This window comes from Stegostoma tigrinum, chromosome 45 (assembly GCF_030684315.1).
Source record: "Stegostoma tigrinum isolate sSteTig4 chromosome 45, sSteTig4.hap1, whole genome shotgun sequence".
Classification (NCBI taxonomy): domain Eukaryota; kingdom Metazoa; phylum Chordata; class Chondrichthyes; order Orectolobiformes; family Stegostomatidae; genus Stegostoma; species Stegostoma tigrinum.
In genome coordinates this window covers 2,757,842-3,046,199 of record NC_081398.1, presented here as the reverse complement: position 1 = coordinate 3,046,199, position 288,358 = coordinate 2,757,842, and the positions used below count along the sequence as shown (strand labels likewise).

General features: G+C 43.3%; 6 protein-coding genes and 1 pseudogene across 23 annotated transcripts; 3 read left to right on the top strand and 4 right to left on the bottom strand.

The window, feature by feature from the left end:
* Nucleotides 1-13,841: 13,841 nt before the first annotated feature.
* Nucleotides 13,842-66,830, top strand: ache (acetylcholinesterase). 3 transcript variants are annotated; one of them, XM_048524219.2, is made up of 5 exons: nt 13,842-13,991; nt 38,045-38,129; nt 46,605-48,129; nt 51,261-51,427; nt 66,040-66,830. In XM_048524219.2, the coding sequence occupies exons 3-5, from the start codon at nt 46,625-46,627 to the stop codon at nt 66,159-66,161; spliced, it is 1,794 nt and encodes a 597-aa protein (XP_048380176.2). In that variant the 5' UTR covers nt 13,842-13,991; nt 38,045-38,129; nt 46,605-46,624; the 3' UTR covers nt 66,162-66,830. The 3 variants fall into 3 exon arrangements, with proteins under 3 accessions (XP_048380176.2, XP_048380177.2, XP_059498515.1); XM_048524220.2 differs by lacking the exon at nt 66,040-66,830 and adding an exon at nt 52,403-54,165; XM_059642532.1 differs by lacking the exon at nt 38,045-38,129.
* A 4,958-nt stretch (nt 66,831-71,788) lies between these two features.
* znhit1 (zinc finger, HIT-type containing 1) lies at nt 71,789-80,601 on the bottom strand. Of its 2 annotated transcripts, XR_009443431.1 has the most exons (6): nt 80,525-80,601; nt 80,282-80,449; nt 79,249-79,328; nt 74,327-74,496; nt 72,516-72,630; nt 71,789-72,347 (listed from the first exon to the last, which is right to left on the bottom strand). XR_009443431.1 is itself a non-coding variant. In XM_059642531.1 (5 exons), the coding sequence occupies exons 1-5, from the start codon at nt 80,550-80,552 to the stop codon at nt 72,609-72,611; spliced, it is 468 nt and encodes a 155-aa protein (XP_059498514.1). In that variant the 5' UTR covers nt 80,553-80,601; the 3' UTR covers nt 71,789-72,608. The 2 variants fall into 2 exon arrangements, 1 of the variants encoding a protein (XP_059498514.1); XM_059642531.1 differs by having other exon boundaries at nt 71,789-72,630.
* A 2,401-nt stretch (nt 80,602-83,002) lies between these two features.
* Nucleotides 83,003-100,128, bottom strand: LOC132207327 (N-acetyllactosaminide beta-1,3-N-acetylglucosaminyltransferase 2-like; annotated as a pseudogene).
* Nucleotides 87,253-215,748, top strand: acap1 (ArfGAP with coiled-coil, ankyrin repeat and PH domains 1). Its single transcript, XM_059642632.1, has 23 exons — nt 87,253-87,630; nt 106,784-107,001; nt 160,972-161,029; nt 162,069-162,188; nt 168,954-169,007; nt 169,866-169,924; nt 172,903-173,086; nt 175,905-175,949; nt 176,453-176,548; nt 183,376-183,450; nt 189,054-189,166; nt 192,801-192,852; nt 197,297-197,397; nt 199,738-199,846; nt 200,877-201,076; nt 203,803-203,872; nt 204,491-204,585; nt 204,708-204,907; nt 209,873-210,069; nt 211,794-211,903; nt 212,934-213,044; nt 214,665-214,726; nt 215,011-215,748. The coding sequence occupies exons 2-23, from the start codon at nt 106,949-106,951 to the stop codon at nt 215,115-215,117; spliced, it is 2,271 nt and encodes a 756-aa protein (XP_059498615.1). The 5' UTR covers nt 87,253-87,630; nt 106,784-106,948; the 3' UTR covers nt 215,118-215,748.
* On the bottom strand, nt 99,800-103,267 carry LOC125448650 (zona pellucida sperm-binding protein 3-like). The gene is made up of 5 exons (XM_048524078.2): nt 103,261-103,267; nt 102,974-103,151; nt 102,771-102,888; nt 100,602-100,693; nt 99,800-100,172 (listed from the first exon to the last, which is right to left on the bottom strand). Exons 1-5 carry the CDS (start codon nt 103,265-103,267, stop codon nt 100,154-100,156), a joined length of 414 nt encoding a protein of 137 aa, XP_048380035.2. The 3' UTR covers nt 99,800-100,153.
* Nucleotides 215,749-236,254: 20,506 nt separating the features above from the next.
* Nucleotides 236,255-257,778, top strand: LOC125448696 (monocarboxylate transporter 13-like). The gene is made up of 5 exons (XM_048524151.2): nt 236,255-236,371; nt 239,744-239,966; nt 242,325-242,468; nt 243,296-244,084; nt 252,139-257,778. Exons 2-5 carry the CDS (start codon nt 239,762-239,764, stop codon nt 252,351-252,353), a joined length of 1,353 nt encoding a protein of 450 aa, XP_048380108.1. The 5' UTR covers nt 236,255-236,371; nt 239,744-239,761; the 3' UTR covers nt 252,354-257,778.
* A 4,540-nt stretch (nt 257,779-262,318) lies between these two features.
* slc16a13 (solute carrier family 16 member 13) lies at nt 262,319-283,432 on the bottom strand. Of its 15 annotated transcripts, none has more exons than XM_048524136.2 (7): nt 283,336-283,432; nt 280,922-281,138; nt 277,641-277,722; nt 275,071-275,294; nt 274,538-274,681; nt 264,824-265,609; nt 262,319-263,891 (listed from the first exon to the last, which is right to left on the bottom strand). In XM_048524136.2, the coding sequence occupies exons 4-7, from the start codon at nt 275,273-275,275 to the stop codon at nt 263,623-263,625; spliced, it is 1,404 nt and encodes a 467-aa protein (XP_048380093.1). In that variant the 5' UTR covers nt 275,276-275,294; nt 277,641-277,722; nt 280,922-281,138; nt 283,336-283,432; the 3' UTR covers nt 262,319-263,622. The 15 variants fall into 15 exon arrangements, with proteins under 15 accessions (XP_048380093.1, XP_048380091.1, XP_048380096.1 ...); XM_048524134.2 differs by lacking the exon at nt 283,336-283,432 and adding an exon at nt 282,906-283,035; XM_048524139.2 differs by lacking the exon at nt 283,336-283,432 and adding an exon at nt 282,906-283,035 and having other exon boundaries at nt 275,071-275,291.
* Nucleotides 283,433-288,358: the final 4,926 nt, after the last annotated feature.

Sequence of the window (288,358 nt, the reverse complement as noted above, 5' to 3'; positions counted from 1 at the left end):
GAATGTTTCCTGCCATAGCCTCCTTGCCTTCAATAATTGGCATGTTATTTGTGTCTGGAAACATTAAAATTGAGACCATTTAGGATTGTGGCTTTAATCTGCAGTCCTGGTGGAAGTTGTAGGGGCATGAGGTGGGGGCATGGGTCTTGGTGAGATGCTGTTTAGAAGGTCAGGGAAGACTCAATGTGTCAATTGAATTGGGATGTCATGTTGTGGCTGTACAGGACATTGGTGAGGCTCCTTTTGGAATATTGTGTGCAATTCTGGTCTCCCTGCTACAGGAAGGATGTTGTGAAACTTGAAAGGGGTCAGAAAAGATTTACGAGGATGTTGCCGGGGTTGGAGGGTGGGAACTGTAGGGAGAGGCTGGATAGGCTGATGCTATTTTCTTGCGAGTGTCAGAGGCTGAGGGGTGACCTTACAGAGGTTTATAAAATCGTGAGGGGCATGGATAGGGTGAATAGCCGAGGTCTTTTCCCCAGGGTAGAGGAGTCCGAAACTAGAGGGTTTAAGGTGAGGGGGGGAAAGATTCAAAAGGGACCTGAGGGGTAACTTTTTCACACAGAGGGTGGTGCGTGTGTGGAATGAGCTGCCAGAGGAAGTGATGGGGGCTAGTACAGTTACAACATTTAAAAGACATCTGGATAGATATACGGATAGGAAGAGTTTAGAGGCATTTGGGCCAAATGCTGGCAAACAGGACTGAATTTATTTAAGATATTTGGTCGGCAAGGACCAGTTAGGCCAAACAGTCTATTTCTGTATTGTATATCGCTATGACTCTAGGAGGTCCAGGTAGTGGACAGTTGAGGGGGTCATTTGACCTGACTGCCTGCTCCCCCTCTTTGGCTAAATCTGTGACTGTGTAGCTTTAGAAAGGGAGCATCCAGCGATAGGTGGGCACTACAGGGGCTAGAATGCATCATCTGCAGCACAGTGGCTCAGTAGTTAGCACTGCAGCCTCACAGAGCCAGGGATCCAGGTTCAATTCCACCCTCGGGTGACTGTCTGTGTGGGAGTTTGCACGTTCTCCCCATGTCCGCGTGGGTTTCCTCCGGGTGCTCCGGTTTCCTCCCACAGTCCAAAGATGTGCAGGTTAGGGTGGATTGGCCGTGCTAAATTGCCCACAGTGTTCAGGGGTGTGTAGATTAGGTAGATTAGCCATGGGGAATGCAGGGATATAGGGATAGGATAGGGGGGTAATTCTAGGTGGGATGCTCTTTGGAGGGTAGGTGTGGACTTGTTGGCCATGTGGTGTGTTTCCATTCTGTGGATGTGAAATCTCCCTTTTAAAAACTATTTTAAATCTGTTAAGCTTCCTGTGAAAACTGTTTTGTAGATATTTTCTAATTAATCTGTTCAGACAGGTCATGACACATCTCTGGAGCAGGTGGAACTTGAGCCTGGGTCTTCCAACTCCGAGGTAGGGACACTACCGCCACAGCAAAAACGTTGTTTTTAATTGCAATGTTACTTTAAGAGGCTTACAATTAATTAATTAGTTTATTTCTGTAGTTGATTTAATCAAAATAGCATACAGCACCTTTCAAAATCAAAATGGAATCACAACATGAACTCTGTTTCTCTGTCTACTGATGCCAGACCTGCTGACTCCAGCAATTTCTGTTTTGACATCACTGTATTGGCTGTTGTATGAAGTAGGAATTGGAGACGCCAAGATGATGCAGGAAGGAGTCAAACCGAAGGATCGGTGGGGCTGGCTCAACAGAGTTATCCCAGAAACAGGACAGGGCTGCTTTGATTGGCTAAAGTGAGTAGGCAAATAATCATTGAGTGGAACTACTTCATCACAAAGTCAAAACTTCCCATGACAATTAAACTCAGCAAAGCAGAGACTAAGAAATTGAAAGCATCAATAACATTGATTTCAAGGAATCAGCCAACACCATCAGTAAGTAACAGGATACCAGTTGTAAACGGATGCCATCAATACTTGGAGGGAAACAGATGACATCTGAGAGAGGTGGTGGAAGGGTATGTATTGTAAATTGCCTGTGATCGATTCTGAGCTGGAAGTCTTTTTAGAAACTAACCCTGCCCGTAACAAGAGGATGTTGCACCCTGATCTCTAAAAGGCACAGGACAAAGACAAGTTATTGTAGGTTCTCTCAACAAATGGCAACGCAGATTTTTAAGCCTCATGGTTTGAGTGCCTGGGCATGTGGAGAACAATAAGGGATGTCCAGCAAGTGATTTTTGATGGGAGTGTGAACTGGACGAGATGATTATTTCTGCTCAGAGGGGTGGACCAATTCATTAGGCTTGATCTCTAGAATAGTCTGGGGCCTGCATCACACTCAATTGAAACATTGTCCCATTGAATGACACCATATGACTTCCAAAGAACTCAGAAAGACTCAAACTTGGTATTTAATCATACCTCAATTCTTTATTCTAGTTGGAGAGAGTGTGAGAGCGAGGAAGTCATGCTGCAAATGTCAAAGACTTTGTTGAGACCACAGATGGACCACTGCATACAGTTTTGGAATCGCACTCATGGAATATAGATCAGTAGAGCATGTGAACAGGCCCCTCAACCCATCATGTCTGTGCCAATCAGCATGTCATTCTAAAATAATCCCATCTGCCTGCACATGGTCTGCATCCCTCTATTCTGTCTATTCATGTTTCTGATGAAATGTCTTTTCTTTATTCATTCATAGGATGTGGGCATCACTGGCGAGGCCAGCATTTATTGCCCATACTTAGTTGCCCTGAGGAGCAGTTTAGGAGTCAACCACATTGTTGTAGGTCTGGAGTCACATGTAGGTTAGACCAGGTAACGTTGGCAGTTTCCTTCACTAACAGACATGAACCAGATGGGTTTTTCCAACAATTGACGATGGGTTCATGGTAATCATTAGACTGCTAATTCCAGATTTTAAAAAAAATTTAATTAAAATGCCACCATCTGCCGTGGTGGAATTCTAACCTAGATCCCCAGGACAATATCAGGGTCTCTGGATTAATAGTCCGGTGATAATATCACTAGGCCATTGCTTCCCTAACTGCCTCCTCTTAAATATTGCTGTTGTAGAGAAGTGCTTCCTAACATCTCTCCTGAAAGGTCTGGTCCTAATTCTCAAACCCTGTCCCCTAGTTCTAGAATCTCTGACCAGTGGAAGCCGTTTATCTTTACCTATCCTGTCTTTTCCTGTGACTATCTTAAACACTTTGATCAGATCATATTTAACTTTCTAAATTCAAGAGAAAACATGCCTAATTTATATACCCTCTCCTCATAACCTCCAAGAGCTGGCACAGTATGGGAAGGATGGGCTGAATCGTCTTCCCACATTATTCTGGCCCTATGAGGTTGAAGATTATACTTGCTTTGCCAGGGGTAAAGTGAAATCTCCTTAGATTGATTCCTGGGATGACAAGGTTACCCTATGAAGGGAGACTGAATAGAATGTTTCTGACCCAAAGATAGCAGTCAGTGAAGATAGTCAACAGCCCCTCCTCCATGATAACGTTCAACACTGCAGCCCCCCAAGGATGTGTCCTCTGCCCCTACTATATTCGCTGTATGCCCATAAGTGTGTAGCCAAATTCCGTACAAACACCATCTACAAGTTTGCTTACAGCACAAGCTGGATATCAACAATGATGACTCAAAATACAGCAAGGAGATAGAGTGCTTGGTGTCAAGGTGCAATGGTTAAAATCTCTCTCTCAATGTCAGCAAAACAATAGAACTGATCATTGACTTCAGGAAGAAAGAAAGAGGACATGTCCCTATCTGTGACAATGGAGCTGAGGTGGAGAGAGGCAAGAGCATCAAGTTCCTAGGAGGATTACCAATAAGCTGTCCCGGGCCTCCAACCTAGATGCTTTGATCAAGAAGGCACCTCTTCTTCTTCAGGCAGCTTAGGAAATTCAGCATGTCCATAAGGACCCTCGCCAACCCTCACAGATGCACCATATAAAGCATTCTATCCGATTGCATAACAGCTTGGTATGACAAGTCGTCTGTCCGAGACCATAAGAAACTAGAGAAAGTTGTGTGTACAGCCCAGGCCATCATGGAAACCAACCTCCCATCCATGCAGTCCATTTATACTTCTCATTGCCATGGAAAGGCTGCCAACATCATATCAGATCCCTCCCACCCCAGTAATACTCTCTTGCAACCTTTTCCATGAGGCAGAAGATACAGCAGCTCGAACACACATACCAACTGCTGTTATTGGACTGCTGAATGTACCTCTCTAATTTCAATCTAATGTTGATCCTGTGCTCTTGTGCACCTCCTGTGCAGTTGTAACCTTGTATGCCTCACTCTGTCTAAGCACCCTATGATCTGTAGGTCCTTGTTTGCTATGATCTGCTTGCACTGCTCGCAAAACAAAACTCTTCATTGTACTGAATCAACTCAAATTTTCTGAAATTTAGAAGAGCGAGAGGTAATCTCACTGAAATTCCAAGAGTCTATTTCCCACGGCTGGAAAATGAAGAAACTCAGGGTCATAGTCTCAAGGAAGAGGGCAAACTATTTGAAACTGAGCTGAACAACAATTTCTAAGCTTAAATTTTGTGAATCCTTGGGATTTTCTGCCCTGAGAGCTGTGGATACTCAGTTGTTACGTATTTTAAAGACTGACAGCAATGGATTTTTAGACTCTAGGGGGAAATCAATGGAATATGGTTCGTGTAGGAAAATGGAGTTGATGTAGATCATCAACCTGACTGGCAGAGCTGGCTTCAGGCCATATCATTACAACAGCAAATTGATTCCGCTGGCAAGTGTTTGGTAACCATTTAAAATGAGATTGTCAGGAAATTTAAACTGAGAAAATGTCTCCCTTTCTTCCTGCAAGCTGTACATTGTGGAAAACCACTTTAAACTGCATTGCAATTTCTGCTCAATAGCTCCATTTGACAGTTAATAATTGGCTCCAAAGTGCAATTATACACGATAATTGATAAATCACCTGTCACGTCTTAAGGGAAATTAATTTCAATATTATAACTGCTCTCTCCTTCTAGACTCAGAGTTTGAAACTTGACAATAAATCAATAACTGCGTCATTAACAGCCTGTGCCTGATGGTTACTCAACTAATGGCATTTCATGAGAAAAGGCTAGGGATCTAAACAAGTTGCAATGATTTGCCCAGGGGGAGGTTTTCTGCTCATTTCTTCATTTTCAACTTCAATGAGATGTTATGAATAATACTACATAAAACAATACACGAGATTGATTCCTGAATGTTGCATTCCTCATCTGTGCATAAAGAAACCATAAATGCCTGCTTTTCAATAGATTCTGCACTTGTAAGTAGCCATTAATCCTCAAGGCTCTTGGTCTTCTGCCATCACCAGCAAAGATTCACCAGTTTTGCCACTGACACTAAGCATGGGATGACCTTTCAAAAGTGCAGAAATAACTATCCCTGAGGTTTCAAATGATCCTGAGTCTGAATGCCATTATTTTAAAATGTTATCCATTTCCTGTGAAACACTCAGTAGCTCAAAGCATATCCCAATTACATATGTACGTGTCATTAAGTTGGGAACTATCCATTCTAATTTTTAATGTTTATTCAGGGATAAGATTGCATTAACCAATAATCATAAGGCATAATGCACCAGGGAGTTCTGAGAGTGCATTACTCAGGAACAGCAAGTGACAGAGAGAGTGCTGGTTCGATTTTTGGACTTGGAGGCCTGTTCCACAGGGATCAGTGCTGGGACCACTTTTGTTTGCCATTTATATAAATGATTTAGATGAGAATATAAAAGGCATGTTCCAGAAGATTGCAGATGACACCAAAATTTGTGGTATAACAGACAGTGAATAAGGTTATCCATGTTTACAAAGATCTTGATCAATTGAATCAATGTGCTGAAGCGTGGGAGACAGAGTTTGATTTAGATAAATGTAAAGTATTGCACTTTGATAAAGTAAACAAGGACAGGATTTAGACAATTAAAAGAAGGGCCTTGGGCTTGTGCTATAGAACACAGGGACCAAGGGGTTCGTGTATATAATTCTTTGAAGTTTGCGTCTCATGTAGGCAGGGTGGTTAGGAAGGCAGTTAGCACGTTCACCTTCATTGCTCAAACCTTTGGGTATATGAGGTTGTACAGGTAAGGCATCTTTGGAATACTGAGTCCAGTTCTGGTTGCCCTGTTACAGAAAGGATATTATTAAGCTAGAGAGGGTTCAGAAAAGATTTACCAGGATGTTGCCAGGAATAGGGAAGTAGTGGGGGGCTTGAGTCATAAAGGGGCGGGGGGGTTGAGTTATAAGGAGAGGAGCGGCTGCAGTGTAGGAGGCTAACGGGTGATTTTATAGAGATTTGTAAAATCATGAGGGTTACACATAAGGTGAATACTAAAAGTCTTTTCCTTAGGGTGGGGCAGACCAAGACAAGGGGGTCATATTTTTAAGGCAAGAGGAGAAAGATTTTTATAAAGACATCAGGAGCATCTTTTTTAAACTGAGAGTGGCTCATATGTGGAATGAACTTACATAGGAAGTGGTAGTACGGCTATAGTTAAAATGATTAAAAGGTATTTGGATAAGGAAATGAATTAGAAATGTTTGGAGGGATGTGGGTCAAGCGCAGACAGGTGGGACTAGTTTTGTTTAGGATCATGGTCAGCAAGGACTCATCAGACTGAAGAGTCTGTTCTGTGCTGTATGACTCCACAGTAACTGATGAATACAGGAGTATGATCAGACGGAAAGTAATATCAGGTCACATGAGACATTACGAAAGATTGTCAAAAGCTTGATTAAAGAGGTATAACTTTTAAGCAACAACATCAAAGAGGAGAATTAAATGCAGGGAGGAAATTTCTTTCCACCTAGCTGATGGCACGGTTGCCAATGAGGAGTAAAGAAGTCAGAGATGGATGAGGACAGAGAACCCAGAGCATTGAAGGGCTGACAAATGTTATAAAAACAGGAAGGGGGGAAGGCAGCCTCAGGCTCAAATGCTTTCCTGCTCTTCTGATGCTGCTCGGCCGCTGTGCTCATCCAGTTCTACACTTTGTTACCTCAGATTCTCCAGCATCGGCAGTTCCGACTTTCTCTCAAACCCAAATCAAGCTGGCTTGAAACAGAGCCATGAGATTAATTCTGTTTTGCATCTTTTCCTTCTAATCCTCAATGCCGTACCCAACTGAAAAGTAGGTGGATGTTTGAAGCAGATTTTTGGAGAGGTTAGTTGAGTTTGTCTGCGTTTGTTTTAGCGAAGTACCATCATAAATGCAGTGGGTCCACAGCCTCTTTCAGGTGTGTGAACCCTCTGGTTTTACTGCCATCTTTTTCCCGCAGAATTATGTGTTTCAATCCCTTCTTGAAGAGTAATACTGTGCCCACTGTTCACAGGGAAGATGAAAGTATAAAACTGAAAAGCAGTCATTGTGAAATTTGTCTTACAGTCTAAATTGGAATATACAAAGATGGGTGGAATTAAAAGTCAAGGATTGGCAGATAAATTCAGAAACTCAGCCCTTTTTTACGTTAATAGATCCCTTTGTTTTCATCTACAATGGTGTTATGAATCCAACTGATGTTATTACTGATTGTTCATTCTAGACTGAAATCTGGCTTGACAAATCATATTTTTGGGTGATCTTAATGAAATGTTCTCTCTTTGAAACGTACACACGCATTCTGGTTTTAACAATAAAACAAAAATGTATTATGCCGAGGAAATTATAATAAAATAACATAAACCAAATTGTTTACACATAACATGTTTAAATATTTCAAAACACAGAATAAAAACATAATCCCATTAGTCCTAAAAGCACCACGTTACAGTACTCACACTAGAGACAATTCCCTTCTTTATCACCTCAATTGGGATTAATTTAACTGTGGCTTGAACTCTCAGGTTTGAGAAACTGTCACATCTTCATGGAACTTTCATACAACTGAGTTGAAGCTTTCTTAAGTAACCACTTCAGGGTTACTAAACTCCTTCCATTGAGGTAATTTATTTTTAACAATAATAGGCTATATTCTGGTAAATGTTTTGGGTCCAGTGACCATGCCTCAGAACCGTTCTGAGGAAGGGTCATCGGACCCGAAACGTTAACTCTTGTTTTCTCCTTCACAGATGCTGCCGGACCTGCGGAGCTTCTCTAGCAACATTGCTTTTGTTTCTGATTTACAGCATTCACAGTTCTTTTGGTTTTTATAGGCTATATTTTTCCTTTCTCAGGGCCAATTGTAGTACACATCCATTTAAAAACCCTGAAAAAAAACAAATTTTCTTCCCAAGCAATGGGTGTTTTCCCTAATCAAAATAAAAATAACCAATCCCTTATCTTCTAAACTGTAGTCTAACGCAGAACTGTTTTCCTTGTTCACACATAAAATTTTCACAAGGCAACCATTATTTACCAGGTCTTTCTCTCACAACGTGTTTTAAAAGAAATCATCATAGCTACAGAAATACTTACAAGTTAAACACTAAACTCCTTAATCATTGAACATGCAGAAAATCCATATGCCACTCATTCAAATTCAAAAACCCAATTCAAGAGGCGTATAGGTGATGCCTTGTGAAAGTTCTGCTGATATTAAATTCTCACCCCAAAGCAATAGCAATGGCTCCATTAGGATGGTGAAATTAAAGTGTGACATGTTTACATAGAATGTTCCTATTATAAAGGCGGCTACAGGAATTGGTAATGGAAAAAAGTCAATCTGCTGAAATAAACTGCTTAATCCTTTTTTGATAGAAAGATGGATGGTGAAGAGATGGTGTCCAGTTGTATTTAAACAATCTGCAGTCTTGTAATAAAATCAGGTTCATTTGTCAAACATTTTCCTGTTTTCAGCAGTAAGTTTTCAACAAGATTGAAAAGCAATTTTGTTAATTGGGAAAGATTTTTTGAAAATCAGCCAAGTGCATCCAATGACATTGATTTACATTCCTTGCAGATTAAATGGAAAGATGTCAAGTTGGTTTGATGACGGAAGATGAGTTTTTAACATAGTACACTGCTGAGCCACACAATCTAGAAGTGCTGATAACTTGCATTTTTTGGTACTTAGAAAACATCTTTATACTGAGGCTCTGCAGCGCTTATGTCACTGCCACTTGTACATGGGCTGTTTCAGAAGGCCGACCCATTGCATTTTCACCTCAAGAAGCTGGGGTCAAATTTGTCCTCTCACCCCTGACTTAATTAGTGATCCGGCCCAGGGATTAAATGGAAAATCTTCTCTGAATGTTGTTATCACATTTACACAATTTTCCTTAGCTTTGGAGGGTACTAGAACAATGCTGTTATCGACTTCAACATAGGATTCAACTCCCCAAAAAAAGTAGTTTTAATAATATCAAATGAATAAGCAGCGACAGATTACATTTGTGATTAATGTGGGTCAAAAGAGCTTGCTTTTTCTCATCACTCTTGGGAGTTTATTGGCCTGAAAGGCAATCTGAAAAGATTTCAGATGCACTTTGCAATTTGAACCAGGCGGGTTGATAAAATTTTCTGGTCAGCAACTGGAACCATGCAGGATTAAATAACTGTGATAATGGGAACTGCAGATGCTGGAGAATCCAAGATAACGAAATGTGAGGCTGGACGAACACAGCAGGCCAAGCAGCATCTCAGGAGCACAAAAGCTGACGTTTCGGGCCTACACCCTTCATCAGAGAGGCGGATGGGGTGAGGGTTCTGGAATAAATAGGGAAAGAGGGGGAGGCGGACCAAAGATGGAGAGAAAAGAAGATAGGTGGAGAGGAGAGTATAGGTGGGGAGGGGATAGGTCAGTCCAGGGAAGACGGACAGGTCAAGGAGGTGGGATGAGGTTAGTAGGTAGGAGATGGAGGTGCGGCTTGGGGTGGGAGGAAGGGATGGGTGAGAGGAAGAACAGGTTAGGGAGGCAGAGACAGGTTGGACTGGTTTTGGGATGCAGTGGGTGGAGGGGAAATGCTGGGCTGGTTGTGTGGTGCAGTGGGGGGAGGGGACGAACTGGGCTGGTTTTGGGATGCGGTGGGGGAAGGGGAGATTTTGGAGCTGGTGAAGTCCACATTGATACCATTGGGCTGCAGGGTTCCCAAGTGGAATATGAGTTGCTGTTCCTGCAACCTTCGGGTGGCATCACTGTGGCACTGCAGGAGGCCCATGATGGACATGTCATCTAAGGAATGGGAGGGGGAGTGGAAATGGTTTGTGACTGGGAGGTGCAGTTGTTTATTGCGAACTGAGCGGAGGTGTTCTGCAAAGCGGTCCCCAAGCTTCCGCTTGGTTTCCCCAATGTAGAGGTAGCCACACCGGGTACAATGGATACAGTATACCACATTGGCAGAATGCTACACTTGCCCCCACACCTCCTCCCTCACCCCTATCCCAGGCCCCAAGATGACTTTCCATATTAAGTAGAGGTTCACCTGCACATCTGCCAATGTGGTATACTGCATCCACTGTAGCCGGTGTGGCTACAGTGATGCCACCCGAAGGTTGCAGGAACAGCAACTCATATTCCGCTTGGGAACCCTGCAGCCCAATGGTATCAATGTGGACTTCACCAGCTTGAAAATCTCCCCTTCCCCTACTGCATCCCTAAACCAGCCCAGTTCATCCCCTCCCCCCACTGCACCACACAACCAGCCCAGCTCTTCCCCTTCCCCCACAGCATCCCAAAACCAGTCCAACCTGTCTCTGCCTCCCTAACCTGTTCTTCCTCTCACCCATCCCTTTCTCCCACCCCAAGCCGCACCTCCATCTCCTACCTACTAACCTCATCCCACCTCCTTGACCTGTCCGTCTTCCCTGGACTGACCTATCCCCTCCCCACCTATACTCTCCTCTCCACCTATCTTCTTTTCTCTCCATCTTCGGTCCGCCTCCCCCTCTCTCCCTATTTATTCCAGAACCCTCACCCCATCCCTCTCTCTGATGAAGGGTGTAGGCCTGAAACGTCAGCTTTTGTGCTCCTGAGATGCTGCTGGGCCTGCTGTGTTCGTCCAGCCTCACATTTCGTTATCTAGGATTAAATAACTGTCTATCAAACGTAAAAAGAAGTTGCCAGTTTATCATAATTTAAATTTATCCCACAAAATGTTCATTGAGAAACTGAATGTTTGAGGTGCCCTTTGGACACCTGTGCTGCATCTGTTAAACTGAGTTCGATCCTATTTTCCTGTGGGTAAAGCAGATTTCATGTTTAGCTCCATGTATATCACAATATGAATTAAATAAGCAAAAATTCACATTGGAAAATGTTTCATAATTTGTGGGGACTAGCTGCTGACAAAAATAGCTTCCTGTCTGGGAGATAAGCATGGGTGAAATTAATGTAATCTTTCAGGCCTTTACTGACCCACTGAGGCCATGCAATAAACACCTCTTGTACAGTTAACACTGGCATTCACATTAATTTCCTCCGCATGCCCAAAAAGAAGATTTCAACATGACAGCATAGAATGAGGCCGTTTGGCCTATCATGGCTGTGCCTGCTCGTTGAAAGAAGTTATTCCTCATAATTCCTCAGTTTTTTTTCAACATTCATCCAAATTCCCTTTTATAGTTATGATTAAATCTTTTTCATAACACTTTTAGGCAGTAAAATACAAATCATAACAACCCATGCCATAACAAAACTTGCTCACTTTCCCTCTGCTTCTCTTTGTTAATTACCTTAAAGCTGTATTCTATTGGTTCTTCCCCTTGGGTATTGAAATCATTTCACCTTCTTTATTGCATCAAACTTGTCTTATGATGTTGAGCAACTCTTTTACATTTTCTCTCTGTTACTCTAAGGAGAATAAGTGCTACATACCTGGTCTCTCCGGGTGCCTCTGAGCTGAGATTGCAAAGATCATTAAACATTTGAATGTTTCAAGCCTGAACAATGTATAAACTGTGGAAGCAGACAAATTAACATTGAATTCATTTACCTGAAGGATGGAACTCTATGGGCCACTATTCTATCACCTCCTGGCAACTCACCACCACCTTTGCCAACATGGCATTCTTTATCAGGGCACCTGGCTGGTGATTTGTTTTATTCATTCATGAGATGTGTGTGTCACTGGCTGAGCCAGCCTTTACTGCCTTACTTGCCCTGCCTTCTTGAACAGCTGCAGTCCATTTGGTGTAGGTATACATATAGACAGTGAGGGAGGAAGCTCCAGGATATTGACACAGTGATATATTTCCAAATCAGGAAGGTGAGGGGCCCGGAGAGGAGCTTGCAGGTGCTATCTGCTGCTCTTCGCCTTCTGGATGGCAGTGGTCATGGATTTGGACGTTCTATCTAAGCATTAGTGAATTTCTGCAGTACATTTTATAGATGATACACATAGCTGTTAATGAGCATTGGTGGTGGAGGGAATGGATGCTTGTGGGTGTGGTGCCAATCAAGTGGATTGCAGTGTCCTGGGTGGTGACAAACTTCCTGAATATTGTTGGAGCTGCACTCAATCAGGGCAGTGGGGAGTATTTCATCCAGTTCTGAGGAAGGGTCTCCGGATTCGAAAGGTTAACTCTGATTTTTTTCTTCACAGATGCTGCCGGACCTGCTGAGCTTTTCCAACAGCTTCTGTTTTTGTTCCTGATTTACAGCGACTGCGTTTTCTTTTTGGTTTTTATTTAGTATTGTATCACCTTCCTGACTTGTAAAATTGTAGACAGGCTTTGGGGAGTCTTAGTTTTGATTTGTAGCCTCACCATCATTTTTAGCCAGGTCTGACGATGTTCGTGGCATGCCCTCCTGCACTATCATTCAACCAGGGTTGATCCCTTGGCTTGATGGTAATGGTAGAGTTGGGCAACAAGGCTACCGATTATGTGGGAGTACAATTCTACCGCTGCTGGTGATCCACAGCGCCTCATGGATGCCCAGTCTTGAGTTGCAGATCTGTTCAAATTCTATTCCATTTAACACGGTGATAGCACCATACAACACAATGGACAGTATTCTCAACGTTGAAGACAGGATTTCACCCCTTTGCAGAACTGTAGCAGTTAGTGTCATTAATTGAGTCCACCTCTTTCCAAAATAGAGCATTTACATTTGAAGATGGCACTCAGATGTGTCGGGGAGGTCAGGAGCTAGAACTTTTCTGGTTATCAAGTTCCAAATTCAAAACCCACCTCGATGGGACCCTTGGTGCTACTTTTATAAGCTGATAAATTGTTTGCTTGGTGCTGCACTCGATCTGATGAAGGAAGCTATTTTTCAACAGCATTTTCCAAAATAATCAGCACAGAACCAAACTAATCACAGCTGGAGAGAAGCAGATCCTCAATTACACCTACTCCCCAACGCCACTCCTAATGTTTCATTCCACAAAACCAATTGTTGGTCATTGTTCGTATAGGAAGCACAATGTTAGCCCTGAACATCCAATGTAATTATTTCCCAAGAGTTTAAAATACACAACTGGAAGCCGTAATTGCTTGTACTTTGTGGTTAAGCGAAGTTCCAGAACCAGGGGCAGTATCAATGACTTTAAAGACAAAGCACAGAGTAATGACTTACACCATCTGGGCACAGTGTAAAATGATGGCTTTAGGTTTCAATTGGGAAATACAATTCTTTTTATGGAGGGGGCAAAATACATTTTCAGCACAATTAAAAAGAAAGCCTTGAAAACGCGAGTGCTCCAACATTTCTGAATGTGACCTTCATTTCCTTCCGGGTGCAATAGAGGAGCTGACTAACCGGATCAGTTCAGCCAGACCAGACCCCTGCATCCTCAGCCCATCGCCTCCATTCCTTGCCCTAACACTGTGCGCAAATGCAGATACTCACCTCCGCCCCCACTCACCCCCCCCCCCCACCCCACCGCAGTTCCTTAGCAAACATCGCGAGAGTCTTTCCATTTGCTCATTCCATCCACCCCCCCAACAAAAAAAAAGCCCACACCAACAGGCAGGACACAACCTTGAGCAGCAAACAAGCAGCTGTTGTGTTTGCTGCTGGTACCTCGCCTGCCTCCTCTCTCTGAGTGAGTTGTGTGTCTCTGCTCATCCATGCAACCATAGGTAAGTCACCGAGAGGTGTGTCTGTGTGTGTGTGTGTTTCGCGCATCTTGCATATGCCTTTGGCTTAACCTGAGCATCCTCATTCCTGATGTGAGTGTCTGTCTTCCACTGACTGTGAGCGGGGAGGTGGACTATTCAGCTGCAAACGGCGAGAAGGAAATGGACATAGGGTGTTATGCGTGCATGTAAAATAAAAGGTGAGGGGGTCCCAGCGGCTCCCACAGCCAGATGCATTCGAGGCGGGGTGTGTGCATGGGTCTAAACATTCGCAAAGCATCTGCTTGTAAAGCAGACAGAGAGGAAGCAATCGATCCGTCTTGATACCCATGACAACGCCACAATAATGAAGGCGCCTGTGCTATTTGTGGGTTGTTTTTGGACTGGTGCACGAAGCGTTCCGATTATTTTTATTCCATAATCCCTGTGACCCCTGTATAGATGCAGCAGCTGATGGCAGTGTGTGTTGGGTCTAATTTTGCTCAATGCCCTGTCATTTTGGAGGTAGCGAGCAGCACTGAAACCCACGCTCAGAGACTCCCCTCTGGCTGTGCTCTAACATGGGCCTCAGTTTGAAGCTTCAGGGTATTGAGGGTTGGCATATCTGGACCACGTTAAGGTGTCTGCTGATTATATAATCCTTCCCTCGCCTTATCTCCTTCCAGGGCTCCCTCAGCATGAGTTAGGTTGAGGGTTTGAGTCCGGCCACTTGGTCATCCCATTGGCAGCACTGACTACAGCGTGTGGTCGGGAACGTGTAGGAAACGCGACCCTGTTCCGAGCAAAAATTGTTGCCAGTCTCTTTGCCTGAAGTGAAATGTTACAATTTCCTTAGCACAAGGGACAGTTCAGCGATGGAGAACTCCCAATAAGCGCAGTGTTCCCTGTTGAACGACCGTTCGCCTGGATTGGTCACATCCTGTGGACGGAGGTGTGTTGCATTTAGTTTAATGCAACAAAGGACCCCTTGTGAAAGCTCATTTAACCAAAGCACAAAGTGTAACAAGAGGGACAGGAGTAGGCCACAGATCTGGAGCCTGCTGCATCAGTTAGAACATGGCTGATGTGTCCTGTAACTCTAATGTACCCGCCTTTCCTCCATGTCCCTTAGTAACTCCTGGCCCACAAAAAAGAACTGTCTTCAAAGATGTACACATCCCAACGCACACACAGTTTTGAGTTTAGGATTTCCGCGACCTTTTTATTCACTTGTGGGATGTGGGCATTACTGGCCGGCCAGCATCTGTTTATTGCCTGCCCTTGAGAAGGAGGTGGTGCACTGCGATCCATGTGTTGTCAGTTGACCCTTAATGCACTTAGGGAAGGAATTCCATGGATTTTGACCTGGTGATGCTGAAGGAACAGGGATATATTTCCAGGTCAGGATGGTGAGTGGCTTGAAGGGAAAATTGCAGGAGGGTGGTGTTCCCCTGTACCTGCTTCCCCTTGTCCTTCTGGATGGAAGTGGGTCGTGGGTTTGGAAAGTGCTGCCTGAGGGTCTTTGGTGAATCTCTGCAGAGCATCTTGTAGATGGTACACACTGCTGCGACTGAGCATCGGTGGACAGAGTAGATGTTTGTGGATGTGGGTCACACGTTTTGTGTGACCTCTTGATTTTGCTGCTAAACATCTCAGTTCTGGCATTAAATGTTATGCTTCCCTGGTAAAACGTTTCTTCAGGAGAGAAATTACTTTCTCCAGTTGCCTGTGGTGAATCCTTTAACATATCTGAGAGCTTTCTTGAGACAGTGATCGTATCAAGGGAGCTTAATGGCTGATCCCACCTTTTCTTTCACATATCAACTGCGCCATCCCTCAATACAGCAATGATCGTGCATTTCTGAAGTTACTGAGCTACCACACCCCAAATTCCAGAGCTCAGCAAAAAGCACAGCTGACACCTCAAGCTGTGGATACACATGAGGTCAGAACTGAAGAGACACAGAGATCTTGGGGCACCGTGAAGCTGGAGGACCCTGTGAAAGAACGGCCTTAATTTGTTGAATGTTCATTCTTATTCCATACTTCACTTGTTCTGAATCATAGTGGAGCATTGGAAATTATACAGTGAAGTTGGGGAAAGGAGGAAACCATTCAGATCTCTTCATGCAATTAAACCACCATTGATTTATATCGTAACTCAAATTATCGGCCCTACTTCTTGTAACCGTTATATCATTGCTCGTCCAAGTCTATCTGTTTCAATTGTAAAACTTTCAAATTACTTCCAGCCTTGACAGATTTTAAAAAACTGCCTGTTCAAGATTTCTGCCATTTTTCGCACAACCTGGCATCACAACTTTTACATTTTTTAAAACTCTTAAACTGCTTGTGAGCCCTACTGGCTGGGCCACCGTTTAATCCTCCTCTGTAATTATCCTGGAGAAGATGGTGATGAGCTGTCCTTCTCGATCTATTGCAATCCTTGGTCCATAGGGATACTTGCAGCGCCATCAGGGAAGAATTTCCAGTGACACTGAAGGATTGGTGACATATTTTCGAGTGAGGATGGTTTGTGTTTTGGAGGGGCACTTACTGATGTTTCCGAGCCTCTGTACCTCTTGTCCTTCTGAGGATTGATTCCTGGGACTGAGTGCTACATTCCAGATGTAAGCTGACCATTATGAATGTGAGGCTAATCTTGTTGAATTGATCTTGTCTGAAAACTAAAGATCCATGCGCCATTTAACAGGTGAAGGAAATCGGTGGTTTTCTGACAAACCATCATCTGGCTGTCCCATCAGAACATGCTACAAATGATTTTTTTCCATGTTTTGTGCAGAAGTTGTCAATGGCTATAGGTGTAAAAGACTATCTCACTGCTCTCTATCTTTCTAACCTCCTCCAGCCTCACAGTACCCCGAAATCTCTATGTCTCTTCAATTCTGACCTCATGTGTATCCACAGCTTGAGGTGTCAGCTGTGCCTTTTGCTGAGCTCTGGAATTCCAACCTAAAGCCACAGAACCTTTTTCTAATGCATGGATTAAATTTGTGTCTTAGATCAAGCTGTTGACCATCTACTACCAAGCTCCTTTTGTCTCTTGATGCTGTATTTTGTTTGACAGAAGCATTTTGGAATGTTTAATTACATTAAAAGTGGTCTATATATGCAAAGTGTTGTTGAAGGAAAGGAAGGGGGGGAATTATGTTTTAATTAAGTAGTCTAACAATGGAGTGACTGGAAGGAGTGGAGAGCAGAGATGAAGATGGAGATCTTGAATATTGTCATTATACATCTAGACGTTGAGCCCATGTCCTTGGTTGTCCCACCAAGGGGAAATATGTAGATGAGGGACATTTAACTTGGCAATTCAATGGAAACAGTGTAAGGTAGACAGAGAGACAGAGAAGTCATGCCTGGTGATGAGCTAACTACGATTTGCATAGGTAAGCACCGAAACAAATGAGGACAATCTCATTAAATTGGAAAATAGAGGAGAGAGATTGGCTGACAAGGCCAGGGGTCCCTGTTTCACCTCCGTTCACATGGTTAGAGTTGCTTAGGATGTCATTTGCAGCTTAAAGGGGAGGAGGATGTTCGCAGAATCACAGAATTGTTATGCTCAGAAGAAAGCCATTCAGCCCACCTTGCCCAAGTGAGCGTCATGAATTAGTGCCATTCTCCTGTTTTTACCCCTGCACATCATATCTATTTGAATAATCATCCAATGCCCTCTGGAATGCCTTGGTTGGATCTGCTTCCACTGAACTTTCAGGCAGTATCTTCCACTTGTAACTCAAATTATCTGCGCTACTTCCCTCATCTTCCATATGACCAAAACTGAGGCGAGCACCTAACATGGAGTGGTGGGTTGGGGCAACTAGGCTATTTAGGAGCATACTGGGAAATTGGGAATGAGGAGGGATGAATCAAGGGCAGGTAGATGAGAGATGCCCAGAGAAACAGAGGATGAAGATGATTGTGGAGAAACCACAGAATGAGATGGAACAAAAACAAAGTTGTTGGAAAAGCTCAGCAGATCTGGCAGCATCTGTGGAGGAGAAAACAGAGTCAACATTTCGGGTCCCGGTGACCCTTCCTCAGAACATTAGAGTGGATTGGCCATGGGAAATACAGGGATAGGGTGAGGAGGGGGGTCTAGATACAGTGCTCTTTGGAGGATTAGGGTGGACTTGATGGGTGAAATGTCCCTTCCTCACAGAATGAGATGGGATCTTCCTGAGAGCAGTTGGGTAAAGCTAAGAGATGGTTTAACTCTATATGAAACAGGAAGAGGAGAGCTTGGCATTGATCTATCATGCATTGTGTATACATAGTACCTCAGCTGTGTCAGAAGTTGGGATTGTTCATGTTAAAGCAAAGAAAGGAAGGTGTTAGGGGTGTTGAAAAATATCCCAAGGGTTTTAATGGACTAAATATGGATAAACTGTTTCTATTACAAGAGGTTTGGCAATCAGAGAATATGGATTAAGAAAAAATACCAGAGAGGGAGTTTTTTTTTTGAAAAACAGCAAGTTCTTACAGTTGGCAGTGCACTGCCTGAAAGTATAGTGAGGCAGTTTCAATAGGAACTTTCAAAAGTGCAAAGGGATACTGTAAATATTTGAAAAGGAAAGATACAGACAGTGGGTAGAAGAGAAGGAAATGAAGCTAAGCAAAAAGAGACAGTGCAAGCACAAGAGACCAAATAGCCTCCTCCTGTGCTGAATGATTTTATGTAAATGTACTTAACTGCGATATCAAGTACATGCACACGCCGTACTGACTGTCTTTATATGTTTATATACAAGCTGCATGCAGATATCATCTTACCTTGACATTAGTATCAAAATTATTCATAGATTCAAGTACTAGATATAGTTGAAACAGAATGCATAATTCAGACATGAGTATATTGTGCACATCCATCTTCTAGCTATGAAAATAAACATGATGTAACAACTAGAGATCGTATAGCTTCTTAACATAACTACTCTCAAGGTCATCAGTTGCCTTTAGCCATCTCAACCTTTAAATCTACAATTCCCACTTCACCTCCGTCCTTCTTTAAGATGTACCTTTAAACTTACCTGTTGGTCCAAGCTTCTGAGTTTGTGCCCCAATATCTCCTTGTTTGGATTGGAGTCCATTTCTGCCTGATTATTCTGCCACAAAACACCTTAGCACATTTCAGTAGGAAAGCAGTGTCCTAAGATGCATAGTAATAAAGTGTGGAGCTGGATGAACACAGCAGGCCAAGCAGCATCTCAGGAGCACAAAAGCTGACGTTTCGGGCCTAGACTCCTAAGATGCATATTTTGGTTTTGAGGAGGTTGTTCACAACAAGAGATGCTCCTTTTTATTACATTATTTATAATCTGATATGACACTCCTGGAGACTCATAAACCCTTGTCATATTCTTTTTGGACCTGTCAATTTGAACAGAGATGACAAAAATCTGAAGAAATTTCCATGACTGATCTCACCTTTGGGGAGATTACAGAACCATTCAACAGATTTTAAATATAAAATTATAAGTCATATGTACCAAATGGCAAAATATTTTCCCTAAACTCAGTTTCCTATAAATGCAGATGTATAAATCCTCTTATTATTAATAGATAAGTCTCTCTTTTTATGGAAGGTTCTGTTATTGGAAATATAATTACAATGCATCGCTTAATCCAATTATGCTGCTTTGACCTAGACGTTGATAGGAGAATTAAAGGAGTGAGTTCATTGAGCTGTGTGGACAAACTGATTAAACATCCCATTTCATTGGGTTTCAGCCCACTCTGCTGATGTTCATTAATTACAAAGACAACTCCAGATTTGAAAGAAATGGCCAACAAGATGGCCAGGCAGAGACACCGACCACCTGATGTCGTTGGATGGAAATAGAGATTACAGCCCAAACGGGAAAGTTGAGAGATAGAGAGGCACAGATAGGGCACTAAAATAGGGACAGTCAGACAGAAATAAAGAATGAAAATCCGAAAAGAATCAGAGAGAGTCCCAGTCCAGAAGATTGATATTCATAGAGAGAGACAGCCAAACAAAAATAGCATAGGTTAGCTAATAGAAGGTGTTATAATCCCCAAGAAAAAGGCAAACCAGCTGGGAATACAGTTCAATGAAGAGGAATGGACAGAATTAAAATGTGCAAGTACAAATAAAAAATGAGAAGAGTCAGTGTGGTTCTATCCTGACAGCAGAGCCCTTCGTATAGGTCTGGTCCAGATGGTCCCCTCCTGTCTCACACACAGTGGGAGAGATCGACCATTCTTGTTTGCTTCCCAAATCCTCCCTTTATTTAACACCTGCTGCGTTGTTCCGTTTTACTGTCAATTTGTGGGACTTAGACATTGTAGCAAAAGTATTTGTCGTGAAAGTCACTCAGAATAAAAGAAAAGTCTAAAACTACCTGGCTGGCAGCAAAGCAATCCCACCTACACAGATTAAGAGTGCTGGGAGGAAGTCCACTCCTTGTGAAACTCCAGTTGGATGCTGATCGTGTGTAACTGTACTCTGGCTGTTGACAGCTGCTATTTCTGTGAACGCTGGTTCTGACCTCTACATCTGAACTCCCTGGGGTGTCAGTGACCAGACACATGGAATCCATGCGGAAATGCCACCGGAAAACAGCCCCAGCTTACAGAACGGCACAAGGATCTTTTGTAACACCAACCCCCCCCCACCCCACACCCAGATACAGTTAATCCAAGAGTTTGCCCAGAGTTCACAGGCAGGTCCGAGCTAACCAAGGGTCTGGATCCACGCATTTGTTTCTCGTGCTGGGGCAGACTGTTGTTTGTAGTTTTTCACCCGTCATGAAGTGAAGTCTGTCCCTTTATAGATGAAGGCAAATTCAAGAGAAGCAGCTCTGAAAAACAAATAAATTACATGTCTGTGGCACCCTGTCACCAACACAGAGTGCTTTGCTGTCAGTGAAATTGCTTTTTGAAGGGGTGAAGTAGGAACCAATGGTTAAGGTTCGCACAGCATGGAGTAAACTGTGACAATTACCAGAAAATCTATTTTTTCGGTGATTAAAAACAAGAAATGGTGGGAAATTCAGCAGGCCTGGCACCATCTGAGGACAGAAAAACTGTTAACATCTTAAGACAGTCATTTCCAGCATCTATAGTCTTTTACTTTAATTTTTCTCAGTGATTTCAACAGAGGCTTAGAGGGCAGTACAGGACAGCAGGGACAGCCCCTTCTTTTCAATAGTGCCAATAGTGTATTCACTCCCACCCAGAAACATCAGAGCTGGGGATGATGGTGTGGCACAGGCCTCTGCATAAAGCCTCATTAAAAAGATTGCAGCATACCGTCGGTGCGGCGCTCCCTCAGCGCTGACCCTCTGAAAGTGAGCACTTATTCTCAGTGTGAAACTGCAGCACTAGTGCAGTCATTGCCCTGAAATGGCTACAAGTTAGTGATAATCTTCTGACTCAGGCTAGAACCCTGAGCCACTGACAGTGAACAGTCTGTTGGACCTGAATAACTTGCGATGAATCTATGTCGTGTGTTGAAGTCACATTGATTCTCATTATTAGAGTACAAAGGCCTCGCTAATGGATTGTGATTATCACAGCCTCTCCCTTAACATTTAAACTGTAGGATCCAAAGTGACAGTTCAGGTGCATTGAATCCCACAGTTATAAATCAAGTGATGATTTACAGACGGGAGAGGTTGTTATTCATGATAAATACTTGGCTTATCATTTTGTATGTGGAATGTAGGAGTTGGATCACCTTTAATTGAGCAAGTTGAATTATGTTGACAACTGAGTTAGGTAATATTGGCAGACTGACAGCCAATTATAAGCCAAATGAAGTGCACCAACAGATGTGAGACAGCAACAAAACAAAGAAGAAAGAAAATGGAGAGAATGAAACACGAGTGACTCTTTATAGACAGAAATAGATGTAGTGGCAACAGAAAGGAGAACAATAGAATGGTAGGAGAGATGGAGTAATAGCAGAGTCAGTCGACTTGTAATTTAGAGGCTTTGGGCAAATACCTCGAGGATTTGTGGCAGTTTTTACTGTTATGCACTTGTAGGATGTGGGTGTTGTTGGCTATGCCCTGCATTTATCGCACATTGCTAATTGCCCCTTGAGAAAGTGGGGGTGAGCTGCCTTGTTGAACTGCTGCAGTCCATATGCTGTTGAACCACAGTGTCCCTCAGGGAGGGAATTCCAGGATTTTGACCCAGTGACACTGAAGGAACAGGGATATATTTCCAAGTCAGGATGTTGAGTGGCCCAGAGGGGAACTTGCAGGGGGTGCTGTTCCCATGTATCTACTTTACTTGTCCTTCTGGATGGAAGCGGGTCGTGGGTTTGGAAGGTGCTGCCTGAGGATCTTTGGTGAATCTCTGCAGAGCATCTTGTAGATGGTACACACTGCTGCGACTGAGCGTCGGTGGGGGGGAGGGAGTGGGATGTTCGTGGATGTGGTGTCAGTCGAGTGAGGGCTGCTTTGTCCTGGATGGTGTTGAGCTTCCTGAGTGTTGTTGGGGCTGCCCCCGTCCAGGGGCAAGTGGGGAGTATTCCATTACCGTCCTGTCTTGTCAATGGTGGACAGGTTTTGGTGAGTCGGGAGGTGAGTTGCTCACCGCAGTATTCCTGGTTTCTGACCTGCTGTTTTGGCTTCTGTGTTTATATGGCGAGTCTGACTGGGTTTTTGGTCAAAGCTGGTGGAATTTAAACTGAATTAACAAGAAAATCTGGAATTAACAGCTAGTTTTATTAAAAGCAAGCACAAAACTACCATTAGTTATTGTAAAAACCCACCTGGTTCACCAGTCCCCTTCAGCAAAGAACGTCTGCCATCCTTATCCAGATTGGCCTATATGTAACTCCACACCCACAGCAATGTCGCCTACTTCTAGCTACTTCTGAAATAAGCAAGCAAGTTCACGTACAGCAAGGGCTGAGCAACAGAGCAATGTCCACATCCCATGAACGAAGAAAGAAAACTTGGATAGATTAGCTCCAAATGTTTACATGAATAATCAATTTCATTTGAGGTGTTAGCAGTGCAACCGTCTGCATATCGGATGAGAGCTGGTGTGGATTCAACGTGATTGTTCTGAACAGTTAGAAGAACGATAGAATGGGCAGGAGACGGGGTAATAGTAGTCGTGTTGAGGGGAGGCGATGGCCTAGTGGAATTATCACAGGACTGTTATTCCAGGACCTGGATAATGTTCTGGGGACCCAGGTTTGAATCCCACCAGGGCAGTTGGTGGAATTTGAATTCAATAGATATCTGGAATTAAGAATCTAATGATGACCGTGAATCCATTGTGATTGTCAGAAAAACCCATCTGGTTCATTAATGTCCTTTAGGGAAGAAACTGCCATCCTCACCTGGTCTGACCTACATGTGACTCCAGACCCACAGCAATGTGGTTGTCTCTTAACTGCCTTCTGGACAATTAGGGATGGGTAATAAATGCTGCCTGGTCAGCGATGCTTACATCCCATGAATGAATAAAAGAAGTCCAAAGGCATAGAAGGCCACTCAGCCCACTGACCGTCCAAAGAACATCCCACCCAGGTCCACCCCCTACCCTTTTCCTGTAACCCTGCATCTCTCTTGGCTGAGCCATGTAGCCTGTATATCTCTGGTCACTATGGGCAATTTAGCATGGCCAGTCTACCCAAACCTCTGGAGAAAACCCACACAGACACTGGGAGAACATGCAAACTCCACACTGATGGTTGCCTGAAGGTGGGATCAAACCCAGATCCCTGGCAGTTTGAGGCAGCAGTGCCAACCACTGAGCCATTCATTTAAACAATAGTTAGTCTTGGCTTTGTGAAAGCACTGAGCTCTTAGGCAGACAGTGTTTGATCGAGGCTGACACTCCCGGTGCAGAAGTGAAGTGGAATTGCATTGTTGGAGGAGTTGTCTTTCAGTAACTTCAAACCAAGGTTAGGTCTGCTTTCTCAGACTGGCACAAAAGATTCCATAATACTATTTCAGAGAAGAGCATGGAAGATCTACCTTTCGTCCAGGCCAATATTTGTCCTTCACCAAAAAATAACTAGAAGTGCTATTTCTGGAGCCTAACAACTTCAAAAGCCTCTGCTTTGGGATATCCTAAGGGCATGTACGGTTCTATATAAATGCAAGTCATTCTTTAACTAAAAGAAATCAGATATTACAAATGGTAGATTATCCTACAGTATCCAGCTGTGTTTTAACATGTTAATACATTCAGTAGATACCTAATTAACATGATACAGTCAAATGTCAGTGACGAGCTGATGTCAGGAGGTCAGCCGAGACATTAGGAAGTTAAATTTTTCTTAACGGGTTTTTGAAAGCTAGCCTACCCATTTGAACAAAAAGGCCCTGTCACTTTAAAACAATGCAGCCTCTCACTGGCCAAAGGACCAGTTATTATGAGGCACTAAATCTCCCCTTCAATGTGCATTAGTGCTTAAATCTCAATGCGCTCCTGTGGGACAGCTGCAGCCTTTAAATAGTTCAGCTGGTCGAGAGTGCGTGAAACATTTCGGACCTGCTGGGATCAAGTACTTGGTAGGTACCCTCATTCATTTCTGTTCCATCTCCAGCTATCGATTATCAGGGCAAGTCAGGAACAGTGGAGTGTTTTGATAGGAAGAGAAAAAGATAAGGCTGGGGTTGTTCTCCTTAGGACAGAGAAGGGTGGCAGCGATGAAATTGAGGAGCTTGAGCGAAGCAAAAGATCTGACTAAAAGACCACGTAGAGAGAAACTCTTTCCAATGGCAAAAGTCTCAGTAACCGTGGAGACATAATTAAGACCTCTTGTAAATCTCTTGGTACCATTATCAGTCAGTTCAATTTCTAATTTGGTGGCAGACTCCTGCCATGAATTTAATACCGATTGTTTGTGGCTTTCATCACAAAATAGTCGTCACAGTCCAGTCACTCTGACAAAAGGATCAGAGATGCAAAGAACCTTTCTTTCAAGCAGTCAGTAGTCATGACCTGAAAGATAAGAAATCATGCAACACCAGGTTATAATCCAAGATAACAAAGTGTGGGGCTGGATGAACACAGCAGGCCGAGCAGCATCTCAGGAGCACAAAAGCTGACGTTTTGGGCCTAGACCCTTCATCAGAAAAGGGGGATGGGGTGAGGGTTCTGGAATAAATAGGGAGAGAGGGGGAGGCGGACTGAAGATGGATGGAGGAGAGGATAGGTGGAGAGGAGGGCATGGGTAGGGAGGGCGATAGGTCAGTCCGGGGAGGACAGACAGGTCAAGGGGGCAGGATGAGGTTAGTAGGTAGGAAATAGAGGTACGGCTTGAGTTGGGAGGGGGGGACAGGTGAGAGGAAGAACAGGTTAGGCAGGCTGGGATGAGCTGGACTGGATTTGGGATGCAGTGGGGGAGGGGAGATTTTGAAGCTTGTGAAATCTACGTTGATACCATTGGGCTGCAGGGTTCCCAAGCAGAATATGGGATGCTGTTCCTGCAACCTTCGGGTGGCATCATTATGGTACTGCAGGAGGACCAGGATGGACGTGTCATCTAAGGAATGGGAGGGGGAGTGGAAATGGTTCGCGACTGGGAGGTGCAGTTGTTTATTGCGAACCGAGCGGAGGTGTTCTGCAAAGTAGTCCCCAAGCCTCCGCTTGGTTTCCCCAATGTAGAGGAAGCCACACCGTGTACAGTGGATGCAGTATACCACATTGGCAGATGTGCAGGTGAACATCTGCTTGATGTGGAAAGTCATCTTGGGGCCAGGGATGGGGGTGAGGGAGGAGGTGTGGGGGCAAGTGTAGCATTTCCTGCGGTTGCAGGGGAAGGTGCCGGGTGTGGTGGGGTTGGAGGGGAGTGTGGAGCGAACAAGGGAGTCACGGAGAGAGTGGTTTGTAGGTGGTTAACCGAGATGGAGACAGAAAGGTCCAGGAACTGGGCTGCATCTCCCAGTCGCGAACCATTTCAACTCCCCCTCCCATTCCTTAAATGACATGTCCATCCTGGGCCTCCTGCAGTGCCATAATGACGCCACCCGAAGGTTGCCGGAACAGCAACTCATATTCCACTTGGGAACCCTGCAGCCCAATGGATCAATGTGGACTTCACCAGCTTCAAAATCTCCCCTTCCCCCTCTCCACTGCATCCCAAAACCAGTCCAGCTCATACCCGCCTGCCTAACCTGTTCTTCCTCTCACCTATCCCCTCCTCCCACCTCAAGCCGCACCTCCATTTCCTACCTACCAACCTCATCCCACCTCCTTGACCTGTCTGTCTTCCCTGGACTGACCTATCCCCCTCCCTACCTCCCCACCTATGCTCTCCTCTCCACTTATCTTCTCCTCCATCCATCTTCAGTTTGTCTCCCCCTCTCTCCCTATTTATTCCAGTTCCCTCTCCCCATCCCCGCTTTTCTGATGAAGGTTCTGGCCCGAAACGTCAGCTTTTGTGCTCCTGAGATGCTGCTTGGCCTGCTGTGTTCATCCAGCCTCACACTTTATTATCTTGGATTCTCCAGCATCTGCAGTTCCCATTATCTCTGACCAGGTTATAGTCTAACACAAGCTTTCGGAGCGCTGCACCTTCTTCAGGTGTTAGTAAGAGAGGCGGTATTTACCTCATCAATATCTGAAGGAGGATTAAGGTTCCGAAAGCTTGTGCTTTGAAATAAACCTGTTGGACTATAACCTGGTGTCGTGTGATTTCTGACCTTGTTGACCGCAGTCCAACACCAGCACCTCGATATCGTGATCTGATAGGGCAGTGGAAGCAAATTTAAGGGGCGTTTTTCAAAAGGGAATTGGGTACATAAGGGACAGGTGTGGTAGAACTAACTAGATACGAGCACACAGTGGCTCAGTGGTTCGTTTCGATTCCACCCTCAGACGACGGTGTGCAGTTTGCACATTCTCCCCGTGTCTGCGTGGGTTTCCTCGGGGTCCTCCGGTTTCCTGCCACAGTCCAAAGATGTGCAAGTTAGGGTGGATTGGCCGTGCTAAATTGCCCCATAGTGTTCAGGGGTATGTAGGTTAGGTGTGTTTTCGGGGGAATGGGTCTGGGTGGGATGATCTGAGGGTCGGTGAGGTCTTGTTGGGCCGAAGGTCCTGTTTCCACACTGTAGGGATTCTATGAAGATAGCTCATTCAAAAGGACAGATGCGTACACGATGAACTGAATATCTTGCTCCATACTGTATGTTTCTAAGAAAGTGGGTGGATGATGACAGAACGGGGCTGTTGAGGATTTTCTTTATCTTGTCCAACAGACAGTCTTATTCCCAGAACCAGTTGCTGCTAATTATGGTGAAAGAGTGTGTAGGCCATTAGTTTTCTGCCCTGCAATGGTGAAGCGTAACTTAAGATTGAGCCCTTTATTAATGATCCATCAATGGAATATGAACATTGCTGGCGAGGTCAGTGTTTAATTTGAAAGGGTGACTGCCTCTGATGAAAGGCAGAAGAATGAGGGAAAAGGGGTTCATCTTACAGGCAACCCTGATTTCTACATTAAGAGCTTCTTCCTCACAACTTTAGATAAATTTACCAACGGTAAGTGAGGAAGGAATGATACACCAGTGCCCTGTCTTTTTAGGACTATCAGATCAACCATGATCTCTTTGACTAGCTGAGCAGACTTGATGGGTTGAATGGCCCACATCTCTCCTACATCTTATGATCTTATTCAGTGGTATTTTTTTAACAAATGTTCAGGGGCAAAATAGGAAGATGAACTTGCATAGCATTCTTAAAGCACTTTCTGAAGTGCGGTGTAGAAAGTACAACAGCAAATGTTTGTGCCGTAAGCTCCCACAAAAAAATGTAACAACGGGCAGATAACCTGTTTCTTATTGCTGTTGAATAACTATCAGCAGTGACATCAGGGATATCACCCCTGCTTTTCCTCAGGTTATTTTTGTGTGATCCTTCACAGACACCTGTTTTTATCTGCACACAGATGTCCCCTACTTGCAGCCAGCCAATTTCCAACAATAGATTAGGAACCTTAGGCTCAGAGGCACAGATGGAGGCACAGATGGAGGCCATTCAGTCCCTGTTCTGCCGTTCAACAGGATGGTGACTAGTTTCTGTCTCACTTTTGTCTCTGGTTTTTGACTATTTCTTAAAAATTACCTCCTTACCCAATGGGGATGGATACAGGAACATGCGAATTTCAAGATCTTGTAGGGAGATTCCAAAACTTCCTGAGATTTTGATATGAGGTGCAGTGATGGGTCAGTTTGAAATTCAGTCCTCCAAGGTGAACTATCTGACCAGTTGGACAGGCAGCTAAAAAAGCCTTTTTTTTAAAAACTTGCTTATGCTCCAATGTCCTTTCAGTTAAAGTAAAGTAAGCATACTGAGAATGCACTGTAAGAAAGAGTTTTTGGGGAAGAAAGTCAACAAAGGCATATTGCGTAAGGTAGCAGGGAGTTTGTATCATTGATAACGCTGGCATTCTTTTCTATCAGTCTGCCACCTCTGATGAATAATGTTTGAAATGTAATTGTGCAAGTGTTGTTTCAGAATGAGTCCCAGATGTTGCATCAATTTCCCCTTTCACGTTCTTGTGTTGCTTGAGAATACAATATTCGCTTTCATGTCCCTTCTGCCTTTTGATATTCTGAGGTGGGGGCTAGCGTTTTCTGTTTTGAAGTTTTGACTTGGAGGGTGATGGCACAAACCGAGAAACAGCAAATCAGACTGCATGTGAAAACCAATTTCATCTGTTCCATTTTCAAACAGGAAACAGAAAATCTGCTTCAGTAAACAATGACACCCCTCAAATGGGATTCTGCTGCGTCCCCAGACCTCACTCCACTGGGCACATCATCTGACTAAAAGGAAGATTTAGCATCTGTATGGTTTATTTAGAGACAGTGTGTTCATGTGTATGGACCCAGGGTACCTCATGAGTCACCTCAGGCAGGGTACCAGGCAGAAGTGTGATCTGAGAAGTATGTTTAATTAAACTGCAGCATTTTGAATTTAAAAGTTATGTTGAACTTGTCAGAACTACAAGGCAGGGAGCCTGCCATGCCTCCGGGACATTCCAGAATGTTTCAGGTCTAACAATAACTATCATGTAGACATTTATGGTAATTATTTAGCACACAGCAAGGTCACACAAACAGCAGATGAGAGAAATGGCCCACAGCCACCTGTAACTTTTTGTGTTGGTAATGCTAGTCGAGTGAGAAGAATAGTTCAGGGCATTAGAGAAACTCCCCCTGCAATTGGCTGGAGAAAAGAGCCTTTAAGGCTGTCTTGATTTAATGATAGACATAACAAAGTGTGGAGCTGGATGAACACAGCAGGCCAAGCAGCATCTTAGGTGCACAAAAGCTGACGTTTCGGGTCTAGACCCTTCATGTCTTAATTAAAAGTCACCTGTCATCATATTTTAAAACTGAAAGATATGGTCAGTCACTGAGCTTCACTATTGATGATGGTAACATGTTACTATGTTGCACAGGTATAGGAAGTTCCTCCCCCTTTTTGATCACTGGCCTGTATTTATTTGGATAATCTCAAGCAATGCAATAATCCCATTAGCCATAATCCCTCTATGATGATAAGGGAGGATCCCACTGCACCTGATCTCAAAAGTGTTAACTAGTGTCCACTAACTAGTGACCACTGCCAGAGAGAGACCCTGTGCAGATTTCAAATGAAAACAAAGTCATCCTGCTTCAGTCCAACACACCTCAGGACCCATTTACAATGGACACTTCACAGTTCTGACGCTGTTTTCTTCCCAAAGCTCTCTTGGAAGAATGAACTGGGCTGGATGCCTGTCAGCAGGCTATTACACTATGGGTGGAATCAGGGCCACACTTCATCCTTTCCACACAAGCACAAAGTGTTAATCTTTGTGCCGTGGGTAGCACTCTCATGGTCTGGGTCAGTGGTGTCCGCATTCAAACATTGCTCTTGCAACTTATAGTAACATCGAGTCATATAGCATGGACACAAACCCTTCCATCCAACCAGTCTATACTGACCATGTTCCTAAACAAAACTAGTCCCACCTACCTGCATTTGGCCCATATCCCTCCAAACCCCTCCCATTCATAAACTATCCAAATTAAAAGCAATACTGCACTCTCAGAGGTGTTGCCTTAAAAATTAGCTGTCAAACTGCACCCTTATCTGCTATCTCAGCGGGACACAAGATTCCATGAAATTATTCAAAAAGGAAGAGGTACTTACTCCTTCATAAACAACTCCAACTTTTTCTCTCTCATTTGTGTTGTTTGATTGGGCATGACATGTGGAAATAAACTGTCCAATTGCAACAGCAACTTTGAAAGTACTAAATTGACTGTAAATGCTTTGGGTTCAGCACTTATGTTTCAGGTTTCTGGATAAGCGAGACATAGCCCCAAACACTAACTTGACTGTTTTTCTCTCCACAGGTCAGATCAACCTGCTGAATGTGTACAGATTGTTCTGTTTTCATTTTATTTTTTCCAAGTCTCCCTCATTTCAAAACAAATTTTGTCCCCTGTTGAGTCTACTTGTGGAATGTTACACAGATAAAGTGGCTGTGTGGTCCACCATACCCCAGCCCTACACAGGAGATTTCTCCTCCAATTCTGAACTGTAATCCGATCCTGCTCATCCACTACTGGAAGCTGTCCCTTCAACTAAACTTGAAAATTCACTCTTTAAACTCTTCTACCACTCAACCTCTCTCCCTTTTACCTTACAACTCCCTTCAAATTGAACTCTTTGTCCACATCTTTAGCCTTTTGCCTAATATGACTGTCCTTGCACCTTTGAAGTGGCTGGGAATTTTGAAGAATGTTGTAGAACTGAAGGCCATTGTCACCACATTTTATTTGGAAAAATTTATTGTGAGAATGAACAAAGTTGACATAGACGTGCTGATAATCCCAGTTAATGATCTACTTTGTGCAGATGAAATGGGGTTGGGGGAGGGATAGGCTTTGCTACATTCATTGTTTATTATTCCACAGATTTCATATCTCCTCCAGAAGGTGCTAACTCATGTTTGTTTGCTGGTACAGTTGACTTTCAACGAGTGAGCCCAGGTACAGTGGGTCGAATGGCCTCCCCCACTAGTGTATGATTCTAAGTAGGAGTAGGACATCCATCAAGTGACTATTTCAAGTGTCGTCAATAAAAGATGAGACATCTAGAGGTAGCTGTGAGCATAACTTAGGAGGGGACAATACCATTGAGGTGGTTAAAAATCTATTGATTTTCTCTTATTTGAAGATTTTTCATTGCCAGTTATGTCACAACAATTAGAGTAAGAAATGAGGGAGGTGCAAGAGCTGAAAGTAATGAAACATCTAACTGGTAATAATGTTCGCTTAGTGGAGGACGAATGTGAGGCCTCCTGCTGGCCAGTAGCAAGAATGGGCGATGATATGGTCAACAGTGTTGCTGATCCTAACCAAGCTGCTCGCTTGTGCAAGCTCATGGTGATAGTTGACAGCTTTCAAACACTATTCTTGTCAGCAAGCATATGTAAATGATTAAATTAGAGGGAGTCAGGGGCCATTATTGCATGAGTAAACTTCCTAGCATCATCTTGTCGTTTTTAATGCCCGGATAGTCACAGTATTACAGAGATCTTAGCTCAGTTTAAGATTTTAGCAAAGATTTGTAGCTCAGGTTGATTTGATCGCAGAGCTGGCTTGTTTTTGTTCAGATGTTTCATCACCATGCTAGGCAACATCATCAGTGGAACCTCTGAAGTGACGTTGTTCTACTCCGCTTTGAATTTATACTGTCTGGTCCATTAACGGCATGGTTCTCACCCTCGAATACAATCAACAAACATATAAGATTGGACCCCATGTACAAACCCGTACAGAACAGAACCAGAAATGACATAAAACACCTCAAAAGACCAGACAGTATGAATTCCAAGCAGAGTAGAACAACATCACTTTATTGAAGGCCGCACAGATGATGTTACCAAGCATGGTGGCAAAATGTCTGAATGAGAACAAGCCAGCTCAGTGAGCAAGTCAACACCCACATCTTAGCTCAGTGTTTGATCCCCCGAAGGCTTAGCTGCCCCTTCCTCTCTCAGCTGTGAATCACCTCAGATCTACCTTAACTTGATCAGCGAGGGAGGTTGGTTCACCCATTTGACGCGCAATAGCTTTACTGACTGGCAGGTGTTGCCATTTGCACCCTGTTCTTTCCAGATGTGCCCTTGTCTGCCTTCCAGAGAGACCACTCTCTCCGGAACTCCCTTGTCCGCTCCACACTCCCCTCCAACCCCACCACACCCGGCACTTTCCCCTGCAAACGCAGGAAGTGCTACACTTGCCCCCACACCTCCTCCCTCACCCCTATCCCAGGCCCCAAGATGACATTCCACATTAAGCAGAGGTTCACCTGCACATCTGCCAATGTGGTATACTGCATCCACTGTACCCGGTGTGGCCTCCTCTACATTGGGGAAACCAAGCAGAGGCTTGGGGACCGCTTTGCAGAACACCTACACTCAGTTTGCAGTAAACAACTGCACCTCCCAGTCACGAACCATTTTATCTCCCCCTCCCATTCCTTAGATGACATGTCCGTCATGGGCCTCCTGCAGTGCCACAATGATGCCACCCGAAGGTTGCAGGAACAGCAACTCATATTCCGCCTGGGAACCCTGCAGCCCAATGGTATCAATGTGGATTTCAGAAGCTGCAAAATCTCCCCTTTCCCCACCGCATCCCAAAACCAGTCCGGCTCGTGCCCACTGCCCTAACCTGTTCTTTTTCTCACCCATCCCCTCCTCCCACCTCAAGCCGCACCTCCATTTCCTACCTACCAACATCATCCCGCCCCCTTGACTTGTCCGTCCTCCACGGACTTGCCTCTCCCCTCCCTACCTCCCCACCTATACTCTCTTCTCCACCTATCTTCTCCTCCATCCATCTTCATTCAGTCCGCCTCCCACTCTCTCCCTATTTGTTCCAGTTCCCTCTCGCCATCCCCCTTTTCTGATGAAGGGTCTAGGCCCGAAACGTCAGCTTTTGTGCTCCTAAGATGCTGCTTGGCCTGCTGTGTTCATCCAGCTCCACACTTTGTTATCCCACCCAAGTAAGACTGTTCATCATCACTGGGAGAAGATGCCAAAATACAAGCATAATTTTGATCCTCAGCCAATATTCTGACCCACTCAAGTTCCTTGTTCAGGGATGTCGTCCCTGGCTTATCTCCCACTCCATACCATAGGGCTCTATGACATGACTATAGCATGAGCAAATCCAGCAGTCAACTGACTTAACTTTCTTTCTAGCTCAGGACAGTCCACTGGTCAACCTGAGATCATGACAGTTACCATGACCAACTGAACCCAATCCCCTAACTGACAACTCTGCAACACCCCAACAAAAAGAAAAATCTGGTCACAATGAACAAGTCTTAAGGTAACTCCCGCTATCAATTATGATTTAGTGGGAGCACTCACTCTTTTTCACCAAATTCAGACACTATGGGCTCAAGTCCTAATCCAGAGACTTTACCACAAAATCTAGGTTGACTCATTTGTTGCGGCAGTGGAGGAATGTTGCACTTTTTTTTAAATGAGATGTCACACCAAGGATCCACCAGCCCTCTTACAAGCCTGTATTGATTCTCATGTCAACGTCACTAAAAAACAAGATGCCTGCTGTGTTCATCCAGCCTCACATTTTATTATCTTGGAATCTCCAGCATCTGCAGTTCCCGTTATCTAAGATGACCTGATCATTGTCTCATTGCTGTTTGTGGGAGCTATTTATGCACAAACTTGCTGCTACATTTCCTATGTTACATTAATTACACTTCAAGAAGTACTTCATTGGTTTAAAAGTTTGTTGGGACATCCTGAAGTTGTGATTGGCGCTAGAGAAATGCTCCTTTCATTTCCTGTCCTACATTCCAGCGCCCTCTTCTGTGGATGCTGTGATATCTCCTTCACGTCCATGACTGACATGTTTAGGGACAAGGTCCAGCCACTTCAGAACACAGAGGTGGGGTGGAGGGTTGTGAAATTTCTAGGAGCAGGATGGTGGACAAGGTGAGGTGAAAATAAAAGTGATAGCACTTAAAGGCAGATTCTGAAAGTCTGAAACAAATACAGAGAACACTGCAGGAAGTCAGCAGGTCTGCCTGCGTCTGTGGAGAGAAAAAAAACTACACTGAAGAGTCATAGCAGACTTGGACATTAATTCTGTTTCTGGTTCCACAAATGGTGCCTAATTTTGCTGTCTTTCTCCAGTGTTCTCTGTTTGGTTTGATATCACTCAAATTGAATCCATACTTAATATATAACCAGCCAGAATGTCCTCATGTAGAATTTTCTGCAGTGTCAAGTGAATGTTGTTTATTCAGCTCTTAAAAATAAAATCAATAAGCACCAACATTTTTAGCTCACTGGAGCAGACAGGTTTGTCCTTGCCCAGGTATTTAATCAGATTTGAACTGGTTCAGCCACTTTTGTCGGGTGAAAGCAGCCAGCAGATTTGGAGTTAAAGGAAGGTGAGGGATGTGGAAGATGTCTGAGGGGCCAAATGAGCCTACCACAGGCTATCTACTCAGAAAGACATTTGCAGCTCAGAATCAGGCCTCTTTCCTTCAGGCTCCTTCTGTCTCCTTTTTTATCTCACCATATCAGCATGTCTTTCTCATTCTTTTGCCCTCGTGTGCTTATCCATCTCTACCTTAAAACGCATCAGTATTTGTCACCTCAACCACCCTGTGGGAGCAAGTTCCATGTTCTCATGACTGAGTAAATATATTTCTCCTGAATTTCCCAAGAGATTTATTGGAGACTGATTTTTATAGTGCCATATTTGTGGTATCCACAGAAATGAGAACAACAACCCTATGAAAACCCCTTCTGAATATTAAAGTCTTCTATCCTTTAGCCCTCAACCTTCACTTTATTGGAGAAAGGAATGTCGGCCTGTTCTGCCTTTCCTGATATTTAGAGCTGCAAACCGGATTGAGTTTCATAGAATCCGTACAGTGTGGAAACAGGCCCTTCAGCCCAACAAGTCCATACCGAACCTCAGAGCATCCCACCCAGACCCATCCCCCTACAACCCACCTAATCTACACCTCCCTGAACACTACGGGCAATTTCCCTTGGCCAATCCACCTGACCTGCACATCTTTGGACTGTGGGAGGAAACTGAAGCACCCAGAGGAAACCCACACAGACACAGGGAGAATGTGCAAACTCCACACAGACAGTTGCCTGCGGCTGGAATCGAACTCAGGGTCCCTGGCGCTGTGAGGCAGCATGTTTGGTTTAATCTCACATTGTGCAAACTGCTGGGTTCGCAGATCGCTCAGGAGTTGGGTTGTGTTTGGAATGAGTTTGAGGAGACTTGGCATACATCAAAGAACTGAAAATTTGTGTTGCGGGAGAACTGCTCTGTAATATCTAGTTCTGTGCGCTATCGCACATGTGGGACGTGATGCCAGCTGGCCACATGAGGCCAAAAGAGACCTCCGTGTGTGCATGTTCTGCCAATGTTACCAGCTCAGGATAAGGAAGCTGGGGCCAAGGAGCTGGAGCTTTCCTTCGCTAGTCACATACATGGAGTAGGTCTCCTCAGCTGCTCCTCCACTTCACCACCTGGCCCCACTGTAGCCACTGCGTTCCCTGGGGAGAAGTGTGAGCCATGGATCATGTGCCCAGAGAACTTGGTCTGCGACTGCATCTGAAGGCCCTCGCTGCCAAAGGAGTGATCCACCTCCTTGGCCAGCCATTAAACTGGCCACAATGCATGGCAGGGACATTGCATGTGACATCATGTTCCTTCATTCCTTGTACACCTGATGGTGGCATTCACTATAAATTGTGTAAACAGTTCTTACTGGGAGTCTCTCGCGCTCTCTGTCCCTGTCTGTGTGAGGTGCAGACAGAGACGACATTGTGGGATTACAGCACCACCACTATTAGCAGAATGGTAATTACAGTTTAATTTGTATGGGAAACTGGTAGACATGTCAATGTAGGAACTTAAAATTGAGAAGAAATTACACAAAAATGTGGCAATTAAATAGTTTTTCAGAGAAGAACAGAAATAAGGAAGAATTCCTATAGTGCCTTTCACAGCCTCAAAATATGCCAAAGTACTTTTCAAGTAATGAAGTGAATTTGAAGAGTTATCACTCTCCTATTGTAAGAAATGTCACAGCCTGTATCTGCATATCAAATCCCACAATCAGGTAATCTGTTGTTAGTGATACTATCTGAGCGATAAATTTTGTACCAGGGTAGCAGTTTGAGAATGATTGTGAGGAGATTTGATCCATTTGAGATTCTGCACAGAGTGGGTAATTGAGAAGCGTTTGATCCATTGGGATTCTGTACTGTGGGAATGAACAGGAGAGGGTTTGAACCTTTGGGTGAAATCAATTGACAACTTGGCTCAATAGCCTCAAATTGGAGTGACCAGAATGTAAACAACTAGTATGCCACAGAAGTCCTATTGAAACTGTGGTCAGTATATATTTTCAGGACGGAATTTAATGGACATTATTTTGATCATGATGTTGCACATATACATACTCCCTCACACTTATAACAGTCAAGTACATTTACTGCACACCACTCCTTTTTAAAAGTTGAAATTGAATCTTTATGTATTGTAATTATTTAACTGCACCTCCCTGTGATGTCACATGCACTTCTGTTCCATTACAAGCCGAGCAACTGGCTGTCCATTTCTGGTGTCACATAGTATTCATGCATGCCAACTTGACAAGTCCTGGAAACAATTCACGTCAGCTTTTCCGAAGACACGTTTATCCTGAGCTATTTCCATAAGCCATGCTATGGATGCTGTTGGAAACTTTCCTCATAAGTGGAAGGATGGTTACTGACAGGCCAGTTATTTCACCATGACGTCACACACAGGACAGTGCTTTACATCACCCACTATCAGACGTTCATTAATCTTCTTGAATTTGTTGCCCATTCTTAATTATTTTGAGAATGTAGCTCAGAACTTTCTCCATCATGGTTTCAGACAACTAAGTAGATTACTCTGAAAACAAAGTGCTGGGGAAACTCAGTGGGTCTGGTGGATCTGAGGAGACAGAAACAGAGTTGATTGTCTAATTATCCACTTTCTCAACCTAAGCTGTTCACTTCAATGATTTTTGTTTAGGGCTGTCTTCTCCTGCAGCCCCTTTCGAATTGTATCCATTATTTTAAATTGCCCTTCTTCATACTTCTTACCAAAATGTATCACTTCAAACTTCTCAGAATTAAATTTAACCTGCTGTCAGCTTTGCCCAGCCCATCATCCTGTGCCTTCCTGAAATCTATCACTTCTCAGAGTTCGCAATACTTCCATATTTTATGTCAAATGCAAATGTTGAAACTCCACCCTGTATATACAAGTCTGGAGCATTGATATAAATCAGGAAAAACAGTGGGTCCTAATGACACTGCCTGGGAAATCCCTGTATATACAATCCTCCAGCCTGACAGACAACCAGTGCCCACTGCTGTACTACTTGTTGCTCAGCCAACTTGGGATTCATGCAACCTTTGTCCCTTTTATTCCAAGGGGCTGCTAATTTGATTATATGTCTATGATCTGGCACTTTATCAAACATCTTTTGCAAATCCATGCAGATCACATCAACCCTCATTGTTACCCATCTTAAAAACTCAATCATAAACAGAAAGAGCTGATGAGACTCGCAGATCTGGCAGCATCTACAGGAAGAAATCAGAATTAACATTTCAAGTTACTGGGCCAAAACATTAACTCTGCTTTCTCCCCACAGATACTGCCAGTTCTGCCGAGTTTCACCAACTGTTTCTGTTTTCGTTTCAGATCTCCAACATCCGCATTTGTTTGTTTTAAAAACTCAATCAAATCAATTAAACACGATTGTCAAAAGTAAATCATTTCTAGTTTTAATATTTGAATCAATGAATAATATGTTTTATGTGCAAAAATAGGGTAATTTCTACATATAATTAACTACACATGAAACAGGTATATGTAGATTGGGTAAAATATACATGTCTGTGTGCAATTATATAAGATCTTATAACCCACTGTTTGATCTTTCCTGTCAATGCCACTTGAATGACCTATTCAATAAATCTAACTTCACTACTCTTTTCACAGCTCTGCAAATTATTCTTCCTTTCCAAGTATACATTCGATGCCCTTTTGGAGGCTGTCATCGAATCTACTTCCAACATACTTTCAGGTAACTTTATTGCCAATTTCAGGGTGTAGACTTCTGTAGGATGCCGAGTGCACAACTCGACTAATGATAGCTAGGGGCTCATCGGTAATGAGGCTGCTGGTGCTATTGGAAACCTGCCAATTTTCATTATTTACAATTCAGAACACCACCGGTGACAAGTTCAGCTATTGCAGAATTTAAAAACTAAGGTATCTCTACCTCGGCAACTTAGTCCAAGCCTGCAACACTCTAAAAATAAACAAAAAGTTGGCAGCCTAAAGTGGAATGAAAGAAAAAGAGATCCAGGAAATTTTCTGAGAGAATAAAACCAAGAGATTCCTCCTCCCACTTTGTCAACAGCATGATTAAAAGGCAGCTCCCTTTCAGTTCCGAAGCAGAGTTGGACTCAAAACATTAATTCTGTTCCCAGATGCTGCCCAATCTTCTGCATCTCTTCAGAGTTCTCTGTTTCTGATACCGCTTAAATGGAATCCATACTTAATATATTAACCAGCTGGAAAGTACTCAGAGTTCTGTAAAATGTGATTTTAAAATAAAACAAAGAACTGCTAGAGATTTAAAAAGGAAACAGGAATTGCTGCAAGCAATAGACAATAGACAATAGGTGCAGGAGTAGGCCATTCGGCCCTTCCAGCCAGCACCACCATTCATTATGATCCTGACTGATCATCCACAATCAGTATCCTGTTCCTGCCTTATCCCCATAATCCTTGATTCCACTATCTTTAAGAGCTCTATCCATCTCTTTCTTGAAAGTATCTGGAGAGTTGGCCTCCACTGACTTCTGGGGCAGAGCATTCCATATATCCATCTCTCTCTGGGTGAAGGAGTTTCTCCTCAACTCTGTTCTAAATGGCCTACCCCTTATTTTTAAACTGTGTCCTCTGGTTCTGGACTCACCCATCAGCGGAAACATGCTTCCTGCCTCCAGAGAATCCAATCCTTTAATTATCTTATACGTCTCAATCAGATCCCCTCGCATCCTCCTCAACTCAAGTGTATACAAGCATTCCGCAAGTCTCGCTGTATCTATGGAGAGAAAGTTGAATTAACTTTTGAGATAGTGAGGGTCACTGTCCCAGACCTGCTGAGTTTCTCCAGCAATTTCTGTTTCTCCATCTTATCTCATTCATTCAGTTGTGGGAAAAAAAGACACAATAAGCACCAACGTTTTCATCTCACTGCAGCAGTCAGGCTTATCCTCACCCAGGTCTTTGATCAGCTTTGAACCTGGGTTGGCATATGCAGTGCAATGGATTTACTGGCTGCGTCACAGAGATGCTTGTGTAAGGTTCACGAAACAGCAATCAAAACTTGTCATGTTTCTTACTGAACAGGGTGTACTTCAGACTTGGGTCCACCTCCCTCCAACCCAGCCCCCACTCACCCCAGCCCCCCTGCTACCTGACTATCTGACTGGCCTGCTAGGACCTTGTCACCATTTTGTCAGGTGGGGCCATCAAGAAGATATGGAATGAAAGGCAGGTGAGTGGAGTTTGCTAAGACTATACCCTCTGGACCTGGACTCAACCACGAGGGGAAACACCCTCTTACCATTGACCCTGTCAAGCAACTTAAGAATCCAATCTCTTCCAATTAGATCATCTGCTTAGCCTTTGCTCATAAGACACTCCGTCCATGCAAGGGATCATTCTAGTGAACCTTCTTTGAACTACCTCCAATAAAATGATATTTTTCCTGGAGACAAAACTGCTCACAATACTCCAGATTTAGTCTCACCAGCTCTTTGTACAGTTGCCGTAAGACTTCCCTATCTTATACTCCAATACCATTGAAATAAGGCCCAACATTCCATTAGCCTTTCTGATTAGGAGTATAGGAACAGGAGTAGGCCATTCAGCCCCTTGATCCTGCTGTGCCATTCGGTAAGATCATGGCTGATCAGTGGCCTAAGTCCATTTGCCTGCATTGGGGCCATAATCTTGATGCCACTGCGTAATAAAAATCTGGCTGTCTCAGAATTTAACAATTGATTGAGCATCAACCATCATTTGAGGAAGATCGTTCCAAACGTCCTCTGTTCCTTGAAGTGCTTTCTAACATCTCTCCTGAATGGCCTGGCCTTAATATTTAGACAATGTCCCCGGTTCTAGAATCTTCAACCAGTAAATAATTTATCTCAATCTGCCCTGTCTTTCCCTGTTAATACCCTGAACACCTCAATTAAATGACCCATAACCCTCTAAATTTTAGAGAGTAAAGGCCTAATTTATCCAATCTTTCCTTGTAATGAAACCCCTGACGTCCAAGTAACATCCTTGCAAACCTGTGTTGAACTCCCTGTAGGGCCAAAATATCCTTCCTATGGTGCTGTGCCCAGATCTGCTCGTAGTACTTTAAGTGGGATCTAACGAGGGCTTTGCATAACTGCAACATAACATCTGCATCCGTACATCTAGCCCTTTAGACATGGAAGAGCATTAGCCTTCTTGACTGTTTTCTGCACCTGTCTGTGGCATTTTAAAGAGCTGTGCACCTGAAAGGGTGAAATAACTGACCATTTGGAAAGGGGTGTCAGAATTGGTCCTAGTCAGCATAATGCTTGACAAATCTTCTGGAAATTTTTGAGGATGTGACCAGTAGAGTAGTCAATGGCGAATCAGTAGATGATGTGTATCTGGACTTTCAAAATGTTTTTGTCAAGGTTCCACATGAGATTAGTAAGCAAAATTAAAACTGATGGTATCAGAGGTAATGCATTGATATGGATAGAGGCTGGTCGGCAGACAGGAAACAGATTTGCAATAAATGGGTCCTTTTCAGAATGGCATGCAGTGACTAGTTGGGTTCCACAATGTTCGGTGCTGGGACTTCAGCTGTTCACAACATACAATAATGATTTGGAAGAAGGAACTGAAGGCAATATCTCCAAATTTTCAGATGACTCTAAGCTTGGTGGCAGTGCATACTGTGAGGAAGATGCTAAGAGACTGCAGGGTGACTTGAACAGACTGGCTGAGTGGGCAAATATGACATAATGTGGATAAATGTGAGGTTATCCACTATGGTCAAAAAGCAGGAAGGCAGAATATTATCTAATGGTGGCAGTTTAGCAAAAGGGGAGGTGCAGTGAGACCTGAGTGCCGTGGTGGAACAGTCACTGAAGGTTGGCATGCAGTTGCAGCAGGCAGTGAGGAAAGCTGGCCTTCATAGCGAGAGAATTTGAGTATCGGAGTAAGGATGTCTTGCTGCAGTTATACAGGGCCTTGGTGAGGCCACACCCTGAGTATTGTGTGCAGTCTGAGGTAGGATAACCTTGCTCTTGAGAGAGTCCGGCGACGGCTCACCAGACTGATTCCCGGGATGGCTGAACTGTCATATGGGGAGACACTGGATCAACTGGGCTTATATTTGCTGAAATTTAGAAGAATGGGGGAAGGGGTTTGGAATCTCATGGACATATATAAAATTCTGAAGGGACTGGATAGTTTAGATGCAGGAAGAATATTCCTGATGTTGGGGAAGTCCAGAACTAGGGTTCGCAGTCTAAGAATAAGGGGTAAGCCATTCAGGACTGAGGTGAGGAAGAACCTCTTCACTCAGAGTTGTGAAGCTCTGAAATTCTCTCCCATAGGAAGCTATGGGGCTGTTTCATTAGATGTATTCAAGAGGGAGCTGGACGTGGCCCATGGAGCTAAAGGGATCTGGAGAGAGGGCAGGAATGGGATACTGAGATTGCATGATTAGCCATGATCATATTAAATGGTTAGATAGGTCGAACGGCCAAATGGCCTACTCCTGCACCTATTTTCTATGTTTCTTTGAACCCACAAGTCTTGTTGGACATCCACTGCACTTAACTTTCTGCTTTCTAAATAAATGCCCTGATCTACCCTTTTCTAGTCCAAAACATAACCTCATACTTGCTTATATTAAAATCCATCTGCCACAACTTTGCCCATTCACCGAAACTATCCATATCCTATGCCACCAACGCTGCCTACAATACTGCCCAATTTTATATCATCAGCAAATTTGGATATTTGATATTTAGAGCAATTATCCAAGTCATTTATGAATATTATAAACAGTTATGGACCCAGCACGGATTCTTGCGGAATCCCACTGGTCACAGGTCTTCAACCCGAAAAAGAACCCCTCATCCCCACATGCTTTTTCCTATCCATGAGCCAATTCTCTAATTGTGTTAATATATCACGTCTAACACAGTGGCTGTTATGTTATGGCATAATCTTCTTTGTGAGGTACCTTGTCGAATGGCTTCTAGACGTCCAAATACAAAACATCCACTTTGGTTGAGACTTCCTCAAAGAGCTTTAATAAATTAGCTAGGAATGATTTCCCCTTCATGAAACCATACTGACCCTGCTTAATTAGAACATAGAACATAGAACATTACAGCACAGTACAGGCCCTTCAGCCCTCGATGTTGTGCCGACCTGTCATACCAATCTCAAGCCCATCTAACCTACACTATTCCATGTACGTCCATATGCTTATCCAATGACGACTTAAATGTATCTAAAGTTGGCGAATCTATTACTGTTGCAGGCAAAGCGTTCCATTCCCTTACTACTCTCTGAGTAAAGAAACTACCTCTGACATCTGTCCTATATCTTTCACCCCTCAATTTAAAGCTATGCCCCCTCATGCTCGCCATCACCATCCTAGGAAAAAGGCTCTCCCTATCCACCCTATCTAACCCTCTGATTAGTTTATATGTTTCAATTAAGTCACCTCTCAACCTTCTTCTCTCTAACGAAAACAACCTCAAGTCCGTCAACCTTTCCTCGTAAGACCTTCCCTCCATACCAGGCAACATCCTAGTAAATCTCCTCTGCACCCTTTCCAAAGCTTCCACATCCTTCTTATAATGCGGTGACCAGAACTGTACGCAATACTCCAAGTGCGGCCACACCAGAGTTTTGTACAGCTGCAGCATAACCTCATGGTTCCGGAACTCGATCCGTCTATTAATAAAAGCTAAAACACTGTATGCCTTCTTAACAGCCCTGTCAACCAGGGTGGCAACTTTCAAGGATCTGTGTACAAGGACACCGAGATCTCTCTGCTCATCTACACTACTAAGAATCTTACCATTAGCCCAGTACTTTGCCTTCCGATTACTCCTACCAAAGTGCATCACCTCACACTTGTCTGCATTAAACTCCATTTGCCACCTCTCAGCCCATCTCTGCAGCTTATCTATGTCTCTCTGCAACCTACAGCATCCTTCGTCACTATCCACAACTCCACCGACCTTGGTATCGTCTGCAAATTTACTAACCCATCCTTCTAAGCCCTCATCCAGGTCATTTATAAAAATGACAAACAGCAGTGGACCCAACACCGACCCTTGCGGCACACCACTAGTAACTGGTCTCCAGGATGAACATTTCCCATCAACTACCATCCTCTGTCTTCTTTCAGCAAGCCAGATTATGATTATGATTAAATTAGATTATGATTTTCCAAATGTTCTGCTATTAATTCCTTAACGCTTGATTCCAGTACTTTTCCAACAATCGATTTTAGGCTATTCGGCTTATAGGTACTCACCTTTTGCCTCCCTCCCCTTTTGAATAGCGGTGTCGCATTAGCAGTTTTTCAGACCTCTGGTATTTCCTCAAGAATCCAAGGATTTTTGGAAAGTTATAACCAATGCTTCCAATATTTCTGCAACTACCTCTTTTAGGATCCTAGGATGCAAACTATCAGGCACGAACCTAACTTCAGCCCCATTTGTTTAAAACTACTTTGATAGTGATGATAGTGGTACCTACTTCCTACCCAATACTTTTTAGCATTAATGGGATGTTCAAAGTATCTTTCACCATAAAGACAAATGCATAGTATCCGTTTAAATCCTCTGCCACTTCCTTGGTCCCCAAAACATTCATTTTCTAAGAGGCCTAGTTTCATTTGACCCCTGTGTTCCTTTTCATATATTGAAAGAAGCCCTGAATGTCGAGTTTTTTTTAATATTTCTCACCAGTTTGTCTCATAGTTTACTTTCTCTCTTTATTATCATTTTAGTTCTCCTTTGTTGGATTCTGAATTTATCTCAGCCTTCAGGGCTACCACTGACTTCGGCCTATCTATAAATATTTTCTTCTTTTGATTTAATACTCTCCTTAACCTCCTTAGTTAGTATGGTTAGTTCATCCTTCACTTAGAATCTTTCCTTCTAACCAGGATGTATTATTGTCTTTGCCTTTCTGGAGAACGGGGTGCCAGCCTGCTTGGCCTTTCCTGCTATTCAGGAACTGATGGACTGACCCTGCTTGCAACTCACACTGTGCCATCTTCTCAGTTCACAGTTCGCTCAGGACAGCTGGATTGTGATGGAATCAATTTGAGGAGACTTGGTGTACAGAGAGCCAAAAGCTTAGTATTGTTGGAGGGGTGGTCTGTGATGTCTAGAGCTGAGTTTGGACTTGGTCCATGACCACCAGGAGCTGGTCAAGACCCTTAGGAGGTGGTCTTTGCAGATCAAAAGGTGACACCAGCTGAGATTGACACTTTTGAGGAAGACAATGGATACCAGACTTGCTTTGAACTATCTCATTTGTTGTCCACGCAAAGTCACACCTGGATGAGTATGGTGCAGGAGTGGGAAAAGTCCATTTGTACAGTGATATAGAGCTCTTACAGCAATCTGGAATTGGTCCTGCAATTGGTAGGATTCTTTGATCTCTAAGAGGTATCTAACCTTCACAAACCCAGGCTTGTCTAAAACTCTTCTGCCTGTAACTGGACTCACATGAGTCTCCATCACCCTTCCACTCGTGAACCTGGGTTGGCTCCTGGTCCTGCAACTGCTCAATTTTTGAATTTTTGTCCTTGTTTTCAAATTCTGCCACGGTCACACTCATCTCTGCAATCCCCTCCAGGCTTATAACCCATTGAGACCTCTGCTTTCCTCCAATTTTGGTCTTGACTTTAAATAACTTTAAATAAGGCCAGAAGCTGCAGAAGTAGATGTGGGCCATTCAGCCCATCAAATCTGCTCTGCCCTTCAAAGAGAGCATGGCTGACCTGATAATCCTTAACTCCGCTTTGCCCCAGTATTAGAAATTGTGCCTTCATCTGCCTGTGTCCCAGGGCTGTCCAATTCACTTCCTTTCAGTCAGTGCTAGGAAACTATCTCCTTGACCAAAGTTTTGATCATCTGGTCCATGGAGTTTTTTTATAAGAACTAGGATTACCAAATGTGTTTTTGATGATTGCATTGGATGACTCTCACCTCCTCTCCCAACTACCATGTCCAATTGCTCCCCCCACACCCAGGAAAAAATGTAGCTTTTTCTTCAATATCTTTCTAATTAGTGAAGGAAAACTTGTTTCTAAAAAAGTTAAATAGAACTCCCCTTGTTTTTAGTGCCCAGATTTTCAGCATCTCCTCACTACCTTCCCTTTGCGATACAAGATACAACAGTAATATAATCTCCAATACACAAATAACTAATTTCTAACAGCCAGACTAAGTGTGTGGTCAATGTGGGGAGCTACAGTGATTGAACAATCCATAGTGCACATCAAACAGCGTATGTAATTGAGACAATAACATGGACATCTCCCCACCCCCAAACCAACTTCATAACATTAATTTCACAGTATCATCAAATAAGGAATTATATTTCTTTACTTTTCTGTTCTGGCTGTGAAACTGCCTTGCTACAGCTATTCTGTCATGGAGTACCTCAACAGCTGTCCTGTCCTGGGTCTACACTCCCTTTCGATTCCAATCACTACAGTCTAGGACATCTCCCTGAGGTCTAATCTTACTCGATTGCATTAAACAAATACCGCTTATTGGTTTTTCAAGATCCACTCTTTGAGCTGCAATGACGTATTAATGTCCACAGGCCTCTTCCGAACTGCTCGCCCAAACAATGAGTCACTTTCTAATTTCTGTGTTTATCTGACAGCACAAAGTCATCCAACTGCATGACTCCTTTCTTGCATGGCTGCTAAAAATCAGCACTTAACAGGCTGTCTGCTGTCTCTCTAACTGTCACCCCCGTAACTCCCTGGTCTATCCTGTGTGATTTCTCAAAAACCTTGCCCCTGCTGCAGGAAATCTCTGTATCCCTGAATATTACAATGTTGCCTTTTCCACAGAATGGTGGCTTTCTGTTCAAAGAAGGCTTACAAAAAGAAGGATTCATCATTTTTTAAAAAAAACTGCACTACTTCAATTCTGGATTCTTGCACATTCCAACTCCCACTTTGCCCCATTGTTGGCAACCATACCTTCAAAATTCAATTCTGGACTTTGCTCCATAATTGTCTTTACTTCTATCTTGTCCTTTTTACCAAACCTTTAATCTCCTGTCCTAATATCAGACTGTGTCTGACAATCACTCCTGTGAAATACTTCAGGACTTCTACTGCATTAAAGTTCCTCTGTATGTAGGTTGTAGTAGTATGAGGATCAAACAGTTAGGAAATAATGTTATTTCTCTTTCTTTCTCCTTATTTTCCTTTCAGTTCTGTTGCAACGAGAAAAGATGAAGTTTCTTGTTGTCTGTCCGCTTGGCCTGCTTCAGCTTTTGATAGCCCTTTGCCTATCGCAGCAGCATCACTCAGAACTTCTGGTCAGCACTAAGCTGGGGAAGGTGATGGGAACAAGAATGCCAGTTCTGTCCAGCTACCTCAGCGCTTTCCTTGGGATACCATACGCCGAACCTCCAATTGGGAATTTACGATTCAAAAAGCCTGAGGCCAAGACACCATGGTCAGGGATCTGGAACGCTTCCTCTTATCCCAAGATCTGTCAGCAATACGTTGACACTCAGTTTCCTGGATTTCCTGGCTCAGAGATGTGGAACCCTAATAAAGAGATGAGTGAGGACTGCTTGTACCTCAATGTGTGGGTCCCGTCCCCTAGGCCAAGAAATGCTACTGTCATGGCGTGGGTCTATGGAGGCGGTTTCTACAGTGGAGCTTCAACATTGGATGTCTACAATGGGAAGTATCTTGCTCACACTGAACAGGTGATAGTGGTCTCCATGAACTACAGGGTTGGTGCTTTTGGTTTTCTCGCTCTCCATGGATACCAAGAGGCACCAGGAAATGTTGGGCTTCTGGACCAGAGGCTGGCATTGCAATGGGTGCAGGAGAACATCCAGTTCTTTGGTGGAAATCCAAAGATGGTGACTATTTTCGGAGAAAGTGCTGGCGGAGCTTCTGTTGGCATGCATCTCCTCTCCCCGGGGAGCAGAGACCTCTTCAAAAGGGCTGTCCTACAAAGTGGCTCACCAAATTGTCCATGGGCAACTGTTTCTGTAGCTGAGGGTCGCAGGAGGGCAGTTGAATTAGGAAGACTCCTGAACTGCAACATCAACAGCGATGAAGAGTTAATTGATTGCCTTCGGACAAAAGAGCCTCAAGAACTCATTGACAAGGAGTGGTCTGTCCTCCCGTACAATAGCGTCTTCAGGTTTTCATTTGTTCCAATCATTGATGGGGACTTCTTCCCAGATTCCCTGGAGTCCATGCTGAACTCGGGTAATTTCAAGAAAACTCAGGTCTTGTTAGGGGTCAACAAGGATGAAGGTACCTACTTCCTCCTATATGGAGCCCCAGGCTTCAGTAAGGACTCAGAGAGCATTATTACTCGCGAAGACTTCATGGCAGGGGTCAAGTTAAGTGTCCCTCACGCAAGTGAGTTGGGGCTGGAAGCTGTTGCCCTTCAGTACACGGACTGGATGGATGAGCATAATGGTATAAAGAACAGAGATGCAATGGATGACATTGTCGGAGACCATAATGTCATCTGCCCTTTAATGCACTTTGCCTACAAGTACTCGGAATTTGGTAATAGCATCTACATGTACTTCTTCAATCATCGAGCCTCCAATTTGGTTTGGCCAGAGTGGATGGGAGTCATCCATGGCTATGAAATTGAATTTGTCTTTGGGCTACCTCTAGACCGCCATCTAAACTACACAGAGGAGGAGGAGATGTTGAGCAGAAAGATAATGCACTACTGGTCAACGTTTGCAAGAACTGGGTAAGAACAAAACTGGATGAATCCACAAAAGGAAAAGTCTTTTTCCTTTCCTGTATTTCTCTTCTGTTTTCATGACTTTGGGACACGTCAAAGCACTTTATAATCAACAAAGGACTTTTTGAAGTCATATGTTGTATTGTAGGAAGTACAGAGGTTCAATTTTGTGCGTGGCAGGCTGCTACAAAACAGGAGTTCAATAAATGACTAGGGACTTTGTTCTAACAATATTGGTTGAAGGATGAATACTAAGCCAGGCAATTCTAAACAGTGCTGAGAGATCTTTTGCAATCGCCTGAGTGGGCAGACATATCAATTTAATACCTCATCCCAAAGACGGAGCAGTGTCACTGATGGCACTCTGCACTGCACTGTACTGTACTGTTGGAGTTTCAGGCTGTACTATGTGCTTCTGCAGTGAAATGTGAGCCAATAGCTTTCTGATATGAAGGCAAGGGCGTCATCCACTGAGCCTCAGCCATAAAAGAACTGAATCAGAATTCTCAAAACTAGGGCACACTCCTGTCCTCCAGTTTATTTTTCCAGACCTCTAGATTACCAGCCCCATAACATAATCATCAAATGCAGTGGGGAAATAAGCTCAGGTCAACACAAGACAAATTTGCACTTTACCAAGTATAAGGGTGAAATGAGTTTTACACAGACGCAGAGATAGCAGGAACTGCAGATGCTGGAGTCAGAGATAACACTGTGTGGAGCTGGAAAAACACAGCAGGCTAGGCAACATCAGAGGAGCGGGAAAGTTGATGTTTCAGGTCAGGACTCTTCTTCATGAATGAGGCTTTCTGAGGCCCATCTCTGAAGAAGGGTCCCGACCTGAGACATCAACTTTCCTGTTCCTCTGATGCCTGGCCAGCTTTGTTCCTCCAGCTCCACACAGTGTTATCTCACACAGACTCAGCTTAGTTTGTTACAAACCACTGGGGAAAGTGTATTGATTCTCCAGTCCCAGTACTGCCAGGGTCACCACAAAAACTAATGATTTAAGCAAAGTATACAAAGTCCCCAGTTTAGCAGTCTTTTGGACTCTGTAGAAAATATTTGACCAGATCCCTGTACTTAACAAGAACTCCTATTTATTACAAATAAGTTTTAGTGACAAGTAAATGAAACTGAGCTACCAACATATGACACCACTAGTTGAAATTCTAACCCACTTTTTAAGACTCAACACACACACACACACACACACACGCAGACACACACACACGCAGACACAAATAAAACAACATTGCTTTATTGGTGGAGGAACAAACACTAGAGAACACAATATTACAAGTACACAGAAATAGCAAGACCTTCTATTCTTCAGTCTCCTTCTCCAGTACTTTACAACAAACAGAGCAACTGACACTCTATAAACTCTGAGCTACTTTGTAAGAAGCAACAGCAAGGAGAATCTAACTGGCTTTTTACAGGCTTCACTCTTTTACTGCAGAGAGACAAGTGTCACAGGATCTTCTCCTTCGGAAGTTTGTTTCTAATTCAATTGTGCAACGTGAGTAATGCTGGCAGGACCAGCGTTTCTTGCTTGTCCCTTGCTGCCCCTTGAGAACACGGTAGTGAGCTGACTTCTTGAACCGCTGCAGTGCATATTTACTGTAGGTTGACCAACAATGATGCTGGGGAGGGAACTCCATGATTCTGACCCAGCAACACTGAAGGAATGGTGATATATATCCATATCAGGATGGTGGGTGGCTTGGAGGGGAACTTGCAGGGGTGGTGTTCCCATGTATCTGCTACCCTTGTCCTTTAGGTCCAAGTCCAGTGGCATCTCTCTCTTGAAACTCTCAAGCTGTTTACCTACCCATAAGCCAGAGAGTCATCGAGCAGATGTCTCCCAGCATCCATCACTGGTCACAATTGGACAAATCAGTCAGCAATCTGTTGTTGGGTGAATCTTACTCTGCACACCCTGGTGCCATGGCATCTTCTGTCTCCTCCTGCCACAGTTTGCACAACTCACAACATGTTCCAGTAACCTGTTTTGAAAAGTGCGGCTATTTTTCCCCCTCAATCCTATTTTTCGGATAGTTCTTTACTACTTACAAAGAACAAAGAAAATTACAGCACAGGAACAGGCCCTTCGCCCCTCCAAGCCTGCGCCGATCAAGATCCTCTGTCTAACCTGTCATCTATTTTCTAACAGTCTGTTGTCCATTTGCTCCCTGACCATCCATGTACCTGTCCAAATTTACCTTAAAAGACGCTAACGTGTCTGCGTCTACCACCTCCGCTGGCAACGCGTTCCAGGCACCCACCACCCTCTGTGTAAAGAACTTTTCCACGCATATCTCCCTTAAACTTTCCTCCTCAGTTCACAATCAAAAGAAAGATAAAAAGATGTAGACTTACAAGTTGAATATGGGGTCTATGTTCAACCAATATCTAACTATTCTTCAACAGTTAATATTGGAAATTCCTCTCAGAATATTAATGTTAACAATTAGTTTACAGAGTGATATGGAATCTCTCTATATGTACACATTTGGAACAAACCCAAGCCACAGCTTCCTGGATAAATTACAAGATAGAATTGCCTCTTCTTGGCTCGTATGCCTCAAAAGTTCCAAAATATTAATGTAATTCAGTAAGGTGAATCGAGACGAACTATTTCCTCTGATCCAGTGAATGGAGGACAAGGCTTTTTCCACAATCTTAAAATTAGATCTGAGCAATTTACAAATGAAATCAGGAAGCATTTTTCACAAGCAGGGATTGTAAATCTAGATAATAAAATGTGAGGCTGGATGAACACAGCAGGTTCATCCAGCCTCACATTTTATTATCTTGGAATCTCCAGCATCTGCAGTTCCCATTATCATTGTAAATCTAGAGCTTTCCAGCTTAAATGGCAGTGGACATGGTTGGGGGGTGGGTCAGTTAGAGCTTTTGAGATAGAGATTGACAGATTTTAGTTGAGACAACATTAAAAGATATGAAACAAGTGTGAAAATGGAGTTGACATCTACTTGAATGATGAAATGAGTTCACAGGGTTTAGTGGTGATCTCCTATTTTAGGTTCCTGATCATTAGGTACTTACGTCTGAAGCACAATAGCCCAAGGTTCATCAAACAAGTATTTGACTGTTGTTTTTATTCTCTCCAGAAACCCAAATGAGCATCATATGCAAAAACGAAAATGGCCACCTTTCACTACCGATGACCAGAAGTTCATTGACCTTAACGTGGAGCCTATCAAGGTCAATAAGGGTCTACGAGTTCAGATGTGTGCCTTCTGGAACCAGTTCCTTCCCAAGCTCCTCAATGCCACAGGTAATGTTTTCCCTCCTCAGTACAACAGAGTTCCAATTCGCACTGAAGCCTAACACTTGCTGAATTTCATCAATCCTATCCACTTGCTTTCCCTTTTCAAAGATGCTGAATGGGTCTGCTCTTGTAGCTTGCCTGCCTGCTCATCTGTCATAGATGATCACTATAAGCTCAGTGACTCTCTTGTGCTCCAAGCACAAGAAGCAGTCAGCAAGGAGAATTCAATTTTAACCCTCTCTGACAAGAGTAAGTTATTGTTTAACTCCGTAACGACACATGCCCACACACTGGCTTACCTCTGACCCAGCACAGTCTGGGATCCAAGTTGGACATCTTCCCATAGGACTCAGTTCAGTGCTGTGCAGGATGGTTCCCACCATCACCACGAGATACTGCTTCCACCAGTGTGTCTATGTAGTGGGTAATCTATTCCTGTGTATGCTAGTTAATGATGTAAAAGGATACCGGTTTTTAACCACAATGGGGCTCATGAGTCTGTATTCACCTCAGAGCCTTGGATGTTTGCTTAAGTAGTTTTGCAACTCTTGCATATTTGGTAATAGGACTATAGAACAGCATAGAAGACCATGTAGCCCATCAGTCTGTGCTGATTCTTTGAAAGAACGCTTCAATTTAGTCCCCGCCTGCACTGCTCTCTCCCCATGGTCCAGTTTTTTTATATTTTCAATATTATCCAATTCCTTTTCAAAATTTCCAATTGAATCTGTGTTTACTAATCTTTCAGGCAGATTATAACAATATGTTTGTCTAAAATAGAGAAGAACGAGAGGATTGCCTTTGACAACTACCTACTGCCTTTTGTGGGGTAGGGCCTTGAAAGTTGGAGGGTAAAGGGACAGGTGTTTAATGGGAAGGTGGTTCTTTAAACTTAAATTTCTTAATTTATTTCTCCTAACTATATAATTTGATTTTTATTTATATTGAGTTAATTTAATAATTGTTCCCTTTTCATTTTAGCCTGTGATGGAGAACTATCTAGCAACAGAACACCTAGTTTTAAGGGGAATGGTTTCTGTGTTGTTTTATTGACCCTTCTCTGCTTCTTTCTCAACTAAACAAGATGCATTAACATCTGAGATAATGGGAACTGCAGATGCTGGAGAATTCCAAGATAATAAAATGTGAGGCTGGATGAACACAGCAGGCCAAGCAGCATCTCAGGAGCACAAAAGCTCCTGAGATGAATTAACATCTGCCTTGGCGTCAGAAAGGCATTGCAAGGTTAACACTGAAAAGGGGGAACTGTTCATCAGGAGTTTGGAAAAAATTCAAGACCAGTGATACTCGAATTACAGATGGGGGAGGGTTGATTCAGGACTGACTTCATTGTTCAGCCTTGCTCTGATTGTGAGCTGGTGAGTTGAGTTGGTAGATGCAGATGGGGAGCTTTTTATCCACCTATCACACCACTTTAGGTTTAGGAGCAAGATAATAGATAATAGATCATAGAACCCTTAATGTAGAAACAGGCCCAACAAGTCCACACCCCCCCCGCCTCAGAGTAGCCTACCCAGACCCATCCCCCTACAACCCAACTAATCTACACATCCCTGAACACTACAGACAATTTATCATGGCCAATCCACCTAGTCTGCATATCTTTGGTCTGTGGGAGGAAACCTGAGCACCTGGAGAAAACCCACAATAGGCAAATGCAAAATATAAAGCTGTAAGGCCTGCCCAACTGGGTTTTCAAGGGGCTTTTGGGAATGGTTCTGACTGCCTTCTGACAAAAGGAAAAAATATTATTTCAATGGAGTGTCCCCATCCCCTTGAGGCAGCTTTTATGATCAGATGAAGTCTTGCATGCATTTGCCCTACCTCACTGATCTTTAAAGGCTGGAAAGAGTCACTACAATCTAAAGATCTAAATTTTTTTTTTGCAATTCTGCACCCCTAATTGGAACACCCAGCTTCTCCCCAACAGCCTCCCTCCCACTTCCAAGACTGATCTCCACCCTCTAGTCGAGTCAATCACTGGCTACACTGGAACCTCCTGGGCCTAGCAGATCAGACTAAAATCAACCTCCCAGTCACGGTGCTTTCTTATGATCAGTGAAAGGCTGTTGGGATTTGCCTCTCCAGTGCTGTTGTAATGTGAGCAGAAGATTCAAGAGAAACCATTCTGCCTGACTACTGTCCCCTGCAGCTGGCGTCTGGGTAGCCACTCTCTGATTGCGATACCAGAGGGAACGTCATTCTTTAATTGTAGCCCAGAGGACAATTCCAACACTGTCCTGGGACTGGATTCACCTTCGTGGCTGGAAGTAGTGTGTTGGAGTGGGGAAGGCAGTATAGAATCAAAGTAAGAAAGGGTAATGTCGATGATCTAGGGCGTATCTTGTCTTGAGGCCTGGTTGGAGGGTGGTTCCTCAGTCTTGCTCAGTGAGTTACCCAGCAGGAATTGAGTTACAAACGGTATGACCTCAAAGCATAGAAAAACAAAGTGAGACAGAATCAAACCATCAAAGAAACTCTTGTTAAATCTGCTACACTTATTCTTTTAAATCTGTGTAAAATTTGCTCAAAACTTAAGTGAAAGCAAGCTGTTTAATTTAGTATCAGAGATAATGGGAACTGCAGATGCTGGAGAATCCAAGATTCTTCCCGTCTTCCCTGGACTGACCTATCCCCTCCCTACCTATACTCTCCACTCCACCTATCTTCTTTTCTCTCCATCTTCGGTCCGCCTCCCCCTCTCTCCCTATTTATTCCAGAACCCTCACCCCATCCCCCTCTCTGCTGAAGGGTCTAAGCCCGAAACGTCAGCTTTTGTGCTTCTGAGATGCTGCTTGGCCTGTGGTGTTCATCCAGCTTCACACTTTATTATACTTAATTTAGTAAATTGCTTTTATAGCTACTGCTTGAGCTGCAGTTTTAATAATCTCCAGACAGTAGTACATTAAAATATTTGTGGCACATTTACCTAAAATATTGAGGTAACTCCCGAACAAAGTTTGGGCCCTGAGGGAATGAGCTGCTTCGAAGAATAGTTTCCCCAAACTTTTGACCTTCAACCAAGCAACTTAAGTCGAAGTTGCTTTGCTGCTTACAAAATTCTGCACACCATTAACTCCTATCAGTATACGTGAAGAAAAAAATCAGAGTTAACGTTTCGGGTCCGATGACCCTTCCTCAGAATCCAAAACAAAACCCAACACTGGACCCAAAACATTAATTCTGATTTCTTTTCTCCACAGATGCTGCCAGACCTGCTGAGCTTTTCCAGCAACTTTTGTTCTTGTTCCTGATTTACAGCATGCACAGTTCTTTGTTTTTATTTAACTCCTACGGGGTTGCTCATGGTGCCAAATTTTGCCCTTCCAAAATTGAGAGTGCATCTGTCCCACCTCCTGTTTGCATTGCACAGTTCTGTGTCAGTGTTGCGCCTCTGGCTCTCTCGTGTCTCTGTCAGGGCTCATCATGGAATTAGTTGGTGTACTATTTGTCAAATTAAAACACTTGGACACCAAATGCTGCAGCTACCACGGAGACTCGAAAAGTGGCTGGCTTGGAAAATGCAAATTTACCACTGGGATGCTCCTCTAACAGCCTGTTTGCCTTATGTGTTCTGTACAGTTGATGCCCTTTGATTTTTAGCTGGAAGACCCCATGGTGGGGTTTGTGAGACCTGTTCAAACATGGTTTTCAGACACATTAAGTGATTGATTGTTGAGAAAGTAGCAACCAAAATACTCCTGTGACTCAAGAACAGTCCTAATGCCAAAGTGACTTTGACAAACAACAGCCTTAAGTACTTTATTAAATGTAGAATCTTAAAGCACAAAATAAGACCGTTCAACCCATTGTGTCCAAGTAAGCTGTTTGAAAAAACTATTACATTTGTTGGATCCCTGTTCTTTTGCCACTGTCCTATACATTTTTCTCTTTTCAAGTATTTAGGCAATACTCCTTTGAAAATAAATATTGAATCTACTTCTACTGCCTTTTGTAATAGCATTTTCAAGATCATGCAAACACTTCACAAAATAGAACAAATTCATCTTCTTTTTAAACCGCATTACTCTGGCTACTGATCCTCCTCCCAGAGGAAACAGAGTAGAAAGGAAGAAACAGTCAAAAGCCTTTATAACTCTGAATACCTCTATCAAATCTCCCTTAAATCTTCTTTACCATATGTAGAACAATCCCCAGCTCATAGCCTCCTGGGTCTTATTATGGGAATTGCTTTAAACATTTTCTCAGTCCTGTCACTCTATGAAGTTTTTACATCAATCCTCAGTGAACCAGATAGATTGAGCAACACCCTCATAGAAAACCAGAGTTTAAAAATGAGTCTGTCAAATATTAACAAACTCAAACGTTTAAGGTGTTTGTTTGTGATCAGGACACGTTGGTTTTGCTCTCAATGAAGTGGCTTGGAAAAATTAAACCACGAACAACAAAAATAAACTGTAGCACATTCATGTGTAAGGATGATTTATGACATTCTTAATTACCTTGATAAGTGAAAGAAGGTAAAAGAACGATATGGTACAGGAATACATGCTTCATTTACATCATACATAATTTCTCATAGAAGCCAAAATTCCAATATTAAAAATCATTGTAATATTCATTGACACTTAATCTTTTCCTGAGGGATAATTACCTTGCAAAGGCTCTTTGCTGGTTTTCTTTACATATATCTGGGAGGCAAATAAATCTGATGCTAATACAGATAAATTCCTAAAATATTCGACAGGTGCAACTGGGTAAACATAAAGCAGAGAAGGCTAAGAGATGTAATTTAGTTTGTTTTTGATGTGGAGGTGCCGGTGTTGGACTGGGGTGGACAAGGTCAGAAATCAGACAACACCAGGTTGTAGTCCAACAGATTTATTTGAAATCAGAAGTCTTCATCTGACAAAGGGGCAATGCTCTGAAAGCTTGTGATTTCAAATAAACCTGTTGGATTATAACCTGGTGTTGTTTGATTTCTGACCTAGTTGAACTTTTTATTAGAGATAATAAGAACTGCAGATGCTGGAGAATCCAAGGTAACAAGGTGTAGAGCTGGATGAACACAGCAGGACAAACAGCATCAGAGGAACAGGAAGGCTGACGTTTCGGGTCTAGACCCTTCTTCATTTTCTAGAAGAAGGGTCTAGGCCCAAAACATCAGCTTTCCTGCTTCTAAGATGCTGCTTGGCCTGCTGTGTTCATCCAGCTCCATACCTTGTTATCTCTTTATTGTTAAGCTTTTATTTTTTCTGATTGAAGTATTAGTGGAAAGGGATCAACAATGAAACGTTACCTCAGTGAGAATGAAGGAATGTAACTTTACTGGAATAGGAGATGTTTTGCCACAGGAAATGGCATAGAAAGACTGCTGTAAATTTGAACGGTAAAAATCAAAGAATCCCTGCAGTGTGGAAGCAGGCCATTTTGCCAATCAAGTCCACAGTGACCCATTCAATGAACAACCCACCCAGACCCAAACCCCTACCCTATCCCTGTAATCCTGCATTTCCCTTAGTTAAGCCAGAACATCCGTGGACACTAGGGGAAATTTAACATGGCCAATCCACCCTAACCTGTATATCTTTGGACTGTGGGAGGAAACAGGAGCACCCAGAGGAAACCCATGCAGACAGGGGAAGAACATGCAAACTCCACACAAACAGTCACCCAAGAGTGGATCAAGATCGAAGAGGAAGATACAAGACCATCAGTGGAGGAACAAAGTAGTAAGTCTGGATTTCAATTACACTATGAAGCAGCCAGCAGAGATGCTAAAAGCTCACCGATCACCTTCTAAACTTTAAATTTCTTCACAGATAGGGACGGACCTCACAGGCCTTGATGTCACCCCACTTTTTAGACTTTAAGATATCAGCAGTGGCATTATGAGTAGCACGCTTGTTGTGTGTCAGAAGCTGACTCGAATACACAGTCCAGGTTCACATGTCACTGCAATAGAATTTGAGAATTTTCCTTTTTGGATGAGGTGCTAATTGCCCCTGTATGCCCTCTCAGGTGGAATATAAAAGATTCTGTAGCATTATTTTGAAGAAGTAGGGAGTTTCCTTCTCAATACGTAACCTTCAACCATCATGTGGAATAACTGTCAAATTGATGCAACTTAATAGTTACATTTCCTGCATCGACTAACAGTTCCACTTCAGAAGGTACTTCATTGACTGTAAACTGCTTTGGAACAGCCGGAGGTGGTGATAGAGGGTGAACAAATACAAGCATAGTTGGTTCTGCTATAATATGTGTAACTTCAACGCAAATTGACTTTAATGTGAGAGAAGAACTTAGACCATTATTTGTAGTCCGTGAACTTTACTTATCTGTATTGGCTATAACGTGATTCTGGCCCCATTTGTTTAAATAGCGCAGCTAATGCACAATTTTCTTACAAGTTCAGAATAAACATGACAATTAGAAGTGGTTACAGATGTTCCAAAAGCCACATGCTTCCCTGTTTTAGTAGATCAATCTTCAATCTTGGAGCTATGTTTCTTCATCCCAACATCCTGTTTCCATGTTAAGATGATGAGTGTGGAAAGAAAAATATATCCTGCCAGATCAACAAAGAAAATCAATATGGCACTCTGAAAATGCTAAATAAGAAATTATTTGAAGTCTGTGGTTGTAAAACTCTCAGAGATGAGGTATAGAAGCTGTTTGAGAATCAAAAATCATCCAACCAGCTCATGAGCACTTAAATTTTATGATTACCTATGAATAAGCAAGGCAAAGATGGATGTGTTGGGTGAGCAGTGGTCGACTGTGGAATGGCCTGGAGATCATCACATGGAGCATCCAGAAATGCATCTTGCCAGAGTTGGTAAGATGTTGCAATGGAACAGGATGAGAGCCATAGGACTTCAACAGAGGGGGTTAATGCACAAAAGAGCGTGAACGAGGGGCCAGAGAAACCCACAATAGAGGTGAACTGATCCCACACCAATTAGTCTTCCTCCCCCACAGTACCACTGACAGACATGAAACCTATAACAATTGCAATTATATATCACCTTTATCACCTTCCAATGCATTTAACAACCAATAAAAGCTTTGAAGTATGGTCACTTGGAATATGGAGAATCACAGCAAGATCCCACATACAGTAGTGTAATCCTCTGCAAATTGACATTCAAAACAGGGACTTCAGTTGAAAGACCAGTGCTCCAGTTTCCTTATTAAGCTGTCAGCATGTGCAGAAGTGAACAATAAAACTCTCCATCCCTTAGGAACCTGTATGTTTTTAACTTCACTAATATTACATCCTCTCAACTGCACGACCTCCTTCCTTCATTTTACAAGTTGGGAGCAGTGCAGATGTGACATGAGAATGAATCATTTTGCAAGAGCAGCGGCAGATAAGCAGAGTGATGGATGACACTTAAGGAAAAGAGACAGCAGGCACCAAGCACATCTCACTGTACCAAGGCCAGATTATTGCCTGGTGCTCAAAATTCCCGAAGTGTTAATCTTGCTGTCTCTACCATGGAGTAGATGCAAGATAAAATCAGTTTTTAAAAATCCCTCACAAATGACATGATACATTAGATTAACTAAAACTTAACAAAAGAACTGACATGATGTCAAACAGCCAGTGGAAATTAAGGGTGGTTGTCTCCAGAAGTAAAATGAGGGAAGTAAAATAAAGAATGTGAATCAGGAGAAGGTGAGCTGCAAAGTTTGCTAGTAGTCTATTGGATATAGGATGATCTGATTAAGGAGTTCAAAAGGTATTTGAAACAGATAAACTAAAACATCTGATGGACCATCAAGAATGGCAGAAGGGGCCAGCCTGTTCAAGAGTGATATCAGGAAACACATCTTCACTCAAAGGAGAGCTGAAATCTGGAATTCTTCCATCTGAAAAAGAAATGCTGAGGTTGACAGCCATTTGGATCTTTCAAGACTGAGAATGTTAGATTTTTAATTAGGTAAGGGTGTTGAGGGATATGAAAGCAAGGCAAATAAATATAAATGAGATCTAGAGTTAATTTTTTAAAATTCATTCACATGGCATGTGAGTCACTGGTTAGGCTAGCATTTATTGCCCAGATGGCAGTTGAGAGTCAGTGACATTGCTGTGGGTCTGGAGTCACATGTAGGCCAGACTAGGTTAGGACGTCAGTTTCCTTCCCCAGAGGACATTAGTGAACAAGATGAGCTCTTTCCCCAGTAATGAACAATGCCACTTGTCACGTCGACAGTCATTTTCTTTCTCTCATTCTGTCTTTGGTGCCAACCATCCTCTATGTCCACTGGCTGTTTGACATCGTGGTCACTGTTAGACTCGCAATTCCAGATTTTTATTGAATTCAAATTCTACTGTCTGCCTTCATGCAATTTGAACCTGGGTCCCCGAGACGGCACTTAGGTCTCTGGATCAACGGTCTAGCAATAACACAAAGACAGCAAATGGCCTCCTACTTGGCTATTGCTATGTACCAACAGAACAAAACAATGGCACAAATTGTAAATAGGGATTTAAATTAATAATGGTGCACATATAAAGGAATTTGGAAAAACAGGATGAGGATTCTGAGATACAATAATGTAAAGATGGGGAGTGGGGATTGGTAGACAGTAATGGATGTTGTGGCAATGTGTCTGGGCTTGTGGGAGGCCAGGAGGAGTTCATTATTAACTATTATTGTGGCATCTTTGACAATTTAAAGTACTTCATAACAAGTGAATCATTTTCCAAAGCATAGCTACTGATAGCAGGTCGTGTTCAGAGATTTAGACTTGGATATTCCACTGGCCAGACAATCATTATTCCACTGTACATAGGAGTCGTATATGGGGAGCACTGGGCAATTCCCCTAGGCCTGGGAAATTCTGAAAGTCTCCATTTAAATTGAAGAATTTGGAGGATTCCAATGAAGTTGAGTAAAATGGTTATTCCTGAAGCATTAATCTATTAAATACACAGTCTAACACCTAACTATATACCTATATGTACTTCAGATCCCCAACTACACCTTTCCCAGACCTCTTGCAGCAATCCAAGATTCTGAACTGACCTTGCTTTCCTAGCCACCTCACATACTCCTCCCTTAATCCTCTCTGCATCTGACCTTCCCCTTCTCTTACACTCTGCCCAACCATGCCAGGCTGGACTCCAACCAATGTGCCCCAGTTCCACCAGATCAGACATGACCCTGGCACTGAACTCAAACCATATAACCACTACCCCCCCCCCCCCCCCCCCCGCAGATCCTATACAACCCAAACTACTTTAAACACTAAATCACTGACCCAACCTCCATGCACCCTGGTAACTTTGCCACCTGGCACCCTAACCCCTTCTCATTTAAGATGCTACACACCTGGCACCATATTCCTGCCCATCTAGCATCCTACCCCAGCACTCCACCACCACACTTAGTTTATATGGTTACCTTTTGGTGGCAGATGTTAAGTGGCTGTCAGGACCTCTGGATTTCAGAATAGGACAGCTGACAGGGGTTTTCCTCCCCAACGGTTATGCGCTACTAAAGAACTGTCTAAATTGAAGTACTGCTGTACAATTCTGAAGGAGCCCTCTCAGAAATGTAGAGCTCCCTCCTTTCATAATAAAAAAAAATGGTTGGAGTGGCAACCTGTGTGAGATTGCCATTCCTCAGAAAATCCTGCCCTGGACCTCAAAACTGACGTCAGCTCCCCAAGTGCAGTACCTGAGGGAGTGCAACATTGTCACAGATCCTGCCTTTCACTTGACGTATTAAACCCAGGGCAGTTTGTCCTTCTGTGTTGATGCATAAGATCTCACAACTACTATTTTGAAGAAAAAGGACGTTCTTTCCAATTCCTTCAACCAGTATCACTAAAAACAAAATTACTTAGTGTCTGAGAGCTGCTTGAGAGAGACAGCAAGATCTGACTGCAAACAAGCTACCACAGCTCCTACAACAGAGACTGCAATGAAGGTAGTCAATCAATAAAGCAATTACTTAGCTGATATCCATTTTGGGCAATCCCAAGGATTTAAAAGGCAGTACAAAAATTCAAGTCTTTCTTACTGTTCTGCACAGACTGAACCCCATCTCAAACCTTCTGGGTTTGTGGATCTCAGGACTCTTGTTAAGTGATAATCCCTGCAGGAATTTGTCACATCTGGAACCAGCTACATTTAGTGCGGTGGTGACTATAATCATTTCATACTCAGTTAGGTAATGATGGAAAGGATTCTTTTGGGGTAATATAACTCACATCCAACGAGTTCCAAGATGTGTTCACAAAACCCCGTCCCTCCCAAAGTAGGGCCAACACCACTCAAAACTTCCCACCCGAAGTCAGGTCATTGTATCAACAACGGAAATTTGCCATGCTGAAAGTGAAACAGTCCACAGAGATATGGAAATGGAAATGAAATTGCTGGATCAATTAGAATGTCACAGTGGCACACCAGAATTTCTTAGCACTACATTGAAAATTTCAATTGGACATCTCAAAACACTGGCAAGGGCCAAAGCTTACCCCAATGAAGGAAATGCAAAGCTTTGAGGCCACATCTGTGTGAACCCGGCAGTAGGATGTCCTAGCTGACAGCACAGGCCTAGGAAGACTATTCCCTCAATACCATGCCAGGAACTGGCCTATCATTCAAGCTGACATAGCTATGTGCCATGCGCCAAGCACTCTGGTAGCATTGGGAGGGCAGTTGTGGGGGGGGGGGAAATTTAGCCTAGCCAACGCTTTTGGGTAGGAGGAATGACATCAGCCTTGATGTTTTACAGAGACTGACCTTCTTAATCAGATAACACAGCCATATCCATGACAGAAGAAGCATCAGTGTAAGTCTAAGAGAATAGAACCATTTGATATTGTCCTTGATCATACATTTACACCCTGATATACTCCAGTTCAGTGTTAGGAACTGTTTAAATCATATTCTCCTAATATTGGCATTCTCTGTAAGTACAGAACTTCACAATGTTGTTTAGTAGGGAGGGATTCAATTACTATGTCTTATTAAGTTTTTTTACCTAGAATTATGTACAAACCAAAACAGATTTAAATCACAGTTGTGCTGCAGAATTCTGGTAAGAGTTTATCTGGAAGAAGCTTCACAGAAGATCAATGCTGCTTATATTCTGTAAGTCCTCATCAGTAAAAAATGCAAAGTGAAAGAAAAAAAATGTCAAAAAGCAGGACTCATTCTGAAGGCTAGATGTTTAGAAAGGAGGTGTAGGGTGATAGATCAGTATTTGGCAACAATAGCATTAGATTTGATTTTTCTTGTTACAGTTCCCCATGTACTTTGCATCAACGTCTACCAAGGAGCAGCATTTTCTCAAAGTTACAGAGAGCAAGGAGGCTGTTAGGACAGTGGGAATAAGTAAAAATAAGTGAAGGGAATACAACCAACTTAAAAAGATCCAGAATAGCTCATTGGGTCGCATGGCTCCTGTTGTGCTGGACTATTCAACTTGTTTGCTCACGCACTCTCTTTCCAATCCATTAGATCCACAAGCCGTTTCTCCGTTTTTCACTTCTCACACTCTTTCTTCGTTGTTTTTCTGGCTCCTTCTGTCACTCAGTTTCTCTCACGTCTGGCATGCTCCTCTTTTATATTTTAATTAAATTTTCAGCATTTTTCATGCCCCATCAAAAGATCAAAAATACCTCTACTGCATTTTGATTTTTTATAAAAGAGCACTCACTTTGTTAGAAAATCATTTCATTTATGCTATGATTTGTATTTTTCATTCTCCTATGGAAAAATTTTATGTCATCTTGCTTTATTTTGAGTTATGCAATTGTACAAGTTATTTTCTGTGTTACATTTTCTGATAAAGAACATTCAACGATGTGAACTATTTCCTGCATGTGTGAACATTGTCAATAAAACAAAGCCTGAAAACCCTCCGGGTAATCCTGTACACTGACATCCTGGGGTTCACCCTGTCCATCTTTAATAATGTTTCATGTGGGATTTTAAATATTACTTGGGGAAGGGGTACAGCAGATTTTCCAATGTGTTGCAAATCTACACACCCATCAGGCAGAGACCCAGAAACCTGATAGGGGTTTAAAGTGAGCTTGAACTGACACAGAACCTAGACAGGGCAAAATCTTCTTTCATGGATGCATGAATGCTCCACAGGATTGAATCACCTCTGACATCCTGTGCAACCCCTGACCATGATCCAAAGCCTGCAACAGGGCTCAATGCTTGAGGAATAATGTTCCTCAAAGTTAACACTTCTGCCTGAGGGAGAAGCTTATGCCTTAACCTATTTTCCTAATTAACTGTTCAGGGATGTTATAACAGCCTTCTGAAGCAGGTAGGATTTGAACCTGGGTCTCTCTCTGCGCAATGGTAGGGACCATTCTATAGCTTTGAGCATATTATTTAGACTCACGTTCAAGCACTCTATCAGGACTCTGTGACTTTGCCAAAGGCACCATCTCTTGGACGAGATGTCAACCCTGTCAGGCTGGCAGAAATTTTTCCACGATCTAGTTCAAGGAAGAGGTACGATGGGGCCAATGTTTATCTTTCAAACGAGACCATAAAAACAGATTATCTAGCTATCACCATGACTGTGGGAGCTTGCTGTATACAAATTGGTTCCAACATCACAAACATAAACAAGTCTCCAGCCAATGAAATGCTTCGGAAGAGTGATTCAGAAGTTCTTGAAGTTATGAATATTCTCTCCCTTCCCCATACACCAAACTGCTCAAGGAGTGGTTTATGGAATCACTCATTTACAGCACACGGGCCATTGGGCTTCAATCCAATTTCCAACTTTGTTGTTAGCTCTAAGACAGCACCTCAAGTACATATCCAGGTATTTTTAATTAGAAGAATTGTACCTCAAATATAAATTTCAGAGTTCCAGACCCGTACCAGAGTGAAAACAAATTTCTCATCTCCCTTCTAATCCTCATATAATTACAATGATTATACGGCCCCTGTTTATTCATTTCTTTGCTAAGTGAATTCTATCTAGCATGAACAGATTTTGGAAAAGCAAAACCTGAAGGCATTAAAATGTTTTACAAATGCAGAACTGTGATGATTGACATTTTGGTCAGCCAGTAGCAGTTGAAGGTAGAAGGTGATCCGCTGGAATTTGTGCAACTAGGATTGACAACCATCCTCCATAGATTATTTAAACGACTTCATCAGCAATGGAGCCTTCAGCACCGAGAAGGTAGTAATAAGGCCTCTGAGATGCAAAAGGAGGAATGTGAGAGAGATACACTGTGTACAACGGAGGGGCCTTTCACAAACGGAAAGTTTTACACATATTCCACCCTTTTCCAAACCAGGCTCATTTTATATTTAACTAGAAAAAGGTACAAGGTGGAATCTGGGACAATCACAATATGTTTAGGAAATTGTAGGGATACCAGGTCACTTAATGAAAAACCTGGGGCGTTCCAGTCAAACTGGGACATATGGTCCTGCCTGTTCACTCTTTATCTAGGACCAATCCTAATTTCATATACCTCAATTAACTCTCTACTCATTCTTCCTGTGTTCTAAGGAAAACAAACTAATCTTTGTCCATCACTAAAACATTCCAGTATCTATACTGTACCTTATGTTGCAGCAACCAGAACTGAACATAGTACTGCAGTTATGGCCTAAAGCCCCATAGCTCTGGCATAACCTCACATCCTATATTCTGTGCCTCGGGCAATAAAGGAAAGTAAGCTTCTTTAACCACATGAGGGAGAAGGTGGCATCTACGAAATTGTCATGCCTCAGTCTTAGACAGAATTGATACGGGATGTGAAGTAATTCTGAAATTTAACACAGCCTGGCAGCAAATACAGAGCCACATCTACGAGCAGATGCGGGGGAAGGCAAGGTTAATGAGGTGGTAAGGATGGAGCAATTTCAATACTCCAATCTGTTCACATGCTGCTGTGGTAGAGAGTAGGGGTTAGAAGAAGCCTAAACATTCTGTCAGAAGCTCCAAAGCATCATCTGACACTGATCTACATATTTAAGGATCCTTCCCCGTTGGATTCTTCATCCTTTCCTATTTTGAGAAGACCTGGTTAAAAGGGAAGCCACTTGGACATTGGTTAAGTTATTAGCTGATTTTCTGCGTTCATTGCCTGATAAGCAGTTCAAAGAAGACAACTGTCTGAGAACACCACCACAGCGCACTCATTCCTGCTGTGGTGAGGAAGTGGTCCTTCCTGGTGGATTTCATCACATGACAGCTATTCATAGGTCAGGGAGGCTCACCTCAGCATCCTGGCCAATCAAATAAGACTATTTGGTCATTATCACATTTTGTGTAGGACCTTGCTGTCAGATTGGCTGCTGCATTTCTATATGAACACATAAACCAGCATAATTTCTTGATTAGATTCCAGACTGCAACTCTCACACTGGAAATCACCCAGGTGCCTCTAAGATTCTGGTCTGTAATTCATCAAATATCCATTAATTTTAATATAACCCCTGCCCTCCACACCCCATTCTGGTTGTATGCTGCAGCTGTGGCTAAAACACATGACCTGACTGACACATAGTTTAGTGGGTGGGTCTGTTATCAGCCACAGTACCATAGTTATGGGGTATGTTATGTAAATATTGGCTGCTCTGACATGAAGCAGATAAATTTTGACTCACTTCTCTTCCCTTCCAGGAACCGTTGATGAGGCTGAACGTCAGTGGAAGATGGAATTCCATCGATGGAGCTCCTACATGATGCATTGGAAGAATCAGTTTGACCACTACAGCAGGCAAGAGCGTTGTGCAGACCTGTGACCACCCCTTCCCCCTACCCCCAACTCCCTGCACTTCAGGTTGAGCGGTGAGGCAGACAGCAGAGTCCAAAAATGACCAGCCACCCAATCTAGCTCCTAGCATGCCCCTCTGTGCCCACTGTAAAACTTTGCCAGCATGAGTATCATCTAATGGTGCTCACCCTTCCAAGGCCTGCTCACACGATGTGCTTCAGTCTTGCAAATCTCACCATCGTCCATAAGTCTTTCAATCCCTCTCCTCCACCTGCAACAACCCACTCCCCCTTGCCATGCTCTCTCATTTTCACCTCTCCGTTCCCCTCTGTTGTCCTCTCCTGTGACTCTCCACGTCCACGTGGTCTCTGAGGATACTTTGAGCCACATGAGTTTAGGCAAGACTCCACCCCCAACAGTGCCATTAATCCAGCAAATCAGCCCAAGTCAATTAAACCAGGTCCGAGTTTCGAAGCTGGTTTTCAGAACACTGTGAATGATGCCTACAATAGTGATTTGCATTCATAAAGTCTAGAACAAAATCCTAAGATGCTTCACACTGGGGAAAAAAAGTAAATAATGGTGGTTATGGTTAATAATATTTAACAAGCCAATAATCTGCTTGTCCTTGACACTGAACTTGAAGTGGGATAGTTTTGCACTCCCCAGCACTTGAACTGACTGTATAGCTACACAGCAGATTTTTTTTTTGACAGTTTCAACTTGAGCTTGTTCATCTTATTGACTGATCAAGGCTCAAACTCTATTCCTAGCATTTCCTCTTTCCTGGTCTATTTGAGTTAAAATTGTTGCCAGAAACTGCCACAGCACTCTTAGCTCTAGATCAGAAAGCTAATGGAATCTAGTCCCAATCCAGAGACTTGAATTCACAAGTCAGACTGCAGTCCTGAGGGAGCATTACACTACTGCGAGTGTCATTTTTCAGATGATTCACAAAACTGAGGTTCTCTCTCTTCTCTCCATTAAAAGAACCCGTAGACACCATTTAAAAAGAGAGCTGGGCTTGAGAAAAGACCCCCCTCTATCCTTTAAATGGCATCTCCCTACCACACCATAAACACATCAGAGCAGAAGTAGGCTATTCAATGAGATCATGGTTGACCTGCTCATCCTCAACTCCATTTTCTTGCCTTGTTTCCACAACCTTTGATTCCCTTACTGATTAAAAAAAAGTCTGTCTATTTCAGCCTTGAATATTCTCAATGATCTAGTCTCAACAGCCCTCTCTAAAGAATTCCACATATTCACTAACCTCAAGAAACTCATCTGCCTTAAATGGGTGACCCCTTATGAGAACACATTGATAAAAATACATTTCCAAAACAACTGGGAGTACAGAATTGGGAATGGCAGGCCCTTCAAGAGTGAGGTTATTGATAACCTCAATGCCTCCCACCTGCAATCAAACACCACTGTTAAGAAAGACTACCCCTCCCATATATTGCACCATTTCATTAGCCACCATTTCATCGTGTATTGAAAGTATTCCTGATACTTATGCTGCCTTCACTTCCTGGAATTGTGCAAAGTTAACTTGTGGACAAATGCACTAGAACCGGCATATCTGTGGATCCCTGCTGACACCCCATTGTACCACTAAATTGAAATGGACTGTTCCTTGAACTTCCCTGTGGAAAGATACATTGCTCCAAGATAAATATTGTAAAATTATTTATTTAAGTGTTTTTTTTTTGTCTTTTTTTGTAAGAGGCAGTATCTGATGTGTTTTGGGGTTCTTGATGTTGCTATGTGAACACAATACAATAGATTTAAACAAGGATAGAGGAGATGAAGATGAAAATAAGGACAGAACATGTTACTCAAATGAGGACTGAATAATATCCATGCATCCTCTGGTCCAATAACCCTCAAACCTGACACTACACCAAGAACTATACTTATGACTTTCAGTATGAATTTGCACAGGCTGTCAACATGCCCAAGTGGGTCATCTCACTTTGAGATGTTGACTTTTGAGTCAGAAGTTGGGTTTACAAGCTACTTCACAATACAATGCAGCATTAGTGAACTGCGCTGTTAGAGATCCCACCTTGCAGATGAAACATTAAAAGTTATCAGGGCTATTATTTCTATAAGGAATGGTTGTTTTCTCAATATCCTGCTCATCATTTAGCCCTCATTCACCAGTATCTCGTTGTTGTTTGTGGGAGTGTGCTCAAATTAGCTGTCATATTTCCATGCATTTCAGGTGTTCTTCCTATGTAGTGAGCCAGTTTGGCACATTCTAAGAATGTGAAATGCAACGTATAAAGTAAGATTCTTTCTTTTAACTACTAGATAAGCAAATATATTTGAATATCTTAAGTCCCAGTATGTACAACAAGCATTTGAAAGCATCATATCTTAAATCTAATTGGCACCATTAATATCTTGATACATTAGTTCAGTTGCTGTTTTAAAATTAAGAAACAGCACTTTAGAAATACTTTTAAAATAGAGACAGAAACCCATATATTTTCCACATTTAACAACCAGGCCAATCCGCATGGGAGAATTGGAAATTTGCAAGCAGTCCCCAATAGTGAGATGTTTTTCAACTACAACCAAACTGCTATTGTTGTTACTTAAACCAAAATAAGTGTGTAAAATACAGGCTTGTAATAATAACAAGACAAAGCTATTGCGAGAAGCATCATCACGTATGACCGTAATGGAAATAAACTTCAGGCAGTCCCAGTGTTTTGACTCAGTGGCAATAAAGGGAACAGGCAATATACGTACAAGTCAGGATTAGTGTGCACGCAAACTAAAGGGAAGTCTGGAATACATGATGTTACCATGAGCCTGCTGATCTTGTTCATCGAAGTATTAGAGGGCACAGGTTGAGGACAAGTTATTGGAGAAGCCCAGTAATTCTTGAACCTGGAGGATTGTGATGGGACTGGAAATATTACATAGCAATTTTTTTAAATGAGCCATTTTAAAAGGGATGGAGGGGAGAAATGTGTGTACTAAGTCAAGGTAGAAGGACAGAATGAGAAAGTGATTAAAAAGACACACTAAATGTTTAGTTCATAGATAGATGTTTTGATTGGAAAGCAAAGCTATGATGAACCTCCAAACTACTCTAGCCTAATTCTGGACACCATATTGTAGGAAGAAATGTGGAAGTTTCAGAATGATGTAGGAAATATTTGTAATAGTTCAAGTAATAAAGAACCTCAAGTTACATGAATAAAATAAGGAGAATCCCAAATTCTCAAAAAGGCAGGACAGAATAAACAGAAATTGTTCCCTTGATGGAAGAGTCAAGAGCCAGAAGGAAGATTGAGGGGATTGACAAAGGAACTAAAATCAGCAAGTGGTCAGGATCTGGAATGCGTAGCTCCAGGAGGCAGTAGAGCCAGATTCAACCATGAGTTTCAAAAGGAAAGTGAGTCAGCAGCTGAAGGCAATAATTTTGCAGGACCACGGGCAAAGGGACTAGCTACATAGCTCTTGCAAAGGCCAGCAGACTGGATAGCCTTCTACTGTGCTGTATCCGTTCTGTCATTCTCAGACAGCATCTCCATGTTCAAGTTCTTTACACTGGAATGAAGGAGTTCTGCCAGTGAAATGCCACTGACACCCACATCAGACACTGCCCCTTCTATTAAAGTATTCAGTCAAGGCATTGTATATTAAGCATGTAAAGTGAATGTATATTGTCATGACGCAAATAATTGTGCACTTTTCAATAGATTTATTCTATTAATAAACAGATGAACTGTTCTTCAAGAGAGTTGACCATGTGGATTGTTGTAAAGACTGAGGAGACATTTATTCTAATGGTAGGTAACCAGTTTGGCTGGGATTCAGGCAATGTTGTCAGGTTTTGAGCCCAACTCCAAAAACTTGCCTACACAATGTAGCCCAATACTCCCACTGCAGCAAGCTCTGACTCCCTAGGATTAACTTTGTCTTCCCTACTGCTCCCAGTTCAGCAGGAATTGCTGTTTTTACTCAACACAACCCAGGGGGGTTCCCATTTCCCCAATCCTCAGCCCCCATACATTAGTCTTGCCCATTTTACATAAAAGAAGTCAGTTTGTTTTCTGGTGAGACTTTATAGCCCTAACCTTCCAACTCCATCTAAATGCAATTGATCCCTCAGTTTCTGCCTTGATAAAAGGGTGATTTAATAACTTCATCACTACATCTGAGACTTTACTCCACACAAATTGAGTGCATATTTTCTATAATGGCGACTTGCAACCATAAGTTGAAAAAAAGCTGCCAAGAATTGTTTTGGCACATTGAAGTTGTGAAGGGCACTCAAATCCAAAGAATCTGTTACACACATTAGCAAGTCTACACTGAACACAATCAATCCCTGACGGACCCTAACAACCATTCCAGCAATAGCTCTGAAGACTGGTGCGCTAGATCTTACTGTGTCCCCAGCCAAGCTGTTCCAGCACAGACACAATATTGACATCTGTGGAAAACTGTCCAGCTATTTCCTGCACAGAAACCCAACCCAATTATTGCTCTATCACAGATAAAAGCATCCTCGATAATGCAATCCTGTGGCACTTGTCCACCAATAACCTGCTCACTGACACCTGGTTTGGGTTCAGCGTAGCTCAGTTCCTAAACTCATTACACATGCTTGATACCTAGGTAGCATTTCACCATGCATGACATCAAACAGCCTTAGCACAAAACAAAACTGGAGTTGATGGAAGTGAATTGAGAAAACTCCACTAATTGCGGTCATTGAAGGTAAATCTCAGCTCCAGGATATCTGTGCAGGAATTCCTCAGGGTAGTGTCCTAGGCCCAACCATTTTCAGCTGCTTCAATGACCTTCCTTCTATTTTAAGATCAGAAGTGGGGATATTTGCTGAGTGCGCAATCTTCAACACCATTTGAAACTTCAGATGGCAGGAAATCACACAAATGCCAGGCAAAAACCCATCTCCAATAAGAGAAAAATCTAACCACCATTCTTTGACATTTAACAGCACTACCCCACGAAGAACATCTCCATTACTTATTAACTACACTGACCAGAAATTAAACTGGACAAGCCATATAAATACAGTAATGACAACAGCACACCAGAGGCTGAGATTCATGCAATGAGTAACTCACCATTTGTCTCCCCAAAACCCTCACCATTGACAAGGCACAAGTCAGAAGTGTGACGGAATACTCCCCACTTGCCTGATGGGGACAGCTCCAAAGACAATCGAGAAGGTTGACACCACCCAGGCCAAAGCAGCCTCCTTATCTAGCACCCCCACCAACTTCAACATTTACTCCTTTCCCGATTGATGCAGTGAGTGTGTACTAACTAAAAGATGCACTGCAGCAAATCAAAGATCCTTCAGTTGCACCTTCTAAACTCATGATCTGTACCAACTGAAAGGACAGAGGCAGCAGATGCACGGAAATGCCACCCGTGCAAGCTCCGCTCCTAGTCACTCCCCACCCTGATTCAGAAATCTAATCGTGCTGGATCAAAACCTTGGAATTACCTTCCTGACAGCACTTCTAAACTACACAGACAGCAGCAATTCAAGGCAGCAACTCATTACCACCTTTTCAAGAGAACTGGCAATAAATGCTGGCCCAACCAGTGATACATTTCACTTGCAGTGTGTGGGTAAGAAACACACTTAACTATACATTGAAGGTCTGGTAAACTTTATTCCAATAAACTCCACACTGGCAATCAAGCAGATTAAGCTTCCCACTTCTAACCGAACCTGGATAAAACATGGAGGAGCAGAGAGTAAAGCAGACCACGACATCAGAGTCAATCAAGTCCATACCAAGAAAGGAAACAAACTTCTTCAAAATTAAATATGTACAAAGGTGCAAAAGTAAAGAATGTTAATAACAGAAATGGGACCCACTGTCACAATGCAAGGTAAACAATTATACAACTGGAGACAGTGACAGAGGTTGCAACCCTATTTGAAAGCGTACCAAAGTCTCCAAACTCATCAGTTGAGGTTGTATCATCTTTTATCACCATTCCAGTCTGTCCATGGGGCATCCATCAAGTAATCAGCTACTTCAAGGACAGTCAGCTTCATTATGTCCAGGTCAAAACATCACAGGGATCTCATCTCAGATACTGCCCAAGGTCATAGGTCTAGATCCTGTGACCATAGGAGATACTCCAGCTAAACCAAAGTCCCAGTCTGCTTTTCCAATCAGGATTAGAAGCTGTACTATGAAGCCTGCAAGGTGATATAACACAAGTTTTTTGTTTATTCAAACCAACATTTCTGAAAAGAAAAGGAATTGCCCATCTACAGTTCACAGGCCCACTGTACAATTGCAAATAACATCACTTGGCATTTTCTTTACACCCCCCACTAACATTGCTGTCAGGTTTAAAATCAGACCTGAAGGAAGGAGGAGATTAAAGGAACAGGCAGTTTCAATAATTCAGGAGGGTCGGAATTGCTGTCTCCTGGACCCAGGCTGGAATCCTGGCTTCATACAGTCCACTTCAGACACCTGCACAGAAGATAATTACAGTGAGTCTTCAAAGCTGTAAAAACCTCCGATTTTCTAGACCATGTGGTGGCATTCAGAATCACAGTGATGTCCACAGAGGAGGCCTTTTGAACACTTGGTTTGTAACTCTGAGTGATACTGGGCTCAGATTATGACAACCAGGGCTCCATGGCTTTAAAGATAATGGGAACTGCAGATGCTGGAGAATTCCAAGATAATAAAATGTGAGGCTGGATGAACACAGCAGGACAAGCAGCATCTCAGGAGCACAAAAGCTGACGGTTCGGGCCTAGACCCTTCATCAGAGAGGGGGATGGGGAGAGGAAACTGGAATAAATAGGGAGAGAGGGGGAGGCGGACCGATGATGGAGAGTAAAGAAGATAGGTGGAGAGAGTATAGGTGGGGAGGTAGGGAGGGGATAGGTCAGTCCAGGAAAGACGGACAGGTCAAGGAGGTGGGATGAGGTTAGTAGGTAGATGGGGGTGCGGCTTGGGGTCGGAGGAAGGGATGGGTGAGAGGAGGCAGAGACAGGTTGGACTGGTTTTGGGATGCAGTGGGTGGGGGGGGAAGAGCTGGGCTGGTTGTGTGGTGCAGTGGGGGGAGGGGACGAACTGGGCTGGTCTAGGGATGCAGTGGTGGAAGGGGAGATTTTGAAACTGGTGAAGTCCACATTGATACCGTTAGGCTGCAGGGTTCCCAGGCGGAATATGAGTTGCTGTTCCTGCAACCTTCAGGTGGCATCATTGTGGCACTGCAGGAGGCCCATGATGGACATGTCATCTAGAGAATGGGAGGGGGAGTGGAAATGGTTTGCGACTGGGAGGTGCAGTTGTTTGTTGCGAACTGAGCAGAGGTGTTCTGCAAAGCGGTCTCCAAGCCTCTGCTTGGTTTCCCCAATGTAGAGGTAGCCACACCGGGTACAGTGGATGCAGTATACCACATTAAGCAGAGGTTCACCTGCACATCTGCCAATGTGGAATGTCATCTTGGGGCCTGGGATAGGGGTGAGGGAGGAGGTGTGGGGAGGAGGTGCAGTATCCCTCCATAATCAGAAGGTCACTTGTGGCAAAGTCAAGCGAGGACACCATTGCATTTGTGCAGCTGAATGCTTTGTCAGCTTCATTCTGCTTCAAACCTCGATCAAAACAGTGTCACAGCTGGAAACCGAGTTGCTGACTGACTAAGTGGCTTCAGTACGTCGCTTCGAGCCAACACCGAATGAGAAAGGAACAAGAAGGTGACTTTTGTTCAAGTTTTACAGTTTCCTCAACTAGTCCATCAGGGAATAACTCTAGAGGATGAAGCAGGCAGATGTTCAATCTCTCAGACAGTTAGAGGTTAGTTAGTGAATGAAATAGAATCACCTGAGCTCTACCTGCCCTGGGAGTCCCCCCAACCCCCCGACTCATTCTTGCCATGTGCGCATTGCCCACATTTATTGCCAATGCCCTTGAGAAGTATTTGATAGGAACAATGTAGAGGTGGCTTTACTCTCTATCTAACGTGGATCGCAGCACCACCCGGGTTGTGAAATAACTGGTGGCCCAGGCCAGGCCCCTACTGGGAGTGTTTAATGGGCCAGAGTGGAGAGGGAGCTTTAGTCTGTATCTAACCATGTGCTGCACTTGTCCTGGGAGCATCTGAAGAGAGACAGCGTAAACTGAGCTTAACACTGTACTTAAGAGTAAAAGGTACCTGGTTTCCTGATGTGTACCCAGGCACTTGACACAACAGTATCGGGCCCCGCACGAGACACAGGTGTAGTTGGACGGAAAACCACAAACTGCACAGAAATGGCGCTGGGGCAGTTTGGAAGGACTAGCACAAGTTGTCAAGTAGTTTGGTCCCTCACTTGTACTCAAGTTCTGTTTTGTCAGAAATCAAAATACATTTATTAATATTGTTTTGCTCACTAAATTATGGACTTTCACACAATACTTTTTAAGAACTGTATACAACATGCCATTATAATGGCGGCTGCAAATCTTGTGATACTTGCTCTTGAGCTAAAGATAGTAAATTTGAATACTTGATTTTTATCTGGATATTCACAACTATCAGGAGAATTCACGCATCTGTTTCACAATGGGTCAAGACCAAAGGAAAACAGATTCTCTCAACTGCCCAATCCCACAGCTCACTGAACAGAAGTATCAATTTGAACTCCATCAGTGGCAAATGGCAATGAATAACCATATAACCCAAATGTGTATCAAAAGGTGACCGTCAAAACCCTGGTTGGAATCAAAAGGAACCCCACCCTGGGTTGTCTAAAAAAGACTTTGAACTTGGAGAAAGGCACATGACAATGGAGCCATACCAACATTTCCAGCTGAAAGCCACAGAACCAAGCATTTCATCAGGGAGCCAGGCCATGAGGCAATCATTTCAATTAACAATAAATAAAGCAATTTTAAAAACCAACGGCTGGAGAAACTCTGCAGCAGTTGTGGAGAAAAAAACAGAGTTAATGTTTTAGGTCTAGTGACCCTTCTTCAAAACTTACTTCTCCAGCACTTTGTTTTTCTTTCGGATCTCTGGCATCAGTAGTATTCTGATATTCCTTAGAAATGAGAGCTCCCAACAAGGACACACCAGCCTCCACCAACCAGCACCAAGTTCAAAGCCAACCTCCTAGAAATTCAGCTACAGGAAACCTTACAGTTTGATGACAACCTTCACCTTACAACACCTTCAAAGTATCAGCTTCATTAATGAAAGCAGGCTTGCCACATGAGCTTGGGGATCGTAACCCAGAGGCTGACTTAACCATACTTGGTAAGTTGCTCTCCCTCTGCCTGCAAAGTATCTTTGTGGGAGAACAATGGAACTGCATACTCCCAGGACAGGTGAGAACAAATAATGCCTGTTGTTATAGCTGTTTCTGAGTAAAGACATTTTGCCCAGGCTTTTCCAAATGCTATGCAGTGGCAATGAGTGGTGCTTAACACTAACACATGTTATCATCAAGCCAAATCTATTCCAAAGCCATTTCTATCAGAGAAAGGAATGATGTGGCGTGCAGATTTTAACGACAGTACGATTCTAGGTTGAAAGGCTTTACATCCAAAGACTGGCAGATCGTGTCAAACAGCATACCTCTCTGGCTGTTCACAACGAGAAAGGTACTGAACGCACCGAAACAGCTGGGGCTTGCAGAACACTCAGCGGCCAACACTTGGTGTAACTCTGCAACAGAACACTTGCAAAATATTCCAGACTATGTGAAGAATTAAACAAACTAACTCAGAACTGTCTGTCAGACAGGAAGTTTGGGATATTGGAAACGACAGAAATTCCCAAAGAGGCCTCTGTTCTTTGCAAGCAGAAAGGGGGGAAAATGGGGACAGATTGCAAGCAGATCTAGCAACTCAAGAGTGGGTATCCATGAGGTGCTGTGGGCCATCATCTGCAGCACCAGTATCATACTCAAACACAATCTCCAGCCTCTCAGTTCAGCAGATCTCCCACTTTATCATTACCACCGAGCTAAGGGAGTAACCCTGGTTTAATGGAGACTGCAGATGGACAAGCCAAGAGCAGCATCAGGCAAACCAGAAAATGAAGCTACAAAACAGGACTATTTGCGCATGCCAAACAGCATATACATAGAACATTACAGCATAGTACAGGCCCTTCGGCCCTCGATGTTGTGCCAACCTGTCATACCGATCTGAAGCCCATCTAACCTACACTATTCTATGTACGTCCATATGCTTGTCCAATGACGCCTTAAGTGTACCTAAAGTTGGTGAATCTACTACCCTTGCAGGCAAAGCGTTCCATTCCCTTACTACTCTCTGAGTAAAGAAACTACCTCTGACATCTGGCCTATATCTTTCACCCCTCAATTTAAAGCTATGCCCCCTCGTGCTTGCCGTCACCATCTGAGGAAAAAGGCTCTCCCTATCCACCCTATCTAACCCTCTGATTATTTTATATGTTTCAATTAAGTCACCTCTCAACCTCCTTCTCACTAATGAAAACAGCCTCAAGTCCCTCAGCCTTTCCTCGTAAGACCGTCCCTCCATACCAGGCAACATCCTAGTAAATCTCCTCTGCACCCTTTCCAAAGCTTCCACATCCTTCTTATAATGCGGTGACCAGAACTGTACCCAATACTCCAAGTGCGGCCGCACCAGAGTTTTGTACAGCTTCACCATAACCTCTTGGTTCCGGAACTCGATCCCTCTATTAATAAAAGCTAAAACACTGTATGCCTTCTTAACAGCCCTGTCAACCTGGGTGGCAACTTTCAAGGATCTGTATACATGGACACCGAGATCTCTCTGCTCATCTACACTACCAAGAATCTTACCATTAGCCCAGTACTTTGCCTTCCGATTACTCCTACCAAAGTGCATCACCTCACACTTGTCTGCATTAAACTCCATTTGCCACCTCTCAGCCCAGCTCTGCAGCTTATCTATGTCTCTCTGCAACATACAGCATCCTTCGTCACCATCCATAACTCCACCGACCTTAGTGTCGTCTGCAAATTTACTAACCCATTCTTCTACACCCTCATCCAGGTCATTTATAAAAATGACAAACAGCAGTGGACTCAACACCGACCCTTGCGGTACACCACTAGTAACTGGTCTCCAGGATGAACATTTCCCATCAACTACCACCCTCTGGCTTCTTTCAGCAAGCCAATTTCCGACCCAAACAGCTATATCTCCCACAATTCCATTCCTCCGCATTTTGTACAATAGCCTACTGTGGGGAACCTTATCGAACGCTTTGCTGAAATCCATATACACCACATCAACCGTATCTAGAAGTGATACACAGAGCTAAGCAATTCAACCAATAGATCAGATCTTAACTCTGTGGAACTGTCATATCCAGTTGTGAATGGTGGCGGACAATTAAACAACTCATTGTAACAGAAAGGTTCACAAATATCCCCAACCTCAATGATGAGGGAGACCGGCACATCAGCGTGAGATATAACACTGAAGCATTTGTGAGACACCGGTCTTCAGCCAATTTTGTTCACTCCATGCAGTACTGTAGAGCGTATGGGACCTAACAGCATTCTGACAATTGTACTGAAGGCTTGTGCTCCGAAACTTGCCACACCTCTTGCCAAGCTCTTCCAGACAGGTACAACGTCAGCAACTACCTGACAAAGTAAAACACTACCCAGCTATGTCTTGTACACAAAAAGCAAGACAAACCTAACCTGGCCAATCACTGCCTGTGTCTATTCTCGATCATCAGTTAAAGTGATGAAAGGGGTGATCAACAGTCCACTCAATTCCTGACCTCACTACAGCCGTAGTTCAATAATGAACCAACGTGCAGATTTCTAGAGGAGAGAGTGGGGCTGCTTTTGAAATCAAAGCAGCATGTGACTGAATGTGGCATCAAGAAGCCCTCATGAAAGTGAAGTGAAACATCAGGGGAATGAGAGCAGCCCTCTGAGCAAGACACAGCCTAACCACCACCATGACATTCAATAGCGCTATCAAAAGTGAATCCTCTAGGGGTTACCACTGACCAGAAACTGAATTAGACTAGCCATATAAATACAGTAGATACAACAGCAGGTCAGAGGTGAGGGAACCAAAAGCTAGACATCACAGTGGGTCGGGTAGCATCCATGGAGAGACATCAAGCAATCATTGAGTCTAGATGACTCTTCACAGCTGAAGTGAAACATAGAGGGGACACAATTTGTGCTATAGTTTGGGAGGGGACAGTGTGGAGCTGATGGAGAAAGGATGTTGATAGTTCAGATTAAGTGATCGGATTATGAGAATGGCTATGAGACTGTCTAACTGCAGACTGGAAAGAGCAGACAGTTCCACTGGGGTCTCCCTTCCATTCCGCTTCCCCCAACCTGTGGGACTGCCTAACTCACTGTGATCTGCAGCGTTTGTTGTTTTCAGTGAAAGTTCCAGCATCTGCAGTAATTAGCTCTGTCAGAGGTGAGGAATCCTGGAGCTCCAACAACACGTTGATATCATCCAGAACAAAGCAGCCCTTGAATGGCACCACACTGATTATAACTGAGAAAGGATCACCGGACACAAAGCATAAACTGATTTTTTTTTCTTCACAGATGCTGCCAGACCCGCTGAGCTTTCCCAGTAACTTCTGTTTTTGTTCCTGATTTTCAACATCCACAGTTCTTTCAGTTTTTATTTGCCCCCTCTACTTGCTCAGTAGCATCAGTGTGTACCATCCATAAGATACACTGCAGAAATTCACTAAAACTCCTCACACACTCCTTCCAAAAACATGACTGATTCCATCTGTAAGGACAAGGAGGGCATATATACATGGGACTGCCAACACCTGCATATTCCCCCTCCAAGTCACTTACCATCCTGACCTGGAAATATAACACCGTTCCTTCTGTGTTGCTGGGTCAAAATTCTGGACCTCCCTATAGCACATAGGCTACAGTAGCACACCACCACCACCTTCTCAAGGGGCAAGTAGGGACGGGCAATAAATGCTGCCACAGCACGAGACATCAAAATCCCATACATGAATAATAAAGAGCAGAACCAAGTCTGGGGTAACAGGATAGACACTGTAGCGCAAAGGGGAACTAAAGGTGAGGGCTGGAGGCAGGGAACAGCCCAAAAATAAACCCTTACCTGCTCTTCCAAGAGGGATTGGAAATTCTTCCTAAATCGCTGCTTGAAGTGATCACCGCGGGTTTTTTTCTTCTTCTTTGCTAAAACACACAGTCATCAGCTGCACCTTAATCAGCAACGGCAGGAGAAAGACTTGCTCCCATTTTTCAGTCGGCCATACATTCACTCCCCTTCTCAAATGCCAATAACAATTGTCCTTCACATCTACCTTCAAAACAGCTATTCCAACACCTCACCCACTACACCCCCTCCCTCACCAGCTGCCCAAAGCAGCCAGCACCCATCACAGCCCCCTGTAGTGACCAGGTGCCCCCCCATCGCTCAATCCCCTCCAGCAATCATCCTCCCTTCTCCCTCTCCCTCCAGTGACCGCCCCCCCATCGCTCAATCCCCTCCAGCAATCATCCTCCCTTCTCCCTCTCCCTCCAGTGACCGGTTGCCCCCCATCGCTCAATCCCCTCCAGCAAATCATCCTCCCTTCTCCCTCTTCCTCCAGTGACCGGTTGCCCCCCCATCCCTCAATCCCCTCCAGCAATCATCCTCCCTTCTCCCTCTTCCTCCAGTGACCAGTCACCCCCCCATCCCTCAATCCCCTCCAGCAAATCATCCTCCCTTCTCCCTCTTCCTCCAGTGACCGGTTGCCCCCCCATCCCTCAATCCCCTCCAGCAAATCATCCTCCCTTCTCCCTCTCCCTCCAGTGACCGGTTGCCCCCCCATCCCTCAATCCCCTCCAGCAAATCATCCTCCCTTCTCCCTCTCCCTCCAGTGACCGGTTGCCCCCCCATCCCTCAATCCCCTCCAGCAAATCATCCTCCCTTCTCCCTCTCCCTCCAGTGACCGCCCCCCCATCCCTAAATCCCTCCAACAATCATCCTCCCTTCTCCCTCCACAGCCCCCTCCGGTGACTAGCTCCGGCCTCCCGCCTCCCGCAGCCCCTTTCACATCCCCAGGCCTCACTCCACAAACACCCTTCTCCTCCCCAACGCCGACCATTCTCGCCCCCCCCCCCCCCCCCCTCCGCCGGGCCCTCACCGGATTCGTTGTGATCATCAAACTGCGGGAGCCGCTTGAGCTGCGGCAGGTTGGCGTGCGGATCGTCCTGGAAGTTGTCCTTCTCCAAGGCATCCAGCTGCCGGTTGAGGCGCCGCTGGCGGGTGGCTTGGTCCAGGACCCGCCGCTGTCCGCCCTCCTGAAACCTGCCTGCAAACAGCACAAACCCGGGTCAATACCGCAGCAACAGGCGGGCCCGAGAGTTACCACCTCCCAGCTCCTTACCCAAACTCTCCCGCTTCTTCTCCACCATCTTAGCGGCCTTTCTACAGGGGGGGGGGGATGGTTAAAGAGTTACACCGGAAGTATCGTGGGAACTATTATGAAGGTACACTTCCGGTTTCTCAACCAGCGGCTCCTAACGACCAGAAGCGGAACTGCAGCAACCGACAATAACCCACTGACTCGATAGAGAGCGACGAGAGGCTCCTATTGAACCATCAGTGTCACCCTTTGGCCATTAATCAGAGACTCCCACTGAACACCAGAGGCTCCCATTGGCACACCATCAGAGGCACCCACTAAACCAGAGACACCCCACTGACCCACCAATCAGAGGAATCCATTGACCTATTAATCAGGAGCACCCGCCGGGGCAGAACATAATCATGCAAGAAGAGATAATGGGAACTGCAGATGCTGGAGAATCCAAGATAATAAAATGTGAGGCTGAATGAACACAGCAGGCCAAGCAGCATCTCAGGAGCACAAAAGCTGACGTTTCGGGCCTAGACCCTTCATAGGCCCAAAACGTCAGCTTTCATGCAAGAAGAGGTTAGGTTTCACCTGTACTCGAAAGGGCCTCATCTCGTACCAGATGGATTTACTAATTATATCAAGGGAAACTGTCAACTAGAGTGGGGGGGGAACGCATTGGGAAAACAGATGTACTAAAACAAGATAAGCTCGTAGGGTTTATTAAAGTAGTAAAGGAGATCCCAGTGGAAGCTAAAGATCTGCAAAAGAATGTACAGACTGTTCAGGGATTGTTTAATAAGAAAGAATCAGATCCGCTATCTCCTCTAGGAAAAGTATGAACCAGTATTTCACCTGAACAACCCATCAACCAGCTATTAACTAAGCAAAGATAATGGGAACTGCAGATGCTGGAGAATCCAAGATAAAAAAGTGTGGAGCTGGATGAACACAGCAGGCCAAGCAGCATCTTAGGAGCACAAAAGCTGACGTTTCAGGCCTAGACCCTTCATCAGAAAAGGGGGAAAGAGAGAGGATTCTGAAATAAATAGGGAGAGAGGGGGAGGCAGACTGAAGATGGATAGAGGAGAAGATAGGTGGAGAGGAGAGTATGGGTGGGGAGGTAGAGAGGGGATAGGTCAGTCCGGGGAGGACAGACAGGCCAAGGGGGCGGGATGTGTGCTCCTAAGATGCTGCTTGGCCTGCTGTATTCATCCAGCTCCACACTTTATTAACTGAGCAAGTTTGGCTGAGGAGGTTCAGTAGGTGACAACTACAGCCACTGGCAACAGAGGGCTGGCCAGTGGCGTTGCAACATCTTTGGTGTAATAAAGAGCTGAATATCAACCAAGCAATCACATTACAGGTGCTTCTAATAAAATGAATGAAAAGATTAAAATTATTTTCACTTATTAAAATCTTACTAATTCCTGATATTCTTAGAACTGCTTAACAGTAATGGTGATTAAAATTACAGCATTCCATGCCACAATCAAAATTGTTTTTTGAAAATCAGTTAAATCAACAAACTGAAGCAAGGGAGATTTGAGAACCCAGTTCTGTACAAGGATCAACTGTTTGTGGTGTGATCCAGGGTATGGGGAGATGACCTTGGTGAATATCTCCACATCCTCTGATTAAATCACCATAATGCTAGCTAACCATGGTGACTCAGTTGGTGAGGTGCACAAGACACAGTCTTGTTATTGGACATTGCCAATTGCATAGAATCACAAAATGTAGAGAGTGCAGAAACGACATTCAGCCCAAGCGGTGCTCACAGATCTCTGAGCTCCTCCAACAGTGGCCTCTTGCACATTCTGCAGCTCTGCTCACTGCACCAATGGATGTCCCTGTTTTTAGTTATCATAGCCCTTAACTCTACAATTCTCTCCCTACACCATTTCACTTTTATACACTGCTTCATATCTTCCTCATTGACCAAAGTTTCAGTTTTCAGTCATAATATCACTTTATTTGATACTCACTCCAGTGAAGTACCATGGAAAGCTTTGCTAGATCAAAGGCAGTATATAAATGTAATTCATCTTCTGAATAATGGGTTGTGTCTAGTCAGAGGTTTGCCAACTCTGCTTCCAACTATTCCTGGAGCTCCTATTATATGAAATCCCCGTTCCAATCAATTGACCCACACCACAAGGCACATCCATCCTCACCACATACCCTTATGCTCTTTCACAGGTCTATTGGTAAACCCATAGGATCAATTTTACACAATTAGATAATCATCTATTCTCAAGCAAATAACTCTTGTCCCCTAACTGCAATGTCCTTTCCTTACAATGCAGCGAAATTAGCAAAAGAAAGTGAAAGGTGAAAAAGATAAAACAATATAATGATTTATCTCCCATGTTACTTAGTGTCTGAGTTTAATCAGTGGTCCTGCAGTGTCCAGGACAATTCTGGAGGATTGGTAGCTCCATATTGTATCTGAAAATAAAGCTTTTCATTCACCCAAGTAATTAGACCTCTATCCAATTATTCTTTTTATTTTTCTTTGTGTAACATTTCCCACATTTCTATACTATTTTGCAAAGTTAATGAATGTACAGTAAATGCATCCTTAAAATGCTGCACACAGCACTTGAGTCCTTTCATGTAAAACTGCTTATGTTTCAATAGGATCTTGCCAGCAAAAGCCATAAATCACGTGAAAACATCATCAACCGGGAAAGCAGACAAAGTCTCAGACTGCCGGTTAAGTTCTGGAGTGTATGATCGAGGCACCATGTATCCTCCACCAGCTGGGAAGCCTAGGTGGATTCCATTGACCAAAAGATAATGGATCACTTTGTTGTTGCCATTTTGGTAGACCTTGACTTGTTGATGAATGTAACCAGAAATAAATTCCTTTGAGGTTTTGCCAATAGCAATGTAGTTCACAATTGCCTCACAGTTGACAAATTCATCATCGTCGGCTTTGAAAGAGCACATGTAAACTCAACACAAGCAGACAAAGTGATCAGGGAGCCAAAATGATAGGGATACTCAAATTCATTGAGGACAGGCAAAGAGAGACAAGACAATGTGACAAAAATAAGTGGAAAAGGCAGGCTGACACAAACTGCGGCACTAGGACCAGTCCTGAGACAGGAAGAACTTGTAATCTTGAAAGAGCCTTCAACCGAACTGGTCGGATCCAGAGTCCTAGAGAAAGTTCACAAAATTTGTTTTATTAATTTGTTGGATGCGGATGTCACTGACGAGGCCAGCATTTACTGTCCATCCCTAGCTGCTCTGGTGATGATGAGCTGGCATTTTGAACCACTGCAGTCCATTTGGTAAACCCCCTCAATGCTGTTAGGAGGGATTTCCAGGACTTTAATATATTGAGACTGAAGGAACAATGATACATTTCAAGTCAGGATGGCATGTGGTTTGGAGGGGAACTTGCAGATGATGGTGTTCCCATATATCTGTTGCCCTTGTCTAGATGTTAGTGTTGTGCGTTTGGCAGGTGCAAATGAAGAAACCTTAGTGAAGTTCTGCATCTTGTAAGTAGTACACACTGCTGCTACTCAGCATCCATGATGGACGGAGTGAATTGGACATTGCCAATTGCATAGAAGCACAAAATGTAGAGAGTGCAGAAACAACATTCAGCCCAAGCAGTGCTCACAGATCTCTGAGCTCCAATTAAGCAGGTGCCTTGTCTTAGATGATATCTTGAGTATTGTTGGAACTGCACTTATCCAGGCAAGTGAGAAATGTGCTGTTCCACTCCTGACATATCTTGTAGATTGTGGCCAGACTTTGGGGAATCAGAAGGCAATTTACTCCAACTTGCTCTTGCACTGTATATATGTTTCATTCTCCACCACTTCTGCCACCTGCAATCTGACCCCACTACGAAGGATGTTTTTCCCTCCCCACCCTTATCTGCCTTGTGGAGGGACCGCCGGTTGGTCAAGTTCAGTTCCTGGTCAATGGTAACCCCCCAGGGTATTTGTAGCTGGATGGGCCGCTCAAAATGGCAGAATCAGATAATACACCAAGCATGCTGGGAAATCAAGCCAAGCATTGGCCAAAGTATCTGTGCAAAGATACTGAATTAAACAAGCTGCAGACCTGGACAGGCAGGCTGCAACTGCAGACAGCACAATACACAATTGACTAAGAGAATATAAGAACCACCGATGCTGGAATCTAAGGTCACAAAGCATGGAGCTGGAGGAACACAGCAGGCCAGGCAGCACCAGAGGAGCAGGAAAGCTGACGTTTTGGGTTGGGACCCTTTTTCAGAAATGGGGGAGGGGAAGGGGGCTCTTGAAATAAATAGAGAGGAGGGGCAGTGATAGCAGGTAGATAGTGGAGTGGATAGGATGGAAGAGAAGACAGACAGGTCAAGGAGATGGGGATGAAGCTAGTAAAGGTGTCTGTAGATAGGTAGTGGTGAGGTTTGGTCAGTGAGGTGGGAGGACCGGATAGGTGGGAGAGAAGACAGACAGGTCAATGAGGCAGACATGAGAGGGGGTGCTGGTCTTGGGATGAGGTTGTAGGTGGGGAGATTTTCAAGCTAGTAAAGTCCACATTGAGACCATTGGGTTGCAGGCTCCCAAGGCGGAATATGAGGTGCTGTTCCTGCAGTTTCTGGGTGGCATCGTTGTGACACTGGAGGAGGCCCAGGATGGACATGTCATCCAGGAAGTTGGAGGGGGAGTTGAAGTGGTTCACAGCTGGGAGATGTTGTTGTTTGTCGCGAGCTGAGTGTAGGTGATCTACAAAGCGGTCTCCGAGTCTCTGCTTGGTCTCATCAATATAGAGGATGCCACATCAGGGACAGCGGATACAGTATACCATATTAGCTGATGTGCAGGTGAACATCTGTTTAATGTGGAAGGTTTTGTTGGGGCCTGGGATGGAGGTGAGGCGGGAGGTGTAGCACCTCCTGCGGTTGCAGGGAAAGGTGCCAGAGGTTGTGGGGCTAATGGGGTGCATGGAGCAGATGAGGGAGTCGTGGAGAGAGCGGTCCCTCCACAAGGCAGATAAGGGTGGGGAGGGAAATATATCCTTCGTAGTGGGATCAGATTGCAGGTGGCAGAAGTGGTGGAGAATGATACGTTGAATCTGGAGGTTAATGGAGTCTGTTGTGTATTTTTGCAGAAGTTCTAATGAACTGAACTCTGTGCAAAATACCAATTACTGAAGGGTGCATCCCCATGTTAGACAGATTAACATCTAGACTAAGACCTAGGTAATTACAAAACTGAGTCCTCAATCACTCACCCAGACCTTCCACTTAACCAACCTGACCACCCCAACCACCTGACCTAATCCCATAACCAACCCCCTAAATCCCAACTACTCCCCCAAATCCTTGATTACCCTTCAACCTGAACCCACTACTCCACTTTGAACCATCACAAGACTAGCCCTGCCTGACCACCCAACTATACCCCTGACCTGACTGGTGCATCTTGACACCCAAATTCACCTTCTGACCAGATGCATACACCGACCTGACAACTAATTACCCCAATCCCAACCATTTAACATTTAACTCCCAACAATCCCCATTTTGTCAGTCGAAAAAAAGTTAGGACTTTATTAGATGTGGCATGGTGGCTCAGTGGTTAACACTACTGTCTCACAGTACCAGGAACCTGGATTTGATTCCACCCTCGGGCCACTGTCTGTGTGGAGTTTGCACATTCTCCACGTGTCTGTGCGGGTTTCTTCCCGCAGTCCAAACATGTGCAGGCTAGGGTGGATTGGCTGTGCAAAATTGCCCGTAGTGTTCGGGGAGGTATAGATGAAGTGGGTTAAGGGGTCGAGCTGGGATGATCTGAGCGTAGGTGTGGATTTTTGGGCCGAAGGGCCTGTTTCCGCGCTGAGGGGATTCTATGAAAATTTATTCTATTTTTAAACAAAAAGGCAGCGTAAATAAAAACAGAATTTGCTGGAGAAACCCAGCAGCTCTGGCAGCATCTGTTCACGTTTGGAATTCATCAGCTTTCTTTAGATAAATGTCTTTTTTCTTCCAGATTGGCAGCATCGCGTTTATTTTCTTGGTAATGATTCATTTATAGTATTAGCTGAATGCTGGATTGTGTTAAGCAATAGTGGGACAATGAAGTTTTGGGAAGTTCTTAAAAGAGGTGCGAATCTGAAGTAGGACCCAGAGTTTGTGACAGAAGTCTATATCGACGCACCAGCAAGCCATCACCAACAATTTACCCGCAACTTTTTCGATAGATCCATCCATTCAGCAAACAACGTACTAAACTTTTCACGAAAAAGTCGGATGTGTATTCCTCGTTCAGCCATTGCAGGAGACAACTCATCTTGAGTTAAATTGGCGTGATGTTCTTCAAAATCCCAAACAAGAAATGTCCTTGTATTGATGGGACTCTTGAGCTACTGGTTCCATCAACTTTTCATCGCCAACATGAAAACCGTGACTACCAGGCAGTTCTTAATTTGTTCAGAGATAGTAGGAACTGTAGCTGCTGGAGTCAGAGATAACACACAGCGTGGAGCTGGAGGAACACAGCACGCCAGGCAGCATCATAGGAACAGGAAAGCTGACGTTTCGGGGCCCATTTCTGAGGAAGGATCACGACCCGAAACGTCCTGATGGTGCCTGGCCTGCTGTGTTTCTCCAGCTCCACACTGCGTTAGTTCTTAATATGCTAACGTTTGGCGTTACCTTTTCTCAGGGCTAAGCTCCTTCTAAACTAATTGGGAAAGGACTTGGTAGCAATTAAAAAGCAAGGGGCTGCTCTTCGGTGAACAGCACATTTCGGGGTCACTGATCTTAACTTTCCAAGTGTAATTTTGCAGCCTTTTGCTACCGGTTCAAGTACCCGTGGGAAGTGTTTATCCCATCGGTCAGGTTGATCGATTGCCTGTGGCTGATTGCTTTGGAGACCGTTCACTTTGCTTGGGTAAAGAACTGAGCGCTTTCACAAATTGCTTCGTGACGTTGGCATTCGACCAGGAAGAATCCAAGAGGTGATGTGCAACAAAGGCCACTCTCATCCGTCCATTACACCAGAGGGATGTCATCACATCTCGGAACAAGTTGATCAGAAACGCCTGCACTGGAAGGACCTACCTGAGAACCACGTTACAACCACCGCAGCTGAGTCTTGGATCAACTGGGTCACAGTCAGGTAGGCTACTCACTGCGCCATTTGATCAGAAAAGGGTTATATTCGAACAACTGATGAGGCAAAAGTCCCCCTGGCACACCAACACTCCCAGGCTTTCCCCCCCACCCCCACCCACCAAACCATCTAACCCACTGAACCAGTCGACATTTCCACGAACAGGTTGAGCAAGGAACCGCCAAAGGTGGGACAAATTCATGGTCTGGGCCCGAAACGTCAGCTTTTGTGCTCCTGAGATGCTGCTTGGCCTGCTGTGTTCATCCAGCCTCACATTTTATTATCTCGGATTCTCCAGCATCTGCAGTTCCTGTTATCACATCCCACCGATTCGCTCACTAAGCAACCAGTGTATCTATAACCAATCGAACCGAGTGTTAGACTGGAAGCAATTTAATAGTCACTCTCATCTCTGGAGACACGGTGAGATGTGCACAAGTCCACCACAGTTCGATGTCACCTTCATTAGAGATACGAGAAAATTTAGGATAAAGTTTATTTTTTTTGTTTCCCTTTCTCTCCCCCCCCCCCCTCCCTCGGCCCCTGGGTATCTGGAGTGACTCCAGGATCGCCGCCGGCATTTCCCGAGCGGACCCACCGCGCTCCGTGTAAACACATAGAAGCAGCCAGGCGCCCAGCTTAACCAGCTGTTGGGGCGTAAACAAAAATACAAAGTGGAGAAACCTCTGGGCCACAGGGACAGACAGAAAAACTGTTGAGAGGATGCTGTCAGCTTTTCCAGCGATTTTTGTTTGAAGCTGCTGACCAGGTCGGAGCGTCCCCTGCCTCATGTTGTTGCTCCTCGCCCTCACTCCCTCAGGTTTGCTGGCGCACTGCAATACTCAACCGCTCAGAGATAACGGGAACTGCAGAAGCTGGAGAATCCGAGATAATAAAATGTGAGGCTGGACGGACACAGCAGGACAAGCGGCATCTCAGGAGCACAAAAGCTGACGTTTCGGGCCTAGACCGTTCTCAGGCGATCAGCTGCTTTCCCAATACTAACGGGCGGCTTTCCGCTCAATGGGTTGAGGCTGGGTGCTCCTCCCGGGAAAAGAGTTGGGGCGGACGACAGTGTGTGGGGAAACAGTCAGGGTTGGGAGTCCTGGAGAACGTGTGGGACTGGGATGTTGTCACGTAATCTGTTGGGCGGGGTGCGGCCGGGTGTGGACGCTCAGGTCCCGGGAGCAGATTTCGAATTTTCCCTGGGTACTTGTTAACTGCAGAACAACTCACTCAATTTTCCGTTTGAAATGGCTACTTTCAGCGAGCAAATCAAAATGGAAAGAACCGCGGGCGCTGAATTCCAGAAACAAAAACAGGAACTGCCTGAAAAGCTCAGCAGGTCTGGCAGCATCTGTGGAGAGAAACCAGGATAACGCTTCGGGTCGAGTGACCCTTCCTCGGAACACTCTGAGGAGTTAGTTCTGATTTCTGCCCTGCTGAGTTATCAGAGTTGTGTTCCGAGGAAGGGTCACTCGACCCGAAGCGTTAACCCTGATTTCTCTCCTGCCGAGCTTTTGCAGCGATTTGTTTTTTTAAAACTTTCAGTGGGCTCCTGGGTAGGGGAACTGACCATCTCGGAACCGGATACAATGAAGATCCGCAGGCTCCCCATCCCTTCCACAGAAAATCCCAGGCCCATCATAAAAGCCGTTGAGGTGAGATTCCACAAATAGAGTGACCGCAGAGCTATGACAGACCCAGGAGCAGTGGTGGCAAGGCGACAGAACTGCTTCAACAAAATCGATGTGTAATATCACAGGGAACACGTAGGTAAATGGAGGATATTTCTCTTGCCTCGTGACAGGTGATTGATTCAAGTGAAGACTGAGTGCGCTTAATCTTAATATAGGTAATATTTTAGAACTTAAAATATATTTCTTCACTTGCAAGTTAAGAGGAGTTGGTTGTATGACAAACAAGAATAATATTTTTCGAGTCTACATTTAAATGGAAATACAGGCAAACTAAAAATAAGGGTCTATATTCTGTTTAATAAAGCCTTGTCTTGGGAGGCCAAGCCCATAATCCCACACTGTTGTAAATCTTAGCTCTTGTGGCCGCCCGGATGGCCATGTGTGTTGGAAAATGCTTCTGACTGAAGCATCGGAAATTCCTGGTTTTGGACCTAGAGCGACAGCTGGGCACACTTGGGTGTAATCACAAAGTCGAGAAGTTCTGCACAGGAGCTTGTCGCCCAACAAGGAAGGAAAGGCAGGCTGACTGCCAGACAAAAGAACAGGATCAGACAGTGAGAGAATCCTACCTCACTCTCAAAACCATTCCTCAGCTTTGGAAAATGATTGGAACCATTACTCTTTGTGGAACCCAGCCAAAGTGGTCAAACTGCTGGGAGTAGGGGAAGGAAGACGTTTGGAAGGGCAGCAGTGGTAGGGAATTCATTAGTGGGGGGAGTAGACAGTGTTTTTGCAGCCATCAGGTTAGTATGGCAGCATTCCCCCTTTTTATTCACTGCATACACTTCTGAGGCAGCAACTTCTGGAACAGGAAGTCAATACCACAATTGGTGGTTATGGCAGATCAGAACAGCGGCTAAGAGAGAACATTGCTCCTCGGTGCCGAGGCCAAGGATACCATAGAACAGCTGCTGGGCATTCTGAACCAGCATGGGTCTTGAACCATGTTGGGACCATAGACATAGGAAGAGAGTTGGGTGCTGCAAGCAGACTTTCAGGAGTTAGGAAGGAGAGCGAAAAGCAGAAATGTTGCAAAGAGTGCCGCACAGTAGTGAGCATAGGAATAAGGATGCAGCAGATTGTGACAAAACTGTAGCTTTAAGAGGCGTATTTTGTCCTTTTTTTTAAATGGACAGCTGGAGACAGGGGCGGTGAGCAGTCTGTTTCTTTGTTCATTAACAGGGTAAGAGTAATGCTGGCCAGGCAGCATTTATTGCCCATCCCTAATTGCCCAGAGGACAGTTAAGAGTCAACCACATTGCTGTGGGTCTGGAGTCACATGTAGGCCAGACCAGGTAAGGATGACAGTTTCCTTCCCCAAAGAGCATTAACGAACCAGATGAGTTTTATCAACAATGGATTCACAGTCATTATTGGATTCTTAACTCCAGATTTTTTTTAAAATTCAAATTCCTCGATCTGCCATGTCAGGATTTAAACCCTAGTTCCCAGGCTATGGGTCCCTGGATGAACAGGCCAGCAATAATACCACTAGGCCATTGTCTCCCCAGTCAATAAAGTATGCAGCTTGTAAGGCCTTGAGCCTTAAGTTAGCAAAATAGAAGCTGCATAAATGGGTGGAGTCACACTCATACAGAGCCAGAGATTTAATTTAGCTTTAGTTGTTGGGGTCGAGAAGCTGCCATGCATCTATCCCTCCTATAGCCAAATGCTTGGGTTCAGTCACTGCCAGAATTTTCAGTTCTTTCCTCCTGGACCGTAGAAACATTGCATGAGAGTCACTGATTTACTGAATTTACTTCTTCCAGGGGTGTATTTATGGGATGTTGTTGAGTTGTTAAATAATCTATTATTCTGTTATAATAAAATGTGAGGCTGGATGAACACAGCAGGCCAAGCAGCATCTCAGGAGCACAAAAGCTGACGTTTCGGGCCTAGACCCTTCATCAGAGCTCTGATGAAGGGTCTAGGCCCGAAACGTCAGCTTTTGTGCTCCTGAGGTGCTGCTTGGCCTGCTGTGTTCATCCAGCCTCACATTTTATTATCTTGGAATTCTCCAGCATCTGCAGTTCCCATTATCTCTGATATTATTCTGTTATGTTGTTGAATGGTGTTAGTTATATCAATTCTTCTTTCTTTTGTTTGTATTTTAACTAAAGAGTAAGAATAAAAAGTGTGCTTTACTTAACACCATGTAGTGTGACTAGTCAAATTACAGCTGAAACACTGCACCTTACACTAACCTTTAAATAAGAAAAGTTAGGGTCGAGGCTATCTCCTTGATATAGTTGATAAAATCTGGTAAAATAACAAACTGGGGGCTCATCAGACTAAAAATCCTCAATTCCAGATGGGTTTAGGACAATCGGACTCAGACAGCAAGTGGTGAGTGTTGGTGTCTTTATTCCTGCTGCTGTATTTGGTTGGTTTGAACAGGATGTGCCTTACATAGTAACATGTCTCAGTCACTAAGAGTTTCCTGGGGTGGAAGATTTCACTTCAGATGTTTTACAGAAAGTGGGCAAAGCAAAGCTTTTGGAATTGGCAAATAAATTGAAGTTGGAGATTCCTGTTTCTGGGAGGTAAGGGGAGATCATTGCAGCACGTGTCCTGGCAATTGTAAATACGATGCAAGCCAAAATTCAACTGCAAATGTATTTGAAAAACAAATAAAACAGTTTAAATATTTCTATTTAAAAGGCATGGGGGGGAAAAAAAGAAAGAAAGGCCCTAGCAGAACAGAGGAAAAAAGAAAGAGGTCATGAACTTCAGAAGTTGGTGATGGAAAAAGAAAGTCAATTTAAAATGGCAGAGGCAAAGACAGAAGATTGTAGTGGTGATCGGGAAAGCGAAGAGCAAATCCATCATAGCCAAAAGCCTACAGGTAATCTGTTTCAATATTCCCAAGCATTGGATGAGAGAGACAGAAGCCTTTTTCATTTCATTTGAGAAAGTGGCTAAACAAATGGAATGGCCAGTGACTGTGAATATTGTTGATTCTCAAAGTTGGTAGGCAGTGATGCAATACCTCACCAGGTCTATCAGAGGAGGTACCTGGAGAGTATGAGTCATGAAAATAGCTAAGTATGTGAGCTAATGACAAAAGCCTACAGACAATGTTTGTGGAATCTAAGGAGGGAACCTGGTCAAACAGTTTGAAAGGATCATAAATTGACTGATGTATGGATAAGGTCATTGAAAATAGATCTGACATATGATGCTCTACTTATTTTGGATAGTTCAAAAATTCACTCCCTGTAGTGAGAACTCATGTGCAATAACTACAAGATTAGTAGCAGAAGATTATGAATTAGTTCATAAATCAAAGTTTGCCTTCTGACTTCAATTTAAATGGTGAAGGATAGAAATGGAAAGAGAAAACCTCAGGTTGTAAAGGAAAACAAGACCTCAGTGGATAGTAAAGATAGTTTACCACAGGTTAGAAAAAGAAACCCACAAGGGTGGAAAAGTTAAAAACACACTGATGCTTTCAGTACAGTAAAGCAGAGCACATGAAGTCAGTTAGTGACTTAAGGAAAGCACTGAGGAGACAGGTGTTGTAGCAGAATGAGTGTGTGGGATTTATTAAGTGGTTAAGGAGATCTCAGTGGAAGTTAAACAGCCACAAAAGAATGTACAGCTGGTGAGGGATTGATTGATAAGTGCACCAGCTCTCTTTAAAGAAGTTACCTGTGAGAGAGTAAGGTTTACTTATGTACCATAGTAAGTAAAGAAAGTAAAATTTTTAAAAAAAAGAGATACATGAGCAAATCAGATGGTGAGAGATGAGGAGGTATGTACTTTGGAAAGAGTATTGCCAGAAAAGGTTGTGAAATTCATAGCAAGAGTAGTGTTCCATTATACAAGGTGAGGTTGGACAGTCCAATGAAAAGTGGTGATAGGAGTAATCGAGAAATTCCCTGCTCTGGATCCTCAAATGGTATAGGTGGATCAGTTGAGTGATGCCTATTGAGGTTGAAAAGCCAGTAGAGAAAAAAAAAAAGAGAGCTGAGATGTTACAGGAAATATATCCTGGGATTTTTACCTAACTGCATGGTAACAGGGTCAAAGCCACAGCTTGAAACAGGTGGGGAAAAAAAAAAAAATCAAAAAGGAAGTTGGAGTTCCCTTATTAGAAATTACATTGGATCAACCGGTTGAGGAAAAGTAAGAACAAGTAAGAGGGCAAAGTGGATATTTTCAGTTCAGAGGTTAGTTGAATTTGCATCAAAAAGACTGAAGGAAGTTATATGAAAAGGCATACACAAAAGATGAATGAGTATGTCCTCAAATGTTGCTATCTTAAAAATGAAGTCATGATGAGGAAATAGGCATGGACCTGATCGGTCAAACGGAACTTGATAGACCAAATGGACTACTTCTACTTTGTAGGGATTCTATGATCACATATTCAGGCAGATGAAAAAGAGGCAGAAGTTCAAGAGATTGTAAGAACTGTATATGTTGGAGTCAGATGTAACAGTGTGGAGCTAGAGGAACACAGCAGGCCAGGCAGCAGAAGGGCAGGCAAGTTGATGTTTTGGGGCAGGACCCTTCAGAAATGAGCTGTTCAGCACAAGTATTGGTCATGAATATCACTTATCTCCATCCACATGGATAAAAAGGAGAACAACCAGTTCGAGTGGGACATCAGCATCCTAGGACAGGCCAAACAGAGACAAGCACAGGAACTCCTAGAGGCCTGGTTCTCCATCAATAAATATGGAGAATTAGACCACACACACACACACACCCAGAAATGAAGTAATCTTAAAATTAATTTTAAAGAACTTGAATTCCATGAGAAAGGACTTAAAGTACTGAGTGCCTTTGGGTAACCTTTACAGTCTGTTACATAGCTTATGGAGATGTAACAGAATTGGGCAGCAATTTTGATCTCTTGATTATGCTTTTAAAAAGTCATCTGATTGCTACCTGACCAGTGCACAATGTAATGCCAATTGATGAGGATGATACCACAATACCTTGTGAATATATTCACAGGAGCAAGGAATAAACCAGGGTAGTCAACCTAACCTGTTAGTGAAGCTATTGGAACCAATTCTGAGGGACAATTAATCTGCATTGAGGGGCACAGATTGATCGCAAATAATCAACATTGTTTTAAAGCGAGTTCTTGTTTGACCAACTTGATCGCACCTGGTCCAGAAGTGGGAACATCTGGACAGGTTTGTTATAAACTAGATTAAGACTAAATGAGATTAGGGTTCTGCAGCATTGGTAGTGTCCCTACTTAGCCAGGAGACCTTCGTTCAAGTGCCACCTGTTCCCAAGGTGGGTAATAACCTTGGAACAGGTTGCCTAGAAAGCAGAATCAGATTTACTTTAAGTCAAAAATCAATGGGATACTGTGGGTTATATGGTGACACATTCAATTGACAGAATAGGGATAAAATGGTTCGAGGCCCAGTGGTAGGTGTCCCCACTCAAGTTAGGAGGCCTGAGTTGAAGTTCTACTTGTTCCAGGATTGAGAATTAAAACAGGCTGATTAGAAAACCTTGGAAGCCTGGATCCAGATGCTCCTCACTTAGCTGTAAAAGCAAAATTATCTACACCCTGCTTGCAATTGCCTGGTACTTTTCTAGGTTAATGAAGCTAACTCAATGTTAGGACAATCTATATTGTCTATGCTTAGGCAGAATACTATAATCAGATTAATCAATTAGTGCTTTCTTTGTGAAAAATCAGTGACTTAGTTTAGCTATAAAACTGCTAGCTTCACAAAAAGTATCCCCACTAACCCTACAGTTCCTCCCCAGGGGTTGGAATAGCTCAACAATTCTTACAGTTGTAAATACAATTCTAGTGACAACATTTTGTCACCTATTTGCATGCTCTAATTTAGCTTAATGTAAAAGCTTGGCTCCACATGAGATCAGTCCTGTGTTTAAATTACAGGTGACATATGTAAATGTGTGAAGGATAGCTCACTGATTTAATTACTTTTACCCCACCTTTAAAAAAGTGACCAATTCCATGCTCTCATGCTGTTTAATTGCATTTGGAGGAGCTGATGCAAAAGATTATGGCCCTGATCCTACTGATTTTAAATACTTCCATACTACCTCTGAAAAGGGAGCCATCATTCTTTATCTTTAAAAAAAGTGTAATTGTAACTAAAGTCAGCAGCCATACTATTAATGAAATTGAGTGTCAAATATTTAACATGAGAGTCATTAAAAACACTTCCTTGGAAACATTTGCTTTTATAGGGCAAGATGTTACTTTCCCACCCCTTTGCCTTAAAAGGTTAAAGTACGATCAAGAACATCAAGTGATGACCTGCTTAAATAACCTACATGTGGATAAACTGAAATCTATTATATAATTGTCTTAAAATTCAACATCTTATTATCCATAATCTGAAATATCAATTCAGATTTAAGTTCCTCAATTTTGTTTTGTTCAAGTTCCTCACATAGATCACCAAATACTATTATTGTACATGTACTCAATTCTCCAGCTCTCCCTTCATCTGCATCCATCTTGAGGATGGACACCAGCATAGCCAACCTTTAATTATTCAAATCCAAAAATTTCCCTGTTTTTAAATTTTGCTCACTTCAGCCTTTATCAAATTGATAAACTTCATCTGATATCAAGGAACTAGCTGAGGGCACTGGATGTTGCAAAGGCTACACAGGCCTGGACACCATTCTAGTAGTCATACTGAAGATTTGTGCTCCAGAGCTACAATTGGTATCTACCAGCAATTGGGAAGGTTGTTCCGATATGACCCATCTACAAAAAGGACAAATCAATGCAACCAGTTACCACTCTAGTCTACTCAGTAGGGATCCTTAACAGTCCTATCAAGTAGCAGTTACTTAGTAATAATTTCCTCTTGGATAACAGTGTGGAGCCGGATGAACACAGCAGGCTAAGCAGCATTTGCTCCTGAGATGCTACTTGGCCTGCTGTGTTCATCCAGCTCCACACTTTGTTATGGATTCTCCAGCATCTGCAGTTCCCATTATCTCGGATCTCCTCTTGGATGCTCATTTTGGTTCCACTAGTGCCACAAAGCCCTGACCTCAGTACAGCCTTGGTTCAAAAATGGAGAGCTGAACTCTGAAAGTTGAGACAAGTGACTGCTTTGACACCAAGGCAGCTTTTGACCAAGTGTGGCATCAGGGAGCCCTAGCAGAACTAGACAACGTGGGGTAAAATTCTCTGCTGGATGGAATCATACACCTAGCACAAAGAAGAGGGTGTGTGGTTGGGGATCAGTCACCTCAGTTCCAGAGCAAAATCTTGGAGATAAATTTAGTTTTCTAGGCCCAAATACAGTTGCTTCAATAACTTTCTCAGCATTTTAAAGATCAGAAGTGGAGATGGTCACTAATTGTACAATGTTCAGCACCATTCACAACTCTTCAGATATTGAAGAGCCTATGACCAAAAAGCTGCAAGGCCTGAACAATATCTAGAATTGGGCTTAGAAGTAGCAAACTTCTTGCCACAAGTACTGTCCAAGAGAATCTAACCTTTGAACCTTGACATTGTGGCATTACCGTCACTGAATCCCCAGTAACACCACTCTGGTGTTACCATTAACTAGGAACAAAATGGGCTGGTCACAGTGATTACAAGAGGTCAGACATGAGGAATCCCACAGGAAGTAACTTACCTTCTGACTCCCCAAAACCCATCCACTATTCAGTTTAAAAAAGGGAAGTGAGGGGCAGCTTTTTCTACAAGGTGGCTTATGTGGAATGAATTGCCAGAGGCAGTGGTAGATGCACGCATGTTACAACATTTAAAGACATTTGGTCAGGTACAGGAATTGGTAAGTTTGCAGGATGAGCTAAAAGCAGGAAAATGGGACTAGTTTATTTGGTGAAGCTTAGTCAGCATAGTGAATTGGACAGACAGGTCTTTTTTCTATACTGTACAATCACAAATAAAGTACAGGCAGATAATTCAAGCCAATGCTAAATAACGTGACCAGGACTAAATGTCAATACTAGACTTAAAGGAAATATCTTATGCACAGTATTTGTCATAAAGTGAATTAGTTGTGTAAATAAATAAACATAACAGGGTTGGGACTGCAGAGATGTGGCTGTAAGGTGACCAGGAATGGGAACTTATTTTTTAATTCACAGGATGAAGGTCAGTGGCTAGGCCACCATTTATTGCCCATCCCAAATTGTCTGGAGGGCAGTTAAGAGTCAACCACTTGTAGCCATGAAGTCACATTTGGCCAGACCAGGTACAATGGCAGCTTCCTTCCCTAAAGGAAGTTTGTGAACCAAACTGAAAAAGAAAACTACCTCAGATTCAGTTAGGAACAAGAGGAAAGGGAGTTGGGTTGCATTTGTGATTAAATAGGACATTCATACTGTAGTGAAGATAGATATTAGCTCCAGTGAAGTTGATTTGTACAGGTTGAACTTAACATTAAAGGGACAGAAAATGACATTAGTAATGCTGAGGAAGACATTAAACATGAAATTCCATCCATGATCAATAGAAGATCCAGCTGTAATTTTGTGACTTAATCTGCAAATAGATTAGACAAATAAAAATCAGAAGATTACCAGAGAAAGGTAACTATTGCAGTGTGCATTAGATGTTTTCTAGACTAATACATTGAGGAAGCAACTAGCAAGGTCATAAATGGTGTAAAATGAGCAAGAAAGTTACTGGTTATTTAGCTAAGGCCCCTCAGAAGTGTGACTATGGTATGATAGACTCACCATCATGGAGTACAATAGTGGATCCTGAGATTAAGGTCCTGAATCTTAACCAGAAACTAAATCAGTATGTATACATTGAGGCATGAGCTGTTCATGATAGGTAGGAAGTTAATTATGACAGATGAGCAATGACAAATATTGAGTGCATGGAGGAACAGTTGCTCATCTGTTTAGCACAAATAAACATGGGGAAGGTAGCTAGACTATGGACAAGGGAAATTGGAGATGCTTAGATCCAAAGGGCATACAAATTGACCAAGAACAGCAGACCTAAGGACTGGGAATAGTTTAGAAATCTGCAAAGGACAAGGGTACTGAATTGGGGTGGGGAGCAGAATGATAGAGTACAAATGTGAGCCTGCAGGGAGTGTACTTACAGAAGCTCTTAGCTTTAGTATAGTGTGAAGAGAAAAAAAAAGGAGATTTAGGTCTGTTCCAACAGCGAACAGAGTTGTTATATTTTGGTCTCTTTACAAGGAGAAGTGCTGAAAATCGTGAAGAGTATATGTATGGTGAATGGCAAGTGTCTTTTCTTTAGGCTGGGGATTTCAAGGCTAAGGGATATATTTAAGGAGGAGAAAGATTTAAAAGGACAGGGGACAAATATCCCCCAGTGGTTCATGTGGAATGAACTGCCAGAGGAAACAGTGGCTGTGGGTGTAGTCACCAGTTGGTTACCACAGGGACCAGTGTTTGAACCCCAGCTATATTAATGACTTAGCTGAGGGAACTAAAGCAAATATTTCCATATTTGGAGACAAATCAGGGTGGGAGGGTGAATTGTGAGCAGGATGCAGAGATGCTTCAATGGTGATTTAGACATATTGAGTGGGCAAACACCTGGTAGATGAAGAATAAGTGTGCAGTTATATATGTAATCTTCTCTATGGCAACAGATTAGGAAAAAGGCAGTGCAACAAGACACTGTCTTGTACAGTTGCCAAAAGTATACAGGTGCAACAGATGAAGGCAAATGTGCTGGTCTTCCTAGCAAGAGGATTTGAATACATGGATGTTTTGCTGCAATTGTATAGTGACCACATGGAGTAAGGCCTGCAATTTTATTCTAGTTAAAAGATATAGGCAGGCCCTTTGGGAATGGAGAAGTTTCTTCACCTAGACAGTAGTGATTCTGTGGAATTCTGTCACAGGAAATGGTTGAAACCAATCCACCATAGTTAAAGTGTTAGATATGACTTAGGTTTAAAAGGGATCAAAGCATATAGACCAAAAGCAGGGACAGTACTGAGAAGGATAAGCCACGATTATATTGAATGGCATTTTCCTACTCCTATTTTTTAGGTTTTTAACAGCCACATGTGTGGTCACTTCAGGGTGGTCTACTGCAACAAGTGGCTAGAGGTCAAGTTATGGTTCCTCATCTGATAGAAGCCAACATGATTGAGAGAGACTTTCCCCACAGACCTCACTTGTGCTGTGTAAAAGTACTGGATAAAGGCTTGCACTGAAAACTGTTTGCATGTTTCAGTATGAATAAAAAAATCAGTTCAGTGCAGAAAGTATTGTAAAACAAAACATGTTCTGCAGACCACACCCAGAACCATGGAAAAATACAAAGGCCATTCCATGGTATCTACATTGGCTAAAAAAGTGTTACTCTGGATCAGTCTCCAAAAAAAACAATTTAATTAACATGTTAAATTTAAAATGACTTGGTCACTGTTGTACAGCCAGAGGTCAAATGTTCTCGATAGAGCTGATGAGTGATGCCACTTCCTCCACTGTTGAAAATTGCTTCATTGTTGACCTTTATTTGCTCAGGGAAATACAAGCCAGGGCTAAATGGAGGGCTTGATTAGCTTGTTGTACAGATTGAAAATGGTCAGATATCCACAGATTATAATCCCTCCTACCACCAAGCCTGACAGCATCAGAGCCACAGCTCCTACTACTCCCACTATGATCTTCAGGTGCACACCATCTGCAGAAAACAAGTTTTTGGTTAGTTCTTAGTACAGGGAAGGTTTGAGTAAGCCGGGTGATTCTAGATCTTACTGTGCTCAGGGGTTCCTTGTCCATTTGATATATTCTGGTTTTCCGTTTGCGTTCTAGGAGCAAAGTCTCCAGACTCAGAAGCCAGGATTACCAAAGGTCCCATCTGAATTTCTCCTGTCCTTAATTGGTCATCCTGAGATTGAAACACTAAACAGTGTGTTTGTATTACATAGCAGTTGAAATGCTGAAGTATTGATGCAATCAGATAAATTAGGAGTCAGTTTAACTGGATTGCTGATTTGCAAAGCAGAGTAACAAAAACCACTGGGGGATCATTACCGACAGCAGTTGCCTTCTCAACCCTACCCCTTGCCCAAGCTATGATAACCCTCAGATTAAGCCAGTTATCTCAAACAACTTTAAGCACCAAGGTAAAACAATAAAATATCCTGTCCCAGAAATACATACCAGCTGTTCTCTGGTGAAAGCCAACATTTCCTCTGCTGCCTCTGCAATTCCCATGGTCACAGCACTGACAAATTTCATTCGATCCCTCTACAGGGATCCACCTGTGAAAGGGCAATTTCTCAGGTTGCTATCAATAATTTGTGGAGAAACCAGTGGTGAGTTACTTACTCATTTTCCTGTTTCTGGAAGAAGCAAGCTTTGTTGGCTGGATCTGGCACTCTACCTATCTCAGTGGCTTTTAAATTACAGGTGATGAAGATCTGCAATAAAAATCTCAGATCAGGAGAGGCTATGATACTGTCAACTTCAAAACATTAACTGTTCAGAGATCAAAAGAATCAGCAACACTTGCTGGAATAACTTTTCCAGAGACAATGACAACTGCCTAAAGAAATTAAGAACAATGTTAACTAACCATCCTGAAAGCAGCAAACTGATTTCTAGAAGGGAGGACATAACACTACTTGATACCCTGCCACCTCATGTCAAATGGACAATTAAGATTACATCAGGACATTCCTGTCATTAAACCCTTTGTCTGCAGAAGGAAAGTGATGTCTTAAGACAGTTAATGCCAAATTAACAAGGAACAGGAACATTCTGAAGACAAGTTACAGACTTGCCTCCAGAAATCAAATCAATGCTCTGGATCAAATGTCATGTCAAACTTCACAAGCCAAAATTCCATTAAGAATTCCACTTGAGGATTCTTTAGCAGAACTTCAAAGAACACTGCACAAGGATCAAACCCTGGACAGCCAGAGACAGACCCTGTTGGTTTGACTAAACTATTAACCAATTAAATGGCATTTAGCTACATGAGGTAAAGCTTAGCTTGCTCACTTGAGTGAGCTTGTTTGCATTATGCAAACAGTTAATGTTTTCTTATTTGATTATGAAATTTCATAAAGAGCCAATTCAAAATATAGTTTGTGGCAATTTAAAGACATGCAACTCCAAATTGGATGACTCAAGTTTTACCCATTACTCCCAATTCATGTCAAATACCAAAAATCCCTGAAAAATAATCCCTAAAATCAGGGATATGGGACTGGATGTGTGTAGAATTAGACAGATGACTTAAAAATGGTGGTGAGGACTTGGAGATACAAATCCCACTCCCATTTTGCCATTGCAGGAGGGGGTGGAGGAGGCAGGGTGTGGATCATAGGTTTAAAAACTCCTAGCTCAGCCTGACCATTTGAAGTGTTCTCCATTCAAAGAGCCCATTTTCAATATTCAATGGGCCTTAACTAGAGTGGGAGCCACAATTACATCAAACACCCTTGGAGGGCAGATCAGGTCTGTTTCAATGGATCATGATCCAGGCTGGGATTTAAAAATGCTGAATCACATCTTACTGATTAAGAAATACCCCCATTGGACTTTATTAGCCAACTGATTGAAAACATCTGTTCTTGCAATTTTAATCAAGATACTTGCTGACATTAATGGTTACCACAGCTGAGGTCATTATGAATACTATGCATTTGTAATTTTGCTCTGCCATCAGCCAAGTACAGACATTTTTAGTGAGGCCATGAAGAGATCAACTTTGTTAAAAGCAAACATGCATTTAAACTTTAAACACATGGAACTTAGAATATTGTAGTTCATTTCATGAATAGAATTCCCCACCCCCATGGCATTCATTCTTGATATGTTTAGTTAAAATAAAATGTTAAGGTTCTAGAATTTATGAGTCCAGAAGGCTGCCTGTCATTAATACAGAAATGTTACTATGCAAGTAACATAGTACAAATTGAATAGTAAGGCAGCCTGAGCACTTATAGCAATTTTGACAATGTTTGAGATCTGAGGCAAGCCTTCTAACCAACCCATCTCAGCAGCCAATCACCCACATGTTGCCTACATTACTTAATGGGCTTACAATCTCACCCACCATTAGCAAAAATTTGGTCATTAACAGGCCTTTAAACCTAAGCAGTCTGCAAAATCAAGTAGTTTCTGGATTCTAGTGATAGTAAGACAACATCACTATCAACAGAAAGCAACCACTTCATGGCACCAAGTCCATGCCGGCTGTCTACGGTAAACCAACCATTACCAATCTAGCACTACTGTTAAAGGCCTAGAAGTTTACTTCTCACTTATCTATGCAGCTTTTGAAGAAGCTGCTCAGCATTTCAGCCAGTGTTTTGTTGATCAGATCTGTATCCTCTGGTTCCTAGACTTCTGAATAGTGGAACATTGAGGTAAGGAGAAACAACAAGCCCCTGAATTGAACTGCACAATTAAATCCCCTCAACTTCTACATAGAGAAGAAGCCCAGCAGTATGTTGCTCTGGAGGTGTTAGTTAACTCAGACGATCTTACCAAACTCCTTCCGTTCAAGAATCTGAATGCACCTAGGTTGATCTGGAGTTTGTTCTGATGAGCTCTTGGTGACACAAAAGAAGAACAGGAACCACTAACTCTACTATCCATAAGGCAGCTGGAAAGAATTGGACAGAATACATCAATGTACTAATAGGATTGTTAGCCTTGAAGCATGTTAATTAATTAAAGTACAGCCTTACCCACTGAAATCAATGAGTTGGTATCTGGGAGTAGAATCCTTGTCTGGAGTCAACGTTGCCACACAGTTATCAACATAAAGCCGCAATGGCTCATGGCCTATAGTCATGACAGAGGCCTCAATATGGATAAGCTCTCCCAAATAGTAGACATTTGATACACGCTCTGCATCCCACTTATCTACAAAGTGGAAGAAAATGCCAAAGGTACAACAGGCACTTCAGTTTGAACTCAGCCACACAGTTTCTGAAATTCCAGCCATCATTTAAACAAGCATCTTGGTCCTTACCATTCATCTGTCGCAGGGAATACGACAAAAATCTCCCATCATTCAAGAGTGATTTAAAGGGGAGCCAAGTGGGCCAGACAGCTTGACTGTTAACATCTGCCTTCCTACCAGAAGGAAAGGCCATCAACTTCCAGTTTACACTGAAAACCAGAACAGATATGAGGTCCTAGGAAATATTACCTGGGATAATGGCATTCAATGAGGGCCATGTCTAAACTAGTTCGCACAATGGCCAGCCTAGGTTCCTTTACCATGTAGTACAGGTGGTTAGAGTAGAGGAGATGGCGCTCAGTGACCTGAAAAGTAGGAAGTGTTAATAACATTAGTGGTAACATTAGTTAAGAATATAAAACACAAATTAAGAAACAAATAGTTTGCTTCTTACTAGTCCCCTAAACAAAAAAAGGGAAAGCTAGAGAAAGGAAAGTAAAAGGAACAAAGGAAAGGCCAAAACAAAAAAAACTGATAGAGTGGAATTGATAGACCATCTTACCATTACAAGATTAGTGCCACAGTCAGAGATATGATAGTAGAAGAGCACAATATTCATCCAAGTGTCTACATGTGTGAATGGACAACCTGGAGGCCCTAGAATCAAATCTACAGCCTGGATTAAGTGGCCAGTTCCAAATAGGTCTAGCTTTGCCACCACCAGTAATACTTCCTTCCCACACAGAGCCACAATAGCATGCACTGAGGAGGAGTAGGAAATACTTGTAATAGTGGCAAGAACCCAATCACTAGGAATTGGGTCAGAAGCAGAGGTCACCCTGAACCTACCCTTCAGAATCTCTTGTTGTATTAAATATTCACTATGATTACAACAAACTACCCCAACTAAAAAAAGAACTAAAAATAAGGACCACATCATTAACCACCCTTCCTACACACTGCTAAATACAAACAGCCACCAAGCTGGCTGACTATAATTTGTTTACTTATATTCAGCTCAACCCACAATAACCCTCCCATTTCTTATCCAATAGGAAGTTTCTAAAGAATATACAGCCATTAGAATCAATTATAATAATCACATGTTGTAGCATCTTCTGTCCTGCTAATGTCATTCTGTCCAAGAGCTCATATTAGGACCATGATGGGTGAGTTTCCCCTTTCAGTTACTTTAATAAAAATTAAATCATCACATGGGAACATTTAAGAACTTAAGCAATTAAACGGCCCTTTTATAAAAGGACCACAGTATTGTATTTAAAATTATGATAAAGCACAAGCAATGTGCCTCAATGACTACCAGCCAGTGGTCTGATCTTACTAATCATGAAGTGCTTTGAAAGGCCTGTCATAGCCCACATCAACTCCAGTCTCCCAACCTACCTCAATTTGCTTACCTATGTAGCAGGTCCACAGCTGTTGTCATATCCCTAGCCCTTTACACATTGTTGGAACACCTGGACAACAAAGACACTGCAGCTCATTGTCTACAACTCCACCTTCAACACCATTATCCCCTCCAGACTGATCTCAAAACTGCGCGACCTTGGTCTCGGCTTCGGCCTCTGCAATTGGATCCTCAGCTTTCTGACCCACAGACTGTAATCAGTGAGGATAGGTAACTGCATCTCCTCCACAATAACACTCAATGCTGGAGCCCCTCAAGAATGTGTCCTCGGCTTCCTACTGTACTCCCAGTACAACCACAACTGTGTTGTCAATTTCTGAGCAAATGCCATCTACAAGTTCGCTAACGAGACCACTATTGTGGGACCGATATCTAACAACGAGGAGTCGTAACATAGATGGGAGATAGAGGGCTTGGTGATGTGGTGCGATGAGAACAACCTCTCTCTCAACATCAGCAAAACTAAAGAACTGACCAGTGACTTCAGAAAGAAAGGAGGAGAACACGCCCCCATCTACATCAATAGAACTGTGGTTGTGAGGGCGAAGACATTAAGTTTCTCAGAGTGAAAATAACCAACAAACTGTCCTGAACATCCCATGTGGATAAAATGGTCAAAAAGGCACAACAACGCCTCGTCTTCCTCAGGCTGCTCAGGAAATTTTGCCATGTCCATAAGAACCCTCACCAACTTCTATAAATGCACCATAGAAAGGATACTGTGTGGGTGCATAATGATATGCCAATTTCTCTGCCCAGGACTGTAATAAACTACAGAAAATGGTGTGCACAGCCTAGACCATCATGGAAGCCAATCTTCCATCCATGGACTCTATTTACATGGTTCACTGCTGAGGTAAGGCTGCCAAAATCTTCGAAACCCATCACACCCCGGTAATGCTCTCTTACAACCTCTTCCATCAGGCAGAAGATACAGAAGCCTGAACACACACACCAGCAGGTTCAGCAACAGCTTCTTCCCAGCTGTTATTAAACTGATGAATGGACTCTCTAGCCTCAAACAATGCTGATCTTGCTAATATTGATCTCACTTAGTGCATGGTTCGTGCAATGTAACCTGTAAGTCTCTGTCTAAGTCTTTTTATAATCTCTGACCTATACATCCTTGCTTACTATAATCTGCATGTACTGCTTGTAAACAAAGCTTTTCACTGTACTTTTGTGCATGCAACAATAAATCAATCAATCAATAAAGTTAACTGCAGAAACTTATCAAATAATTCTGTTTATTAAATCTACTATGCCCTCCTATTCTGGACAAGTGAACACTGACATAGCTACAGAATTAAAGCAGGTGGGCAGCTTGGTCAAATACCCCTTTTCTGCTCTCTGTCTGGGCTCTTTGGGTGGCCATCATGGTGAGCCCAGGGACTGATCCATGAAGAGTTGGTCTCCATACCTGGCTAGCGAAATGACAGGAGTATGAGACTGAACACCTACATTGCAGCAAAAATGCCAGAAACAGGAAGGAATCTCAAATCCTCTCCTTGAAAGCCACATTTCTAATTATCGCAGATGGAATTGGGGCAGGTTGAGATTAGCGCATTTTCATCTGCTCCACTGAAATCGGATTTGGAGGCCCTGATATCTGGAACCAGAAACAGTGGATATTAGGAACAGTGAAGATTAGACTAGGGAACGGGCCTATTCTCAGTACATTTCTCATGAATAACCAGAGTACCACTTTGAAGATCTGAGGGCTGTAGATATGGTCCCAAGACACTTGAGAATGGTAAATGTTGGGGTGTCAAGTTCCTTCCGGAAGGTGCAGGAGCAAAGAGTGGTGACTGCTCCTTTCCTCCAGATGCTGCCTGCCCTGCTGTGTTCTTCCAGCCTCCTGTTTGTCTCCCTTGGATTACAGCATATGCAGTTTTTTTTGTCTCTTGAGGGGCTTTTCCTCTGATTACAACCTGCGCTGTACCTTCTCAGTGGGTGTTGTTTGTTGACCCTGTTCCCAGTCTCCCAGTACTGACATCATTCATTCAAATGAGTTTGGAGAAGAAAGTTGACTAACTAGACTCTGGTGCAGTAAACTCCAAAATGACTAGCTGATTTCCACAGAGGGTTCAGTAGATGGCAGTCTCTTTGTTCTATCTAAAAATGGTTTCTGCTGTTTTACTAAATTAATTCTGTACTTTCCAGGATGTGGTTACCAGCCCTGTTCCGCCTACACTACCCTTCCTCTTGCAAGAAATTCAACTGTCTTGAATACACATTTGAAGCCTTTCTCTGGTGAAGATGTATGGGTATAATTAAAGGCAGAAGATCATTTCTGTTGCCTCTTCATCCCCACATCAGCTGACCGAGATGACCATCTCTGTGGACTTCGAGGAGTGTCTGAAGGACTCCTTAAAGTTCAGGTAGGACCAAGTCATATTCAGTCTCAGGTTAAAAGGTTGATATTTTGGAAGATGTATGTCGCAACATAACCCACCATCTCTACTGTCTGCTACACTCTTTTCATGAAGTGCTGCTTACTAAATTGTTTCTTGACCCATAATTCCAAAATTATTTTAAACAATTTAAACCAAATTGTACTAAGATCCACAAATTCATTGGTTTTAAACTAATCACTTGCATAAACCTCCTTTTGGTTCAGATGATCAAACATGAGAAGAAGTTAAGCATTGGTTCTCTGACCTCTTAGAATAATAGTGTACAGAAGGAGACGGTTCTTGTTGCATAGTGGTAAAGTCCATACCTCTACACTACCGAGTTCAAGTCCACTGATCCAGATGTGGAGCATCTCTGAACAGGTTGATTAGTAATACCTACATTAATACCTACAGCACTTAAGGTAGTTAATCAATCAATCTGTCTCTTTGAAAGACTTGAATACTAAATTTTGACAATAGTTTGCTGTACTGTGTTAGAAATAAAAGAAGCTGTTATCCACTACGCAGTGAAAACTTAATACTTCCACCTGGTTTTTTTGTTGCCTAATATCTTTCATTGCATTAACTTGTTTGAAGAAATTGATGGAAGTGTCACAAATTGGTCTAGGTTGTAATTTGTGAATCCACTCAAGATTGTGCTGTTGGTCAAAAGCTTGTTCTGCCTGCCAGACAAAACCTGTCACTCCTTTCTCATATTCTGTATTGTCAGAAATATTGTCCTTTGGCTGAGCTGTTAGACTGAGATCCTGTATGCCCTATCAGATGAGATTAGTGATGTTGGGACACTACTGGAAGAGAAGGGGATTCATTCCATGTTGTCCTTGGCCAATATTTCTCCTTCAATCAACACCTGAAAACAAGGAATTAATTCATTATCTCGTTATAACAAAATGTGAAGCTAGATGAACACAGCAGGCCAAGCAACATCGTAGGAGCACAAGAGCTGACGTTTCGGTTATCTCGTTGTTGTTTGCAGGATCTTACTTTATGCAAATCATTATTTAAATGAGTGGCCATGTTTCAAAAATGGTGTATTAGTTCGAAGGGCTTTGAGTCATCCTTAAGTAGTGAAAGATGCTATGAAAGTACAAGTTTTTTCCTCTTTTTTCCCTATTTGATCAGTCTTCCTTTTGTTAGCACTGCTATGAACACATTTTTTGTCCAAAACTGCAATTAGACCATCCTGTGCAGTCTTCCTCATCAATGCATTGGCTTCTATTTTAGCTTAAAATGTGTGGAACTCCTTACCTGTTTACCTTTTCAATTTTTTGAGCTTCTCACTCATGGCTCATTTGGTGCACCCTAGTTTCTGGGTTCAAATCATACTCCAAAAACCTGAGCACAAAGAATCAGACTGACAATCACAGTTGCACTGTCACAAGTGTCACTTTTCAAATGAGATGTTGAACCAAGGTCCCATTTGTCCTGTCAGCTGAACTTAAAAGATTTGTTGGCACTATGTCAGTGATAGAAATGGGTAATTTCTGGCTGCACACTCTGGTTGTGAATGTAGATACAGCTGACCCAGCTCCGTCTATGCCTCCAAGCAGCTGGTGGTGTACACCAGTGGGCCCATCCTGACATCTCAACTTGGCTGATAAACTAAACTAAGTGAGGGTAGCATCAGCTTCTTTGGTGTTAGTACAACAGTCCTCAAAGTGCATGAGATCTGGAATAATGGTCTGGAATAAGAGTCAGGCGATCCTAACAAGCAGACAATGGCTCTGAAGGCGGACAACATTAAGATGTGTGTCACATTCAGGACACTCTCCTGATGAAATGGACTTGTAGGCAGTCACTTTGGATAAGATTGGGACCTTACCGATTATTATCCCATTGTCAGCAATGAAACCTTCTTTCAAATTAGCTGCTTACAATAGAAGTTACTGGTACATCCAAACCACGGAAACAGGAAAGAACCTGAAGAACAGCAGGGGACATCACACTAATAACCTGACCGAAAGGCTCTGTGACATCTTCTTTGCTGGAATATTCTATCTGTGATTGCAACTAAATAAGCAGAGAATCAATGAATGTACTCAAACGTAAATAAATCAACATTACTTTGGTTATGTACTTCAGACAGGAGTGGAAGCAAGATCTGGTAAACACATTTAATTAATTCTAGAAACATTAGGGACAGAAGAAGGTAACTCTTGTTCGTTAAGCCTACTGTACCATAAAATTAGGTCATGGTTGATCTACAAATCAACACCATTTATTCATCTCTGGCCCACTTCTCTTTGTAGCTTCACTATGGTCAACATGGAAGTAGATATTAACAGATATTAGGAGACCACATTGCAAGTGAAATTTAATGCAGAGAAAGGAGATATTATTCACTTTGATAGGCAGACTAAAGTTAGGCAATATGAACTAAAAGGTACAATTTTACAGGGAATGCAGAAACTAAGAGATTTGGTACTGTAATGAAATCTTGGAAGATGGCAGGTCTGGTTCTGTTTTGAGGAAGGGTCACCGGACCTGAAACGTTAACTGTGTTTTCTCCACCACAGATACTGCCAGACCTGCTGAGCTTTTCCAGCAACTTTGTTTTTGTTAGGTCTGGTTGAGAAGGCTATTGAAATAAAATGAGATCTTTAACATTATTAATGTGGAAATCAAATGTAAAAGCAAAGAAGTTATGGTAATCCTTTTAAAATCACAGTTATCACTGCTAGAAGAGTTCATGATGAAAGGAAGGGTGATGGGCAAAAGAACCAAAGATGACCTCAGGAAATGTTGATTTATACAATAAGCTGTCATGGTTTGGAATGTTGAAGGGGAAAAAAATGTATAGTTCCATGAAGAAAGAGTGGGTGAGTGAATTAATTATGTAGTTCTATGAAATAGTCAGCCAGTTACTCCCAATTCCCCCAACCATTCTCCCATAGCCTCCAATTGTTTTCTCCAGTAATTATTCACTTCCCTTTGGAGGTACTGGAATAGTTTTTGCTGGAGCAGAGGCCAAAGGAAATTTAGTAGCTGCTTTTCACTTATTAACTTGGGAGATTTGTTTATTGTTCTGGCGAAATCCATGATGAGGGACCACCAACTGGAAATTGCAAGTAAGAGAGGCTAGGGAAGAGTGGTTAGGGAAGATTGAGGACATAACCACATAAAAATTTCAAACACACAGAGAAGAAGGCAGAGAGAAAGGCAGTAGGAATAATTCAGAGCTTTGAAGAGAGCACACACATGGAATTCACTTTTTGTATTGACGCAGGACTATTTGAAAAGTGACAGGACAGTGGGATTGCTTTTAGATTGACACAGGATCATGAGGAGATAAATGGTGGTGGCATAAGTTTTGTATTAATACAGGGATATGGGGTGAGCAGGTGAATGTGAGAATAGTTTGAAATTTATGCAAGGGTGCAAGGAGTTTGGGACAATGGAATTAATTTTAGATTGAGGCAGAATTGTCAGACATGCCAGCTGGATTAGTTTTGCATTGATAAAATCTATGAAGAGTGGGAGGTTAGAGGGATTAGGCTAAAATAATACAGTATAGTACTATGAGGACAGAATGAGACAGTGTGATTAGCTTGGAATTGATACAAGACTTTGAGGGGGGGGTCAGTGGGTTTTGCCTTGGATTGGATTGATACAAGACTATGAGGAGAGAGTAGGGCAGTGAGATTTCTTATTAGGATGATGGAGAGTTATGGGAAGAGAGCAGAACAATATTTAATCTCTCAACCAGCATTACGAAAACAGATTAGCTTATTGATTCAAAGAACCCTGAAATGTCATTCCAGTCTTGAAATGTTAATTGTCTTTCTCTCCATTGATGCTGCCAGACCCGTTGAGTTTCTCCAGCATTTTCTGTTTTAATTTCAGATGTTAAGCACAGGCATAATGAGCCAAAATTCCATATTTTGTGCTGTGTCATTTTTAATTCTAAGAATTCTTTCTTTTGTAACCAGGGATTTTCATCCCTGCATTATCTTGGTAAGTTAACACACTTGCTCTTTCTAGCTCTAATATTCTTTCTATAAGCAGGTGTCTGCAGCTACATACAACAGTGTAACTGCAATACAACAGAAGCAGTGGGAGTTATGTCATTGTTTCCACTAATGCAGGAATGGTGCTGTTTATCCTCCTTCTGTGTGCAGGGTTGGAAAGAGGACATCAGTGCTAGATGCCTAGACACTGGTGCCATACTTATTTTGAGAGCTGATTAGGTGAATATTGTTTTTTGTTTACCAATCACAATTTGAACAGGTGTGGGCACACTGCGAATTATGTCTTCTGCACCCAAAATTTGCAGTAAATCAGTGTTGTGCCTAATGTAACTACGTTGGCAACTCTGGCCAGGTATATTCCTGGAGGCCAAATCATGTGACATCCTGCCTCCCACCACCCCACTCTCTTGGTTCCATAATTGGTCACCTGACACTTATTTCCATTGCGACATGCTTTCCGATGCTCAACTAGAAAATGAACACGCTTGCTGAGTTAATTAACTACTTGCTCAATAGCAGTTTTCCTATGTTTCAGTATCTCCATGACCATGAAGTGAAACAGTTAAGGAGGTAATTAGAGAGCATTTGACTGAAAGATCCCAGATATAGAACATAATTTCTGTGCAGTAATTTGAACATAGCTGAGATGGAGTACAGGCAGAACAGCACTCATGGAAGTGGAAGAAGGAAAATTACCCAGGCTTTTTGCCCCTTATCCTCAGCTAAGAAAAGCGAACAGTGTAAAGAAGAGAAAATGTGGCCTTGGCTTTACAACAATTCACTATTTGTTTAGTCAGTAAACATCACCCTTTGCAGCAAATGTGCAGTATGATACCCCAAGAAGGATGAAAGGAATGCCTTTTGAAGAAGAGCAGAAGGAATTTTATTAGAAGTTGAACATAGATGGGGTGATCAGCACATTCTCCACCCACCCCTACAATCTCCTTTATCATTGTGATCGTGGTCTGACTGGAACTCTGCTATGGAGGGTTGTATGCTGGTAATGGTCTGTGGTGGCTTGCATTCAACCAAGTATGGCTGGGAGTTGTACTGTTTGTGTCACACAGATTCAATCACAGGATGTTGCAAGATACACTGCAGTGCTTCAGCAGAAAAACCACAGACTGCCTTTTTTGCACTTTGACAGAAGCAATGGGAGTTGTGCCATTATTTCCATTAATGCAGGTATGGTGAATTTTTTGTTCTGAATGACAGATATCTATTGTTCATTCCTTTCCAAGAGTGACAGCAACTCCTTTCAAATTTAGGCTTGCTGTTCCCTCAGCTTGTATCATTTTCCCCTCTGGTTTTTAATCTAATAGAAAGAAAAGTAAGGTCATAACATCAGTAAACTAGCTATTGAAAAAATCTCTGAGTGAGTTATAACCATACTTTTTCAGTGAGTACACATCTCCCCTCTGAATCAAAAGGTTATAAATTCAAGTTCCACCTAGACAGATAACTACACAATCCAGGTTGACATACACCGTGCATTGCTGAGGGTGCTCTGTACTCCTGTAGGTGCTACCTTTTGGATGAAAAGTAAGGCATTGTCTGCCTTCTTAGGTAAATATAAGACAGCCTATGGTCACTGATGGGTGAAAAGCAGAGCAATTCTCCTGTTGTCCAGAGACCAATATTTATCCATCAGACAATATCAGTTACAAAGCAATTTATTTAGTAATCATTGTATGGAAGCTTGCTGTGTATATATTAACTGCCACATTTCTTTAATAGACTTCAACAGAAGAACCAAAAACTTGATTGGAAAGTGTTTTAGGAAGTTCTGAAGCGGTGGAAGGCTTTGTGTAAAGGCAACTCTTCCTTTTCCTCTGATTTTGAATGATTAATCATATTGTGAACATTTGAAGTGAAATTTCACAGCTCCACAATACTCAGTAGTGAGCAGCATCAGTGTTCCACAAAGCAGAGCCCAGCCTCACTGAAGCTGGGGAGCTTAGCAAAGAATAGGAGTTTACTGAGTGGGAAGTAATTCAGCCAATGTGTAATGTATTGAGTTCTTGATAGCTTCATCAGTTAGTATCAATTTATCGGAGCTGAGACTACACTGTTCAAATAACAATTGATTTGGAGCCTTAACAGCATGATTGGTAAGAGTTGAAATGCATGTCCAGTGTGAAAGTACTGAGACTAATCCCCCCTCACCCACAAATTTATTCCTTTTGCAGGCAGAAATTACTGACAGTAGCCAAGAGTAGAAGCTTATTCTTCAGGGTTGTGCAAGGTGAAATTGAGGGCAAAAGTTGCAATGGAATGATCACCTAAACTGAAATGAGAATACACAGCACCGAATCTTGCTTGCTTATGCGCCTCAGCTCCATGCCTCAGCACCGAGAATATTGCAGCAGACTCAGCTGGAGCACATAGAATCCCTACAGTGCAGGAAGAGGCATTCTGCCAATCGAGTATGCACTGACCCTCCAAAGAGCATCCCATCCAGACCCACCCTCACACCCTATCCCTGTAACCCACATTTACCATGGCTAATTCACCTAACCTGCACTCCTTTGGACTGTGGGAGGAAACTGGAGCACCAGGCCAAAACCCACACAGGCACAGGGAGAACATGCAAACTCCACACAGACAGCCACCAAAGACTGTAATCAAACCCGGGTCCCTGGCACATTTAGGCAGCAGTACTAAGCACATTGAACTCTGGGATTAAGGCAGTCGCAGTAAAACTGATTTCCTGTCAGCAAGGCCTTATTCACTTGTGGTTTTCAAATTGCTAATTTTGTCCTTAAACAACAGCATATTCATCACATCCTGAGGACAGAATTATCAGTAAATCAAGGCCTTCTCTTCTTTTGACTGTCTGTGTCAATTAAATACCTTAGTTTATGTGGCTGAGATTTGTTCCTTTTTTAATGGCATTTTGGATCTGTCTTCATGGTAGAAGACACAAAAAGCATCCCAACATTAGCATAAAGTGAACAGGTAAGATGGAGGGAAGAATTTTATTACTATCACTAGAGAAAATTTGTCAGTAATACTAATAGTACTAAACTCTGATAAGTTCCCAGGACTAGATGGCCTATATCTTAAAGAAGTGTCTCCAGAGTTTGCGAATGCATTGCTTGTAATCTGCCGAAACTCCACAGATTCTGGAAAGATCGCAGTGGACTGGAAAACTACATATGTAACACTTCTTTTCAAGAAAGAAAGAAAACAAAAGGATGGGCAACTATAGGCCAGTTAGTCTGTAGTTTGACCAGTTTTGGGAAAGTGATGAAATCCATTATTATGACAGTGGACAAAAGGGAACCTGTAGAAGTATGTTTCGATTTCCAAAATATATTCAATAAGGTGCCACGTGAAATGTTACAACACAAGACAAGAACTCATGGTTTGGGGGGTAATAGAGAAGTGTGACAGAGGATTATCTAATTGACAGGAACCAGAAAGTAGGGATAAATAAGTAATGTTCAACTTGGCAAACTATAACTGGTGGAGTGCCACACATCTGTAATGGTACAATCTATGTTCATGACTTCATGAAAGGACAAACTACATTGTAGCCAAATTTGATAAGACAGATATAAAAATAAATGAGATTACAAAGAGTCTACAAAGGAATTTGGATAAGATAGTTATGGGTAAAAAAATTGAATCTGAATATATCGTGTGATTTTTCAAGAAAGTTCATTCAAAGAATGTGGGTGCCACTAGCTAGGCCAGCATTTACTGCCCAGAGGGCAGCTCAGAGGCAACCACATTGATGTGAGTCTGGAATCACATATAGGCCAGACCAGATAAAGATGGCAGATTTCCTTCCCAAAATAGCAGTGAACCATCTGTGTTTTCCAATTGGTAGTAGTTACAAGGTCACTATTCAGCCAGCTCTTTACTCCACATTTTCTTTAAATTGATTTCAAGTTTTACCAACTGTCATGGTCGGATTTGAATCTACATTCCCAGGACATTAGCCGGGCGTTCTGGCTTACTAGACCAGTGATATTACCATTGCATCAACACCTTCATGTTGATGCAAGATAAGAAAGCGGAGAGAATGCAGAATTTTGCAGTACACAGAGATTGAGGTGCCATATTTTCTAAATCGACGTCTACTTCTAGAACCAAAAACCTGGGTTGGAATGTGCTTTACGTGGTTATGAATGGTGAAAGGCTTTGTGCAAAAGTAACTTTTTGTTCTTCTCTAATCTTGAATGTTGACAGGTTTTACCCCACCACCAAGCCTTGAAGTGAAATTTCACAGCTTCACAATGCTCAGTAGTGAGGATATCAGTGTTCCACAAGGCAGAGAAAAGGCTAGCCTTTGGAAGACAAATTAAGTATTGCCTTTTATTGTAGAAGAGTGGGTGGAATAAACAAGTAAGGAAGAACTGTTCCAACTGTACAGGGCATTAGTATGGCTCAGAAGTAGAAATACTAATGTTGCACCAGAAGAACCCTAAGGGAAGTGTTTTTTTAATCAAACTGTACAAAGATCCAGTGCACATTCATATCATTTGTTTTATATTTCTAGGAATATGTTGCTAATAGAGCTTGAAGAAAGACTTCAGGCTCACTTTTTGTGCTGCATGGCTCTGATATTTTGATCACCAAGTCTTTCTTCAAAACTCCAAGCCACTGGTCTAATTTTAACCTTCTATGAATCATCACCAAATATGTTTACTGTCCACATCCATCTATGTCATAAGACTTAAACAGAGAAGATGATGAAAAAACTCAGCAGGCCTGGCTGAATCAGTGGCTAGAGAAACAGGGTTAATATTTCAAATAAGTTATGACTCCTCTTCAGCCCTGTGTCAGAAGACTGGTCCCTATCTTGCACCTCAGCCTAAACACCAAGTCCTTTCCAACATTTTTTTTGCTGTTTAGCATCCTTTATCAATTTATCTTCTAATCTGGAATAGCCACTCAAACTTCTTCTTTCTATCCCAGGTCTGTTCTCTGGTTCTTGTTCTTGTCCAAATACATTCTCTTCTACCTCAATCTGGCATACTACAATGTCTCCTCCTTTTATGATCAGAGCTCCTTTCACCAGGCTGTGACCTTTTCCTGCGTCCATGTCCACTTGCAAGCCTATTTTCAGAACTCATGCTGTATTTCCTTTAGACCTTTACTTCATTTGGACAATCTATTTTCCTCAACTTGCACAAATGAGAATGTTGATTTTTGCTGGTGGCTTTCACTGCTTTCAATTTAATGGGACTATCCTTCCATTTACTGCCCCTCTGGCATATATATGACCGGCATGTATAGTGACCAAACCTTCAGTCATTGTTCATATTCTTGAGGACAGAGTTGTCAGTGTTATCCCATAGGGGAGGCAATGGCCTAGTGGTATTATCACTGGAATGTTAATCTAGAGACCCAGGTGATGTTCTGGGAACCTGGGTTCGAATCCCACCACGGCAGATGGTGGAATTTGAATTCAATAAGTATCTGGAATTAAGTCTAATGATGACTATGAATCCATTGTCGATTGTTGGAAAAACCCATCTGCTTCACTAATGTCCTTTAGGGAAGGAAACTACCATCCTTACCTGTGACTCCAGACCCACAGCAACGTGGTTGACACTTAACTGTCCACTGGGCATTTAGGGAAGGGCAATAAATGCTGCCTAGCCAGCAACGCCCTCAACCCATGAATGAATAAAGAAAACTGCCCTCTGGGAAAAGTACCCATATCCCATCCATCAATATCACTGTGTCTGCATTCAGTGAGCCCTTTATCTGCCATAGTCTGCTCCTCACTACTGTCTCTTTTATGTGCGAGGGATAGGGTTAGGACTGCAGATGTTGGAGATCTGAAACAAACAAGAACAGAAATTGATCTAGAAACTCAGCATGTCTGGCAGCATTTCTGGAGAGAAAACACAGTCAATGTTTCGGGTTCTGTGACCCTTCTTCAGAACTAACCTTGAGGAATATATCCTAACAGTTCGATTGCCACAGTGTAAAAATGATCAGCTTTCTCATCACAACCCACAACTTTATCCAGACTTTTCCACCTTTTCTGCCCCTCTGTATGGTATATACCAAGTCTCCGGGATTTCTATTTTAAAACGCTGCAAGGCTCACTGATTTCTTCTGTAACCTCAGCCTTAACGTATGCCCTTCTTTCTGCATACTGAGTTTTCAGATGCTCAGAGAAAACACAATAAAGCTAATTGTAGTACTTTCCCAAGGTAGGGATGATCATTCATTACAAAAGACATTTCTGGATTTCTCTCAAACACCAAATGATTGAGAATGAACCCCACCTCTCTGGAATGAACCTCTTCCAATCCATGCTTTACTGTATTCCCCCCTTGTAGATACTGTTGCCCCCTTTACAATTGTAGCCCCCTACGTGGCAAAGGGGTTCTGTCCCATGTAGGAATAGTTACGTTTCAGACTACAGAGGGAGACAAATAACCAAGTGCAAGGTTAGAGCACTGACATTTATGTAAAATGGAATAAATAATGTATAGTGCATTGTCACCCAGGCCACCAAAGTTCTTCCAATTGGTTTCTTCTTTCTGTCTCTCTGCTACATCTGACTGTACTCTCTGGTTTGCAGCCAAGGTGAAGCACACTGCTCAGTAAAGGAGCCCATTGGCCCTGGAGATTTGTTCTGGTGACCCTGTAGGCCTTAGTGTGTAGGTAGTCCAGACTCACCAAATGTCTTCTTGTCACAGGAAACTCAATCCTCCTTAGTTTGATCTTCTAAGGGTGAGAGGGGGGCTGGGAGGGTGGAGGAGAAAGGCGTGGCCATTTCTTGAGTGTGTTGAGCAGAGACCTTTGAGTGGGCTGTGTGGGATTTCATCCTCTTGTGAAGAAGGGGTACCTCAAGTGTGCGCTGGGTTTGTCAACCCTCTGTCAACTTTCCTTTGGTCCAATGGAGTGCAGGTGTATGTGTCTCAGCAGCAGACCCAGCTGTTCATTGTAGCTACCAACACTGTCCATGGAGTCAGCCAGAGGATCACATGGCTCAGTGCACTACTACAACTTCTGGCACACAGGCTTATGGGATGGGAGCAGGTAAAAGGTACTTCAGTCTCCAATGAGCCCATGATTACATAGAATGGCAGGGCGGGTTCAATGGGCTGAACGGCTCTCTTCAGTTCCCATCTTCCAATGTTCCTACGCTTTGGGCAATAAGTGTAATTGTGTCCCACATACATGTCAGCCCCTCTTGTTCCTCCCTGTGCATGTGGACAGAGCTCCTGATTGCCACCACTATGAGGACCTTGCCTGCCTGGGCTGAACAGATGGCCAGTCTCAACAGTCCTCCAAATGCTAGTGACCTGGGCCATTTCTTCCTCTGGGGAAGGCAATAACCTAGTGGTATTATCGCTGGACTATTAATCCAGAGACCCAGGTGATGTTTTGGGGACCGGGCTTCAAATCCCACCACGTCAGATGGTGGAATTTGAATTCAATAAATAGCTGGAATTGAGAGCCTAATGATGACCGTGAATCCATTGACGATTATTGGAAAAACCCATCTGAATCACTGATATCCTTTCATGAAGGAAACTGCTATCCTTACCTGATTTGGCGTACATGTGACTCCAGAGTCACAGCAACATGGTTGTCTCTTAACTGACCTCTGGTGCAATTAGGGATGGGCAATAAATGTTGGCCTAGCCAGTGATGCCCTCATCCCATGAATGAGTAAAGAAAAAAAGAAAGCTGCAGAGTTGTCACAATGATTGCTCACTAGATTTTAGTCCTACACATTCAAAACCTAACATTCTCACTCAGTGGTCAGTAACTGAGCTGGTGGTGGGTGCAAGAGGCATCCTTGCCGATGATTCCTGAAGCCTTGGTACTTTCTTGTCTTCAAGGAGATGCATTCTGGCAGAGTGTGCCATTTCACCATGGAGACAATGGAGATGCCAACAGTACCTGCAAGATAAGAGAGAGGGGAGACATCATGGCCAGTGGTTAGAAGTGTTGTGCAATGAATGACACTGACATTGGGGTTACTGTGACAGCTTGAATGGAATGAAGAATTTATTCAGCTGGCCGGACATGAGTGTCTCAGCATCCCCACAGGAGCAGTCCTGATCTTCTCCTACAAAGGCCAGGATCTTTCCTCATAGCAGTGAGGAACATAAAGTTGGACATCCATCTTTTCTGATGAAGGGTCTAGGCACAAAACATCAGTTTTTGTGCTCCTAAGATGCTGCTTGGCCTTCTGTGTTCATCCAGCTCCACACTTTGTTATCGTGGATTCTCCAGCATCTGCAGTTCCCATTATCTCTCATCCATCCAAAGGGCTCTCTCTGACCTGTAATGGGTTGTTTCTTCTGAAATAAGAGGAAAGGAGGAATTGAATGTGATGAAAATTGATCGCACAGCTGAAGTGATTGGAACAAGGTTTACCAGATGGATTTCATTGAGTAGGAGATCCCCGATTGGGGTAGCTAACCTAGGCCAATCAGAAAGGTCTGGCTGATAGATATAAACAGGAGTCTAACTTTGGTTCTGGTTTCCTATGAGAAGCAGTCCATGCAACTACCACTGATTACCACTTTGGCTCAAGTTTGATGGGGTGGAATTGGTTGGGGAACATTCAACTTGATTCACTCAAAATTTTCTGATTAGAAGATAGCTGCCAGAGTGAATTAAATACCCAGACATTTTTCAAAAGGTCTAGGGACTATCAAAGGTACCAAACCACTTTGTACATTGACAAGGCCCACCCAGTCCTTATGTGCAACAGCAGAGAGAGAAATCAGGAGGCTGGAAAGCGAAGGAAGCATCATAACAAGACTTTAAACCTCTCTGCACCCAGTGTGACTAGATTAGCTTAGAGGACAGCATATTATTATGGGGAGCAAGAGAGATTGTCCGGAACATAGGTCGCCACCAGGTCCAAGCTGAACTCCACCACAGTCATTCAGGAGTTTCCAAAATGAAAATGTTGGCAAGAAGTTATGTCTGGTGGCCAGGATTGGATGGCGACATAGCAGCGTTCATGGGGCAGTGTCCAGAGCGCCAACAGGACAAAAATCTGAACAGATCTGAACATTCATAGGAATGGCCAGATATCCCTGAAATCAGTTACACATTAACTATGATCTTGATTTAGATTTTTATTGTCACACATACTAAGTATAGAAATACATGCGTACAGTGAACAGTACAGATAGTCGCCACTTCCTGGTGCCATCTTTGTTAAATATTTAATTCCAGTTTTGTAACCGAGTCAAAAGGTTAAAAAAAAGGTTCAGATCTCAAAAGCCAAAGTCCTATCTCCATAGATGGGACATAACATGGTGTGGAGCTGGATAAACACAGCAGGCCAAGCAGCATCTAAGGAGCAGGAAGGCTGATGTTTCGGGCCTAGGCCCTTCTTCATCTCCATAGATGTGCCTGGAATGCTCAGTCACGAAGCAGGCACCTAGTCCCAGCTACAGCCTATCTAGGTCAGTCCATGAGTCCTGCCCAGTCCCACCACTGACGCTGATGCTCCCAATGGCAGGACACCCAGGAGGGGAGAAAGACCCGCTCTGGTCTCCGAATTGATTGTCAAGAATTGGGCTTGGGAGGAACTGAGACAGCTGCCGCCAAACTGGCTAATCTGCTACCACCTCCAGCCTATGTTCGATCCTCCAGTCCATGCTTGATCTGCTACCATTGCTTTGGCTCACACTGGATCCACTGCCACTGCGGTACACGGCCCACGTGTTCAGCTCTGCATGATCTCTGGTTGCAACCCAACTTCTTCCTTCAGGTAGCGATACAGTTAAAAGTTGGATGGGGGGGGCGGTGGGGCAAGTACTGCAGAGTGGGGAAAGTAAAGAAAAAGGAGAAGGAAAGGAAACTGATGAGCAGATAAGTTCTGACTGGAGTATCTTACCCTGCCACAAACAAAGAACAAAGAAAATTACAGCACAGGAACAGGCCCTTCGGCCCTCTAAGCCTGCGCTGATCAAGATCCTCTGTCTAACCTGTCATCTATTTTCGAAGGGTCTGTGTCCATTTGTTCCCTGCCCATCCATGTACCTGTCCAAATTTAAAAGACGCTAATGTGTCTGCGTCTACCACCTCCACTGGCAATGCGTTCCAGGCACCCACCACCCTCTGTGTAAAGAACTTTCCACGCATATCTCCCTTAAACTTTCCTCCTCTCACTTTGAACTCATGACCCCTAGTAATTGAGTCCCCCACTCTGGGAAAAAGCTTTTTGCTATCCACCCTGTCTATACCCCTCATGATTTTGCAGACCTCAATCAGGTCCCCGCTCAATCTTCATCTTTCTAATGAAAATAATCCTAATGTACTCAACCTCTCTTCATAGCTAGCACCCTCCATACCAGGCAACATCCTGGTGAACCTCCTCTGCACCCTCTCCAAAGCGTCTACATCCTTTTGGTAATGTACACAGTACTCTAAATGTGGCCGAACCAAAGTCTTACACAACTGCAACATGACCTGCCAACTCTTGTACTCAATACCCCATCCAATGAAGGAAAGCATGCCATATGCCTTCTTGACCACCCTATTGACCTACGTTGTCATCTTCAGGGAACAATGGACCTGCACACCCAGATCTCTCTGTTCATCAATTTTCCCTAAGACTTTTCCATTTACTGTATAGTTTGCCCTTGAATTAGATCTTCCAAAAAGCATCAATTCGCATTTGCCCGGATTTAACTCCATCTGCCATTTATCTGCCCAACTCTCCAGTCTATCTACATTCTGCTGTAATCTCTGACAGTCCCCTTCACTATCAGCTAGTCCACCAATCTTAGTGTCATCTGCAAACTTGCTGATCAGACCACCTACACCTTCCTCCAAATCATTTACGTATATCACAAACACTGGTCCCAGCACAGACCCCTGTGGAATACCACTAGTCACAGGTCTCCAATTTGAGAAACTCCCTTCTACTACTACTCTCTGTCTCCTGTTGCCTAGCCAGCTTTTTTATCCATCTAGCTAGCACACCCTGGACCCAGTGTGACTTCACTTTCTCCATCAGCCTGCCATGGGGAATCTTATCAAGCGCCTTACTGAAGTCCATGTATATGACATCTACAGGCTTTCCTTCATCAATCAACTTTGTCACATCCTCAAAGAATTCTATTAAGTTGGTAAGACATGACCTTCCCTGCACAAAACCATGTTGCCTATCACTGATAAGCCCATTTTCTTGCAAACGGAAATAGATCCTATCCCTCAGTATCTTCTCCAGTAGCTTCCCAACCACTGACGTCAGGCTCACCGGTTGATAATTACCTGGATTATCCTTGCTACCCTTCTTAAACAAGAGGACAACATTAGCAAGTCTCCAGTCCTCCGGGACCTCACCCATGTCTAAGGATGCTGCAGAGATATCTGTTAAGGCCCCAGCTATTTCCTCTCTCGCTTCCCTGAATAACCTGGGATAGATCCCATCCGGACCAGGGGACTTGTCCACCTTAATGTCTTTTAGGATACCCAACACTTCCTCCTTCCTTATGTCAATTTGACCTGGAATAAGCAAAGATATATCTCTAACCTCAACATCTGTCATGTCCCTCTCCTTAGTGAATACCGATGCAAAGTACTCGTTAAGAATGTCACCCATTTTCTCTGACTCAGTGCATAACTTTCCTTCTTTGTCCTCAAGTGGGCTAATCCTTTCTCTAGTTACCCTCTTTTGCTCTTTATATATGAATAAAAGGCTTTGGGATTTTCCTTAAAAATGTTTGCTAGTATTATCTCATGTCCTCTCTTAGCCCTCTTAATCCCTCGTTTCAGATTCGCTCTACATTCCCCATATTCTTCCAAAGTTTCGTCTGTCTTCAGTCGCTTAGACCTCATGTATGCTTCCCTTTTCCTCTTGGCTAGTCTCACAATTTCACTTATCATCCATGGTTCCCTAATCTTGCCTTTTCTATTCCTCATTTTCATAGGAACATGTCTCTCCTGCTAATCAACCTCTCTTTAAAAGCCTCCCACATATCAAATGTGGATTTACCTTCAAACAGTTTCTCCCAATCCACATTCCCCAGATCCTGCCGAATCTTGGTATAGTTGGCCTTCCCCCAGTTTAGAACTCTTCCTTTAGGACCACTCCCATCCTTGTCCATGAGTATTGTAAATACTCATTCAACTGGCCAGTCCTTTCATGGGATCAATGTCCTTCGTCATTGTGGATGCCCATTCAAATGGTTGGATGTGCATGGAGTTCATTCGTCAAACTCAGAGATGATGACTGTAAATCTGTGAGCATTGTTCGCGATACAGAAATATTGGTCACAGACAATGGGACATCATTTACCAGCAGGAAATTTGAGTATTTTTTAAAGTTGAATGGCATTTGGATAACTCCATACCTTCCATCGTCCCATAGTCTGACAGAAAGATCAGTCCAAACATTGAAGGCAGGCCTCAAGAAACAGCCTACACCAATGGTGCCGGTTCCTGTTTGATTACAGAACCAATCCTCATGCAACTACAGGGATAGCTCCATCAGATTTGCTGATAGGGAGAAGACTCCGCACCAGATTAAACCTGATATTCCCAAACCTGGGTAGGAGGGTGAAACAGCGTCAGGAACACCAATACTGGGCACATGTCTTCGCAAAGTGAGAGAGTTGAAAGCACAGAAATGTTCCTGCATGAGCATAAGGTGAGGTCAAGTCCTGTGACAGATGTACAAAATTCGGGTAGGTGAGCTGGCCCTGAAGAAACATGGATCACATAAAAGCTGCTACCTCACAAATGCAGCAGGAGCAAAACATACCTAGTCCCTCAGAAAAGCCAGAAAGGCAATCAGAAACCGTGGGTTACCCCTCATCTAGTATCAAAGACACCTCAGACATGAATGCAGCCTCGATACCATTATTGACTAAAGAAGAGAAGGAATTTATCCCAAGATGCTCCAGGCACAAGAGACGGGCTACGGTGTGGTACACACTACCTGTGTCCAAACCAGAGTCAAAGGAACCGGACTTGGAAGGAAAACATTCAGAAGCTACAAGAGAAAGAACAGGCCTACATCCATGGCCTTAGGTAGCAGGAAAGAGATGTCGTGATTGAAATGTGGTTGGCCAGGTGGATCTTGTTAAGTATGATTTCTGATTGGGGCTGTTAACCCGACCAATCAGGGAGTCCTGGTTGACAGATATAAGGAGGAATCTCAAGGATTCCCCTCATTCTGGGGCTTGGCTCTGAACTAGTTGGTCAGAGTACGTGCACAGATGTGCCAATATGCAGGCCTAGCAGAAGGAAGCAGTGTCAGGGGGCGTGAGAGCTGGCAACAGTGATGCTGGTAGAAAATGAGCCTTAGTGAATGTAGGTTGGGAGAGATAAGGGTGTGGCAGTCATGTCTGGCCCATTAATATCCTTCAGGGAAGGAAGTAAGATTATAAGACAACAAAACATTAAAGCAGAAATAGGCCACTCAGCCCACCGAATCTGTTCTTCTATTCAATGAGATCATGGCTGATGTGATATTCCTTAAGTGAAAACCCTGCCTTTTCCACTTTGCTCTTGATTCCCTGATTAAAATCTCTCTCTTGCTCGAATATGCTCAGTGATTCAGCATCGACAGCCCTCTACATGGTTAAAAATTCCAGATTCTCAAGCCTTTGAGACAAAAAATCCAGCTCATGTGTGACTGCTTATTCTGAGATTATGCCCTCTGGTCCTATACTGCCTCACAAGAGGAAACAACTCTAACTTCTAACTTGTTGAGCCACCAAAGAATCTTGTATGTTTCTCCTCCCATGGTTCCCCAGCATCACAGATGCCAGTTTTCAGCCAACTCAGTTCATCCCATATGATTTCAACAAAGGGTTGGAGGCACTGGATGCTGCAAAGACTATGGGCCCTGACAACATTGCCGCAATAGTACTGAAGACTTGTGCTCCACAACTTGCTGCACCTCTAGATGAGCTTTTTCTGCTACATTTACAACAGTGACATCTACCCAACAATGTGGAAAATTGCCCAGATATTTCCACTAGATAAAAAGTGGGACAAATCCATTGTGGTCAATTACCACCACATCAGTCTAATCTCAATCAACAGTAAAGTCATGGAAGATGTCATCAACAGTGCTATCAAGCAGCACCAGTTCAGCCACGCCCTGTCTGGCTTCCACCAGGGCCACTTGGCTCATTACAGCCATGGTTGAAACATGGACAAATGAGCCACAGAAGTTTAGAGTGATAGCCCTTGACATCAAGATTGCGTTCGACTGCATGCTGCATCAAGAAGCCCTAATAAAACTAGAATCGATGAATACTGGGGGCAAACTCTGCACTGGTTGGAATCATACCTGGTGTACAGGAAGATGGTTATGCCAGTTGGAGGTCAATTATCTCCGCTCCAGTACATCTCTGCGGGAGTTCTCAAGGTAGTGTCCTACAGCCCGACCATCTTCAGCTGCTTCATTAATGCAATCCGTCTATCATAAGGTCAAATGTGGGGATGTTCACGAACAGTTGCACAATGTTTAGCACCATTCATGACTCCTAAGATACTGAAGTAGTCCATGTTCAAATGCAACGAGATTTGCACAATATCCAGTCTTGGGTTGACAAGTAGTGAGTAAGATTTGCACCACACAAATGCCAGGCAATGACCATTTCCAGTAAGAGACAATCTAATCACTGCTTCTTGACATTCATGGGTGTCACCATCACCAAATTCCTCACTATCAACATCCTGGGGTTTACCATTGATCAGAAACTCAGCTGGAGACTCACCACATAAACATCACACTCATCCATGGAACATCTGGATAACAAGGATGCCTATGACATGCTCCTGTTTATTGACTACAGCTCCACATTCAACATCATAATTCCAAACAAACTCATCTCCAAACTCTGAGACCTACATCTCCACTCCTCCATCTTTAATGGATCCTCAACTTCCTGATCCACAGACTGCATTCAGTAAGAATAGGGGAACAACATCTCTTCCACCATAATCCTCAACACCAGTGCCCTACAAAGTCCATTCACATTATAGACTCATGATTGTATGGCCAAATTCTGCCCCAACTCCATTTACGAGTTTGCTCACAACCTCACCGTTGTAGGTCAGATCTTAAACAACAATAAGACAAAATACAGAAAAGAGATTGCGTGCTTAGCAGTATGGTGTAAAGACTGTAATCTCTCCATCAACGTCAGCAAAATGAAAGACCTGACCTCAGGAAGTGGAGTGGAGTACACCCCATTTGCATCAATGGTGCTGAAGTAGAGATGGTGGAGAGTGTCAAGTTCCTGGGAGTGACGGTCACCAACTGTCTGTCCTGGTCTACCCACTTTGATAGTTATGGAAACACAACCACATCTGTACTTCCTCAGGAGGCTAAGGAAATTCAGCATGCCCACAAGCACTCTTACCAATTTTTATAGATGCACCATAGAAAGCATCCTATCTGGATGCATTACGGTGTGGTATGGCAACTGCTTTTCTTAAGACCACAAACGAGAGAGCTGTGAACACAGCCCAGTCCATCACCCTAACCAGTCCTTAATCCATTGGTTCCATCTATATATCCTGCTGCCTCAGGAAAGGAACCTAAAAGGAGAAGAGCAGCAGATACATGGGAACACCACTATCTGCGGGCTTCTCTTTGAGCCACTGACCATCCTGACTTGAAAATGTATCACTGTATCACAATTCCTTCACTGTCGTTGGGTTACAATCCTGGAATAGCACCCCCACATCCCCGCTCCCCCCCCCCCCCCCGAGGGCATTGTGGGTTAAAGTACAGCACATGGACTGCAGCGGTTCAAGGAGGCAGCTCACCACCACTTCCTTAAGGGCAACTAGGTCAGTGATGCCCATGTTCCATGAGTGAATATATTAAAAAAAGTCGCCTCTCATTCTTCTGTATTCCAATGAGTATAGGCCCAATCTATATTCAATCTCTCCTCACAAGACAGTCCCTCCATACCTGGCATCAGTCTAGTGAAGCTTCTCTGACTGCCCAAAGGGACCCAAAATTGTTCATTGTATTCCAGCTGTGGTCTGACAGGTTCTTGTGTTGTTTTAGCAACTACCTCCCTACTTCTATATTCCATCTCCTTTGAAACAAAGGCCAACATTGCATTTGCCTTTGATATTAACTGCTGAATTTAGATTTTTTTTGTAGTCTTGGACAAGAATTCCCAAATCCCTCTATTTGTAGCTTTTCACAGTCTCTCTAATTAAATAAAAATCAGGTTTCTATTCTTCCTGCTAAATGCATAATCTATCCATCTGCCGAGTTTGTTTTTTTTTAACCCGCTCACTTATCTTGTCTATATCCCTCTGCAGAGTTTTGTATCACCTGCAAACTTGACTGTGGTACGTTCACTTTCCTCATCCATGTCATTCACATATATTGCACATAATTATGGCCCCAGTACTGATCTGTGTGGCACATCACTATTTACAGGTGCCATTTTGAAAACATTCCCCTAATCCCAACTCTCTGTGTTCTTTTAGTTATGATGTGGAGGTGCCAGCGTTGGACTGGGATGGACAAGGTCAGAAATCACACAACACCAAGTTATAGTCCAAGATGCTTATTTAGTACATCCTCATCAGTGGTGTGACCCTTTGAACTTTTACTTATAAATTCTGTGTCTGATACTACCTCTCTCATTAACACCTGAAGGAGGAGTAAGATTCCGAAAGCTTGTGTTTTCAAATAAACCTGTTGGACTATAAGCTGAGTTCTGTTAGTTAGTTCATCCTCTAACCAAGCTAATATACTACCTCCAACATCATCGGCTCTTAACTTACTAAGTAGGCTAACATGCGGGTCCTTATCAAACAACTTCTGAAAACTCAAAATTATTACATCTGCTGCTTTCCCTTTTTCTATTTTGCATGTCTGAGCACATTTATAAGGATATGACCTGACCATTCCTGACATTGAATAGAAGCTACTGTCTTGATTTTTAGATTTTCTTTTTTTTTCACTTACAGTATGTCATTCATTTACATGGATTTATACAGTCTGATGTAGATTTGGAAAATCTAGTCATACATAGGGATCAGGAGTTCTTGTGGTGCAATAGTTTGTCTCTACCTCTGTTCTGTTACCTCCTCAAAGAACATTAGACAATTAGTCAGGGCATGATTTCCCAAATGCTCTACCTGTACATCAATTTCATAATAGCTCTAACATTTTCCCAATTACAAGTGTTATGCTAACTGGCCTTTCGTTAGCTTTTCTTTGTCTCTTTCCTTCTTAAATAAAGGTTCTGCTGTACTTAGTTGATCTGGTTCACATCGGACTCCAGACCCACAGCAATATGACTCTGGGCAATTAGGGATGGACAATAAATGCTGACCTACCAATGGCACCTACATCCCATCAACTAACAACAACACAACAGGTGCGTTCTTACAGCACCGTTGGCCATTTCTGTACATTGTGCACTCATCTGGGTTGCAACCTCAGACCAGCTGTCATGGCCTCTTCTGCCAGTCCTCTACTTTGCACCATTCCCTCAACCAGGATTTCCAGGTTCTTGTTGGTGAATCACGGAGCTAGCTTCTCCTTCTCCAACATCTTCTGAAAAGGTCCATAACCAAGCGAGACAGCTTTGGAATGTCAGTGCTTGTCCAGATGCACAGAGGCTTTCTAAAGAATAGGCAAATGCAAGGTATGCTTTTGCTGACTATCTACTGAGTAGCAAGCTAGGTTAAGGTTCTGAGAATATGGTTACATGGAGCTGGAATTGATGAATTCCAATGGAGGTAGGTTAGGTAGTCAATGAGGTAAGTTTGGTAAGATACATTGAGAAAATGGCCTTCTGGTGCAAGAACTCTCTGAACAACTTGATGCAACTGACAGTTAACAAAAGGATGTAAAATTCCATCTTTCATTTCCAATCTGCACCTTTTTAAGTTACCCACATTAATAGATCCCAAGCTAGTTGTGGACATCGAGATGAAGACTGGTATACTTTTTATTTTGTGGAAAGAGTTTATTGAGTTCCTCATGCTTACCCCGTCATTTCTTGGGTGATCCGTATATGTATTTTGTTTTAATTGAATTCAGATTTCACCATCGACCACGGTGGAATTCAAACTCTTGTCCCATGACATTATCCTGAATTACTGGTCCAGTGATATTACCACTGCACCACCACTTCCCCAATCCCTATATATTTATTTTCAATCTATGTTTTAATCAACATGCTCAGTGATAATATTACACACCTCTGGAACTGGTGCAATTTGAACCTGAGCCTCATGGCTCCAAGGTAGGGATAATGCCACTGTGCCGCAAGAGCTCCTGGTCCCTATATATGGATATTTTCTCATTAAACTGTCCAGAGATAGGCCACACCTTTAGAGCAGGTGGGACTTAAACCCAAGCCTTCTGTTTCAGAGGTAGGGACAAAACTTTTGTACCACAAGAACTCTTTGTCCCTATAAATGACCAGACTTTCCAAATCTAAAACAGACTGCATAAATCCATTTAAAATCAATAACATACTGTCAGTTAAAAAAAAACAAAAAATCTAAGTAGTATCTTCTTTTCAATGTCAAGTATGGCACAGGTCAGACCCATATATATGTGCTCAGATAACTAATAGCCATCGCTTGTTTCTTCTTAACCTTAAATAAAATCATTGAGAAACTTATCAATGCAATTGACCAGATATTGACAACACTGTCCACCAAAATTCCAGGGGAAGTAAAGCATGGTTTAGAAACAGAGTGTAGCTCCCTATCTGCTGTCCTACAAAAGATTGAGGGCAGATAAAGCGTAGGTTAAATAGTAATACTATATCCACATTTTCTCATTTAGAAAATGCAGCACAGGTTAGATACAGAGTAAAGGTCCGTCTATAAAGACCCCCAGGACAGTACGGCACATGTTTAGATATAGAGTAAAGCTCCCTTCTAGACAGTTCTATTAAACAGTCTTACGGTGGGTGGAGCATAAGTTAGATCCACAGTAAGACCTGCTGTATGTGGTCTGAATAATGTTCCTCATCTTTAATCCCAGAAATGACCACAATTAATATAATTTTTAAAGTTCCCTTTTGAGATTCACTTTTTGAGATTCCGCAGAGTTGAAAGCAGAACTGAAAGACATGGGAAGGGGGTATCTCACTATTCCTAAGAAAGATACTGTAAGCTTGAGAGAGTTGTTTACATTTTAAAATTGGATTCTGTCAACTAAAAATGAAGTAACAATCAGCTCAAAGGAAGTATGCCGGTGCATTGCCTCATTTGAATAAAAAAAAGCACTGCAGCCGGCCTAGCCTATGTTATGGAGCCTTAACACACATTATCATGAATCATCGCTAGGCAACAGCTGTGACAACAGGAAACTAGCAATGTTAGGTTGATTGATGGTGGGGAACGATAAAAGCACATAGGAAGTGACAATAACCACAAGCATAGGAACTCAAAAGTCAGCCCAGGCAATAGATGGTTTTATTCTCAATCTGTTAAAAGAGGACTGTAAAAGCAATTTTCAAGTATTCCCTGCTAAACAATTTTACAACCAGGGACCAACCATAGTTTATTGAGTAATTGGCTCAGTCACAGAATTGTTTCAGTGCATGTGCAGTTGTAGACCCACAGTGCTGTTAGGGAGAGAGTTTCAGAATTTTGACCCAGCAACACTGAAGGAATGGTAGTATATTTTCAAGTCAGAATGGCGAATGACTTGGAAGGGAACTGCAGGCAGTGGTGTTTCATGTGTTGCCTATGTTCCTTTGGGAAGGAAATGGTTCTGGACTTGGAAGGTGCTATCTAAACGGCCTTGGTGAATTGCTGCAGTGCAACTTGTAGATGGTGCACACGGCTGCTACTGAGCGTCAGTGGATTGAGTGGATGTTTGCAGATGTTGCACAAATCAAGCAAGCTGTTTTGTTCTGCATGCTGTCAACTTTCTTGAATTGTTGGAGCTGCACTCATCCAGGCAGTAAGGAATATTCCATTACACTCCTTACTTGTAGATGATTGTCAGGCTTTGGGGTGTCAGGTTACCCACTGCAACATTCATAGTCTGACATATTCTTGTAGTCACTGTACTTATATGGCTAGGCCAGTTCAAATTGTAATTAATGGTATGTCCTAGGCTGCTAATAGTGTGGGAGGGATTTAGTGATGGTTAGTCATTGAATATCGAGGGACAATGGTTAGGTGCTCTTATTGGAGATGGTCATTGCCTGGTATTTGTGTGGCACGAATGTTATTTGCCACTTTTTAGCTCAAGCCTGGATACTGCCCAAGCCTTGTTGCATTTGGACATGAACTCTCTCAGTTTCTAATGAGTCATGAATGATGCTGAACATTGTGCAATCATCAGCGAACATCCCCATTCTAACCTTATGATGGAGGGAAGGTCACTGATGAAGCAGTTGATGATGGTTGGGCCTAGGACACTACCCTGAGGAGCTCCTGCAGAGATGTTCTGGAACTGATACGACTGATATCCAACAACACAACCACTTTCCTTGATGCCATGTATGACATCAACCAGCAGAGAATTTTCCCTCTGATTCACATTGACTAGGTTTCCTTGATGCCACACTCAGCCAAATGCAGCCTTGATGCGCAGGGTCACTCTCACTTTACCTGAGGAATTTGGCTCCTTTTTGTCCATGTTTGATTCAAGGCTGTATTAAGGTCAGGAGGCGCATGGCACTGGCGGAACCAAATTAGGCACCAGTGAGCAATTTGTTACTAAGCAAGTGCTGCTTCATAGTACTGTTTATGACAACTTCCATCAATTCACGATGATTGAGTAGACTGATGGAGTAGTAATTGGCCAGGCTAGATTTGTTCTCAGTGTACAGGACATACCTGTGAAATTTTCCACATTGTCAAGTAGATGCCAGCATAGTAGCTGTACTGGAATAGTGTGGCCGGGATTGTGGCAAGTTGTGGTGTATACGTCTTCAGTATAGTTGTCAGGATCCATAGTCTTTGCAGTATCCAGTGTCTTCAGCCTTTAATTACACATGGAGTGAATGGAACTGGCTGAAGACTGGCATCAATGATGCTGGGTACCTGGGGAGGAGGCCAGGATGGATCATCCACCGGGCACTTCTGGCTGAACACTATTGCAAATGTTTCAGCTTTATCTTTTGCACTGATCCATTGGTCTCCCCCATCATTGAGAATGGGGATATTGGCTGTGTCTTGGAGTACATGTAAAGTTATACAACAGTTTCTGACTGTAATCTGCTGTCATTCACACTTTGATCCCTTGCAATTTATCCTTAATAAATTATATGGGAATCAAATTGACATTGTCATAGAGTCATACAGTATGGAACAGACCCTTCTGTCCACTAGTCCATGCTGAACATAATCCCAAACTAAACTAATCCCACCTGCCTGCTCCTGGCCCATATCCCTCCAAACCTTTCCCATTCCTGTACCTATCCAATCCTGTACCTGTTGAACATTGTAACTGTACCACATCCACCACTTCCTGAGGAAGTTCATTCCACACACGAACCACCCTCTCTGAAAAATTTGCCTCATGCTTTTTTAAAATTTCTTTCCTCTCAACTTAATGTGTCCCCTAGTCTTAAAATCTCCCAACCTGGGGGAAAGACACCTACCGTTAACTCTATCTATACCTCTCATTGTTTTGTAAACTTCTATCAGGGTCATCTCTCAACCACCTATGCTCCAGTGTAGAGTCCCAGCCTATCCAGCCTTTCTTTATAACTCAAACTGTCAAACTGTAAAAGAATGGAAGAAATTTCACTTATATTGTACATTTCACTGTAAGTGTTAGAAATGAAGGTCCCTTTTAGGGTCAGCCAGAAGATTTTTTTTCAAAGCAACCTATTCAGTGATGTTATTACACAAACCTCTGGAGCAGGTGGGACTTGAAACTCAACCTCCTGGTTCTAATAGGGACTTCTGAAGTAGAGACATGGCGTTCAACCAGAAGATGTTTTTTAACATCCTGTTCGAGATTCAGAATTTTGACCATGCACTTAACACAGGCTGCTCATTGACCTGTTAAGAGATATTATAACATATTTCTAGAACAGACTGAACTTGAACCCAGGTCTTCCTGGTTCAAAAGTAAGGACTCTATCAGAGTACCACAAGGGACCTACCTGAAAGAAGCCAGTCTGGGAATCTGGACTGTCCAGTTTGAATTGGAATTGGAGAGTTTCTCATAAGAGAGAAGCAGAGAGAGGCTGGAGGAGGCAGGAGCTGACAGCAGTTTGTCTCTGCCCCCATCTGGAGTCCACCTTTTAAGTTGCTCTGTGCCACCACCACTGGGGTCAACCAGAACAGCTCCAGAGTTGATTGAGAGCAGACAATGCTCACTTGGCTTGAACTAGGTTCTCTGTGGTGCTTGTTAATCACTCCTTTAATTAGAAACATGGGTGATTTGGTAGTGGGTTATTAAATAAGACAGCTAAGTATTTGCAAGTTACAGAACCTCTTCCTGGACCCAAAGTAGCCACAACAGGTCCAAGCACAGGCCACAGAGGTCAGAGTTCCAATTTGAGGACACGTTGTTGTGAACATAGCCGCAGAAGAAGTGGGCAATGGTGACCAGTGCTGTAAATTGTTAATTCAGTTTGATATAGGTGATTTGACGATGGGCTATTAAAAAATAGAGCTAGGTTCTCCTCCTTCAAATCCATTTTAATTCCCTCTCTCTCTTACTACTCTCCCCTATTTTTATTACTGCTAATGCTACCTGTCATTTGTTGATTGCTTAATTAATGATACAGGTAACTTTGTGGCGGCATATAAATTGAGATTGCTCTTCCTAAGAGACAGATCTGCACCAGAAGGGCTACTAAGTACTATAATCCCCTTCAACTCCATATTAATTTAGTTCCCTCCCTCTCTTCCTACCTACTTATATTTTTGTTGATGTTGCCCCTTGTGAGCAGTGCTTGTTTGTTAATTGTTTAATTGATAACATGGGTGACTTTGTGGAGACTTATATAAAACAAAAGACAGTTTCTCCTTTCCAGAGAGTTGGGCACTGTACAGGTTGGAATGTATTATTCTCCCCCTTCAACTCCATCTTAATTTAGTCTACTTACTACCTCTTGCTCTACCCTTCACTTTTGTTATTGTTGAACTGCCTGTGGTAGAAGTACTTGCAACTTGTTATTTTATTGGTGATCTGGGTGATTTGGTAATGGCTTGTTATTTTAAAAACAGCCAGGTTCTTCAACTGAAAAACTACTTTGTAGTTGTACAGGGTCTGTGGATCACACATATGTTGGTTGTTGGTGATTGCAGTCCCTTTCTTAGTTCATGATGTTTTATCTATTCTTTTGGTTGCATTTTAGGCTTATGTTCTAGAACTGTGGGCACCAGGTGCAGAATGGGGGTAAGCAAGTTAGGGGACATTCTTTTGGACCTGGCTAAAGAAACCACAATAGGTCCAGGCAGTTGTCTGAAGAATTGTCATAATTCTCTACTGCCTGCCTCTGTTCCGTAGCTAGAATTGTGCTCAGGTCTCCTTGAAAAAGGAGCATAAGGCGTCCACCAACACCCTCAACATGTTTACAGAAAGGCAGGCATGTGAGAGTTAGGGTGCGTTATTTCAGTCTCCAGCTTTAACTTAAAATTAGCTCCCTCCGTCTCTTCCTACCCTAACTCTATTTTTGTTGCGGTTGCCCAGCCCCTGATGGATAGTGCTTGTTAATTGTTACTGTTTACATGGTTTAATTATTTAATTTGATGGTAAGTCACAAAGAAGGAGCGAAGTTCTCACGCTGATCTCTAAATCATTGGATGTAGATAAAGAAAGCAGAGTTGTTGTTTTCTGTTGCCCCTGGTGTGTGGAGTGTCAGTTATTTGCGTATTGACAGTTTAGTTAGTGGCAGCGTTTTTTAAGAAAAGAGCTGGCTTCTACCTCAGTAGGCGAATTAGCTTCTAAACAGGGAAATGATCCAATAGAGAATGGTGGAAACGTGTTTATTTTAAATTATAGAATTACAATAAAACCCTTGCAATTGTCTGAAAGTATTTTGTTGCATAATGCAACCAATGGTTATCAATCTGTTGAACATTCACAAAGTTTGATTGCTGTCAATGCTACCATACAAGAAATGTCCCAGCAAATCTGGCCACAGCAAGATCTTAGACAACAATGTGATAATGAGCAAATATTGTCTATGATATTAGCCAAGACACCATCAGGAACTTCCCTGCTGTTCCACACAAAATAATGCCAATGGATCTTTTACATGCATCCCAGGGGATAAAAACAGACTGCTAGAGAAACTCCATGAGTCTTGCAGTATCTGTGGAGGGAGAAACAGTTTCAAGCCTGATATGATTTCTATAGATCTCTAACAGCAGAGTGAATCTTGGTTTAATGGTTCATCTGAAAGATGCTACCTTGAATAGTGTAGCACTCCCTCAATAGATTACTGGAAGTATCAAGCTTATTTATGTGCCCAAACACCTGGAGTGGGACTGGATCCCCCATCTTCTGACTTTACAGACAAAATGAAACTACTACTTGGCCTCTCAGAAGTGTGAATGTGGTGATTTGCAGCAATGGGGGAGATATCATGCCAGACATTTAGAAAACATGATTTAAAGGGTATTATGTTCACAGCATCATAGAAGTGTTACAGCATGAAAGGAGACCATTCAATCTATCATGTCTGGACCGGCTCTCCAAAGGAGCATCAAGGCTTGGTGCTTTTATCCCATCTTTTCCCTATACCCTTGCACATTACTTAAATAGAAATAATAAGCTATTTCACTCTTGTATGTATCAGTTAAACCACCTCCACCACATTTCCAGGTAGTGCATGCAATTTATTATTTTAATTGACAACTAGGTGATGGTTTATTATTTAAGGATTGATTTATTCATATTTATCTATTATTACAGGCCCAAAACAATCATTGTATGCAGGAAAAATTCCCATGTCATATTTAAGTCTATTGCAAATCACTTTAAATCAGTGCCTTCTCATTCTTGACTGTTTTACAACTGGGAACAGTTTCTCCCTATCAACTCTAACCAGTCCCTTCATGATTTTGAAAACTTTATCAGATGAGATCAGGTAGAGAAATTAGGGAGGGAAACTATGATATACTTGAACAAATTAGCACTGAGAGGGTACAAGTATTAGCTTAGAGGGCTCAAAAGTAAATAAATCCCCAGGCCCAGATGATGTGTCCTAGGATTCTGTGGGAGACAAGGAAGAAGATTACAGGTATTCTGACATTACTTTTTATGAACCTTTTCTGGCCACAGAATTGCTAGTATGATGCTATTATTCAAGAAAGGTGGTTAGGGTAAACCTGGAAACTACAGGCCAGTGAATCCAACATCAGTGGTAGGAGAGACAAAATAAACTGCAGATCTAAGGTAGACAAATAGGAGGCTGGAAGGACACAGCAGGACAGGCAGCATCTGCAGGAAAGGAGCAGTTACGCTTCAGGTATTACCCTCCTTCAGGACTGGATAGCAGGGTGAGTAGGGAGAGCTGCAGATAGAGTGGCGGGAAGGAGTGGAAGCAGAATGGTGGTGATAGCTGGACACTGGTGGTAGGTATTAATTGGTTGGTTGATGGTAGAGCAGTGGTAGGGAAACTGCAGGAAAAAGTTGAGGGAGTTAATTCTGACAAAATTAATCTACCTTTGACAAGGATTAACTTTGTCAGGGAGAGTTTATGTCTAACAAATTTAATTTTTTTCAGGAGACGGCAAGGTGTATAGATGACAATACAGTTGATAGAGTCTAGATGGATTTCAGTAAGAAGTTTGACAAGGTCTTGCTGATGGACTGGTTAAGAAGCCAAGAGCCTGTGAAATCCAGGGCAATTTGGTGAATGGGATCCATACTTGGCTTGGTGTCAGGAAGCAAAGGGTGATTGTTGAATGGGTGTTTTATAACAGGAAGCTTGTGTCCAGTGGCGAAACATGAGTTTCTTGCTGTTCATTGTGCACATAAATGATCTAGAATTGAATGTAGGAAGTATAATCAGTAAATTTGCATGAAAATTGGTTGTGTATAAATATTGAGGAGGAAACCCTCAGACTATGCGATGACATAGACAGGCTTGTCAGATGGGCTATACAGTGGGAACTGGAATTTAATTCTGGAAAGTGAGGTGATACATTTTAGGAGGACTAATAAGGTAAGCGAATTCACCTTGAATGATAGGATCCTGAGGAGTGCCAAGGATGATGGCGTCTTTGGTTTGCAAGTCCACATATTTTTGAAGGCAGCAGGACATGTAGATAAGGTGATTAAGAAGACATGTGGAATATTTACCTTTATTAGTGAGGGCACTGAGTATACGAGCAAAAAGGTAATGATGGAGCTATTCGTAATATCAGTTAGGCAACAGCTGGAGTACTGTGTACAGTTTTAGTCACTGTCAGAAAGTGTTTGACAAAGTCCCACATAAGAGATTAATGTGCAAGATTAAAGCGCATGGGATTGGGGAAGTGTTTTGAGATAGATAGGAAACTGGTTGGCAGAGAGGAAACAGAGAGCAGGAATTAATGGGCACTTTTCAAATTGGCAGGCAGTAGCTTGTGAGGTGCCACAGGGATTGGTGATGGGACCCCAGCTATTCACAATATCTATTAATGATTCAGATGAGGGAACAAAATGTAACATCTCCAAGTTTGCAGATGACACCAAGTTGGGTGGGAGGGTGAACTGTGATGAGGATGCAGAGATCCTTCAGCATGATCTTGATAGGTTGGGTGAGTGGGCAAATCAATGGCAGATACAGTATAATTTGGATAAATGTGAGGCTGTTCACTTCAAAAGCAAAAACAAGAAGGCAGATTACTACCTGAAGGGATGTAAATTGGAAGAGGGGAGTGTGCAGTGGGACCTGGATGTCCTTGTGGACCAGTCACAGAAGGTAAGCATGCAGGTGCAACAGGTAGTGAAGAAGGCAAATGGTTTGTTGGTCTTCATTGTGAGAGGTTTCGAGGACAGGAGCAGGGATGTGTTGTTGCAGTTATACAGGGCCTTGGTGAGACTACACCTGGAACATTGTGTGCAATTTTGGTCTCCTTTTCTGAGGAAGGATGATCTTACTCTCGAGGGAGTGAAGCAAAGGTTTACCAGGCTCATTCTGGGGATGGCAGGTTTGACATATGCGGAGAGATTGACTAGGTTACGATTGTTTTCGCTGGAGTGCAGATGAATGAGGAGGGATCTCATAGAGATTTATAAAATTGTTTAAGGACTGGACAGGGTAGATACAAGAATATTCCCGATGGTGGGTGTGTCCAGAACCAGAGGTCACAGTATGAGGATTTGGGGTAGGCTATTTAGGACAGAGATGAGGAGACAGTTCTTCACCCGAAGAGTGGTGAGCCTGTGGAATTCATTTGATGCCAAAACACTGAATGTACTCAAGATGCACTAGATATAGCACTTGGGGCAAAAAGGATCAATGGTCATGGGGAGAAAGCAGGATTAAGCTATTGAGTCGGATGATCAGGCATAATCGTGAAGAATGGCAGAGCAGGCCTGAAGGGCTGAATGGCTTCTTCTTGCTCTTTTCTTCTATGCTTCTGTTGCTATAGAAAGGATGAAACGACACTGGAGAGGCGCAGAGAAGATTCACTAGAATGTTGCCTGGGCTGGAGCGATTTAGCTCTGAAGATAAACTATTTAGGCTGGTATTGTTTTCTGAAGAGCGAGGAAAGCTGAGGGGGGACATGACTGGTATACAAAGTCATGACATTCATAGATTAGGTTTGAAATTTTTTTCCTTAGTAGAGGTGGGGGGAGGTAGATTTTCATGGTAAGAAGCAGAAGGTTTGGAGAGGATTTGAGAAAATGTTTCACCTAGAGGATAGTGGGCATTGGGAACTCACTGTCTAAAAGAGTGGTAGATGCAGGAACTCTTAAGACACTTGAAGAGTATCTATATGACACTTGATGAATGCTTGTTGATTTGCATGGGATAACTTTTCTTTCCATGCTGTAAAACTCTGATTTCTATTAGCCTTCTTCACACCCAAGAAGAACTGTCCCAACCTCTCCAATCTATCCTCAACTGAAGTTTCTCGTCTATGGATCTATTTATGTAACTCTCTTCTCCACTCTCTCCAACGTGTTCACATCCATCCTACAGTGTGGTGCCCAGAATTGTAGGCAATACTCCAAATGAGATCCAACACATGTCTTATACATGTTTGGCATAACCTTCTTGCTCTAATAATCTAGCCCCAATTAATAAAGCTTTAAAAGCTGCATGCTTTATTAACTTCTCTTTACACCCATCCTGCTACCTTCAATGGTCTGTGCACATATGTACCTTGGTCTCTCTGCTTCTGCACAACCTTCAGAATTATGACCCTTATTTTATATTTTCTGTTCATTTGCCTCCTGCCAAAATGATCACCTTGTTCATCTCTACATTGAATTTCATCTGCCACCAATCAGCCCATTCCACCAACACATTTATGTCCCTTTTCTGTTTCTGCTCCAGAAAACTTTGTTAGTTGAATAATATTTTTCTGTTTAAGAAATCTATGCTGCCTCTTCCTAATCAACCCACCTTTTCACATGTGACTACTAACTACAAACAGAATCATTTTTCTAGAGGTCTCCTAAACGCTGAAGTTAAACTGACTGGCCTATAATCGCTGGGCTTATCTTTACAACCTTTTCTGAACAAGGGTGTGATATTTGTGATTTTGCAATCTTCTAAAATCTTTCCTGAGTCTGGGGAGGATTGAAATACTATGGCTTTTCCCCATACAGTTTCCATTCTCACTTCCTTCAATATCCTTGAACACATTTCATCTGGTCCAAGTATCTTGTCAACATCAAGTGCGAACATTTCTTAAGTACTAACTTCTTTCTTATCACTTTTGAACCCTTCCAGTGATAAGATTTACATCCTCTCTCAACACAGCCAAGATATCATCTACCTCGTTTGTAAAGACAGCTGTAAAGTGTTAATTTAATATCTCAGCCATGCCCTTAGCCTCCATGTGTCAATCTCCCTTTTGATTCCTAATGAATCCTAATCTTTCTTTTACCTCACTTTTACTATATTATTAAAGATGTTAGGATTCCCCTTTATGTTGGCTGCCAGTCTTTTCTCAGAATTCCTCTTTGCTTCTCTAACATGCCTTTTTCCCATCCCCTTAAATCTTCTGTATTCATCGGTTCTTAACTATATTTTCTATGGGACACCCGTCATAAGTAAACTTTTTCTTCTTTATCTTAATTTCTGTCTCTTTTATCATTCAGGGACCTTGGATTTGTTTGTCTGATCTTTTCCTTTTGAAGGAATATAATTTATCCAAATCATTTCCTCTTTGAGGATAGTCCATTGCTCAGTTACAGTTTTCCCCACCAACTTTTCATTTCAGTCTATCCAGCCATCTTCTCCTGGCTTGTAACAGTCAACCTAACATCCTAGTCACTAGCCATTTCAATTCCCACCCTCCCCCCCCCCCCCGCCCCAAACCCCCTCCAATATGTCTAACCTCAGCCTCCTTCAGTATTGCAGCGATTCAGAACACAAATTTGAAGAACACCTTATCTTCACACTAGTACTCAGTCAACTCAAGTGAGTTCTTCAATTTCAAATAACCTTTCCATCCATACTGCAACTCTCTTTCCAGCCCTACCTCTTGCCTTCCATTCCACCTTCTGACCCTCCCTTCCATGCACCAACCAGATTCATCCATCCCATCGACCAACCAGGACATACCTACTGCCAGTGTCCACCTATCACCGCCATTTGGCTACTCCTCACCGTCTTTATCTGCAGCTCCCCCTACCCCCACATCCAGTCCGGAAGAAGGTAATTCCTGAAACGCTGACTGCTCCTTTCCTCTAGATGCTGCCTGACTTGCTGTAATCTTCCAGCCTCCTGTCTGTCCAACTCTATTCTTGCCACATTAAAGTCAGTTAATTGCCGTTTGATTTTTCTTACTTTGCATTGGCCATTGTATTTCCCTGTCATCATCCTAAACCTTGCAATATAATAACCACTCTCTCCTAAATGTTCCCCAACTGACGCTTGATCTACTTGGCCTATCTCATTTCCAAGAACCAGGCCTGGACATGTGCTGGCTATGGACTGGACATGTACTCCTGTAGGAAATTCTCCTGCACACAAATTAGGAATACTTGCCCACTGTTTTCCTCTACACTACCACTAACACAGTCTATTTTTGGATAATGAAATGTTGACATCTCTGTGCAATTTCTCTGCAGATTTGTTCCTATACTAGTTGGTAATCTATAGACAACACAGAGGGATATAATTGCTCTCTTTTTGTCCCTTAGTTCTCGTCAAATTGATTCTGTCCTTGAACCCTCTGAGATATCCTCTTAATCTAGCATTGAAATGCTCTCCCTAACCAATAGAGCCATCTGTCTTGGCTCACAGCATGTATCCAAGCGGTTCTTTTCAGATTCGGGCAAATATAATTAAGAGAAGGCTTGTACAACAGCAATTTGCTTACATATGAATGTTTATTAAGTAATAATAAATCATTACAGTGGTAATAATAAATGGAAGAGAAAAGGGAAACAAAAGACAAGTCTCATGCCCTTCTAGAAAAAGCAACAAGTCTCATGCCCTCTTCTGAGTCAGGGGCCTCTCGACTGACGGCTGCTCTGGAGGCTTAAGTTCATTCCTGGCACTATTCACAATTCCGAGCCAAGGCAAAGTCCAGCAACTTGGAACAAAGCTCTGTCTCTTACACAGTGCAAAAAATATCTGGCACAAAGAAAGTATATACAGAAAGACAAAACTGCTGGCTGGTACAGAAAACACAAGATGGGAAAACCGTCTGCAGGTGTCAGCTTGTAAAGGAACGTTCACAGGTCATTCAAGGTCATGCAGCTTGTTGAGTTGCAACAATTTTGGCCCTTCAGCCCATCTATTTTCTCAAGCAGCTGTCGAAGATCATCATTAACATTTAGCCCTTTGGCCCATCCTACACATTCCACCCCAATGATATTTGACATGCATACTATAATTACAGATGCAGACACAATTCAGCAATAGCTGGACAAGAACATATAATAAGGGTACATAAGATTAAAACTGCAATGAAAATAATTAGCATCAATATAAAGAATACAACAATATGACACATCATCAAATTAATGACCGCAATGGCCTTTGGGGACTGACACTTAAATAAATATATCCCACCCCTGATGTATGGTCGAACCAGCAAGTCGTGCCACCTGATTGAGGTGACCAGAGTATAGTCTACATTCTTTTCTCAGTTAATCCAATTACGTAATCTGCTCTAAAATTCAGTATATTCCAGATTCAGGTTTCTTAATTTGTGGTTTTTTTTTAAATCCTCTCGTTTTTCTATCCACCAATCACTTCACACAACAACAGTAAAATAACATCATATATGTGGTGTATATGGACTTCAGTAAGGCATTTGATAAGGTTCCCCATGGTAGGCTCATTCAGAAGGTCAGGAGGAATGGGATACAGGGGAACTTAGCTGCTTGGATACAGAATTGGCTGGCCAACAGAAGACAGCGAGTGGTAGTAGAAGGAAAATATTCTGCCTGGAAGTCAGTGGTGAGTGGAGTTCCACAGGGCTCTGTCCTTGGGCCTCTACTGTTTGTAATTTTTATTAATGACTTGGACGAGGGAATTGAAGGATGGGTCAGCAAGTTTGCAGACGACACAAAGGTCGGAGGTGTCGTTGACAGTGTAGAGGGCTGTTGTAGGCTGCAGTGGGACATTGACAGGATGCAGAGATGGGCTGAGAGGTGGCAGATGGAGTTCAACCTGGATAAATGCGAGGTGATGCATTTTGGAAGGTCGAATTTGAAAGCTGAGTACAGGATTAAGGATAGGATTCTTGGCTGCGTGGAGGAACAGAGGGATCTTGGTGTGCAGATACATAGATCCCTTAAAATGGCCACCCAAGTGGACAGGGTTGTTAAGAAAGCATATGGTGTTTTGGCTTTCATTAACAGGGGGATTGAGTTTAAGAGTCATAGAACATAGAACATAGAACAGTACAGCACAGAACAGGCCCTTCAGCCCACAATGTTGTGCCGACCATTGATCCTCATGGATGCACCCTCAAATTTCTGTGACCATATGCATGTCCAGCAGTCTCTTAAATGACCCCAATGACCTTGCTTCCACAACTGCTGCTGGCAACGCATTCCATGCTCTCACAACTCTCTGCGTAAAGAACCTGCCTCTGACATCCCCTCTATACTTTCCACCAACCAGCTTAAAACTATGACCCCTCGTGCTAGCCATTTCTGCCCTGGGAAATAGTCTCTGGCTATCAACTCTATCTATGCCTCTCATTATCTTGTATACCTCAATTAGGTCCCCTCTCCTCCTTCTTTTCTCCAATGAAAAGAGACCGAGCTCAGTCAACCTCTCTTCATAAGATAAGCCCTCCAGTCCAGGCAGCATCCTGGTAAACCTCCTCTGAACCCTCTCCAAAGCATCCACATCTTTCCTATAATAGGGCGCCCAGAACTGGACGCAGTATTCCAAGTGCGGTCTAACCAAAGTTTTATAGAGCTGCAACAAGATCTCACGACTCTTAAACTCAATCCCCCTGTTAATGAAAGCCAAAACACCATATGCTTTCTTAACAACCCTGTCCACTTGGGTGGCCATTTTAAGGGATCTATGTATCTGCACACCAAGATCCCTCTGTTCCTCCACGCTGCCAAGAATCCTATCCTTAATCCTGTACTCAGCTTTCAAATTCGACCTTCCAAAATGCATCACCTCGCATTTATCCAGGTTGAACTCCATCTGCCACCTCTCAGCTCATCTCTGCATCCTGTCAATGTCCCGCTGCAGCCTACAACAGCCCTCTACACTGTCAACGACACCTCCGACCTTTGTGTCGTCTGCAAACTTGCTGACCCATCCTTCAATTCCCTCGTCCAAGTCATTAATAAAAATTACAAACAGTAGAGGCCCAAGGACAGAGCCCTGTGGAACCCCACTCACCACTGACTTCCAGGCAGAATATTTTCCTTCTACTACCACTCGCTGTCTTCTGTTGGCCAGCCAATTCTGTATCCAAGCAGCTAAGTTCCCCTGTATCCCATTCCTCCTGACCTTCTGAATGAGCCTTCCATGGGGAACCTTATCAAATGCCTTACTGAAGTCCATATACACCACATCCACAGCTTGACCCTCATCAACCTTACTAGTCACATCCTCAAAAAACTCGATAAGGTTTGTAAGGCATGACCTACCCCTCACAAAGCCGTGTTGACTGTATTTGATCAAGCCATGCTCTTCCAGATGGTCATAAATCTTATCCCTCAGAATCCTTTCTAACACCTTGCAGACGACAGACGTGAGACTTACCGGTCTATAATTGCCGGGGATTTCCCTATTTCCTTTCTTGAAGAGAGGAATTACATTTGCCTCTCTCCAGTCCTCAGGTACGACTCCAGTGGAGAGCGAGGATGCAAAGATCTTCGCAAGTGGCGAAGCAATTGCATTTCTCGCTTCCCAAAGCAGCCGAGGACAAATCTGATCCGGGCCTGGCGACTTGTCAATCTTAATGTTTGACAAAATTTTCAGTACATCAGCTTCCTCTATCTCTATCCATTCCAGCATGCACACCTGCTCTTCAAAGGTTTCATTCACTACACAGGTCGTTTCTTTCGTAAAGACAGAAGCAAAAAACTCATTTAGGGCTTCCCCTACCTCCTCAGGCTCCACACACAAGTTCCCTATGCTATCCCTGATCGGCCCTACTCTTTCTTTGACCATTCTCTTATTCCTCACGTAAGTGTAAAATGCCTTTGTGTTTTCCCGGATTCCTTCTGCCAAGCCTTTCTCGTGCCCCCTCCTGGCTCTCCTCAGACCATTTTTGAGCTCCTTCCTTGCCTGCATGTAATCCTCTCTAGCTGAACTTGACCCTAGCTTCCCCCACCTTATGTAAGCTACCTTCTTCCTTTTCACTAGAAGCTCCACCGCTCTCGTCATCCAAGGTTCCTTTATCTTACCCCGTCTTGCCTGTCTCAGAGGGACATATTTACTCATCACTCCCAACAACTGTTCCTTAAACCATCTCCACATGTCTATAGTTCCCTTACCATGGAACAACTGCTCCCAGTCCATGCTTCCTAACTCGTGTCTAATCGCATCATAGTTTCCTCTTCCCCAATTAAATATCCTCCCATTCTGCCTAATCCTCTCCTTCTCCATAGCTATGTAGAATGAGAGAGTGTTATGGTCACTATCACCAAAATGCTCTCCCACCACAAGATCTGATACCTGCCCCGGCTCGTTTCCGAGCACCAAGTCTAGAATGGCCTCTCCCCTCGTCGGCCTGTCAACGTACTGCGTTAGGAAACCCTCCTGAACACACCTTACAAAAACAGCTCCATTCAAATCTTCTGCTCGAAGGAGGTTCCAATCAATATTAGGAAAGTTAAAGTCACCCATTACAACAACCCTACTGCGTCCACACTTTTCCAAAATCTGTCGACCTATGCTTTCTACAATCTCCCTGCTGCTATTGGGGGGCCTGTAGTAAACCCCTAACGAGGTGACTACTCCCTTGCTGTTCCTAATTTCCACCCATACTGACTCAGTAGGCAGATCTTCCTCGACAATGGAAGCTTCTGTAGCTGTGATACCCTCTCTGATTAGTAGTGCTACACCCCCCCCTCTTTTTGCCCCCTCCCTATTCTTTTTAAATGTTCTAAACCCTGGAATATCCAGCAACCATTCCAGCCCATGAGAAACCCATGTCTCTGTTATGGCCACAACATCATAGCACCAGGTACTGATCCATGCTCTAAGTTCATCACTTTTATTCCTGATACTCCTTGCATTAAAGCAAACACACTTTAACCGATCCCTTGGTTCCTTCCCAGGAAAATCCTTCCCACTAGCTGGTCTACCTCTTGCTACCGCCTCACCTGCATCAACGCTCACCTCTGGTATACAGCTCAGGTTCCCACCCCCCTGCCATACTAGTTTAAACCCTCTCGAACTACTCGAGCAAACCTTCCACCCAGGACATTGGTCCCCTTCCAGTTCAGATGCAACCCGTCCTTCTTGTACAGGTCCCACCTTCCCCAGAAGGCATCCCAATTATCAACATATCTGAAACCCTCCCTCCTACACCAGCTGCGTAGCCACGTGTTCAGCTGCGCCCGCTCCCTGTTCCTCACCTCGCTATCTCGTGGCACCGGTAGTAAACCAGAGAACACTACTCTGTTCGTCCTGCTCTGCAGCTTCCATCCTAACTCCCTGAAATCACTTTTTATATCCTCAAACCTATTTCTGGCTATATCATTTGTGCCAATATGTAACACGATTTCTGGCTGTTCACCCTCCCCTTTCAGAACTTTATACACCCGATCGGAGACGTCCCGGACCCTGGCACCAGGGAGGCAACATACCTTCCGGGAATCCCGATCTTGCCCACAAAATCTCCTGTCGATTCCCCTAACTATCGAGTCCCCTACCACGAGTACTTTTCTATTCTGCCCCCTTCCCTTCTTTGCCACAGTGTCAGGCTCAGTGCCAGAGAACTGACTACTATGGCTTTCCTCTGGTAGGTCAACCCCCCCAGCAGTATCCAAAACGGTATACTTATTGCTGAGGGGAATGCCCACAGGGGATCTCTGCACTGTCTGTCTGTCCCCTTTCCTCCCCCTAACTGTAACCCATCTATCCTCGTCCTGAGCCTTAGGAGTGACCAACTCCCGATAACTCCTCTCAATTACCCCCTCTGCCTCCCGAATGATCCGTAGTTCATCCAGCTCCAGCTCCATTTCCCTAACACGGTTTTCAAGGAGCTGTAGCTGGGTGCACTTCCCGCAGATGTAGCCAGCGGAGACGTGTGCCACATCTCCCAACTGCCACATTTTGCAGGAGGAGCAAGCAACTGCCCTAGCATCCATACCCCACTTATCTGAACACCCACTCAATACTAAAGCAGAAAGCTCACTTCAAGTAATAATAACAAATTAATAACAAACTTATGTTCAATAGAGAAAGTTTAGAATGAACCTTACCTTATTAACTAGGTTAGAGGAGGGGGGCGGGTGGGAGACACTACAGTTGTAGAGTCTCGGGTTTAGCCGCCTTGCTGATATATATGGTCACTGCTTTCCTTCCCGGCTGCCCCTCTGGTCCTCGTCACTTCCTCTGATGCTCCCGCTCCTTCTCTGAAAGAGGAAAAAAAAACACCGCTGCCCGCTACCGGTAAGTAATTTTAAAAATAAACTGCTTTACCTTAGCTGCAGTCTTCCGGGTCCGTCTTGCCTCCGCTGCTGCTCGCACTCAAAAAGGCCGTTGGCGTCGAAGGGTGAGTATTTATACTCACTGCTTTCCTTCCCGGCTGCCCCTCTGGTCCTCGTCACTTCCTCTGATGCTCCCGCTCCTTCTCTGAAAGAGGAAAAAAAAACACCGCTGCCCGCTACCGGTAAGTAATTTTAAAAATAAACTGCTTTACCTTAGCTGCAGTCTTCCGGGTCCGTCTTGCCTCCGCTGCTGCTCGCACTCAAAAAGGCCGTTGGCGTCGAAGGGTGAGTATTTATACTCACTGCTTTCCTTCCCGGCTGCCCCTCTGGTCCTCGTCACTTCCTCTGATGCTCCCGCTCCTTCTCTGAAAGAGGAAAAAAAAACACCGCTGCCCGCTACCGGTAAGTAATTTTAAAAATAAACTGCTTTACCTTAGCTGCAGTCTTCCGGGTCCGTCTTGCCTCCGCTGCTGCTCGCACTCAAAAAGGCCGTTGGCGTCGAAGGGTGAGTATTTATACTCACTGCTTTCCTTCCCGGCTGCCCCTCTGGTCCTCGTCACTTCCTCTGATGCTCCCGCTCCTTCTCTGAAAGAGGAAAAAAAAACACCGCTGCCCGCTACCGGTAAGTAATTTTAAAAATAAACTGCTTTACCTTAGCTGCAGTCTTCCGGGTCCGTCTTGCCTCCGCTGCTGCTCGCACTCAAAAAGGAGTCGTGAGATCTTGTTGCAGCTCTATAAAACTTTGGTTAGACCGCACTTGGAATACTGCGTCCAGTTCTGGGCGCCCTATTATAGGAAAGATGTGGATGCTTTGGAGAGGGTTCAGAGGAGGTTTACCAGGATGCTGCCTGGACTGGAGGGCTTATCTTATGAAGAGAGGTTGACTGAGCTCAGTCTCTTTTCATTGGAGAAAAGGAGGAGGAGAGGGGACCTAATTGAGGTATACAAGATAATGAGAGGCATAGATAGAGTTGATAGCCAGAGACTATTTCCCAGGGCAGAAATGGCTAGCACGAGGGGTCATAGTTTTAAGCTGGTTGGTGGAAAGTATAGAGGGGATGTCAGAGGCAGGTTCTTTACACAGAGAGTTGTGAGAGCATGGAATGCGTTACCAGCAGCAGTTGTGGAAGCAAGGTCATTGGGGTCATTTAAGAGACTGCTGGACATGTATATGGTCACAGAAATTTGAGGGTGCATACATGAGGATCAATGGTCGGCACAACATTGTGGGCTGAAGGGCCTGTTCTGTGCTGTACTGTACTCTATGTTCTATGTTCTATGGAATCAAAATTTCTCCAGCTCTCTTAATCTGTATCCATCTTGAGGATACTTCTCCAATATGTGTTCCTCCTTGCCAGTTTTATGAATGATTTTATCACTGAATGTTAACTACCTCCAAAAGCAGGTACCCCTTTTTCAGCTACAATATACATGGTGTCAAACAATGCAGCTCTAACGTTTATCAGGCTTTGCCTTCAACTTATGGTTTTGCACTTTGGGAAAAAGAATACAGGCATGGACTATTTTCGAAATGGTGAGAAAATTCGTCAGCATGGATTTAGTAACAGGAGGTCATGCCTGACAAACCTGTTAGAATTCTTTGAAGAGGTAACAAGTATGTTAGACCAGGGAAACCCAGTAGATGTTATCTATATAGACTTCCAAAATGCCTTTGATACGGTGCCTCACGGGAGGCTGCTGAGCAAGGTGAGGGCCCATGGTGTTCGAGGTGAGCTACCGGCTTGGATTGAGGATTGGCTGTCTGACAGAAGGCAGAGAGTTGGGATAAAAGGCTCTTGACTGGAATGGCAACCGGTGACGAGTGGTGTCCCGGAGGATTCAGTGTTGGGGCCGCAGCTGTTCACCGTATATATTAATGATCTGGATGAAGGGACCGGAGGCATTCTGGTGAAGTTTGCTGATAATACGAAGATAGGTGGACAGGCAGGTCGTACTGAGGAGGTGGGGAAGCTGCGGAAAGATTTAGACAGTTTAGGAGAGTGGTCCAGGAAATGGCTGATGAAATTCAATGTGAGTAAATGTGAGGCTTTGCACTTTGGAAAAAAGAACACAGGCATGGACTATTTTCTAAATGGTGAGAAAATTCGTAAAGCAGAAGTACAAAGGGATCTGGGAGTGTTGGTCCAGGATTCTCTAAAAGTTAACTTGCAGGTAGAGTCCATGATTAAGAAAGCGAATGTAATGTTGTCGTTTATCTCAAGAGGGTTGAAATATAAAAGCAGCGATGTGCTTCTGAGACTTTATAAAGCTCTAGTTAGGCCCCATTTAGAATACTGTGTCCAATTTTGGGCCCCACACCTCAGGAAGGACATACTCGCCCTGGAACGTGTCCAGCGGAGATTCACAAGGATGATTGCTGGAATGCTAGGTTTAACGTCTGATGAACGGCTAAGGATCCTGGGATTGTACTCATTAGTATTTAGAAGGTTGAGGGGAGAACTAATAGAAACTTACAAGATAATGAACAGTTTAGAAGGGGTGGACGCTGGGAAGTTGTTTCCGTTAGGCAGGGAGACTAGGACCCGTGGGCACAGCCTTAAAATTAGAGGGAGTAAATTAAAAACAGAAATGAGACGACATTTCTTCAGCCAGAGAGTGGTGGGCTTGTGGAATTCATTGCCATGGAATGCAGTGGAGGCCGAGACGTTAGATGCCTTCAAGGCAGAGATCGACAAATTCGTGATCTCAGAAGGAATCAAGGGCTACGGGGAGAGTGCAGGGAAGTGGAGTTGAAATGCCCATCAGCCATGATTTAAATGGTGGAGTGGACTGGATGGACCGAATGGCCTTACTTCCACTCCTGTGCCTTATGGTCTTCCCACTTTATTTTTTCCAGGATTACCTTACCACAGACATCTACACCACTTAAGTCTTAGCTCAGCCTTCTTTCACATTTCCTTTACTAATGTGCTTTAGGTAAGGAAATTCCCATCCTTACCTGGTATGACTACATGTACCTCCACACCAGGTAAGGATGGGAGTTTCCTTCCCTAAAGGACATTATTAAAGGACATGTGGTTGAGTCTTAACTTAATTACGGATGGGCAATAAATGCAGGTCCAGCCAGTGATGCCCATATCCTATCAATGAATAAAAAATAACACTAACTGTCCTAACACATTATAGTTTCACCTACTGATTTAATCATACAAATGCTGTACAAATGGGGTATCTATGTCATCCAATGGGGTCTTTCACTCAGTCCATCATTATTCCTCGCAGAATCTATATTCTTTCACTCCTGTAACATTTTGACATAATAGCCAATCATACTTTTTGTTTTGATTGTAATTCTTTTCATGTTCCGTTCACTAACACTACTTTCACTATTTTAAAGTCAGTTTCTCTATGGACTTTGTGTTAGTGTCTTATTGTTTAAACAATGTTTTTGTGCTCTTCCAAGCCACACTAATCCTTTTGTCAAGTAGGTGTACTTGTCAGACCCATTCTTCAAGTGCATGTTTCTTACCGTCTCATGTTTAACACCTCCATGGTAACATTCACTTTCACATACTGACATCAGCATCTCAAGACCATGTCACGCATTTTTGACTCTTGCATGATCTTATCAAATGGTCTATGAGGTTTTACTTATCTTTTCACGTATGGTCCAAATGCTTCAGGTAGAGGCTTAATCACCAATTCAATTCTTTTAAAAGAAAAGTCAAGGACACAAACATCCCCAAGAGGAAACTATCAGTTTTGTGCTCTCATCTAAACTTCCTGTACACTAAAATGCATTTTAACCTCAATTGCCACTTCAACACATTATTCTAATTTTTTTGTCTTCTGCCACCAGTCTCCACCCTTAATTACTTCATCTCATCCAATTTTGCAAATTGACTATTACCACCATATCTAATTCCAGAAATTTGTAGAGATTTTAAGGAACATAATCTTATATTTTTAAAACACAAGTCAAACATTTGTTTATTCAGGCACAACATACTTTATTTGCTATCTAAGATGACCCACAATTTTTTAAAGCTACTTGATTCATACTAGATATTCGATATATCTCTATGTAAATTTGTCCAAATTCAATATTCCGTTTACTCCCTAAAAGTTACTAACCATTTTTGTATGCACTGAAACCATTGACACGGTGTGCATGCACTTTATCATTTCCCAGAATCCCTTTAAATTTTCAGATAACTATTCCATTTAAATGTTTTAGAATACCAGGCATGTGAGTCTTAATATATTTTTTGTAGTGATCTACTTAAATGTACCTAAGATCAGTGGTTTTGAGATTTCTGACACTCACTGCAATTAATATTTCCATAGTACTTCCCCAACACTGAAATGTATTATTGATGAATGGCTTGATGAGTTGAGGGTGCCTCATCCATCACTGTATTGCAACACTGAAATTCTGCAAACAGGTTCAGCCTTCAGTGTCTCCAATTTCTAGACAAAAACAAGCTTCATCCACTCCATGTCAAGCAGAATTGGTTAATTAGTAATAATCTTTTACGGATTCAAAATGAAGGGGGTGGGGCATAAACTCCTGCACATAATAATGTCATTCTGTCTCCCCTCCTTCTTGAATGAAGAAAAAGCTTCAGTGAAATCACCTCTCACTCTTCAACACTTAAGAGAATACAAGGTTTAGTATGTCTTATCTCTCTTCACAGGACAGTCTCACCATCCTGGGGACAAGTCTGATGAGCCTTTGAAACAAAACAGAAATTGCTGGATGACCTCAGCTGGTCTGGCAGCATCAATGGATAGAAAGCAGAGTTTACGTTTCAAGTCCTATGACTCTTTTTCAAAACGGTTCTGATGAAGAATCACTGGACTCGAAATGTTAATTCTGCTTTCCTCCCACAGTTGCTGGCAGGTGTGCTGAGTTTCACCAGCTGTTTCTAATTTTGTTTTAGATCTCCAGCATCTTTGTCTTGTTCAGTGATTCCTTGTTGCACTCCCTCTATGACAGTACCTTTCCTGAGGTAAAGATACCAAAATCTCTCAATCCTCCAGCTGCACTCCAACCAAGTTTGTATAGAATTGAACTATATTCTTGTACTCATCTCCTCTTTCAAGAAAGGCTAACATTCTACTAGGAGATAGCAAGACTTCTTAATAGTTTGCTGCAATCTATCATGTACTTCCCCACTCGTTAAGCCTGTCCAAATCCTCTTGAAACTGCTTTACATCATCTTGATGGCACACATTCTTGTTTAGCTTTGTTTCATCTGTAAATTTAGAAATATTACATTTGGTCACCACCTACATATCATTTATATTGTGAATAGCTGGGACCCAAGCAGTGATGTTTGTGGCACCCCACTACAGTCTGCTAATGTAAGAATGACTATCTCTCAATAGTCTCAGCAAAACTAAAGAACTGATCATTAACTTCAGGAAGAAAGAAGAACACACCCCTGTGTACATCCACAGAGTGGAGGTGGAGAGGTTCAAGAGCATCAGGTTCCAAGGAGTGGCGATAGCAAAAATCTGTCCTGGGCCTCCCACATAGATACCAAGGTCACAAAAGCACAACTCTTCTTCCTCAGGCAGCTTAAGAAATTCAGCATTTTTACAAATGCACCACAGAAATCATCCTGTCCAGGTGCATAATGGCTTTGTATGGCAACTGCTCTGACTAAGACCATAAGAAACCACTGAAAGTTGTGTGCACAGCCCAAACCATCACAGAAACCAACCTCCATCCATGGATAATAAAATGTGAGGCTGGATGAACACAGCAGGCCAAGCAGCATCTCAGGAGCACAAAAGCTGACATTTCAGGCCTAGACCCTTCATCAGAGATCTCTGATGAAGGGTCTAGGCCCGAAACATCAGCTTTTGTGCTCCTGAGATGCTGCTTGGCCTGCTGTGTTCATCCAGCCTCACATTTTATTATCTTGGAATTCTCCAGCATCTGCAGTTCCCATTATCTCCATCCATGGACTCCATTTATACTTCTCATTGTCAACATCATCAAAAATCCCTCCTACCCCAGCAATACTCTCTTCTAACCTCTTCCGTTGGCAGAAGATACAGAAGCTTGAACACATGCACCAACAGGTTCAAGAACAGTTTTTTCCTGCTCTTAATAAACTGCTGAATGGACCTCTCCAATTTTAATCTCATGTTAATGTTGCTTTGTGAACCTCCTGTGCAATATAACCCTGTATACCTCACTCTGTCTAAGCACCCTATGAACTGTATGTTTGTTTGCCATGATCTGCCTGTGCTGCTTGCAAAACAAAACTTTTAACTTTACTTAGGTATACAATAGTGACAATAATAAATCAACCAAATCAAACCAAACCAAGACCCATTTATTACTATTGTTTTCTGTCTATTAGCCAATCCTTAATGCATGCTAGTACATTATCTCCTACCCTACGTGCTTTCGTATTACTAATGTTCTGCGGAGGACGTTATCAAAAGACTTCTGAAAATCCAAGTATATTACAGTTTATCAATTTTGTTTAATAAAATCTTCAAAAAACTCTAAATTAATCAAATATGATTTTCCATTTGCAAATCCAACAGTTCATTCTTATCCATGTTTTTATTTAGTGTGTCCTTTATGATTGATTCTTTCCCTACTACTGATTTAACGCTGATGTGTCTATAGTTCCCTGTTTTCTTACTTGCTCCTTTCTCAAATAGTGGGTGACATTTGTAAGCTTCCAATCTGCAGGAAACATTCCAGAATCTAAGAAATTTGGGAAGGTGATCACAAATGTAGCAATTTGATCACAAATGTAGCAATTATCTCTACAGATGCCTCCTTCAACACTGCGGGCTATACACTACCAGTCCAGTGACTTATGAACTTTCAGTCCCAATAATTTCTCCAGTACAATGTTCTTACTAATCTCCTTCAAATCCTTATTCTCCCTAGTCACTTGACTATCTAATTCTGGGAGATTTCTTTATCTTCCCCAGTGAAAATAAAGTGTTAATTCAGCTTTTCTTTTCTGCCATTTGTCCATTTCTCTATTATAAATTCTCCTGACTCTGCCTGCAGTAGACCTACGTCTTAGGCAAATATTACTTCTTTACAAAAATTTGTAGAAGATTTTCCAGACCATTTTTATGTTTTTGCTGGATTACATTCATATTCTACTCTTCCTTCCCTCATCAGTTTCTTGATCGTCTTTTTGATGCATTCTAAGTTTCCCAATCCTCATATTTATCACTATTTTTGGCCTCTTAATAAAACTTTTCTTTTAATTTCATACAATCCTCAACTTCCTTTGTCCACCCTGATTGACCCTTTGAGTTTTTCATCTTGAAAGAAAATATTATTGCTGTAAACTGGGTTTACAAATTGATAATCAACATGTTTAGTGCATTGTGACACACCTTCTGTAGTCATCAAATACTGAGGTGGTACTTGAATTCAGAAATTTTGCTCAGAAATAGGGATGCTACGATTACATCACAAAACTTCTTAAATATCTGCAGTAATATCTCTGCCAACTCTTCACAGATATTGACAGTATGCAGAGCTGGGCAGAGAAATGGCAGATGGAGTTCAACCTGGATAAATGCAAAGTGATGCATTTTGGAAGGTCGAACTTAAATGCTGAATATAGGACTAAAGGCAGGATTCTCGGCAGTGTGGAGGAACAGTGGGATCTTGGTGTTCAAGTGCATAGCTCCCTCAAAGTTGCCACCCAAGTGGATAAGGTTGTTAAGAAATCATATGGTGTTTTGGCTTTCATTAACAGGGGGATCGAGTTTCAGAGCCGCGAGGTTTTGCTGCAGCTCTACAAAACCCTGGTGAGACCACACTTGGAATATTGTGTCCAGTTCTGGTCGCCCTATTATAGGAAAGATGTGGAGGCTTTGGAGAGGGTGTAAAGGAGGTTTACCAGGATGCTGCCTGGACTGGAGGGCTTGTGTTACGAGGAGAGGTTGACTGAGCTCAGACTTTTCTCTCTAAAGAGAAGGAGGAAGAGAGGTGACCTGATCGAGGTGTACAAGGTAATGAGAAGCATGGATAGAGTCGATAGCCAGAGACTTTTCCCCAGGGCAGGATTGACTGCCACGAGGGGTCATAGTTTTAAGGTGTTAGGAGGAAGGTATAGAGGAGACGTCAGAGGGAGGTTCTTCACCCAGAGAGTTGTGAGTGCATGGAATGCTTTGCCAGTGGTAGTCATGGAAGCAGAGTCATTAGTGACATTTAAGTGACTGTTGGACATGCACATGGACAGCAGTGAATTGAGGGGAATGTAGGTTAGGTTATTTTATTTTTGGATTAGGATTATTCCATGGCACAACATCGTGGGCCGAAGGGCCTGTACTGTGCTGTACTTTTCTATGTTCTATGTTCTATCCTTTAAATTTTCATGAATGCACTCCCCCTGGACCTAGGCTTTATGCTTTTTGAGCATTTGTACCTTGTATAATTATTCCTGTTTTGTGATTTTAATTAAACTTATCTCATTGCTTATCATCCAATGCCATGTTGCATCGAATATGAGACTTATAAGACTCATGTTTTGCAACTGTGCCTCTAATTTAGGATAAAATCAAGTAGGTTATGTGATCTGTACTGGACTCTCCCTAACAATTGGCCAGGGTGGTATGATTGATAAAGATTAAGCAGAAGCCCAGCTTAATAGTAAGAAGATATGATGTGTTCATACTTATAAACAATGACAAAGGCATATGTATAGTCAGTGATTGGGCTGCTGAGTTCCAAAGGCCCAGGAAGGTGTTGAGAATGTCAGGTTGGAAACAGTTATACCTTAAATTGTCCACTTAATTTGAACTGAGATTTCAATAAAATCTAATCACAATTTTTACCTGAAAATGAGCCTGTGTTTCATATGCCTATGGAGATGTGTTTTGAGAGGGGCACATAGGCAATCTGCCAGAATACAGGAGAAATTAGTTACAGGTTTAAAATCTCTATGGTTCACCACAGGAATGCAGTTGGAAACTTGTGCTCAGATTGGAAAGAACAAATTTTTGAAGGCTTGTAATAGAGCTGGAAGATTTACCTGACTCGTTACTTGAGGAAGAATGACCGGGGAAAAAAAATGCCTGCCCAAAAAGGCAGTTCTAGAGTTAAGAGGTATCAGGGTGGGAAAAGAATGTAGTGGAGGTGTATTATAGAACATAGAGAACATAGAAAAGTACAGCACAGTACAGGCCCTTCGGCCCATGATGTTGTGCCGTGGAATAATCCTAATCCAAAATAAAATAACCTAAAGCTACATTCCCCTCAATTCACTGCTGTCCATGTGCATGTCCAGCAGTCGCTTAAATGTCACTAATGACTCCACTTCCACGACTGCCACTGGCAAACTATTCCATGTGCTCACAACTCTCTGGGTGAAGAACCTCCCTCTGACGTCTCCTCGACACCTTCCTCCTAACACCTTAATCCTCAGGAGCTAAAAACCAGTTCTGCAAAATAAAGACTTCTTTCCAATCTATTTATTTCCATCAAACTTATGCTCTTTCTATCATTTTAATGCATATGATTCAATGATCATTATTGCTTAAATTTCCCCCTACTTAGACCATAAGACATAGGAGCAAAAGCTGGGCCATTCAGTCCACCGAGTCTGCTCCGCCATTCAATCAAGGCTGATAAGTTCCTCAACCCCATTTTCCCGCTTTCTCTCTGTAACCTTTAATCCCCTTGATAATCAAAAACCTATTTATCTCAGTCTTAAATGTACTCAATAATCTTGCCTCCACAGCCTTCTGTGGCAGTGAATTCCATAGATTCATCACTCTCTGGATGAAGAAGTTTCTCCTTATCTCTATTCTACAAGATCTCCCCTTTACTCTAAGGCTGTGCCCTCAGGTCCTAGTCTCTCTTACCAATGGAAGCATCTTCCCAACATCTACTTTGTCCAGGCCATTCAGTATTCTGAAAGTTTCAATTAGATCCCCCCTTATCTGTCTAAACTCCAATGAGTACAGTCCCAGAGTCCTGAAATGTTCCTCATTATGTTAAGCATTGGATGATAAGCAATGAGATAATACTTCTCTTATCTACTGTGATGCATTCCCCATTAATATATTCAATAGCAAATCCTCCCTTATTGACCTTTTTATACATTGGTTTAGAAAGGAGTCTCACAAACACTGTAGGAATTCTACTCTCATCCATTTACTATCTTTCTGTCCAATTAATATTGTGGAAGTTGAAATCTATTATTATTTTAATCATTTCCCTGACTTTGTCCACATATTTCTTCCTCCATCTCACTTTTAGTGGTTTGTAGACTACATCTAATAGTGTAATTGAATCCTTCATCCCTATCCATTTGAAGTCCACATTCTTCCTCCTATATCAATCCCTTTTTATCTCCCGTCATTATATTCTCCAATACAAGCTCAAATATGACACCTGAGTTTTTCCTCATTTTATCTTCTGTACTGGGTATCGGGGACAAATGCTCTGGTGGTCGGAGTCATGCCTGACACATGGGAAGATGGTTGTGGTTTTGGGAGATCAAACACCTCCAGGACATCTCTGCAGGAGTTCCTCAGGGTAATGTCCTAGGCCCAACCATCTTCAGCCACTTGGTCAATGACCCTCCCTCCATCATAAGGTCAGAGGTGGGGATGTTCACTGATGATTGCAAAATGTGCATTCATGACTCCTCAGATACTGAAGCAGTCCGTGTTCAAATGCAACAAGATCTGGACAATATCCAGGCTTGGGCTGACAAGCAGCAAGTGACATTCGCACCACACAAATGACAGGCTATGACCATCAACAATAAGAGACAATCTAACCCTTGACACTCAATGGTGTTACCATCACTGAATCCCCCACTATCAACATCCTGGAGGTTACCATTGACCAGAAACTCACTGGACTCACCACATTAACAGAGTAACTACAAAAGCAGGCCAGAAGCTGGGAATAATGCAGCGACTAACTCATCTCATGACTCCTCACAGCCTGTCCACCATCTACATGGAATGTGATGGCATATTCCCCACTTGCCTGCATGAGTGCAGCCTCAACAACACTTAAGAAGATTGACACCACACAGGTCAAAACAACCCACTTGATTGGCACTACATCCACAAGCATTCACTCCCTCCACTACCGACGCTCAGTAGCAGCAGTGTGTACTATCTCTAAGATACACTGCAGAAATTCACAAAAGATCCTCAAACAGCATCTTCCAAACCCATGACCACTTCCACCTAGAAGGACAAGGGCACAGATATACGGGAACACCATCACCTCCAAGTTCCTTTCCAAGTCACTCACCTTTCTGGCTTGGAAATATATCGCCGTTCCTTCACTGTTGCTGGGTCAAAATCCTGGAGTTCCCTCCCTAATAGCATTGTGGGTCAACCCACAGCAGGAGGAATGCAGCGGTTCAAGAAGGCAGCTCACCATCACCTTCCCAAGGGCAATTAGGGATGGGCAAGAAATGCTGGCCAGCCAGTGATACCCACAAAATGAATCAACAAAAGTTATACAATTACCCAGTATAATATTGTAGAATTTAGCATTCAATTTGAAAGGGAGGAACTTGGGTTAACAACTGTGCTAAGCTGAAATAAGAGTAATCACAAAAGAATAAGGATGGGCATGGTTGGACTAGAATCGGGAAGGAGTTTAGCTGCAAAGATGGTTGAGGAACAATGGTAGACTTAAGAAAATACTTCAAAGTTCACAGCAAAAGCATATTCCAGTGAGGGAGAAAGATTCTTAGATCTGGTGCCACAATGCCAATTAAAAGGAAGGGGATAAACTAAACATTGTTAACCAAGGAAGTTTAAGGATAGCGCTAGAATGAAAGAAAAAAATATTCAATGCAGCAACGATTAGTGGTAAGCCAAAAGATAGGGTAAGTTCTTAAAAAGCAAATAAAGACAACCAAATAAAAACAGGAGAAATAAACTTTGAGGGTAAACTTGCAAGTAACATTATGACAGATAGCAAGAACATTTTTAAACGTAAAAAATGGAAGACAAGCCAAAGGAAACATGGGCTCCTTAGAAAATGAGGCTGGGGCAGTAATAACGGAGAACCAGGAAATGCCAGAGGGATTGAATACATACTTTTCATTGGCCTTTACAGTAGAAGGCACTACAACATCCCAAAAATGTTACATTTTAAGAGGCAAGTGGAGAGGATATAAATACAACAATTGGAGAAAACATGCTGGGGAAACTAATGGGGCTAAAACTGATAAGTCCCCTGGACCAGACAGGATGCAATCTAGGATATTAAAAGAAGTAGCTAGAAATAGTGGATGCACTGGTTGTAATCTTCAGGAATCCTTATATTCTGGAAAAGTCCAGAGGTTTGTACAGCTGCCAATATAACACCTTTATTTAAAAAGTGAAGGAAACAAAAACAGGCAACTATACGCCAATTAGCTTAATGTCTATTACTGGATAAATTTTAGAGTCTGTAAAGGATGTTACAGCAGAGTATTTAGAAATACGTTATATGATCAAGCAGGGTCAGCATGGCTTCGTGAAGGGGAAAACATTACTCACAAATGAACTTGAATTTTTTGAGGAGGTGACAAGCAGGATAGATAAAGATGAAATAGTGGAATGGAAAATATTTTGATTTTCAGAGGATGGTTGATACGATGCCATACATTAGGCTACTTCATAAGTAAAAGTTTGCGGTGTTGGAGGTAGAATATTAGCATGGATTGGCCAACTAATAGAAGACAGAGAGTTGGCATAAGGCAAGCATTTTGGAATGGCAACCTGAAACCAGTTGTATGCCACAGGAACAATGCTGCGGTTCACAATTATTTATAATATATATTAATACTTTGGATAAGGAAAGTGAATATATGACAGTGAAGTTTGTGGATGATATAAAAATAGGTGGGAAGGCAAATGGTGAGGACGACACAGAATCTTCAAAAGGATATGGACAATTTTAAGCAAGTGGGAAAAACTTGGTAGATGGAATATAAAGCGTCAAATGGTAGGTTTTGCACTTTGGCAGGAAGAATAGACGAGCTAAATATTAAATGGAGAAAGACTGCAGAAGGCTACAGAACAGAGGGTTTCGGGAGTTCTCATCTGCGAATTACAAAAAGCTAGCATCCAAGTTCAATGGGTAATAGGGAAGGCAAATGGAATGAAGTGTAAAAGTAGGGAGTTTTGCTAAAATTGTACTAGAAGCTAGCCATACACTGCTGGAATTCTATGAACAGTTTTGGGCCCCTTATCTAAGGAATGAGATACAGACATCGGAGGCAATCCATAGGAAGTTCAGTAGGCTAATACCAGATATGAAGAACTGTCTTATGACGAGACCCTGAGTTAACGGGGCCTGAACTCATTAGAATGTGGAAAAAGAGAAGTGACCTTGCGAAACATGTTTCTTATAGGACTTGAGAGGATGGTGACAATGAGGTTGTTTCTCCTTGTGGGAAAATCTAGGAACAGAGAGAATATCTCAGAATAAGGGATTGCATATTTAAGACAAAGATGAAGAGGAATTTCTTCTCTCAGGGGGTTGTGAACCTGTGGAATTCTTTGCCACAAGGGGTGTTGAGGTTAGGTCATTATGTATATTCAGGGCTAGGCCCGAAACATCAGCTTTTGTGCTCCTGAGATGCTGCTGGGCCTGCTGTGTTCATCCAGCCTCACATTTTATTATCTCAGACATAGACAATGTTCTTTTTATCAGTAAGGGAATCAAGGGTTATGGTTAAAAGGCAGGAAAGTGGAGTTGAGGATTATCAGATCAGCCATGATCTCATTAAATGGTGGAAAAGACACAATGGGCTGAATGGCCTACTCCTGCTCCTGTTATGGTTTATATGCAGAAGCAACATTTTGTTCAGTTTTTAACTAATTCAATCTCTCTTCCAGAGCTTCAATTGAAGGAGTAGAGACAGAGGTGACAGAACTTGAAGTCAAACTTGAGAAGGTAAGTGCCATAAGCAATGATTGGTGGGAGGTGAAGCTGACATTGGATTGGGTTTCCATTTGCCTGTGAATCCAACCTTCCTCTATTCTGATCCAATATGAGAGCCAGAACCTTCTTTTAGTCCAGAAGAATTAATAAACATTCTACCAGGTAGGAAGAAATACACAGACAAGGAAATTCCTGGTTCCAGCCCATCTCAGAACCATGCATGATGATCAATTCTGAGACAGCAGTTGGGGAACTGCTGTTGTCATTATGTTAGGTAATGTTAAATATCCCTACAGGCCTTTTTTTTAAGCAGTATTTTGATCTCAGCTGATCCTAATATCAGGCAAGTCAAATTCCAGAGTGAAACCGGTCTTGGTAGCCCACACATTTTACATGTGCAATATATTTAGCTAAACAGTGCTAAAAGGAAATTAGAAATTAAAGCTTTTTATCTTGCTATCATCATAACCGGAACGCAAGAAGCAGACTTGAAAAGAGACACCATTTTATACAACATGAGAAGAGGTTTGGTTTGGCCATCATTGGCATGGAAACGCAGCGAGAACAGTTACCTGTCAAGTCTGCATGGGGAGGTAGCAGAGATTGGCTGCCTCCCTGGTGCCTTTTTATTTGAAAAATGTGCAATGTATGTATAAATTCCTTTTGGCGACATAAAACAGGGTCCTGTGTATTCATACATGTAGCTTCCAGCATACACAAATGTATCATCTGATTAATGATCTTCAGTTGGTTTTCAGTATTGCTATTAGTGCAATACACATTTAATAAATGATCTCCAGAAGGAGAATCGCTGGTGCCCATGCCCAGAAAAGCCTCAGCTCGATTACAGAAGGGAGGTGCAATCGGCTAATGTCCAAATGCACCACCGCCTCCCTTCCTCATTACTATTCAGACCTTTAAAGCAATTGGTAAATGCCTATCTTACCACTAATGACCTTTTGGACATTGCCAATTGGAAATAAATTGATCCAGCCTGCTCCTGTACAACATTCCCATGTGATCTAATAAGCATGTGGCCCTCTTGTTGCAGCTGGTGAAATTATGCAATGCCATGCTTGAAGCTGGTCGACTGTACAGCACCAATGCCAGGCAATTTGCGAATGGAATCCGAGAACTGTCTGGGCATTGCAAAGACGATGAGATGATGAGCGTAAGTACTTAACTGTTACATCAATTTCAAAATCCTTTGAGTAGGTACTTGCTGGCTTAACTTATTCTGAAATTATTTGGGCGTGTGTGTACTTGTATACAGGTATAAATGTGCTCATGCATGTTGATGTGCTTGTCTGCAGAACCCCTGTTTGTACCGTACAACTGTTTAGGTTCACATTTCCAATAACCGGTGCTCTTAATTGGGTCATTGGGATCCAAGATATTAAATGCAGCAGGAATAAGTTCCAGATGTACAGGTTGAGAGCAAACCATGATTCTTCTTCTCCACTAGATATACTTAGGGATAATGCAAAGGGGGAATCTAATCACTAGTATGAACCCCCCACCAAAAAATGCTAGATGTAGGATGTGGTCTTGTAGATCATTCAAATATGATGAAAATCCAAGGTGAGAAGGCCGTTTAGTCCATTTATTTCATGTTACCCATGCTTCAGGCTTGTCTCTATAATTGTCAACTTTTATAATGGATGCTCAATAACTCACCATGTTGAAAGATATATTAAGTAGATTGCTATCACATATACATTGGTATAATAGACATTGTTACACACTATGAGAGAAGCCCTGATTGTGGATCTGTCTCCTCTGAGACCAGGGCTGACCCCCACCCAAGGCTATATGCCATCATCCCTTTGGACAGTGCTTAATGCACCCTACCCTTTCAGATCCTAATACCTTATACAATAGATTTCCTCCAATTTTATGCATGGCCATGCCAGGTTACTCTATCAAGAGCATAATCTTTTGTAATGTCAATCATTGCAAAAATTCTCTCACCTTCTAAATCTATAACCTAAATCCTTTATACACTTCACAAACGAATCATCGCATTCTTTTAAAACCAGTACACAATTTACATTAATATAGAACCTTTAAAGCCAAAAACTCATTGAGGACCTTCATGCAAAAATTCATGCTGAGCCAAAGAAGATAATCAGATTGTCTTGACAATAGATTAGAACCCCATATTTCTATTTTTTTTATATTTTTAATGCCAAAATGTATTTTTAAAAGAGTATTGCTACAAAAATAAGACTACTGATGCAAATTCAGCGCTGTCCAGCAAAGTTCTTTGTAGGACAATAGAATGTGGAGGGTCAAGGAAACTCGAAACAAAGAGAGAGAGAGAGAGAGAGAGAGATGTAACACGAAGAGATAACTAGGGGGCTGACCACCTCTGCCATCTTAGCAGAAGGCCATCTTTTGCAATTGTTTATTTTGTATTTTGCCATTCCAGAAACACACAAAATCAGGATTAAAAACAGACTGCGACTTGGTCTGCCTTAATGAGTACGGGTGTGCTGATGTAAGGAAGTGTGCTTGTGAATTGAGGAAGCATGTGTCCCATCCTGGATTCAAAAACTACTATGCTATGATGATTACAGTTGAAGAACCATTTATTAATCACCACCACATAGCAGGTAAAAATAACCTTACACACTGATTGCTCAAAGCCAACAGGCTAGCAAGTCAGTCAGAAGGAAACAGGACAAGAATGACTCTTCTGTTCTGAATGCTCCCAGCTGATCACTGCCAAATGAAACAGGGCAAAAAAATTTCATCTAATTTGCAAAGGTTGGGAATTCAGAAATAGATTGTTCCATCTATCAACATTCCGGTATCTACTCTTCATAGACGACCTAGAAACACGTGTTTTAACTGCTAAAATATAGTGAATGTCTGGGGCAACTGCTGGAGACCACAGGAAAAAAAGAAGAAGGAATTTGTTAAGGCTTATACACCCTGTGGAGGGAATGGCAGTCAGTCAGAAGGCATAGCAAACCTAGGTACAGCTCTGACTATAGCTGTGAATCTCTGTATCACTGTACCTGAGAGTGTGGATAAGAGGAATGACAAATTCCAGAGAGTTATCAGGATTTGTATCCAAAGATTGGCCACATTTCTCTAGGATGAGGCAAGCTTATACTAGGTCTAGCCAAACCCCGTTGCTGCTTCCACCAGAGGATGTAGTAAGTGCCAAGGTGCAAGTAATGGGATTGAAGGAGAGGACATGTCAATCTCTTTGCAGGTGCATCTGGAGTGCGACCTTGTGCCAGAGCTAGGGACTATGGGAGCAGCCCCCAGTTTTCCTTTGGATGAGATCAACTGATGCTCTGGTGGGATAAAAGGTAATAGCATCCCTAGTGGTCTGTGAGAAAGCCACTGAGATCAAGCAGCCTGACGCAGCACTTCCCTGACATTTCCTTGACGATGCAATCATGTGGTCTAGGATCAAACAAGATCAGCCAATGCAGTCTGATGTAGAACCGTGAACAGAACACCCTCCAGTTCGCTTATCTGAAACCTTTATCCTGAGTCTACAAGATCCCAAGGAAGTGAGACCAACAAGTTGACCCACAATTTAAAAACTTTAGTTCTGACTGCTCACACTGAAGTTGAGGCAGCAATGTTCCTGAGTGCTACTACATTAAAATGAGTTGCTGTGCGGAACAAATTTCTGCACATTAAGAATCGTCAATGATCCACCAAAGTACAGCAGAGAAATATTGCAGCTAATGCATGTAATTCCAATGGCTGGATATGTCGGTATACTTAAAACCCAAACTCATGTCAGCCAGTAATTTATTGACCAGTTCCATAATAGTGTTGCAACATTTTACAGAACCTGGCAGATTGGAAACCTCAACCTGTAATAAGTGCTTCCCCCAAGATTCCTCTGCCAGATTACGGGAAGAAATTCGGCAATGTATTAATGGACATGTGAAACCTTTGCTCGAAAAAAAAGTTGCCACCAGTATATCACTGCCATCATGGATGTGGCTACCCATTTTCTAGAGCTGTTCCCCTGAGAATCAAAAAATGGCGAGGAAATTGAACCAATTCTTCACCAGGTATTGCTTGCCCACCAATATTCCTGTCAGATCAGAGCTTACATTTCTAAAACACTCCCATGTAAGTCTTCAATATGCCACCTGTAAGGAGTACTAAAATAGTACCACAATATCCTAAAACAATGGTCAGGGCATACTGCCATGAGTAACCCAATGAATGGGATAATGGACTGGATTTTCACACATTCACCATTATGACCTGATTAACTTAGTCCACTGGTTTTACTCCATTTAAATCAATTTAAAAGCACCATGTCCAAGGAGGACCAATGAAACTAATCAAGCAGAAGCTTTTGGAACAGAAGAAGCAAGTTTCCATGTTAAACTACATAGCACAGTTCGGAGGGCAACTCTTGTGAGCCTATGACGTGGCCAAAGAATACTTGAAAATCTCCCAAAACAGTAACAAAACAAAAGACAACCAAACATTCCAATGCCTAACCTGTCAACCCAGAACCTATGTGCTAATGTTTCTAACGATATTGAGTGAATCTTAAAGTCCTGGTTCAGTGGCCTATACAGCATAGTCCAGAAGCTTAGGGAAGTAAACTGTTTGTTTCAGTCCCCAGATCAGGAAAAAAAAGGCAATAGCAGTGTCATGTTAACATGCTAAATCTACAACAGCTAAGAAGGGGGAAGGGAAGGTAATAGTTTGTCCTGTTGTCATCAATCTAGTGGACAGGGTACCAACAGTGAATTGGAGGAAGATGTGTGAGGCTCACGTTTGAACCCCATACCACGTGGTTCAATACAGAAATACTTGCAAATTTGGATTGCTTATTCACCTACCTACGTGCAGAATTCTGAGCAGACTTAATGAAGCAACTCATTACATTCAGAGGTTTATGCAGAGACAAAACAGGCTGTCCCGTCCTAGCTCTACATGATGTAGATGTTGAAAATGCTATTCCCATAAAGCAACATCCCTATTGGCTAGCCCCAGAAAAGCCTGGGCCCAGGTTTGGGAAATTAACTACATGCATGAACTTCCAGAGCCAAGCACTTAAAACAATTGCAAGTCCTGCAGTAGAAAATACAGTTATCTGGCCTATTGGCTAATCTCACAAGAGCTGGTTTACCAAGGCCCAAGTGACCCAAATAGGTTATAGTGGCTCAAGATGAGTACTGTCCTGAGCTGCAAAGGTAGAAGCTGTAGCATGATTCACTATTCCCACAACTAGCCAGGAAACAGTGAATATCATGGATATGTGTGTGTTCTACTGGATGTTTGTCCCAAACTTCAGCACAGCAGCTGACAGGCCTACCAAAGAAAAATGCAAAGATAGTGTAGAATTAGAAATACCAAACTACTTTTGAAAATCTTTGGGTCATTTTAACAAGTGTGCCTGCACTTCTGTCTCCAAACTTTATCCAAGCATTTAAAGTTGCCATTGGTGCAAGTGAAACTGGGCTAGGGGCCTTCAAGATGATGAATCCAGAATAGAGAGATCTGTCAGGTATTTCTCCAAAAAACTAGACCAGCATCAGAAATAGTACTCCACAGTAGAGAAGGATATCCTTGGTTTACTACAGGCTGTCAAAACAGTCTGGAATATATGTCCCATGTGGGTACAGAGAGGCCATAATCTACACTGTCCACACCCCATTAACCTTTATGGAGAAGTTTAAGATGCAGGACTCCAATTGTGTAGTTGGAAGTTGTTCCTTCAACTATACCACACAAAGATAACCCATTTCTGGGAAACTAAATGTGATTAAAAGACAGAGAAATCTTGTCCAGATCTTAAAGACAGCAGGTTAGAACTGAAAAAATAATATTGATTGATGCTAAGAGAATGAATGTGTGTGTGCATGTGTTTATTGTTTCATTTATTTCTTTTTCACCCCTTGTAATGAAATGAGAATGAACCTAATTTTATTCCTCCTGCGGGAGAAATGTCATGATGGATCAAAATCCTGTAATGTTATGGATGATTTTAATTGTTTAATTCAAAAGTGTGTCTGTATTTTTAAAGAGGACTGCAACAAAGAAAAGGACTGCAGATGTGAAATCAATGCTGTATGGTAAAGTCTTGTGTGGGACGCAGAGAATATCACTCTTGTAAAGTTCAGTGATATTCCAAACAAGTGTCTGCCCCATCGCTCCAGCAGGAAGCCACCTCCTGCAGACATTTATTTCATGTTTTGCCCTTCCAGAAATATACAAAGATGGGGTTAAAACCCATCTGCAACCCTGGTTTGTGTATACTGGTGGGATTAGATGTGTTAATGGAAGAAGGTGTGCTAAGAGATTTGAAGATCTAACCTTGAATTTGAGTGCAGGTATGCTGTACAGGTCTCAGTCAAAGAACCATCCATTGGATGACTCCAAAATTGGAGGTATAGTGAACATTGAAGAAGGTTATCTAAGATTACAAAGAGATCTTGATCAATTAGGTCAGTGGTCTGAGCAGTGACAGATGGAGTTTAATTTGGAAAAATGCAAGGTATCGCATTTTGTTAAAACAAACAAGGGCAGGATTTTTACAATTAATGGTAGGGCCCTATACCTCCAATATTGTGGAACAGAGAGAACTAGGGGTTCAGTTACATAATTCTTTGAAATTTGCATCAGATATAAACAGGTTAATAAGGTGGTTAGCATGCTTGCCTTCATTCCTCAGACCTTTGAAGATAGGAGTTGGGACATCATGTTGAGGTGTCCAGTGCATTGGTGTGGCCTCTTCTGGAGCACTGTGAATAGTTCTGCTCACTCTGCTATAGGAAGGATATTATTAAGTTAAAGAAGGTCCAGCGAAGATTTACCAGTTTTATCAATTTCGGGAAATTGAATATTTGAGTTTTAAAAAACAGGGATTTTTTTCACTGGCGCATAGGAGGTTGAAGGGAGACTTTATATAAAGGTTTATAAAATCATGAAGGGCATGGATAGCATGTATAGCAAGGGTCTTTTCCCTAGGTTGAGTGAGTTCAAAACTAGGGGGCATATTTTTAATGTGAGAGGAGAAAGATTTTTTTAAAAATTGAGTGGGAAATTTTTTAAACAAAGCGGCTCATATGCAGAATGAAGTGGTGGATGCAGGTTCAGTTACAACATTTGGACAACAAAAACATTTGGACAAGTCCAAGAATAGGAAAGATTTAGAGGGACATGGACCAAATGCAGGCAAGTTTGGCACGCAAGTCGGCATGGACTGGTTGGGCAAAGGGTCTGTTTCCATGCTGGATAACTCCACTTGCTCCTACATTAAATATATCACTCTGTGCACTAGAAAAAAACTAGCCAGCAAGCTAGTTAGAAGGAAACTGGACACAAAAGACTCTCACTCTGAGTCCTGCCAGGCAACCACTGTTAAAGGAATTAGGACAAAAAGACATCCACAAGGGAGGGATTCTTTTTCAAATAAGTTTGTTGCAACTAACTGAGAGAGTGCATGAATAAAGAAATGGAATCTTTTCACCTTTCCTCACTTTTGCACTTAATAATTTGGGGTGCCCTATTTAGAACCAGAACATCTTAGGGAACCTTGTCTAAGGTCTGATTGTACCAAGACAGGAATCCAAAAGCTTGGCTTAAGAAATATATTGTAAGGAGGATCTTAAAGGCGAGGGGATGGATGAGCTTAGAGAAGGAATTTCATTTGCATTCCCTCCCTTTAGGAATGAGTTGACAGCGGGGCATCAAACCCCAAAATCGGTCACAATGCGTGCATTGTGAGAAACAATTTTAATTCCTGCTGATTTCTCTCAACATGAATCCAACATGTTGAGAGGCTAGAAAGGTCAAAATTCTGTACATTCATTATCAAAATGTCACTGATAAAATCAGCATCACTTCATATCACCACTTGCAACATTGAGCCACTGACTCCTTTCTCTGTTCTCCATTTTAAGCATTACTCTTAACCTTTGGTTATTTGTTCACACAGGAATGTCTGGATAAATTTTCACACAGTCTAAGTAGTATTCTTGATCATCACACGGTGAGTAACAGCACTGAACGTTTCCTGGAGCAAATTCATTCTTTCCTCGTTTACTGACTGCATTATTTTGATTGGAAGGCCAGAATTCTGTTTAGTTTATTGCTAACCCCAACTCCAGCCACTGTCCAGTTTGTCACCTTGTTCCAGCTGGGACTCAGTTAATATTAACTGTTGACACATTTTGAATATTGTTGGATAAGATTGTAAAAAAAAAAGCATTAGTGACATTTGAATGGATGTTCAAGGGCACAACGTCAGGACCCCACGCAGCTCACAAACACAGAGGCTGTAAAACAGTGACTGCAACTGGTCACCAAACAAAGGAGAATGAGATGAAGTCAAAGAGGGAGAAATAGTGATGAGAAAAACAGAAAGGAGGTTAGCATGTGAAACAGGCAGAAAATATGTGTGAGAAGGAACAGTGTGACAGCGGAAGAGAGAATGTGGGAGGAAAACACAAAAGGAAGGAGGGATGAAGAAAGGATTGGAGACTGTGAAGAGATAGAGACAGAAAAGCAGAAAGGAAAACATGAAGAGCTTGCATTTCCAGGAATCTAACTACAGGAGTGTTTAGTACTGACAAGAAGTTGTTTTGCACCCAGCACTGCCATCCCATGGTTTGATGTGCATGAAAGTACAACTTTTTGAGGTCTGAATGTGAGTTGTCATATGCATGTAATGTAATACATTTAGACACCTCAGTTGACGAAGTAAATGAAGACATCTTTTAAATTATTTAACTCTCCCATAAGTATTGGGAACAATGGTGAATGCACAAGGAATCTGCTAATGTTTTGATCCTGTTTCCCTCACTGAGCTCTATCAGCACTTCAAATGACTGTTTCTTATGCGTTTCAGACACTCATCGAGGTGACTCAAAAATCAGTCAAACAGCATTTGCATAGCTTCGTCAAGGAGTGAGTATACTGAGTTATGTTCCATCTGGTGACTTTACATTTGTATGGGTATTAGAGTCCAACTACTAATTAGGCAAAATTTAATCTCATCCTCAAGAGTGGGCCGATGTCAATTAAGGGGGCATCCATGTTGATTAAAACTATCAATAATTAAGTGAGAGTTCTCATGTTGCAAAGGTAGCGTTCCCACTTCTGGATTAGGTTTCAAGTCCCACCTGCCCCAGAGATATGTAATAACATCCCTGAACAGGCTGATTAGAAAATATCTATAATTGAACAGGAAACTGTGGGAAGCCTGTCATCTTTCCAACTGCTTGTGATTTTAAGTCAGGGACCATAAAGGATACAGATGGCCTTCACACTAAAAGGTCAATTGAAGCCTTTTAGTCAATAACCAATAAAATTACTTCATCCCCCTGTTATGTAAAATTATTTTTCATCTATCAGTTCAGACATATTATGGCACTTCCCTAGGGCAGGTAGGACTTGAATCAGCTCCTTCTGGCCCACAGGTAGGGACTACAACTGTGCCTCAAGACCTTCAATACTGCTTATAATCTATGGTGACCTCCCTGGCTACCTGCCTCTTTTCCTGTGCTCCACAAAGACACATTCAACAGCTCATGTCCAACGTTCTTATGTCACTCTCCCCTGTCTTGTGGTGGTCTCTCCTATGGCTGTAGCACTGAGCCTACTGCAATGCTCACTCTTCTCATTTGATTCTGTTTGGACCAAGGAGCTTCTTCCCCTCTGGCTGGCAGTTCTTGAGCCACCATCTTAAAGGCATGGGAACCTTGATTACAGGCAGGTAACTTCCTAATTGACACATAATCCTGTTGGATCTACCAGAAATGGGTGTACTTACCCATAGTTTTCTGGCCATTGCATTGACATTAAATTCAGGCTGGGGTACATACAGATTTATACAAGCATGTATACACCTGGCTATGCATCTGCCTGTTTCTTTCTGTTCAACTGTCTCTTTCGTGTCCATCTCCGCCTTTTCCATCCCCACTGCTGTACGTGAATACTCACCCTGACATTGTACCAACATCAAAATACAGGCAGTAGTCCATCTTCAGTCTTCTTGACTGAGTCATGACAGGAGCTGCAAGATGACAGAGTCCTGTGAGGTTTAGGCCCATGTAAAATATATCCTCACAAATTCATAACACAAATCTAAAGGATTGCCAAGGTTTAGAACTGTTTATTGTTTCAGCACTGTAGACTACTACAAGTATTTTAACCTGGAAAAATTCACCCTTTTTATGTAGCTTCTTTTAATTCAGAGCTTTGGAAAAGCACTGAGTTTGAAAATAATAATTTCACCGTGTTCTTCAAAGATAACTTGCATTGATTTAGTGTCCCTTGTTTAATAATGTGCTCCTGTGGATTATAGAACACAGAACATAGAACAGTAAAGCGCAGAACAGGCCCTTCGGCCCTCGATGTTGCGCCATCCTGTGAACTAATCTAAGCCCCTCCCCCTACACGATCCCCTCATCATCCATATGCTTGTCCAAGGACTGTTTAAATGGCCCTAATGCGGCTGAGTTAACTACATTGGCAGACAGGGCGTTCCACGCCCTTACCACTCTCTGAGTAAAGAACCTGCCTCTGACATCTGTCTTAAATCTATCACCCCTCAATTTGTAGCTATGCCCTCTTGTACAAGCTGAAGTAATCATCCTTGGAAAAAGACTCTCTCTGTCCACCCTGTCTAATCCTCTGATCATCTGGTATGTCTCTATTAAGTCCCCTCTTTGCCTCCATCTCTCCAATGAGAACAGACCCAAGTCCCTCAGCCTTTCTTCATAGGGCCTGTGCTCCAGACCAGGCAACATCCTGGTACATCTCCTCTGCACCTTTTCCAATGCTTCCACATCCTTCCTGTAATGGGGCAACCAGAACTGCACACAATATTCCAAATGAGCCCACACTAGCTTTTTGTACAGTTGCAGCATGACATCACAGCTCCGGAACTTAATCCTTCTACCAATAAAACCTAACACACCGTAAGCCTTCTTAACAGCACTGTCAACATGGGTGGAAACTTTCAGGGATCTATGTAGATGGACACCAAAATCCCTCTGCACATCCACACTACCAAGAATCTTTCCATTGACCCAGTATTCTGCCTTCCTATTATTCTTCCCAAAGTGAATCACCTCACATTTATCCGCATTGAACTCCATTTGCCACCTTTCAGCCCAATTCTGCAGTTTATCCAAGTCTCCCTGCAACCTGCAACATTCTTCCACACTGTCCACCACTCCACTGACTTTAGTGTCATCTGCAAACTTACTAACCCATCCACCTATTCCTGCATCCAAGTCATTTATAAAAATGGCAAACAGCAGTGGTCCCAAAACAGATCCTTGAGGCACATGACTAGTGACCTGACTCCAGGCTGAATATTTTCCATCAACCACCCACAACGGGAACACCGGATGCAGTATACCACATTGGCGGATGTGCAGGTGAACATCTGCTTGATGTGGAAAGTCACCTTGGGGCCTGGGATGGGGGTGAGGGAGGAGGTGTGGAGGCTAGTGTAGCACTTCCCCTCCCCCCACTGCATCCCAAAACCAGCCTAGCTTGTCCCCGCCTCTCCAACCTGTTCTTCCTCTCACGTATCCCCTACTCCCGCCTCAAGCCGCACCTCCATTTCCTACCTACTAACCTCATCCTGCCCCCTTGACCTGTCCGTCCTCCCCGGACTGACCTATCCCCTTCCTGCCACCCCACCTATACTCTCCTCTCCACCTATCTTCTCTATCCATCTTCAGTCCGCCTCTCCCTCTCTCCCTATTTATTTCAGAATCCTCTCCCCATCCCCCTTTTCTGATGAAGGGGCTAGGCCCAAAACGTCAGCTTTTGTGCTCCATTAGTTACTAAACCAGCTCTTCTTTATAATAGAATTGACTTTTACCCTCCAGTCCCCAAATAATTTAATTCTTTTTTTCTCTCTGTCTCAGGGATGTGAGGAAGTTCAAGGAAACAAAAAAGCATTTTGATAAAAGTAGTGAGGATCTGGATAATGCACTGAATAGAAATGCCCAGGCACCCCCCAAGAAACAGCATGAGGTGGATGAAGCTACCAATGCCCTCCTGGCAGCTCGGAGGTCTTTCCGACATGTATCATTGGATTATGTACTCCAGGTGTGGACCTTTTCCAATATTCCTTTCTAGGAGGAACTGTTGAGCCACACAAGCACATACCATCATTAAACAAGATCACTGCTGATCTGTATCTTAATTTCATTAATATATCTTCATTCATAAATATCAACAGCCTTGTCTTAACAAAAATCCAGCACTCTGTTTTGTAATCTGATGACAACTGATCAACAGTTGACCTCCAAATGCAGTAGCATTTTTTGAAATAGACAATTCCAGATTTCCACCACCCTTTGTGTGAAGCGCTTTCTGATTTCACCCTTGAACACACACCTCTAAGTATGGATATACAACCTTCTGTGGACTTTACACAGTGGAGGAATCAAACCCAATCCTTTAAATGAATAATTGTTTGATACTTAAAAATTGAAGCACTGACAGTTAGCTGATTCTACCATATTCCCATGCCAACAATGGCTCAAAAAATCAGCATCATCTTCTCATGCCATATTAAACTGGAGCCCCTTTCTTTGCCAAGTGTGTTTTCCGTCCTATTTGTAATGACAGCAACATGAAAAGTTTTGACATCTTGTCTCCTTTTAACAATCTTCAAATTAACTTCAATCAGATTACTGCTTTTTTTTTAGTCCAACAGACTAAATGTCACCAATGTCTTGAGTATTGAGGACAGATGATGCCCACCAGCTACCTGAGTGGTTTCCCCACATCAGAAAATAACTTATGATCCCAGGTGATGTTATTGCTAGATAAGTCAGATTCAAAGGTGAAACCTGGCTTGATAGATCATATATTTCATTTCTGCAGTTGATTATCACGGCAGTTAGTCACTGAACATAAACACAGAAGCCAGCTTGGTTTTTAACGAAAGTACACAAGCATAAGAAAACAAAACTATATAAATGACAGTTTAGAAAAGTTTTAATATAAACAACAAAGCAAAGTTTCAAATTGTTTCTCAAAGCAGAATTATTGCAGATAGCCAAATTCCAGAGAAATATCACTTCTATCTCAACTGTTTAATTTCTTACTGAACAAACTGTAGACTACTAAGATATTTTCTTCAAATTTTTTCTGAGCCTGTTGGTATGAATTTTTTTTAAATTTCAATGTTCTAAACCCCTTCAACTCTAAAAGCTTGAAAACTTCTGTAGGAAGTTACATGGCTTGCACGGCTCACAAACTAACACCCTTTGGCTGAATGACTAGTTCTCCTGAAAAGAAAATTTGTTTCCCCTGCTAAGAAGAAACTGCTCTCCATCCTGAAATGAACTTCTGACACTTCTGAACTGAAGTCATAGTTGAACTAGTGGCCTCTGGTCTGTCGGCCATTGAGGGAAGATGGTGCAAGCAAAATTGAGAATGGTAGACCATGGAGCCTTCATAGAAGGTAGGTGCAATGTTAGAGTGTGTTTCAGGCAGACAAGTGAAGATTTACCCTTGGGGAGCAAAGAAGGTCATTAACCTTCATGTGACATTGCTGTACATTCTTCCAGACTGTAGACATCACACTGACCTGGGTGGCTACGTCAAACCAAGCTGACGGCATTTGAGATGATGTATGGCTTGGATACAGACGTGGCACTTGTGGCATGAACACCAGAAAGTCCTGAAACCAGCGAGCATTTCACTACTGTATCAGTGATAATGGGAACTGCAGATGCTGGAGAATCCAAGATAATAAAATGTGAGGCTGGATGAACACAGCAGGCCCAGCAGCATCTCAGCAGCTCTCTGATGAAGGGTCCAGGCCCGAAACGTCAGCTTTTATGCTCCTGAGATGCTGCTGGGCCTGCTGTGTTCATCCAGCCTCACATTTTATTATCTAGCATTTCACTATTGCTCAGTACAATGTAGTACAGTATTGGTAGCATAGAGACATGCTGCATACCTGATGAGATGAACAGTGTAAAACTGGATGAGAAAAGTTGCTAGAACTCGCAAAGAGAAAAGGTCCATTGAACTCCATGAAATTACATTTAGTTGATTTTTGGAAAAATTCAGTTTTTATGTCTCTGGCACACTGTTGTAAATGAGTTACTGATTTTAGAAAATACCTTCACAGAATGGAAACTGTAGTGGTTGTAACGAGGTCAGCCAGGTGGACTTCATAGAACACAGAACAGTACAGCACAGTACAGGCACTTTGGCCCACGGTGTTATTAGCCTACTAAGATCAATCTAACCGGCAAACCCTACATTTTATTATCCTCCATGTGCCTATCCAAGAGGCGCTTAAAAGTCTCTAGAGTATCTGCATTGAATATAAATGCCCTGACTGGAGCTGTTAAACTGCTTCAGAGAGCCCTGGCTGACGAGTCTAAACAGGAGTGTCAGAGGTTCTCTTCACCCTGACAGGTGACTCTGAGGACGCTGGACTAGTGTCAAGTACTATACATGGGTAAATAAAGGGTAACATGGTGACGGGATATCAGCCTCTGTGGAATTACTTCAGAAACTACATCTGTTTATATGTTTAAAATCGAACTCCCAAATGATGTTAATGTTATACATATATGTCACACACTCAGAATCCCAAAAAGAAAGTGACCATATTAGTCAATGAAAGAAATGGAAATTTCATGGAATAACAGGGAGTGCTTGATGGCACAAATAGAGGGAGCTTTACCCCATTACTAGCCCCATGCTGTACCTCCCCTAGGCGCATTTTATGTGCTCAGTGTAGCGAGAGATCTTCACTGTGTCCAAGCTCTTGCTTTACCTCTCCTGGGAATGTTTGATGGGACAAAATAGATGGAGCTCAATATCTAACCTGGGTTAAAATCATCAATTAATTTTTTTTAAATGTCTTGACATATTTTTCTGTATTACTTTCTTAAAGATAAATGTTATTCAAGCAAAGAAGAAGAATGAGATGTTACAGTTTGTAAGTATGATCTTGACCTTGTTCCTCTCACTATTGATCAACTTTTGGATGAGATGGGTCCTTGGAAATGTGTTATTTTGAAACACTCCTTTTTTGTGAATATCAATGGCTTAGCTTCACATGCATGTTCTGGTACCTCCAGTAGACAGCGTGCATCATTAAAAATACGGGTCAGCCATCTCTATCCTTATCCAAATCTTTCTTTCCAAAGAACAATCTATAGATGATGACCGACCATTGGAAGCACAGTTGCTTTCTCCCCTTTAGATGCTAACCATGGGACACTGGGTGGCTAATGCAGAACCCCAAAGGAGATTAGATACGTGTACACAGACCAGGAAATGAACAATGCAATGTACCTTTCACAGAATACCACACTAGGTGGGCAATACCCGTATCCAATGGGTCATGTATACATCAATTATTTTAAATTATTGAAATATTTTGGGTAACTGCAACAGTGGTTTTCTGTGCCACCTGAATTTTGATCTGATTGGTTCCAGATGGTGTCACTCATGGATGCACAGTCCAGCTTCTTCTCTCAGGGCTTTACTACACTGAACGGCCTTGAAACTTACAAGAAACAGCTTGCAGAGCAGGTATGCTGTGACGTCTGTGAAATCCTCCTGTATTTTACTCTTGGTCATTCATCAACAGAAATTTTAAGTTTTATTTCATAGGATGAGTGCATTGCCGACAAGATAGGCATTTGTGGCCCATCTCTAATTGCCCTTTAAGTTGCTTGCTACACCATTTAATAGAATCAACTATGTTGTATAAGGTAATAATGCTGAAACAGTTAATGTAGAAGTTGCATTAGCTCCACCCAATCTGATGTCACCTAAGTCTGATGGAGAAATACTTAGCTCAGCCTTGGCTGCTGTTGCAACCAAGGTTAAAGGAGTGAACTGTTGCTTCAGTCCAACTACACTATGGGTTACAACATAAATAAAAATACTTTTGCCAATTACAAAAACGTCCAATTAAATACTTGTCTATACCAAATTTTGAATAATAATACCTATCAACCCTCATTCTTCTATTCGACTCAAAATTATTGAGCTATTATCAAACAATTATATTCAAAGAATACGCAATAAATTGTTAACATACACAGCCAATAATGTGAAATACAAATGTTAATCCTTCTAAATAATCCAAAACAGACACAAAGTAAAACAGAAAAAAAATGAATTTCCTACTGCAGTGGTTTACTTTAAAAGACAGAACAACACTTTCTGGCAATTAGTTAGTGCTGAAGGAAATACGATAAGACAAAGAATGTTCTGGAATGTGTCATTCTGGTGTTTGGCATATGGAATCAAGTCACTAATGACACATGGTCACCTCTGGAGCCTTAGGAGACGCAGCTTGCTGAGGAAATACAGGACTAAACAGTTTCTTCAACTACTCTGTCAAAAGAACAGACAGGATTCACACTGAACTCACTAACAGGGCTCTTTTCAGAAAAGAGGAGAGATCAGTTGGACAGCTTTTTTTCAAAGGCTTGATATTCCCTAATGAATTCCAAAATACTGAAACACTCTCCATCTAGTCACTATTCAAACAGCCCCAACAGGGATTTAAGGCAAAGCAAGCAGATGTCATTCGTCATATGTTTCTAGCAAGCCATATTTAAGTCTCCAATATCCACAGTAACCTTTCAGTGACCTATTTTGAAGAATTCACTCCAGGTATTTCCAAAAGTCCTCGAAGCAATATTAATTATGAAATGCCTGATAAATCGGCAGCATGGTGGCTCAGCGGTTAGCACTGCAGCCTCACAGCACCAGGGACCCGGGTTCGATTCCAGCCTCGGGCGACTGTCTGTGAGGAGTTTGCACATTCTCCCTGCGAGTGTGTGGGTCTCCTCCAGGTGCTCCAGTTTCCTCCCACAGTCCAAAGAAGTGCAGGTTAGGTGGATTGGCCATGCTAAATTGCCCAGAGTGTTCAGGGGTGTGTGGGTTATAGGGGGATGGGTCTGGGTGGGATGCTTCAAGGGGCGGTGTGGACTTGTTGGGCTGAAGGGCCTATTTCCACACTGTAGGGAATCTAATAAAAAATAGAGTCAGAAGTAACACGACACCAGGTTATAATCCATCAGGTCTATTTGTGATCACAAGCTTTCAAAACGCTGCTCCTTCATCAGGCTAATAAAATGTGAGGCTGGATGAACACAGCAGGCCAAGCAGCATCTCAGGAGCACAAAAGCTGACGTTTCGGGCCTAGACCCTTCATCAGAGAGGGGGATGGGGAGAGGGAACTGGAATAAATAGGGAGAGAGGGGGAGGCGGACCGAAGATGGAGAGTAAAGAAGATAGGTGGAGAGAGTGTAGGTGGGGAGGTAGGGAGGGGATAGGTCAGTCCAGGGAAGACGGACAGGTCAAGGAGGTGGGATGAGGTTAGTGGGTAGCTGGGGGTGCGGCTTGGGGTGGGAGGAAGGGATTGGTGAGAGGAAGAACCGGTTAGGGAGGCAGAGACAGGTTGGACTGGTTTTGGGATGCAGTGGGTGGGGGGGAAGAGCTGGGCTGGTTGTGTGGTGCAGTGGGGGGAGGGGACGAACTGGGCTGGTTTAGGGATGCAGTAGGGGAAGGGGAGATTTTGAAACTGGTGAAGTCCACATTGATACCAAATGGCTGCAGGGTTCCCAGGCGGAATATGAGTTGCTGTTCCTGCAACCTTCGGGTGGCATCATTGTGGCAGTGCAGGAGGCCCATGATGGACATGTCATCTAGAGAATGGGAGGGGGAGTGGAAATGGTTTGCGACTGGGAGGTGCAGTTGTTTGTTGCGAACTGAGCGGAGGTGTTCTGCAAAGCGGTCCCCAAGCCTCCGCTTGGTTTCCCCAATGTAGAGGAAGCCGCACCGGGTACAGTGGATGCAGTATACCACATTGGCAGATGTGCAGGTGAACCTCTGCTTAATGTGGAATGTCATCTTGGGGCCTGGGATGGGGGTGATGGAGGAGGTGTGGGGACAAGTGTAGCATTTCCTGCGGTTGCAGGGGAAGGTGCCGGGTGTGGTGGGGTTGGAGGGCAGTGTGGAGTGAACAAGGGAGTCACGGAGAGAGTGGTCTCTCCGGAAAGCAGACAGGGGAGGGGATGGAAAAATGTCTTGGGTGGTGGGGTCGGATTGTAAATGGCGGAAGTGTCGGAGGATAATGCGTTGTATCCGGAGGTTGGTAGGGTGGTGTGTGAGAACGAGGGGGATCCTCTTGGGGCGGTTGTGGCGGGGGCGGGGTGTGAGGGATGTGTTGCGGGAAATACGGGAGACGCGGTCAAGGGCGTTCTCGATCACTGTGGGGGGCAAGTGGCGGTCCTTAAAGAACTTGGACATCTGGGATGTGCGGGAGTGGAATGTCTTATCATGGGAGCAGATGCGGCGGAGGCGGAGGAATTGGGAATAGGGGATGGAATTTTTGCAGGAGGGTGGGTGGGAGGAGGTGTATTCTAGGTATTTTCCCCCCACAGCGATCGAGAACGCCCTTGACTGCGTCTCCCGTATGGGTTCAGGGGTCTGAAAGCTTGTGAGTTCAAATAAACCTGGTGGGCTATAACCTGGTGTCATGTGACTTGACTTTGTTCACCCCAGTCCAACATCACCACCTTCACATCATGACCACCATCAACATTCGAAATAGTGGGTAGTAGTATTTATGCCTCACTAGTTAAGGTTATTTGTACCTATTGCTAGATTGGAACAAACTGCACCTTGTATGTAAAACATGAACCTCTTCTTTAGACTCTACAGTGGTCTATGCTCAACAACAGATAATTAGGCAGGTACTTAGACTCAAAATAAAAAGGGAGGATTGGTGGCAGAAATCTACCCCGACCACAAACCACGTCGTGGTCACTAGAAGATATGATAAACCACATTGCTGAGGGTCTGAAATCATGTCTAGGCCAGACCAGGTGAAGATGGCATATTTCTATCCCTAAATCACATTAGTACATCAGATGGGCTTTTATAATTACCATTTATAGTTTTGTGGTGACTACTACTTGAGCATCCAATTCCAGAATTATTAGTTAAATTTAAATTTTACCAACTGCCATGGAGGAATTTGAATCCATGACCCATGCCTGGGTTTCTATAGTTACCTCACACTCTGTCCTATGAATAAAAATGTTCCATTCTGCTCCTACATTCCCAGTGCTAGTGCTGAGGATGTTCTTATTCAGATCAGTCTATCCCTATGCCTATCAATTTCACTGTACGCGTCTCTGATTGGATCACTGTCTGACACTCTGCCCTTGTGCACATGTGCATTAGTCTCTCATCTTCTGTGACTTATTCTGCATGTTTGCCTTCGTCATTAGTGACAGTACAACTGAATAGATAGTTCTTTCAAAGACCTGGCACAAGATCGATTCAGTCCAAATGAACTGTGTGTGTGCTATAAATTTCTAGAAACTGCATGACTGTGAACACAATCCTGAGACTTGTGAAAATTGTCTCCTCTGTCCAGATTTTTAAAAAAATTCCAATTCAGTTCTCACTTAGACAATTGAATGAAAAGATATATCGTGCAAGCCTGTTTTTTTTTCTTCCTCCTGTGTTTTTTTATCCTATTTCAAAACCAAAATTCTGTTTCACATCATGATTGGAGGAGTCTTGCTCGGGTGCAGAACACCAACAAGCATTTATGCAGTATTACCAACATAGTTAAATATCCCAAGGTGATTAACTGAGCTGTCCCCTGGCTCAATGCTGACAAGGAGCCTTATGTTTTTTGTGGAACAGTGAAGATTGGGGTAATTCCCTATTGCAGACAATTTCTATACTTGTCTGACAACTTATCTGGGGAAGAGTTAATCAGAGGAAGCTCAAGATGGACACAGGGAGGTGCATTGACTCATGTAGAGTGACCGAGATACAGACCAAGTTGCTTTTTTTTCATGAATATTTGTCCTCCACGGTGGCTCAATGGTTAGCTTTGCTGCCTCCCAGCACAAGGGACCTGGGTTCAATTCCACTCTCAGGTGACTGTCTGTGTGGAATTTGCACATTCTCCCCATGCCTACATGAGTTTCCTCCAGGCTCCGGTTTCCTTCCACAGTCCAAACATATGCAGGCTATGTGAATTGGCAATGGGAAATGCCGGGTTTTGGGTGGGGGGGGTTGGATCCAAGTGGGATGCTCTTCGGAGGGTCAGTGTGGACTTGATGGGACGGATGTCCTGTTTCCACACTGTCGGGATTCTATAATTCCACAATTCACTGTCTTTGAACAATTTCTGCTGGAGTTGCCCTCCTGTGGTGACCATGTTATTTGCATGAAGCATAAAATAAGCAGAAAACAGTGACACTGGACAGAAATCATGGTCCTGACTCTTTAAAACACAGGATGTTCCTGTAACTCTCAGTCTCAGTTCTGTGCTTCTCAGAGCAAGGCACTAATCAGGGACGAGTATTGGAAAGCAGTACAACAGAATTACAGAATTGCTACAGTGCAGCAGGCCATTTGGCCGATCATGCTTGCACCAGTACCATGAGGTCCACAGTATGACTGAGAAGAAGAATCAGGTGCTTCAAAATCAGGAACTGATCAACCCAAGCTGGAGGAATGCTCAGTATCCATTCTTTCTGGTTACTTTGCATAAGATGATTGTGCGTTATTATGGTGGTTGCTGTGAATCAGAGAGTAGCTACCTCACCAGTGAGTCCATTCTGCTTGTACATTCCCAATGCCAATGCAGAGGGAGTGCTGCACAATCAATGTTTCTGCCTTTTTCAGACTCTACATCAAGGCCCAGCCTGACATCTCAGGTGAACATAAAAGATTCCACGGCTCATGGTAGGGAATTATTCCCAAGTATCATTGGCCAATAGTCATCGGCCAATAGTTATCCTTCATGCAAGATCTATTATATTGTCGTTTGTGGAATTGCTGAAAATGGCTGCACTATTTCCTGTATCACAACAGTCAGGACACTCCAATAAAAGTACTTTATTAGCTGCAAAGTACTTTAGGAATTATTAATGTTGTTAAAGGTACTGTAGAAATGCAAGCTTCAGTTAAACCTGAATCAGGTTTTCAGCAGAATTAATGTATAGTAATACCTGATATTATAAACACCTTGTGTCTGTGATTGAACTGCAAAAAGGGAAAATTTAGCAAAAATAACCATTCATGTTGTAAAACAAACAGCTGAGCCATGCCTCCCCCTCTGATTTAAGTTCAAATTCTGGATATTTTTCAATAGTTCCCTTAAATCCTTCTATGAAAATTGCACTATCCCAGCAATATTTACTTTTCTGTTTTGACATTGGGAGGCACTTCTGGCCATGATCCTTCATACCATTCATTAAGTTGGTGCCAATTTCTGTTAAATACATTTGGTAAATGCAAACATCCTTGGAGAACCATGGGACTTCCAATATCATGTTTACGTTGGTGTTCATGTGAGATCCAGTACAGAAGCTTTCATGTCTGAGCTCAGGTCTCCATGAAGAGGGCCCATGTGGTGTTCATCTGCATGACAGAGGCCTTTAGAAATTGGTGGGATCCACAGGGCTGGGTGCATCATCACCTTGGATAACAATATTTTCAATGTGATAAGTTTCTTTGTTGTTAGTTTATATTTTTGTTGCAGTACCCCATTAGTGGCTGGCTAACCATTTTTTATGTTTGTTTGAAAGTGTAGAATAGAGGCCAATGGAATAATGGTTATGTTACTAAACTGGTAGTGCAGCTATCCAGGTTAATAGTCTGGAGACACAGGTTCAAAGCCCACTATGGTGGCTGGTGAAATTCAAATTTAATTCACAGAAAAGTTTTTAAAGCTGCTGGTCCTAGTATTGGTGATCATGAAATTGACATTGCGTTTCAGAAAAACCAATCTAGTTCACTGATAAACCTTTACTGTCATTATCTACTCTGACCTAAATGTGACTCCAGACACATAGTGATGGGGTTAACTCTTTTGCCTTACCACTGGCTATCTAACCTGATCCAAGGTATATTTTGAATAAGTACAAAGGATTGGTGGCAGAACTCTGCCCCAACCATTTGCCAATTGTGGTTGGTTCCACAGTATGTACAAAAGGAATAATTAATCACGTGTCCCTCCTCCTGAGTGCTATCCAGTTACACTGCATATTAACATAAGACAGCAATTAACAATCAAACTAAGAATTTCAGAGATGTTTGTTTTTGGAGATTTGAGAGAATGTGGAACTCTCCTCGGTGTGAACTAGGTCAGGTGAGGGCAAGTTCACACTTAGCTGCAGTGTCCTCTCCAGTCAAGTATCATGTAAACATTCACATATGAAGTTTGGGTCCTTGGATAAGATATTGTATGAGGAAACCCAGAGTGAAAATCAGCATTTCAGTGGAAGTGAACAGGGAAGCCTTCTTTTTAAAAAGTCAATGACTGATTTTCCTGTGTTGTTTTCAATGATGTTTGCTTCTCTATTCTGCAGTTGCATCAGCTCGTGCTGAACTCAGCAAGAGATAAAAGAGACATGGAGCAGAGGCATGCAACCATAAAGCAAAAGGTGAGGCATAAGCAGAAAAGATAGTTAGGTATAATACTACAAATCACAGAGCTAAATAAGAGCCACATACTGAAGTGAGCAACACTGTCTAGAGTTATTTGTACTTTGTGACATTGAGTGAAAGTGATTTTAACTCATCAACTGACTATATCTCTGATGAAGGGTCTAGGCCCGAAACGTCAGCTTTTGTGCTCCTGAGATGCTGCTTGGCCTGCTGTGTTCATCCAGCCTCACATTTTATTATCTTGGAATCTCCAGCATCTGCAGTTCCCATTATCTCTCAACTGACTATAGACTCCCTTGTCTCCGCACCAATAATTCCTGCCTATTATCCCATCCATCACATTCAGATCTAATGCAACACAGGATTAGATACAGAGTAAGGCTTTCTCTGCATGATTTTATCAAATAATCCTAGAGTAGGTACAGCACAGTTCCAAATCTAAGTTAAACTCAAAATGATGATTCATTTTCCCTCTCTACAGATTCTGCCAAATTTGGTGAGTCTCTCCAGCCCTCCCTGTTTACATTTCAGCACAAAGTTTAAAGTTCCCTCTCCTGCTGTCCCTGTCAAAAGTCCCAAAGTAGGCAGAACATGACTTGGATTCAGAGTAAAGGTGTCTCTGTGCTCGACACTCTCTCAAGGCAGGTACATTGTAGAAAAGGGGGTGTGGAAAGAAAGAACAAAAAAAACCTCTAATTTAAAAGTATGACTCCAGACCCATAGTAACGTGGTTAACTCTTTTGCCTTACCAATGGCTATCTAACCTGATTCAAGGTATGTTTTGAACAGAGTACAAAGAATTGGTGGCAGTACTGTACCCCAACTATTAGCCAATTGTGGTTGGTTCCACAGTATGTACAACCAGAATAATTAATCACGTGTTCCCAGCAGACTCTGGTGATAAATTCCCTGGAATTGTTTATATCCAAAAGACATTTGGGCGTGATATTGTAATTGCATGACAGTTTTTCTTTAAAAGTCAAGAAATGCTATGACACTTAAGTATTCTTTGAATATTATGATTGTACATTAGGAATAGGCAAGATTGTTTGAAATCAAACTCCCTGCCCCCTCCCCACTTCACTTTGCCCAGAGGTCAATAAAAAATGTGTCATGAACAAAACAGGAAATGCCCTGCCACTTTACTTCCCCATATTTTTCTGCCTTGCCTGTTCTAGTTATTTTCTACTTAAGAAGAACAGCAGAGAAACGCTGCTGAAAAGAGTGGAGGAGTTAGTCTGAAATGCATGGGTTTCGATGTGAGAAGTACAGTAGGCAAGGTAGATGAACTTAGAGCTTTGGTTAGTACTTGGAACTGTGACATTATTGTGATTATAGAAACTTGGTTGAAAGAGGGACAGGACTGGCAGCTATGTCCCAGGATTTAAATAGAAAGGGATGTAAAAGGGGTGGGAGAAGTTGCAACACCGATAAAGGAGTATCTCACAACTGTACTGAGGGAGGATATATCAGAGGACTCATTCAGCGAGGCAATATGGGTAGAATTCAGGAATAGGAAAGGTGAAATCACAATGTTAGGACTCCCAACAGCCAGTGGGAGATAGAGGAGAAAATATGTAGATAAATTTTGGTAAGATGTAAAATCTGCAGGGTTATTGTGGTGTGAGTGATAATGGGAACTGCAGATGCTGGAGAATCCAAGATAACAAAGTGTGGAGCTGGATGAACACAGCAGGCCAAGCAGCATCTCAGGAGCTCAAAAGCTGACGTTTCGGGCCTAGACCCTTCATCAGAGAGCTCTCTGATGAAGGGTCTAGGCCCGAAACGTCAGCTTTTGTGCTCCTGAGATGCTGCTTGGCCTGCTGTGTTCATCCAGCTCCACACTTTGTTATCTTGGATTCTCCAGCATCAGAGAGCTCTGTGATGAAGGGTCTAGGCCCGAAAACATCAGCTTTTGTGCTCCTGAGATGCTGCTTGGCCTGCTGTGTTCATCCAGCTCCACACTTTGTTATCTAGGGTTATTGTGGCGGGTGATTTTAACTTCCCCGATATTGACTGGGACTCACTACGTGTCAGGGACTTGAATGGGGCAGAATTTGTAAAGACCATTCAGGAGGGTTTTTTGACACAATATGTAAACAGTCCAACCAGGGAAGGGGTTATACTGGACCTGGTTTTGGGAAACAAGCCCAGCTAGGTGAGTGAAGTTTCAATGGGGAAGCATTTCGGGAGTAGTGACCATAATACTGTTGATTTTAAGATCCTTTTGAATAGGTTTAACAGCAGTCCTCAGGTTAAGGTGTTAAACTAGGGGAAGGCAAACTACAACAATGTTAGGGAGGAACTGGAGAATGTTGGTTGGAGGTGGCTGTTTGAGGGTAAATCTACATCGGACATGTGAGAGTATTTCAAATGGCAATTGGTAAGAATTCAGGAGCTGCACATTCCTGCGAGAATGAAAGACGGGGACTGGCAAGTTATGAAAACCAGAGAAGTTGTGACTTTGGTTAAAAAGAAAAAGGGAGCATATGTAAGGCCTAGGAGGATGGGAACTGATAAAGCCCTTAAAGTAAATAAGAAAGTAGGAAAGAACTTAAACAAGGATTTAGAAGGGCGAAGATGGGTCGTGAAAAGTCATTAGCAAACAAAATAAAAGAGAATCTCAAGGCCTTTTGTACATTTATAAAAAGCAAGTGTAACCAGGGAAAGGGCTTGCCCACTCAAGAACAAAGGAGGGAATCTATGTGTAGAGCCAGAACAGGTAGGTGAGGTCCTAAATGAATACTTAGTGTCAGTATTCACCAAAGAGTAGAAATTGGTGGAGGATGATCTCAAGGAAGGGAGTGTCAAGTTTCTAAACCAAGTTGCTATTAAAAAGCAAGAAGTGTTGTGTGTCTTAAAAAGTATTAAGGTTGATAAGTACCTGAGTCCTGATGGGATCTATCCCAGAATGTTGAGGGAGGCAAGAGAACAAATTGCTGCAGCACTGATGAACATCTTTGTGTCCTCTCTGCCCACAAATCAAGTCTCAGAGAGCTGGAGAATAGCCAATGTTGCACCGTTGTTAAAAAGAATAGCAGGGATGTATCCTGGAAATTACAGGCCAGTGAGCCTCATGTCGGTGGCAGGGAAATTATTGGAAAAGTTTCTCAGGGACAAGATCTTTACGCATTTAGAAGCAAGTGGACTTATTAGTGACGGACAGCACGGTTTTGCATGGGGGAGACCATGTCTCACTAACTTAATCAACTTTTTTGAGGAGGTGACAAAGATGCTTGAGGAGGGAAAAGCAGTTGATGTTGTCTACATGGACTTATGTAAAGCCTTTGACGAGGTCCCTCATAGCAGACAGGTGCACAAGGTGAAGTCACATGGTATCAGAGGTAAGCTGGCAAGATGGATACAGAACTAGCTTAGTCATAGGAGACAAAGAGTAGCGGTGGAAGTATGTTTTTTGGAATGGGGTATTGTGAATAGTGGTGTTCCACTTGGATCAGTGTTGGGACCTCTACTGTTTGAGATATACGTAAATGATTTGGTGGAAGATGTAGCTGATCTAATTAGTAAGTTTGCAGATGATACAAAGATTGGTAGAGTTGTGGATAGTGAGGAGGACTGTCGGAGGATATAGCAGCATAAAGATCAGTTGGAGGCATGGTTGCAGAAAAATGGCAGATGGAGTTTAACCCAGGCAAATGTAAGGTGATGCATTTTGAAAAGTCAAGTACAGGTGGAAATTACATAGTGAATGGCGGAATCCTTAGGAATATTGACATACAGACCAATCTGGGTGTGCAGGTCCACAGACCAGTGAAGGTTACAGTGCAGTTAAATAAGGCAGTAAAAAAGGCTTATGGCATGCTTGCCTTCATTGGAAGGGGCAGTGAGTGTAAGGATAGACGAGCTATGCTGCAGCTTTATAAAACTATAGTTTGGCCACACTTGAAATATTTTGTGCAACTGTGGTCACCACACTGTGAGAATGATGTGGATACTTTGGGCAGGGTACAGAAAAGATTTACCAGGGTTTTGCATGTTATGGGGGTTTTAAGTATGAAGGAAGGTTGGATAGACTGGGTTTGTTTTCACTTGACTGCAGGAGGTTGAGGGGTACCCTGAAAGAAATTTATAAGATTGTGAATGGCATGGATAAAGTGGCAAGTATGAGGCTTTTTCCCCAGGGTGGAGGAGTCAATTACTAGGGAACACAGGTCCAAGGTGTGAGGGAGTAAGTTTAAAAGAGATATTCAAGGCACACAAAAGGTAATGAGTGCCTGGAACGTATTTCCAGAGGAGGTGGTGGAAGCAGACTCAGTAGCAGCATTCAAGAGACACCTGGACAAATACATGAATGGGAAGGGAATAGAGGGATATGGATCCTGTGAGTGAAGACAGTTTTAGTATGCAAGGGCAAAATGTGTTGGTGCAGGCCTTGAGAGCTGAAGGGCCTGTTTCTGTGCTGTATTGTTCTTTGTTCTTTCTTCGTTCTATTTCAATCAGCCTGCAATAGGGTCAGGGTTAGGTTGGGTTAGGATATGGTACAAATCCAGGACAGGAGGGACTTAAATCCATGCCTCCTGGCTGAAAGGTAAAGACTGTACCATAGCACCACAACTGCAAGGCCTCCTAGTTTATTATGTCCTTGTGATCTGGCTGCACATGGGTAATAACCAGCATCAATTAACTGTCACTGTTTTATAAGCTTAAATCTCTGTCCTCAGAAGATTAAAGAAATACAAAGTTGTGGACAGAGTATTTAAAAAGCTAATGAAATATTGGCCAGTATTTCAAAACATGCAAGTTCTATTACAACTGTAAAATTCTCTCATTAGACTATGTATTTGGATGTAATTACGTTCAACCTTCCTTCATACCTTGAAGCAGATGCAGTGCTGATTCACTAGATAGTTGTGTTTAAAAAATGAGGACTTTTTACAAAGATTACATTGAAATTCTCTTGAGTTTAGAAATTCAATGGATTATCTAATTGAATTTTAACACAATTTAACAGGTTGCTCATGTAAAGACAGAGAAATTGTTCCCTTTCTTGATAGAAGTCCAGAAGAAGAAAACATAACCTTAAATTAGAGTTTGGCCATTCAGCAAGGATATCAGGAAACCTTTTTTCGTATAAAGGACTGTGGAAATCTGAAGTCCTCCCCCGCAAAAAGCAGTTGAAGCTTGGGATTACTTTTCAATGTTAAAACTGAAATGGGAAAAGATATCGTAGTTTATGGAACTAAAACAAATGGAATTAAGAGGTATATCGTCTGTAATTAAATTTAATTGCAAAGGAACAGAAGACTAAATTTCCTCCTCCTGTCTGAAAGGGTAGGATAAAAACTGAAAGAACGGCAGATGCTGTAAATCAGAAACAAGAACAGAAGCTGCTGGAAAAGCTCAACAGATCTGGCAGCATCTGTGAAGAGAAATCATAGTTCACATTTCTGTGACCCCTGCTCAGGTGACAGGTCCAGTCCAAGGAAGGGTCGCCAAACCCAAAATGTTAACTGTTTTCTCTTTGCAGATACTGCCAGACCTGCTGAGCTTTTCTAGCAACTTCTGTTTTTGATTCTGAAAGGGTAGGATACCTATTTTAATTGTTGCTGGTTTAGTTAAACATTTTTATCTTCAACAGGATGTACTTTACGATGATTTGGCAGTGGAGTTTAATATGGAAGCTCCAAATGGCGTTGTTATGGAGGGTTATCTGTATAAACGAGCCAGCAACGCCTTCAAAACATGGAACAGGTACTGTAAATATCCTTTACTCATAGTTTGAAATATGTACAAAGGCCTAGTAATTTTCTATAGTAAAAGTTAAGGCCTCTAAACTCTGATCCTGCTCCCATTGCTCAAGTCCACGCTCTCACCATTAGATTGGTTCAAGAAGACAAGCTTCTGTGTTCCAGCAGAACTTGCAAAATTTCTCACACTGTGTCCTTTTTTTCATTCATTTTATCTTTATAGTCAATATTCTCTGAACTTTCTTTTCTGTGGTTCTTTTCTCCAGAAGCGACTAAAACGGGACCTAGTAGAGGCTACGCCTTTTTAAAAAATGAGAATTCATTGTGTAGGCATGGAGAATATATTACATTTGTAAGGGAGTCCAAAACTAGAATCCACAAAATATAAGACAGTCATCAATAAATCTAGAAGGGCATTCAGAAGAAATGTTAATACACATCTGGATTATTCCCTGTGCTGTGTGCTAGTGAGAGTAGGAATAGGAGAATATTGCAGATTAATGCATGGCTGTTGAGCTGGTGCATGGGGCAAGGATTCAAATTTTTGTATCATTGGATCCCTTCTGGGGCAGGGGTAACCTATAGAACAGGGATGGGTTGCAACTGAACTGTAGGGAGACCCAATATCCTGGTAGGGAGATTTCCTAGTACTATTTGGGTGGGTTTATACTAGTCTGGCGAGGGGTTGAGAACCTAAGCAGTAGTGAGAAAAGAGTGAAGGTTGAGGCTGGTACAGAGTGAGCAAATTAAAGATACCTGGCAGGCAAGAACATGGCACAGAACAAAATAATTCTAATGAATTAAAATGCATTTATTTCAACGTGAGAGGCCTGACAGGTAAGGCAGATGAACATAGGGCATGGACAGGAACATGGGACTGGGATATCACAGCAATTACAGACACATGGCTGAAGGAGGGACTAAACTGAAGCTCAATATACTGGGCTATTGATACTAATAGGAAGGATACAAAGCGAGGCATGAGTGGTGTTTTTGATTAGGGAAAACGTCACATTAGTACTTAAGAGAGCATATTCCCTGGGGATTGTCCAGTGAAACCGGATGAGTGGAACTGAGAAATAAGAAGACAGTGACCACTTTGATGGGATAGTCGGTAAGAAGTTGAGAAGCAAATATGTAACAGGGTTGTAATAGTAGAGGATTTTAACTTTCCAAAAATACACTGGGATTGCCATAGTGTTAAGAGCTTGGATGGAAAGGAATTTGTAAAGTGTGTTCAAGAAAATTTTCTTTATCATTCTAAAAGTCAACGTTCTAAATTGGAGCAAGACAGGAACTTTCAAAAGTTGATTGGAGTAGGCTATTCACAGGTGAAGAGATGACTGGGAAGTGGGAGGTTTTCAAAAGTGAGATAAACAGAGTTAAGAGGCAGTTATGTTCCTGTTAGTATGAAGGGCAAGGTGGTAGGAGTAGAGAATGCTGATGACTACAGGCATTGAGGCTCTGGTCAAGAAAAAGAAAGAGGCATATATCAGGTATGGACAGCCAGGATCAACTGACTCCCTTAGCGTATAGGAGCAGTAAGAGAATACTTAACAGGGAAATCAGAAGGGCAAAACGGGGACATGAGACAGCTTTGGCAGATGGGGTTCAGAAGAATCCAAAGAGACACTACCAGTACATTAAGTGCACAAGAGTAATTAGGAAATGAATAGGGCCCCTTAATGATCAACAAGGCTGTCTATGTGTGGAGATAGGTGAGATACTAAACAAATATTTCACAGTATTATTCTCTTTGGAGAAAGACATGGAAGCCAGGGAACCAGGAAATAAATAGTGATGTCTTGAAAAGAGTTTGTGTTACAGAAGAGAAGGCATTAGGGGTTTTAAAAAGCCTAAAGGTAGATAAATTGCCAGGATCTGATCAAATGTATCCCAGGACATTGTGAGAAGCTAGGGAATAAATTGCAGGGCCCCTAGCAAAGATATTTTTATCATCTATAGCTATTGGTGAGGTCCTGAAAGACAGGAGATTGATTTATCTTGGTGCTTTTATTTAAGAAAAGCTGCAAGGAAAAGCCAGGGAACTATAGACCGGTGAGCCTGACATCAGTGGTGGGTAAGTTGTTGGAGAGGATTCAGAGCGGACATATATGCATTTGGAAAGACAAAAATTGATTAAGGATAGTTGCCATGGCTTTGTGCGTGGGAACTCATGTCTCTCAAACTTGAATGAGTTTCTTGAAAAGGTGACTATACAGTAAGGGCAAACTATACAGTAAATAAATAGTGATGTCTTGAAAAGAGTTCACATTACAGAAGAGGAGGCATTAGGGGTTTTAAAACGCCTAAAGGTAGATAAAGGTTGAAAGGGCGAACTATACAGTAAATGGAAAAGTCCTCGGGAAAATTGATGAACAGAGAGATCTGGGTGTTCAGGTCCATTGTTCCCCGAAGATGACAACGCATGTCAATAGGGTGGTCAAGAAGGCATATGGCATGCTTTCCTTCATTGGGTGGGGTATTGAGAACAAGAGTTGTCAGGTCATGTTGCACTTGTATAGGACTTTGGTTCGGCTACATCTGGAATATTGTGTGCAGTTCTGGTCGTCACATTACCAAAAGAATGTGGATGCTTTGGAGAGGGTGCAGAGGAGGTTCACCAGGATGTTGCCTGGTATGGAGGGTGCTAGCTATGAAGAGAGGTTGAGTAGATTAGGATTATTTTCATTAGAAAGACGGAGATTGAGGGGGGTCCTGATTGAGGTCTACAAAATCATGAGGGGTATAGACAGGGTGGATAGCAAAAAGCTTCTTCCCAGAGTGGGGGACTCAATTACTAGGGGTCATGAGTTCAAAGTGAGAGGAGGAAAGTTTAAGGGAGATATGCATGGAAAGTTCTTTACACAGAGGGTGGTGGGTGCCTGGAATGCGTTGCCAGCGCAGGTGGTAGACGCAGACACATTGGCGTCTTTTAAAATATATTTGGACAGGTACATGGATGGGCAGGGAGCAAATGGACACAGACCCTTAGGAAATAGATGACAGGTTAGACAGAGGATCTTGATCGGCGCAGGCTTGGAGGGCCGAAGGGCCTGTTCCTGTGCTGTAATTTTCTTTGTTCTTCTTTGTGACCAAGAAGATAGATGAAAGCAAAGCAATAGTCTTCATGGACTTTAGCAAGGCCTTTGACAAGCCTTCACGTGGTAAATTGGTTGTTAAGGTTAGATCCAGGGAGGGCTAGCCAACTGGATACAAAATTGGCTTGATGATAGGAGACAGAGGGTAGTCGTAGAGAGTTGTTGTTCAGATTGGAGGCCTATAACCAGTGATATGCTGCAAGGATTGGTGCTGGGACCACTGTTGTACGTCATTTATATAAACAATTTGGATGAGAGTATGTGTAGCATGGTTAGTAAGTTTGCAGATAATGTCAAAATTGGTGGTACAATGGACAGTAAACGAGGTTATCGAAGAATACATAAAATCTTGAACAGCTGGGCCAATGGGCCAAGGATTAGGGCAGAATTCCTGGGTACTTCCAGCATTGAGAATATGTTGGCCTCATTGAAATTTAGTTTTGGGCTGAGGTGGCCTCTAGGTTGTCTTCATTGTTTGCTTGGCTATGTCTTTGTCTGCTTTTTTTTTCTCACCAAAGTTCTGTTCTATATTCACAGACGATGGTTTTCCATTCAAAACAATCAGCTGGTGTATCAGAAGAAGCTAAAGGTGAGTCTGACTGCTTGTGAGCTTATAAACATAAAGTGGCTTACCTGCATCCCCTTCATTTCTAAGTCATAACATGGCTGAGAAACCAAGTACAAGCATTCTTGCTTGACAATATTGCTCTAACACTAGGTAAACGGTGCAAATGAAATTAAAAATTGCTTTCATGCAACACCCTTCACGACCTGGGAAAAATCCATAGCTTTTTTAGTAGCCATTGAAGTATTTTAAACAGTTGCTGTTGTAATGTAAGCAATTCAGCAGTTAATTTGAACACAGTGAGTATCCACTATCAGCAACAATACATGTAACTGGATTACGACTAACATATACAGTTTAAAAGAAGAAGCTTGGGTGCAATATTAGGCAGCACAGAACTGTTGGACCATGTGAACCAATTGTCTATTTCTCTTCTATACATTCTAGGTGATTGCATGGATGAGTTAATTTGGGTTCAAGAGCAAATGGAGAAATGGAGGTGATGGCACTGGGCTAGCAATAGCAAGGCCCAGAGTAATGTGTTGGGGACTTGGATTTAAAATCCACCAGGGCACCTAGTAGAATTTAAATCACTGAATTCTAGAATTGAAAGGGAATCTCTTACCAATTAATAAACCAGACTCCTAATGGTTCTTGGAAATAGTCTAGAAAACCACTGCACTTCGTTTTCATTGCTGTTCCTTCATTTTCAGATCTGTTCCATCACAAAATCTTTCATTGTTTTCAAGAGTTTGTAACAATATGCAAATCTGTGGGCTAAACTTTCCTAGATGGCAAGTTAATTGCATTCTCCTCGCCACCTTTGTGGGACGGAGAAGCTTCAGCATGGTGCTATTTATAGCATAAGCATTCTGCCCTTTGATTGGAGAACAGGCGCAAGGTTGATCTGTGCCTGTAATTAAGTTGTGTACATAGAACATTACAGCACAGTACAGGCCCTTCGACCCTCGATGTTGTGCCAACCTGTCATACCGATCTCAAGCCCATCTAACCTACACTATTCCATGTACGTCCATATGCTTGTCCAATGATGACTTAAATGTACCTAAAGTTGGCGAATCTACTACCCTTGCAGGCAAAGCGTTCCATTCCCTTACTACTCTCTGAGTAAAGAAACTACCTCTGACATCTGTCCTATATCTTTCACCCCTCAATTTAAAGCTATGCCCCCTCGTGCTCGCCGTCACCATCCGAGGAAAAAGGTTCTCCCTATCCACCCTATCTAACCCTCTGATTATTTTATATGTCTCAATTAAGTCACCTCTCAACCTTCTTCCCTCTAACGAAAATAGCCTCAAGTCCCTCAGCCTTTCCTCGTAAGACTTTCCCTCCATACCAGGCAACATCCTAGTAAATCTCCTCTGCACCCTTTCCAAAGCTTCCACATCCTTCTTATAATGCGGTGACCAGAACTGTACACAATACTCCAAGTGCGGCCGCACCAGAGTTTTGTACAGCTGCAGCATAACCTCTTGGTTCTGGAACTCGATCCCTCTATTAATAAAAGCTAAAACACTGTATGCCTTCTTAGGAGCCCTGTCAACCTGGGTGGCAACTTTCAAGGATCTGTATACATGGACACCGAGATCTCTCTGCTCATCTACACTACGAAGAATCTTACCATTAACCCAGTACTTTGCCTTCCGATTACTCCTACCAAAGTGCATCACCTCACACTTGTCTGCATTAAACTCCATTTGCCACCTCTCAGCCCAGCTCTGCAGCTTATCTATGTCTCTCTGCAACCTACAGCATCCTTCGTCACTATCCACAACTCCACCGACCTTGGTGTAGTCTGCAAATTTACTAACTCATCCTTCTACGCCCTCATCCAGGTCATTTATAAAAATGACAAACAGCAGTGGACCCAACACCAACCCTTGCGGCACACCACTAGTAACTGGTCTCCAGGATGAACATTTCCCATCAACTACCACCCTCTGTCTTCTTTCAGCAAGCCAATTTCCGATCCAAACTGCTATATCTCCCACAATCCCATTCCTCCGCATTTTGTCCAATAGCCTACTGTGAGGAACCTTATCGAATGCCTTGCTGAAATCCATATACACCACATCAACCAGTTTACTCTCATCTACCTGTTTGGTCACCTTCTCAACGAACTCAATAAGGTTTGTGAGGCACAAACTTCCCTTCACAAAACCGTGCTGACTATCCCTAATCAATTTATTCTTTTCTAGATGATTATAAATACTATCTCTTATAACCTTTTCCAACACTTTACCAACAACTGAGGTAAGGCTCACTGGTCTATAATTACCAGGGTTGTCTCTACTCCCCTTCTTGAACAGGGGAACCACGTTTGCTATCCTCCAGTCGTCTGGTACTATTCCTGTAGACAATGACGAGTTAAAGATCGATGCCAAAGGCTCGGCAATCTCCTCCCTGGCTTCCCAGAGGATCCTAGGATAAATCCCATCCGGCCCAGGGGTCTTACCTATCTTCACACTCTGTAGGATTTCTAATACCTCTTCCTTGTGAACCTCAATCCCACCTCGTCTAGTAGCCTGTATCTCAGTATTCTCCTCGACAACATTGTCGTTTTCTAGAGTGAATACTGTCGAAAAATATTCATTTAGTGCTTCCCCTATCTCCTCTGATTCCACACACAACTTCCCACTACTATCCTTGATTGGCCCTAATCTTACTTTCGTCATTCTTTTATTCCTTAAATACCTATAGAAAGCCTTAGGGTTTACCCTGATCCTATCCGCCAACAACGTCTCATGACTCCTCCTGGCTCTTCTGAGCTCTCTCTTTAGGTCTTTCCTGGCTACCTCTTAGCCCTCAAGCGCCCTAACTGAGCCTTCACATCTCATCCTAACATAAGCCTTCTTCTTCCTCTTGACCAGAGATTCCACTTCCTTTGTAAACCACAGCTCCCGCGCTCTACAGCTTCCTCCCTGCCTGACAGGTACATACTTATCTAGGACACACAGGAGCTTTTCCTTGAATAGGCTCCACATTTCTAATGCAGTTTCCTTCCCCATCCTATGCTCCCTAACTTTTGCCTAATCTCATCGTAATTGCCTTTCCCCCAGCTATTACTCTTGCCCAGTGGTGCACACCTATCCCTTTCCATCACTAAAGTAAACATAACAGAATTGTGATCACTATCACCAAAGTGCTCACCTACTTCCAAATCTAACACCTGGCCGGGCTCATTACCCAGTACCAAATCTAATGCGTCTTCGCCCCTTATTGGCCTATCTACATACTGTGTCAGGAAGCCCTCCTGCAGACACTGGACAAAAACTGACCCATCTATAGTACTTGAACTATAGTGTTCCCAGTCAATATTTGGAAAGTTGAAGACCCCATGACAACTACCCTATCTCTCTCACTCCTTTCAAGAATCATCTTTGCTATCCTTTCCTCTACATATCTGGAACTATTCGGCGGCCTATAGAAAACTCCCAATAGGGTGACCTCTCCTTTCCTGTTTCTAACCTCAGCCCATACTACCTCAGTCGACGAGTCCCCAAACATCCTTTCTGCAACTGTAATACTGTCCTTGACCAACAATGCCATACCTCCCCCCCTTTTCCCATCTTCTCTGTTCTTACTGAAACATCTAAATCCCGGAACCTGCAACAACCATTCCTGTCCCTACTGTATCCATGTCTCCGAAATGGCCACAACAGCGAAGTCCCAGGTACTAACCCATGCTGCAAGTTCACCCACCTTATTCCGGACGCTCCTGGCGTTGAAGTAGACACACTTCAAACCAACTTCTTGCTTGCCGGTGCCATCTTGCGTCCCTGAAACTTTATTTCGGACCTCCCTACTCTCAACCTTTTCTATACTCAAACTATCTTGAAATTCTCCAGCATCTGCAGTTCCCATTATCTCTGGGTCATAGTTTTAAGCTGGTTGGAGGAAAGTATAGCGGGGATGTCAGAGGCGGGTTCTTTACACAGAGTTGTGAGAGCATGGAATGCGTTGCCAGCAGCAGTTGTGGAAGCAAGGTCATTGGGGACATTTAAGAGACTGCTGGACATGCATAAGGTCACAGAAATTTGAGGGTGCATACATGAGGCTCAATGGTCAGCACAACATTGTGGGCTGAAGGGCCTGTTCTGAGCTGTACTGTTCTATGTTCTATAATTTTGGTTCCCATCCCCCTGCCCCATATCCTTTGATACCTTTGCCCACAAATATCTAAAGTTCCATTTTTTTCTTCAGCAGTTTCAACCTTTTGGGGAATAATTGATTGTGTTAATCCTTTGAAACAGTTAGCTAATTATTCCATTCATTCTCCTAATGGTTCTTGGAAATAGTCTAGAAAACCACTGAGATTGAGATCAAGTGTTGGCCATGCCCGAGGTCCCCATGTTCCATGAAAAAACTAAAATTCCAGTGTATTCCGCTAATTTGCTAATAAATTGAAAGAAGCTGTAATTTCAATTCATTATTTTCAATAATACAGGATAATCTAACAGTCGTAGTGGAAGACCTCCGACTGTGTACAATAAAGACTGGTACAGACAGTGAAAGACGATTCTGCTTTGAAGTCGTGTCTCCATCAAAGTGAGTGTGAATTTGCCAATGCCTAGTAAATCTTTAATATTGATCTGTCTTCTGAACAGATAAGGGTAAACAGAGCATGTAGTGTTCAGTCATGCAAGGCCTAGACTGCTAGTGTACTTCGTTTTAATTGCCATTCCTTCATTTTCAGATGTTCCATCACAAAATCTTTTATTGTTTTTAAGAGTTTGGTAACAACATGGAAATCTGTGGGCTAAACTTTCCTTGATGGCAGGTTAATTGCAATCTCTTCGCCACCTATGTGGGACAAGGAAGCTTCAGCATGGTGCTATTTATAGCGTAAGCATTCTGTCCTTTGATTGGAGAACAGGCGCAAGGTTGATCTGTGCCTCTAATTAAGTTGTGTACATTGCCCCATATCCTTTGATACCTTTGCGCACAAATATCTAAAGCTCTATTTTGTTTCTTCAGCAGTTTCAATCTTTTGGGGAATAATTGATTGTGTTAATCCTTTGAAACAGTTAGCTAATTATTCCATTCATTGTCCACAACCTTCCAATGTTTACTTTTGAAAGTATTTATTTAATTCCCTTTGAAAGTTACCTTTGAATCTGCTTCCATCACCCTTTGAAGCAGAGCATTCCTCTCTGTTTTTTTTTAAAACCTCATGTCCCCTGTAGTTGTTTTGTCAATTATTTTAAACCAAAGCACTCTAGTTATTCAAAACTTGTTACAGGATGGAAATAATTCTCCTAATTCACTAGCAAGACTCCAGATAATGTTTGAATATTCCACACTTCAATTAAATTTCCCCTTACCTTTTTCTGCTCTAAAGCAAGAACAATCTCATTTTTGCTGGGTGTAGAACATGGTGTGAGATAGTCAGGCTCCTCCTTATCCTGAATTATCCATCCTTGAAACGTTGTGCACAATGAGAAACAAGATCCTTTAGACAGAAAGTTTAAGGGACTCATGTGGAAAGAGTATTGCTAATTTCTGTCAAGGTCAGCAATGAGTGATGGGAAATCAGATACAACCTGACAATTGCCCAGTGTCTATCAAAAGAACTTGGGGTATAGTATCTTTGCCTATACAGTAAAATCATATTAATCACAGCAAACTCACTCACAAATCCGTATTAAGCAGATTTTTGGGATAGCCAAGTTAAGTTCCTATCTAACCGAATTTGCTTACATACAAGCTCTGTGGAAAAAAAATGAAAAAAAACAGATTTTCTGAAATTGTCATTACTTTTCCATTTGATCACACCTTATATGCATGACTTTGTACAGTAAAGGCATTCAAAACGCTGGGAATTAGGTCTGAAAATTAGGTTTTTCAACTTAGCATACTGTGTTTCAATGAGTGCAATAGTGTTGGCCATGTTGTCAATACAGTCAAACATATTTCCCGTGCTTTCATGCTGCTGTACATAATCCCAGTACTTCAGAATAATCGACAAACCCACTGGTGGAAACTCCCATTCCTTCACACTGCAGTTTTTCACTGCACATCACTTCTCTTTTTCTCCAATCTACAGTGTTTTTAACTTCCTCACAGGTTTAACCAGACCTGAACATTGTTTTGCTCTTGGTGTTCAATTTTTGCTTGCCTGTGATTTCGTGCTCCAGCAAGTCTAACTCTGCTCTATTTGTTGCCATGGTCCTACGTAAAGCATGCATGAATTCAGCTACTCCAGAGTTTACCAGGCCAGAAATTTGGTTTATCATGGGCATCTTTCAATTGTATATCCTGTTCTGTCATTAAGAATGACCGAAAACTTCACCTCAACTGATGTTTTAAGTTTTCCAAATTTGAATTATCATAATTTCCCTGTATCATTGAACTGGTAAATCAGAAACTATGATTTCAAATTGCAGTTTAAAGATCTGTCTGAATTCAATTTAACAAATCTGAAAATAAAAGGCTGGTATCAGTAAAAGTGACCACAGTCTATCAGGTAGTCAGTCATTAAACCCTAAACAGTTCATTAATGTCCTTTTAATGAGAAAGACTTATTATCCTTATCTACTGTAGTCTGGCATCCAGGCTGTCACAGGCCCTTGCCTCTTGTGTTTAGTGAGAATCAGTGTCTATAAAACTATACAACAAACGGTACCTAAAATACCATTGTGGACAATAAATATGCACCTTGCTAATTGGTCTCACGTCCCACAATGAATATACTGCAATCAGAGCCTCAGATTCAATAAAGGGCAATGTTTGACTGACATACACCTCATGTTTTCCTTCACACATACAAAACATAAGTACTGCTACTAGAACACACTTTTAAATAGCAGCCTGTTTTAATATTTACAAGACTTGCAGCCATGATGCCCAAGTTCCCTATTCTTATGCTTTCCTTCTGTTCCCTGGCAGGAGTTGCATGCTTCAGGCTGACTCTGAGAAACACCAGCAAACTTGGATCCTGGCGGTACAATCAAGCATTGCAACAGCATTTAATGAGAGACGAGAGGACAATTATTCGGTACAGATAAATTTATCTAAACTTTAGATTAGATTCCCTACAGTGTGGAAACAGGTCCTTCAGCCCAACAAGTCCACATTGTCCCTTGGAGCATCCCACCCAGACCCATCCCCCTATAACCCACCCACCCCTGAACACTACGGGCAATTTAGCATGCACTTAGCCTGCACATCTTTGGACTGCGGGAGGAAACCGGAGCACCCGGAGAAAATCCATGCAGACGTGGGGAGAATGTGAAAACTTCGCACAGACAGTTACCCAGGGCTGGAATCCAACCCAGGTGCCTGGCACTGTGAGGCTGCAGTGCTAACCACTGAACCACAGTGCCGCCCGAATGATAGATAGGTTCCATGTGTGCACACAATGAATCACACTGGGATATGGATTCCATATATTCTGACACTCAAGAGGTACAATTCCAACATATCAGCTCCCACTAGGATATTGATTCTCTACACTCTCACTGGGGTATGGGTTGCACACACACTGACTTACTGGAATTTGGATTCCTCACAAAATAAGTCTCACAGGAGTGTAAGTTCCCCACACAATGGTACATAACTATATAGACACTAACTCTCACTGGGTACTATTCACACATACTGATTGTCAATGGTGGGGGTGGGGGCTTCCATCATGTAAACAAAATGGAGTTCCTTCATTTCAGATCATACAGACTGCAAAATATTCATCACTGTTATTCATCACTGCTAAGGTGAATGCCTGATCTCACAGAGCCATGTGTTTTCATCATGACTATTGGGCTGTGATCAGGAACAGGAACCCAGATGATTTTTACACTTCTCGAACCAAGAATTTAACTGTGGTCCCTCGATTACCCTCTTCCAAATTGAAATCAAGGACCAGAATGAGGGTGGAATTTGGTTTGTGTGGTTCAATTCCCAGTCTAGGGAAACTGTTCAGCATCCTTCCTGAAACTTACCCTGATTCTGCTGAACTATGGACTATACTTTTTTTAAGAACTTCTTACTGTTGTTATCTACATTTGTTAGTGTTGATGTCTTTTCAGAAGTTGGAAAGGACTTCGTCTATGTCTACAGGAGTCTTGGATTTCCCTGACGAAGCAAGACCCGGAAAGGAAAAGGGTCTCGAGCAGGTGCAAGGCATTCCAGGGAATGCTCAGTGTTGTGACTGCAATGAACACCTGCCCGAATGGGCCAGCATCAACCTTGGCATTACCCTCTGCATAGAGTGTTCTGGAATCCACAGGTAAAGGGCAGGAGAGAGGTGCATTTGCCCTCTAACTTAAATTTTAATTTGGTGCAATCTCTGAACACACCCTTTGAGGTATCTAAGTATTGAACAGAAGAATGTATGATATTTGTTGTATAGACTTTCTGGAGTATTTGACGAAGTTCTTTAACAGTTTGAATGAGTTATAGGTGAAACTCTTATTAAAAGCAAATTACTGACAAGATTCTGTAGCACATAAGCAGTCCAACCAGGGAAAGGGCTATATTGGACCTGGTTTTGGGAAATGAGCCTGACCAGATAAGGGAGCATTCTGGGAGTAGTGGCCATAATATTGTAAGTTTTAAGACACTCATGGATACGGATAACAGCAGCCCTTGGGTGAAGTTGCTAAATTGGAGGAAGGTGAACTACATGAATATTTGGCAGAAACTGGAGAATATTTATTGGAGATGGCTGTTTGAGGGTAAATCACATGTGGAAGTCTTTGGCAGCACATTCCTGAAATGTCTCATTGTTTAAGAAGGGTAGCAGGGATAATCCTGGAAATTGCAGGCCCTAGAGCCTCATGTCGATGGTGGGAAATTATTCTCAGGGACAAGATCCAAAAGCATTTAGAAGCAAAGAGTCTTATTAGCAATGGACAGCATGGTTTTGTGTGGGGGAGGTCATGCTTCACTAACTTAACTGAGCTTTTTGAGGAGGTGACAAAGATGATTGATGAGGGAAAAGCAGTTGATGTTGTACATAATGACTTCAGTAAAGCCTTTGACAAGGTCCTTCATGGCAGATAGGTAAATGAGGTGATATGGTATCAAGGGTGAGGTAGCAAGATGAATACAGAACTGGCTTAGTCATAGGAAACAGAGGGTGGCAGTAGAATGAGGATTGTGACTAGTTCTGTTCCACAGGGATCAGTACTGGGAACTCTACTGTTTGTGGTCTATACAAATGATTTGGAAGAAAACGTAGTTGATCTAATTAATAAGTTTGCAGATGATACAAAGACTGGTGGAGTTATGGATAGTGAAGAGGACTGTCAAAGGATACAGCAGGATATAGATCAGTTGGAGGTATGGGCAGAAAAATGGCAATTGCAGTTTAATCCAGACAAATGTAAGGTGATGAATTTTGGAAGGTCAAGTACAGGTGAAAATTGTACAGTGAATGGCAGAACCCTTAGGTGTATTGATTTGCAGAGCGATCTGGGTATACAGGTCCATAATCAGTGAAGGTGACAGCAACAGGTAGATAAGATAGTAAAAAAAGGCCAATGGCATGCTTGCCTTCATTGAAAGGGGCATTTAGCATAAGGATAGACAACCTACGCTGCAGTTTTATAAAACTTCAGTTAGGTCTTACTTGGAATATTGCATACTGTTCTGGTCACAGAAAAAGGATTACCAGGATTTTGCTTGGTATGGGGATTTTAGCTATCAAGAAAGATTGGATAGACCGGGTTTGTTTTCACCGGAATGCAGAAGGTTGAGGGTAACCCGATAGAAGTTTATAAGCTTGTGAATAGCATGGATAGACCGTAAAGTTAAGACATTTTCCTACGGTGGAGAGGTCAACTACTGGGGACACAGGTTCTTTGTGTGGAGGTTAAGAGATGAGTGAGGCAGGTTTTTCACACAAAGAGTGCCTTCAATACGCTGCCAGTGGAGGTGGTGGAAGCAAACACAACAGCAGCATTCAAGAAAAACCTGGACGAATACATGAATAGGAAGGGAATAGAGGGATAGAAATCCTGCAGATGAAGACAGTTTTATTGTTGAAGGGCAAATTGTGTTGGTGCAGGCTTGGAGGGTCAAAGGGCCTGTTCCTGTGCTGTATTGTTCTTGTTATGAAATTAGTTGTGCAACAGGATGCAACTAGAGTAGTGGTCAAGTATTCTAATTTCAGAACGTGACTAATGGTTTCCTGCAAGGATCAATGTTCAGCCTCAACTACTCAATGTATTCATTAATGTCTTAGATGATTATGGGAAGGCATGGATCTAAATTTGCCAATAATGCAAAGATGAGTTCAGTCCTTTAATCCGTTCTACCATTCAATTAATCATTGCTGATTTCATGGAATCCCTACAAATGGAAACAGGCCCTTTGCCCAACAAGTCCACACCGACTCTGAGCATCCCATCCCAGCCTATCCCTTTCTCACGCACCTAATCTACACATCCCCGAACACTATGTGCAGTTTAGCATAACCAATCCACCTGGCCTGCACATTTTTGGACTGTGGGAGGAAACCGGAGTACCTGGAAGAAACCCACACAGACACAGGGAGAACGTGCAAACTCCACACAGACACTGAACCCAGGTCCCTGGCACTGTGGGGCAGCAGTACTAACCACTAAGCCAGTGTGCTGCCCCATATCTTAATTCCAGATATCTGCCTTGGTTCTGTAACATTTTAATATCTTTACCTCCAACAAAAATTTAACAAGATCAGTTTTGATATTTGCATTTGAATCCTTGTGTTACATTCATAATTTTTAATAAGTTAATCTCCTGAGGTGTACTGTTAGTAAATTGTAAAACTCCGAAATATTGAGTTGAATGCTAAGAGTGAGTAACGAATCTAATTGTTAGGAAAAACCCCAGCATTAATCTTTAGGAATCTGTCCTAAGAATGTAAGGAGTGGGATGAGATTGTAACTCAGAAAAGAGGCTAAAGACGTGACAACTGGAAGCGCATACTAAGCAAGAGAGAACTAATTTTGGTTCTTTTATTTCTGTCAGGAGTCTAGGTGTCCATTTTTCAAAAGTCCGATCACTGACTCTTGATTCCTGGGAGCCTGAATTGTTAAAGGTGAGTACTTTCCAGGCTCAATATGGTTTAAACTATATAACATGGGATGACCTGCATTTAAATTCCCCTTTACCATCTCTACGCCCCCTTATTTTTCTCTCTGCTTTTCCTCCTTTTCTCTCATCACTACTTCCCTGCACCCTTATCTCACATCCTTCCTTTTGTCCCCTCCGTCCTCTTCACCCTTTCCTTTTTCTTCACTTGTCCTCAACTCACCCTTCCTTTGCTTCCCCCCTTTCAGCCTTGTCTTCTTTCTATCTCTTCCCTTCTCTCTTTCTCTCACCACAGCCCCCATTTCTTTTCCTTTTTCCTCTCCCATTCTACTTCACATCCCCCCCCAACACTTTCTCAGGCTCTCCCCTTTCTCCTCCCAATTCCCCTCGCAGTTTACCTTCATTGCAGCCTTTTCCACCCCTAGTTTTACTCCTGTAATCTGCTCATCTCCATTCCTCATTGTTCTTTGTCTTCCACTCCCGTTACTCAACAACTACCCCATCACCCCTTTTTTAACTCACCAGATCCCCTCTTGATCTCTGAGCTTTCACTACTACCCTAACCCTGCTTTAATTTTCCTCTCATTCTGTCACCCCTTTCACACTTTGTTTCTCTTGCAAACAGCTGATGTGTGAATTGGGAAACTCTACTATTAATCGGATCTATGAAGCTCGAATCGAAGAGATGACAGTCAAAAAACCTCACCCTGGATCTCCTCGGTAAGGATTACAGTATGAGGATAACATCTGTTTTCAGGTTGCAGAGATCCTGTTTTACCTTTATCCTGAATGTTGATAAAAGGCATAGTGAATGACAGCCTTTCACTACTCTCCTTACTTAGGCAGGAGAAAGAAGCCTGGATTCGGGCCAAGTATGTGGAGAAGAAATTTATCCACAAACTTCCAGAAAGTGGCATCAGACTTCGAAGGTGTAGCTTAAAACGAAATCAGCGTCCCAATACCCTGGAGAAAACCCAGAAACCTGAAAAACCACCAAAACCTTTCTTGAAGCCAAAAGGGAAAACATTCTCCTTGAACTCAGGTAAGATTGAAACTTCCTTTGGTTTAAATACCATTGACCACAGGTCATTACCACTTGCAGTGCAAAATAGGTTTTTCCTCACATACCACAATATCACTTGTCTAAAACCATAAATCGATGTCCCATAGGGCTTGCATCATCAAAAAATGGGAATGGAAACTGTGATGATCTTGTCCTTCGTAGTGAGGTCCCTCCTCAGCCCCTTTGCTTTTAGAAGAGCTCCAGGTTCTCCAACCTTTCTTTGTAATTAAAATCCTTCATCCCTAAAGTGATTTTGGTAAATCTCCTCTGTACCCTCTCAAGGACCCTCATATCCTTCCTAAAGTGCAGTAACCAGAAATGGATAACATACTCTGGTTGTAGTCTAACCAGAGCTTCGTGCAGGTTGAACGTAACTTCCATGCTTTCGTACGCGATGTCTCTATTTATAATGTTCAAGATCCTGGAAACTTTGCTGATTACCCTTTCAATGTGTCCTGCCACCTGCAAGACTGATATACATTAATCCCCAGATCTCTCTTTAACTGCACACTCTTTGAAACTGTACCTTTCAGTCTCTACACCGCTCTCTAACCCTTCTGCCAAAATGCATCACATTTCTCAGTATTGAATTCAAGTTACCAGTTGTCTGCCTCTTCCAGTGGCCTATGCCCTGTTAAGCTGATTGATAGCAATCACATTGTTTCCCACACCTTCAAGTTTAGTATTATTCTGATAATGGAAATAATGTAGAGTTGCCAGCATTGGACAGGGGTGGACAAAGTCAGAAATCACACGGCACCAGGTCATAGTCCTGCAGGTTTATTTGAAAACACAAGTTTTCAGAGCTTTGCTCCTACTTCAGGGGATAGTGAGAGGTGGTATCAGACACTGAACTTATAAGTAAAAGATCAAAGGGTCACACCACTGATGAGGATATTTTAAACAAACCTAAGTTGCTGTTAAATCCTTAATCAGTTAGAAAGTTTTAGTTGATCAATAATGTACATGTAAATCCCAAATTTTTTTCAAATCACTGCATTGAGAGAACTAAAGGTTTTATTAGTGTAAAGAAGAAGTGACATTTTAGGTCAGACAATGAAGGCTAGGTGTGAGGCCTTGTTTAGAATCTGTGTTTCATAGTCAGACTGGTTTTATTTGTAAGTTAGGAATTTATAAAATGCCACGTTGACTGACTGTCTATAGATGGCGTGTTTTTGAATAAAGTAGAATGTACCTGCAAATACAAATTCACCCTATAGATTTACGTGTGTGTGTGTGTGTGTGTGTGTGTGTGAGAGAGAGAGAGAGAGAGAGAGAGAGACAGAGACGGGGGTAGGGAGAATGTGTGTGTGTGTGTGTGTGTGTGTGTGTGTGTGTGTGTGTGTGTATGTATGCATTTGTGTGAGTGTGTGTGTCAGAATGTATAGTGTGGTGGGGTCACCTGTAGTGTAACATGAACCCAAGATCCTGGTTGAGGCCATCCTCATGGGTACTGAACTTGGCTATCAGGCTCTGCTTGGCGACTCTGCGTTGTTGTGTATCCCAATGTCTGCCTTGGAGGACATTTACCTGAAAATCTGAGGTCAACTATCCTTGACCACTGAAGTGTTCACCCATTGGGAGGGAACATGCCTGTTTGGCGAAGCAGCATGAATCTACAGGATCATAATGTAATACTGCGTAACTAAGAGACAGAATTAAATAGAGCTCTCATGGAGATCGTTAGAGGATGGACAATGGGAGAATCTCGTAAAGCAACTGAGGAAGCATAAAATAATCTGTTGAGATTCACATGGATGTACTACGTTAGCTTCGCATAATGCAGAGATTCTGTATCAATAAAACAGCATCCTTATCAGTTCAGCTCAGAAAAACAAGTTTGGGGAGGAAAAAGAAATTCAATAGATTCTGGAAAATTACTTGAACCCAATCAAAACACTTAGCATTTACCAGTACTATCAATTCCTAAAATGGATGGATCAATTAGATTCAACTGCATGCAGTCAAAAATAAGATTTGTACTCATTTCCAATATTAGAAGGTTGTATTAACAGGAAAAGACAGGGTCAACAAAGATAAACTATTTCTACTGGTTGAGGATTCTAGAACTAGAATTAGGGACAGTTTATTGTGGAGAGATTTCTAGACATCTTTACACACAAAGGGCGAGAGATGTTTGGAAGTCCTTTCCACAAACAGCAGTGAATACAGGGATAACAAGGTGCAGAGCTGACTGAACACAGCAGGCCAACCAGCATCAGAGGAGCAGGAAGGCTGACGTTTTGGGCCTAGATCCTTCTTCAGAACCGTTCTTTCTGAAGAAGGGTATAGACCCGAAACATCAGCCTTCCTACTCCTCTGATGCTGCTTGGCCTCCTGTGTTCATCCAGCTCTACACCTTGATTCTCCAGCATCTGTAGTTCCTTGTATCTCTGAAGCAGTGAATACAAGATCAGTTGTTAATTTTAAGTCTGAAACAGATAATTTTTTTGTTAACCAAATGTTATTAAGGGATATGGACCAAAAGCAGATAAATGGAGTTAGGCCCAAGATTAGCCATGATCTCATGAATAGTGGAACAGGTTAAGGGGTGAGTAGCCTTCTCATGTTCCTGCGTTTCTAAGATTGATCTATTGAAGTGGTACTGGCAAGTCTTATTAACATCAAACAGGAAGAAGATATCCACTTTTGTGACTCCAAATGGGTTAGGCATGTGTTAAGTAATGCAACTTGGGTTAAAGGATGCCCCAACTACATTTGAAAGGCTAATAAATCAAGTCATAGCTGAAATATGTAGTAACACATGAGAGGAACATCTGAGACAAGTAGCAGACTCGCTTAAGCAATTACACTTCACTGGTTTTGCAATAAATTTGTCCAAAAGTGTATTCACAAGAGTGATAGTAACTTATTAGGTCAGAGATAATGGGAACTGCAGATGCTGGAGATTCCAAGATAATAAAATGTGAGGCTGGATGAACACAGCAGGCTGTTTAGGTCATACTTCTCAGTGGAAGTATTTTACTAAACAGAAGGAGGCTTTACGATTGTCATTGGCTCTTCGATATTTTGAAGTCTGTCTCTGACATTGTAACAGATATACATTAATCTACAGTGACCATAACCCATTGGCATTCATTGAAAAGTTCAATACTTGAAATGTAAGACTACTCAGAAAATATTATTTCATCCATTTAATGGTAAGCTTATTCATATTTCTGGAACAAATAATATGATTACAGATGCATTGCCCAGCGTGTAAAATAATGATGTAAGTTAAAAGTTTAAGAAATGAAAAAATGTTGTATTTTTGTTTGGAGCCGGGTAGGGGGAGGATGAATGGATATAAGTCACGTGTTTTGTTATTTTTGTATCACGTACCGCAGGGGAAACACTTTTTTCAAATGGTGTTTCAGATCAAGTGTGAAGGTATATAAAGGCTACTATTAAATTTTAAGGTCTCAGGCATTCCTTCACGCTATATTATACAATAATAGATTCCCTTTTATCCTTCTAAATCAATATTTTTAAATAAAATAAAATGAGTCATACAAAATGCTACATGCTATATTCCCATTTTTTCTTTGCATATTGACGTTCAAAGTTTCCCTTTTCCAATATGGATGACAGTTTCTGAGGATTTGTTGGTTTGTTTAAACAAAAATTCACTAGCTGACCCCTTCTATCCACCCATTCCAATTTGGAGATTTCTGCAGTCTCCAATATCTGTTTTAAAAATGCAAAATCAATCTTCAGTTTTTTCTTCATTCACATATTTGTTGAGTGTATTTTATTCTATAGTGACTTATTATCATGTAGCATTCAACAACTGATTCTAGTCAATTGCTTTTTACAATTTCTTCCAATATTTTTGCTAAGAAAAGCACCACATCTACTGCCCCACCAAAAGTGAGCTTTTGTCACTGACTACCTTTGTAATACTAATCTGATCTTATTACCTTTCTAAGCTAAATTGTAATATTTCCTTCCTTTTTTAAGGTAAAGTTACAAACACTTCTGCACTCAAGAACGCATCACAAATGCACTTAGGAAACTTGATTAAAAACAAGAAGTTTCATGTTTCTGACATCTTGCACTGATATAAACTTTAAAACAAAAAGCTTCATTTTTAATTTTTTTCAATGTTTTGTTCACAAGAATATCTCCTGTGTTGGGATTTTTCATAATTTTGTTCAACTGTAATACTTCAAATCTCTCTCATCTGGTCTTGTTTGGGGGTCAATCAATTCAGCCATCCATTTAGACTTTGCATTTGATCCATTTCAGTTTTCTAAGCTGCTGCATTCTTTTTCTGATAGCAATGGGTTTCTTTTGTGGGGAAGACTAAAACTAGGGGACATACTTTAAGAACAAAGGGTCTCACTTTTATGATAGCGATAAGGAGAATTTTAGTCTCCCAAGGTCAGTTAAGAGTGTGGAATTCTTTTACTCCAGAAGGTAACAGTCTATAAATTTACACAGGGATGAGATAGATTTTTGATAAACATGGGAATTGAAGGTAATAGGATGCAGACCAGGGGTCGATACAGAAATCAAGGACCTTGGTGTTGCTACTGGTTCAGACCCAAACTTAGCATAGTAGCCTTGCCCCCATACAAGCACAGTGGGGCCCAGAGGTCTGGGACTCAGTTGTTGGGCCCTGATGTACCCCCACTGCCCCAGGAACTGGTGCTGTCTGGAAAGTGGAAGTGAGACAACAACTAGATTAGCCATGATCTTATTAATGAATGAAGTAGCAGGCTAGAAGAACTGTTTTCTGTTTTTCTACTCCACTGTCCCATGTTCCCATATCTGTCTCAATGCCTTCATTTTTTTGGTTTACTGTCAATATTCCTCTACCTAGTTGCTCCGTGGAATGTTTTTACTATGTTAATGGTGTTTTATAAATGTAAACTGCTAAAGCACAGTGTCAGTTTAGGTTCACTAATTTCAGTTTCTCTTTCTGCTGTTCCCTGTTTGTAGATATCAATGATAAAGAAATCTCAGGTGCTGAGAGCTGTGACGAGCTGCGAGACCTCCATCCAGGGGCACTGCTTTACAAAGCCGCTGCACTCCAAAATCTCCCAGTCATGGCTGATGCACTGGCACATGGGGCTGATGTGAACTGGGTGAATGGATCAGATGAGAACAAAACTCCACTTATCCAGGCAGTGACACCGGTAAAATTGGAATTCATTATATTCAGTAGAGAGAGTGATATTTCTCTACATCTATTCAAATGAAGGGATTGGCTTCATTGATTATGTTTGTTTTACAAAGCAATATATAAACTGAAAACCTTTGAAAAGCTCTATAGTTTATTCAGTTTTAAAATTCCTTGGAAAAATGTGGAAACAATGAGCAAATGCAGATATTGCCCAACTTTTACCATGCTGAGGTTGCAGAGGTTTGCAGATGTAAATAAAATCACTAGACTAAGGAAGGATATATTACTTCGGTGTGTCAGACACAAAATTACAAGTTTATCGTACTGGAGGCCACTACTTAATGTATCAAGTTTAGTGACCTTTCGCTGGAGAAAGAACTTGCATTTCAATAATGCCTTTCATGTCCACAGGATATCTCAACACATTTCAGAGTTATTTAATTACTTTTAAAGTGGTTCCTGTTGCAATGGAGAGAAGCACAGGAGCCTATTTATAAACAGCAAACTTTCTCAAACAAGCATATGAGACAAATATCGAGGCTATATTTCTGGCAGTAGTATTTAAAGATTGAGGTTGGCCAAAATATCAGGGATCTTGTTCCAATAGTGCCATATGATTTAACAGCCATCTGAGAAGGTAGAAGGCCTTGGTTTACTCTTTCATCCAAACAATGGCACCTCTGGCAGTGCAGTAATTCGTCAATAGTACGCAGGAATGCTCGATTGAATTGCACAGCTACCATCGGTTATGAAGAAGGGTCACTGGTCCTGAAATGTTAACTCTGATTTCTCTCTCTGATGCTGCCAGACCTGCTGAGATTTTCTAGCAATTTCTGTTTTTGTTGTACAATTAAGTGTTTAACATGTCTGATCCCAGCCTTTTGACTTTAAGTTCAGTGCTGTCCACTGAGGCACAGCTGAAACAAGAGCAATCCAACAATAATTCCTGCTCCACAATCTCATCAACGCTCATGAAAGTTCCCTCCCACACTAGTAATACTGTCTTCCAACCTCTTGTCAGGCAGAAGATACAGAAGGTTCAAGATCCCTTCTTCCCTGCTGTTATTAGACTGCTGAATGCACCTCTCTAATTTAAAGTCTGCTGTTGATCTTGCTTCGTGCATTACCTGTGCAAGTGTAACCTTGTACACCTTGCTCTGTCTAAGCACCCTATGATCTGTTTGTTCTTGTTTGCTATCATCTGCCTGTACTGCTCACAAAATAAAACTTTTCACTGTACTTAGGTACATGTGACAACAATAAATCAAATCAAATCTACCATAGTTTGGTTAAGCAATACCATACAATTGCCTGTTTCACTTGAAATCTTGACCTAATAATTTTGTTTTTAAAAACTGTAGTTGCTTTAACATGTGTGTGTATGTGATTTATATCAATGGGTACCTTCTTAATGAGAGCTGATAGGAAGTGAGTATTTTTCTACAGGGATCCTGAGAATGGAAGGTAAAATAGCCCAGATTGCTTCCTGAAATATTATCCCTCATGATTGAACAAAAATGAAAACATTGGGCAAGTGTACATTAGGTGGGTGGTCTGGTCAAATCATGCAAAGATAGAAGGATAACTCTGTGCTGAATTACACGTACTTGATGTGAAGATCCTGCTCCTCGAATCATTGAAAAATGTGATTCATAATCTAGATAGTTGAACTAAACATTGATTTTTTTTGGTCCCTCTTTACATTCCTTCTCTTCGGCTCCATGATATGTTTCCTAGGGTTCCTTGGTAGCCTGTGAATTTCTGCTGCAGAACGGAGCCAATGTGAACCAGACGGACATCCACAGTCGTGGTCCTCTCCACCATGCCACTATCCGTGGACACACTGGGTAAGGCAGGCGATGGCATTTGATGCATCTAATGCTGCAAAATTAATCATGCCTGCTGATTTGACATCGTAAATTATTTAAGTCATTTACAAAGGAAATGTGACTAGTTCTAAATCAGAAGCCAAAATTGATTCAGAGTGAAAGATCATGATTTGCTATCTCATGTCTGGCACTTTCTTTTGTTCAAAAATTTGAGCCAGATTTAGACAGTTCAAAACAACACTGAAAAATATTCCTTTATGCTGTCCCATCAAATATTCACAGCACAGTTATAGCATAGAGTTGGATACAAAGCAAACTTCCCTCAACAGTGTCACCATCAGAAACAAGGGTCAGTACAGCACAAGGTAGACATTGACTAAAGTTCCCTGCGCACTATTCCCATAAAATATTCCCAGGGTAGGTACAGCACAGGATTAGATACTGTTAAAACTCTTACCTATACTGTCTCCATCAAAAACAACTCTGGCCAGCACAGCATGGGTTATATACAGAATAAAAATCTCTTTACACCTCCCTATCATTAAATACCTAGAGCAGGTACAGTAAAAATTAGTTACAGAGGCATTTTTCATCCTCCATTCTGATGGCAGAAGAGGAAGAAGATAATTTTTTTTGTTTTAGAGATACTGAAATAGAAAAAGGCCATTTAGTCCCTTCGCTTTGTCATCTCTCAGTCTCTTTGGCATAGCTTTTGGTTTCCTATCATAATACCATCTCAGATCACTCAGTCAGTGCTAAATTCTTCTGTAGTGCTATGGATTGTTTCACTGATTTAACACGGCTAGATACATGCAAGTTGACATCATACTGCATTGCTTTTATCTACACATTAACTGTCTATTTGCCCGATGACATTAATGCAGAACACTCACAAGAAGTTTCAATAACTATTGCAGCTTCATTGAAGTTGGTGTATTGTTATCAAGATAAATAATTATTCAGTTGACACCTATTGAAGTTACTAATGCCAACACTTAAATGGTGTGTTTATTATGCTCTGTTTATTATAATCTGTGATTTCTTATAGTCTAGTGTGTCTGTTCTTGAAACGTGGAGCAAGCCAAACTGCAGTAGATGAAAACGGCAAAAATCCAATTACAATTGCTATCGATGCTGCAAATGCAGACATCGTCACGCTGTGAGTACCACCAACATCCAGGATATCTTTCTTACCCTCTATGATCTACCTTTCCACACTCTCTTCTACTACCTTCCTTTCCCACTCTCAAAGACACTCACTTTCGCTGGGTTGTGTACAAGCAGTATTCGGTCAGCTCTTGGTTCCTCACACAGGGGCTCATTCCTCGTGCCTGCATCAAGGCAATGAATGTTCATGGGATATTGGTTTATGGTCAGCTGACATCCATGTGAGTCAATGAATAATGACTAAAAAGCATAAGCCCTTGCTTACTTTTCCTTTTATAGCCTGACTATTTCAGTAGACCTAATATCATTTATAACAGTTGATGATTTGCACTGCCCAAATTCAACTAAACAGACAGAGACTTGAGACTGAATGTACAATACTTCTGTTCTCCATGTTAAAAAACACAAACTACTGTCCTCAAAATTTATGCTAGCAGAAAAGCCTCTGAGCAGAGTATGTAGTTCTGACGATAGTCCTCACTATTAAATTGTCATTTGGCCTTACCCTAGAAACCTAACTCTGGAAGATTAGTCCTAGTTCTCATGCTTAAAATGAATTATCTGCAAAGTTGGAACAATGTTAATTAGTAGACAGCCATCTCCTGCCCATCCCATTCCCCAGTGAGTGGAAGTGGTTAACCATGCTAAAAGAAGAGTTAAATACCGTTCAAGCAAACTGTCTGCTACAACTCATCACTCTGGAGAAAAGATAAGGCCAGATTTAATGTAGGACTGCAGGGGAAAGATAGGAAAAGGAGGCAGCCATTTTACATCTCAATAAAAACCAAAAGAACCAAAAGCCATTATATCTCTCAAACCGGCTGCATCATTCAATAAAACTATGCCTGATCTGTGACTTAACTCCACATCTCCAGCTTTCCCAATATATTACCAAGCCTTTGGTTAACAGAAATCAATCTGATCATTTTTTTTAACCATTCATGGAATGGGGCATTGCTGGCTAGGCCAGCATTTGTTGCCCATCCCTAAAAAATTGACAACTGATCTAACATCAGAATTCCACATTCTCACCTTTGTGTGATGTATTTCTTAATGTAATTCTTGAAGGATTAAGTACTAGATTTTTAGACTCTGGGTGAAGGGTGTCATATGAAATTGCAGAAGGAAGAAGTGGGGTATGCGGTGATCAGAAGGAAGATGGAGTGAAGGATTTCTAACATGGCCGCAGGGGGTAAAGAAAGACATTGGTCCGTAAAATTTGAGTAGAGGCCGGGGGAGCACTCCAGCTCTCCTGAGTCCAGCAACATTGATTATAGATATACCATGTTTTTAGATCATCTTGTCCCCTTGAGTGGAGGGTCCCTTAATATTCATCAAGAACAATGTACATCACGGCAACTTTTTTAAGAGAACTGGACTTCTTTTTCCAGTTCCAATGTTAATCTAAAGCTCTGTCTGTACCCTACTTTCTTTCTTTACTTGAAGGACAAAAATCAGGATTATTATAAAAAGGAGGGGCAGTAGTACAACTGGATGCTGTTTCAAAGAGCTGAATAGACATGATGGGCTGAATTATCTTTCTTTGATTTTATGATTCTGCATATGAGACTCTCTGTGCTAAACCCTAATAATCTGCACATTGAATTTTCAGGCTTCGGTTGGCTAAGATGAATGAGGAGATGCGAGAAGCAGAGGGTGTCTTTGGACAAGCAGGTTAGTATTTTTGTGTCCAATGCTGCATGTCATCTATCAGGGTTTAAATCATGAGGTGTTAAATTAATATGGACTGTGAAAACCAAATCAGTACACACACACACACAATGTGGGTGCTGTGGGTGGAAATAAACACTATTTCTACGTAGCATTACACCAAGCACAGGATATTTGCTCACAAAGCCTCTGACTATACTTGATACTGAGGAGTGGGTCAGAGGGTTTCAGTTTCTCACTTTTCTGATCCCTTGTTTTCTTTTTGTATCTTTTTCTTCTCCTTTCAGGAGATGAAACGTACAACGACATTTTCCGAGATTTCTCGCATATGGCCTCAAACAACCCAGAGAAGTTAAAACGTAAGAGTCATGAACTCAGAACCTCAACACTTTAAATGTTACAACCCGGCAGTCACCCAGAGATATCCTAGAGGCTGGCTGTACGATTCTGACACCAGGTCTAACATGCTTCTTCCAAACCACTTAAAGCACGAACAGTGAAAAACAAACTGGTTGTCCACATAAAGCAGGAATATCATTTTAAAAAGTTCAACAGCATTGAGGAGCTGAGGAACCCCATTTCCTTTCCAGAATCAGGAGATGCTTGCTCCCTCCATCTCATCAGATTGAAATCCAATCTAATTGCACTGTTCCTCTTGACCTTCATATTCTGGAACTCAACTAATGCCATTCTCAATCTGTCTGAATTCAGCCACAGCTCTGGGACATTTCAGGACAACGTTTCCAGATAAAGTTTCAATCGTGCTCCTATTAGTTGTTACATATCCAAAGTCACAAATCTAAACAGATCTTGAGGTTCAAATTCAGAATTATGTGAGTGGCAACTTTTTACTCCAGGCCCCATGCACAGCTTAAGGCTGCAGAAATCAGTCGTGCCGAAGCAGAAGCTGTTAGATTCAAAAATGAACAGCAGGATTCAAAAGAAATGTATCAGAAATTTTGAGGCAATATATTAAGTAGTGATAAAGTTCAGTTTGAAAGTTTTTTAAATAATACATTAGTTTGTAATGATGTATTTATATAAAACAGAGCTTTGCTTGAAGTTTTCAAAAATAAACTTTTTAAAAAATGTATGGTTTACATATTTAATTGAAGTGTTCTTGGTTATCTCAACAAGAAGTCAAGATAGAGGAGCCTTTAAGTTTCTTACATTTCTTATAATTGCTATTTTGTATTGTGCTAAGCCAAGAGATTCTGGGATCCACAGTTTCCCACCAACTGTGCTGAAGCTGTTACAATCGATGGCCTTAGTGCCATTTGATTGCAGAAGGAAAATATACAAGTCCCCTGCTTCTCATCTGTACTATACTTCTTACAGGTTAACTTCTAAAGCCCTTCAGACACACCTACTCCATATACTAGTGATAATGGGAACTGCAGATGCTGGAGAATCCAAGATAATAAAATGTGAGGCTGGATGAACACAGCAGGCCCAGCACCATCTCAGGAGCACAAAAGCTGACATTTCGGGCCTAGACCCTTCATCAGAGAGGGGGATGGGGTGAGGGCTCTGGAATAAACAGGGAAAGAGGGGGAGGCGGACCGAAGATGGAGAGAAAAGAAGATAGGTGGAGAGCAGAGTATAGGTGGGGAGGTGGGGAGGGGATAGGTCAGTCCAGGGAAGACGGACAGGTCAAGGAGGTGGGATGAGGTTAGTAGGTAGGAGATGGAGGTGCGGCTTGGGATGGGAGGAAGGGATGGGCGAGAGGAAGACCAGGTTAGGGAGGCAGAGACAGGCTGGGCTGGTTTTGGGATGCAATGGGTGGAGGGGAAGAGCTGGGCTGGTTGTGTGGTGTGGTGGGGGGAGGGGACGAACTGGGCTGGTTTTGGGATGCGGCGGGGGAAGGGGAGATTTTGAAGCTGGTGAAGTCCACATTGATACCATTGGGCTGCAGGGTTCCCAAGCGGAATATGAGTTGCTGTTCCTGCAACCTTCGGGTGGCATCATTGTGGCACTGCAGGAGGCCCCTGATGGACATGTCATCTAAAGAATGGGAGGGGGAGTGGAAATGGTTTGCGACTAGGAGGTGCAGTTGTTTATTGCGAACCAAGCGGAGGTGTTCTGCAAAGCGTTCCCCAAGCCTCCGCTTGGTTTCCCCAATGTAGAGGTAGCCACACCGGGTACAATGGATGCAGTATACCACATTGGCAGATGTGCAGGTGAACCTCTGCTTAATATGGAAAGTCATCTTGGGGCCTGGGATGGGGGTGAGGGAGGAGGTGTGGGGGCAAGTGTAGCATTTCCTGCGGTTGCAGGGGAAGGTGCCGGGTGTGGTGGGGTTGGAGGGGAGTGTGGAGCGAACAAGGGAGTCACGGAGAGAGTGGTCTCTCCGGAAAGCAGACAGGGGTGGGGATGGAAAAATGTCTTGGGTGGTGGGGTCGGATTGTAGGTGGCGGAAGTGTCAGAGGATGATGCGTTGTATCCGGAGGTTGGTGGGGAGGTGTGTGAGAACGAGGGGGATTCTCTTTGGGCGGTTGTGGCGGGGGCAGAGTGTGAGGGATGTGTTGCGGGAAATGCGGGAGACGCGGTCAAGGGCGTTCTCAACCACTGTGCGGGGAAAGTTGCGGTCCTTGAAGAACTTGGACATCTGGGATGTGTGAGAGTGGAATGCCTCATCGTGGGAGCAGATGCGGCGGAGGCGGAGGAATTGGGAATAGGAGATGGAATTTTTGCAGGAGGGTGGGTGGGAGGAGGTGTATTCTAGGTAGCTGTGGGAGTCGGTGGGCTTGAAATGGACATCAGTTACAAGCTGTTTGCCTGAGATGGAGACTGAGCGGTCCAGGAAGGTGAGGGATGTGTTGGAGATGGCCCAGGTGAACTGAAGGTTGGGGTGGAAGGTGTTGGTGAAGTGGATGAACTGTTCGAACCTCCTTGACCTGTCCGTCTTCCCTGGACTGACCTATCCCCTCCCCACCTATACTCTCCTCTCCACCTATCTTCTTTTCTCTCCATCTTCGGTCCGCCTCCCCCTCTTTCCCTATTTATTCCAGAACCCTCACCCCATCCCCCTCTCTGATGAAAGGTCTAGGCCCGAAACGTCAGCTTTAGTGCTCCTGAGATGGTGCTGGGCCTGCTGTGTTCATCCAGCCTCACATTTTATTAACTTGTATACTCCATATACTACTAGTGTGCAACTAGTATAGTGCAAACACACAGTATTAAAGTATATATAAATCACAACCTTACATGTCAAGTACAAGGTTGGGTTGCATGATAAGAGCAGCACAGTAGTGGTTAGAGGTTAAACACAATTGCATATTTCAAGATGGCTCTCTCAATATGATGGGCTAAGCCTCATTACATTCTTTCATATCTCACATAGGGCCCAGTGTGCTTACTTACTGTTTTTCCCTCCACCCACCAATCCACTGGACAAACTTGGGCATTAGGAAGAAAAGACATTCAAGGAAGAAGCAGCATATTTCACTAGCCTGTATTTCCTCAACATAGTTGGTAGCACATCAGAGGGATGCTACATGCATTTAGTCAAGAGTACGTGGTGAGGGCTCTGCATGAGCACAGGCAAAGGAACTGAGTTGGTAACACCTATGTATAGACCCCTTGGAGGATGGAGGCAAGTCACAATAATGCTCCATTATATGTAGAGACAGGGCCTCAGGTTATCACCCTGGGGAGCATAATATTTGGAGCATCAGCAGCATATGTTGATTTGATTTGATTTATTCTTGTCATATGTTCTGTAGGTACAGTGAAAAGGTTTTGTTTTGCATGCAGTACAGGCAGATCACACCATACAAAGTGCATTACAGTAACAGAACCAAGTGAGGAATACAATGTTACAGCTGCAGAAAAGGTGCAGAAAGAGTTAGATCAACATTAAATATGAAATTTGAGAGATCCATTCAGAAGTCTTATAATAGCGGGGAAGAAGCTGCTCTTGAATCTGTTGGTATGTATGTTTAAGCTTTTGTAATCTCTGCCACCGTTTAGAAGAGATTCTAACAGGTGGGAGGGGTCTTTAATTATGTTGGCTGCCTTTCCAAGGCAGGAAGAAGTATAGATAGAGTCAATGGATGGAAGGATAGTTTGCGTGATGGACTGATCAGTGTTCACAACTCTCTGTAGTTTCTTATTGTCCTGGGCACAGCAAGTACCATTCCATGCTGTGATATATCCAGATAGAATGCTCTCTATGGTGTATGTATAAAAATTGTTAAGAGTCTTTACAAACATGCTGTATTTCGTTAGCCTCCTGAGGAAGTAGAAGCATTGTTGTATTTTCTTGGCCATCGCATCAAAGGAGGACAAGGACAAGATTGTTGATGATTATCACTGTTAGGAACACTTGACACTCTCTAACATTTCTACCCCAGCTCCATTGATGTAGATGGAGGTGTGCCCTCCACCTTGTTTCCTGAAGTCAATGACCAGTCCTTTCGTTTTGCTGACACTCAGGGAGAGATTGTTATCTTTACATCATACCACCAGGCACTCTATTTCTTTCCTGTATTGTCTCGTAATTGTTTGACATCCTGACTACAGCAGTGGTGTCATCAGCGAATTTGTACATGAAGTTAGGACAAAATTTGGCCCATAGTCATGAATGTACAGGAGGTACAGTAAGGGCCTGAGTACACAGCCTTGCGGGGACTGGTATTGAAGATTGTTGATGAGGTGCTCTTACCAATTCACTCTAGTATGTGAGTCAGGAAGTCTAGGATCCAGTTGCAGAGGTGGAGCAAGGACCTAGGTCTCAGAGTTTGGACATTAGTTTGAGTTATAGTGTTGAAGGCGGAGTTGTAGTCAATAAGTTGGAGCCTGATGTAGATATCCTTGTTACCTAGATATGTGGACACCCAGTAGTTTTGTAAGACAAAAAAGCAAGTCCATGTGTGGCAAATGCACGAGTCAATAACAGTGGTGTGCTCTATCTTGCCTTGGGGGCTCAACCAAGCAATCCAATCAGGAAAGAATGGCTAATTCCATGGAGAGACAAGTGTGGCATCACTCGATGCAACAGCAGCATAACTCCCCGCAAAGGTACAAAGTTCATTTCGTAATTTGGAGCAATGGCTTCAATGAGTGGTAAGATTCATGGAATAAATAAGGAGGTGTTTTCCCTTAACAGGACATTCACAATGGTTTCTGAAATGTGCAATTGCTGTGTCCCAGCAGCTGGTCCCACCTAACACAGTAGCTACCTCTGCAATAATGCAGAATCCATTGTCTGAAGTAAATTACCAACAGGTCCCTGCACAATGAGCCATTTCACCAACCCCCTTAATGAAATGTAGCATGAGAGATGAGCAGCCTGTGTCCGCTTCTTCCAAATCAATATGGGAGTCATTATGTACAGCAGCATTTATGAGTGCAGGACACCTGTCACCTCAATCACTGATGCGTTCATGGTAGTTTCACTTCAAATCTGAATGTAGCAGAATTAAGCACATGACAATTTCAAATCACTTGCTATAAATATTTGTTTACTTGTGTACTAAAACTCTCAATGAGTTTACAGAATGAACATATTTTTTATCATTGCCACCAAAGACTGCATGCTGACATCCATCTCACATTGATGCAATCAGGAGCATGCCCGGACAAGGAAGGGTGATTTCTTCTGCAGATAAGGTACTAATAAACCAAGGGCTGAAGTTGAAGGTGGCATGGTGGCTCAGTGGTTAGCACTGCCAGGAACTCACAGCGGCAGGAACATGGTTCAATTCCACCCTCGAGTGACTATCTGTGTGGAGTTTGCACACTTTCCCTGTGTTTAAGTGGGTTTCCTCCAGGTACCCTGGTCTTTTCTTTCAGCCAAAGATGTGCTGGCTAGGTGGACTGGCCATGCTAAATTGTCCCATAGTGCCCAGGGATATGTAGATTAGGTGTGTTGTAGGAAAGTGGACCTGGGTGTGATGCTCTGAGGGTCGGGTGGACTGTTTCCACACTGTAGGGATTCATATGATCTTTTATAACATTTCTTGCCCATAAATGTTTGGCTTGAGGGGAGGATCAATGATCTAACTCAAAAATCAGATCCATTTTATCAAGTGCACTTCAAGCATGAGTACATCCAACACACCTAAAACACACCTTCAAAGTAACAACAGCTGGCTCTATTGTATTGTAGGTCAGCACTTTGCTGTTGTGTAGTCCTTTCATGCTCCATTTACAGCCACCTAAAGACAGTTATCAACAATGTCCTGAAAGAATGTCCCTTGTTCTGCAGACACAAACTAAGGATCTGTGTGAGTATCCGGAAAAACGGAGGTAGTTGTATTAGGTTAAAAGAAGTACAGCAGCTTCCAGTGAATTGTGTACATGTGAGTAGGAACACTTTGGTGCAGTCACACATTTCTCTCAATGTTTCTCCTCTTCCTTTCTCTTCCTTAACCTGTATTAACTGCTTCTCCTCTCCCAACAATCCTCTTTTTTTTAATCAACATTGGTTTCACAGGCATCATTGGACTCATAATTCCAGAAACTTCTTTCACTGAATTTAGATTCCATTATCTACCATGGCCGTATTCAAACCAGGGTCACCTGAACATTAGCTGGGTCTTTACATCAAGAGTCTAACAACAATGCCACTACACCATCTCCTCCTCAAAACTCCCATATAGACATGCAGAAAAGACCTTGATAAATAAACAAATATAGATATTATGGGAAGAGGAAAAAATACTAGAGAAACATAGTTCAATAGCACCAGCCCACAAGATTCAATGAGGTAAATAACAACCCATTCTGAGGAAGGGTCACCGGACCTGAAACGTTAATTCTGTTTTTTCCCTTAACAGATGCTGCCAGACCTGCTGAGCTTCTCCAGCAATTTTTGGTTCAAGATTCAATGAGGTGTTGATTTTGCTGTTACGAACAGCTGTTTTCTAATCTTATTATCCAGATCCTTTCACTGTTCTTAAGAAATAATACAATTCGCACACTTATTTTAGTTTTCAGTCACTGGTTAGAGGCAACAGTTTATGACAACTGATGGGAGAGAACAGCTTGCTATCTTCCAGGTTTTAGTTATATCACTGACAGCAATAGACCCTTTCACTGTTGCATTCTGGAGGCTTCTTCCCTGTATTGTTCACTCAGTCAAGATGTCCACCTCGCAAAGAGCCAGTGAATTGCTGTCATGTTGGTGACTTCTGGCCTCCACAACTGAACCTCATTGTACAAACCAATCAGCAATCTGTCTCTGGATGAAGCTTTCTCTGCAAACACACCCAAGATCATGCCAGAATGGTAGAGAGCCTAATGTAAAGGGAAAGACAATAGTACCAAAGGTGACATGAAGAGAAGTGTTTTCATGCAGTGTGTGATTAAGATCTTGCAGACCCTACATCGACATAGTGTGCCAAGTGGCCTCTAACTGCACTGTGAAAATTACATAATATTGAGTTGATAAACTGATAAGGAATTAAGGCAACATTGTGGTACACTTAGGATCAAAACAGCATATTGTGGCCCAAAATTTGCTATAATCACACAAGCTTCAACTTGCCCTAAGTTAAGCTGTTTTTCATTTTCTTCAAACTGAAAATCTCTCGCTCTGTAAGTGGTTTGTGTTACTATGATATTTGTGTCTCAAACTTCTATCCTGTACACTGCTTTGAGAGATGGCTATCCTTGCCATTTCTGATAGTTTGTTGCCTGAAATGGTTTCCACTCACTTTTGAGTGGAATTGTCTGACTCTAGTAGGTTCTACAAATTCATTTATTTATAATATTGTACATAATACTGTTCTTTAACTACATCTTTCATTAGAACATTCTATTCCATCCTTTCTTGCAGGCTCAGAGCTGGAAAGAAATTTACAATGGAAAGGAGAGAATCTGGTTGTTGTCCATGTGGGTATCAATTGCACAGGCAGAACAAAGGAGGTTCTGCATAATTGGCATTGGGAGCTGTGCACCAAATTAAGAAACAGGGCCCAAAGGTCACAATTTCTGTATGATTACCTGAACCACATGCAAATTAGATTGGAGAGATCAGATTAGAGAATTAATTAGATAAGGAAGATAAATGTTTGGCTCAAAGACTGGTGTGGAAAGAGTGGGTTCTGTTTTGTGAGGCACTGGCACCAGTGCAACGTGAAATTGGGACAGGACAGTCTCCACCTAAGCCATATTGGTACTGGTTGCTTGCAAGCTGTGTAAGCAAAATAGAGAGAATTTCAAACTAAATTAGAATCATTGAATCCCGACGAGTGGAGCAAGAGATCAAATTTGGAAGATGTGACAAATTAAACAGCATACACTGTAGTGATTGGAACTAAGTTGGCCCCAATTCCTTGCTCCTTGTTTCGGGCTGTTAATCTGATCCAATCAGGGAGTCCTGCCTGAAAGATAAGAACAGGGGTGTCAGACATCCTATTCACCCCGACAGCTGGCTTTGACAGATTTGAATCAGTGTTAAGGCCTCTCCGTGTGTGAATAAAAGGTGACTTGGTGACGGAATACCAGCCTCTTGAAGTTATTGCAGAGACAAGGCAAGAAAAAAAGGTATTAATACAAGAAACGATAAATAGACCAGGCCTGGAAGGAACATACAATACAAACTAAAATTCTACGAGTAAATTATTACATGAACTACAATTTACAAATAAAAAGATAAAATGAAAGACTCATTACATGAATGCACTTAGCATTCAAAACAAGTGCAAATGGTCATTACAGAGGTATAGCTGCCAACTGACATGGATTGGGACCTGAATATTGAACGGTACAAGTCATTTAGGAAGCTAGGGAAAGGTGGAGAGATGAAAGGACAGGAAACTAGGAAAATGGGTGAGGTGGTCTGCTTGTTAAATCATGGTATTAGCATAATAAAGAGACAGAAGGCCTAAATTTATGAAATCAGAGAGATGTTTGAAGCATAAAGAAGAATAATCGGAGATTGCCAGAAAAGCATAGTGATCACCATGGGAGATTTTAATCTGCCTACAGACTGGAAAATTCAGATGGACGAAGGTACCCTAGAAGTTTGTAGATGTGTTTGGGGTAGTTTATTAGCACATTCTGGAGCTGACCAGACAGCAGGGTATACTAAACATTGTCTTGTGCAACAAGGTAGGATTAATTAATGATTTCACAGTGAAGGTGCCCCCAGGAATTAGCAACCGTGATAAGACAGAATTTTACATTCAGTTTGAGGGCAAGAAGAAGTGGTTCTAAGAATTTTTTTTAAAACATGAAGTCCACACCTTTTTTATTTTTCCTCATTTTTATTTGTAGACCAAAACAGGAATAGGATTCTGTTTTGAACCATGGACTGTGATAGGAGTTGGACTTTTAAAAACAAGTTACTGGAACTCAGTATAGATTGTGTTTGTATTGTGTTGATAGTCACACACAAAAATATAAGAATAATAGGTATAATTTCCAATTCTATTGATAGGATGGATTTTACACTCCAAATAACAATAACCATTTTTGATAACACCCTCTTTCTTATGTAACGCTGAGCTGTCATTCAAGCTTGTTGATCAGTCAGATGGAAAATACAGCTGTTGGTAAATCCATAAAATTTTCAATTACTTTGCTTTTCAGTTAATAATGCAGAGCACACACTGCAAGGATCATAAGCTAAGAAGCTTATTGTTTCAATGCTGCTATAAAAGCAAGAGCAAAAAACTTTGTCAAGGGTGTGGCAGAAACCTGCGGTGTATGGTACAATTCTGGAAATCTTTGCTGCCATTGTGAGATGCGTCTTCTAGTGATAGGACTCAGTGGATACAGACAGAGATTAGCTCAGCCATCTACACCAGAAAATCTCAGTTTCCATCTCCAGTCCATAGCTGAAAAGCAGGATCATCAGCACCTGCCTCAGCACCCGTACATTAGATGAACAACTGAATTGGATGCCTCTCCTGATCCCTGTTTATTGACTGACTGGAAAGCATGTGAGATCAGGATCAGTTCTGCTGTGGTTAAACAGTCTCACAAAAGGAATGATGTTTTATCTGACCTATCAGAAGGCAAGCAAGTGAATTCCAAAATAGAACATATAGGCTTTGCTTAAAAATGCCTAAAAACTGCACATTAAAATCGACTGAGAACTGGGTTGAATGACAAGTGGAGATAACTAAAGTTACACAAGAAGTATGCTACTCCGTTCCAACCAGGAAAGCGAGTCTCTCCAATCAAGGAAACTCAAAATAGAAACAAAATGCATACCCAGAGAGATCTCCCTGGAATTAACAGAAGTAGCATTTTAGAATATCTTCTTTGTAAACTATCTAAATGTTTGTGGATGTGGTGCCAGTCAACCAGGGCAAGCTTTGGCCTGCCTGGGGTTGAGTCTGTTGGAGCTGCGCTCATGCAGTCTTTTTTTTATTCATTCATGGAATGTGGGCATCAGTGGCTGGCTAGCATTTATTGCCTATGCCTAGTTGCCATTGAGAAGGTGGTGCTAAGCTGCCTTATTCAACTGTTACAGTCCACCTGCTGTTGGTTCACTCGCAATATCATCAGAGAGGGAATTCCAGGATTTTTATCCAGCAACAGTAAAGGAACAGCTTTATATTTCCAAGTCAGATTGGCGAGTTCCTTGCATGGGAACTTGCAGGTGGTGGTGTTTTCATGTATCTACTACATTTGTCCTTCTTGATAGAAATAATCATGAGTTTGGAAAGGTAGGGGAGTTCAAAACTAGAGGAAATAACTTTAAGGTGAGGAGAAAAATTTGAGGGACCTGAACGGCAACTTTTTTTCCACACTGAGGGTGGTTCATATGTGGAATTAACTGCCAGAGGAAGTGGTAGATACAGATTCAATAATAACATTTAAAAGTCAGTTGGACAGGTAAATGACCAGGAAGGGTTCAGAAGAATATGGCCAAGTGTGGGCAAATGGGACAGTTCTGAGGGTTACTCAAACCAAAATATTAATTTTGATTTCTCTTCACAGATGCTGCCAGACCTACTGAGTTAATCTAGCAATTTCTGTTTTTGTCTGAAACTACTTTAGCTTGGGAAACCTGGTCAGCATGGACAAGGGGGACGAAATGGTCTGTTTCTGTGCTGTATGACTCCATGATTCTATAATAGTTAGGGCAGTAGACAGATGGGCATCAACAGGTGTATCAGAATATAGGAGTGATTTGGCTTCCATGCAAGTTGGAATATCAGATGGATGGGCTTCAATGACAATATTAAGTTACAGGTCAGGTTCAATGGTCTTATTGAATTTTTGTGTTTATTTTTTCTTATGCCCTTAACGAGAAAATGATTTAAAACAAACTGATTCTGAAAATAATGATTGTTTACCTTGTTATGAAGGTTCCTGTTCACAGCTAGGTTCGTGATCAAAGGTGTGAACAGAATCAGCATTTTTCAATAAAATCTAAGAAGAAATCTGACCATTCTGCAGCCAATGGAGGTCAACTCAAATACTGTCAAGTTAAGCCTTTGAACTTCTGCCATGTTAAGGATACAATGACTGTCTTCACAGAGTTGTAAAGAAAGAAAAGAACTATAAAACATTTCTTGCCCAAGAGTTAGCAGGGGATCTGTGGCCAGCACTCTTGCATCTGAATCAAAAAGTTGTAGCTTTGAGTTCCATTCCAGAGACTGAATATAAGCATAGAAACTGACACTCCAATGTTGCAAAGAGTGAGTTGTCATCATTTAATGGTAATGTTAAGCAGAAACTTCATCTGTCCTCTCAGGTGAATGTTAAATCTTACACAGCACTATTTCAATAGGAAGGGAGTTATGTCCGATATGTTTCCCTCAATCAACATTACTAAAGCTGAGATAATGGATTCTCCAGCATCTGCAGTTCCCAAGATAATAAAAAGTGTGAAGCTGGATGAACACAGCAAGCCAAGCAGCATCTCAGGAGCACAAAAGCTGACGTTTCGGGCCTAGACCCTTCATCAGATCTGATGAAGGGTCTAGGCCCGAAACGTCAGCTTCTGTGCTCCTGAGATGCTGCTTGGCCTGCTGTGTTCATCCAGCTTCACACTTTATTACTAAAGCTGACTTTGTTTTTAATTCCTGGATCAGTTCAAACTCGATAGCCACACTTTAGTTTGCAAATAAGCATTTCTTTGTCCTTTCCTTCTCGACCTTTATTCTGAAGCTGAATTCTGAACCAATAAATCTCTTATCATGGAGCTATCTTTGGTTCATTGGGTAACTACATTGTGATATAGCAATGAGTTATCCATATTGACAAATTCCAATATTTAATTCTTGGTTTATCGTAAATTGCCTGATTTCAGCTCAAATTACAGTGAAAATGTTATAACTGACCCAAATGCTCCAAGAAATAGACAGATAGAGAAGGGAAAATTTAGGGCTGCTTATGTTTGATTGAAGTACAATCATTCTTCTTGAAAAGATAATATTGGAGGAGGAAATTGTTGCTTTGAACACTGACCAACCTTCCAAAGGTACTGCCTAGAAGCACTAAAGAAATTCATCGATGTTGAGTACTGTGAGCAGTACTACCTGCATATTACAAAATAAATATAAAGGTAGTGGGAATGATACAAAATAATTTCACAATTATGATAACAAAACTGAGAGAATGTACTTATCAGGAAAGGCTGTGGTTCTGTTCTTTGGAAAACTCAACACTGGAGAAGGCCATTCAGCCCATTCTTCCTGTGCTGGATCTTTGTTAGAGTTATACTGTTAATCAGACTTCTTGATCTCTTTCACTATTATCCTAGAAATTTATTCCCATCATGTATTTACCTATTTCCTTTTGAAAGTAACTATTCAATCTGTTTCCACTACCCTTGCAGGTGTTGCATTCAGGAATAACAACAACTTGATAATTTAAACAAATCTCTCAAACTGCCTCAATTTCCTTGACATTTACCTAAAATTTGTATCCTGCCATTAGCAACAATGTCTTTATTTGAAATTGTCACCATGTAAAACTACAGATGAACAGATGAATCTAGACAACTAGAAGAAATTAAAGGAAAACCAAAGATAGCAATAGCGATAAAAAGGAATACAATAAAAAGAGAAGCCTATCATGATCAGCTAGATTTTTACAACAAAGTTAGAAGAAAATGTATAGTCAAGTAATATCAGCCCTTACAAAACATATGAATAACATTGCAAATGAAAATAAGGATACTGCAGACTTGCTGAACAATGACCTGGGCACAGTGCAGCACAGACATTTCTGGTTTTCACTTGTACATCCTTTGTACCATTGCTCAGATAACTGGTTTTGAAAAATTGGACCTGAGTACACTTGAGCAGTTTGATCATATAATCCTCACTGGTTTTGCTTAAGCATCAAGCCTTTGATGGAAAATATTTCTCCAGAATTAATTTTGTTTAAACATCATGGACTTCAGTACAGGCCCCATCTTGTTTCACTTGCATTTCCAGATCAAGAACTGTGGAATGAAAAGAAACCTCATTTTTATTTAGATTGCCTACTCTCCATTTCCATTGGATGAACAGTTGTAATATCTGCTATGTTACGACCAAAAGACCTGTTAATGAAACATAGTGCACTGATTAGAAAGATCAGACCGTGGTCAATGTTACATCTCCACCTCACTGGTCAACGACAATGATCAAAAGACACGTTGTTCAAAGTGACTTGGAAGTTCAGCAATAATTCCAGGCTTTTTAATGGTATAGACTCCACGTACAAACAGTTAAAGTACAGTGAAAATGTTATTGGGCTAATAGAGATTGAGAGTCCAAATACCACCATATCAATATAATCCACATTTGCACAAGAAGCATTGCAGTTCCAAATTCACGATATTTTTCTCCAACTATTCAGTAGAAATATTGAGTTCAACTTTCTCTTAGAACTACATTAAATCTATGCGCAGATAATCTCTTCTCTCTAGTCCAAACTTTTCAAGTCTAAAACTTATAAACATATAATATAGGGGCAGGAATTGTTCATTCAGCTCTTCTAGCCTGCTTTACCATTCATTATGATTGTAGTTAATCAACCTATTCAGTATCTTGCTCCAAGTTTTCCCCTACATCATTCTGATCCCTATTGCCCCAATGCAATGTGCAAGTCCTTAAAATCATTCATTTTGGCCTTGGCTGCTTTCTCGGGCATTGAACTTCATACAGTCCCCAATCTCTGGCGTGAAAAACATTCTCATTTCAGTCCTAAATGGCTTGCCCTGTATCTTTAAAATGTGATCTCTGGTTCTGGGCTCCCCTGCCATCAAGAACATCCTTCCTGCATTGACCATATCTAGTACTGATAGAATTTTATAGGTTTCTATGAGACATCCCCACACTGCCTAGTTCTTCCGAACTTCACCAAATATAACTTTAACCAATTCAACTTCTCCTTATAGTTGGACCTACCATCTCAGGAATCAGTCTGGTAAACCTTTGCTGCACTCCCTCTATAACAAGAAGACCCTTCCTCCCCAGTTAAGGAGATCAAAACCACACACAATATCCCAGGTGTGGAATGAGGGTTAATTATTTGCAGTAAGACATTCTGTTTTTGTACTCTCATTCCCATATTAAGAACGCCAACATATCTTTGGCTTTTTTTTAAACCATATGTTACATCTACATGCTTATCTTTAGCAACTGTTGTAGGAGGATACCAAGGTCTGGTCACATACTCCCCTCTCTCAATAAACAACCATTCAGCCACTCCGCTTTTTGTTTTCACTACCAAAGTGGATAAATTCAAATTTATCCACATTAAACTACATCTGCCATTCATTTATCCACTCATTCAACCTGTCCAAATCCCACTGGAACATGTCTGTGTCCTCCACACGGCTTTGTGTTGTCTGCAAATTTGGAAATTTCACATTAATTTCCCTCATCTAAATCACTATTGCACAGAGTCCTAACACTGAAATCTGCAATGCACCACAGGAAAAGACCAGTTTATTCCTACTTTGTTTCTAATTTGCCAGTTTTTGGCCATCTCAATACCCCTAATCCCATATGATTTAGTTTTGCATTATATTCGCTTATATGGGACTTCGTCGAAAGCCTTCAAACAATCCAAATAAATCACATCCAGTACCCTCTCCTTTAATCTGTTGGAACTGTTCCAGAGTTGGTAGAATCTTGGAAAATGACATTATTTCTCGGGCAATTTAAGTACACTGGGATGTAGATTACCAGGCCCTGGGGTTTTATTGGCCTATAATCCCATCAATTTCCTAACACTATTTCTCTACGAATAATGATTTCCTTCGCTAAACGCTGTGTTCCCCAACAATACTAGTATGTAGGAGATATAAAGGACTGCAGATGATGGAAGGTAGAGTCAATAAATGCGGAGGTGGAAAAGCACAGCAGGTCGGACAGCATTGAGGTGGACAAAAGTCAATGCTTGGGCCAAAACCCTTTGTCAGGGCAGAACTGAAATATATATTTAGTTGAACAGCCATTTCTTTGATCCCTGTTACTGACTGTAAGGGACCTACATTTTCTTTCAATCTTTTTCTCTTCATATACTGATACAAACTTGTATAATCATCTTTTATATTCTCCACAAACTGACATGCGTATTCTATGTTTCCTTTCTTAATCAATCCCTTTATCCTCCTTTGCTGAATTCAAAACTGCTCCCACTCAGAGTCATACAGTCAAGTAGCATAGAAGCAGAGATTTCAGTCCAACTTATCCCTGCCAACAAAGTTTCCCAAACTAAAACAGTTCCATTTGCCTGCATTTGGCCCATATCCCTCCAGAAATGGCCTCACCAATATCCTATGGAATCATAACACGTCATCCCAACTCCTATGCTCAATGGTCTGATCAACGAAGGCATGCGAACCAAATGCCTTCTTTACCACTTCGTCTACCTGGGATGCAACTGTAAATGAACTACATACTTGAACCCCTCGGTTTTACAATACACCCCACGGCCTGCCCTTGTTCATCTTACCAAAATGCAATCACATCACATTGATCTAAATTAAACTCCATTTGCCACTCCTCAGCCTATTGGCCCTATTGATCAAGTTCCCTTTGTAATTTAAGACAACCTTCCTCACTGTCTACCACCAATTTTGATGTCATCTGCAATCATGCTTCATATACTCTCATCCAAATAGTTTATAGAAATGTCAAACATTAGTTGACTCAGCACCAAACCCTGCAGAACACTGCTGGTCACAGACCTCTAGTCCGAAAAACAACGCTCCACCACCATCCTCTTTCAGGTCTGCTGTTTTTATTTCTGGCCAACTTGCATGCCACTTCCTTGGATTAAATACTATTTAATTTCCCTTGTAATCCATGGTGTGGCCACTCTTCCTGTTTTACTTTTGCACAGAAAGGAATGAACAATTGTCCTGCCATTTGAATGTTTGCTGGAGCCTTTCCATGTCATCCTTTTAAGTAATATTTCCCAATCTATCAAAGCCAGCTACAGTCTCATATCATTGTATCTTCCTCTTTTCAGATTCAAGACTCTAGTCTCCAAAATCAACTATGTCACTCTCCATCTTGATGAAGAATTCGTTCATATTATGGTCAATACAGAGCCTTGCACAACTAGAGTGCCAATTATTCCTTTCTCATTACATAATACCAAGTCTAGAATGGCCTGTTCTCTAGTTGGTTCCTCAATCTATTGGTACACAGAACCATCCATTATACACTCCCCTGTATAGACATTCTGTGATATTATTACTAATTTGATATGCCCAATCCATATGCAGTTTAAAGTCACCCAGAGTTTCTGATGTTCCTTTACTGCATGCAACGCCAACTTCCTGTTTAGTGTCATTCCCAACATCATCCCCACAGTTTGGGGGTCTATATACAACCGCTAATAATGTTTTTTGCCCCTTGGTATTTGTAAGCACTACCCATACAGATTCCACATAATTGAAGATACTATCCTTCCTCACTACTGCGTAAATTTCCTCTCTAACCAGCAATTCAACTCCATAGTATTTCCTTTTCACCTCGCTTTACTAAATACCAAAAAACCCAAAATGTTGTTTACCTTATTCTTTGTCATTGCGCCATCTGATGCTTGATCTATGTTCAGTTTTTAATGGCATTTCTTTTAGCCTTGATTGTCCATGTTCTGTCATTACCTCACTGTTCATCAGTCAACTGTCTGTTGTCAAAACAATTATTGCTATGTTTGAGTGTCCTAAAAAGTATAAGTGCAGAAGCTTCAGTCTCCAGTCAGTTGTCTCTTAGTGGCAACTACTCTCTCCTCGGAGTCAAGATGTTTGGAGTTTGTGTCAATCCAGAGGCCTGAGTACATAATCCAGACTAATTCAACTGAGAACTGAGGGACTCCCCAGGGATGAGGCCTTGGACAAATGGAAATTGGGTTTCTGGCAACTTTCACAAATTTTAAATGAGTTTACAAATCACAAATATTATTGTGCGTAGTATTAAATCGACTACATGATGTGTCACCATTCCAGCCTACCTGGCCAACATAAAGGTGGACCTCCTGTTTCTGCAGGATACTGAACCTCTGCTACTGGAAATGGTCGAACGTGTGGACCTGCGGGCCTTCAACTTGGTTGGGGGCAACAACTGCTCTTTCTCTGGTTTGGATGTTGTGATGCGAGGAGGAAACGTCACCATCTCCAAGGTGAAGGAGGTGCTGAGTGGGTGTCTCTTCATAGAAAATGTTACGTACAGACAGCAAACACTGAATGGCTGGCTGTCCTGCAGCAGCTCCCATTGCTGTTGGTGATGTACGAGCCAGTCATTCTGGCAAGAGGCTTCAACTGCATTATCAGTGAAGATGGAGAATCCAGATGGACTGACAGCAAATTGGACACCACATTTAGATTCCTGATGGAAACAATTCAAAATGCCAAGATGCACAATATTTTCAGCACCCCTGCAGACGGAGCACAGTATAAATACTCCTGGTTGAGGCCAGAATGCTCAAGGATGAGATTTCCTGTTTGCATCCCATACGTTCCCTGTCAGATCCACCAATGTCAAACAACTGGAAGGAGCATATCACCGAGATGAGGCAGAAACTGGGCACATTGGAGAGCCACTCCCTCTTCACTGCAGGAAAAAAGCTCATCATCAGGTGTGAGGTCCTTTTGGTATTGCAGTTTGTGGTGCAATTGTGGACTATTCCAGGAGCCTGCACCGCTGCAGTCATCCAAACGATCTTCTACTTCATTTGGAGGTCAAACATGGATCAGGTCCGAAGGCACACCAAGTGTTAGACAAGCAGAGGGAAGAATGTACCCAAAGCTACCCTCATCATGTTGGCCACCTTCGTATGTCGCTGCATCAAGCTGTGTGTAGACCCTCACTACACAAACACCCTGCATCACTACTTACTGAGGTTCTACCTGTCCCTGGTCTTCAGTATGGGTCTGGCCTCGCTGCCAAGGTATGCTCCAAGTAGTTGGATAATTTTGTATCACCTGTCCTTTGTGGAGAAACTTGTTTAGAAAAACACCTTTGACCAGTGCCCATCATGGAGTGGTCAGCACGTAGCATCCTCGAAACCCTGTGGGGAAAGGAGAGGGTTCCTTGGGTTGGGTGATTCCCTCTGCAGATTGTCAAAGTCTTTTGGCAAAATGCTTCATCACCAAAACTTTCCAACAAGCACCAAGACATAGTCTGGCTGGTGGTGAGAAGGGCCCTAACTGTGAGATCCTTAATGTAGGCCCAGACTCTATGCACCATCACATGCTGCCCTTGAAGTGACCACAGGTGGACTAGACTGTCACACATCCCCCTTCTAGGAATATGTCTTTGCAAAGGATGGTGTTTGGAGAGAGATGCTGCTGTTGTTTAGAGGTTCGTTAGGGTCAGGTCAGGTAATGGCTGAAAATTGGGCTTCAATCTTAACAGTTTCCACAATATATCCATCCATTACGCACCTCTTATTTTTAACTGGAGCTGGTTCCCATGTCCATTCCCCATACTGAAATGCTTCCATTTCTCATTTTTATGAAGAGTTCTGGGAGAAAAGTTACACCTGATTCAATATGTTGTCTCCACTGATGCTGCCAGACATGCTGAGTTTCTGCAGTTTGCTACCCCCATTTAAGATCTTAATTTCATCTCTCCCTGAGATCCCTCGATTTGATCTTTCAAGTGGAAACCCACTGACCATTTAATTGGCTTTTAGTTCAACTATTTTTCAGCATTCTGTATTTTGTTTGATTTTCTTTGAATTACAGCCCTGGAAGAGGCCACGTCTTTGCAACAGCAATTCGGCTCGTGCCACTCTCCTGTGAACCTGCTTCTTTTTTCTGTCAGATAGAAGTTCAATTTCCATTGAAGGCCTGTTTTGATCTGCTCCCACTAAAGGGGATGAAGGGAAAAGAAAATCCCTAAAAAGTTCCCTCCACATTCTTTGGGCAACCATTTCCGACGGTTTGAGGTCCGTTGAGGATGTCAACGTGGCGTCTCGCTTTCGGCTTCTCCCGCTCCCCACAACAAGCTCCAATTTTTAACACAGATAATGGGAGCTGCTTGACCTGTTGTGTTCATCCAGCTTCACACGTTGTTATCTCGTCCCAATTTTTTTACGCCCGTGAGTACCACGTCCCCCAAACCCGCCGCACTGACTCCATCCTTCTTCACACTGGATTCTGCGTAATTGTTGTGTAAAAGGAGCGAGGACAAAACACAAGACACCCCGGTGCTGAGGGGAAAGGACAGTGAATGCCCGTCGAGCGCGAGCGGGAAAAGAAGGATGCGCTGTGATTGGTGGATCAGGCACGCCACCAGCGGTGGGCGTGGTGGGGTTATCAAATCCCAACGGATGGTGCGCGAGGGATGGGCGGGGTCGGAGGGTGTGGCGGACTGTGACTGGTGGATCAAGCCGCGCGAGCTGTAGGTACGGTGAGGATTTCAAATGTCAACGGATAGTGCGCGAGGGGAGGGTGTGAAGGACTGTGATTGGTGGATCAGACAACACGGGGATGGGCCGTGTACTGAACAGAGCAGAATGAGGGGGGGAATGTGGAGTAAGGGGCCTGGCGGGGGTTAGCGTCCTCGAGTAGGCTGTCCTGTTTTCCTTCGATGTGCCCCAGCTCTAACCTCACCAATTCTGTAAAAACAGCTCCTGCCCTTTGTCTCGTGTAAAAAATGCCCATTGTTTTAATCAGTAAACTGAGTGAAGCCAGTCAGCAATGATATGAACCATCTGTGTCTGAAGACTAGGCCAGCTGCCAAGCCAAGTTCTCGAAATCATGCTCTTGGCTCACCCTCTTGATACCTTACCCGCCTGCTCAAAGATCAGCCACTCTTAGCCATTGCCTGTTACAATGAAGGCTATTCTATTCTATTGTCTCGCCTACCCTCCAAAACCTCACCCACCTCCTCATACTTTCACCCACCCTCTGATACCTCATTCACCTTACATATCGCCTATCTTCTGATAGCAGAACCAACCTTTGATATCTCATACTGAACATTAACTCTCATCCTCTGCTACCTCACTGACCCTTCTGGTACCTCACCCAGTTGATTCTCTCCCTTGAACAGGTTTACTGGGCCACATGTCCAAAACTTACTCAAAGAAGGTCATCCCAAAATTGGGAATAGTTGCTACCTGAAAGTTCAACCTCAAATCACAAACCACCCTGATTTGGAATTATATAGTCATTCATAAAGTCATACAGCACCGATACAGACCCATCAGTCCAACTTATAAATGCTGACCACCGGAGGAACGCCTCTGTGAAAGGGAGTCATGGAGTCATACAGTGCAGAAACAGACTCTTTGGTCCAGCATGTACGTACTGACCAAGTTTATCAAACCAAAGTAGTTCAATTTGCCTGTGTTTGGCCCATGTCTCTCTAAACCTTCCTTATTCACGTACCTGTCCAATGTTTTTTGAATGTTGTCGCTTGTACCTGCATTTACCATTGCCTCTAGCAGTACTTTCCACATATGAACCATCTTCTGTTGGAAAAGTTTGCCCCTCAAGTCCTTTTTAAATCTTTCTTCTCTCACCTTAAAATTATGCCATCTAATTTTTAACTCACCTACCCTGAGGAAAATATCTTTGCTGTTCACCTTATCTATGCCCCCTTATGATTTTATAAACCTCTATAGGGTCACCCTTCAACCTCCAACATTCTAGTAAAATAGTTTCAGCTTATCCAGCTTTTTCTTATAACTCAAACCCTCCCTGTAACATACTTGTAAATCTTTCCTGCAACCTCTCCAATTTAATAATATCCCTCCTATCTCAGGGTGAACAGAACTGTACATAATACTCCAAAAGTGGCCTCACCAGCATCCTGTACAACTGCAACATGACTTCCCAACCCTGACATTCACCTGTTGAGCAATGAAGGCAAGCGTGTAATTCCTCTGTTCTCTCTTCATTACGGCAGCCTGGTGTACCTGCATCAAAAGGACTGCAGTAGTTTACAATGGCAGCTCACTACCACCTTCTCCATTACAGCTGGAAGAAAGAAAAAGGGGTTCACAACTGAATGAAGAGTTGAGGAATTGATCCATCAAAATTCTAATCTCTTTACTTTTCATTTGTTCATTCACTAGTATTGGAAGTGATTTGTACACCATCCCTAATTCTAACCTTACTGTGGTTATTCTTTAACCAGCCTAATTTTTTCACCACTTGTTGTTCGCTAACGCTGCTGCTCCCAAGGATAGTATCCTCTCATCTGTCGACCAAAACTCTTTGTGCTGACAATATCTGTCTGTTCGCCATTCCTCCCCTCACAACCTCCCTTACTACAATTGGTAAGTCATTACAAGAGGTTTACTGGAATTACTGGTTTAATAAGATTCTTTAATTATTGCAAACACTTCAAGTAGATACAGGTATTAAGGGTGTAACCTTGTTTAAAGCAAGAAATCGGATAGTTTTTCTGTCACAGTCCTTCCAGCGTCTCAGGTAATGACAGAGGCTCTTCTTAACCTCCAAGGACATTTAGCAATTAGCCACGTAAGCCTTGAATCGGTGCATGGCATTTTTTCACCTTGGGCCAAAAGTTTGGGGTTCAAGCTTCATTCCGCAGACTTGAGCATTTAGTCCTGAAGAAATACTGCACGGTCCTTTGAATGAGGGGCATGAATTAAAATCCTGTTTGCCTCTCAAATCAGTAATAAAAAATAGGGCATGATACAATTTGCCAAATTATCCACCCCCTAGTGTCCTGGCCCATATTTATTCCTTAGTCAACATTACTAAAAACAGATGGCGCGCTCTTTAATCGTATTTATAAGAGTCTGCTGTGCACAAATTAGCTACTACATTTCCAACATTGCAGTGGTGACAACTCTTCAAAAAAAAGGTATTTCATCAAGTTTAAACCACCTTAGAGATGTTCTAAGATTTTAAAAGTCTTTTGAGAACTACACGTCTTATTCACAAAACATAGAAAAGCTGCTTAGTAACCTTGCCTTCTGCACAAAACAAAATTGCCAAACAGGTTTAAAAATATAAAATGGTGGCAATTCAGAGTAGGCCAGTTCACATCTAAGAGAGAAAAGATTAATCCGTCTTAGCTTGTGTAATGGAGCATATCTGTCAAATCTTCATTCCAGTGCTGGGGGAAGGGAACTCAGGTGAAATTGTTTCAAATCTTAAATTAAGTAGTCTGAAGAGCATGGGGCAAGGCTGTGGCAAAATGAAACAAAATGTAGAAAAAATCTGGAAAATGAGGACCTCTGATGAAGGGTCTAGGCCCGAAACATCATCTTTTGTGCTCCTGAGATGCTGCTTGGCCTGCTGTGTTCATCCAGCTCCACACCTTGTTGTCTACTAATCATGTGGATTTCTTTTTATTCACTTATGGGATGTGGGCATCTCTGATGAGGCCAGCATTTATTGTCCATCCATAATCACCCAGAGGACAGTTAAGAATCAAGCACATTGCTGTCGACCTGGAGTCACATATAGACCAGGTACAAAGGCACTTTCCTTCCCTGAAGGACATGAGGAAATCAGATGAGATTTTCCCACAATGGACTTGTGGTCATCATTAAACTCTTAACTCTAGATGTTTTAAATTATTAAATTCAAATTCCACCATGATCCCTGAACATTAGCTGGGCCTCTGAATTAACAGTCCAGCGAATAATACTACGCCATCACCTCCCAATTGTGGGAACAGGTGAAGGCTGAGAGAAAGCACCGAGGGTAAGTCAGAATTTCAACACATAGAAGGGAAGAGAGAGAGAGAGCATAGAACATCCTAACAGAAACAAATTCACTTTGAGACCCCTCTGTGACCTCAGCCCCCATGACCACCAGATTCACGCTCAGAGACCTCTCCTAAAAGCAGGCCTCCATATCAGAGTCATTTCAATTCAACAAGAAATGCCCCACAGAAGTGCAGCTATGATTCACATTAAACCCTTTCTCTCACCTCAACTGCAGCACAGGGTCAAAAGGCATCAGAAATAATAACCCTGATAACAAAGTGTGGAGCTGGATGAACACAGCAGGCCAAGCAGCACCTCAGGAGCACAAAATCTGACATTTCAGGCCTAGACCCTTCATCAGAGAAGGGGATGGGGAGAGGGAACTGGAATAAATAGGGAGAGAGGGGCAGGCGGACTGAAGATGGAGAGAAAAGAAGATAGGTGGAGAGGAGAGTATAGGTGGGGAGGTAGGGAGGGGATAGGTCAGTCCAGGGAAGACAGACAGGTCAAGGAGGCGGGATGAGGTGGTAAGTAGGAAATGGAGGTGCAGCTTGTGGTGGGAGGAAGGATGGGTGAGAGAAAGAACAGGTTAGGGAAGCAGAGACAGGCTGGGCTGGTTTTGGGATGTAGTGGGGGGAGGGGAAGAGCTGGGCTGCTTTTGTGATGCAGTGGGGGGAGCGGAAGAACTGGGCTGGTTTTGGGATGCAGTGGTGGAAGGGGAGATTTTGAAGCTTGTGAAGTCCACGTTGATACCATTGGGCTGCAGGGCTCCCAAGCAGAGTATGAGTTGCTGTTCCTGCAACCTTCGGGCAGCATCATTGTGGCACTGCAGGAGGCCCATGATGGACATGTCATCTGAGGAATGGGAGGGGGAGTTAAAATGGTTCGCGACTGGGAGGTGCAGTTGTTTGTTGCGAACCGAGCGGAGGTGTTCTGCAAAGCGGTCCCCAAGCCTCCGCTTAGTTTCCCCAATGTAGAGGAAGCCACACCGGGTACAATGGATACAATATACCACATTGGCAGATGTACAGTGAACACCTGCTTGACATGGAAAGTCATCTTGGGGCCTGGGATGGGGGTGAGGGAGGAGGTGTGGGGGCAAGTGTAGCACTTCCTGCGGTTGCAGGGGAAGTTGCTGGGTGTGGTGGGGTTGGAGAGGAAATAATAGCCCTTCCAGCTCTGGAATGTCATCTGCTGGGACCGTATTCGGAAATCTGGTGTAGGTTTGTCTGAGATCAGATGTCGACTATGTAACTGCAGGGGTGGATCGTGGCAGTGTTAAATATTTTCCTCAATCAACATCATCACACGCAAACGCTTTTCAGTCAAACTAGCTTGACCATGCTCAGATGCAGGAACACAGGCAGATTTATGTCCCCATCTCCAGCCCAGGTCAATTCAGAATAATTTTAACCACACCTGTAGTTAATTCAGTAGAGACTTGGGATGAGGCCCCATGATCCATTAACCCCACACACAAGGGCAGCACAGTGGCTCAGTAGTTAGCACTGCAGCCTCACAGTGCCAGGGTCCCGGGTTTGATTCCAGCCTCGGGTGACTCTCTGTGTGGAGTTTGCACATTTTTCCCTGTGTCTGCGTGGGTTTCCTCCGGGTGCTCTGGTTTCCTGTCTGAGTCCAAAGATGTGCAGGCTAGGTGGATCAGCCGTGCTAAATTGCCCTTAGTGTTCAGGGGTGTGTGAGTTATAGGGGGTTGGGTCTGGGTGGGATGCTCCAAGGGGAGGTGTGGACTTGTTGGGCCGAAGGACCAGTTTCCACACTGTAGGAAATCTAATCTAATCACATCAGCACAGAAAGTGCACCCAACCCAGAAACTATCTGGACATGTTTGAATCCTATAAGAGGAAAATATTAAGACATTTTTGCTGGTCGGCGTTTGATGGTCAATGGTCAGGAAGGGGATTGGGTCTACCCGCTGAACTATTCAGTATTGTGTTGTCTCCACAGATCCCATCATAGCCGGCAATGGCCAAGCCAGTCATCAGTGAATCTCCAGATGGAGGTTGGGGGTGGATGATCGTTTTGGCTGGCTTCTTGAATAATTGTCTGTTAGTTGGTGTCACACGATCCTTTGGAGTATTCTTCGTTCATTTCACCGAATACTTCCAGGAGTCATCTAGTCGTGTCTCGTGGATTACTTCCATTGCTATGGCAACACAACAGTTTGCAAGTTAGTCCTGGTTTCCCTTTTCTTGCTCTTCAAATTTACATCCTTTTAAAAGAACATCGCTCCTCAAAGAACCTTGTGAGGTCAAATAGCCCAATTACTGTTTTCTGGAGGGATACTCCTGAATTGAAGGAGGCTATTTAGCTTCTCAAATCTATTCTAACGTTAAACTAGATCATGGCTGATATGTTTCTTAAATATTTACCCAACTTTGTTCCTTATGTTTTAATGCCTTTACTCAACAAAGATAAATTATTAATGTCAGTTTTGACATTTCCAATTGACCTCAACAGATTTTTGAGGGGAAATTAGTCTTTACGTGAAAAAGTGCTTCTTGACATCATCTCTGCACAGCCTGACTTTGATTTAAGGCTCCACTTACTTGTCCAGGACTATTACCACCAGTCAAAATAATCTCTATCAATCCAATCAAATCTTTCAATCTCCTTACCACAACTGGATCAACCTTAAATTTCTACAGTCAAGGCAACACTATGCAACAAAGTCCTCATAATTCAATCCTTTTAGCCCAATATTATTGTGGTGATTCTGCACTGCATCCCCTCTTCAAGAATAAAGGCGTGATGCGCAGAACAGAATGCAGTGGTCCAGAGGAGAGGAAGCACTGGCATAATAGTGATAAAGAGCCCCAGGTCAATGCTCACCATGGCAAACTATCCAAGATGAATTCAATAAAATCTGGAATATAAACAAAGTGTCATGGTGAGCATGTATTGTTGATAGTCGTAAAAATCCATCTGATTCACTAATGTTCTTTAAGCAAACCTGCCATTCTTACACAGTCTAACCTGCATTTGAGATAACAAGGTGTAGAGCTGGATGAACACAGCAGGCTGGATGAACACAGCAGGCCAAGCAGCATCAGAGGAGCAGGAAGGCTGTCGTTTCGGGCCTAGACCCTTCTTCAGAAATGGGGGAGGAGAAAGGGGTTCTGAAATAAATAGGGAGAGAGGAGGAGGCAGATAGAAGACAGGTGGAGAGAAGACAGACAGGTCAAAAAGGCAGGGATGTTGCCAGTAAAGGTGACTGTAGGTGGGGAGTTAGGGAGGGTATAGGTCAGTCCAGGGAGGATGGATGGTTCAAGGGGGCAGGATGAGGTTTGTAGGTAGGAGATGGGGTTGGGGCTTGAGGTAGGAGGAGGGGATAAGTAGGAGGAAGGACAGGTTAGGTAGACGGGGACAAGCTGGGCTGGTTTTGAGATGCAGTTGGGGAGGGGAGATTTTGAAGCTGGTGAAGTCCACATTGATACCATTGGGCTGCAGGGTTCCCAAACGAAGTTTGAGGTACTGTTCCTGCAACTTTCATGTGGCATTTTTGTGGCACTGGATGGACATGTCGTCTGAGGAATGGGGGCTTAGTTGAAATGGTTCACGACTGGGAGTTGCAGTTATTTAGTGCGAACTGAGCGTAGGTGTTCCGCTAGGCAGTCCCCAAGCCTCTGCTTGGTTTCCCCGATGTAGAGGAGGTCACAACAGGAACAGCAGATACGGTATACCACATTAGCAGATGTGCAGGTGAACATCTGCTTGATGTGGAAAGTTTTCTTGGGGCTTGGGATGGGGGTGAGGAGGGTGTAGGGACAGGTGTAGCACTTCCTGCGGTTGCAGTGACATGTGCCGGGTGTGGTGGGGCTGCATATGACTCCTGATCCACAGAAATGCAGCTGACTTTTGTCTGCCCTCTGAAAGGGCCTAAGTAGCTCATCAATTCAAGGGCAATGAGGGATGGACAACAAATGTGGGCCTTACCAACAGCACTCACATACCATGAAAGATTAAAACAAAAACTGTGGTCACAGGGCTGTAACAAAAATTTCAAACCTTCCTGACTTGAGTGCTAACAAACTATTAGCCGTTTTGCTCTTCTTGAGTTCCCTGCCCAAAGGAACATCTGACCTACAGCATCAAAGCATCCACCAGTGCTAGGTCAAGGCAGTAGATTCCATAGCCAGCCCAGCGGAATAGTGATCAAACCTCATTCTATTGGCACCAATCTGATCCACAACAACTTTGCAACCAAGTAGTCCTGTGACAACATATACTTTTTGATTCATGAATAGCCTGCAGAATGGATAGTGATGGCAGAAACATCAATTTCCATTCCATCATATGATTGACTGTGAAATTTTGCCCTTCTTACTGCCTGCCGTAAGCATTTGTTGGAAGGATGTGAGAATTGACACATACATTCTTTGGTCGTCAACTGCTGGACAGGGACATGAAACTTAAGCCTCTGACTTAGATCTCAAGACCTCATATCCGTTAGCCTTATTTATTGTTTTGTGCCTGTCTATAGTTTTTAAAGATACGGACAAAATTTCCCATTTGTTTCAATTTACAGGTCCAGTGGGGAGTGTATTTGGGATGCAGTATGGAGCTCGCCCTGTGGTGATGGTTGGTGCAATTTTAGCTTTCCTGGGAATGCTCACAGCTTCATTTGGACAGAACCTTCTGCACATGTATCTCTCCATTGGACTTCTGACAGGTTAGCACAATGTGTTTAATGTAAGCCCTCTATCAGATTTCTTTATCTGAGTTTATTTCTGTTCCCTTAACTCTCTGTTAACTCTGCAGTTGCACAAACCCTCAGCATTCATAATGGGTTATATTCAAACAAGGAAAAATGTGTGAGAGCTGCAATATGTCTTGTTCACCCTGGGTATGTGATTGTCTATCTCACTCCAATTATTTCCTCTGTAAAAATATGACTTTCTCACCGGGAAATGGATTCCAGTGGCAGTGGCTGTCCTCCAATTTTTTTTTGCCTAAATGGCCATTTTGCACACAGACCTTTGATATTGTGTATTGCCTGGCTAGCCCACTTGGAAGACCATCATAGCCAAACACAACCCTGTATCCATCAAATGTCCATTCACCATGAATGATAAGTTTTTGTACAGTTCCACTACTTTACTAACTCTAATTGGAAAGATTTCTGGAGGTCACATGACTTTTCACCACTTGACATCTCACCATAGAATTTTAGCACAGGAAGCTATAAGACCCATTACGCTTGTGCTAGCTCTTTGCTAGCTATTCAATTAGTCCTAGTCAGTTATTCTTTACCCCAAGCCATTCAATTCATTTCTTCTTAAAATATTTATTCAATTCACATTTAAAAAGTGAGAAAAGAAGTTGGAATAATTTGAAAAGCAGTGATGACATCACACCAAGCTTTGGTTTTAAATGTCTGAATGACAAAGGGAAGACAGTGGGAAGTGAGGAGTTCAAGTTTTGAGATCTTGGTGACTATGTAATGGCTACACTCTAATCGAGAGAACATGTTTCATTAAGTCTTGCTTTGCTCTCCAGGTTTTGGTTGGGCTTTGGTCTTCACCCCTACAATGGCCATGATCTCCAGATACTTTAAGAGGCGTAGAGCATTGGCGACCGGTTTGGCATTCACTGGAGTGGGAGTTGCCTCGTTCTTTTTCTCACCACTGTTTCAGCTCCTGCTCAATGAGTATGGATGGCGTGGGGCTATCCAGATCCTATCTGCAATGATGTTGAACCTCTGTGTCTGTGCAGCCCTGCTTAGACCCATCACTATCCAAGAGGACCTTCTTGTTGCTTCAAGGGGACATCCTGAAAATATAAAGAAAAGTACCGAGTGTTGTGACAAAGTGACGTCTGCCTTTGATTTGACCCTTTTCTTGCACCGAGGCTTTATGGTGTACAGTTTTGCAGTAACCCTGATGACCACAGGATACTTTGTCCCCTATATCCATCTGGTGGCCCATGGAAAGAATCTTGGATTGAGTGATTATGAGGCTGCCTTTCTGTTGTCTGTCACTGCCATCTCTGAGACTGTTGCACGGCTATTTTCTGGTTGGTTGGCAGATCTCAAGCTAATCCGAAAAATCCACATGTTATTCATTTGGAGTATTCTCACTGGAATCAGCCTTCTCCTCATTCCTGTTGGTAGCACGTACTCAAATCTAGTAGGGCTCAGTTTTTTTTATGGCTTCTGTTCTGGAGGCCTTGCCCCACTCTTCTTTTCCACCCTCCCAGAGATCGTAGGAATTGGACGGATTCTCAATGCAACTGGGCTCTTTCTGATGCTCCTAAGTATTGGTGGACTCCTTGGGCCTCCACTGTCAGGTAATAAAATGTCTTGTTCTGTGTTTCGTTCCCGTCTGTTCTTATTTACATCGTCACCGTCACCAGGTATGTTGACTTCTATTGGGATACAATTCTAAAGAGTTTTGACAAAATCCACTGCTTCATCTAAGTAATCATTCATGGCTCTTAAATATAAGAAATTCACTAACAAGTCTAAGAAGGAATTCTAGTGAAACTTCTGTACCCAAGGAAAACTAAGAATATAGGAATCGCTACTTCATGAACTGCTTCAGGTGATTTTAGACATGCATTTACGGGAACACCTAGCTAAACACACAACAGAGAAAGAACAGAAATACATATTGATAGAATGAGATGAAACAGGATGTGAGGAACTTCGTGGAGCAAAAACACGAGAACAGATCTGTTGGGTTGAATGGCTGGTTTCTGTACTGTGATTTCTATAAAAATTCTTACTGAGCAAGGCTGATCATCTGCAACTATCTCAACCAGTAGAGACATCACAGGCCATGTCCCCATGTAGTGTCCACATGCAACAAATGGTTATCAAAACAGGAGTGGAAACTCTGATAATTTTCCTTTCCTTGGGAAAAATAACTAAAGGCAACAATGACACCCTCTACTAATCCCTGTCTAAGGTAACCTAACATAGGAAGTTGGAAAGGGCAATTTTTCTGAACTACATAACTCAGTAAGCATCTCCTAACCAGCTGATCTGCAGATGGAGCTGAGCTATTCAATATTTAATGATCTTTATAAAGTAAATTTTATAAACATTGCCAGGAGCACTGCCATTTGCAGACAGCTTGTGGCTTTGCGCGTATTTGGCTTAGGCCTGAGAGTGTAGATGTGACATTTGGCTGTTTATGTGGTCTGCTTTTGAAGCCACAGTTAAAGGACTCTACTGCAATATTCATGACTTCAGAGCCTGAGAACATACAAAATTGTTTAACAACCAATGAAGTACATTTTAACTGAATTTACTATTGTAATGTAGGGAACACAGCACCCAATTTATGCACAGCAAGATTCCACAAAAAACAGGATGGATAACCTGTCTTTATAGGTCTTGCAAAACAGTGGGTAGCATCCCTACCACTTAGTCAGAAACTCCAGAATTGAGTGGAATGCTAGAACACATTGACCACAGAAGGTGATTTCAAAACAGGCTGATTATAAGCCAGTAAATCCCTCTAAGTAAAACTGAAAGCAGGCTGTAAGATGGATGAATCTTGTGGTCAACTATTACACAGGCAATGGCAAACCACTGCATAACTTTGCCCAGAAGTGGATTAAAAAAAGTCCATACCCTGATCCTTATAAATGAAGACAGAAGACACTGCTTTTATTGATTTTAATTGCATGATAAATATTGGCCAGAACACTTGGAAAAACATTCCTGTTCTTGAATAGCAACAAGCAATCTTACATCCACTTGGGGAAACAGCATACAGGGTCTTAGTTTGAGCAAGGGAAGCGATCCTATTGAAACATATAACATTCTGAGGGGATGTGATAGGGTAGATGCTGAGAAGGATATTTCCTCTCGTGGGAATCTAGAATTAGGGTCACAGGTTAAACATAAAGAATTCAGTTCAGGATAGAGATGAAGGAGAATTCCTTCTCTAATGAGGTCATTAGTCTTTGGAATTCTGTTCTGCAGTTCTGGTTACCCAGTTACAGGAATGTTATTATTAAGCTAGAGGATTTACCTGGATGTGGCCAGGTTTGGTTTGAGTTATAAAGAAAGTCTGGATAGGCTGGGCCATTTTTCACTGGAATACAGGAGGTTGAGACGTGACCTTATAGAGGTTTATAAATTTATGAGAAGTATAGATAGGGTAATGATAGGTGTCTTTTTCCTGGGATGGGTGATTTCATTGCACATTTTTAAGGTGAGAAGAGAGAGATTTAGAAAAGTCATGAGAGGCAAATATTTTACAGAGAGGTTGCTTTGCCTGTGGAATGAACTTCCTGAGGAAGTGGTGGATGTCAGCACAATTACACATTTAAAAGACACTTAGATAAGTACATGAATAGGAAATGTTTGGAGGAATATGGGCCAGGAGCAGGCTGGTAGACTAGTTTAGTTTGGGATTATGTTTGGCACAGACTGGTTGAACCAAAGGGTCTGTTTCCATGCTGCATGACTCTGTGGCTACAACCATGATTCAGAAATCAGTGGATATATTCAAAGCTGAGTTAGTCAGATTTTTGATCAACAAGGGAGTCACTGGTTATGGGAGGGCAGAGGGAAGTGGAGTTAAAGCCGCAATCAGAGCATGCTTGATGGACCAAATAGCCCACTCCTGCTCATTATTTTCTTCACAGATTTTGGGGCAAGCAGTGACATAATGGTAATCTCACTAGTGATCCAGTCCTATAATCCAGTAATTGAAATATCACATTGCTGTTTGCCAGGCTTTGCTATGTTGGTTCGCATATTTCCTACATTGCAACTGACCAGGATTGTCTAAGACCACAGTCACATAATTCAGGAGACAAACTCATAGAAAAATAGGAAATTTATTATGAAAATCACTCAATTTCAAACATAAACCAATTTGGAATGTTGGTTTATAAATTGCATTGATGGATTATTTAGTCATAATAGCTGAAAGCTTTTCCTGAAAATAATATTGTTCCATTTAGATATAACAAAGCATAGCTTCAGGGAGTTAACCCTTAAGAATGTTGATGCCAGGTTTGAGTCAGGCATACAGCTGTGGAAGATGAATGTTTAAGCCATTGCAAGGACAAATGGAGGAGCTAATTCATAGGACCTTCTATAACCCTGGGATGCCATATCATGTTGCTGGTATCGGATGGTTTGAGTTATAGGAAGAATCTGGATAGGCCAAGACAGTTTACACTTGAGCTTAGGAGGTTTAGGTGAGAGCTAAAGGTTTATAAAATCTTGGGGGGCGTAGGTAGGGAGAATAGCAAATGTCTTTTCCATAGGACGGGAGAGTTCAAAGCTAGGGAGCATATTTTCAAGGTGAGAGGAGATGGATTTAAAGGGGACCTAAGGGGTAGCATTTTCACACAGGATAGTTTGTAGGTGGAATGATCTGCTAGAGGAATTGGTAGATGCAGGTAAAGTTACAACATTTAAAAGACATTTGGACAAGAAAGATATGGAGGTGCCAGTGTCAGACTGGGATGGACAAGGTCAAAAGTCACATGACATCAGGTTATAGTCCAACAGGTTTATTTTCAAAGTACTGCCCCTTGATCAGGTGAAGTGAAGAAAGCACCCAGGCACAGACTTAACATGGGAGAGATCAAAAGATCATACAAATGGTGTGACTGGAATATCAACAGGCCAAATAATAGCTCTATTGTAGGTGATTGAGAGAGTCAGATGGTGCGAATAAAGTGCCAACAGCTGAATAACAAGCAAAGGGATAGCATATAATCCGATTAAATGTGGCAGAGAGATAATTACACAAAATTAAAACTACTGTGCTGCTGTAGACAAATCAAATGGCTGGAATAATATGCTAGGTATAAAAGTCACATGCTGAGGGTCTAACCAAAGTAACAAGTAATGCAAAACTGTACAAACTAATTAAGTAGAGAGATCATAGATAATGGGAACTGCAGATGCTGGAAAATCCAAGATAATAAAATGTGAGGCTGGATGAACACAGCAGGCCAAGCAGCATCTCAGGAGCACAAAAGCTGACGTTTCGGGCCTAGACCCTTCATCAGAGAGGGGGATGGGGTGAGGGTTCTGGAATAAATAGGGAGAGAGGGAGAGGCGGACCGAAGATGGAGAGAAAAGAAGATAGGTGGAGAGAGTATAGGTGGGGAGGTAGGGAGGGGATAGGTCAGTCCAGGGAAGACGGACAGGTCAAGGAGGTGGGATGAGGTTAGTAGGTAGATGGGGGTGCGGCTTGGGGTGGGAGGAAGGGATGGATGAGAGGAAGATCAGGTTAGGGAGGCAGAGACAGGTTGGACTGGTTTTGGGATGCAGTGGGTGGAGGGGAAGAGCTGGGCTGGTTGTGTGGTGCAGTGGGGGGAGGGGACGAACTGGGCTGGTTTAGGGATGCAGTTGGGGAAGGGGAGATTTTGAAACTGGTGAAGTCCACATTGATACCATTAGGCTGCAGGGTTCCCAGGCAGAAAATGAGTTGCTGTTCCTGCAACCTATGGGTGGCATCCTTGTGGCACTGCAGGAGGCCCATGATGGACATGTCATCTAAAGAATGGGAGGGGGAGTGGAAATGGTTTGCGACTGGGAGATGCAGTTGTTTGTTGCGAACTGAGCGGAGGTGTTCTGCAAAGCGATCTCCAAGCCTCCGCTTGGTTTCCCCAATGTAGAGGAAGCCACACCGGGTACAGTGGATGCAGTATACCACATTGGCTGATGTGCAGGTGAACCTCTGCTTAATATGGAAAGTCATCTTGGGGCCTGGGATGGGGGTGAGGGAGGAGGTGTGGGGGCAAGTGTAGCATTTCCTGCGGTTGCAGGGGAAGGTGCCGGGTGTGGTGGGGTTGGAGGGCAGTGTGGAGCGAACAAGGCAGTCACGGAGAGAGTGGTCTCTCTGGAAAGCAGACAGGGGTGGGGATGGAAAAATGTCTTGGGTGGTGGGGTCGGATTGTAGGTGGCGGAAGTGTCGGAGGTAGAGAGATCATAACTAGTTATCCAGGTGATGGTGTCAAAACAGAACAGTAAGGAAGATTTTACTGAACAGTATGGTGGGGTCATATGTAGCGCCACATGGACTCAACATCACGTTTGAGGCCATCTTCATGGGTACAAACCATGGCTATCAATCTCTATTCAACAGTTCTGCGTTTTTGCGTATCTCAAAGGCCGCGTCGGAGGACGGTTTCCTGAAGATCGGAGGCTGAATGTTCTTTACTACTGAAGTGTTCCCTGACTATGAGGGAATATTCCTGTATGGCGATTGTTGCATGGCGTCCGTTCATCCACTGTCTTAGCATCTGCATGGTCTCGCCAATATACCATGCCTCGGGGCAGCATTGCCTGCACATTATGAGGTAAACAACATTGGCTGAGTTACATGAGTATCTACCATGTACGTGGTGGGTGCCGTTCACATGTGTGATGGTATACCACTTGCTACATGCATGGCAGATACTCATGTGACTCAGCCAATATTGTCTCCCTCATACGCTACAGGCAATGATGCCCTGAGGCATGGTATATTGGCGAGACCAGGCAGATGCTCAGACACCACATAACTATCGTCAAACTGGAATGTTCCCTCGCAGTTGGGAAACAATTCAGTGGACAAGGACATTTAGCCTCCGATCTTTGGGAAAGTGTCCTCCAATGCGGTCTTTGAGATACACAGCAATGCAGAATTGTTGAGCAGAAACTAAAACCTAAGTTCCATACCTGTGAAGACAGCCTCAACCATGATTTTGGGCTCATGTTGCACTACATGTGACCCCACCATGCTGTCCTGTAAAATCTTCTTACTGTCCTGTTTTGACACCATTATTTTGATAACTTGTTATGATCCCTCTACCTTAATTAGTTTGTACAGTTTTGGATTGCTTGTTACTTTGATTAGACCCTCGGTACGCAACTCTAATACCTAGCAGGTTATTCCAGTCATCAACCAAAGAGTCTGTTTCTGCACTGTTTGACTCCATGACTGTTCTTCATGGAGGTGTTCCTCCAGTGATAGTCTGTAGAAAGACCCTTTTGGAGAGGGCAGCAGGCTTTTTCTGTCCTGTATCATCTCACACCCTCTCCCCTTTTGGAGATCCATTAGTGGGGTCGACCCTGTCATAGAGAAAATTTTTGAAGGAGAAACAGAAAGACTAATTTGATCCATTTTAGACATAACTGACTCATTACCCATTTGAAAATGCTATGAGAGTAGAATGGGCAGAAATTCAGGTTGAACTTTGAAATGCTGTTCTGTGTTCGTTATTGGACAATCTGCTGGTATGTCATAGCAGTTCACTTCAGTTCCCCTAAATCATCATAAAGCACTCTCTTATTAAAATTGATAAGGTTCAGACGTCAATTCTCCTGCTGTCAGGATCTAGTACAGCAATATAACCTGACCCTAACTCAGCATGTGTGAACACCATTCGAGTACTTTGGACCAAAAACCCTCCTACAAACAAGGCAGAAAACCACTTAAAGGAAGTGCCATAGATGAATGATGTTATGATACATACAAAGTATAACATCTCAGGTTTCTAAAAAATCTGGTTGGAATGTAGGCAAACAAGAAATAACTTTGTTTTAAAATTAGAACATGCTGCCAATGAAATTACAACAAAATGAATATATTTATCAGCAGTAATTCAATGTTAAAAGAAGTTTTGCCAAGTGCATAAATGAGTAATTTGATATATAAAATTCAGTGTGGTGAGATGCTAGATGCCATTACATTGCAACAACAGGCAGGCTGTATGAATGCAACACAAAAGGTTTTGCCAGTGTGTCATTTTTCTTTTGGCAATATTCAACTTCTGTGTAACCAAACCACTCATTAAATCTTCACCTAGAGCTTCATTTTCCAACTGGGGCCAGCAGCAGGAACCGTGCTGAAGTGGGGCCTAGTTTCCTGGATGAGGCATGGACTCTCTTTCCTGGGAGTTATATCAGCCACTTCGTGCCAGGGTTTCTCCAACCCGTGGACAAATGAACCCAATTTTCTCCCACTCCACCTTGAGGTCTCTTTCTGGCACGGCTGAATGTCCCAAATCCACTACTAGATTCTTTCATCATGTTCAGATTGAAACTTTAAGAAAGACAACGAAAGTCAAAAAGATGTCACAACCCCCTCACAGGATTACGAGTAAATGGTTTTACCTATTTTGTGTGACCTCACTTCAGAAGAGGTTCATTTGCTGTCAAGTACTTTTGGACATCCTGAGTTTTTGATATCCTGTGAAAGGTGCTGACAGGGGAAAAATAATTTCCGTTTCTAATTTGTATAGTTTTGAATTTATGAATTTGAACTAACCAGTTACAAGTGTTAAATAAATCTTGTAGGCAGAAAAATGAGATGGATAAAATCTATTTAAAGAATGCTTTAGAGACAGTAGGAATTGCTGATGCTGGAGAATCTGACATAACAAAGCATAGAGCTTGATGAACCCAGCAGGCCAGGCAGCATTAGAGGAGCAGCAAAGCTTACATTTCGGGTCTGGACCCTTCTTCAAAAAATAAGGCCTAGCCAGCTGTGTTCGTCTAGCTCTACTCCTCGTTATCTCATGCTTTAGAGATCCTTTTTTCTAATATGGTATTGACTATATATATAGTTGGCTACAACTGTATCTCTATGGAGCTCTGTCAGATGTACATGTTATAATAATGTTTCACAGAGGTTTACTGGCTACGATGGTTATTGGTGTCTAGAGGTAGAGTCCTATCACTCACCACTTCCTGGTGTATTTAAATTCCCTTGTGATAAAGCAAACCCAACTATAAGTGACACTGGACTGAATCAATATAAAATTGTGTAGGTCTGGTGGTACATGTCGTGGTAGTAAACCCTTATGGGTTGAAGGTTGGTTGGCTCAGCTGGCTGCTATGGATCAGATTGTGCCAGCACGGGATTTGATCCCTGTTTCAGCTAGGCTATATTCACATTCCTGCCTCCTTCATTGAAGTTGTGGTTTTGTTGGTTGGACTTCTATCTTCGGGCTGAGATCTGAAGAGGAGAAAAGAACATTCATCACAATTGGTCATTTTTTCTGTGCCTTTTAAAAAGTTATGCTATTAATCCTGCACCCTCTGCTTTTTGCTCAGAGCCTTATTAATTTGCTCTCTCAATTACTGGTTGATTTCTCCTTTGAATGTTGCTATTGAATCTGCTACCACCATTCTTGCAGGCATCAAATTCTAGGACATAAGAACTGTTCACACACCAAGTTATCAACTACGTAATTTATTGTTTGCTTTTGTACACTTCATCTCTATTCGTCAAGCTAAGCATTTTGTTCTAACATCCTTTAATAGGTGTAGCTCTGAGCCATCAAAACCAGGAATGAAGATGTTGAGCCTGCAACTATGATAAAGATTAAACATTGAGTTTAGTGACTTGTGCTTCTAATTTGTCTCTCCCACTTAGGGTTTCTGGAGGACCTAACGGGAAGTTACACCATATCCTTCATGACTGCAGGTGGCTTCATCCTAGCAGGATCACTCATCCTGTTCTTCCTTCCAAGTTTTCTCATCTGCACGGTGATCCTTCCTGGACAACACAGTAATGATCAAGTTGGTGCTGGGAATAGCAGAGACCATCCTGCACAGGCTGATGTGACAAATTATCGCTTGGAGGAATAACAGGGACTATTTCTTGGAATGAAACTGACTGTACATCATAATACAGTGTTGATAGGTTCCCTTGATGGCCAAGCTGTCTTGTTTTATCCTCTGTAGTTTCAGGGGGATGACAGCAGGACATCACCAGCTCTGGCACATGCAAAGGGAAGATTAAATCATTTAGAGAGCAACATACCCCAAGTTTATAATATTAATGATTTGAGTGAGCGCACTCTAATCCATAGCAGACTTAGTTGCAATTACTCCTGCAGACAAATAGCTGGACAATTTAGCAAGGAAAATAATGCAAATTCAAAGTAGGAAAAGGGCATTCGGCCCATTATCTCACTTTATCCAAACTCTATTACAATCACATCAATGATTATGACCAAAGAAAACAAAAACAAAGATAATAAATTGTGAGGCTGGATGAACACAGCAGACCAAACAAAACAAACATTGCTTGAATGCCCTTCACAACCTCAGCATATCTCAGTGCACTTTACAACAAAAATCTCATTACTGTTGTCATTATAGAAAATGCAAAGTCCAATTTGCACACAGCAACATCCCACGAACAACAATTGAGCAGTGACCCGATAATCTGTGTTTTTGCGTCATACTTGAGGAATGAATTTCCTTGCACTGTTCATTTCCATCAAATTCTCATCGATTTGAGAGATTTGCAGGTCAGAAAAGGATGAATTCGTTTAGTGGGACTCTCCTCGAGACATGATCAAGTTCTTTAAGATTATGAAGGCATTTGATAAAGTACCATATCAAATCTCTTCACTTTTATTGTGGAAAACAAAACCACATGGTGTAGCCAAAACATATTGAAATGGATAGAAAAGCAGCTGGATAACAGGAAGCAGAGAAGAGACATAAAAAAGCATTTTTCCGGTTGACAAGATATAATGAACGGTGTGCCACAGGGTCAGTGCTGAGATCTCAACTTCTTACAAATTATATAAATGACTTGGATGTCAGCATGGAAGGTATGGTTGCAAAATTTCCTAATTACACATAATTAAGTATAAAGAGGACATAAGAAGGTTATGAAAGGCTTTAGATTGGTTAAACTCGTGGGCAAATATCTGGCAACTGGAGTATAACATGGGAAAATGTGAAATTGTCCATTTTGACAGGAAGAATTTTGTAAAATATCAAATTACCCAAATGGTGAGAGATTGCAGAGCTCCAAGACGCGGATGCTTCTGGGTTCCTAATGCACTAATCATAAAAGGGCAGTATGTAGGTACAACAAGTAATTAGGAGGGCTAGCTTATTTATTGTGTGGAGAATTGAATGCAGAAGTAGGGAGGCTATACGTCAGTAATACAGGGCACTGGTGAGACCACATTTGGAGAACTGTGTGCAGTATTCTTCACTGTAGTTAAGGAAGGATGTAAATACATTGGAAACAAATCAGAGATTTATCAGACTATTAACTGAAATGGGCAGATTGGCTTGTAAGAAAAGGTTGCACAGGGTAGGCCGGTATCCACCAAAGTTTGGAAGAGTAAGAGGAGTCTTGATCGTAACTTATAAGGTTCTGATGGGTCTTTACAGATGCATGAGAGGACTGCTTCCTGTTTTGAAAACATGTTGAACCATAGGCCACTGTTTAAAAATATGAGGTTGCCTATTTAAACAGATGAGAACTTTTTTTCTCAGTGGATTGAGAGTCTTCACAATTTCTCTTCCTGACAAGATAGCAGAAGCTAAGATGTTGAATTTTTTTTAAGGCAGAAGTAGATTGATTCTTAGTGTAAAAAGGCGTGAAAAGTCATTGGGTTAAGCAGGAAGTTGCATTTTAGATTTCAATGAGATGACCTTATTAAATGGTGGAGCAGGCACAAGGGACTACATAACCTACACCAGCTCCTAGTTCATACTCTCGTTTGAAAGAGTTTGAAAAGTTATAAAGAAAATGTTTACATTACAAGTAGAAGTAATTGATGCAGGACTGTTATAAATGGTGATAACACCGTGGAGCTGGAGGGAAACAGCAGGTCAAGCAGCGTCAGAGGAGTAGGAAAGCTGACATTTTGAGTCAGGACCCTTCTTCAGACCTGAAACATTACTCCTCTGATGCTGCCTGACCAGTTATGCTCCTCTAGCTCAAACACTGTTATCTCGGACTCCAGCACCAACAGTTCTTACTATCCCTTGATGCAGGATCTTATTGCTGTTTGACTGATTTATTGTCACATGTACCCAAGTACAGTAAAAAGCTTTGTTTACAAGCAGATCATAGGATGAAAGAAACTGGGCAGAGGCAGACAAGTGACAGCGCACAGGGCATGTACTAGGAAAGATCAGCATTATTTGAAGTTGGACAGTCCATTCAGCAATAACGGTAGGAAAGAAGCTGTTCTCGAACCTGCTGTTGTGTGTTCAAGCTTCTGTACCTACTGCCTAATTGAAGAGGTTGCAGTAGAGAATTACCTGGGTGCAATGTGTCTTTGATGATGTTGGCAGCCTTTCTGTGGCAGTTGGCTGTGTAAATGAGTTCATGAATGGAAGGTTAGCTTCTGCAAAGGTCTGGGCTGTGCATCAATGTTGCATCTGTAAAAGCTGGTGAATCATGTGAGGAATGCATGAGAAATTTCTTTAACCATAAGATGGTGAAAATAGGGAATCTCAGGGAATCACTGAGGTGGATAAATGGGACTGTGTTTGAAGGAGTGCAGTCAGAGGAAATGCACAAGAAAGCCACTGACACAACACGCTACAGGCAGGCTAACTTGTTTAATAGTAGAGCTAATTTCACCCCTCGCCAATGGCAAGTCCCGTCCTCAAGAATGGTTAGCTAGGAGGAGGCCACTGGCAAGAGAGCAGTAAGAAGCCTAAGCCCTGAAAACATAAATCCTGTAGCTATTGGGTGAGGAGGGATCTTGATCTGAGGATGTTTGCTCTTTGAGACAGGCATTACAGAAGGTCTCCATCTCTGGTAAGCACCTGGAAACTGATATCTATTTCAAGCCCACCGACTCCCACAGCTATCTAGACTAAAACTCCTCTCACCCACCTTCCTGCAAGAATGCTATCCCCTATTCCCAATTTCTTAACCTCTGCCGCATCTGCGCCCAAGATGAGGCATTCCACTCCCAGACGTCCTTGTTTTTCAAGGACCACAATTCTGCACAACTCCCCCCCGCCGCCGCCGACAGTGGTTGAAAACACCCTCGACCACATCTGTTGCATTTCCCACACCTCAGCCCTCACAGCCCCTCTCTGCAATAACAACAAAGACAGAATTCCTCTTGTCCTCACATATCACCTGACTAACCTCCAGATCCAATGCATTATTTTCTGCCATTTTCACCACCTGCAATCCAACCCCACTACCAAAGATATAATTCCCTCCCCACCCTTATCTGCCTTCTGGAAGGGACTGCTCTCTCAGACTCCCTCGTCCATTCCAAACCCCCACTAGCCTCACCACCCCCGGCACCTTTCCCTCTAACTGCAGGAGGTGCTACACCTGCCCCTACACCCTCCCCCCTCACCCATATGCTAAGCCCCAAGAAAACCTTCTACATTAAACTCGGTTCGCAATAAACAACTGCACCTCCCAGTCGCAAACCATTTCCACTCCCACCTCCCATTCTTTAGATGACATGTCCATCATGGGCCTCCTGTAGTGCCACAACGATACCACCCAAAAGTTGCAGGAACAGCAACTCATATTCCGCTTGGGAACGCTGCAGCCCAATGGTATCAATGTGGACTTCACCAACTTCAAAATCACCCCTTCCCCCAGCGCATCCCAAAACCAGCCCAGTTCGTCCCCTCCCCCCACTGCACCACACAACCAGCCCAGCTTTTCCCCTCCACCCACTGCATCCCAAAACCAGTCCAACCTGTCTCTGCTTCCCTAACCTGTACTTCCTCTCACCCATCCCTTCCTCCCACCCCAAGCTGCACCTCCATCTCCTACCTACTAACCTCATCCCACCTCCTTGACCTGTCCGTCTTCCCTGGACTGACCTATCCCCTCCCTACCTCCCCACCTATACTCTCCTCTCCACCTATCTTCTTTTCTCTCCCTATTTATTCCAGAATCCTCACCCCATCCCCCCTCTTTAAAAAAGGGTCTAGGCCGGAAACATCAGCTTTTGTGCTCCCGAGATGCTGCCGGGCCTGCTGTGTTCATCCAGCTTCACATTTTATTATCTTGGATTCTCCAGCATCTGCAGTTCCCATTATCACATTAAACAGATGTTCACCTGCACATCCGCTAATGTGGTATACTGTATCCGCTGTTCCCGTTGTGGCCTCCTCTACAACGGGGAAACCAAGCAGAGACTTGGAGACCACTTTGTGGAACACCTACGCTTGGTTTGTGACAAACGACAACACCCAGTTGCAAACCACTTCAGCTCCCCCTCCCAGGCTGACATCCTGGGCCTCCTCCTGTGCCACAACAATGCCGCTTGAAAACTGGAGAAACAGCACCTCATATTCCACCTGGGAACTCCACCTCCCAATGTGGACTTTACAAGTTTCAAAATCTCCCCACTCCTGACCTCATCCCAAGAGCAGCAGCAGCACCACCCCCAACCGTCCCAGCATCCTTGACCTACACATCTTCTCTCCCACCTATCCGCTCCTCCCATGTCACTGACCAACCCCCACCCCTACTTCCTATCTACACTTACCTCACTTCTACTAGCCTCATCCCAGCCTCCTTGACCCGCCCGTCTTCCCTGCCACCTACCCGCCTCTCACCAACCAAACCCCCATCCCAACTCCCTACCTACTCACCTTTATTGGCTTCATCCCCACCTCCTTGGCCGGAGTGTCTTTTCTCCACCCATCTGCTCCACTATCTACTTTCAATCACTGCCTCCCCATCTCTGTAGTGATTTCACAGCCCTCTTCCCCTTCCACTCCCCCATTTCTGAAGGATCCAGACCCAAAATATCAGCTTTCCTGCTCCTCTGATGCTGCCTGGCCTGCTGTGTTCAGCTCAACCTCATTATCTCAGAGTCCAGCAACAGCAGTTCCTACTATCTCTAGTCATTATCTCTCTCGTTTGTTTGAATCTTTTAACTCTGGTTCCAATAGGCTAAAGGAAGCACATACCTGTAGATGGAGCTGTGGAGCTTCCAAAGGTGTCTCAAAACATTAAAAGGAGTTACAAATTGTATTGTTCAATCCAGGTTTAACTGCAGAAAGTTTTTTACACTTTGGACTAGTTTAAGCTGTTTAACCCTCAGCTTGCTGCTGATTTTGGAAATCAAAGCTGTTATATTCTCTCCACCCACCAAATACTCAGAAATAAATCATTAAATTGTTTACAATGCCACACAAAGAGGTTATTGAGTCTGGCACAGGAAAACAGAGTCTTTGAAATTACCTTAAACCCATACCCTTTGGTTACTGACCCGAACACAAGTGGAAATAGTTTGAGATAATGGGAACTGCAGATGCTGGAGAATCCAAGATAATAAAGTGTGAAGCTGGATGAACACAGCAGGCCAAGCAGCATCTCAGGAGCACAAAAGCTGACGTTTCGGGCCTAGACCCTTCATCAGAAAAGGGGGATGGGGAGAGGGTTCTGGAATACACAGGGAGAGAGGGGGAGGCGGACCAAAGATGGAGAGAAAAGAAGATAGGTAGAGAGGAGAGTATAGGTGGGGAGGTAGGGAGGGGATAGGTCAGTCCAGGGAAGAGGTCAAGGAGGTGGGATGAGGTTAGTAGGTAGGAGATGGGGGTGCGGCTTGGGGTGGGAGGAAGGGATGGGTGAGAGGAAGAACAGGTTAGGGAGGCAGAGACAGGCTGGGCTGGTTTTGGGATGCAGTGGGGGGAGGGGATGAGCTGGGCTGGTTGTGTGATGTAGTGGGGGGAGGGGACGAACTGGGCTGGTTTTGGGATGCGGTGGGGGAAGGGGAGATTTTGAAGCTGGTGAAGTTCACATTGATACCATTGGGCTGCAGGGTTCCCAAGCGGAATATGAGTTGCTGTTCCTGCAACCTTCGGGTGGCATCATTGTGGCACTGCAGGAGGCCCATGATGGACATGTCATCTAGAGAATGGGAGGGGGAGTGGAAATGGTTTGCGACTGGGAGGTGCAGTTGTTTATTGCGAACCGAGCGGAGGTGTTCTGCAAAGCGGTCCCCAAGCCTCCGCTTGGTTTCCCAAATGTAGAGGTAGCCACACCGGGTACAGTGGATGCAGTATACCACATTGGCAGATGTGCAGGTGAACCTCTGCTTAATATGGAAAGTCATCTTGGGGCCTGGGATAGGGGTGAGGGAGGAGGTGTGGGGGCAAGTGTAGCATTTCCTGCGGTTGCAGGGGAAGGTGTCAGGTGTGGTGGGGTTGGAGGGCAGTGTGGCGCGAACAAGGGAGTCACGGAGAGAGTGGTCTCTCCAGAAAGCAGACAACGGTGGGGATGAAAAAATGTCTTGGGTGGTGGGGTCGGATTGTAGATGGCGGAAGTGTCGGAGGATGATGCGTTGTATCCGGAGGTTGGTGGGGTGGTGTTTGAGGACGAGGGGGATCCTTCATCAGGGTCCAGGCCCGAAACGTCAGCTTTTGTGCTCCTGAGATGTTGCTTGGCCAGCTGTGTTCATCCTGCTCCACACTCTGTTAACCTCTATATTTCAGGTGGTTTAAGAATGAAAGCACAGGTTTGCCCTGACATACCCAAAAGAAATCAGCTGCCACCAACTACTGGCGCTGTCTGTCTATTTGGACCTCTGCTGTCCACAAGGACGTATCTTTTACTCAATCTCCTGCCTCCAAATTCCACTCACTCTTAGTGAATCATCATTGATAACTCAGCACATTCATCACTGCAAGAACCTGCCTTCTCACACATATAATCAGAAGGAAAATAAATTCATTTGCTAATTGAATTATGCTTGACCATTACTGAAAGACCTTCCTCCACCCAACTTCTCATTTTTTTCGAAAAACAAATAAAAGTAATTTAAACATGTTTTACTTGATGCAGTCCTGGAAACTAATTTTGAATTTCTGAAGTCTCCAGGGGCAGCAACGCAATTTCTCGTGGTGATGCAAGTTACAGTCACAAAGGGAGTAGAGTTTCCCAACTGCCAAGCAGGAAAGCTGTCTTGCGGATCCTTAATCTGTATCTAATCCCTGTCCTGGGAGTAACCCATGAGGACAGAATAGAGGTAGCTTTGCTCTGTATCTAAACTACATGCTGTATGGGTCGTGGGAATGCTTGATGTAACAGTGTGGAGAGCGCTTTCCTTTCAGCTGAAAAAAGTAGTGTGCTGTATTCTGTTTCTTAGCCCATGCTGTACTTGTCCTGGGAATGTTTGTTGGGGACGGTATCAAGGAAGCTTTGAATTCAGTTTGAGAGAGTAGGGACAGTTTTTCTCTGTATCTAACCCCTGTCCTAGGATTGTTTGTGGGGATAGTGTTGAGGGAACTTTACTTTGTGTTTAACCCTTATTTAACCCTGTGCGGCATCTACCCTTGGGAGCGAAAAATGCTGGTTTTAGGTAATCCCCCTAACAACTCTCAAAGAGCTGAGGAATTTTGGTAGAAGCTTTATTGTTCACCAGATAAACTAGAAAGCAACCTTATCGTTTAAAAAAGCACCATTGCACCTATCAATCTGCAACGTTTTATCACTTAAACAGCAAACCCAATAAATAGTATGTGCAAGTATAATAGAGTTGATATGGAGAACTCTACTAACCACGTCATTGCTACCCAACGGAGTGGCATTCTGACCTCTAGGTCAAAGGTTGTGGGATCGATGCTCCCACTTTAGCACTTAAGCCATGAATGATACTGAGGGAATGATGCATTATCAGAAGTGACCCTATACAATGAGACAAAAATCAGATTCTTGCCTGCTCAGTCACATAGATGAGCAAACTCCCACACCACTAGTGGGAGTATAGCAGTACACAAAGATGCTTTGTAAAACCAGGTTTTTGTTTTGGCAATCGCTCAATGTAAGGCCTATTACTGATAGGCTAGTTTTCTTTTAGCCACATCCACTCCCTTCTTCACCTAATCATACTATGTGGCCCTTGTACAATACCCACCGTCACCTCTGCTCTCATAGGTACTTGTGCACACAATGAGAATGTGTGTGTATGGGACTTGTACTGCACAGTTTGCTCACACCTCTGTCAAATCCATATTCCACTAGGATCAATGCCTGCAGAACCTATTCCTGAGTGGAAGTTGAAAGCTAATGGGATGGTATCTTCAGTTTTGCCACATGCAACTGGCCAATTTGAACAGTCGATGACAGTGTGCCGTCCAACTCTTTTAGAAGAAGGCTTGCTATATAGAGATTACTGGAAAGTGCTTTCAAAGAGAAATTCATATCACAAGAAATTTATACGATGAGTCAGCATTCTGTAATACCTTGTTTTTCCTATTTTGCAAGAATCACTCCCAACAACAAGCTATTGTTTGGGCAGGAGACATTCACCATTCTGGCAATCATCCAATTTAAATCAAATTCGCTGACAGCAATTTGACAGAAAGACGATTAAAAATTATACAAAATATCAAGGACAATTTTGGTCAAGTTTTTCCAGTCTGATCCTGTCACAAAAAGGCTGTTTTGCAACAACATCTTGCATTTATATAGATGCTTTAATACAGCAAAGCATCCCACAGTGCTTCATAGGAGCAATTGTCAAACAGCAAGACAATGAGCCACACAAGGGCTTTAGGACCAAAATCTTGCTCAAAGAGAAACTCCTTTTTTTCTAAAAAAAAGACCATCTGAGAAATGAGCAAAGGCAGAAAGTTATCAGGAAGCAATTCCAGAACTTAGTTCCTAAATGCCTATAGGAGTGGTGGACCAGTCAAATCAGGAATTAGCAGCTGGTCAGAAATCAAAGCGTGCTGATACCTCAGGGTTGTGGAACTGGAGCGAGGTAGAGGAAGATATGGGATTTGAACACGTTGTCTGGAGCTGAGGATTCATGACTGACCTCCACTCCTTTGCTCCAATCTATTCTTGGCTAAGCAGAACAGAAAAGCAGCTAATTTTGCATTGATTCGAAGTGTGTACCAACCCCTTCAGAGGCCCTCTTGTGGCACAGTAGTAGGGTCCCTGTCCCTGGACCAGGAGGCCTGGATTCAAGCCCCACTTGCTGTAGAGATGTGTCATAGCATCTCGAACAGATTGAGTAGAAAAATAGATTTAAAGCAAAAAGAAAAGCACCTTCTGGATTTGAGCAGAAGAGGATTGAACAGAAAGACTAACTGGAAACCCAGAGTAGAAATTCACAAGTTTCAACTTTGATAGGATCTCTCTCCAAAGCACAAACCCACTCCTTTCAAACCTGAACTGAATGTATCCAGATTTAGGTGCCTAGAATCAAACAAGTCAATCAACCAAATAATGACAAGAAACTTAGTTCACATCTAGTAATCAATATGAGATTTCATAAAGGTATCATGAGGGCTCAGTTTCTGCAGACAAACTGTCCCCAGAGTGGCAGCATCCAATACCAGAGGGCATAGATTTCAGGTAACTGGCAAAATAAGCGGTGGAGACACAAATTACCTGTTGATGCAGCAAGCATTTAGAATCTGAAATGCACAATGTGGACCGAAACAGATTCAACAGGGGCATCGAAGAGGGAATTTGATTATTTGAGAAGGAGGAAGGTGCAAGGGGAAGATGTAGGGATCTGACACCAGGCAACCTGGTCCACTTTAGAGTCAGCACAGGGTGCTGGTGCTCCCTGACATGTCAGAGTACCTATTGTTCAGGTGTGGGGCCCATATAACAGATGGAGTCAGGCTAGCCATGACAACATGAAGATCCAAATCCTATCCTCACCAGACAGTCACGCACACACGCGGCCAGAGAATGTTCATCTTCCCTGGCTCAGATGACCAGTGTAAACGGTAGCACCCTGACCAAACAGACCAACCCAGCACCAGCCAAGGCGCAGTTGGCAGGAGCACAGTTTTAACAAAGAGAAGACAGCTGTAAAAGTATATTAAGAATTATTTTATTATTTCAATTTTCTCAGTTTTATTCAAGATGTAGCAATGAACAGGCAAGTTTTTTTTTGGTAGCACTCAGGAGCAGCAGACTCCTGAGAAATCCGACCAGAAATCTAACAGGAAACCCCCCACTTTCAAATCAGTCACATCACCCACTTACTCAATTGCCAAGTTCGAAGGCACAAAATTGGTGTAGGCCTAGCAGGAAAGAGGACAGGGGCAGCGAGTACAATGTAGACAGTCCGTCCAATAAGAAAGATTCCCACCTTCAGGTATTCCTTGCTTTCCACATGCCCCAACTTCCATTTGGCAGGTTTACACAAACAATAAAAAGTTGAAAAAAAGCAATTAAATTGAAGCCTGATTGAATTCCGGTTGCCCTGAGCTAGTTAACATAGGTTCTCAATGATTCTATCGGTTGCAAGTGAGCATTTATCATGTCTTGATACATAAGCTAATATCTTAATTCAGGGTCTGATACAGGAGCTGGTGTCTGAAGAGTGAGGTGAGAGTGACGGTGGGTTGGCACAGCGTAACTGCTCATTGCAGAAGTCCCGAGTTGAGCGCTCTGCCGTCTGGCGGCCGTTCACACTGCCACCAGTGTCTCCTCCACCTTAGTACCTTCTGCTCTCTCCTCAAGGCCACCTGCCTCAGGTGTTACATCTGCAGGTGCTAATGACGAGCACCAACAGACTACTCAACAGCAGCAACCATCACACCTGCTCTTACTGTCAACCATGTGGACACACAGCCTTTCCAGCGGCTGGGAGTCGAATCCTTCAACTCAGAGGCCATGATGATTAGAGCCCTGCCCCTTCTCTGCCAAGATCAACAAATGCACAATTAGACCAGGTTCCCAAAGGCAAATCCTGCCAGTCAGGCTGTGCCAGTGCCTGTACGAAAAAGACATCACTAAATGGGGGTGGGACCAGAGAAAATGGGCGAGTGTTAAAGGATTAGTCAACATTAATAGGCTACTGTGGCACAATGCGTTCCAGTCTAATGGAGAGGATTTGCTAGTGCTGCTCTTAATCAATACAATTGTAAAGTTAATAATTTTCAGAATCAAATTTGCATCACGTCACCATCAACCACATACTGCCTTTTGCTAAGGATTTTGCCCTCGGGGCCGTTAGCGCATTGCTGTAGTCTGTAGAGGCTCCGTTTAAATAGACTGTTTGCCATGGATTCCATCCCATTCCAGCCTGCAACAGCTGACGGAACGGCGTCAACACTCACTCCGCTCTCACTTGGAGTTGGAGACAGGTCAATTTAAACGTCAACGTCCACTCCCAGCATTTACACCTCTCTTAATTCAGGCCACCTCTGTGTTTCTGGAAGCAATACTAGCAGGGTCAATCGGGACGCACTGCTCCTCCAGCACAGATACATTCCAGCCATCCACGGATTTGCATTCCTCCTCCTCCTCCTCTGCATTCTTTGTCTGCGGATGCCTGGCAGGCAGGACACAGGAACAGGACAAGGCACCAGGAATCCCAAACAGAACCAGGCTGCTGAGCACGAGGAAAGCACCTGCCACCACAAAGGAAGCTGTGTAGTTACCAGTTGCATCACGCAGCCAGCCTGGAAGAGAAGTGTTAAAAGTAAAAAAGGTCAGCCTGTTGCAAAGAGCTGGGCCTAGTCGTTATTGAGTTGGAGGGGTTCTTATTACAACTTTTTCAGTGGCTCAAGGGGAACACGCTCGCCTGTGTGTTAGAAAACAACGGGTTCAAACCCCACTCCAGAAAAATGGCAATATTTAGGCTCATCGGGCACACCTGGTGCCATACTGAAGGAATTCTGCACGATCAAGACATTTCTGATGAGACCCTACCTTCCCTCTCAGGTGGATGTAAAGGGATCCCGCGGCCTCTGAGGGAAGAGGAGCAGGGAGATCATCCCGATGGCCCGGCCAATATTAATTCCTCAATCGTTACAGATTGTAGGAGATAGTTTTTGCTGAAATAAAACAAGAACTGCTCTTCAGAAGTGTAACATTGGTTGTAAAACACTTTGGAAGCTCCTTGCCAACGGCGCTATATAAACGCACGTTCAACGGTTTGTTTAAAAACAAGGGGTAAGAAAAAAAAAAGAGAAACGGGAGGAACAGAGAGTTCCACCAGATTTTCAAGCAAATCACTTGAAGACAGTGGTGAGCAATAAAAGGCATTCAAAGCGGCCAATGGAAAATTAGTCTTTATCTCAAAGCTGGAAGAAATAAGTCATGCTTCAGACTTACTGAACCTTAACCAGATTCCATCTGGAGCCAGTGTGTTCAGCTCTGAGCATGACACCTCAGGAGGAAGATTCCCCTGGGAATAAAGGATCAGCCTCCTTTTAGCTACAGGGGGAGGCCATTCAGCCCATCAAGCAAGTGCCAGTCATGCAATTACATCATGAATGACCTGTGCCTGAGCTCCAACTACCCACATTTGTTCTATAAACTTGATAGCCTCAAAGTTCCTACACCCAAGTGTCCATTGCACAAAATTCAGAACAGAGGGAGCTTTCTTTACCTGATATCGGTGCTCCCAGCAGTCCCCCTACACTCTCCAACATCTGCAGCAGTCCCAATGCTCCATAAATCCTCCCGATCCCGACTATCTCAGGCAGTAAGGAGAACACCACAGGCGTTAAGGCCCCAGCGCAGAACCCGTAGGCCATGCCAATCAACATCAACACAGGGTAGGTGCGGCCCAAGGGGATGGCCAGCAGACTCAGCCCTGTCAGCAAGGTCCACAAGATCAGGATGTGAACCAGGCGCATCTTGCGTAGGTCAGAGAACCAGCCAGACAGCAGGCGGCCAATCAGGTCCATCACCCCCGCCACCGACATCAGGAACGCAGCCTCGTACTCATCAAAGCCGATGGACTGGGCGTGGGCCACAAAGTGGACGTAAGGCACAAAATAGCCAGCATTAATCAAGGTGACAGACAGCACTAAGGTTAGGAAGGGCCAGTGTCGCAGCAGGCTCAAGTCCAGCAGGTCGAAGACCATTTTCCTGGCGCCTCGGCAACACAATGACCCCTCGCCTGGTGCCTCTGCGTGAGTCAGGTCTTCCTTCAGGGTCAGGGGTCTGATCAGTGCACCGCACACCATGAGGTTTAGCATCATTCCTGCAATGACCAGCAGCGCCCCCCGCCACATGTACTCGTCAATTAGGTACTGGAAGAGTGGGGAGAAGATGAAGGAGCCAATTCCAACTCCAGTGAAAGCCATCCCCATTGCCAGAGTTCGCCTCTTGTTAAAGTATCGACTGACAGCAGCAACCGATGGGGTGAAGACGAGCGCCCAGCCGAAGCCTGGCAAATAACAGGAGAACGCAATGTTTACACACTAACAGCAAAATACCAACCCCATATTTCTCTAACAATTTTAATGCAATGGCATACCCCAAAATGCTTCATGGCCACACAAGTTATAACAATGCCCCACAGAAGAATACTAAGTCAGACCTATGCCCTCTAGTTTTGGATTCTCCTGCCTTGGTAGAAAGACCTCGGCTATTCAACTTTATATAAGCCCCTCATGATTTTATAAACCTCTGTCAAGGTCACCGCTCAGTCTCCTACACACCAGGGAATAAAAGGTCTCACTCGGTTAAGCCTCTCCTTATTCAAACCTTCCATTGTTGCCAACGTTCTGGTCAGCACGGTCAGATCGGGCCGAAGGGCCGGTTTCTGTGCTGTGAGTCTGCAGGAGCAAAATTCTAATCCAGAGATAGGTTATAAGGGGGTGTCTTTAAAAAAAACGAAGACCACCATGTGGAGAAGCATGGGTTTAGAGAACAATTTGCAAAATTTGGGGCCCAGCAATTGAAAGAAGGGCCACCAAAGGGGGAGTGATAGCAATCAACAAAGGGCCCTCGGTTACAGAAGTGCAGAGATCTCAGGGGGCTGAAAGTCATTGACAGCTTATAGTGACAGGGGGTTGAGATTATAAATGAATTTGAAAACAAGGGTGAAAACTTGCAACATGGATTAGCAACCACTGGGATAACAGGGTAATAGGGCTAGCTGTGAGTGAAGGTACAGACAGCAGAATTCAGATAATCTTAAGTTTACAAAAAGAACAGAACACGAGGGCAAAGTTTGACCACAGTAGAAGATCTCACCATCAGAGCTCAAAAGAATGGGCCTGGGGAGTGAGTGAACGACTAAAACACACAATCCCCCCATCCCAGACACCGTATGTCACAATTCAGCTCAGCACTCCTGTGCACAGATGGAAGCAGAGAAAGAGGGTGGTCAACCATGTCTCCAGCAGATGGGACTCTCAGCCCGAAGGGTGAGGGGGTGCCGTGCTGGGTGAGGGGGTGCCGTGTCAGTGGGACAGAGCACTGAGCTGTTGGAGGGTCAGAGCTGAGGAAGTTCCGCACTGTTAGATGTGCCATCTTTCAAACTAAGGGTAGCAGACAAAGGCTCCATCCACCCAAATGGCTTGTTTCCCTTTATTTTTTCATTGCCAACATTTCTTTCCCATTTTGAACAAGTGTTGATCATTCCAAAGGGGAGTCAAAATCAACCACATGATTCCACACAAACACACAGCAAATAAGATTTACAGATGTCATCATGGAACAAACAAGAAAATGACCAAGTCATACTTTATTGCTGGATAGCAAAGTGTGGGGCTGGATGAACACAGCAGGCCAAGCAGCATCTTAGGAGCACAAAAGCTGACGTTTTGGGCATAGACCCTTCATCAGAAAAAGGGGGATGGAGTTCTGAAATAAATAGGGAGAGAGGGGGAGGCGGAGGTGGATCGAAAATGGATAGAGGAGAAAATAGGGGGAGAGGAGCCAGACAGGTTAAAGGGACGGGGATGGAGCCTGTAGAGGGGAGTGTAGGTGGGGAGGTAGGGAGGGGGAACAGGTCAGTCCGGGGAGGACGGACCGGTCAAGGAGGCGGGATGAAGTCAGTAGGTAGGAAATGGGGGTGCGGCTTGAGGTGGGAGGAGGGGATAGGTGAGAGGAAGAACAGGTTAGGGGATGTGGGAACAAGCTGGGTTGGTTTAGGGATGCCCTAGGGGGAGGGGAGATTTTGAAGCTTATGAAGTCCACATTGATACCATTGGGCTGCAGGGTTCCCAAGTGGAATATGAGTTGCTGTTCCTGCAACCTTCGGGTGGCATCATTGTGGCACTGCAGAAGGCCCATGATGGACATGTCATCTGAGGAATGGGAGGGGGAGTTAAAATGGTTTGCAACTGGGAGGTGCAGTTGTTTATCGCGAACCGAGCGGAGGTGTTCTGCAAAGCGGTCCCCAAGCCTCCGCTTGGTTTCCCCAACGTAGAGGGAGCCACAACGGGTACAGCGGATGCAGTATACCACATTGGAATATACCACAAGTTGCGATCCTTGAAAAACAAGGACATCTGAGATGTATGGGAGTGGAATGCCTCATCCTGGGAGCAGAAGCGGCGGAGGAGAAGGAATTGGGAATAGGAGATGGAATTTTTGCAGGAATGTGGGTGGGAGGAGGTGTATTCTAGGTAGCTGTGGGAGTTGGTGGGCTTGAAATGGATATCGGTTTCTAGATGGTCGCCTGAGATGGAAACTGAGGGGTCCAGGAAGGTTTAGGGCCAGTGTAGGTACGGAGGAGGGATTGTTCCACAATACCTACAAAGAGGCAGCTTGAACCCATTTGGGTGCCCATGGCCCCTCCTACTTTGTCTGTAGGAAGTGGGAGGAATCAAAAGATTCTAAAAAGAATCCTAAACCCCACCTCTTCCTTCATTACATCGATGACTGTATCAACGCTGCCTCATGCTCCCACGAGGAGGTCAAATAGTTCATCCACTTCAACACATTCCACCCCAACCTCAAGTTCACCTGGACCATCTCCAACACATCCCTCACCTTCCTGGACCCCTCAGTCTCCATCTCAGGCAACCAAGAAACCTAAATCCATTTCAAGCCCACTGACTCCCACAGCTACCTGGAATACACCTCCTCCCATCCACCCTCCTGCAAAAATTCCATCCCCATTCCCAATTCCTTTGCCTCCGCCGCATCTGCTCCCAGAATGAGGCATTCCACTCCCATACATCAGAGGTCCTCATTTTTCAAGGACCGCATCTTCCACCACCATGCCCCCCCCACCCTGCCCCGCAGTGGTCGAGAAATGCCCTCGACTGTGTCTCCCGCATTTCCCACAACTCATCCCTCACACCCACTCCCCACAATAACCGCCAAAAGAGAAACCCCCTTGTCCTCACCACCACACCAACCTTCGGATCCAACACATCATCCTCTGACGCTTCCGCCATCAGCAATCCGACCCCACCTCCAAACACATTTTTCCATCCCCCCACTGTCTGCCTTCCAGAGAGACCACTCTCTCCGTAACTCCCTTGTCGGCTCCACACTCTCCTCCAGCCCCACCACACCCGGCACTTTTCCCTGCAAACGCAGGAAGTGCTACACCTGCCCCCAAACCTCCTCCCTCACCCCCAACCCAGGTCTCAAGATGACTTTCCACATCAAGCAGATGTTCACCTGCACATCCGCCAATGTGGTATACTGCATCCGCTGTACACGGTGTGGCCTGAGACATCTTGAGGTTGTGAATGACATTATGTAAATAAAGAAGGAAAGTACAGAGAGGAGAACTGAAACAGGAAGTAAGTCAGGCAAAGAGAATTTCTCAGCAAAGCTTAGCAGGTTCAATAGAGCATGAATACAACATCTTTTATGAGGAGCATGTAAAGAGTAAAAGGATAGTCACATGATGGCTTCTGCAGACAGAAAGCACAGCACGATGGAAGTATTTTAGATTTCCTTTTGTGAAACATGAGGCACAACATAGCGATCTGGGAAGTAGTGAAGAAATTGGATAGGATTAAGGTGGATAAAGAATAGTACTTAGCAGATGTTCAAAAATAAGAAAATCCTCCAGTTGGGGCAGAGCACACCCTAGGTCGCTGCAGGAAGCAAGCAGGCCCAGAAACAGATAGTTTCTGTTGAGGTTGGTCACAAGCATCTCTGAAATGTAGGATTCTGTGCTCTGTGGGACATTCCCAGGGGCAGACAATTACCGGCGGAGGACCATCAGCTCTGAAAAAGATTCTTCGAGCTGCCCAAAATGTGCTGGTCCTCCAGTGCAAGGAAGTGTCAACGGCCGAATAATGTAGACGACCATATTCCAAAGCCCAGGATTACACGCCAAGGAACACTGTAAAGTTCGGCACATTGGCTACCACACAAGCACAGCGGAGAAAATGTCAGCCTAAGACCCCTCCATCACTCTACAATGAAAGGCAGAAAACTGCAGACCCCCACAGGGCTGTAAGCACTACAGAACATTTGACCCAAAATGTAAATGTCAGAAATACAACCTCTAAAACCAAGTGTTGTGAAACATCTAGTGTACCGTTTTTTTTTTTTAAATGTCTCCTTTCCATTTTTTGTCATGTCAAGTGTTGACTGTTATACAATGTATTTATCCATGTTGTGAGATTAAGAAAAAGGGTGAAATTTCCAGAAACTGGAGCCCTAATCTCTCAATTCTCCTTAAACACCAGAGCAGTACGGAGGGACAGAAAGGATACACGTGACACCCGTGTTTATAATGAGGCAATGATAAACCACGCTGACATGCAATGCCTCCCCACACGGTATTATGGAAGTGCTAGCTCTCAGATGTCCCAATGGAGAGGAACACCCAATCGCATATGTTTGCCAGACTTTGGGTGATGCAGAACCTAAGTACACCCAGATAGAGAAGGGAAAGTTTGGCAGGTACCTTCGGTGTGAGAAGGTTCCACTAACACCTTTACAGATGTAAATTTGTAACAGTAACAGACCACAAACCCCTGTTTGGGCTACTCTGAGGTCAAGGCCACGGGCCCACAGTTTCAGGTCAAATGATGAACCAGGCATTGAAAGGTCAATTGGCCTAATACCAGTAGTGGGAAAGCTGTAGAGAGCAATTTAATTTCACTTGGACAAGAAAGGGTTAATAAGTGCCGATTATCACTGTGTAGGTTAGGGTGGATTGGCCGTGCTAAATTGTCCCGTAGTGCCCAGGGATGTGCGGGTTAGGGTGGATTGGCCGTGCTAAATTGTCCCGTAGTGCCCAGGGATGTGCAGGTTAGGGTGGATTGGCCGTGCTAAATTGTCCCGTAGTGCCCAAGGATGTGCGGGTTAGGGTGGATTGGCCGTGCTAAATTGTCCCGTAGTGCCCAGGGATGTGCGGGTTAGGGTGGGTTGGCCGTGCTAAATTGTCCCATAGTGCCCAGGGATGTGCGGGTTAGGGTGGGTTGGCCGTGCTAAATTGTCCCGTAGTGCCCAGGGATGTGCGGGTTAGGGTGGATTGACCGTGCTAAGTTGTCCCATAGTGCCCAGGGATGTGCGGGTTAGGGTGGATTGGCCGTGCTAAATTGTCCCACAGTCCCCAGGGATGTGCGGGTTAGGATGGATTGGCCGTGCTAAATTGTCCCACAGTGCCCAGGGATGTGCGGGTTAGGGTGGATTGGCCGTGCTAAATTGTCCCACAGTCCCCAGGGATGTGCGGGTTAGGATGGATTGGCCGTGCTAAATTGTCCCATAGTGCCCAGGGATGTGCGGGTTAGGATGGATTCGTCGTGCTAAATTGTCCCATAGTGCCCAGGGATGTGCGGGTTAGGATGGATTCGTCGTGCTAAGTTGTCCCATAGTGCCCAGGGATGTGCGGGTTAGGGTGGATTGGCCGTGCTAAATTGTCCCATAGTGCCCAGGGATGTGCGGGTTAGGGTGGATTGGCCGTGCTAAATTGTCCCATAGTGCCCAGGGATGTGCGGGTTAGGATGGATTCGTCGTGCTAAGTTGTCCCATAGTGCCCAGGGATGTGCGGGTTAGGGTGGATTGGCCGTGCTAAATTGTCCCATAGTGCCCAGGGATGTGCAGGTTAGGGTGGATTGGCCGTGCTAAATTGCCCCATAGTGCCCAGGGATGCGAGGGTTAGGGTGGATTGGCCGTGCTAAATTGTCCCATAGTGCCCAGGGATGTGCGGGTTAGGGTGGATTGGCCGTGCTAAATTGTCCCATAGTGCCCAGGGATGTGCATGTTAGAGTAGGTTGGCCGTGCTAAATTGTCCCGTAGTCCCCAGGGATTGCGGGTTAGGGTGGATTGGCCGTGCTAAATTGTCCCGTAGTGCCCAGGGATGTGTGGGTTAGGGTGGATTGGCCATGCTAAATTGTCCCGTAGTGCCCAGGGATGTGTGGGTTAGGGTGGATTGGCCATGCTAAATTGTCCCATAGTCCCCAGGGATGTGCGGGTTAGGGTGGATTGGCCGTGCTGAATTGTCCCGTAGTGCCCAGGGATGTGCGGGTTAGGGTGGGATTGGCCATGCTGAATTGTCCCCTAGTGCCCAGGGATGTGTGGGTTAGGGTGGGTTGGCCGTGCTAAATTGTCCCGTAGTGCCCAGGGATGTGCAGGTTAGGGTGGGTTGGCCGTGCTAAATTGTCCCATTGTGCCCAGGGATGTGCGGGTTAGGGTGGATTGGCCGTGCTAAATTGTCCCATAGTGCCCAGGGATGTGCAGGGTTAGGGTGGACTGGCCGTGCTAAATTGTCCCATAGTGCCCAGGGATGTGCAGAGTAGGTTGGTTAGTCATGAGAAATGCAGAGATATGGGGTTTTGGTGGGTCTGGTTGAGATGTTTCTCGGAGGGTCGGTGAGGACTTGATGAGCTGAATGGCTTGCTTCCACACTGTAGGGTTTCTAAGGAGATGTTAGAAAATGTGTAGTTTATGTGATCTCATGATTAAAAGCATGGTTGAATAAACAGGGATTACTTTACAGAAATGGGCATTTAGTCCGTCTGTTCCTCATGAGCTTCATTCTGCTCTAACAGCATATTCTTCTAAGCCTTTCTCTCTTGTGTGTTCATCAGCTTTTCCCTGCGTCATTCTAGTATAGCATTTCCGTCACTGCCTGGATAAAGAACATTCTGCTGAATTTCTTTTTGGATTTGTTAGTGACACCGTACTATTGAGAGGCCCTGGTTCTGGTCTGCCCTACCAGTGGAAACACCTTTGTGATGCTTACTGTTTCAAACCCTTTAACAATCCGAATGTTTTCCATCAGGTCACCCCTCAGCCACTTCTTCTTTCCTATGAAAAAAAGTCTTAGCCACTTCAGATGGTTACAACCTTCCAGTTTTTATATCATCTGACCACAAAATTATCCAACATTTTGTGACAGTTTTTAAAATAAGGATGTGCATAGCAGAAGTGAGCAAGAGAAAACCTACAATCAGTCTTAAGATTTCAATTCACCTGCTAATTGGCCAAAAAAGTACTGCAGGATCTAATTTAAAAAAGCTGATGTCTTTGATACTTTTACTGACAACTACCAATTATAACGATATAAGCTTCTCTTATTCTGGCTCTGTGGGCTAACTCTTCAAAATCTCTGCAGTGAATGAAATTAGGATTGTTTCCCATTTCACTGATCTGCCTTTGTCTTCCTGAACACCCATCACTGTTCTGTGTTAACTGCTCACCACCACACTCTGTCCCTTGGACAGCCTTGCATCTTCGATGCCAGTGCATCTTTAACCCGTTGGGATTTAGTTTTGATAACCAGCCTATTATGCAGGCCTTAGCCAATGTAGATCGAAACTTAGTTGTGCTGCCCTTAAGACTGTCAATCAAATGGGTCGATCACATTTCTAAGACATTATAGAATCATAGAATCCCTACAGTGTGGAAACAGGCCCTTTAGCCCAGCAAGTCCACACTGACCCTTAGAGCATTCTACCCAGACCCATCCCCCTACAACTCAGTCTACCATCCCTGAGCGCTACAGGACAACTTAGCGTGCCCATCCCACCCTAACCCGCACATCCCTGGGCACTAAGGGACAATTTAGCACGGCCAACCCACCCTAACCCACACATCCCTGGGCACTATGGGACAATTTAGCACGGCCAACCCACCCTAACCCGCACATCCCTGGGCACTATGGGACAATTCAGCATGGCCAACCCACCCCAACCTGCATATCCCCAGACTGTGGGAGGAAACTGGAGTGCCCAGAGGAAATCCACAAAGACACGGGGAGAACGTGCAAACGCCACGTGCAGACTGCCACCTGAGGCTGGAATCGAACCCAGGCCCCTGGCACCACAAGGCAAGAGTGCTAACCAATGAGCCACCATGCCACCCTCCTCCAATGGTTTGGTGTCAAATGTTCTCCAAATTATACTCTTGCAAAGCACTTCAAGACATGACCAGATTTCAGAAGTTATATAATTGTAATTGCAGTTCATTGACTTCAATTTATGTCCTTTTGATTACAATGTGGGCTTTAGAGTGGAGCTATTATTGATGGGCATGGGGTATATTGTGGTTATGTTAATGCTGCTAATAACAGACTCCTAATGAGTTCAAATTTACTTTACAATTTTGAAAATCTAACTTCAGTATATAAAATAGGGAAATGAAAGGCTGGCATGAGTGAAATAAGCATTTAGCTCGTAGATTGTCGTAACTGCCCCTCAAGGGAGCACAGCCATAATGCTCCCCTCCCTGGCCTAGTCTACTTGGGGTTCCAATCCTGCACCACATAATTGTCTACAATTTTCTTCTGTCACGCCTGGCTTGTACGAAGCCCCATACAGTCACACAGGTCAGCGTGAATGTTGCCTCTCTCTTGATGCCCTTAGCAATAGTTATCTGGATAACCTGTAGTTATCAGCACCATTAGAATGCTGCAAATGGAACAGAGCACGGCCCCCTCACATCTTCACGTAGAGCCACTGCAGCCTCACGGCCCAGCCCAAATCAGAACTCCTTCAGGAAATGGAAGGGAAAATGAAGGAGACAGCTCCGTGTGACGGCTCTACATGAAGCCCAGCCATACAGAAACTGGCTTTGTGCCTCACCAGTGCAATGATACTTAGTGGCCTAGCACCTAATCACACATCATCTGCCTACAACTACGCAGTCTAGAGCCCAGGTGGTGGAGAGGTGACCTTATACAGGTTTAAAAAACTCATAACTGCTATAGATAAGGTGATGAGCCAAGGTCTTCCCCTAGATGAGAGAGCAAAGATTTAAAAAGGGACCTGAGGGGGCAATTATTTCACACAGAGGGAGTGTTTAGTTTGTTTGTTTTAGTTTAGTTTGGGAAACTTGGTCAGCACGGACAAGTTGGGCTGAAGGGTCTGTTTCTGTGCTGTGTGACTATCTTTGTCGTCATGTGAACACCTTCCGATTAGTAACCTTCTGCCACTTTCTGTCTCACCTGAGAGCAGTCCAATAGACAGGTAAAGATGAATCACGTTTGTAGCTAAGCAAGCAAATATCAGCCCCAAGCTGGACAGAAAGCCACCCAACATCACCACAGGACGGGCGCCAAAGTAATTGCTTAAAGCACTGGCGATGGGACCTAAACGGAAAATAAAACAGCACAAGTTATTTCTCAAAATGCATTCAACTCATTATCTCCAGCAGTATAAATACAGCACTGTAAATACTGGTAATCAAATACACAACTCACTCTTATCTGGCTGAACAAATACTAATTCTGTACTGCAATAGTGTGTGGGCTTGACCCTGCTGAATAAACCATGATTTTGTAAAGCCATACAGTAAAAAACCTTTGTTGAATTAACAGTGTCTCAACAGTTACACAGGGAGTAATCCTTACCCTGCTGAATTAACGGTGACTCTGCACAGTTACACAGGGAGTAATCCACACTCCCATATTCTGGATAAGAGACCACCGGTATCACCCCATAAAAACCGCTGCCGTCTCATACCAATGTACCTACTCACTGGAAAACTGCTGAATGGCGATGGCAGTCGATGTGATCCATGACACACGGCTCGAAGCCTCCGAGAAGTACTCCACAAATGCCACAAAGAACACGCCGAAGGACCGGATGATGCCGAACACCAGAGCTGACATCAGGAACGCTGCCAGAACTATCACCCAACCCCAACCACCGTCAGGAACCTCAGCTGGAACGCGGCTCGCCATGCCAGTGACCTTCCACCTGCTTCGCACAGAACAGAAAGGGCCGGGGCGTGGGGTCAGTGAGAGACAGTGACATCTTAAGCTCGAGAACAGTTTTTAAAAACACTGGCGATCCCGACACTGAAATAACACAAACTAAAAAGGACAGGCTCACATTGTGGGGTGCACCTCGGAACTTCAGGACAGACCCACCCCTAGCCAGCTTGCGCACAGGAAGATCCCACCCAGAAACACACCGTGTGTTGTTGGGCTGTTTCCCACCCAGGGAACGGTCCTCGCCCCCAGCTTTGCGCTGGCGTGGGAAGGAAGCGGGCAAGGATACAGTGGGCTACAGATTCAGCTTGTGGTCAAAAAAAGTTGGCCTCACGGGGTGCTTCCCAGGGAGAGGTGGCGGCAATTGGATGACCTTCCAGGAGGTCATTAGGTGGCTGGTGAGGGCAGGGTTAGCCTGCCCAGGGGTATCCCTTGTTCACGTCACTGCCTCCCAAAGCTCTCCCTCAACTCCTCGTGCTGAGGGACTCAATCAACGTGGGCCATCCCACCATTCTGCACCCTACCTGTACCTCCTTGTACTGTGGGTCCTCCTGCCAGCCACCACCTACTTCTGTGGGAGCAGAGCTCCTCACTCGGGAGAGCCGGACTCTGGAAGGCAGATAATCTGCTTCACTGATGGAACAGTGTGTTACATTGCTGACCAGATAGGCAGCAAACTGTAACTTATGCAATTGGCCCTGGGGCAGCCGGCCAAGAATTCTTCCTTCCTGGGCTCTTCGAGATTCACAAACCTATCATAACCCTTTCACGGCGTCACCACAGAGCAAAGAGGCCGTTCCGCCCATCTGCCATGTTCTGGTCCTCAGAAACGGCTGCAAACTAATCCCACTTCCCTTTTCGCCCCCCCACAGCACCACCACACCCCGCTCCCCGCGCGTCCCCCCACCCCCAGCAAGCTTTCCTCCAACTATTTATCTGATTCCTCGTTCCTAATCTCATTCCCCTCTTGAACGTTCACACTGCATTCACTTCCAGAGGGGCGTGGTCCAGGGAAAACGAAGAATTGGAGGTTGGGGGAGGCCATTCGGTCCATTGAGCCTCGATCTCGGGCTTCAGCGCCACTTTCCAACCCCTCCCCACATCCCTCGATTCCAGATCGCGACAATTTGCTGCCTACAACAAATCACATCCCATTCCCCCTCACAACCCCACCATCCCGGTACTTTCGCCGGTCACCGCTCAGGATTGTTGTGTAGGAGGCTATTCAGCCCAACGTGTCTGTGCTAGCTCATTCAACAAGCATCACTACCTAGTGCCGATCTCCTGTTTCTCCCCCAAACACTTGTACACTTCTTCCCCCAATCCAAACACCCATCCAATGCCCCTCTCGAACGCCTCACTTGAACCTGCCTCCTTCATATTCCCAGACCACAGCCACTCACTGGGTGCACAAGATTTTCCTCGCTTCACTCTTGCTTCTTTTGCAGATCACTTCAAATGTACGGCCCTCTCGTTCTTGTTTCCGAACAGGAATGGTTTCTCCCAATCTACTCTATCCAGCTCCTTCATGATTTTGTAAACACCGACCTCTCTCCTCTCCCCCTCTCCCCCCGCCACCCACCACCCCAACCATCAGCTCTCCCCTCAGTCTTTCTCCTTCCCAGAAGGCGGCTCCCAATTCTGTAATCTATCCACATTAGACAGGCTCCTCATCCCTGGGCCATTCCTGTAACTTGCTGCAGTGTGTTCACATCCTTTCTATGACAGAGCCCAGTACTCCCTGCTGAAGTCCAACAAGTGTCTCATGCAAGTTCTACATCACCTCCCTGCTCCTTCGTCTGTGCCCCTCTTTACGAGACTGTGTGCTTCAGTTACTGCCCCCCTACCCCTGTCCTGCCACCTTCAATAATCTGTGCATCAATATGCCCAGCTCCCTCTGCTCCTCCACCCCCTTTACAAAATCAGGGGTATAACGCTATTGTCTTTCAATGTTCTTCCTGCCAAAATACATCACCTCACACTTTAGGAGCCAAGCTTTGACATTAGAAACGTACCTTTTCCTAATCTATTTTATCAAAACGTTCCATAATTTTAAACACCTCTATTAAATCCACTCTCAATCTTCTACGCTCCAACCTCAGCTCCTGCAGCTTCTCCACCTAATACGTCCCTCATCAGTAGCTAACATCACTAATATTTGGCATTGTGGGGCACACTAAAACAGTCAGTCCTCAGTTAGGAATCCTCCCACAGTCCTGGTCTGAAGGTTAGTGCCAAGCATTCATTCCTGCATCTGTCTGTTGCTGCTTTTGCAGATCGCCCCCAGCTTCTACTGCTCTTCCGCAGGTATCCCGGCCCCATCCCAGTCACCCACCTGCCTAATCCGTCTCTCACAGCTCAGGGAGAGGGTCACCTCTGGTCCATGTGCCGCAGACAGGGGACTCAACAGAAACGCTCTTGAAGTCGGCCACAGAGAGAGAGAAATTTTTTTTAAAAATCACAAATGTTAGCAGCTGAAAAGATCGAAGCTGTAAACTTCAGAAATGCAAAGTAAAACACTAGTAAAAAATGCTACTGAAGCACAGGAGATCAGAAGAGACAGAGAGGAGGGAGGCAATTCAGATGGGCGGAAGTAGTCAGATTTGTGGTAAGTTTCTTGGCTATTTTTGGGGAGAAATGTCACATGAAACAGCACAGGTTCTCTGGTTATTCTGATCCATGTGAGAAAGAGAGAGGGAGGTTGGTAGACAGAGACAGGGCGAAGAGATGGAGGGAGACATTTGGAATGAAAGAGAGAGTTGGTAGGGTGGGGAAAACAGGGGGAACCAGAGAGAGAGAGAGAGAGAGAGAGAGAGAGAGAGAGATCGGGGAAGGGAAAGAGAGCAGAGCACAGATGGGAAGGGGCAGATGTGGAGGAGAGGACGCAAACAGAGAGGGGGAGACACGGAGATCCAGAGGCAGAGAGAATGGGAGTAGGAAGGGGGGAAAAAACAGAGGTATGCAGATAGGAAAACAAGGAAGAAGGGAAAAAGGGACAGACAAATATACAGTGATAGAGGAAGAAGAGGTGGACAGTAAAGAGAGGGACAGAGAGAGAAAGAGTGCAACCTGGGTGGTCGAGGGGAAAAAGGAAAACATTGGGGATTCAGACAAGGGGATCAAAGGGTGGGAGCTAGAGGGGGAGGCATCAAAAGAGGAAATCTCAACGTATGAGCGCCAGTCAGAATGACCAAAAATACAACTTTGAAAAGGCACCTGTGTTAACTTTGCAGTATAAACCATGTTCTTCCACTTCCTGCTATAGGAACTGTTTGCAAACTCCCCCTTTCCAATTCTCTGCCTTTCACATAAAAAAAACTCTCAAGTTACGTCTGAAACAATCTTCAAAGGGCTCTAAGGTCACCAGAATAGTTACCGAGGTCAGACACAGACACACACACAGACACACAGGGTAAAAGTGGAGGATTCTGAGATGGGACTCACTGATAGCCTTTCCAATGTGCCAGAAAAGGGGCTGAATGGTCTCTGTCTTTATTTAAAGTCAGAGAATATTCTGTGGTGATCCAGTCAGTCAGGAAGCCCAAAGCTGAGCATCAATTGAACTGCCTAAAACCTCAGCAGATTACTGCTGACAACCCAATCCTGTTTTAAGAACAATTTCAAAGACAGCTTGCACAAACTAGACCGTTTTCAGTGATTTGATCGAATATCTTTGCTTTCAGAGGAACAAAACGGACTGACAGAAACTATTTCCACTGGTTTGAGTCTGGAATTCAGGGTTGGGGAAACTAAAAGTTATGGTCAGATTTACAAACCGAGGGTGGTAGAATTGGATTATTTTGTCAAAAATGGCTTTGGATTGATTAATTCTAAATCTGATATTCTTGTGAATCAAAATGATTACGAAATGTGGGACAGAGATGTAGATGGAGTTAGGCTGCAGATTACTCTTGATCTCGTGGGATAGTAAGTATTTGAGGGACTGAATAGACTTCTGTCCTTACCACAAGTCAGTCGCTCACTGCCTGCACGATTATCCAGAGATTATCCCGAAACAGCCGGGGGGCCAAGCTCTACGTCCCCTCACACCTGCACTGAAACTGTGCGAGCTCAGTGCAGAGAGCTGACCCAACTCAGTGGGTCACAGCAACCAGAGATAAGTCACAAATAGAAAACTAATTTCTCCCTACAACTTATTAAACTGCGTCGCAGCAAAGAGGAGAGGGAAACACTGCGTCCCAAATTGTAACGTGGAGGTTCACAGAGTGGCAAAGACAAAGGCATCTTTGGAACAGACGCTGTGGTGCGGTGAAATCAAAACAGGAACTAGTGTTTGCTTAGAGAGGCACCTGTAACACTCCGAGAAACTTCCCCAGTTCAGCACTGGAATGAATACGGTCTCCACACCCAGCCCAGCCCCTGCCAGACTGGTGGCAGATTTCCGGTACCTTCTACAGGATGTCACAGGTCACTGAACTATGGGCTGAGGGAGGAGCAGCACAGGGGCCTTATTTGCACAGGAGGTGCAGACAAAGCCGTCGGCCTGCATTACGCAGGAGTCGTCTCCCAGCACCACGTCAGGCAGTTGCCCGAGGCAGGACAGGGAATTCCGGAAAACTACCGGGAACGCCAGACGTGTCCCCAGCCTCTCACCCAACCCCTGATCGGATCACCGATCTCTGGGAATTATAATCTGATCTCTTCGGCACCTTTGGACCTTCTGAATCACTTCACACTCAATGCAGCTGTGTTGTAGGAAACACAGCAAACATGTGCACAGCAAGATCCAAAATCAGGCAAGGGGACGACCAGCATTTTGTTTTCTTTTCGTTGGGGCCAGGTAACATAAGCCCCAGGTTACTGGGTGTAAACATCTAACAAAACAGCAACGCCTCACCCCCCACACTTCAGACAAGCAACACCTTGCAGCCAGGGGTGTGCAAACAGGGCACCCACTGACCAGTTCCTACTGGCATGAGCATTCTCACAGCATAAAAACAACAACCATATACCCCTCTGTGTGGGGGGGACCGTGCCCCAGCGAGGGTCAGCGCGCCAGCGGGCGGGGGGGACCGTGCCCCAGCGAGGGCCAGCGCGGGGGGGGGGGGGGGACCGTGCCCCAGCGAGGGCCAGCGCGCCCGCGCGCGGGGGGGGACGACCGTGCCCCAGCGAGGGCCAGCGCGCCCGCGCGCGGGGGGGGACCGTGCCCCAGCGAGGGCCAGCGCGCCCGCGCGCGGGGGGGGGGGACCGTGCCCCAGCGAGGGTCAGCGCGCCCGCGCGCGGGGGGGGGACCGTGCCCCAGCGAGGGCCAGCGCGCCCGCGCGCGGGGGGGGGGGGGACCGTGCCCCAGCGAGGGTCAGCGCGCCCGCGCGCGGGGGGGGGGACCGTGCCCCAGCGAGGGCCAGCGCGCCCGCGCGCGGGGGGGGGACCGTGCCCCAGCGAGGGTCAGCGCGCCCGCGCGCGGGGGGGGACCGTGCCCCAGCGAGGGTCAGCCCAGAATGCATTAATTTTTTCCTCCTCTACCTGTTGTTTGAACATGTCACTATTGTACAGCACCTCATCAGGTGCTGATACATCAGGCTCAGTCTTCTGACTGTTTGTGATCATCCACTTCCTCTTGTACCTCAGCATGCACGCATTCCTGGAATGGTTTACCTGCTCTACACAATCTCTGGCCTCAGGCTCTGTAACCGCTGTTTGCAGGAACTCTGGGCTGACTCCTTTCAAGTCGCATCACCTTGCCAAGGGACCGTCTCCAAATGTCCACTCTAGCGTAAAGCAGCTCTCTCAGCTTGTTGGATGTCATTCAATCCTGCTTCTTCCCAACTCGCTGGCTCCAAGTTCTCACGTCCCAGTGCTGTCAGGGTCGTGGCTGGGGTGTAAGGAACAGCAAAATATTAGCACACGCCTCGTCATCGATGGAAAGCAGTAGCATGCGTTTAGGAATGCTAATAACCTGTACCACAGGCTAAAAACATATCCCTTTTGATGCCCAAATGATGCACAGCAGCTTCTGCAGAGCCACCAGAATGGCACAGCGCACGGAAAGAGGCCATTTGATTCCTCAAGACATCTCTCCCATTAATACCACCACCTCTGCTCCACTGCTTCTTCTCACAAACCTTTCCCATTTCTCCCATTCCCTTTCAAACGTTCATTTTGAATCTGCTCACATTACCCCTTCAGGCAGTGTATTTGAGGTGACTAGCCGCTGTGTTGCAGACATCACAGCTACGATTGAAAACAATATTTCATTGGCTGATGCTATGTACGGCACTACTAAAATGCAAGTCATTCCTTAAAAAAATAGGGATTCACTGTGTTAAAACAAAACAATCTCATCTTACCCTTCTAAGATAACAAAGTGTGGAGCTGAATGAACACAGCAGGCCAAGCAGCATCTTAGAAGCTTTTGTGCTCCTGAGATGCTGCTTGGCCTGCTGTGTTCATCGAGCTCCACACTTTGTTATCTTAGAAGGGTAAGATGAGATTGTTAAGTGTGGAGCTGAATGAACACAGCAGGCCAAGCAGCATCTTAGAAGCTTTTGTGCTCCTGAGATGCTGCTTGGCCTGCTGTGTTCATCGAGCTCCACACTTTGTTATCTCGGATTCTCCAGCATCTGCAGTTCCCGTTATCTCTCATCTTCCCCTTCTGGTTCTGTTTGTGATTCTGTTCAATCTGAATCCTTCGGGTGTCTATGGTAACAGTTTCCTTATTTACTCTATCAAGACATCCAAAGATCCTGAACTTGATTCTCGGAAGGGTCACCAGACCCAAAACATTAACTTTGGCTTCTCTTCACAGATGCTGCTGAGCTTTTCCAGCAATTTCTGTTTTTGCTCCCAATTTACAGTATCCACAGTTCTTTCAGTTTTTATTTAACTCAATTTAATCTCCCATTAACCTCTGCTCTCGTAGGAGATCCAGCTCGGTCACTGTCATCTTCCCAGGCCACAGGCCACTCCCTAATTACAGAGAGATGACTAGTGGTGATTTAACTGAGCAGACGCTGAGAATGAGACCCTTCACAATCACGGAATCCCTACAATGTTAAAGTTATCCTCCTCCCTCCAAAGTGAAAGCAGGCCATTTGGCCTATCAGGTCCACACCAACCCTCTGAACAGCACCTCACACAGACACTCGCTCAACCTTATCCCTGTAACCCTGCACTTCCCGTGGCTAACCCACCCGGCCTTCACATCCCTAAACACTTATGGGGTAATTTAGCATGACCAATCCACCCTAACCGGCACATCTCTGGACCGTGGGAGGAGACCCACACAAACACGGGGAGAATGCGCAAACCCCTCACAGACAGACACCCGAGGGTGGGATCGAACCCGGGTCCCTGGTGCCGTGAGGCAGCAGAGCTAAGCCACCGAGCCATCCCACCATCCTCGCCGTTTGTGTCACTTTGCATCGCAACCATCCAAGCCTCTCTAGGTCCCCTCAACCACAAAGAACCAAAGCCTCTCCATTCTCATCACAAGAAGTTTGTTAGAGTTGTTTTAAAATGGTATTAAGACTTTCACTTTCAAACTTATTACAGTCCCTCCCCTTGGAGGAACTGATCACAGTGTTGTCTAATGAACCCAATGACCCCCTTTCTCTGTTTAAAGTTATCAGATTCCACTTACTTCATTTCCTTTAGCCCACCCCCTTCTCTCTCTCTCTCTCTCTGTCTCCACGTTGAAGTGTTAAACCAGCTGCTGAAGAAGGCAACGATTAACCAGCTGGTTAACTCAGTCAGTCAGTGACAAAGGTCACTGGCTGCTTTTCTGCAGCCAGGATTACAGCACATGACACAGGGCAGCACGGCCCCTTCCCTTGAAATTTCCCATGCGCAAAGGAACACAGAAATCCTGACCCATGATCCCATCTCTGGGAGCAGCCTCCACGCGGAAACATCCCGTCCAGGCAGGGAACAGAGTCTGATTCCACGGCTGGCAGCTTTTGTAGGAAACCAGCTGAGCAATCCAGAACTCCGAGAGCCCTCGGCAAAGTTTCAAACTATGGCGATGCCTCCCAAAGTCGAACGGCCCTGCTCAATACTGGCTGCAGACTCACCCCTGAAAAACGGTGTTGTGGAGAGGTGCGGGGTGCACTTTGGTGAGGGAACAGGGGAAGTTCAAATGTGAAATTCGGGTCATCTCTCACTCTGGATCCTGGTCAGATTAGAAGCAGCGATTTCATAAACATCCTTGGAAGCTTATCAGAGGAAAAGTTGCGACATTTGTCAATGATTGCACATGGTCACTCCTGCCTCTCTGACCAGTCATTCAATCATTACCCAATTGTAGCTCGAATTATGAAATGATATAGCACCGTTTGTGATAGACCCAAGAGTTACTGCAGGTAGTGGTGTAGAAGTCGAGCAGGTAGACAAAATTGACACCCACTTTTCAGCCACAAGATGCTATCGGTGCAGCATGGTAGGAAATGACCTGAGACTGATAAATTAAATGGCATTTAATTCAACGCAAAATGCCTGACAGGCTCAGGTAGGTGAATACAACACAAGATAGGGACATGGGACTGGAAATGATAGCTATTACAGATCATGGCTGAGGGAGGGGCAGGGCTGGCAGCTCTTGTAGGGTGCTGTAGGAAGGATAGAAGGAGAGGCGTTTTTGATTAGGGACAACATCATAGCAGTATCACAGAATCCCTGATGTGTGGAAGCAGGCCATTCAGCCCACTGGGTCCACACCGACCCTGTGAAGGGCATCCTGCTCAAACCCACCCCATCAATGTAACCCTGCATTTCCCATGGCCAACCCACCCGAACCCACACATCCCTGGGCACTACAGGACAACTTAGCACGGCCAACCCACCCTAACCTGCACATCCCTGGGCACTACGGGACAATTTAGCATGGCCAACCCACCCTAACCTGCACATCCCTGGGCACTATGGGACAATTTAGCACAGCCAACCCACCCTAACCCGCACATCCCTGGGCACTACAGGACAATTTAGCACGGCCAACCCACCCTAACCCGCACATCCCTGGGCACTACAGGACAATTTAGCACGGCCAACCCACCCTAACCCGCACATCCCTGGGCACTACGGGACAATTTAGCACAGCCAACCCACCCTAACCCGCACATCCCTGGGCACTACGGGACAATTTAGCACGGCCAACCCACCCTAACCCGCACATCCCTGGGCACTATGGGACAATTTAGCACGGCCAATCCACCCTAACCCGCACATCCCTGGACACTATGGGACAATTTAGCACGGCCAATCCACCCTAACCCGCACATCCCTGGGCACTACGGGACAATTTAGCACGGCCAATCCACCCTAACCCACACATCCCTGGGCACTATGGGACAATTTAGCACGGCCAATCCACCCTAACCCGCACATCCCTGGGCACTACAGGACAATTTAGCACGGCCAACCCACCCTAACCCGCACATCCCTGGGCACTACAGGACAATTTAGCACGGCCAACCCACCCTAACCCGCACATCCCTAGGCACTACGGGACAATTTAGCACAGCCAACCCACCCTAGCCCGCACATCCCTGGGCACTATGGGACAATTTAGCACGGCCAATCCACCCTAACCCACACATCCCTGGGCACTAAGGGACAATTTAGCACGGCCAATCCACCCTAACCCGCACATCCCTGGGCACTACAGGACAATTTAGCACGGCCAACCCACCCTAAACCGCACATCCCTGGGCACTACAGGACAATTTAGCACAGCCAACCCACCCTAACCCGCACATCCCTGGGCACTATGGGACAATTTAGCACGGCCAATCCACCCTAACCCACACATCCCTGGGCACTAAGGGACAATTTAGCACGGCCAATCCACCCTAACCCGCACATCCCTGGGCACTACGGGACAATTTAGCACGGCCAATCCACCCTAACCCGCACATCCCTGGGCTGTGGGAGGAAACCCACACAGACATGGGAAGAATATATAAACTCCACACAGTTGCCCGAGGCTGGAATCGAACCTGGGTCCCTGGTGCTGTGAGGCAGCACTGCTAATCACCGAGCCACCAGGCTTGCAGTACTTTCAGGGGCAGCACAGTGGCTCAATTGTTAGCACCGCAGCCTCACAGCGCCTGGAACCCAGGTTCGATCCCACCCTCGGGCAACTGTCTGTGTGGAGTTTATATATTCTCCCTGTGTCTGCGTGGGTTTCCTCCAGGTGCTCCGGTTTCCTCCCACAGTCCAAAGATGTGCAGGTTAGGGTGGATTGGCCGTGTTAAATTGTCCCATAGTGTCCAGGGATGTGCGGGTTAGGGTGGGTTGGCCGTGTTAAATTGTCCCGTAGTGTCCAGGGATGTGCGGGTTAGGGTGGGTTGGCCGTGCTAAATTGTCCCGTAGTGCCCAGGGATGTGTAGGTTAGGGTGGGTTGGCCGTGCTAAATTGTCCCATAGTGCCCAGGGATGTGCGGGTTAGGGTGGGTTGGCCGTGTTAAATTGTCCCGTAGTGCCCAGGGATGTGCGGGTTAGGGTGGGTTGGCCGTGTTAAATTGTCCCGTAGTGCCCAGGGATGTGCAGGTTAGGGTGGGTTGGCCGTGTTAAATTGTCCCGTAGTGTCCAGGGATGTGCAGGTTAGGGTGGACTGGCCGTGCTAAATTGTCCCGTAGTGCCCAGGGATGTGCAGGTTAGGGTGGACTGGCCGTGCTAAATTGTCCCATAGTGCCCAGGGATGTGCGGGTTAGGGTGGGTTGGCCGTGCTAAATTGTCCCGTAGTGCCCAGGGATGTGCGGGTTAGGGTGGATTGGCCGTGCTAAATTGTCCCATAGTGTCCAGGGATGTGCGGGTTAGGGTGGACTGGCCGTGATAAATTGTCCTGTAGTGCCCAGGGGTGTGTAGAGTAGGTGGCCCATACCTGGGTGGGATGCTCCGAGGGTCAGTGGGACTTGTTGGGTTGAAGGGCCTGGTTCCACACCACAGGGATTCTGTGATATTCAGAAAGGATATTCCTGAGGTGTCAGTGGGGGAACATTTTGGGACCAGAGGCCATAATTCTTTTGATTTTAACATAGCAATGGAAAAGGTTAGGTTTAACAGTATTAGAGCGGAACCTTCAAAAGATGATGGGAGTAGACTGTTTGCAGGCAAAGGGATGCCCGACAATGGGAGGCTTTGAAAAGTGAGATAATAAGAGTTCAGAGACTGTGTGTTCCTGTGAGGGTGAAGGGCAAGGCTAGCAGGATTGGGAAACACAGAACAGGGTCCTTTAAAGATCACTGACAACGTACGTGTGTGGAGTCACAGGAGATAGGGTTAGATACACAACAAATATTTTGCCCCAGTATTTACTGTGGAGAAGGATTTGGAAGCTAAAGAACTCTGAGAAATAAACAGTGATGTCTCAAAAGGAGCCCACATTTCAGGAGTGCTGAGGTCTTAAAGCACTCAGGTAGAGAAAGCCTCAAGACCTGATGAATTGTATCCCAGGACATTGTGTGAAGCTGGCGAAGAAACTGCCGGGCCCTCACAGAGATACTTGTATCACTGACTGCTAAGGGCGAGGTGCCGGAAGACTGGAGGGTGGCTAGCGTTGTGCTTTTGTTTAAAACAAAAGGCCACAAGGAAAAGCCAGGACCACAGGCCAGTGAGCCTGACGTCAGCAGTGGGTAAGTTTTTGGAGGGGATTCTAAGAGGCAGGATTTACATGCATTTGGAAAAGGCAAGGGCTGATTCGGGATAGTCAACATGGCTTTGTGCGTGGGAAATCGTGTCTCGCTAACTTGTTTGGATTTTTTTTTATGAGGAGGTGACCAAGAAGATAGACGAAAGAAGAGCAGTAGACATTGTCTGCATGGGCTTTAGTAAGCCGCTTGAAAAAGATTCTACACAGTGGACTGGTGAGTAAGGTTAGATCGTATGGGATCCAGGGAGAGCTAGTCAATGAATACAAAACTGGCTTGGCAGTAGGAGACAGAGGGTGACGGTAGCGGGTAGTTCAGACTGGAGGCCTGCGGTCAGCAGTGTGCCTCAAGAATCTGTGCTGAGTCCACTGCTGTTCCTCATTCATATAAACAATATTGATGAGAATACAGGAGGCACGGATAGCGCATGTGTGGATGGCAACAGAATTGGTGGCACAGTGGGCAGCGAAGGAGGTTATCTAGGAGTACAAGGGGATCTTGATCAACTGGGCCAGTGGGCCGAAGAACGGTTGATGGCGTTTAATTCAGATAAATACAATACCTCACATTTTGGTGAGACAAACACAAACAAGACAGTCTTACACAATGAATGGCAGGGCCCTGGGAACTGTAGTTGCACAGAGAGGCCTAGGGGCTCAGGTACAGAGTTCCTCGAAAGGGGCAGCACAGGTAGACAGGGCTGTGAAGGCAACGTTTGGGACACCTGCCTTCATGGCTCAGACCATTAAGTGCAGAGTTAACATGTAATGGCTACACAAGATACAGCCACCATGAGATTACAGCATAAAATGCTGCTCACTGTGCTATAGGACGGATGTTACTAAACTAGAAAGAAAGAGTGCAAAAAAGACATACAGGAATGTTACCGACACTGAACAGCATGAGAGAGCTCATGAACAGATAAGTTTTGACTTTTACCCGTGTGGAGCATTGCACACTGAGGGGTTTCCTTAGAGGCTTATAAAATCATGAAGGGTATACTCAAGGTGAATAAACAAAGCCTTTTCCCCAGGGTAGCTGTGTCCAAAACTAGAGGGGCATAGGTTTAAGGTGAGGGCGAAAAGATACAAAAGGGATCTGAGGGACAATTTTTTCATGCAGAGGGTGGTACGTGTAGGAATGAGCTGCCAGAGGAAGAAGTGATAGGAGTGAGTACAATTACAACATTTTAAAAATACATTTGGACGGGTATGTGGATAGGAAAAGGTTTAGAGGGACGTGCCAAGTTCAGTTTGGGAAACCTGGTTGACATGAACGGGTTGGACCGAAGGGCCTGCTGTATGACTCAATGACTCTGTCTCTCTTCTGGCCAGTCACAGTCACCCATCCTAGGAATGCACATTTAACTGACCAGTACCTTAAAACGGACATGAGCAGCAGGCATTTGGTTCAGGGTAGACAGGGATTTCAATCATGCTCATACAAAG

Excerpts from the sequence above, each read along its gene's own strand:
- LOC125448696 (XM_048524151.2), top strand. The coding sequence starts at position 239,762 with ATGGCCAAGCCAGTCATCAGTGAATCTCCAGATGGAGGTTGGGGGTGG. Across the intron at positions 239,967-242,324 it reads GGCAACACAACAGTTTGCAA|GTCCAGTGGGGAGTGTATTT; the intron begins GTTAGTCCTGGT and ends TTCAATTTACAG. Across the intron at positions 242,469-243,295 it reads CTCCATTGGACTTCTGACAG|GTTTTGGTTGGGCTTTGGTC; the intron begins GTTAGCACAATG and ends TTTGCTCTCCAG.
- ache (XM_059642532.1), top strand. The coding sequence starts at position 46,625 with ATGAAGTTTCTTGTTGTCTGTCCGCTTGGCCTGCTTCAGCTTTTGATA. Across the intron at positions 48,130-51,260 it reads TCAACGTTTGCAAGAACTGG|AAACCCAAATGAGCATCATA; the intron begins GTAAGAACAAAA and ends TATTCTCTCCAG. Across the intron at positions 51,428-66,039 it reads CAAGCTCCTCAATGCCACAG|GAACCGTTGATGAGGCTGAA; the intron begins GTAATGTTTTCC and ends CTTCCCTTCCAG.
- slc16a13 (XM_048524132.2), bottom strand. The coding sequence starts at position 280,842 with ATGTATCAGCACCTGATGAGGTGCTGTACAATAGTGACATGTTCAAAC. Across the intron at positions 275,295-280,789 it reads GTGACATGTTCAAACAACAG|CAGGTGGAAGGTCACTGGCA; the intron begins GTAGAGGAGGAA and ends TTCTGTGCGAAG. Across the intron at positions 263,892-264,823 it reads GCTGGGAGCACCGATATCAG|GCTGGCTGCGTGATGCAACT; the intron begins GTAAAGAAAGCT and ends CTTCTCTTCCAG.
- acap1 (XM_059642632.1), top strand. The coding sequence starts at position 106,949 with ATGACCATCTCTGTGGACTTCGAGGAGTGTCTGAAGGACTCCTTAAAG. Across the intron at positions 161,030-162,068 it reads TTGAAGTCAAACTTGAGAAG|CTGGTGAAATTATGCAATGC; the intron begins GTAAGTGCCATA and ends CTCTTGTTGCAG. Across the intron at positions 189,167-192,800 it reads GCCTTCAAAACATGGAACAG|ACGATGGTTTTCCATTCAAA; the intron begins GTACTGTAAATA and ends CTATATTCACAG.
- znhit1 (XM_059642531.1), bottom strand. The coding sequence starts at position 80,552 with ATGGTGGAGAAGAAGCGGGAGAGTTTGG. Across the intron at positions 79,329-80,281 it reads TGATGATCACAACGAATCCG|CAAAGAAGAAGAAAAAAACC; the intron begins GTGAGGGCCCGG and ends TGTGTGTTTTAG. Across the intron at positions 74,497-79,248 it reads AATCCCTCTTGGAAGAGCAG|AACTTGAGTACAAGTGAGGG; the intron begins GTAAGGGTTTAT and ends CTGACAAAACAG.
- LOC125448650 (XM_048524078.2), bottom strand. Across the intron at positions 102,889-102,973 it reads CAACTCATTGATTTCAGTGG|CTGCCTTATGGATAGTAGAG; the intron begins GTAAGGCTGTAC and ends AATTCTTTCCAG. Across the intron at positions 100,694-102,770 it reads TCTTGAACGGAAGGAGTTTG|ATCTTCATCACCTGTAATTT; the intron begins GTAAGATCGTCT and ends TTTTTATTGCAG.